Source organism: Notechis scutatus, chromosome 9, assembly GCF_049901735.1.
Source record: "Notechis scutatus isolate UNSWTSFEM ecotype Mainland chromosome 9, rNotScu1.2, whole genome shotgun sequence".
NCBI lineage: Eukaryota > Metazoa > Chordata > Lepidosauria > Squamata > Elapidae > Notechis > Notechis scutatus.
The window spans coordinates 18,350,140-18,638,497 of NC_142017.1; the positions used below are offsets into that span (position 1 = coordinate 18,350,140).

The 288,358-nt window shown below is 43.1% G+C and overlaps 1 protein-coding gene across 2 annotated transcripts; it reads right to left on the bottom strand.

The window, feature by feature from the left end:
• Positions 1–8,390: 8,390 nt before the first annotated feature.
• On the bottom strand, positions 8,391–221,726 carry GNAO1 (G protein subunit alpha o1). 2 transcript variants are annotated; one of them, XM_087971687.1, is made up of 8 exons: positions 220,721–220,921; positions 219,856–219,898; positions 116,796–116,937; positions 49,748–49,908; positions 38,756–38,884; positions 36,666–36,795; positions 15,836–15,989; positions 8,391–11,840 (listed from the first exon to the last, which is right to left on the bottom strand). In XM_087971687.1, the coding sequence occupies exons 1-8, from the start codon at positions 220,836–220,838 to the stop codon at positions 11,653–11,655; spliced, it is 1,065 nt and encodes a 354-aa protein (XP_087827813.1). In that variant the 5' UTR covers positions 220,839–220,921; the 3' UTR covers positions 8,391–11,652. The 2 variants fall into 2 exon arrangements, with proteins under 2 accessions (XP_087827813.1, XP_026527878.1); XM_026672093.2 differs by lacking the exons at positions 8,391–11,840; positions 15,836–15,989 and adding exons at positions 21,191–25,120; positions 28,685–28,838 and having other exon boundaries at positions 220,721–221,726.
• Between the last annotated feature and the right edge of the window lie 66,632 nt (positions 221,727–288,358).

The following is a 288,358-nucleotide window of genomic DNA, read 5'->3' on the forward strand; positions in this document are numbered from 1 at the left end:
CAGCGGTCAGTTCAAACATGCTCTGGTGTGCCGCTCCCTCATTCTTCCAGCTAGGTGACCTTGAAGCAGCTTCTTAAGATAGCATAGGACTTACTTTCGGTTTCCCAATTATGCCCCCCCACATTCTTCTCGTGGAACCACTATGAAATTTACTCATTTTAACTTGGAATATTTTTCTCTCTCCTCCAAAGTAGCTATTTAGGTCTGCTAACCACTAGATGGCACCTTTATCCTTGGATCCTTCAGTAGAATGACCTATTTCAGCAAAATAGGATGAAAAAAAAAAGAGATTTATTTATTTTTTTAAAAGGGGCTTTTATATGTAATGGAATGGCTGTGTTCATACAACCTGCTTAACGGGCGTCAAAGGTCCCAATAGCTGCTGCATTTGCATTAAGATGTTAAGCTTGGTTGACCATGAATGAGTCCCATTAAGCGGGTTTAAATTTCATAAGCAGGCCCCTTTTCCTCCTGTGATATTTCCGGCAAAGGAGGGGGAACTGAAAACACAGAGATCAGTGCTCCTTCCTTGCTCTTTGCAATCTTCTCAGTGTGCAGGAAAGGAACATCTGCTTCTTGAACCTGTTTACAACAGCTCAGAGAGAATAGCAGTCTTCCAATATGTTAGGGCCATGATGGCGAATCTGGCACGCGTGTTACAGGTGGCACATACAGCCATTTGTGCTGGCACGCGAGTCGCAGGCAAACTTACCTCACTGTGCATAGGCATGCCTCACAGCTGATTTTTGACCTGTTTGAGGCTTTTTTCAGCCTCCCAGAGGCTTGAGGAAAGCCTTTGCAGGCTGAAAAATAGGCCCGTTTCATCACTTCCTGTATTTCCGGAAATACCGGAAGTGACAAAAACCAGCCCATTTTTCGGCCTGCAAAGCCTGCAGAGGCTTCCCTCGAGCCTCTGGGAAGCTGAAAAAGGCCTCAAACCAGCTGAAAAATCAGCTCGAGGTGCAATGCAGGTAAAGGGGTGGGGAGGTGATGGGGGGGCGCATGCATTACCTTCTGGGTGTTGGCACGCAAGCGCAAGTGCAAAAGCGCACCCAATTTTTGGCACAGGAGCCTAAAAAGGTTAGCCACCGTGTTAGGGGCTGCCACAAAGAAGAAGGGTCAACCTATTCTCCAAAGCATCTGAAGGGAGAACAGGAAGCAACGGGTGGAAACTCAAGGAGACAAGCAACCTAGAACTGAGGAGAAATTTCCTGTCAGCGAGAACAATTAAGTCAGTGGAACGACTTGCCTCTTGAAGTAGTGGGTGCTACAGCGCTGGAAGTTTTTAAGAAGAGATTAGAGAACCATTTGTCTGGAATGATATAGGACAGTGATGGCTAACCTTTTTGCAGTCATGCGCCAAAAGCACACACACAATTATGCGTGCCCACACCCATAATGCAACGCGCATGCTTCCCCCACCTCCCATGTATGCGCGCACGACCCTCCTGTGCTCCCCCCACGCATGTGCAAGCAAACCTCCCCCCACTCCCCATTTTTGGGCCTAGTAGGCCTCCCTGCAACCTCCTGGGGAAAAAAAACGGCCCGTGGGGGAATCACGGGCATGCAACCCCCTGCGCTCACCCCACCTCTGCACATGCACACACATCTGCAGGCACCCTGCCCCCCAAACATGCGTGGTGGAGATCCAAAAATCAGCTTGCCAGGAGGAGCGCACACATGTGTGGTGGAACTGAGCTGGGGCAATGGCTCGTGTGCCCGCAGAGAGGGCTCTGCGTGCCACCTAGGATCACCTGATTGAGCAGAGGGATGGACTTGAAGACCTTCAGAGTCCCTTCCAACTCTATTATTCTATGTTCTGGGCCCACTTTAGGCACAAAGCCAACTGGGTGATGTATGAGGTTTGAACTAAAAGACCTCCACAAAGTTTTCTTCCAACAATACGATTCTTTGTTCTATATTCTATCTGCGTAGCCATTAAATTTATGGAACGGCATCCGGGAATTCCACTTACCTCTGTTGGTAAAATCTGGCTTCAAAGTTGTTTTCTCCGTCTCTTAACAGTATTATAATCTGAAATATACCCCAGAATTAAAAGAACAGAAATTCAGGACTGGGTAATGCGGTGTTTATTAATTTAGAATATTAGAATATCATAGCGCTGGAAGGGACCTTGGAGGTCTTCTAGTCCAGCCCCCTGGTAGAGCAGGAGAACCTACACCATCCCAGACAAGTGACTGTCCAGCTTCTTCTTAAAAGCCTCCAGTGATGGGGCGCTCACAATTTCTGGAGGCATATTACGGGAAAAATGAAATATAATCTCATGTAATGTGGGAAACTCTTCATTGTTCAGAATATTATGAATTTGCCTTGTTTATCTTCTCTTTTCTGTCTCCAGTTAATCCAGCTTTTGATCCAGCAGAATTTCCTCAGAAAAGCAGTGAAGTACCTGCTGTAACAGGCATATGTCAGTTCCGAAAATCTTCTTACTTGGGAGTAGTTTTCTTTACCTATAGACAGAATCTTGTCAGACTAAAGCAACTATTTCCATTACTAATAGATTCATTTATTAAACTTCTATGTCATCCATTTTGCATAGGTGACTCTAGATTCTCGACATAGTCTGGGAATCGCTTGGGAGTAGCTATTTTAACCCTCTTTCTATCACTCCAACTTTCCACCCTGCCCTCTGGAATACAGCCCCTCCCTCCTGGGAATCCATACCATACTCCATTACACTGTACTAAACTTAATTTAATTTAGTGATCAAATCACAATTAACTGGGGGTACACGTCATGCTAAGCTATAATTTTTTGCAAAATGACAATGGCTTGGTTCACTCAACACCCTAAGCCTAGATAAAGCAACCCTCATTATGATTTGATGTGCCATATAAATGTTCGTTGTTCAGAGTATTAAGAATTTGTCTTGTTTATTGTCTCCTTTCTGTCTCCATTTAATCCAGCTTTTGACCCACCAGAAGTTCCCCAGAAAAGCAGTCAAGTACCTGCACATGTCAGTTCTGAAAAGCTACTTGACTGGGTTACTAACCAAATCCGTTTCCTGGGTTCACATAATACAGACAAAGGCACAATACTGTCAGTTGGCTTAGAAGATCTTCTGCCAAACACAACTGAAGTTGTGGGAGCTTCATCACTGGAAGCCTTCAAGAAGAGACTGGACTGCCATCTGTCAGAAATGGTGTAGGGTCTCCTGCTTGGGCAGGGGGTTGGACTAGATGACCTACAAGGTCCCTTCCAACTCTGTTAATCTGTCACAGATATCTGTCCCACTGGTTTATTAGAATTAATTCAGCCACTTGGGAATTCGGAATTGGACCGGAAGGATGCCTAATCTAAGGAATCAATTGGAGACAACCAACCTAGATAACAAAAATGAAGATGGGAAGAAAGGCTGGGCCAGGGATGAGACTCAACTGTCTCCAAGTAGGATTTTGAGGCTGGATATCAGCTATGGGCATGGCCCAGCCAAGGGAGGATGAGATCAACCCTGCACTATTAGACAGTCCCCCTGTCTTCAATTCCCAAGGTTGAGAAATGCTGTTCTAATATACATTATGAATAATTTCTTGAGCTTTGATCTCCATTCAGAACATTCAGGAAGTAAATAAAACAGAATAACAGAATGGACCTTGAAGGTCTTCTTGTCCAACCCCTGTACCAGTTCAGACAAGTGGCTGTCCAGTGTCTTCTTAAAAGCCTCCAGTGATAGAGCATCCACAACTTCTGAAGGCAAGCCATTCCTTTGGCTGTTTACTGATCCATGGATTGCAATAAACTTTTAATATAGGTCACAGAAGGTAAATCAATTGTTTGCACAGCACATCTTATTTTATTGACCATTGTGTACATGATTAAATATTAAACTAATCGATAGTTGTACACTAAGCTACCACGCACAACAAACCACACCCTACAGAATTTGGCATGCAAATGCAGTACATTGCTTCAGTCAACCAGCTGCGTGGTTGACAAGAACGTGAATTAAAGTAGGTTAAATTACCTAACCTAGCATCCCAAGTACTAGATCGCTTGTTTTACAGAATCGGGTCATGCTCCAAATCTTGATTAACATCAGAAGCCATTTGAAGTTTATGATTGGCATAATTGCCCCAGGGAGAAGAGTGAGCTATATATTGTACTTGTGGGTTGCAACTCATCTGAGTTTCAAAACAAAAAGAACAACTATTTGGTTGCTAAAAGTCAACATTGCCTTGATGACACATAACCATTTTTTTTAAAAAATCTAGGTTAACTACTGCTATATGTATCTGTTACAGTTAATTCATTTTAATTTTTTTCCCTTTTAAACTGATTTATTGCATTGTTGGACAATTTCAGGTTCAGTAGGCTGAATCCTAAACTAAATTAATTCTGGAAACTTTCAAGAAGAGACTGGACTGCCATCTGTCAGAAATGGCGTAGGGTCTCCTGCTTGGGTGGGGGGTTAGATTAGATGACCTACAAGGTCCCTTCCAACTCTGTTAATTAAGTATTCATGTTAAAACATGTGTGGACAAAGCCAATAAGCAGTGTCTTGTCTTTTAAAATTATCTTTGAGTTTTATTTATCTCCATCATCATCATCATCATCATTCTAGCCATGGCCTATCCACTGCAGGATTAAGACTGTTATGCATGTTTCCAACCTGTAGGCTCCTGAATTTTCTTTTGCTAATGTGGCCGGAATATTTGCTGATGTTGTCAATCCATCTTGTTTTAGGTTTCTTTCATGGATTTTTTTATCAAGTGGGATCCATTCTATGACTGCGTTGGTCCATCTGCCACCAGTTCTTCTTGCTACATGACCAGCCCATTTCCAATTTAATTCGTTTGCTCTCTTGACCAGGAGATCCCAAACTTGGCAACTTTAAGGCTTGTGGACTTCAACTCAACTTGTGGAGTTGCAGTCCACAAGACTTAAAGTTGCCAAGTTTGGAAACCTCTACTCTTGACGATGTTGTATACATTCATTTGTTCTCTAATCCATTTGCAGGTCTTTCTACCTTATCTTGTAATGCAGAGTATTATTATTTATCTTATATTTAGTTGAGGTGTGAATCTCCTTATGTTAGTTTAAAAGGAAAAGCTATAATAGAAGAATGTTCAAGATTAGGGAACTGGCAGCTAAAGCACATGAAGAATGTTTGCAGGAATTGGGTGTGTCTAGTGTAACAAAAAAAAGAAGGAGTGACATGATAGCAGTGTTCCAGTATTTGAGGAGCTTAAAATATCTGTAGCAGAGTGACTGGTGTTGGGGTAATTGTAAACAACTTTAGGGAACAAAATTCCTTCACAAACATTTAGTTGAAGACATCAACCACCCACAGGAATGCAACAGCTACAGAAGACTTATTTCAATTTCAAGTGACTCAGCTAACTGCCCACAAGGAGTTGGCATGATGTAGGGAAGAGTTGACCAAGAAGAAGTCAACTCCAAATAAAGCTGGATCTATTTGGATCTGATTTTTGTCTCCTTGTTTAGAAATTCGTCTGATTTTTATCTCTGTTAAATGAGTTGTGTCATAGCATCATTTAGGAACAATCTTCTGACCAAACCAGAAAGGCCACAAAACAGAAATCTCTACTGTTTGATCTAATTTTCTATGCTGCATTGTCAAGCATTAGGATAAGGTGCCTCCACAATTTCTGGTGTAATGTACTTGATTTGATTGGCCTAACTTGGGATTTGATTGGTTACACTCCATAGCAACCAATTTTACAAAGAGTCCATCTTCCTCCTCCATGGCAACCACATTTGGTTATTCTCAAAATTCCACATCTTCTCATTTGCTAAAAGAAGTTTAAAGATTTCCGCAGCAACCTCTAATGCAATTAAAAGTATGATCACTGATATAATCTACCTTTAGTACTCCTTTCAATCTTCACGATGGAACAATATTAAATTTGTAATACCCCAATTAATATCCTGAAGCAACTGGGAAATTGCAACAGGCTTAACAGCTTCAGACTTCCCAAAGCTGATGTCTGTCCACCAATTTCCATGATTCCCAGGCCATAATTTCTGGGAACAATGCTCATTGCAGTCCAAAATCTCTCCAGGCTGATGTAGATGTTAAAGTATAAAGTTTTGAGTCAGAAAACCGTATTCCTTAGAAATTATAGATCTATTTTTCAGATACTTGAAGAGCAATTCCATGAGGCAGAACCTGTTGAAATTGGAAGAATGGTTTCTTTCTGTGTGTAAATATTCCCGAGGGTGGGAATCTGATCATACAAACTTATAAACTAAATAAGAGACTAAATAAATTTTTGGAGGCATGCTACCTCAATCCAATACAGGAAGTCCTTGACTTCGACCACAATGGAGCCCAAAATTTATGTTGGTAAGTGAAACTTTTGTTAAGTGAGTTCTGTCCCATTTTACGACCTTTCTTGCCACAGTTGTTAAATGAATCACTGCAGTTGTTAAGTTAGTAACATGCCTTAAGTGGAACAGTTAACAGTCAATTGAAAATGGCTTCCTCATTGACTTTGATTGTTAGAAGATCGCAAAAGCCTGACCCTGGGACACTGCAACAGTCATACATATGAATCAGTTGCCAAGCGACTGAATTTTGAGCACATGATCCAGGGGATGCTCTAATGGCTGTGTGAAAAAAAAAACGGCCGTAGGTCACTTTTTTCAGTGCCGCTATAACTTTGAATGGTCACTAAATGAATTGTTGTAAGTCGAGGACTGCCTGTACTGTGACTTCAACATGTATAGAACTGGATAGCTCTCTGTTGAATTGATCTGGTTCCTTTTCTAAACTTTCAACTTTATGAACATCCATATTTTTCCGGTCATGAACTCCACTACATAAAGAAAGACTTTGGTTTCCAGTTGCATTTTTGGGGCTAGTCTATTTCAAGTCTTGGGAAAGACTCCCTTGAAAGGTTGGTAATAGTGAGACGATGGCTTCCCCATCAGGTGCGTGGTGGAACTAGCTAGACTGGAGCGACGCATGAAGAGGGAGTTGAACTTAGTGTCAGCCTTGAAGCCATTTTGGGAGCATCTTCAGGGCTGCCAGAACAAGGCCGGTTGGAGCTGTGGGAACCTGACGGGGGGAGATAGATGTGTAGCCAAAAATAACATTTTTTTCCCGTGGGAGCCAAGGATGGGTCTTGGAAAGGCATGGACTGAAGCCAGCCGGAGTTGGGACTGTGACCTGATTGGACCATGTGATGATGGACATGTGACCTGGGGGGGTCAAGAACTCTGGGCTTTGATTTGGGTGGGGAAAACCTCGGATCTTTCAGAGTTAGGTTTTCACCAGCTGTGCCAATATGACATTCCCAATAAATCCTTTACTTTGAGGAAATCTCAGGTCTCAAGAGTTTTGATTGCATTTAGTCTGTTACTTTGGTACCCTGACCCTTGGAGTCCTTGCTCTGCAGAAAGCAACACAGGCCTGTCCTCGCCCCAGAATTCCCGAAGCCTTATCTGACCATTTCCAAGGGAAAGCAGTTGGTCTGGTTGAGATTCTGGTAGCATAGGTGACTAGCAATAAAGTTTCTGCTTAAGGCTGTCCACGGGTGGTTCTGGTTGCTCGTGCCTCACAACAAGCCATTTCACAAGAGAAGGTCCTCTCCTAGCTTCTCCTAGGTATGGAGATTGGTGGTGGCCATGGTGGCAACCCAACCCATTTTCCCTTGCTCCCAAATACACAAAACCAACAGCAGTCCATGGTAGTCGCTTAAATACGCCTGTGAGATAATTTAAGTCCTGGGAATTCTAATCATAAGGTTGGAAGAGACCTTGGAGGTCTTCAGCTGCTCACCTTCGCTTTTTTTGAAGCTCATTAGCAACTGCCATAGCCGGGAAGGGGAGGGAGGGGGCATCTGGGAGAGGAAGTGTGCTGGAGATGTGAAGGCATGTTGTGGGGAATTGGGGATTATGGACATTAACAGGAACCAGAAGTGCCAAGCCGAGCCATCTGCCAAGCTTCAAGGACGCCAGATCTGAGAAAGAAATGTATAGAGGCGTCTGTGGCACCAAATTCCCAAAACATTAGAATGAGAGCTGATTGGCCTGGTTGCCCCAGGGGAGGAGGGAGGGTTTGGGACACTGGAGGGATTGCTTTCAAAATAGGATCTTTGCGTGGTTTTTGCCTCCAAGCTTCCTCATCTGTGCCGCACTCGGCATCTCAAGTACAAATACCTTTTCTCTAAAACCTATGGAGTCAAGTGTCTTTCTTTCTTAGGCAGTAAATGTGGCCAGTCTGACACCAACCCCTCTCTGCCCAAGCTGATCTTAATTTGGTCTGTTTAATGAGAGATTAAGGAAAGGTAAGAGGACTGTCCGACTGGCCCTAATGGGACATGTCTTCACACTTGTGTCTTCTACGAAATAAAAAACCACAACTAAACAATAATCGGAAGGTGAAAGAGGAAGACTCTTGGTGGTACAGACAAACATTCTCTTTATTAAGCTACACATGAATTTTTCCATTAGTTAGAGAAAGAAATTGGCAGTGTCTAATAGATCACAGAAACCTCACCAATTGGTAATAGAAAGGCTTAGAAAGATCTGGCATTTTTTTTTAGAGATGTGTATAGGTTTTGTGTGTGTGTGTGTGTGTGTGTGTGTGTGTGTTTAGTTTTCTTTTGTATTTTTTCCCCCAGATTTTAATTGAAAAAGGGTGCAATTGGCTTTTTCCAGCAAAGGTACTGCTTACGGGTGAAATGTGAAGACTTCCGATTGCTTAATCAGAGTAGAAATGACAAAATGTTGGTCATGAAAATGGTGGCTTTTAAAATAATAGAAACACTACATTTGATTTTGTTTTTCATATTTTTTTCATTTTTTGTTGCTTTTTATGTATGTTTTTAATTTTTATATCATTTTTTCCTAGTTTTTTGTCTTTTTTTGTTTGTTTTTGCAGCACAAACAACAGAGAGAGGGGGGAGGGAGGGAGGGAGAGAGAGGGAGGGAGAGAGAGAGAGAGAGAGAAAGAGAGAAAGAGAAAACAAGGAATACCAGCACAAAACATAAGGATTGGAAAACGAAGAAGGGAATGAAATGCAAGGTGAAGAAATGGATTCACGGGGAGCATGGAAACTTTAAAATATAAAATGAAATCAAATTCTGAGAGCAGAATTAAAAAAGAAAGACAGAAATGCTCCCAACTCAATTAACCCATTTTCCAAAAACAAAAGACTGAAAATGGATGTGGCCTTCAAAGAAGAACAAACATTAAAAACAAGATCACAGAGAGAATTTCGGCCCCTTGGACCAGTGACAGCTGTGCTTTTGTAGAAACGAAATACAAAACCAGAGAGTGAACAAGACAAGCAGAACAACCATTATTAAAACCCTTCTTCCCCACCCACCCCAAATAAAATGTACCCCATTTTGTTGGCCGGTCCTAAAGTGATGGTTGTGCCTGAAAGAGTTTTGGGAGGACTTTCATGGAGGATCAAGGGGAAGGAGGGAGTTGCAATGAGTATGATTATGAAAATAAACCTGGATATTTCCCATTGGTGTTCCTGGCCATTTTGGTGCATCTAAACTTATCTCTTATCAGCTTCAAACCTAAGGTGTGGGAAATGTATTGGTCGTAGTGCCTCCCTTTCTCCATGCCCTGTGGACAAAAAACAGCACCTGTTATGATAGGGAGGAAGGATTGGGAGGCAAGACCAAAATTCCCCTAATTTCTGGGTCATTTGCTCTACTGCCTATTACGAGGTGGGCAACTCTGGTGCTCCTTTGGCTAATTCCCAAACATTCACCAAAGCAAAACAAGGTTTCCCCCTTTTCACCATCAAGGCTCCGATGGGGCCATCACAACCATCTTGGAAGGGAAGCTGCCTTCCTTAGCATTGGTTCACCCCATTGGCGTGTGTGTGTGTGTGTGTGTGTGTGTTTGTGTGGAGAGAGGGAGTGGGCAAAAGATGGCATGTAGGTAAGTCTGTGTGTAGATATGAAAGTGTGGTTGGGTGTTGCTTGCATGTGTCAGCAGGAAGGACCTGAGCAATCCTTCTGTTCTTCCCCAGCACTTCTGTTGAGCAAATTTTTGATTATTATTCTCATCTTCTCTTTTGGAGTTGGCTTGTTCGCCTCCCAAACATCAAAAGAGTCAGGCAAAGACTCCCTTTCATGGCATCTCATAAAACTAGCCATGATTCTAACACAGCAGGCAATGCAAAAAAACAAAAACAAAACCCCAAACATGCTTGTGTCAGCTTGAGGCTGGAGTTTGGGAGCAGAAAGTCTACTCTAGAAAGGTCAGAAGATGGCTTAGGCCTGAACACAAATGCTGGTGTTGCATGCATGGATGGAGGTACCCCAAAGAAGCACTAAAAGGAACCCCTTCTCCTAGTCACAGCCAAATAATAAATGTTATTGGTTCTAGGTTGGTTCTAGGTGCTCCTGCCCACCTAGCAGTTTGAAAGCATGCAAATGCGAGTAGATAAATAGGTAACCTTTCAGTGGGAAGATAACAGCGCTCCGTGATGTCATGCTGGCCTCATGACCATGGGAGTATCTTTAGATAACGCTGGCACCCGTGGCCAAGAAATGGTGATGAGCACCGTTGCCCTAGAGTCAGACATGACCAGACAGGGGAACCTTTCTTTTTAATAAACGTTGTACTAACTTGGTGGTGCATTGCTCCTTGGTAAGAATTTGGCCTGGTCGTTGACATCCAAGGCTGAATGTCCACCCCTCACTTGATGGGGCCAATGTGGCAGGTCCAACTTTCAAACCACGGATGGAATTTTTTCCCCCCTTTCTTGGTCTCCCTTGTGGATGGGAAGGGGAAACAGAAAAGACCAAACGTATCAACTTTAGCTTGGGGGAAAGGAAAGGATTCCTAGCAAGAGTGGGGTGAGGTTGCTGTACAGTGTGGTCTCTTTGTGGAGGGACGAAGGAAAAATCTGTGTTTCGTGCACATTTTTTCTTTCAATTTTCCCTTCGCCTTCCTTTGCTTTTAACCTTTCCAAAGCTGATGGGACCAACGAACTGGGAACTCTTGGCGGTAACGTCCCTTGAAGAAACTTTTCCATGCATAAAGGTATCTTTAAAAATCCTTTAGAGCTAAGGGGGGAGGGAAAAAGCCTTTCCTTAAAGCACCCTATGCATAAATGCCTTAAAAAAAATAACATTGCTACTTTTTATTGTTATTTATTCTTTTGTTAAAAGAAAACGGTTTCCTTTTTAAACTTGCAGGAGGATACATTCTTAAAGATGCGGCTAGAAAAATTAACTGTTTTGATCACTCGGTTATTCTTATTAATTATTTTCCTCTATATTTCCCGAAGGAAGGGAAGAAAAACAAAAGGAGGCTGAATTATCTGCTGTCAAGTTACTTAAACAGGAAAGAAGAACTATGTTCTTGAGATAGGGACAGGGGAATCCTCTGAGGCAAACTTGAATTTAAGAAGTGCATCTCTGTATGCGTCTGTCTGTCTAATCACGATGCCTTTTCAGTTACCAACTCTCATGGTTCATTTTTTAGTCTGTGTGTGTGTGTGTGTGTGGTGTGTGTGTTGGTACGTGTGTGTGTGTGTGTGTGAGACTCGCACTTTGTTTTGCCTTTTTTTTCTTCAAATATTTTATTATATATTATTTATTTATTTTTTTCCTCTCGCTGTGATTGTTTCCAAATATGCTGCTTGCTATACAGGATGGGAGGAAGGGAGAAGGGGGAAGGAAGAGGGGAGGGGGTCAGTATAAGCCGCAGCCTCGAAGATTGTTGGCAATGATGATGTCGGTGACGGCATCAAATACGACCTGGATGTTGCCTGTGTCTGTTGCACAGGTCATGTGACAATAAATCTCCTTGTTCGGCGAACGGTTTTTGCTTTCAAATTGTGCTTGGATATAGGCTGCTGCATCTTCGTACGTGTTGGGTCCTGCGGAGAAGGGAGAATTCGTTTCAGTTGGTTGTTAGGAGGCGCGGTTGGACTTCGACGGCCAACTTTGGTGTAGTGGGGCTAGAAGCCAGGCGCTCCCGAGTTCTAGTCCTGCCTTAGCTAGCTGGGCCAGCCACTCTCTCTCATCCCTAGGAAGAAGGGGCTAGCAGGTGGCTTCTGTGCCCAAATCTATTTGAAGAAGCCTAACCCATGTTTGAGAGCCAGGTGTGGCGGTCAAGGCATCAGACTAGATGCCAGGAGATTAAGAGGGGAGAGAGGGAGGGAGAGGGAGAGAGAGGGAGGGGAGAGAGAAGGAGGGAGAGGGTGGGAGGGGGAGAGGGGGAGGGAGGGGGAGAGAGGGAGTGGGGTGGGAGAGAGAGGGGAAGGGGAAGAGGAGGGGAGAGGGAGGGAGAGAGGGAGGGGGAAAGAGAGAGAGGGAGAGGAAGAAGGAGGGAGAAGGAGGGGATGAGGGGGAGGGAGAGAGGGAGGGAGGAGGAGAGGGAGGGAGGAGGAAAGAGAGAGAAAGAGGAAGAGGAAGGGGGAGGGAGAGGAAGAGGGAGGGAGGGAGGGAGAAGGAGGGAAAGAGGCGGGGGGATAGAGACCTTGTCTAATGATGGGTTCTGGAGAACTTGGTCAACTGTGTTTTAAAAGCAGCCAATATGTTAATGCAGCTTGGCAGTTTCAGTTATATTGATCGACAATGACATTGTATACAGCTAGTATGGAGAAACTGGATTACAGGTAGTCCTTGACTTCTGACCACAACTGAGCCCAACATTTCTGTCGCTAAGTGGGACAGTTGCTAAGGGAGTTTTGCCCCATTTTGCAACCTTTCTTGCCACCGTTGTTAAGTGAATCACTGCAGTTACTAAGTTAGTAACATGGTTGTTAAGTGAATCTGGCTTCTTCATTGACCTTGCTTGTCAGAAGGTCAGAAAAGGGGATCCCGTGACTCCAAGATACAGCCACTGTGATAAGTGGGAACCAGTTGCCAAGGGGTCAAATGTTGATCATATAATCACGGGGATACAGAAAATAATAAGAATAGAATAGAATAAGAAAGAACAGAATAGAATAGAACAAAGTAGAGTAGAGTAAAGTAGGGTAGGATAGAACAGAAAATAATAATAAGAGAATAAGAAATAAGAGAAGAGAATAAGAAAGAATAGAATAGAATCAGAAGAATAGAACAGAATAAGAAAGAATAAAATAGAATAGAACAGAACAGAGTAGACTAAAGTAGGGTAGGGTAGAACAGAAAACAATAAGGATAGGATAGGATAGGATAGGATAGGATAGGATAGGATAGGATAGGATAGAAGAGCAGAGGAGAGGAGAGGAATAGAATAACAGAGTTGGAAGGTGTGAAAAGCAGTCATAAGTCACTTTTTTCAGTGCTGTAACTTCAAACAGTCACTGAACGAATGGTTGTAAGTCAAGGGCTACCCATACTTTAAGTTGTATACAAAACACATTGTTATATCCATGGGCTCTTCCAGGGAACACAAGAATGCTTCCTTTTCCTTCCCAGGCGGGATCCTCTGGCCATTTTAGTGGCTATCCAGTCATTTTCTGAAAGTAATCTTGTGATTCTTTGATATGATCTGACCCCAAATTGGATAGTCCTCAAAACCATCAAACCATCTCTGGATTGACCAGATTGGTCTGCTGCAGAAGAAAAACGGAGCTTTCTAGTATTCCCAGGCCGCAAGTGAGTGTTGTACACCCTAATAATGTTCACGGGTTATTTCAGAAATAAACATGAAGTGACATGTTCATCAGGATAGGTTCTTGTTCTAGGACAGGTTGTGCAAACAGGCTTATTTTTTGCACAGATTCTCTGTAATACAAGGAACATCCACCCTCTACACACACACACACACACACACACACACACACACACACCAACCATGCATTCCCTGAACAGGCCTCTGGGACGTGGATTCCATTCAAGTCACAATGTGGAGCCAACTGCATTCAATTCATTGAAGTGAAGCCATGATGTCATTTGCCCCATTGAAATGCCTGGTGTCACTCACTCTGACAGCCCCCCCCGGAACAACTACAACCCTGAAAGGGGCTTTTAGCTGTGGGGGAGGCTGTGGCAACTAAACCCAAAGGGAAGCGACGTGGCAACTTGTGTGTTGTTCTCCAGAAGACCAGGGTTTTGTTGCTTCACAAAGTTTTATTAAAGGCATCTTTGGTTTGTAGCATCACTCAAGCGTTCTCCCATTGCATCTTTGCAGAGTTCCCAACTCCAGTGTGTTAACACAAGACTGGAATCCTTTTTTCCTCGTATCCTGAAAATGTCTTAATTGCACTGGGTAATGGTGCTATTTCTTGGGGATTATGACAGTGGAGGGAAGAAGTTTTAAGCAACCAGAACTCAATTCTGGTGTATTTGGGTGCAAAGAAGATAATGCCCTCAAAAAGCCAATCTTGATCTTTTAAAAAGTTATATCCATGCCTAAACTCATGTTTTGAATTTCACTTGAGAACATAAAGAAAGATCCTTCAAGATTTGGCTATCCCTGTGACCTGTGGCTATTTTAAATTATATTTTAAAATTCTGGAGCCTTGTCCAGTTTAATAAGACAATGCCCATATTAGAACAAGTTAGTATTCAACAGAACCACTGGAATATATGGTACAAATGGTTGTACAAAAAGGAAGTAAAGATGTCTAGTGAAACTGATTAAACAAACAAGGGAAAATGGAAATAAGGATAAATGTATGTATAGCTATGTATATATGTAAAGTAATATAATTAAATAAATATTGTATTATAATTGTAACAATAACAAAAAGTAAGGACCTAGAAACCCTAAGGCTAAGATAAGGCCCTGTTACTCTTCATTCATCCTTCCGAATCAAAACATGAAATTATTGAATGAAATCAAAGTAGATGCCTTCAGAATGATTTAAAAAAAAAAACATTTTGGTTGCCATTCAGAGACCGATTTTGCACTTATGCAAACAGGCTATTTCTGATGGGAGCCCAAAGAATTGCAAATGCCAGCTGACTCATTTTTTTTTTGTTTAAAAAAAAACACCAAACCATACAGTTGAACTAGATTGATTCAACTTCCATTTTTCACATCCACGGTGGTGCAGTGGTTAGAGTGCAGTACTGCAGGCTACTTCTGCTGACTGCTGTCTGCCTGCAATTTGGCAGTTCAGGCCTCACCAGGCTCAAAGTTGACTCAGCCTTCCGTCCTTCCAAGGTGGGTAAAACGAGGACCCAGATTTCTAAGGGCCAGAAGCTGACTCTGTAACCAGCTTAGAGAGGGCTGTAAAGCACTGTAAAGCGGTATATAAGTCTAAGCGCTATTGCTATTCAAAAGGGATGAAGGTTGTGTTGCACAATTTTAGAAGACCACAAGAAATGTCTTGGGAGCAGGGCTGAATTAAGAGCAATAGCAGGAGCACTTAAGACTTATATACCACTTCATAGTGCTTTATAGCACTCTCTGGGTAGTTTACAATGCCAACATACTACCCCCAACAATCTGGGCCCTCCTTTTACTGACCTCAGAAGAATGGAAGACTGAGTCAACCTTGAGCTCATCAGGAACGAACTGCTAACAGTCGGCGGAATTAGCCTGCAATACTATGTTTTAACCACTGCGTCACCATGGTGCAAGAGGCCAGGATCTTCATGCTCTCTACTGTTTCAAGAGACTCTGATTGATCTGTGAGTCCAATGTTCCTAGGTGTCTAGTACAAGTCACAATGATGTCCTTTGTTATGTCATTGGTGTGATGACATCCCAGTGCCTGACTGGTCAGTCCTCCTCCCACGGGGATGCTTGGATTGTTTAGCCCTTGCAATCTAGAGATCTATTTTTCAGCCTCACTAACTTTAAGATATGTGGACTTCGACTCCCAGAATTCCCACAGCTGGCTGTGGAATTCTGGGAGTCAAAGTCCATTCTTCTTAAAGTTGTCCAGGTTGAAAAACACCCATCTAAGAATCCTACACAGAGCCCTCCTTACCTGTGTATTCAGGGAAGCAGATGGTCAGAGGCGATTTTTTGATCTTCTCACCAAACAGGTCTTTCTTGTTGAGGAAGAGAATGATGGAGGTATCAATGAAGAATTTGTTGTTACAGATGGAATCGAAGAGCATTAAAGACTCGTGCATGCGGTTCTACATTGGAAAGAAGGAAGGAGATGGCAGAAGAGGAGAAAAAAGAGGAATTGGAGAGAGAGAGAGAGAGAGAGAGAAACTAAGTTAAGTTTAAAAGAACAATTGCCAAGCCAGCAGTGAAAACAAAAGTAAGAGAACCCTGCTGGATGAATTATCATTTAGGCTGAAGAAGAAGTAAGAAAATTGGAGGTTAATTTCATTTCCATGAAGGATCTGGGTTTTGTCCCCATCTTCATGCTGGTGTCTCTTTTTCATATCACCTTGAGCACACAATACAAATTTTTTAAAAAGCACGAGGTCATGGCCACTTTTTGAAAGTCCCAATGCTTTCTTCCCAGTTTTCTTTCTCTTTTAAGTCATCCAGAAAATTCACCTCACATGATAGAGTTGTTGAGAATAAGGAAGATGCTACACCTAGTTGAGGAACTGAAAAAAGTCAGAAGTCACTGCTTTCTTATCATTTTTTATCTTCTCTTACACCTTTCTTTCTCTTCCTTCCTTCTGAAGTGGTACCTATTTATCTACTCGCATTTGCAGGTTTTCAAACTGCTAGGTTGGCAGGAACTGAGGAGAGGACGGGAGGTCACCCCATCGCATAGCACTTGGGTCTCAAACCTGGCTGTTGATTTTCCAGCTGACAAGCCCAGCATCTGAACTGCGAGCCATCACACCGCCCTGTCTTTGTAGAGGAAAATCCAATAAAGTGTCTTGGACACTAGAAAAGAGCTGGCATTTTATTAAGATTTGGTAACTAATAAATACATGACAGCCAATAAATTATTACAATAAGAATCAAAAGAACTCTCTGATTGGACTGAGGCACATTCACACATCATACAAAATGATCATTAATACCGTTGCGGCCGATCAAACATGCAAACATGAAAAAAAATCATAATAAAAAGATTCTGCATCTAATTTGCAAACATAAAGGAGAGGCTCAGCAAACTCTTGTCTCCTTCAAAACTCTTATCTCTGTAAAGCATTTTAAGCAGCCAGCAGGGAAAAAGGAAGAAACAAGAGGCATGTTAGGAAAAAAAAAAGGAAATATCAAGAAGACTTGGATAATATATTACAGGGTTGCATGGGACTCTCCAGATTGGCTCCAGACCCATTATTACTTTTTTTATTGAGACAGAAAGGGAAAATCATTAAATACACGTAGAGGTAAAGATACCTTTGTGTTGAGCTCAACTCCCTGGAAAGTCATGGACACGTCCATGCAATTGCCTTGGCAGTCATATATTTTATTTATTTATCTAATGATGCTCATAACACACTCCATTTCCAGGGAACTCTGGGCAGTAGAGGATAACAACCATCATAACACACATACTTTTGCCATTGATTTCTACCTGCATCCTTTTTACTTCCTCTTCTAACTTGTAGCCCTGAGATTCTCTGAATGTCTCCCATCAAAAGCCCAACTGGCCCAATCCCATTGAGCTTCAGAGCTCAGAAAAGGTTGGTCAGATGCTCCCACCTGTTGAGACACCTAGTGATAAGCCTGATAAAACAATTTCCAGGTTATATCTCTACATCTCTGATCCAACAATTTGGGATGGCCAACATTGAAACCCAATTGACTTATTCAATACTGGTGTTGTGGCCTATTGGTCACTGGCCCCTCCAGCAGCCGAATAAGAGGAGGAGGAGGAGGTGACATGGGAGTCAGAGTTAGCATCAGGGCAACCTGGGAGCTCAGAGGGGGGAAGAGGAATGGAGCTGTCAAAAAGAGAGACAGAGGCGGAGTCTGGGCCATCTGTCAGCCCTCAGATGGAAAGTCAACAGCTCCCAGGCTGATGAGAAAGAGGAGGAACAGCTGGGTCCAGTACCTGACACACAGATGCACAGAAGTCAGAGGAGAGGAGAACAATGGAAATCTATGAGCCAGACCTTGGGACGGAAGATCCACCACTGCTAGCGAGGCCCCATCCTAGCTCGGGGGATAAAAGGCAGGGGGTGGAGATGAATAGATGTGGCAGACAACTATTCATCTTCTGGCTGGCCAGACTTGTTAGCCTACGAGAGAAACTTTGCTGGGGCTGCCGGCATTCCTAACAAAGGAATCTTTTGAGTTCACATCAGGGGGTTTGTCGTGTTTGGGAAGCTGGGTCAGAACAGTTGGCAAAATGCTACCAAAAACCAGGAAGGAGATTTTTCTGCCGTTTTGAGGTGGAAAACAGAATAAAATTGTAACATAGGGGTTCTGCTAGTTCAAATGTTTTTCAATAAAATGACAAAAAGCAGGGTTGGGCCAATGCACCTTGGTGCATGTAGAAAAGGGTTGGGGGAGGTTGTGGTATGGCAGCATGATGCTGCTCGTGCCATGTGCCCCCCTTGGTTTTCCTGCCACTATAGCATAACCCCAAAGTAGGTTTAATGCAGTAAAATAGCAAAGCTCCCCGGACTGTGTTCCAAACTAGGAAATGCAAGGGCTTACAGTCCCCAATGCCCCCGGTCTGGGCACTGGCACCAGTCTGTGGCATGCCAGAAACTGGGCCTTGCAAACAAGCTGTGGGATGCAGGCAGCAGGTGAAACCACAGCCCCTCTGGACCACAGAAAAACCACTCTCCACGGAACAGGTCCCTGATGCTCAAAAGATTGGGAGCCACTGGATTACAGGGTCGTTTAAAGAAGTGAAAAAAACCACAAATCACAACTTCCTGGTTTCACACACCACACAAACCTATAAACTAAGGTTTATGGACCACATGGGTGGAATCTAGACTAAAAGGAAAGAAGTTACATTACAACTTACTGTGATGGGTTAAGGCAGCCTTTCTATATAGTATCACTCACATCTTTGTGCCAAAGAAAAATTGAAAACAGATCCCTAAGGTACGAAGAGGCCCAAAATCAGTTGTTTTACATCTCTCTCTCTCTCTCTCTCTCTTTCTCTCTCTCTCTCTCACACACACACACACATCACTTTACAAGGGGCTACAACATGTTATGCAGACACAGAGAGTAAGATCTCTCTTGAAATGTCCCAAACGTTTTGCAATACATCTTCCCATTTTGGCCATCGTTATTAAATAGGATTGCTGGATATGTTATCCCCCATGAGCATTGTATTACCTAGAAAGCTTTTAACCATTAACACAAAATGTCTTATAGTCAGCCCTTCTCTGCAGTGCAGAGATAATAAAAACCCAGCAATTTACTGCTTTGAGGCTCTGTTTGGTGTCATAGGTATTTGTTACAAGCCACCGTGTTACCACGATGACACGCGGCACGATGACATCATCCTACCGACAATGTCAGTAGGCAATTCACATCAGTTGAGTCAAGTTGTTTGTGCTGATGATGTCACACAGCACAAACATCCTTTGCACCATGAACTCTGCTTATGATCTCCAGACACCATCAGAGTGAATAAGACCTTTGGGGGCACTGAAGGCACAATAAGATGTTCACATTATCAGTCACTGCAACACTGCAGCTCACCTTGCCATGATAGCTATCAAAACCTCACAACCTCACCTAAAACCACATTTTAAAGATCACACCACACCTAACCGTCAGAATTCAAAATGGTTTGGCTGCAGAAGTCAAACAGGTATTCTTAAGGGTATAAATGTTGCATTTCCACAATAGCTGTTTCACATTCTTTACGGCCAACACGTTTGTGCATATTCACAAAGTTAAATCCAAGGAAAAGCATTTTTCTTCATTATATTTTGGCATGGATTTCAGTACAGGTAGTCCTTGGCTTACGGACCACAACTGAGCCCAAATTTCTGTTGCTAAGTCAGACATTGGTTAAGTGAATTTTGCCCTATTTTACGATCTTTCTGGCCACGGGATCTGGCTTCCCCCTTCATTTTGCTTGCCAGAAGTTCGCAAAAGGGGATCACATGACCCCAGGAGGGGGAGGAGGGCTGCAAGTTTCTGACTCTTCACATTGTGGGCAGAGTTTGAAAAAAAAATCTAGAAATAGTGACTTAGGTAACCATGAGTATAATAAGATTTTTCAGAAATGAGGAGAACATTTCTGCATCTTGCCCTTTTCCACCTGTAGCAAATAGAATATCAATTAGGCAGGCCAGCCACACAGATAATTGGGTATGCTATACAAAATGAAACAATAGCCATAACGTAGATGCATCATTGGAAGTTTGGACACACCAGACTGGGGACAGAAAAACAAAAATCTAACTATGTGGTTGCCAAAAATCAAAACCAACTTAACAAGCACACAACTAATCATCCATCAGTCAGCAACCTCTTCAGGTTGTGTGGTTTATACATTGCGACATTGACCTTTCTTCTCACTGCATTACTGGAAAGCAGAATTATAGCAGACTTAATGCATGCAATATACACGCTTCTCATATGAATAATCATGGCTTAATTCACATTTGCAGAAGGCACTCGTGCTGAAGAAGCCAACTATTTCTTTGTGAGTCTGACTCCTTGGAAGAAGCCCTTTGTCACCCAGTACTGATTGACTGATAAATAGAGTAGGACTATCTTGCTCGCTTGCAAAAGTTAAAGGAAAAGAAATAACACAGTGTGTCATGTTTGTTGTGGCTACTCATCCCTGCAGAGGACAATTATGCAAGGATGAACTAAGAATATTGCTAGGTTTAGCAGGAGCATGTCTCTATTTGCAGGTTAATTACCCTCTCTCTTTTTGTGGCAAAAGAGATCATGTTCAGTTGAGTTGCTTTGAGATTAAGACAATAATGTAGCTCCCTCCAGGGTCATGGGGAATTCCACCTGTTCTACAACATGCCCTGCTACAGGAGGCTATATTAAGATTTGAAAAGCCAGAGATAAAGAAATGCTTTAAGATTGGGAAACACTGCTAAAATTTATATGCAAGTCTTGAATTTGGGATTTCCACCAAGGCATCTGCATTGATTTAGGATTCTCAGCCAATGTGCCTGGGCAAGATAAGTAGAATTTTACTACTTTTTAGTTCCTCAAAGTGATTAACTTGAAACTGAGTATGTGCAAATATCTAAGGACGGAAAGAGCCTGTGTTGTAGCAATCTAGTGCATTTTCTTAGCGATGGTTAGACATTTCTGCAAGAATTATGCAGACAGGTTAGGTGCCCTCCCCAAATGCCAAGATTGAACCTTCCCAAATTCCCAAGCAGAACGGTCAACCATCACATCATTTCATACATTTGGAAGGTACCAAATCCGTGTTTCTCACATTTTATGAGAAATATTTTTTTTTTTTAAAAAAAACAAAAACCTAAAATTATTGCAAAGATGTTCCAGGAAAACCACAAGACCAGCTATCCTTCAGAGCAAGATAAGTGTAATCTCAGCTATTTTAAGACATATGGACTTCATGTTGGCTGGGGAATTTTGGGAGTCCACGCACCTTAAAAGTGTCTGAGGTTGAAAACTCTGCCCTAGAGATACAATCAAATGCCAAACCTTTTAATTTAGGCCTTATTCAGGGAAAAATACGATGTGAATTTGCTTCAAAGCACAAACACCGCTCTGAAAATATTTGATAGGAACACTCTCAAAATATTACCTGCCTGCACCACTAGTTAGGCAATGCTCTCTATTCAGCTTCCACCTGTGAAAATATGACAGTCGGCTTACACTAACACTTAGTCCATGGTATGTTTTGGTTTAAATTAGGCAACAAAGATAAAAAGCAAAAATGAAACCCATACATTCAGCATTACTCTTCAATAGTTAAGCCTCTGATACCTAGATACATTTTCCAATAACACAGAGTCCATTGTTCGCGTTCTTCTATCAAGCATCTACAATTGCAGTAATTTTAAGTTCCCAACCAAGTTTTTATTATACTTCTATTTATTTATGTATTTAAAGGATGTATATGGCTGCCTATCTCCCATAGTGGTTCATAAAAACAGAATAAAAACAGAACGCCCCTTCTCACCCGATGCCAGAACAACCAGCTATCAAATTCCTGGCTCAACCCTTGAGTTGAATAAATTGAATAAAAGTAGAAGTTGATAATCCAATTGTGAATTTTAGACTTAGTTTCAGACTTAGGTTTCCAACAATACCGCATTTAAATTCAACTCTCCTCTAGCTCAACTCTATTTTTGCCATTTTTTTAATGTGGTTCCTTCTTCTTTCCTCTACTTAGGTCCCCATCTTGTCTTATTTATTTTTTCTTTCTGAACACCCTTCTTTCTTTTTATTCTTTCTTCCTGGTCATCATTTCCAACCTGCATTTTACTCCCAAAAGCTTCCAAAAGAAAGTCCACGTGGTTCATTTGAGTACAGGCAGTCCTCAAGTTACAACAATCCATGTAGTGACCGCTTGAGGTTACAATGACACTGAAAAAGGGGACTTATGACCGTTTTTCACAGTTATGACCTGCAGCATCCCCATGATCATAGGATCAAATTTCGGATGCCTGGCAACTGATTCATATTTATGACCGTTGATGTGTCCCAAGCTCATGTCATCCCATTTTGTGACCCTCTTGACAAGCGAAGTCAATGGGAAGGCCAGCTTCACTTAACAGCCGTATTACTAGCTTAACAACAGTGTTTCATTTAACAACTGTGTCAAAAAAGGTCTTAAAATGGGGCAAAATTCACGTAACCATCTTGCTTAGCAAGAGTAATTTTGAGCTCACTTGTGGTTGTAAGTCAAGGATTACCTGTAACACTTTTAATGGCACTTTGTTGAAGACTCAATTATTAGTCGCTCTTTTTTTTTTAAAAAAAAATAACACTTCTAGTCTAATAATTAACAAACTAGTTCCAAACTTTGCAGAAGATGCACAACAGATTCCTAAGGGCAGGCTCATATCTTTTAACTTATCCCTTCATCATTTCTGCTCTCATCCATTCCCCTAAATTCCATTAGCTGAAACAACTTTGTATTATCTTGTGTCTCTAATCTGCAATGGCCATCTGATGCCTTCAATGTATCGCTTGAACATCTCTCCCATAATCCCCAGTTAGCACAGCTAACCATCAGGAGGGTGGATTATGGGGAAATGGAGCCCAATAAATATAGGAAGCATCCGATAAGAAGATCTTTGTTTTTCTACCTGATATTTCTGATTCAGTTAATCAACTTGCCTTCCATAGATGCACACACATCTAGCATTCTTCTATGGTTTCAAGAAAGTCTTACTAACTGGCCCAAAAGTCGTAACCACCTAATAGATTAACAGAATAGCAGAATTGGAAGGGACCTTGGAGCCTTCTAGTCCAACCTTCTGCTCAGGCAGAAAACCCTAGACCAGTTCAGACAAATGGTTGTCCAGTCTCTTCTTTAAACACCTCCAGTGTTTAAAGCACCCACAACCTCCTCCTGGCCTTTGAAATATGTCTTTTGCTACTTTTCCCATTCCAAAATCAACTTCCTTGGACTTTCTATCTGCCTTCGTTCAAACTGAGGAGTCTTCTGCATAACTCTTAGCTTCATTATCTGTCTTGCTTGCTTTTTCTTTCATCTATTTACTCCCACATTTCCTGTGGCCGATTGCCCTCTGCCCCGTTCTCATGGCACTTTTTGACACTCTTGTCATCTCAAAGCAGATTCCAACCTCCATTGTCTCTTCTTCACTCTGACCATCATGATATCTGATAAATCTGCCTATGAGCCAGGAACACTGCCTTGGACCATAATTCTGCTGGATATGGTGATGAACCATTCTATTTATTTAATTTGTTTGCATTCTGCCTATATTATTTTAATGCAAAGCGACAAACATATCCCACACAACTTCCTCCTTCTTCTTTGCCCAGCACAACCACCCTGTGAAGGTGTGTTGGGCTGAGGGAGACTGGTCCAATGTAACCCAATCAACTTTGATGTCTAAGGTGGGACTAGAATCACCGTCTCCTAGCAATCGGTCCAAAGTCACCCAATTGGCTTTCATGGCTAAGGCTCACAATCTCCTGCTTTCTAGCCTGGTGCCTTCACCCCAAGACCAAACTGGCTCTCCTTACTTCCTTTTCTCTACTCTACTTCCTGTTTGATTGGCCTTGCTCCTTCCCTTTCTAAAGGAAGAACATACGCAAAGCTGGCTTCGAATTTAAACGGCTCCTGTGATGGGACCTTTGATGTGGCCATCCAAATAGACGGTCCCTTAATGTCCTTCCTATTTCATTCCATGAAAAATGAAACCTTTGCTTAACACACCATGTTCTTTGTGAACCCTTCATTCATGGTTAGCTACCCAGAGTTGTGTGCTATAAGATGGGTGGCTATAAGTTTTGGAAGTTCCATCCCTGGATGTTTTCAAAAAGATGAGGAAAACGGTGATCCTGGGAGTTGAAACTGTGCAGGCTGCTCTTTTATCAGATTTAAGAACTGGCCACTGATAGTCTATTCCTGGAATGTGTGAACTGTGTATGTTTGCCCCAAGGGCAAAATGAATACGTGGAATTCTTGCTCTGGAAATTCATCTTTCTGATGTTTCAGATGTATTTCAGAATGGAAAAACAGTAAAATTTGAAGGCAAAAAAGTCCGGGTTGGGTGGAAGGGAAAAAGATTGGAGAGGAGGAGAGAAAGGGAGAAACAATGAGGGAAAAAGCTAAAGTATTAATAATATATCTATTTTATATGGTCTTAAGCTTTTTGAGAAAAAAGAAATCAGAGCATTTAAAGGCAGAGGAACAGAGGTGGGAAAATGGAAACGAGAGTTGAAAGTTTGAACAAGATTTGGGCAATTTTTATGAAATTTCCTTCAGCGTTTTTCCAGAGCCGATTATTCACTCTTTATCCCTTCATGTGTATGCGGTGGAAAAAAACAACAACACCCTGTTAATGGAGGCACAGACAGCAAATTTCCCTTTTCCCCACCATAAAACACCAAAGTGGAATAAAGAACTCATGTTCCCTTACATCTGAAACAAACTAATGCATCTTAGGGATACATACGAGAGTAAGGAGACCGAATCAAACAACGCAACAAATTGAGATTCTTCTACAGAATGGGGGGCGGGGGGAGGAGGAAGGAGAAAGGGGCTTTTAATATAGTCCACATCCACGCAAATTATTGGCAATTATGACATCAGTTACAGCATCAAAGACAAACTGGATGTTGTTGGTGTCCGTGGCACAGGTGATGTGAGTGTATATCTCTTTGTTGGATGACTTATTCTTGCTCTCGTACTGCGTCTGGATGTAAGTCACCGCATCCGGGAAGTTGCTGGGTCCTGCAAAGGAGAGAAAGAACAGCCAAGAGAAAGTATGTTTCTCCCCCTCACTCCCCAAGAAGAGACTGTCAATGTTGGCTCCCATTGACAGGTGGGCCAACCAATCCAGAGGAAGAATGAAAGGTTTTGGAGAAGCAAGGTTTGAATTTCCTGAAAAGAGTAGAGTAGAGTAGAGTAGAGTAGAGTAGAGTAGAATAGAATAGAATAGAATCGAATAAAATCGAATTGAATCGAATCGAATAGAATAGAACAGAACAGAACAGAACAGAAGAACAGAACAGAAAAGAATAGAAATAGAAATAGAAATAGAAATAGGATAGAAATAGAAATAGAAATAGAAATAGAATAGGATAGAAGATAGGATAGAAATCAAATCAAATCAAATCAAATCAAATCAAATAGAAGAATGGAATAGGATAGGATAGGATAGGATAGGATAGAAATAGAAATAGAATAGAATAGAATGGAATAGAATTGAAGAATGGAATAGGATAGGATAGGATAGAAATAGAAATAGAAATAGAAATAGAATAGAATAGAATAGAATAGAATAGAATAGAATAGAATAGAATAGAATAGAATAGAATAGAATAATAGAATAAGGAATAGAATAGAATCGAAGAGGATAGAAGAATGGGATAGGATAGAAATAGAAATAGAAACAGAATAGAATAGAAGAATGGAATAGGATAGGATAGAAATCGAATCAAATAGAACAGAACAGAACAGAACAGAACAGAATAGAATAGAATAGAATAGAATAGAATAGAATAGAAGAATAGAATAGCAGAGTTGGAATCAGAGGTGGTATTCAGCAGGTTCTGACCAGTTCTGGAGAACCGGTAGCAGAAATTTTGAGTAGTTTGGAGAACCGGCCAATCTCACCTCTGACTGGAGATTTTGCAGTATCCTTCCCCTGCCACGCCCACCAAGCCATGCCCACAGAACCAGTAGTAAAAAAAAATTGAATCCCACCACTGGTTGGAAGGGACCTTGGAGGTCTTCTAGTCCAACCCCCTGCCTAGGCAGGAAACCTTACACCACTTCAGACAAATGGTTATCCAAAATGTTCCCCAAACATAAAGTTTTGGATCCTATAATGATAAAGAATTCAAAGCATGTTTGCTTGGAATTCTTAAAGCTGTACACAGGTAGTCCTCGACTTACAACAAGTTTTTTTGGTGACTATTCAAAGTTACAATGACATGGAAGAAAGTGACTTATAAGTTATGACCAGTTTTCACGCTTATGAGTGTTGTAGAATTCCCTGATCATGGATCAAAATTCATATTCATGACGGCCACAGAGTCCTGGGAGCAGGTGATCCCCTTCTGCGACCTTCTGAGAAGTCAAAGGGGAAGCCAGATTCACTTAATGACTATGTTACTAGCTTCACAACTGCAGTGATTCCCTCAACAACTGCAGCAAGAGAGGTCGTAAAATGGGGCAAAACTCACTTGACAATTTGTTTTGTAAGTTGAGTACTACTGAGAGAGAGAGAGAGAGAAAGAGAAAGAGAAAGAGAGAGAAAGAGAGAGAAGAGAGAGAGAGAGAGAAAGAGAGAGAAAGAGAAGAGAGAGAGAGAGAGAAGAGAGAGAAGAGAGAGAAAGAGAGAGAGAGAGAAGAGAAAGAAAGAAAGAGAAAGAGAGAGAAAGAGAAGAGAAAGAGAAAGAGAGAGAAAGAGAGAGAAAGAGAAGAGAGAAAAGAAAGAGAAAGAGAGAGAAAAGAGAGAGAGAAAGAGAAAGAGAAGAGAGAGAGAGAGAGAAAGAGAAGAGAGAAGAGAGAGAGAAAGAGAAAGAGAGAGAAAGAGAGAGAGAGAGAGAGAGAAAGAGAGAGAAAGAGAGAAAGAGAAGAGAAAGAGAGAGAAAGAGAGAAAAGAGAAAGAGAGAGAAAGAGAAAGAGAAAGAGAGAGAGAGAGAAGAGAGAGAGAGAGAGAAAGAGAGAAAAGAAAGAGAAAGAGAGAGAGAAGAGAGAAAGAGAGAGAGAGAAAAGAGAAAGAGAGAGAAAGAGAGAGAAAAGAAAGAGAAAGAGAGAGAAAGAGAAAAAGAGAGAGAGAGAAAGAGAGAGAGAGAAAGAGAGAGAGAAAGAGAGAGAGAGAAAGAGAGAGAAAGAGAGAAAGAGAAAGAGAGAGAAAGAGAGAGAGAGAAAGAGAGAGAGAAAGAGAGAGAGAAAGAGAGAGAAAGAGAGAAAGAGAGAGAGAGAGAAAGAGAAAGAGAAAGAGAGAGAGAGAGAGAGAGAAAGAGAGAGAAAGAGAGGGAGAGAGTGTTAGTTCCATCCATTGTTTTTTGTCCTATCTACAGGTGCTTTGGAAAATGTTGACCCTCTTTTTCTTGTAGCAGCCCTTCAAGTATTGGAAGACTGCTATCTCACCTCTAGCCCTTCTCTTGAGTAGACTAGGTATACCCAATACTTGCAATCTTTTTAGTTTCGAGGCCCCTAATCATTTTTTGTGGGTCTTCTCTGAACTCTGAGCTTGATGGGAATCCCCTTCTGATTTACAAAACTCAGCTCCAGGAGTGAAGTGTCCCAGGGCTAATACAGGAGTGCGTGGGTATGTGCCCATATTATTAGAAATATGTTCCCATCATTGGAGGTTAATAATAATAATAAAGTTTTAGGGGTTTAGCTTCTTCTTCTTCTTCTTCTTCTTCTTCTTCTTCTTCTTCTTCTTCTTCTTCTTCTTCTTCTTCTTCTTCTTCTTCTTCTTCTTCTTCTTCTTCTTCTTCTTCTTCTTCTTCTTCTTTCTTCTTTCTTCTTTCTTCTTTCTTCTTCTTCTTTTTCCTCTTCCTCTTCCTCTTCCTTTTCCTTTTCCTTTTCCTTTTCCTCTTCTTCCTCCTCTTCTTCCTCTTCCTCTACCTTCTTCATTCTCCTCATCCTTCCCCTTTCTCCTCCTTCTCCTCCTTCTTTCTCCTTCTCTTCCTGATCCTCTGTCTCTACCTTCTCCTCCTCCTCCTTTCTCCTCCTTCTTCATCCTCCTCCTCCATCTTTCTCCTTCTTCCTCCTGCTCCTCCACTATGCCTTCAACTCATTCTGAATAAAAAGTTCTGTGCTCTCCTGAATAAAAATTCAGAGGAGCACAGAACTATAAAGAAAGAAACTGATGCAATTCCTTTAGTCCACTGTTGTTGGTGATGATAGCAAAATGCTTAATAAATTTTCCTGTTCTGCAACCAAAGCATGGAGTCTAGGTTAGGATGAGGAAAAGAACGTCTCCTTAGCTAATGCTTTTTTTCAAAGAAAGGTGTTAGGTACCAACAGCATCCATGTTACGCACACGTTGGACTTATTGCCAAGTTCTTCTTTGTAATCTGAACCTCTTCAAAACTATCTCTGAGTTTATTATCTGATTGTGATTTAATCAACTCTAAGGCCATATTTAGATATTCTTAATGTTTCCCTAGCCCTTTCAAACACAATTTTAATACAACATCTGGTCTATTTGTGGACCATAGTTTGGGAATGTTTGCCTCAACAAAGGGCAAACATTTTGAGTCACAAAACACTCTTTCTGTATATATTTATTTATCTTTTTTTTTTTTAAATGAAAGGATGTGTTTTATTTACCTGTATAATCTGGAAAGCAGATAATTAAGGGGGATTTCTTAATCTTCTCTTCAAAGATGTCCTTCTTATTGAGGAACAGGATGATGGAGGTATCTGTGAACCATTTATTGTTACAGATACTATCAAACAGCTTCAATGATTCATGCATGCGATTCTGTAACATAAAAGAGATAGCATGTCAGGCCAGGATGGTTACAAAGCCACCTTCAACATGTAGGGAAGCATCTAAAATTAAGAAAGAAAGAAACTCAAAAGGAAGCAGACAACGATGAGTGCAACACAGCCCATATTTAAACACGGGAAAAAAAATATGTGTATGTATATGACAACTGGGTTTGCACAACACACTTAAAGAACCATCTACAGAAGAAAGTCAGTTTGATCAGTTTTAACCATGGTCAGTTTTTCTTTTTACGGCTTCGCTTGTTGAATTCACCAAATCCTTTTGATTGGGGGTAGAGTTTGATTTGTTGTGTGAACCCAGGAAGTGGGTCTACTCAACAACAGTTAAGTGTGTTGCATGAAACACAGCCAAGGATACGCCATTGGTATAGATGTGAGCTTCGGTTAACAGCACCGAAGCATGTGTGGCTTTGTTTTTCTTTTAATAAAGCTTTATGATTTTGAATAATATTTAAAAATAAATAAATAAACAGGATTCCATCTCAGATAAAATCACCATGCACATGCATTTCGATAGCTGAGTGGAGGAAGGAACCGTTATTGCCCTTACAGGCTGCAAATTGAAGCCGGAAGCAAATCATGCAGATTTGTTAGAACAGATCAGTAAAAATGTTGACCGTAGGATCATTGATTGCGTGGGACAGTATTTGACTGTAGACATTAACCAAGGATGGCTGGATGTCACCCTTGAATTAATCCAGAGTTGAAAGCAGTCTAAGAGGGAGAAGGCTCTTCAGGACAATAATCTTGCTGTGTGATTTTGGGGCCTTTTTGTTATTTCATTTAACATTTGTTAGTTGGTTGGTTTAATATCAGCATCCTTGAACTGATACTTTTTGGAAGGTGGGGTTTGCTCAAAATCATAGCACAAAAGAAACCAAGGATGAAAGAAAAGAAAAAAAAGAAGGGAAAAGGAAGGGCAAGGAACTAGGAAGACCATACCTACGAATAATGCGAATATTTATAGATTGATTAAGTTTAGTTCATGCCTCAAGCGGAAAGATTAGATGAGATTGTAATTTGGAGTTTTCCAATAATGGGAAAATAATAATAACAAGGCCCACAAATTCAAATGCAAGAATGAGAGGAATGTGAATTTCAGTTTGAACGCATGCATGAAATAACAATACGTGGATAAGTGATTGTTAGCCAAAACCAGAATTGATGCGTTAATTAAGGAGTGACAAGATACAGGGTATATGGTTCACAGCAAAATCAGCCTGGGAGTGTCCTGTCCTTCAGCTGCTTTCAACTCGATGGTTTTTCTCAGTTCAAGAGAAGCTTCATACCTGCCAAATTGGAAGGGGGTCTCTCAAAACCTCATTATTTTTGCCTTTGTTCTGTTAGATAAGATCAGTCGGCCCAGGGAAAGTGACGGTGAGGAAGCCTGCTGGAGTTGGAAGCGAGAGGCCCAAGGTGGAAATGGAATAGCAGAAAGGAGCAGCCGTAACGGAGGTAGAAGCCAACCCAGAGAGCCATAATGGGTTATCGAGAAGCAAAGCAGATATTAGACCTGAGAGGTAGTCTTTGTTTTGGTCTTGTTGGGGGGGGGCACCATGTCAGGTGCCGTAGTTCCTGCTGAATGCGGCTTGGTACAAATTGCAATTAACCAAACAAAGAGGATAGACATAAAAAGAGAGATATTTTCAAGTGATGGGAAGATCTGTGGAAGGTTCCTGAGGTAACATCAACCCCTCTCCCCTCTGTGAAAAAAAACAATCAACCAGGACTTTTCAACACAACCATCAAAGCATGGATTTTCAAATCAAGTTCCAGCGAACATGAGGTATCTTCAAAGCCCGCCTAGAGGTTCATCAAAATGGGAAGGACCTTGAAATGGGAGTGAAGAGGTCAGAAATGGGGGCATTTCCCCCCTACAAAAGAAAGCAGGGGAAACTCATTGTCTGCTCCAAAAAAGAGTCAATGGTGAGAACTGGAAGACTGGATTAATGTGAATTAATGACGTGTTGTGAGAAATGTGCCCAAATTATTCAGTTAAACGGAGGAACGGCAGAAAGAGATTCGGGAGGTAAAACGTTAAAAAACAACTCCTGTACAAAGCTATTCATCTCTTCCACTTTTTATAGCCACATAGATGGTGTGGCAGAGGAAAGTTAATGAGCTCTCATCTACCACCACAGTTCAAGATTCTTTTGAAAGCTCCTGGATGACCATTTAGATAGTCTTAATTTAGGCCAATGTGTCATTCTTAGTCTGTCCCAAGTCTGGGCAAATGGACCCTCCGTTAATTAGTAAATTTCAATTCTTTCAGAGCATGGGTCCAACTCAAAATTAACTTCTGGAGAACATTCTCATAGGACAAAAACAGCTTAAACGTCTTGCTTGCTTTTGACTAGCCTGGCATTTTCAGATGGGCAGAGCACAGAGTTGATTGACAGGAAGAGAAACTCTTTATATCATGACACTAAGAGACAAACCACACCATCTATGTCATTTGCACATTGGCCTCGTCACCTATTTGATTTCTGTGAATTCTAAAGGGTGCCCATTTCTAAACTCACAGCGTTCTACTCTACAATGTATGGTTTTATAGACACATCAAATTGAATGAATATAACCTCTGTAAATATATTTGGAAGACATCCGGCTAGACCAGTGTTTCCTAGTCTCAGTAATTTTAAAATGGGTAGATGCAAGGAACCGAGAACAACATGAGGAGTTAGTCAGAATGGTTTCTTTATTGTTGCTCACCTCTACGCAAGAATCTTGCCAGACTAAAGCACAAATCTACATATCTGTTGAATATACCCTGTGTCAGTGTTCCAACTAACCAACTCCAAACCAATAAACTCTGAGACAAGCATTTTCTCAAAGTTCCATTTTATTACAGTTGTCATATTGGCACATCTGGGAAAAGCCGAATCTGAGAGTTCTGGGTTTTCCCTTCCCAAAAGAAAATCAAAGATCTATCCCCTGTACCCACCAGTCCATCCCATGGTCCAATCAAACCAAATCAAATTTCCTAACTATTGTGTGAAAGTCATTTTTCCCAGATTACTGTTTTGCTTTAAAATATTACAGCGTAGAGACAGTTCAGACAACATCCCTAACCAGGCCAGTTAAAACACTACAGTTTTATTTGCACAGTACACTATGCTTGCTTATTTTTCAGTTTGGTTAATTTTTTTGATGGTTCAGCATATTGGGTTAATCATTCATTCATTTATTCATTCACTCATCTTTCAATTTAGATCAAAAACATAGGAAAATTTAAAAAGAAGCATATAATAAGTACCCAGAAAGACTTTAAAGAACAATAAAACCCACTTCACAGGAGCTCAACCATCACTCAGCTCCAAAGCTTGAGAGCATAGCTACGTTTTCCATGTCTTTTTACACAACATCCAGGTGGAATTAGATGAATCTCTGGTGTTTGCACAGGTATAAAATGGTGTAACTCTATAAAAGGAACCCTCATCCCTTTGTTGATTCAAACAGAGTTATGTTTTTAAAGGTTTCATGAAGTGGATCAGCCATGATCTGCCCAGGTTGAGTAACTGGGCCCAATGCATTGTGCACCTCCAGAAAGAAAGTTAATTCAATAATCAAGTTAAGCACCTACCCTTTAGTAGTTGAAAGAGGAAAACAGATAACAGTATGGAAACAATACAATGCAGAAGGCCATACAAGCAACTGGTACAATACAATGGTACAAAACAACTTCAGAGGAGCGCAGCTTAATCTTTTCCCCAGCTGAGAACCAGGTAAGTTTTTTTCTCTGCCGCAAACATCTATAAAGCTGGCTACCTGTTTCTTGATCTAATCCATTTAATTCTAAGATCCAAAGACTCTAAATTAATCATCCTCTTAAATCAAAGAACAAGCTTCACCCACCCAATTTTGTCCACCCTCCCAGCTTAGAAACAGGCAGCTGAATCTTAAAACCCCTTCAGTTATAAGCAAAGGGGGCAGTTGACTTTTTAAACCTACCCAGTTCAAGGAACATCCAAAATTAACTTTCCAGGTAAGTATTTGTTTCCACTTGCAATGTCAAAACCTAGAGTCATGGGGTAGAGATTTATGGTACGAGGAAGCACAGGTTGAAAGAAGAAGAATCACAAAGTTATTTAATAACTTTTCCCTTCCCTGTCCAACTTGCTGTTTGTTCTCAAGTTTCAGTCTGATTTTTATCATTTGAAACTTCTAGAAATGTCCCGAAACTTCTTAAATCTCATGCCAGGATGAATCAAGATAACAACATTTTTATGTACATGAAAGAAGGATCTATGTGCTGAGGGCGTGCCATGCTATTCCAATAGTTCTGGGAGATACATCAATTGGAAAATTTTGGACTTGCGTGTATAGTTTCTTGAGTGTATAGTTAAAAGGCATTGGTAAATTGTATAATTTAGAGGAATATTAAAAGTACAAAAGTTTAAGTACTGTACATGCTTAGGAATTGTGACTGAGAAAGAAAAAGCAACGGATCTATAAGAGGTAAGCAAGTCTTTTCTCTGCCCCAACCCAAATTTTATTAATTTTCCTGCCTGAAAAGATAAAGAAAAGGAAGGAAGGAAGGATCAGAAGGGCTAGGTTTTCACCAGTTCAAAATTCCTTGACACTCCACTATACATTTATTCAGAGAAACAACATACAGTAATCCATAACTTGAATAATTTTAAATTTGCAACTTCTGATATGAACCAGTTATTACAAAGATACTGCCTTCTCTCTCGGCAAAATTTGAGTATTTCCAGACAAAGGTTTCATGACCCAACCACCTTACTCCAAATATTGCATTTCACAGGGATTAAATAAATATTTTTTTTATAAATCGAATACATAAAATAACAAGGGGTTCAGGTAATAACATTCTCCATCTGTCATTCTCCCCCTTTCCTGTTTTATGCCCGTTGCCCTCCACCCAATTCATTAAGGAGAGAAAAATCATTGTTCAACATATTTCCCTTAATATCACATAGGGTTCTGCTCTATTTGGGAGAAATAGCGTTCTTTTATTTTGGGAAACAAGTTGCCAGATTTGAAACCTCATGTGATAATTTTGCTGGACAGGTTGCTACGCCTGAATTCTCAGACCTAGCATTAAAGGCAAAGGATTCCTTACTCTTACATGTCTTCTGTATGATTCTTTACATTCCTACTCCTGCCCCGTCCCTGTAAAATCCCATTCTTGCTGGCTATGTATGGAGATTCTCAGTCATCCGTAGACTGAGAGTGGATCATGGCTGACTCAAAGGTGCTTTTCCAAAGGCAACTGGAATTTGTTTTTCCTTGAAGATCTTTCACTTCTCAATCAAGAAGCTTCTTCAGTTCTTCCATTCTCCACCATTCAGTCAGAACTGTAAGAAGCTTCTTGGATGAGAAGCAAAACATCTTCAAGGAAAAAAAAAAGGAAGGCCAGCTGCCTCTTGAAAAAGCACCTTGGGGACAGTCTTGCTGGCTGTTAGTGTTTGAATCAAGAGGGAGTGAGGGGGATATCTCGGAAGCTCCAATAAGAATATTTATTAGTAAATAAATACAGATAGTCCTCAACTTATGACTTCAATTGAGCCCCAAATTTGTACTGTTAAGTGAGACATTTGCTAAGTGAGCTTTGCCCCATTTTACAACCTTTCTTGCCACAGTTGTTAAGTGAACCACGGCAATTGTTAAGTTAGTAACACGTTGTTAAGTGAATCTGGCTTCCTGGTTGACTTTGCTTGACAGAAGGTCGCAAAAGGGGATTGTCAACTCATAAAACATTTTGTATACACCTTTTATAGTTGACAACAGAAAGAAGGGGGGAAGTTTCAAAGAGCAGGCAGCAGTGTGGAATCAAAAGTACATTCCATTCATATTTTCTTCAGAGGCTGATTAGATGACTGAAGCTTCTGCCGCTGCAAAAATCTAATTGGAGAGCATGATTGATGACTCTTGGCTATGACGTGTTTCGTTGGATGATACACCCAGAGGGCTGGGGGGGAAAGCAGGATCAAGGGTGACAGTGAATTACATATCTCAGAGTTGGCTGTGCCCAGGTAAATGCCGGATATAGAATGTTAACTTCTAATAAATCCTTTTTAGGTTTTGGGAGTGTGGCTTGAGGCTTATGATTTAATTGGAGTAACTGCCAGAATCCTGACAGGGATCACATGACCCAGGACGCAGTGACCATCATAAATATGAGCCAGTTGCCAAGCCTCTGGATTTTGGTCACATGATTATGGGGATGCCACAATGGTCATAAATGTGAAAACCGGTCATAAGTCACATTTTTCAGTGCTGCTGTAACTTTGAATGGTCACTAACCAACCTGTTGTAAATCGAGGACTACCTTTATAGACTCCCTTTGCTTCTTTCAGGGTGTGGATAAGAATAGTTTTGAAGCCCAACTCTTCATAGAAAGTTAACTTTGGGTGAAATCTTACTAAATATTTGCCTGACTATCCTGTTTCTTAATGCACTCCTCCCCTCTCTGCATGCCTTACAAAGAGCACCATCTATGGAAAGTATTCAGGAATCTGTCCTCATACTGTAATTGGTGGAAAGATCAAAACGAGTTCCTGGAACTAATTATCAAGGTGGCGGTGGGAGAGAAAACTGGGATGTTAGATGCAGGGGTGGGATTCAGCCAGTTTGGACGAACCGGATGTTAAATTTACATCTGGTTCACTGAACCGGTAGTTGAACTGACTGGATGGCCCTTCCCACCCCACCCTGCCACTCCCAGGAGTCTCCATACGGCCCATTTTGGATGCAGGTAAGTGTCGGGTCAGCGCTGAAGCTCTGGAAGGGTGAAAATCAGCCCTCTTGGCAGTTCCAGACGTCCGGAAATGGGCCTGTTTCCAACTTCCAAAGGGCCTCCGGACTCCGGGGGAGGCTATTTTCACCCTCCCAGAGGTCCGAGGGAAGCCTCTGGACTCCGAGGAAGGTGAAAAACGGCCCTCCTGGAAGTTCCAGCAGGCCACACCCACCATGGCCACGCCCACCCAGCGACTGGACAGAGAACCGGTTGCTTGGATTTTTGAATCCCACCTCTGGTTAGATGTCTCCACGTTTTCCTCCCATTATAATGCACACCGTTGCGTATTGCTGTGTCATGTTTAATACTGGTTTGCCTGTGTATCTCTGTATGTATAATTCTGAGTCATTGGGGGTATGCCCCCTTGAAATGTTCGTTAATAAATGATTATCCATTGACAATCTCTTCAACATATGCCCATTTCTATGCTTTTCAATTCGCACTAGAATTTAGGAACCTGGTGTTGACTTTTCATATATGTGCACAAGGGAGAAAAATACAGTTTGACGACTCTCGCAAACAGGCACAACCTGGCATCTGTTCCTATTAGTTTGTTTCAAATATTTTCTTTTCTACCTGTTCTGTTCTTTCATTTTCATTCTGTCAGCACCCTGGACAGCAACTTATCTCTCAGGCCTTCCTCCCCTTCCCTCTCAGCCGGATAAGAATAAACAATAAAACTTTTTAGGTTGTTTTAAAACCCTTTCTTTGAAAAAAACAAACAAACTGTTATTCATCAGGGATACCTGGTCAGATACAACCAACGAGAGAGGATAAGAGTTCTGGATAAATTCTTGAATTACTGTAAGGAGTGAATGAACTGATTACCTGGGCTATGGCCATCCTACCAATTGCAGTGGCTTAAACCCAACTATGGTTGGATAATAAGGGATCTCCATTGCATCAAAGGAAGACATGTGAAAAATAAAGAATATTGTTGGATCCTTTGGGCTTAAGATGGCGTGGTGGCTACGAACAAAATACAGGAAATCGAAGAGCCATGGCAGGGATTATTTTGACTGGGGAACAACTTACCGTTGTCTCATCTTCATGAAGTACCTGGTCATACCCACTCAGCGCGACACAGAAAATGATTGCCGTGACATCCTCAAAACAGTGGATCCACTTCTTACGCTCCGATCTCTGACCCCCAACATCAAACAGCCTTAAGAAGAAACAAGGAAAACTCTTCATCATTTCATCCTAGCACAAAAGGGTATAAGTGACTTCAAGTGACACTTGTGCTCTGGTTGGCAGGTCAAAGGCAGCGCTCTCAAAAAGAGGTAGGAAGGAGAAAGATGTGGATAAGACAGGGATTACAGATGATCAAATGGGGCTTGTAGGTCGTCTAGTCCAACCCCCTGCCCAAGCAGGAGACCCTATACCATTTCTGACAAATGGCAGGCCAATCTCTTCTTAAAAGTCTCCAGCGATAAAGCTCCCACAACTTCTAAAGGCAACTTTTGTTCTCACTGTCAGAAAATTTCTCCTTATTTCCACGTTGAATTTCTCCTTGTTCAGTTTCCACCCATTATTCCTTGTCTGGCTTCAGGTGCTTTGGAAAATAGCTTGACCCCCTTCCTCTCTGGCAGACCCTCAAATATTGGAAGATGTTATCATGTCTCCTCTGGTCCTTCTCTTCACTAGACTAGCCATACCCAGTTCCTACAACTGTTCATCGCATGTTTTAGCCTCCAGTCCCCTCATCATCCTGGTTGCTCTTCTCTGCACTCTTTCTAGAGTCTCAGCATCTTTTTTATAGTGTGGTGACCAAAACTGGATGCAAAAGGGAGCAAAAGTAAAGTTCACAGAATTAATATGCTTATTCTGTACAACTCATTTTGCCTTCTGTTGCTCTTGCCCTTTTCCTTTGTTGGTTTTATTGCAATTTCTTTGTTTGGATGATTATGTTGGGAGTTGTTGGGAGTTAGGCAGCCTATAAGTTTGATAAATTTTTGTCATTGTTGTTAGATTAAAAATGGAAAAGCCATTTTGGGGACCAAATCAAAGATTTCTTGATTGACTTGAGGTTGATATCTTTAGTCTAGGAGGTCCAAATAATTTCAAGGCTTATTTCATAAGCTGTGAACATTTTGAACTTTTGTTTCTTATAAAATATTCCATAAAACATTCAAGAAATAAATGTCCAAATCAGAGGAAGTTTTCAAAGCTTTTTGTAACAAGGTTTAAAGCAGAGAGACCGTTTGGTGTAATGGTTCAAGCTGCTGGATAGGAGAACTGACCCAAAGCCAGCTGGATGATTTCCTCAGCTGTAGATTGAGAAGTAAAATAATATCTCAGAATAACGTGCTGGAAAACAATTTCTGCAAACTTTCCTCCCAAAACTGAAAGGACTCATTCATAAACTCATAGACTCATTCATATGTGGCAGAGAATTCTGCAGAAACTGAAGGAAACCTAAAGAACTTTCCTGAATTACAGAGTAATTCTGTTGAGTGGGCATTGCTTTGAGACTCCACAGCTTAATTTGTACTGGCAGTTTTCAGAAAAGGCACAAAAATGCAGAGACTTTGTAAAATAGAAATATATGTTTGTTTGTTTGTTTGTTTGTTTGTTTGTTTAAAATCCTTCGGCTCTAGTCTCTTTGCACTCTAACTACATCCAGTGCAGGTTTTATTCCACCCTTCAAGTTTGAGAACGACTTTCTGTGGAGTTGTGTAGGTAATTCCTAGGGTTGGGCAAAACTTTGGATTCCTCTATAAGACACTCCATTGGAGCATGTGGGGGGAAGAGGGGGGAGGTAAGGCAAGTTAGAGGGGAGGGAAGGGAAAGGAAAAGAAAGACGGAAACAAAAGGAAAGGAAAGAAGGAAAGGGAAGGAAAGGAAAGGAAAGGAAGATAAGAGAAAGTGAAGTGAAGTGAAATGAAGGGAAGAGAAGGGAGGAGGGAAGAGGGAAGAGAAAGGAAGAGTGTAGATGAGTGATAGTGATGACCAACTGAACCAGCCTGTGTCAAGCCCCACTTACCATGGCAGCCATTTTGTGGCAGTGCAGACCAAACACAACACCCCCAAAGCCTGCCCATTGGTAAATGAAAAGGACTAGAGCCATGTTGATTATCTACCCAGTCAGGGTGATTCTTTCATGCTACCTGCATTCTTCTTACCTGAAATGGAGGTTTTTGAATGTGAAATGGGTTTCTACAATGCCAGTTGTTTTGACCCTGGTTCGAAGGATGTCTTGCTCTGTGGGCTGGTAATCGGCAGCTCCAATTCGATCTAAGCAGTCTAGATAGCTGTCAATCAAAAATGCGAAGAGGAGGGATTAGGATAAAAATATGACTTTTATCTCTAGCAATGCTGAAGGAAGACAGAACAAAACAAATAAATGTGATGAATTATTATTTACGTTTTATACCTCTCCCCCATAACACCTTATGAGCTTTCCTTTGTGGTCTTTGTTAAACCAAAAATCTTACTATCTTAAGGTTTCTTTTCTTTTTGTAAGATTAAAGATTGTTTTGTTAAAAATATAGATATTAAATTAATTTAAAAAACATATAGGAAAGTTGCTTCAGATATGGAGGAATTTCTTGAAATGCCCAAGGAAGAATTCAATATTCTCCTCCATGTACAAAAAGGGACTGATTTCTTCTTTTTCTTTTCAAGTCTCTCCTCAAAGCCCTTTTAGGATGTTTTTGGAAGAATTTTAAAATCTTCATTCATTTTTTTCTCAAATAAGATGGAAACTCCTTTATGCTACTGCTCTAGACTGAATTTTTGGATGTAAGCATCTTGCAACAGGAGCTTGTCTTTTTATTGTTAATCTGTAAAACGCTATATTGGATATTCCTAATATCTCAAAAACAGAAGGAACTGTGCAGAGCATCACATTTGCATCAAAATCAACACAATTGCTATCACATTCCCTTTCTTTGCTCTCTGTTTATTTCAGCTCCATTTTACATTTTATAATTCACCAGAAACCCATAATTTAGTTACTGAATTGACCCACTTCTGATCTTTTCTTCAATTACTGCATTATATTTGGACACAATATATTATTTTATTATACATTGTTTATGTTAACTGTCACCAACAGCTGAGTTGAGTACTGCAGGGGGAAATCAGTAAAATAAGGCAAGATATTTCATTACCTAGTGCCCGATGATGTTACCTGGTTGGGTAGTGAAACATTTGCAAGAAAACAACCAAGCTCAGAGAGAACCAAGGATGCCACAGTTCAACCCTGAATTATATATGTTCTCTTTTATAAGACAAGATAATCAAAATAAATATGCCAGATCTGAAATTAGTTCCATTCTTTCCTTAAACTAGAAGATAAAGACTATGTTTGAAAACTAAAATGTTGGAATGTCAAAAATGTAATTCTAACTTTATAGATTTCCAACAGTAGCAGTGGGAGACGTATAGCTTGGGCAGCTGAGCTAGGTCAAATTTGTCCCCAAAATTGGGTTGGGTAAACTTTCAATAATTCCAAAACAAATGAATCAAGATTCAAACTAAATCTCCTGACCCACCGGATTGGGAATTGTGATCCATTGAATCAGAGAGTTGAAGCCTAGAGTTTTTAAATGTTTCATCAACCAATTCTCCAGCCAGCATCCATCCATTGCTGTAGCTTGCATCTCCTGCTGGCTGAGGAATTCTGGGAGTTGAAGTCCACACTTCCCAAAGTGTGCAAGGTTAGGAATCCTTGCTCTAGGATCCCCATCCATTCCCCCTGATTTGGCAACCTTGGCAAGTGCTAGAACAGATTAACAGAGTTGGAAGGGGACCTTGGAGGTCATTAGTCCAACTCCCTGAGACCAAGACCCTACACCATTTCCGACCAGTCTCTTCTTGAAAGCTTCCAGTGATGAAGCTGCCACAACTTCCGAAGGCAACTTCTGTTCCATTGGTTGATTGTTCTCAGAAAATTCCTCCTTATTTCCAGGTTGAATCTCTCCTTGATCAGTTTCCATACATTATTCCTTGTCTGGCCTTCAGGTGCCTGGGAAAATAAGTTGACCCCCTCCTCCTCTCTGTGATAGCCCCCCAAATATTGGAACCCTGCTATCCTGTCTCCCCTGATCCTTCTCTTCACTAGACTAGACTCTTCACTAGACTAGCCATGCATGTATGTTTGAGTCTCCAGTCCCCTCATCATTCTGGTAGCTCTTCTCTGCACTCTTTCTAGAGTCTCAGCATCTTTTTATAGAGTGGTGACCAAAACTCTAGGTGTTTGCAAACTGGTGTTAGTACCTCTCTTGATTTTGATTGTATCCCTGTGTTAATGCAACTTAGGATGGCATAAGAGTTGAAACTTCAACTCCTGTAAAATGTGGCGATCCAAATACATTTCAGAGATCTGTTTTGAATGGAGGACCTTACTCTGCATGAACTTTCTAAATCAAGGGGTATAGAAGACACCCAAAGCTCCGAGAAATGAAACATAAGCCAGAAGGTTATCAGCCTTTTAAATGTTGCACTTTTAAAAGATAGATCCCCTTTTAAGAGCAAGCCAAACAGCAACGTATAAATACTTCTACTGAGTATAAAAATGGGAACACGCCCAGATTTCAACACAAGAAGTTTTCTCTTTGGCTGGATCCAGTGTGGTCTCCCTCTCTTCATTTTAATCTTTACTCATTTTTTTGTTTTCTCCCATAATTTCACGCTGCTTGTTAGAGAGAGAGAGAGAGAGAGGGAGAGAGAGAGACTGGCCAGACAACGCCATAAGTTTATTCCAGCTTTCATGACATTTTTTGCAAGGCTGGGCCTGCTTCGGCATCTCTAAAGGCTGGAAGTGCCAAGAATAAAAGGGCTTTGAAGGTGTTTGGGCCTGCATACAGATGAGAGGATCTGAAAGACCGAAGTTGGCAAGAGTTGGAGAGGGGAAGGCAATCCCTTGTCGAGCTGCAAGTTGAGAGAAGGCAGGTTGTGCTGCTGCCAGACAATGTTTGCTCTTCAAGTTGAAAAGCAAGGTGTGCATTTATATAATAAAGCAATAATAAGGAGAGGGATCCTTTCCCCCTCCCTCCCTCCCTCCCAAAAGCAAAACCCAAAACATGTCAAGCATGAATGTTTTGCAAAATGCCAGAAGATTAGGAAGTTGAGGTTTCTCCAGGAAAAACTGTTTCAAAGCTTGGGAGACGCTACTGAGAAGACTTGCCTCTTGACCCACACTCCTGTTATGATTATTTATTATTATAATTATTTGTGTATGATGTTGTTTCATGAGCCAGGAGACCACAATGCTATTGCAGAGTAGCAGTTTGGCTACTAAGATACCAGTTCTGCTGTAGCAAATGTTAAAATAGAATTGAATAGAACAGAACAGAATAGAATATAGAATGGAGTGGAGTGGAGTGGAGTGGAGTGGAGTGGAGTGGAGTAGAGTAGAGTAGAGTAGAGTAGAGTAGAGTAGAGCAGAGCAAATAGATGATGTGCAGTGGTTAGAATGCAGTATTGCAGTCTGACTTTGCCCACTGCTTGGAGTTCAATCCTGACCCGCTCAAGGTGGACTCAGCCTTCCATCTTTCCGAGGTGGGTAAAATGTGGACCCAGATTGTTGGGGGCAAGAGGCTGACTCTGTAAACCGCTTAGAGAGGGCTGGAAAGCACCGTGAAACGGTATATAAATCTAAGTGCTATTCTTCTCTCTCTCTCTCTCTCTCTCTCTCCCCCCCGTTCATCCCATCCACGATGTGCAGTGGTTAGAATGAAGTATTGCAGGTTGACTCTTTCCACTGCCAAGAGTTCAATCCTGACCAGGTCAAGGTTAACTGAGCCTTCCATCCTTCCGAGGTCAGTAAAATGAGGAGCCACATTGTTGGGAAGAACATGTGGACTCTGTAAACTGCTTAGAGAGAGCTGAAAAGTACTGTGAAGCAGTAAATAAGTCTAAGTGCTATTGCTATTGCTAGACTCAAATGTCAGATTGTGCCAATGCTTGGGAGTTGAAAACATTTCTTCAGCTCCTCAGTAAACCAAGAATTTGCTTGAGATCAGCAATGGGAGTGATATGCCATTGTTCAACCACATCTGTTTTCTCTAAATGTGATATTCACTGAAGATTTTATATAATTTTTTTCTTTCACTGAAATTTCCATTGTTGCATATCAATTGTTTTGTTTCAATTCTGCAGCCATTTAATCATACAGCATTTAACTGGTTTGGTTTCTGAGTTATATTTCATCAACAACTTATAAATAAGGCCCCTTTAAGGGTGCTGAGTTTTGTTTTATAAAGTTTTCATTTTAAAATCCCTAAATGTTCTGCTGTCTTTCTTTCTTTTTAGAATTTGAAGATATTGGGACTAGCCAGTGATTCTGACCCTCGGGGTAGAGTCTCAAATGATTTTATCTTTGCTCTATTGACAAGTTTTTGCAATCTGCATTTTTTTTATCTCTCACCAATCAAATTTCTTTACATTCTCATCTTCATAAAAATAAATAGCCAAGCAAGAGGTGATAAATATGAGCTAATTTCCCCCCCTCTACCCTATACTTTTAAAATACTGCTCATCAGATGATCTCCTATAAATTGCCTATTTATGTTTCTGTCAAGCCAAAGATATCTGCGTAAATCATCTGGAAATCTTTCTCCCTTTCACAGAAGGAACACAGCATTAAGGGAACAGGATCCTGCCTGTTATTCAGGTTAGGCAACTGGCTTGAAAAGATAATTTGAAATTTGGTTCTGCCAAACTGCTTCGTTCCTCTAAATCTTTTAATATCTTCTGTTTAATCCTCAGTCTTTTGTCAAACCGTATACAATTAGATTAATCTCTGCCAGTCATTTAATACTCTTGTCTTTAATTTTTATTAAAATCACTTGAAACTGAAAGTTAAATTAGTTTGGTCTAGTGGGGAAGGCACCAGCCTAGAAAGTGGGAGACAGTGTGTGTGAGTTCTAGTCCTGCCTTAGGCATGAAAACCAGTTGGATGGCTTTGGGCCAAACACCAAGAGTATCTTAATATGTGATTTTGTACACAGAATTATCAACTGTCAAAAATGTTCTCTTTTCCAGTCACACCACCCATTTCAACTGAGATGTTTGGAGCATCCAAAGAACAATTCTCATGGATAATTTAAGTACACCAGGAGTCGCTATAGCAACAGCCATATTTTCAGGTACCTGGATCTGAAACTGTTCAAAAATTCTCATTGTTTTCACTGAGAGAACATTATTCAAGCTGTCAAAAAGCGCATCAATCTCCCAAAACAAACACAACCCCCACTCTTCCAAAGCAAAAAAACCCACCAAAGGACATTTAGGGTGGGGGGAGAGGAACCCCAATGTGGTTGGTCCACCAGGAGAAAAGTAAAGTATTCATTGGTAGGAAATAAAGATTAACCAAAATGACATGCCGGTAAATGGTTATGGAAGCTCCAATCAATCTATAGAATATCCATGGAGATTCTCAGTCCTCCAGCTCATGGTTGTCCCAAAGGTGCTTTTTTTCAAGAGGCAACTGGACTTTCTGGTTTTTCTTTGAAGGTGTTTTTTTTCCTCATCCATGAAGCTTCTTCAACTTCAGAGCTGAAGAAGCTTCATGGATGAGAAGCGAAATGTCCTCAAAAACAGAAAGCCCAGTTGCCTCTTTAAAAAAAGCACCTTTGGGGTAAAGAGAGGGATAAAAGAGGTGGTGAATAAACCACAAGCCAGATTTGAGGCACGGGATTGGTGGCTTAAAGTGAGTCTCAAGATGGTAACTGTAAACCCAATGCCTCCTGCAGTATTAATTGTTTTGGAAATGGGCTGTACCTAAAATTTAGGGATTGAGAATCTTGAACACACAACCCAGTGTCTGGAAAAATATCTTCTGCTGTTGAGCTTTTGGTTAGCTTCCCAAATGTAAGTTAAAAGAGGACGTACATTTGCAGGACCTATCGATTTATTTGTATAAATGCAAGTTATCTACAGTTTGTGTATCTGGAGTTTCACTGGCCTTGGCTTGCTCTCTAAAAGACAGTATTTCATATTTGAAACTAAATCTCTGTCAAAGTGATCATGATACGTTTGGGTTCCACTGTATGAGAGGCAGATGGTCACAGAGAGAATCTTGTTGTGTAAGAGTAGATGATTATGTGCGCTTATTCCTCCCCATAAGAATGTTTAATTATGTAATAGTCCAGTTCAGGTTTGGTTTTCAAGACAATGAATTTGGTTGCGATGTTTTTTTTTAAAAATTATATTGCATAGAGAAATTGGGATCAGCAAATTCCTTCCTACCTACCTCCTTCCCTCCCTCCCTCTTCCTTCCCTTCCCCTTCCCTTTTCTTTTCCTTCCCCTTCCCTTTTCTTCCCTTTCTTTTCATTCTTCTCTATTTCCTTCCCGTGCTTTTCTTCTTCTTTCCTTCTCCCATTCTCCTTCCCTTTTCTTCTCTTCGTTCCCCTATCTTTTCCTTTCCTTTCCCTTCCCTTTTCTTCCCTTTCTTTTCATTCTTCTCTATTTCCTTCCCGTGCATTTCTTTTTCTTCCTTCCCTCCCCCCCTTCCCCCCTTCTCTTTTCCTTTCCTTTCCTCCTCTCCTCTCTCCTGTTCTTCTTTCTATTCCTTTCTCCTTTCCTCCTGAAACACCATTAAACCAAAGCCTAAACTCTCTCAATTCTAGTGCCAGGGACCATGGTCTCTTCTTGATTTTGCTGAACCTTCAGATTATCCCAGTTTAATAATGTATAGGTCTACTTGCAGATTTCTCATGCTGCATTGATTTTTGAACAAAAGCTATTAATTATTAAGTAATTACGCTTTCCCGAGATTCTTGGGCTCTCCACTGCTTACTGCTCTTATTCTGCAGAGCAACATGACAGATAGTGGCATTACAAGCCTCATATCAAACTATATTTTATTTAAGCCATGGCTTGCTCATGTTTTCATCTTCCTTTAAGGCTTTATTAATTGCTGCTGCTGCTGCTGCTGCTGCTGCTGCTGCTGTTGTTGTTGTTGTTGTTGTTATTGTTATTATTATTATTATTATTATTATTATTATTGCATCTACGCATTCCGACCCCTGGCTGAAACGAAGCACAAATCTCCTGCAAATCTTACCTCCATGTGGTATGTGAGCTATCAGTGGCAGGCTGGTGAGCAGATCAGCACAAGTGCAATCATTACCGCCGCACGGTGATACAGTAATAGGCCCTGTTATTGATTTCCCCCTCCAACTGTATACCTTGCTTTATTGCACTCGCTCGGCTTCTTTTTGGCTCAGGTGCAATTTAGCCCAAAAAGAACATTGAATAGCAGAGTGCTGAAGAGGTTTATTTCACAAATTACCCATAATAATAAAATGCCTGGCCTCTTTGATCCCACTTTGCTAGAGAAAAATGGAAGGGCTGTCTGGAGAATGGAGAGAATTTTGACATATTTCAAAATTAAAAGCTTAATCACAGAAGTTTCAAAGTTTCTCTCTCCCTCCCTCTCTCTCTTGTCTGTTCATTATGCATCAATCTGTCATCTATCTATTGTCTGTCTTTATCTATCTATCATCTATATCTACCTACCTATCTATCTATCATCTATCTATCATCTATCTATCTATCTACATTCATCTCTCTCTCTCTTTTGTCTGTTCATTATGTATCAATCTGTCATCTATCTATTGTTTGTCTTTATCTATCTATCTATCTATCTATCTATCTATCTATCTATCTATCTATCTATCTATCTACATCCATATCTCTCTCTCTTTTGTCTGTTCATTATGTATCAATCTGTCATCTATCTATTGTCTGTCTTTATCTATCTATCATCTATATCTATCTATCTATCTATCTATCTATCTATCTATCTATCTATCTATCTATCTATCTATCTATCTACATCCATCTCTCTCTCTCTTTTGTCTGCTCATTATGTATCAATCTGTCATCTATTGTCTATATCTATCTATCTATCTATCTATCTATCTATCTATCTATCTATCTATCTATCTATCTACATCCATCTCTCTCTCTCTTTTGTCTGCTCATTATGTATCAATCTGTCATCTATTGTCTATATCTATCTATCTATCTATCTATCTATCTATCTATCTATCTATCTATCTATCTACATCCATCTCTCTCTCTCTTTTGTCTGCTCATTATGTATCAATCTGTCATCTATTGTCTATATCTATCTATCTATCTATCTATCTATCTATCTATCTATCTATCTATCTATCTATCTATCTATCCATCTATCATCTATCTATCTACATCCATATCTCTCTCTCTTTTGTCTGTTCATTATGTATCAGTCTGTCATCTATCTATTGTCTGTATCTATCATCTATCATCTCTCCCTCCCTCCCTCCCTCCCTCTCTCTCTCTCTCTCTCTCTCTCACCACCTGTCATTTACCTGTTGCCTGTCCGTCTGTCTAATCACCTGTCTATCCTAACAAATCACTCAGGTCCAAATTACCTCGGTTTTATATGCTTCTAAGCGTGTGCACCTAGGCTCGATTTAGGCCTTCTTCTTCAAGCAAATTCAAAATCCTTACTTTCTTTTGTCAAATCTGCCTTCCCGCAGCAGATGGCAGCAGAATGTGTAACCCATCAAAGGGCCTGGGATTGGATCAGTCATATACCCTTTGCTGAGATTCTGTAGGGCTTTTCAGCAAGAATGGAGCTTTGAGGTTTTGTTTGTCTTTTATTCATGGGAGAACGCCATTCAAGCAGAGGCGGAAGGGTCAAAAATCACAAAAGGAGCATCATGCAAGCTCTGTCTTCTTCCTCCGTAAGTAGCATGAGGTTCAAAAAGGAGAAGCTTGATCGCAACGATGCAACACTATCCCCTCCATTACCTTGGCCTCTGGTGGATCTTGTCTCCTTTCGGGGCAACCATGACCTGGATGACTGAGAATCTCTACAGACTCTTAGCTATACAATTTTGGATGAACGCCCTTGGAATGGTGTGGGAGTAGGAACGGATTTCCAGAGGAAAAAGATTGCAGACTACAGGAACCATTTGCATTACTCAGGTGACCCTGAGACACAGATAAACCTCCAAGTGGCCTCAATGACCCTCTAAAAGGATGCAAATGACCAGCTGTCTGCAAGGAGTATAAATCCTTCCCTTCCCCACCATCCAGTCAGAGCTGAAGAAGCTTCTTGGATGAGAAGCGAAACATCTTCAAAGAAACAAGAAAGTCCAGTTGCCTCCAGAAAAAAAGCACCTTTTTTTCCTGGATGGCTGAGAATCTCTACAGACAATTATTGTTGTAAAAATGGCTAGTACATAGTAAGTCGATAAAAGTAAAAAGTTGAGGCTGTAATGTCTAACTCTACTTATTCTATCTTATTCTACTCCTCTAAAAATAGTCAGAAATTAATGCTTTCCTTTCTTTTTTCCCCTTTCCCCTCTACTGTTTTCTCTTCCCTTTTTCTTCTCCCAATTGTCATTTTTGTTTGTGTTTTAACTTATAACTAGTGTCTGATAAACTTAATAAAATTGTTTAAAAAAATTGCTTTGTGACTGAGACTAGATTTATACCTGGCAAAATTACTGTTCCTCCCTATAATTTTGTGCACACAACTGTCTAGGTCAAACTCAATTTCATTGAGGGTTGTGTTTGACCTCAGAGGGCAGGGGGGCATGGCATACCCGGGGGGGGCATGGCCATGGTGGGACTCGTGTTGGGGCCACCTGTCGTGACCAAGTGCTAAGGCAGGATTTCCCTGAGATCCTCCCTTAGTCTCATCTCCTTCCTTCCTTCCTTCCTTCCTTCCTTCCTTCCTTCCTTCCTTCCTTCCTTCCTTCCTTCCTTCCTTCCTTCCTTCCTTCCTTCCTTCCTTCCTTCTTTTTCGTTCCCTCTTCCTTCTCCTTTCCTTCTTTTTCCTTTCTTGCTCTCTTCCCATCTTCCCTTCTTTTTCTTTGTCTTTCCTCTTTCCTCTTTCCCTTTCTCCTTTCCTGTCCCTTCTTGCATGCTCAAATGAAAAAGAGGAAACACTTCTCCTTTTGTTTTCTTTTTAGTTTGTTTTGCTAGCCCTCTGCCAGTGGAAATGGAGCCGGGGGGGGTGGCTACATGCGGCCCCCCCACACCCTGTTTTTGCTGTCAGAGGCACTGCAGGCCGGTCCTTTGCTATTTTTAGGCTGGCACTGTGGGCCAAATCTAAGCATCCCATGAGCTGGATTCGGCCCCTGAGCCTTGAGTTTGACACCCCTGGTCTAGGTACAATGACTGCTTGCTAAATGCACATGATTGTATCCATTATCCCAGAGACATGAACCTTAAGGGAGCTTGACTTATGACCCCAATAGGGACTGGAAAATTCATTCTGAAGTGGTGCGGTTGTTAAGGAAGACGTCACATATCGGTGACTTGCAACCTTCTTTGTTGGTTTCCCTAGTTAACTTGCTTGTCGGACGTTAACTACGAAGTTTGCAAATGGTAAACATGTGATGGTAGCAGGCTGCGACCGATATAAATATACGAAGGTTGCCCAGTGCACAAATCACAATCAGACCCTCCCTTAGTGTCTTGACCTGTAAAGGCAGGGGGGAAGGTGGGGAAGAGATGCAGTTTCGAAAAGAGTGCAAGATTCTTTTAACGCAGCAGTCTCCAAACTTGGCAATTTGAAGACTTATGGACTTCAACTCCCAGAATCTCCTCAGCCGGCACGGGGGATTCTGGGAGTTGAAGTCCATAAGTCTTCAAGTTGCTAAGTTTGGAGACCCCTGTTTGAATGTAACTGTCAACTCATAAAATATTTCTCTGGTCTTTTAGAGTTGCCAGCAGGAAAGTGGGGGAGGGGGGAGGGAAGAGCTTGGAAACCGAAAGTGCATTCCATAAATGTTTTCAAAGATAGTAACTAGGTGACTGAAGTTTCTGCCATGCAAAATTCTAACTGGAGAGCATGATTTTGATGACTCTTGGCTATGGATGTGTCCCATTGGAGAATATGAATTATGATACACCCAGGAGGTGGGGGGGAAACCAGGGCCAAGGATGACAATGAATTATGTGTCAGCTACACCCAGGCAGTGCCAGCATGTTTGGTCCTAATAAATCTTTAAGCTTTTAAAATCCAGCTAGAATCTCATGATTTAAATGGGGGTAACTACCGGAGCCCTGACAGTAACCCTACAATGAAGGTAAGGCTGGCAGACAATCCTGGTTGCTGCTCCTTGTTTAAAAGGACCTCTAAGTGACGACCAAAACTCACTATTGAGCAGAGTCATTGAGCTGATATTCTCGGGACCGATTGAAACACTCCTGGAGGCCACTGTCGGACCACAGCCTTATCATTGCCGAAAGCAGCTCTGGAGAGAAGGGCTCCGTGTCTTCCATCCGGCTCACCACATCACAGACCATCTTGGCATCAGCCTAGGAAGGGGGAAAAAAAAGCACACGTTTGCACCAACACGGGAGTGGAGGGAGGGAGAAGTCGGCTGACCTGCATCTCTGAAACCTTCAGGCGTGTCCACAGAATTTCACCAAGATGGATTCACTTCAGGGAGCACCAACTTTAGTCACCACCAGCCTTTCTTGGCCTGTCTCCTTGATGGACCGAAGTCCATCAGTTCCTGCTTGCTACGTCACCATTTTCCATCCAATGTACATAATGTCAACTAAAAAAATACTCCTTTGGTCTTTTTAGTTGTCAGCAGAAAGGGAGGGGGGGGGGGGAAAGCAGTGCATTCCTTAAACGCATCAGATAATTGCTAGGCAGCTGAAGCTGTTGGCGCACAAGATTATTACTGGAGAGCATGATTGATGGCTCTTGGCGACGGATGTGTCCCATTGGAGAATATTCATCTGGGGGTGGGGGGAAGACCAGGGTCAAGGGGAAAATGAATGGTGTGTCTTAGTGTCAGCTGCACCCAGCTAACGCCAACATGGCCACTCCTAATAAATCATTTTTTTTTTACTGTAAGAGATGCGGCTAGAGACTTATGATTTGAATGGGGGTGGATTTGTTGGAACCCTGACACATAAATCTTTGGGGCATTTTATCACACTGCCAAATATATTAGATGAAACAGAAGAAGAAGGAAAGAGGAGGAAGGAGGAAGAAGGAAGGAAGAAGATGAAGAAGAAGGAGGAGGAGGAGGGGAAAGAGGGGGATGAAGAAGGAGGAGGAGGAGGAGGGAAAGGGAAGAGGGGGAGACAGAAGGAGAAGGAGAAGAAGGAGGAAGAGGAGGAGAAGAAAAGAAGATAGAAAGAAACAACAAGAAGAAGAATTGGAGGAGGAGGGAGGGGGAGGGAGGGAAGGAGGAGGAAAGGAAGGGGAGGGAGGAGAGGGAGAAGGGGAGGAGGAAGAAGAGACTCCAGCAAATTGGGACAAGTTGCAGCATTCCTGCCCTGCAATGCCATCACTGCATGCTTTTTATATGCCTGTGCCATTTTTTTAAAAATAAACTTGATTAGAAATTTGAAAAACATAATAAAAATGAACAAGAACTAATATTTAGAATGGCAAAAGAGGGAAAAAAAAGAAAGAAAAGAGTGAAAACAAAAGTGCAGAAATGACAGACAAGAAAAAAAAGTTACAAAGAGTGACTTTCTGATTTTCATTTACCACAGTTATAAGTCGACCTCATTTTCTGAGTTTATATGTTTCTATGTTCTATTAATTCTAATCAAATTCATAGATCGTAACTTCATTTTTTCCCTCTTCCTTGCAAAAAATCAACAAGGGATTTCCCATTATCACTGAACTTCAGCAGTATTGAAGTTGAAATAAATAAAAACAAACAAATAAATAAAGTAATTGTATATAACCCTTATGAGAATCAATCCAGCCCAGGCCCACATTTAAAACTCTCACTCTGCAGAGCCATTTAAAATGCCAAAAGTAATTACAACCAGCAAATTGCAGGATAAAAAATATACCAGAGATATTTACTTCTCGAGAACTATTCCATGCACGCACATCTGATTCCTTTTTTCCTCCTCTCTTCCCTTCCTTACAGTATCCTCGCAGCTGTGCTTCCCTCTTTTGGGCAAACTCTATTTCACTATCATTCTGCTATGGAAACTGTTTTCTAGAATGCATTCATTCATTTTCTTGGAATAACAGAGATGCAGCAGTGTTGGGGGCTGCTGGCTAACACGAAGCTGAACACATTTGCCTGTCCAGTCAGTCAAAAATGCAGGGTAATCTATAATGGTGCTGCTATAATTTAAGAAAATTGCACATTAAGAGGAAAACACTGCAAGTGTTTGCCATGTGCCTATGGTCAATGTGGCAACCTACAACTTGCTGATTGAAGCTTCTCCAGGGGTTGGGCGCGAAAGACAAATGGCTCTGGACAAATGATACAGAAAACCCTTCACATCCCAATCATCTCAACTGCCTTGGCTTTCTCCTCCAAGTGTCAGCGTTCCAGCCAAACTCTCCATCTCATTCAGCACTCAGAAACAAAGTTCACCCAAGTAAGAATTTATTAGAGAAGTCATATTGGCACACCTGGGAAAACCCGAATCTGAGAGTTTCAGGTTTTCCCTTCCCAAAAGAGAAATTCAAAGATCCATCCTCTGCACCCATCAGTCCATCACATGGCTTACAGATAATCAGAGTTGAAAGGGACCTTGTAGGTTATCTACTCCAACCCCCCACCCCCGCCTAAGCAGGAGAGCCTACTACACCATTTCTGACAAATGGCAGTCCAATCTCTTCTTGAAAGCCTCCAATGATGAAGCTACCACAACTTCCAAATGCAAGCTGTTCCACTGGTTGATTGTTCTCACTGTCAGAAAGTTTCTCCTTATTTCCAGGTTGAATCTCTCCTTGTTCAGTTTCCATCCATTATTCCTTGCCTGGCCTTCAGGGGCTTTGGAAAATAGCTTGACCCCCTCCTCCTCTCTGTAGCAGCCCCTCAAATATTGGGAAACTGCTATCCTGTCTCCCCTGGTCCTCCTCTTCTCTTCACTAGACTAGACATGCCCAGTTCCTGCAACTGTTCTTCATAAGTTTCAGCCTGCAGTCCCCTACTCATCCAGGTTGCTCTTCTCTGCACTTTTTATAGAGCCTCAACATCTTTTCTTGATAGTGTGGTGACCAAAACTGGTTTGATTGGCCCAATCAAAACTTTGTCCCAACTGGAGCCATTCTTCCAGACCCTCCTCTCCAGCTGTAGGGTAACTTGTCTTTGACTTTTAAGAAAGAAGGTTATTGAGTCTAATCTACTCACTAAGAAAACTCCCCTCCCAAATGTGCAGCCGTGTGCGGCAGCAGCCAAAAAAGCCAATGCAGTCCTAAGTTGCATTAACAGAGGGATACAATCAAGATCAAGGGAAGTATTAATACCACTCTATAAAGCCTTAGTAAGACCACATCTAGAGTACTGCATCCAGTTTTGGTCACCACACTATAAAAAAGACGTTGAGACTCCAGAAAAAGTGCAGAGAAGAGCAACCAGGATGATGAGGGGACTAAAGGAGGCTAAAACATATGAAGAACGGTTACAGGAACCGGGCATGGCGAGTCTAGTGAAGAGAAGGACCAGGGGAGACAGGATAGCAGTCTTCCAATATTTGAGGGGCTGCCCCAGAGAGGAGGAAGGGGTCAAGGTATTCTCCAAGGCACCTGAAGGCCAGACAAGGAACAATGGATGGAAACTGATCAAGGAGACATTCAACCTGGAAATAAGGAGAAACTTTCTGACAGTGAGAACAATCAACCAATGGAACAGAAGTTGCCCTCGGAAGTTGTGGGAGTGCCATCACTTGAGACCTTCAAAAAGAGATTGGACTGCCATTTGTCAGAAATGGTGTAGGGTCTCCTGCTTTGGCGGGGGTGGACTAGATGACCTATAAGGTCCCTTCCAACTCTGATTATCTGTTATTATCAAATGTGGCAGCCTCGAAGCTTCCAAGTACAATGTGGCTTCCAAGGCTGGCACCAAGAGGATCTGCCCAGGGGTGGGATTCTACCAGTTCGCACCTATTCGCTAGAATGGTTGTTAACATTCTAAGCAGTTCAGAGAACCTGTTGTTAGAAGAAATTACTGGCCTAATCCTGTAAGGAAGGCAGGAAGGAAACATTCTGGTGTTGCTTACAGAAACTGCCTCTCCATTAACCCTTATTACCTTCTTGGCAGGACTAGACTTCCTGTCTCTGGAACTTCTCTGGAGTTTTTCCCCCTTCCTTTGCTGGCATTTTGCTTGTGTGGAGTGACCATTCCAAGTTACAATGGCACTGAAAAACGTGACTTATGACCATTTTTCACACTTACGACTGTTGCAGCATCCCCACAGTCATGAGAAGTCAGGTGAGGAGACGTGTGCCTCGATGTGAGTGATATTGAGTTGGCCACACCCAGCCAATAACATGACCACCAAGCCATGCCTACCACCTAAGCCACGCCCACAAAATCAGTGGTTAAAATTTTTTAATCCCACCCCTGGATCTGCCCACTGAAGTTCTGTAGAACAAGCTTCAGAATCTTGGCCTTGATCCCAAGTGCCATGGTCTCATTCCCAAGGCACCGCTATCTTCAGGAAGGTGGCAACCTCAGTTGGAGAAGATTTGAAAGTCCCCAACTATTTTTGTGTATAAAAAAAAGGAAAGATGAATAGCTACCATAACACACACATAAAAAAAGGAACTTCACACTCCACTGAAAGGGCACCCAGCCTGGTTCTTCATTATGTACATTTGTTCGTTGAGTTAATAAGCAATTAATAGTCCAAGCAGAGATGTTCTGCCTTTCGACTGGTCACTCCGGGGCGTCTCTCAAACTGTGAATGACCTTAACAGATCTTCTTCCCCTCTCACTGAGCCCAGCAGGTAAGAGTTCGAAATATGGCCTGGCTGGATGTTTCTTCTTTTCGCTTTTCCCTCCAGCATCCTTGGAGGGAGGGGGCTTCTCCCCTCCCCTCCCAAGCCTGCCCAGGTGGTAGGATTCAAATTTCCTACCATGCTTTGCCATCTGCACAAAAGTGAGCCACTGAATAAAACAAAACAGTGGGAAGGGGAAGGGTGGAAAGGGTATTTTAGCAGCCCCCATCGCACTGGGGTTTCGTTTAATGAACACCGAATTGGTATTTTAGAGTTAAAAGTGGAGAAGGAGGCCCTTGAGGCAAGGCCGGAACAAAAACTTTTTTGAATAGACAGATTGTGACCTAATCTTTCCTCCTTGGTTTTCTTTTCCTTCCTTCCTTCCTTCCTTCCTTCCTTCCTTCCTTCCTTCCTTCCTTCCTTCCTTCCTTCCTTCCTTCCTTCCTTCTTTCCTTCCTTCCTTTCTCTCTCTCTCTCTTTCTTTCTTTTCTTTCCTTCCTTCCTTCCTTCCTTCCTTCCTTCCTTCCCTCATTTCAATCTTGAATTACAAATTCTTCTTTCCTTCCTTCCTTTCTCTTTCTCTTTTCCTTCCTTCCTTCCTTCCTTCCTTCCTTCCTTCCTTCCTTCCTTCCTTCATTCATTCTTTTTTCTTTCTTTCCCTCATTTCAATCTTGAACTACAAATTTTCTTCCTTCCTTCCTTCCTTCCTTCCTTCTTTCCTTCCTTCCTTCTTTCTTTTCTTTTCCTCATTTCAATCTTGAACTACAAATATTCTTCCTTTCTTTCTTTTTCTTTTTCTTTTTCTTTTTCTTTTTCTTTTTCTTTTTCTTTTTCTTTTTCTTTTCCTTCCCTTTCTTTCTTTCTTTCTTTCTTTCTTTCTTTCTTTCTTTCTTTCTTTCTTTCTTTCTTTCTTTCTTTCTTCTTTCTTCTCTTTTTCTTATTTTCCCCTCTTTGCAGATGCTGCCCCTGCATAATCCACAGTGATTGATAAGTCCATCACACAGGATCTTTAGTGTACTGATTTATTTCAGGCCAAATTGAGCACGGAAGGAAGGTGAGCAAGGAAGTCTCCAGTCAGGATAAGGAAGAAATGTATGTCCTTTGACCCAGAAAGCCGCTTTATTTCTCTCTATCTTTGAGACAAAGGATTTATTAGTTCAAGTCACTGCATTTCCGAAGTGAGGGATTCTGAATGCTGCACACACTAATGAACCATCCATTTGTGGAGGCCTGTAGATCTAAATCTATGCGCAAAATGCATGTTTTTATTTTCCCAATTTCAGTGGTTTTCACTGAAGCTGCAAAGCACCCTGATTTGATTTGGCCAGCTGCTTGGCTGCACAAAACAACAGCAACAATTTAATTTCAATCAGAACAGATCTGGAAGGGACCTTGGAGGTCTTCTAGTCCAACCCCCTGCTCAGGCAGGAGACCCTATGTCATTTCAGATCTGTGGCTTGTCTACCGTGTAGCAGAAGAAACTCCAGGGACATTATTTTACTAAGAGTCTAACTGTATTGAGAGATCCATACAGGCCCAGAAGCAGCGAAGCCAGCTCTGAGGTTTTCATGCGAAAGCCAGCATAGTTAATAGCAATAGCACTTAAGACTTATATGCTGCTTCACAGTGCTTTATGGCCCTCTGCAAGCAATTTACAGCCTCTTGCCCCCAAACAATCTGGGTCCTCATTTTACCCACCTCGGAAGGGTGGAAAGCTGAGTCAACCTTGAGCCTGGTGAGATTCGATCTGCCAAATTGCAGGCAGCCGGCAGTCAGCAGAAGTAGCCTGCAATACTGCACTCTAACCACTGCACCCCCCACCACTCTAACCACTGCAGCTCTTAATTTCCCCTATTCCATAAGGGCCACCTATAGTTTATTGTCCACTAATAAATAAAAGCATTCTTTTTTTATTTTGGGGAAACAATTTGCGCCTTTGAAAGGTTCCCATCCCACAGCCTTGAAGTGTCGGGATTTTCTCAGGCTGCAAATGACTCACATAAATTCATCTCCCTCCCAGGCTCTCAATACATTCCAAGCATTCTTCTTTCCCTCCCTTTATATCTGTTGTCAAGTTGTGAGTAGAGGTGTGTTATGAGTCAGCCTTGACATGGCTGCCCAGTCTCTTCTTAAAGACCTCCAGTGTTGGAGCACCCACAATTTCTGAATGTAAGCTGTTCACTGGTTAATTGTCCCCCCTGTTAGTAAATCTCTTTAATCCCAGGTTGCTTCTCTTCTTGATTAGTTTCCAATCATTGTTTCTTGTCCTGCCCTCAGGTGCTTTGGAGAATAATTTGACTCCATCTTCTTTGGGGCAGCCCCTGAAATCCTGGAATACTGCCATTGTCACCTCTAGTCCTACTTTTCTCTAGATTAGCCAAAACCTGCAATCGTTCTTCATATGTTTTAATCTCCCACCCCCTAATCATGTTTTGATTTTCTCTGCGCTTTCTTTTGCAAAGTCTCAACATTTTGGGGGGTAATGTGGTGACCAAAACTGGATGCGGTATTCCAGACGTGATATTAACTAAGGTTTTATAAAGCGGTCCTAACCACAATAACAGCAATAAAACCCAGGTTTTGGCTCACATGTAATTATATGCAAAAAATAAATAAAATCTTTCTGATCTCTGGATTAAAGTAGCAGGCTATCGATCCAACCCTTTGATCCAAGGTGATGGCTTAAGGCAATGCTCCAATTTGTATCATCCCATCCACAATGGTCGGAAGAAATCTTTATCCTTCTGAACAGATGTAAAACTTTAGAGAGAGGAAGATGGATAAACCAGGGGAAAAAAAATCTGCATCAAATTCAGGTGTTCACTGAAATGATGGATGGCAACGCCTTAGATTCAGAAAACAACGTTTGTGAAAACGCTCCCCAAATGTGCTTCTATTTGCAGAAAAGCACAATTCAGGGGTAAGAAGGGAGTGAGAGAGGGAGGGGAAGGAGGGGACAGTCCAATATTTGAGGGGCTGCCACAGGGAGGAAGGGGTCAAGCTATTTTCCAAAGCGCCTGTAGGCCAGACAAGGAATAATGGATGGAAACTGAACAAGGAGAGATTTAACTTGGAAATAAGGAGAATTTTTCTGACAGTGAGAACAATCAACCAGTGGAACAGAAGTTGCCTTCAGAAGTTGTGGGAGCTTCATCACTGGAGGCTTTTAAGAAGAGACTGGACTGCCAACTATCAGAAATTGTGTAGGGTTTCCTGCTTGGGCAGGGGGTTGGACTAGATGACCTACAAAGTCCCTTCCAACTCTGTTAACCTGTTAAAATCTGTGAAATCTGTTAAAGGTTGGACATACCTGACTTAGGTATTTTTGGAAAAAAGGCATACCTAAAATACAGACAGCCCTTGATTTTTTTAACCATTTGTTTAGTGACTGTTCCAAATTACAATACCCTGAAAAATGTGACCTACTTTTACAAGCATCATAGCCTCTCCACGGTCATGTCATCACAATTAGGGCACTTGGCAACTGGCATGTATTTATGATGATTTCAGCCTGCCAGGGGTCATGTGATTGCCACTTTCTCAGCTGGTTTCTGACAAGCAAAACCATGGGAGGAGCCAGATTTGCTTAACAACCACATGGTTCACTTAACAACCAGAGCGATTTGTTTAACAATCATGGCAACAACAACAACAAAAAGACATAAAACCAGGCGGAACTCATTGAACATCTTGCTATAAGCAGTGGTGGCACAGTGGCTAGAGTGCAGCATTGCAGGGCTGCTTCTGCTGACTGCTGGCGGCCTGCAATCTGGCAGGTTGAATCTCACCAGATTTAAGGTTAACTCAGCCTTCCAGCCTTCTGAGGTCAGTAAAAGGAGGACCCAGATTGTTGGGGGCAAGAGGCTGACTCTGTAAACCGCTTAGAGAGGGCTGGAAAGTACTGGGAAGCTGTATATAAGTCTAAAGTGCTATTGCTATTGCCCTTCCTTCCTTCCTTCCTTCCTTCCTTCCTTCCTTCCTTCCTTCCTTCCTTCCTTCCTTCCTTCCTTCCTTCCTTCCTTCTTCCCTCCCTCCCTCCCTCCCTCACTCCCATTGGTTAGAATGCCGTATTGCAGACTAATTCTGCCTACTGTCAGCAGTTTGATCCTGACTGCTCAAGGTTGACTTAGCCTTCCATCCTTCCGAGGTAGGTAAAATGAGGACCCAGATTGTTGGGGGCAAGAGGCTGACTCTGTAAACCGCTTAGAGAGGGCTGGAAAGTACTGGGAAGCTGTATATAAGTCTAAAGTGCTATTGCTATTGCCCTTCCTTCCTTCCTTCCTTCCTTCCTTCCTTCCTTCCTTCCTTCCTTCCTTCCTTCCTTCCTTCCTTCCTTCCTTCCTTCCTTCTTCCCTCCCTCCCTCCCTCCCTCACTCCCATTGGTTAGAATGCCGTATTGCAGACTAATTCTGCCTACTGTCAGCAGTTTGATCCTGACTGCTCAAGGTTGACTTAGCCTTCCATCCTTCCGAGGTAGGTAAAATGAGGACCCAGATTGTTGGGGGCAAGAGGCTGACTCTGTAAACCACGTAGAGAGGGCTGTAAAGCACTGTGAAGTGGTATATAAGTCTAAGTGCTATTGCTATTGTTTAGCAATGGAAATTCCAGCCCCGACTACAGTTGTAAGTCAAGGACCAACAGTATCTTTCTGAGTTTCTTTGGAGAGGAGCATGTGCGGAACATGACAGCTTATTATCTCCTTCCTTGGGGCAGCCCATGCAGCCTACGGACCATGTCCAGGCCGCCACTGCACACTGACAAATATCCTACATTAATTGCAGAGTGGAAACACCTTCTGACATCAGCCTCTAAACTAATTGTTAGTTCCAACACAGCACAGCTCACCAGCCTATCCCTTACCCTGCGTAAGCTGTATTTAACCACAGATGTGTGGCTGGCAAGCTGTGTTTTAAGACAGCGTAGACACGCCACTTATGTCTACCCCCTAATTGTATTTTCTTGGCCTCCTCTATTGTAGTCAGAAGCAAAGAGGAGCTTTAAAAAAAAAAAGAAACTGGACTTGGCTTTTTTTCTTCAATTTCAAAACCGAAGAAGCTTCTTGGATGAGAAGCGAAACCCTTTTCAAGGAACAAAACCAAGGAAGGCCAGTTGCCTTTTGAAAAAGCACCATTGGGACAACCATGGCTTGGATGATTGAGATAAATATTCTGATGATTGAGATAAATATTGGATGATTGAGATAAATATAAATAATCTATTCATAAATATTCTGGCAGCCTTAGCCATGCTGGCTGGGCTCATAGGAGCCAGCGTCCAAGTATCTCTGGAGCTGGATTGTCCACATAGCACTGCAAGATTGTAAAGAGAGGTGATTTCTGAATAAATGTCTAATTTTTCCTGCTGGAATATTTTCTGTGAATGAAGGGGACATGACAGAATTTTTTATAAGCTATAATGAAAGAAAGCATGCTTCTCCCAAAATGCCAGGTTTTTCTTTTATAATAAAAAAAGGAATGATATCGTGATTCTATTGCTGATTGAACTATCCTATGCCTTCAGAAGTTGTGGGTGCTCCATCACTGGAGCTTTTTTAAGAAGAGGCTGGGCAGCCACTTGTCTAAAATGAAATAATCTAATAAAATGAAATTCAATGTACAGAACAGTAAAGTCCTACACTTAGGCAAGAAAAACCAAAAGTACACATATAGACTGGGTGAAACCAGGCTCAATAGCAGTAACTGTGAGAGGGATCTTGGAATCTTAGTGGACAACCAGCTAAATATGAGCCAGCTGTGTACAGCGGTAGCTAAAAAAGCCAATGCAATCCTAAATTGCATTAACAGAGGGATACAATCAAGATCAAGGGAGGTGCTAATACCACTCTATACAGCCTTAGTAAGACCACACCTAGAGTACTCCATCCAGTTTGGTCACCACACTATAAAAAAAGATGTTGAGACTCTAGAAAAAGTGCAGAGAAGAGCAACCAGGATGATGAGGGGACTGGAGGCTGAAACATGCAATGAACAGTTGCTGGAATTGGGCCTGGCTAGTCTAGTGAAGAGAAGGACCAGGGGAGACATGATAGCAGTCTTCCAATATTTGAGGGGCTGGCACAGAGGGGAGGGGGGTCAAGCTGTTTTTCCAAGGCATATATGGATTATGCTCATTATTATTATTTGTTCATAGGAGATACGGATTATGCTCATTGTTATTATTTGTTCATAGGAGATACGGATTATGCTCATTATTATTATTTGTTCACAGGATATATGGATTATGCTCATTGTTGTTGTTTACTAATGGGATATATGGATTATGCTTTCTCCAGAATTTGCATTCCTTCTCTCCCAGGGAATGTACTCACTGAGAAACAAACATCCAAAGTCTCTCCTGGTGAGACCTAAGATGCTCTTGGAGTATCATCATTGTCCTTATCTCTCCTGGAGCGGTGACAGCAACAGCCCAATGATTGCAACAAAAGCTTCCGTTGCCTTGTCACAGCAAACTGACTTCCCAGATCTGACTCACAGCAGATCCAGTTAGGGGGTGTCTTTATCTCTGTCCCTGCAGTGGAACCTCTCAAGATACCCGCAAGGAAGGTTTAAACTCTGGTGATTGGACACCTGCAGTATTTCTTTGTGGTTGTTGTTGTGGCAAAGATCTGCAATGGCTTTCTTTGGCGATTCATCTTGATTCGCCTTTCTGGTCTACAATCATCCTTCACTTCAGTTGCAAGTAATCCTTGCCTTACGATCACAACTGAGCCGGTGGCTGTGTGAGACATTTGTTAATGGAGCTTTCCCCCATTTTATGACCTTGCTTGCCACAGTTGTTAAGTGAATCATTGCAGTTGTGAAGGTAGTAGTCCAATGGTTAAGTGAATCTGACTTCCCCATTGATTTGGCTTTCCAATATTTGAAGGGCTGCCACAGAGAGGAGGAAGGGGTCAAGCTATTTTCCAAAGCACCTGAAGGCCAGACAAGGAACAATGGATGGAGACTGAACAAGGAGAGATTCAACCTAGAAATAAGGAGAAATTTTCTGACAGTGAGAAACAATCAACCAATGGAACAGAAGTTGCCTTCGGAAGTTGTGGGAGCTTCATCCCTGGAGGCTTTCAAGAAGAGACTGGACGGAATTGGTGTAGTCTCCTGCTTGGGTGGAGGATTGGACTAGATGACCTATAAGGTCCCTTCCAACTCTGTTAATCTTAATCAGTTTTGGTCACCACAATATAAAAAAGATGTTGAGACTCTGGAAAGAGTGCAGAGAAGAGCAACCAGGATGATGAGGGGACTGGAGGCTAAAACATAGGATGAACAGTTGCAGGAACTGGGCCTGGCTAGTCTAGGGAAGAGAAGGACCAGGGGAGACATGATAGCAGTCTTCCAATATTTGAGGGGCTGCCATAGAGAGGAGTATTTTTAGTATTTTTTTTAGTATTTATTTGATTTGTCAATCGTTTACAAGATCCAGGTATAAGAATAAACATAGTTTTGAATACATGAGATAGATCCTTATAAGAAAAATAAAAAGAAACAATAGGAGGAAGGGGTCAAGCTATTTTTCAAAGCAACCGAAGGCCAAACAAGGAATAATGGGTGGAAACTGATTCAGGAGAGATTCAACCTGGAAATTAGGAGGAATTTTCTGACACTGAGAGCAATCAACCCATGGAACAGAAGTTGCCTTCGGAAGGAGCTTCATCCCTGGAAGCTTTCAAGAAGAGACCGGACTGCCATCTGTCAGCAATGGTGTAGGATCTCCTGCTGCGGCAGGGGGTTGGACTAGATGACCTACAAGGTCCCTGCCAACTCTGTTAATCTATCTATCTTGGATTGTCAGAAGTTGCAAAAGGGGATCACATGACCCCAGGACCCAGAAACCATCATAAGGACATGCCAGTTGCCAAGCATCTGAATTTTGATCATGTGTCCACGGGGATACTGCAACTGTCATAAGTGTGAAAGCGGTCATAAGTCACTTTTTTCGTTACTGTTGTAACTTCGAATGGTCACTAAATGAATGATTGTAAGTTGAGGACTATCTGTAGTAACGAAGGCCAACCCTGTGCAGCTTTGGAGGTCATCCGAGGTCAGCAGATGTTAACATCTATTTAGCCAGGGATTAATGAAAAAAAGGCCATAAACCCTCTGTGACTCAATCACATTTATCTGAATGAACCATGTTCTTGCTTCAAAGGCTGCCAAAAAAATAAAATAAAAGTACCTTTTATTTTAATTATCCTAGAATTATTACTGATGGTTTGGCACATGGCAAAGTAGGATCAGCTTTGGAAATATATGAGAAAGCACTGAAACTTTTGAATACACTTTAGGTAACTAATGCCAGAAAAAGGATCTGTAATCTATAAAGAGGTCTCCCATGTACATGGGAAATGGGATAAACATGATACAAGAGAGAGAATAGAATAGAATGGAATAGAATAGAATAGAACAGAACAGAATACAGAATACAGAATACAATAGAAATAATACTGTAGAACAGAACAGAATACAGAATAGAATAGAATACAGAATAGAATACAGAATAGAATGAAAAGAATAGAATAGAATAGAATACAGAATAGAACAAAATACAGAATAGAATAGAATATAGAATAGAATACAGAATAGAACAGAACAGAATGGAATGGAATGGAGTACAGAATACAATAGAAAGAACAGAATAGAACAGAATACAGAATAGAATACAGAATACAATAGAAAGAATAGAATATAGAATAGAATATCGAATAGAACAGAATAGAATAGAATAGAATGAAATACAGAATACAATAGAAAAAATAGAACAGAATACAGAATAGAATAGAAAGAATAGAATATAGAATAAAATACAAAATACAGTAGAAAGAATAGAATAGAATAGAATAGAATGGAATGGAATGGAATAGAATAGAATAGAATAGAATAGAATAGAATAGAATAGAATAGAATAGAATAGAATAGAATAGAATAGAATAGAATAGAATAGAATGAAATACAGAATACAGAAGAAAGAATAGAATAGAATGGAATGGAATGGAATGGAATGGAATGGAATAGAATAGAATAGAATGGAATGGAATGGAATAGAATAGAATAGAATAGAATAGAATAGAATAGAATAGAATAGAATAGAATAGAATAGAATAGAATAGAATAGAATAGAATAGAACAGAACAGAATCCATTGATTCTTGTTCTGCCTTGTGATGCTTTGGAGAATAGGTTGACTCCTCTTTGTGGCAGCCCCTTAGATATTGGAACACTGCTGTGGTCTCACTTCTTTTCATCAAACTAGACATACCCAGTTCCAGCAACCTGTCAACTCATAAAGCTTTGCCATCGGAACCCTGACACAACCGTTCTTCATATGTTTTAGCCTCCAGTCCCCTCACCATCTTTGTTGCTCTTCTCTGCACTCTTTCTTTAGTCTCAACATCTTTTTTTTACATTGTGGTGACCAAAGCTGGATTCTAGACTGAGTGAGTTTTATTGTGATCCATTCATTTAGGCTCAGACCATTCAGGGAAATTAAATAGCATATCCAGTGAGAAGAAGGCCAGGAATAAGCAGCGGGGGGAGGGCAGGAGGAGCAGCAGGTCTCCAGAACTGTCAAGTTAAACGTTCCTCAACGGATGAAAATGCAGATTCATTTTGACATCTCCACTTGGAATCGCTCGTCCAATTAATCTTTCTATTTCTTTTGCACACAGAAATGTGATAGGTCTCTAATAATACCTTTCCTCCCCCCCAGCTCTTTGTTCATTAAGGCATTTCTCCTTTCCTCGGATAAAAGAAGGCGTAACCTTGGTGTAACATTCACACAAGAAGCTTAACCACATCAGGAAAAGCTACACGCCATGGGTAAACTTGGTTAGGGTTAACCTTGGGTTGGTTGGTTGAGTTATTTTAGTGGCTTAGTGGCATGCTTGAATTAAACTCCTTTGTTTGGTTGACGGTTCAGATCTTGTGGGAACCCAGCGAATATCCCATTCTCTGTTGTCCTGCTCTCAGTCCCTGGGTCTTCGCCAAAGAGATGTGTGACAAAGCCTAACATTTTTTTCATCTCAAGGTTACTCTTGAGACGATCAGCAGTGGGATCCTTACCTGTTCCACTAACGGTTTGGTGATCACACACACTTCCCACACACCAGCTGAGGCCTGCAGGGCCAATCAACTGAGAGGAGAAAGAAGAGACAAGCACAGGGGTGGATGGGAAGGCCGATCCTGTGCTTTTCTCTGCTTTTTCCTCTCAACGGATTGTTGGAGGCTATTTTTTAACTACAGGCTCGGCTGGACCGGTAGCATACCACCACCGTCTTGCAGTGATGGGATTCAGTTTTTTTTTTACTACCGGTTCTGTGGGCGTGGCTTGGTGGGCGTGGCAGGGGAAGGGTACTGTAAAATCGCCAGTCAGAGGTGGGATTTGCCGGTTCTCCTAACTACTCAAAATTTCCGCTACCAGTTCTCCAGAACTGGTCAGAACCTGCTGAAGACCACCTAAGGAAAGAACTACCTTAATGCTGGATAACTTAAATCTGTGTCATTGCAGGGTTGGGGATGAGATGGAAACAATTGGCAAGGGGAGAAAGAACACAGAATCATAGGGCTGGAAGGGGCCTTAGAGATCTTCTAGTCCAATCCCTGCTCAAACAAGAGACTTAGATGACTTCACTCAAATGGTTGTCCAATCTCTTCTTGAAAACCTCCAGTGATGGAACAACTTCAGGAAGCAAGCAGTCCACTGATTAATTATTCTGTCAGAAAATTTCTCCTTACTTCCAGGTTGGATCTCTCTTTAACAAGCTTCCACCCATGCATTACTTGTTCTCCTGCCCTCAGATGCTTTGTAGAATCGGTTGACCCTTTCTTCTCTGTAACGGCACTTCATGTATTGGAAACAAGCACAGTGGTAGCTCGGAACTCATGGTAAATTGGTTTTGGAAGGCACAACAAGTACTAAAAACAATGAGTACCAAACAAATAATGTGCCAAGCCCCTGTTGGAATCTGATTCCAAGGAGGAGGCCAAGCAGCTGACAGGGAGTTGGAGTGTGGCTCCAGTGGCTGTGGAAGAAACTGGGGAAGGACACGGTCCAGCTGGGCAGAGCAGGGGAGAGGTAGAGCAAGGGAGAGGGAGTTCAGAGGAAGACCCAGGCTCACCCCCTCTTCATCCTTGGGCACGCAGGGAAGAATAGAGAAGAGAGCAACATGAGTTGCTTGGCTTACGGGGGAGGAAAGGGTCCTGATTCCCTTCATTAGCTGCAGCTGGGAAAACAGTGTTTAAAAAGGCAAGCTACGCACAGCAAAGTTGCTGGAACCAAATCTTTTATGGTCAAGGCTTATTTGGGTTCCTGGCATCTTCCCAATTGTGTGTGTTTTGTTAGCCTTTCAAGTCTGCAATTCCTTCTCCTGTCCTGTCCAGTTAATTTCTGCAGCGTGGTTTGTGTGGATTTTTATTTACAGTTTGTATGTATTTTGTTTTCAGATTGAATTTCCTCCACTTAAAGACTGTTCTTGGGAGAGATTTTTCTAAAGCCGAAGTTAATTGGACATTGGGGGCAAAATTGGAGGTATTAAAGGGACTTTCCTTACTTATGTGACTGTGTTGCCTTTGTGCCACGCCCCTTTGGGTCATCACATAAAGTGACTTAACATGTGACCCTTTGTTTCAACCAAAAGGGAAGCGTGTCATGAGGCAGTTGACATTGACAAGTTCTAGCTGGGGTGTTGAGTACCAAACGACAAGTATCAGGACAACTTTTTCACACCAAAATGCGTCGAGTCCCAAATTCGATGAGTTTTTAAAACGTCGAGTACCGAGATATGACTGTAATTCCAGAGATGATCAGGACATGTTTGACTCCACTATGGCATGATCCCAGAGATCAGTCCTTCCTTCCTTCTGTTCTGCTTAAATAAAATGGCCTCTAATGTTTTCTTTTTGAGAATATCTCCCTGGTGGCCCCAATTTCCTGGGAGACATTTTGTCCGTGATGCACTATGAAGGAGAAGGTAGTGAGGAACACCTTGAATGAAAGAACCTATGGCCAGAGACGGGCAGGCTCAGCTCCTCATTGGTGGCCACATTCTCTAGCAGCAACCCAGAGTTCTAGATCTTTGTCTGAATAATAAAAATAGCATTGTTTCCCCCTCCCCATCCATGCTGAGTGGTCTCTGGCCTGCAAACATCTAAAGGGCTCTGTTACCAAGGAAACAGCTTGTCTCCTAGCTGCAAAAAGGCCACCAGATGAAAGCAGCCTATAGAAAACGAACAAGGGGACGGGGGGATGACAACAATGACAGGGGGAATCTACCAAGCAATGGGAGAGAGGGAGGGAAGCAATTCCTTATGGAAGAATAAAATGCAACGATAAGACAAATTAGCCGAAGAGATTCAAAGCATTGACTTAAAAACCAAACTGTGAAAATCCTACTAGCTAAGAATATTCAGGTTTGCCGAAATCAGCCTAGGCTGTCTTAAAATAGAGAGACAGTTTAATCTAGTGGTTGAGACTTAAGGTAAGTGGTTATAAACTGGGAGGCCAGGAGTTAGAATAGTATAGAGAATAGAGCTGGAAGGGACCTTGGAGGTCTTCTAGTCCAGCCCCCTGCTCAGGCAGGAGAACCTATACCATTTCAGATAAGTGACTGTCTGGTCTCTTCTTAAAAACCTCCAGTGATGGAGAACCCACGATTTCTGGAGATCAGTTGTTCCACTCGTTAATTGTCCTCCCTGTTAGGGAGTTTCTCTTTAATTCCAGGTTGCTGTCTCCTTGGTTAGTTTCCAACCATTGTTTCTTGTCCTGCTTTGGAGAATAATTTGACCCTTTTTTCTTTTTGGCAGCTCCTCAAATACTGGAATACTGCTATCATGTCACCCCTGATTCTTCTTTTCTCTAGACTAGCCAAACCCAAATCCTGAAGCCGTTCTTCATATGTTTTAGTCTCCAGGCCTTTGATCATCTTAGTTGCTCTTCTCCGAACTGTTTCCAAAGACTCAACATCTGTTTCTTAGTAGGGTGACCAAAATTGGTTGCAGTATTCCAGGTGTGGCCTTACTTAAGGCTTTACAAAGTGGTATTCATGCTTCACGTGATCTTGATTCTATGCCTCCATTTATACAATCCAGGATTGTATTCACATTTTTAGCAGCGGCTGCACATGGCTGGCTCATAGTCTACTTTCCATCTTAGGCATGAAGCCAGCTGGGTGACTTTGGGCCAGTCCTTCCCTCTCAGCTCTAAGAAAGAGGCAATGACAAACTATTTTCAAAAACATTGCTGAGAAAACAGCACATAGGCAGTCCTCCACTCGCGACGACAAGTAAGCCCCAAATTTCTGTTGCTAAGCAAGACAGTTATTAGGTGAATTGTGCCCCATTTTGCAACCTTTCTGTTGTTAAGTGAATCTTTCTTCCCCATTGGCTTTACTTTTCCGAAGGACGCAAAAGGGGATCCCAGGACCGCAGGACTCTACGACCATCATAAATATGAACCAGCTGCTAAAACCATTTGAATTGTGATCAGCATTGAGACAACGATAGTATGGGCATTTTTTTTTTTTTTTGGATATAATATAGAACTAGATAACTGACAAAAACTTTGAGAAAGAAACTATAAATTGACGATGGCAACCTAAAGAAAACTTGTATAAAATGTTTTATAGGTGGCACCGACCACTGGCGAGGCTAGCAAAAATGTTTAAAAATATGTCTACTAAATGTTGGAAATGTGATAAAAAAAAAAAAAAAAAACTGGGCACGTATTATCACCTATGGTGGATGTACCCAAAAGCAAAAATTTTTTGGATGAAAGTTAAGTTAAGACAGCATATAGATTGTAAGCAGAATTATTTTTGTTAGGCCTAATACCAGAAAAATATGACAAAGGAAGTGTATATTTGATATTACATACTCTAGTAGCAGCAAGAATTCTATTTGCACAACATTGGAAAAGTGAGGAAACACCTACAAAAGAAGATATAATTAATAAAAAATATTGGACTGTGCAGAAAGGGACAGATTAACACTGAAGATAAAAGAAAAAGAAGACACAGAATATTTTCAAACTCGGGACTTGTTTTATCAATGGTAGGATAAAAGAGGTGGAAATCAGGAACTTAATAAGTATTACTATGTAAACGAATTGACCCAGACAGTACGCTATTCATTAAGTACATATTGTACGTAAAGAGAAAAGCATTAGCATTTCCTACATTATTGTTATTAACACGCTCTGATGCTAAGGGGTTCTACTCCCCCACCCCACCTGAAAATAAGTCTGTTCCAAATGCAAAACACAAGCAGAAGAGAGGAGTTTCAGTTTCAGAGCACCAAGCAACTTTAGTCCAGAACAGTTGAGCTAAGCCACGCCCAGGCTCCTTGCTGTCTCCTTGCTCACACAGGGAGAGGCACAATTTCCCCCCTTATTTTCCTCCCCCAAAACTAAACCCGATCACATAGTTTCATAGCGAAGCACACACATAGTGAAGTGTGTGTATGTAAAGAATTTTGATCACGCGACCATGGGGAATGCTGTAATGATCGCAGGTGTGAAAACAATCATAAGTCACTTTTCTCAGCGCTGCTGTAACTTTGAACCGTCACTAAATGAATGGTCGTAAGTTCAGGACTACCTGTAATCGGTTTCAGTTCAGCCTTGCCAGAGGGAAGCCCTGTTTTTTGTTACTAACATGGAATCGATGTTACTGATTCCTTGATTGAGACAAATTCCTTGTGGGCCCAATCACCCTTGGCCAATGAAGAATTCTAACTTGCTGGCTGTGTGGTGCCAACGGTCACCCAGCTTTCCTTTCCTCTCTCCTTCCTTTTTTGCTCCCAGGCAGGCCACTCCCAGGCAAGGCGAGGACTCAGGGGCATCCCTGGGCGTCTGCCAGCTCCCATTTAATGCCTCCACTCATCACTTTCAGATGGGAAGTGTTTGCTCTGCCAAGGACCTGCCATCTTGCTGGCCAGAGGGAAGCAGAGCTGATGGGGTGAATGAAAAGGGAAAGAAAAGCAGAAGGATTCTTATGCCAGCTGGATTTCCAGTTGAGAAGGGGAGAAAGGGGCTGCTGTCCTTCACCCTCGATATGGTACTTTGGACCAGGCAGAGACGTTGGCAGAATGCCTGGTGGCTTTTGTTTTTCCCAGTTACTTAGAGCTTCATGGTGATATCTCTCTCTGTAAAAATGCAAACTCGGAGAGATGATCTTAGCAGAGTAGATTCAAAGAGGAGGCTTGGGTAGATTATTACAGAGACTCTTTTTGTTACGGAGAGGATTTTCTACAGAAGATAGGAATCTGGTCAGGTTTATATTTAGGCACTCCACTCAGTACCCCTTTTCTCTCATGTTTATGGAGTGCCCTCTCCTCATTTAGCTACTGCAATCTGTTCCAACAACCTGGAACAGACTTACCTGGACACTAAGTGAATGTGTGTGTGAGTATGTGAGAGAGAGAGGGAGGGGGAAGGAAAGAGAAGGAGGAGGAAGAGTAAGAAAAAGAAGCTGAAGAAGAAGAGGAGGAAGGAAGGAAGAAGGAGGAGGAGGAGGAGGAAGAGGAGATGAAGAAGAGAAGAAGAAGAAGAAGAAGAAGAAGAAGAAGAAGAAGAAGAAGAAGAAGAAGAAGAAGAAGAAGAAGAAGAAGAAGAAGAAGAAGAAGAAGAAGAAGAAGAAGAAGAAGAAGAAGAAGAAGAAGAAGAAGAGAAGAAGGAGGAGGAGGAGGAGAAGGAGGAGGAGGAGGAGGAGGAGGGAGATGGGAGGGAGAGGAGGAAAGAAGGTACAGAGACCTGATGATCGTTGTTTGCTGCTTTCTCATTCAGATAAAGTCCTCTGTACAGAATCCTATGCCTGGCACATTTCCCCCCTTTTCCCCCATCCCAGGGTGGAGAGAGATTGCTTGAACAACCTAGCAGTTCCCTAAAAAGTGCTAACCACAAGTCAACAAACTCAGCATTGTAACCTTAATGAGTTGATTAGAACCCTCCCAGGCAGCCCTGGTACCTGAAACTGACTAGAGCACAATCAGTTTCACTTTGAAGGCTTTTGCTATCAGGCACACCAAATGAGGTTGTAAACATGCATGGTTTTTCCCTCTTTTTAATTACTGTTGTATTTGAGAGGGTCCCTAGTGCTCTCTAAGCTTGGTTGCTTTCTTGCAGTTGTTTCATTACCCAAACCAGTTACATAATGAGTGCACTGATGATGTTACCTAGTTTGGGTAATAAAACATCTGCAAGAAAGTAACCAAGCTCAAAGAGCGCTAAGGGCCCCTCATTTCAACCCTGAGCTACAAATATTCTCCTTTATCAGTACTGTTGCATTTGTAAACAGTTGTTAAACAAGGACTGGTTGTAATAGGATTTTTTCCCTGGCTTTCTCAGCTTTCCTCAAACGTAAGATTTTGGTAACAATATCTTGAGCTACAAATATCCATCCATCCATCCTTCCTTCCTTCCTTCCTTCTTTCCCTGTATTCCTCTTTCTTTCTTTTCCTTCCTTCCTTCCTTCCTTCCTTCCTTCCTTCCTTCCTTCCTTCCTTCCTTCCTTCCTTCCTTCCTTCCCTGTATTCATCTTCCTTCTTTCCTTGCTTCCCTCCCTCCTCTCCTTCCCTCCTTCCTTTTTTCCCTGTATTCCCCTTCCTCCCTTCCTCCAAGATTGATAACAATCTTGCTTGATTTTTGAGAACATCCAGTCTTGTCGGGTTCTGCCTTCCCATCTCAGAGAGGCCTACAAGCAGAGAGCAGATGTGGCTTGCGCACAAAATGAGCACATATTATTTTTGGGTGGTGCAGGAAGATCGAACCAATTAGAGGAGAAAGGTCCCTCTGTAGCTGTTAGCTATTCACAAGACAATTCCGAAGACAATTTGAATTCCAGGTGCAGGTTTTAAAAATAACATTATAGGTTTTTAAATTGTATGCTTCACATGAGGGAGGGAAGAGAATGGTGTAAAATCGTGAGTGAGGGACTCTGGAGCTATCTTTATTTCCAAGAATGCTTCTAGGTCCCACCCAGCTCATAGAAAATAAATGGATGAGGTGGTTAGTCTGGTGTTTTCTTGGGAAACGTGTCTGCAGGGCAAGGAAGTTAAACTGGAGGTGGCAGCAGAAGTAGAGAAGGAATTAATTCCAAATGGAACCAGTGAAAAGATTTCTTGATTTTTCTGGGGGTTGAAGTCCACAGGTCATAAAGTTGTCAAAGTTGGATTGGTCAAGGGCGAGATTTTTAAGAAGAGAGTGGATAGCCATTGGTCTGGAAGGGTATAGGGCCGTGATGGCGAACCCATGACATGCGTGCCGGAAGTGGCACACAAAGCCATTTCTGCCGGCACGCGGGAGGTTGTCTGGAGGAGCCCCACTGTGCATGCGTGTGCGCCCCCATCAGTCAGCTGATTGTTGGGTATCTGCTGCGCATGCGCAGGGGAGACGCACATGGTGGAGACTGTTATGTATATGTAAATAACGGGTTGACAATATATAAACTACAAATATAGCTTTAAGGAAAAATACTGTAATGTATTATGCTGTGTTCTGGTTGGTTAATTATGCTACAAGTTGCTATAAAAGGGAGCTATAGATCATGGTTTAACTCTCTTTCTCTTTCTCTTTCTCTTTTTCACTGATAATCTATCTCAATACTGATACTGAGTGACTACGGACCGATACTGACTAACCCTGTTTATTTGATATTCTGTTGATATCCAAGGTTATCTGTTGTATCATGGTTTGATATTTGTCTGCTGTAAAAGACATGGAACCGGTAAGAAGACTTTATAACTAGATGTAAGAAGACTTTATAACTGGATATATCTGGAGTGTTAAAAATGTGTATGACATGGACTGTTTATTGGACTGTGCTATTTCTTCAAGTAAACCTCAATACAACTTGTTCAACTCTGTGTGGCTGTATATTTCTTCATAACTGTTCTCATAATCCGTTTTCCGTGTGCATATCCTTTTTATACAAGGATTACTCTGCACATATCCTAATAGAGATGGATGTGCATTTGTAGGGGGTGGGGTGCAGGGGGGGTCACAGGCGCATGAGCAGGGGGGTGGGTGGGTCATACATGCATTGCATCATGGGTTCAGGCACATGCGCATGCGCACTTTTGGCACGCAACATGGAAAAGGTTAGCCATCACTAGTATAGGGTCTCCTGCTTGAGCAGGGGGTTGGACTAGAACAGGGGGGTCAAACTCAAGGCCCAGGGTCCAGGTCCGGCCCACGAGGTGCTTAGACCTGGCCCACAGGGCTGCCCTGCAAACAGTGAAGGACCGGCCCACAGTGCCTCTGCCAGCGAAAACAGGGCTGCGTGTGGCCCTCCCAAGCTCCGTTTTTGCTGGCAGAGGGTTGCAGGAGGCCGTTGCAGCCTAAAACGGAGCTCGGGAGCCTGTTTTTGATGGCAGTTGCTTTGGCCACCACAGGCGCCCCTGACACGAGTGATATTGATCTGGCCACGCCCACCCTGACCACCCCACCAAGGTCAAACACAACCCTGATGCAGCCCTCAGTGAAACTGAGTGTCAGCTTTAGAAGCCATATTGAGACCAGATGTTCCCACGCTGCCACATTTTAAGCCTGGGAAAATGGGATGGGGGGGGGAATTTCTTGGAGTGTATGTAGTTAGACCAAATAACATTCTTTTTCTAAGTCAAGGTCATGTTATTTCTGCACCTAGCTGAGGGGACGTCTCAAGTTGGGATAGATGGCGATTGGGGCATGTGATGTGATGATGGGTGCAGGGGATGGATTTGTAGTTTTTTACTTATTGCAAAGAAGCCCGAAAATTTCAGATTCAGGATTCCCCAGTTGTGCCAGTTTACTATCCGAAATAAAAATAACTTTTGAGAAGCTGTCTGTCACGGAGTTATTGGTTGGAGTGGAGGTTTTCTGGAACGCTGACATCAAGTTTGACACCCTTGGACTAGACGACCTCCCAGGTCCCTTCCAACTCTGTCATTTTGCATTCTTCGCAGTACTGGAGACTATTATTTCTTCCTGCCCTACCATCACCCTGAACATTTATTTATATTGCTCCCTAGTGACGATGAAGATTTCCGCACTGATGTACCATACAAATTTAATCATGACTGGCATGTTTTTGTTCTATCCAATATAAATGTATTTTTTTCCTCATCTGTGAGGGATCCATTAAGAGAGATGAATCCTTAAATCATTCGGGAGGTAATTACTTGGAGTGGTTCACAGCATCTTGGATAATAAAGTAAGAAAGGGTCGGGGAGCAGAAGACACACTTGACAAGGCATACAAATTGTGTCTCCTGGACTTACATCACTCACGGATTTGTGAAGAAAGGAGTAGGCCAAACTCTGGTGGGCTGTGAACACCCCCTCCCCCCTCCATAGGCCTGGAGCTCTGAATCCATCAGAGCATCACATGGCTTCAGCCATTCAAACCAAGGACTGATTTGATTTCGCTAAATTCATTTGGTTGATTTGGACCAATTTTGAAGTGTTTCCTTGTAAATAGAGCAAATTGGTCCAAATTAAATTGAGAATAGTTTGTAGGTTCAAGCCAACTCTATTTGAATGCCTCAATCAAAACAAATTTATTTTATGAATAAGGTTAAAGGTAATCAGGTCCAATTATCCCACCCAACAGCTAGAACATATAATAATGTTGGAAGGGTTTTTAGGGACCTTGGAGGTCTTCTAGTCCAACCCCCTGCTCGAACAGGAGATCATATATCATTTCAGATAAATAGTTGTCCAGTCTCTAGTCTCAATCTCTAGCACCCACAATTTCTGAAGGCAAGCTGTTTCATTGGTTGATTTCTCTCACTGTTAGGAAATCTCTCCTTAGTTCTAGGTTACTTTTCTCCTTGGGGACAATTGGGACCAGTATTTCTGTTGCTAAGCAAGACGGTTGTTAAGTGGGTTACTCCTAATTTTATGACCTTTTTGTTATGGTGTCTAAGCAAATCATTGCAATTAATTGAATCAAATGGCTATTGGGTGAATCCTGCTTCATCCCTTGACTTTGTTTGTGAAGGATGGCTGGGCAGGTTGCAAATAATGATCGTATTATTCTGGGATGCTGAAACCATCATAAATACATGGCCCTTTCCAAGTGCCCAAATTTTGATCATATAACCATGCAATAGTTTGGTTTTGAAGAGTCACTAAACTAATGATTGTAAGTCAATGACTGTATGTATGTGTTCAAAAGTCTACCTTTCTCTTCTGGACTTCTTGAGTCTACACAAAATTTGGAAACAAATCCCGTTAGTTCCTTAGCCACTTTATTCTGCCTTTACTCTTCTTAGTATGAGTCTCTGTTAGAAGAAACAACCAAAAGAACTCATGTAAAGCAGAAGTGTCCAACCTTGGCAACTTTTACACTTGTGGACTTCAACTTCCAGAATTCCCCAGTCAGCATGTCTGGCTGGAGAATTCTCAGAGTTGAAGTCCAGAGTACAGAATTGGAAGCATTGGAAGGAAACCTTGGAGGTCTTCTAGTCCAACCCCTTGCCCAAGCAGGATACCCTATACTATTCCAGACAAATGCTCTCCAAACTCTTTAGTGATGGATAACCCACAACTTCTGGAGGCAAATTATTCCATTGATTAATTGTTCTCATTGACAAGAAACTTCCTCTTAATTCTAGACTGGCTCTTTCCTTGATAAGTTTCCATCCATTACTTCTTGTCTTGCCCTCAGGGGGCTTTGGGAAATAGGTTGTCCTTCTTTGTCAGAGGCCCTTAAATATTGGAAGACAACTTTCATCTGATCCCTAGTCCTTCTCTTCGTTAAACTAGACACAGTCTAGTCTTAAAATTGCCAAAGTTGGACACCCCTGCTATAAAGAAAGCCTGGGAGCTGTCCAGGGTCTTAACCTTAGGCCAGGGGTGTCCAACCTTGGCAACTTTAAGACTTGTGGACTTCAACTCCCAGAATTCCTCAGCCAGCAAAGCTGGCTGAGGAATTCTGGGAGTTGAAGTCCACAAGTCTTAAAGTTGCCAAGGTTGGACACCCCTGCCTTAGGCAAAGCCTGTTTCCTCCTCCAGAACTGACCAGCTACATCTCACTTTTCTCTTTTGGCTGATGTCTCCTCCACTCAAACCTTTGTTTGGCTGACCAGAGGTAAGGCGTTCACTCTGCTGAAGGCCTTCTGTACAGGTAGCCTTCGCTTAATGACACTAGAGATTCAAAGGTATGACAGAACTACACAGAGCTACCTAGGGATCATATGACTGCATTTTTGGACTTTTTGGGTGCTTGGCAAACAGCTCACATTTATGGCCATTTGCATGTCTCACAGACATGTGACTGTGATTTTTGCCACCGTGTAGAGGAATTCAAAACAAAAGTTTGGGGAATATTTGTGTGCATCCGTGTGTGTGTGTGTCTGGGTGCACATGGCCCATTAGGTTCTATTTGCCCTCCCCCCTCTGCCTTTTAGGGAGGGATGGAATCAAATTTATGGGTCTCATTTTGTAGAAGATCCATTTAAATAGCACCCAAACAATGACAGATGTCGTCTCAAGTCCCATTTGTCTGGATTTGCCAGCTGTTTCTGCAAAACTCACCCCAGTAAATAAATAACAGGGAACAGGTGGATAAAAAATTAGAGAGCCCTGAGGCTTTGCCTTCAAACTGACTCCATGCTCTTTTCTAAAGATGGATCCCTTTAAACACCCAAGTGGGCACTTAATTTTTGATTCGCCGTGGGTGACATGTAATCAACGTGTCTGTTGGTGAAATAGTTGTTGTTGTGTTTTTTTTGGTAACTTCCCACTTCTCGGGAAACAAGGAAAGGGTGGAAGACACACCAAAAGTGGGAAAAGGGGACAGGGAGGATGAGTCACAAATATATGAGGGTATTATCCTATTGGTACTGGCTGGGGGAGGGGAGTTGAAACTGAGCATTTCTATATTTTAAAAAATATTTTTTCTTTTTCATAAAAAACAAAAATGAACACAAATTAATAAAAAGCAAAAAGAGAAGGGAGGGAGAGAGGGAGGGAGGAAGAAAGAAAGAAAAAGAAAGAAAAAAGAAAGAAGGGAGAGAGGGAGGGAGGGAGGAAGGAAGGAAAGAAGAAAGGAAGGAAATAAGGAAAAAAGGAAGGGAGGGAGGGAGGGAGGAAGGAAAGAAGGAAGATAGAAAGGAGGGAGGAAGAAAAGTTAAAAATGCAGAAAGACTGAAAATAGATAGAAAAAAGGCTCTTCCAATTTCTTCTGCAGCAAATATAACTACCGTAACTTTTAATTCATGACTACAAAGATAGAGCTCACTTATTTCTTTTATCTTTTTTTTCTAATCAAAACCACAAACCATGAGTGTATTGTTCTCTGTTTCCTTAAAAAATGTCTATAAGGACTCTCCTGGAAACCATGGATCTAAATATTGTTTCTTCAACAATCAAAGAGGATAATTTAGCCATCTAAGTTCCAACATCTTCTCCAGCTCTTCTTCCATCAGGGGTCCTGTCGAACCTTTCCAATTTTCAGCATAGAAGGGTCTTGGCTGCAGTGATCATGTATACATTTGAGGAAGACTTTGTGTGATCATTGACAAGTTGAACATGAGCCAGCAGTATAAGGCAGCTTCCAAGAAGGCTGATGCACAAGATCTGCCTTCAACAACAGCAACATTATTTTCTAGACTATGACTAAATAAAATTGATTGATTGATATAACAGTAGTCTTCCAGTGCTTGAGGGGCTGTCACAGAAAAGAGGAGGCCCACCTATTCTCCAAAGCACCTGGAGGGCAAGTAGCAAAGAGTGGAAACTTGTCAAAGAGACAGCCAATCTGGAACTAAGGAGGAATTTCAATGAAGCTGCCAAAAAAGCCAATGAAATCCTAGGCTGCATTAATAGAGGGATCGTTTCAGTATCATGAGAAGTGATAGTACCACTTTATATAGTACTGGTAAGGTCACCCTTGGAATACTGGGTCCAGTTCTGGACACCATGATACAAAAAAGATGTTGAAACTCTAGAAAGAGTGCAGAGAAGAGCAATAATTAGAACTGCAGAAAAAACAGTTGCTACCAACCTGCCTTCCATTGAGGACCTATATACTGCACGAGTCAAAAAGAGGGCTGTGAAAATATTTACAGACCCTTCACATCCCAGACATAAACTGTTTCAACTCCCACCCTCAAAAAGACACTATAGGGCATTGCACATCAGAACAACTAGACACAAGAACAGTTTTTTCCTGAATGCCATCACTCTGCTAAACAAATAATCCCCTCAACATTGTCAAACTATTTACTAAGTCTGCTTTACTATTACTATTAATCCTCCCATCCTTCCTTTCATCCATCCCCTCCCACTTGTGACTGTATGACTGTAACTTTGTTGCTTGTATCCTTATGATTTATACTGACTGTTTCATAGTATGATTTGATTGCTTATTGTACCCTATGACTATTATTAAGTGTTGTACCTGATGATTCTTGACGAATGTATCTTTTCTTTTATGTGCACTGAGAGCATTTGCACCAAGACAAATTCCCTGTGTGTCCAATCACACTTGGCCAATAAAGAATTCTATTCTATTCTATTCCTTCCAATATTTATTCTATTCTATTCTATTCTATTCTATTCTATTCTATTCTATTCTATTCTATTCTATTCTATTCTATTCTATTCTATTCTATTCTATTCTATTCCATTCCATTCCATTCCATTCCATTCCATTCCATTCCATTCTATTCTATTCTATTCTATTCTATTCTATTCTATTCATGACTTGATATGCCAGCAACAAGCAGTAACAATCGTTTTCCACAAGGGAGCACTCTGGCCCTGGCAAATCACAGGTGACAAGTACTACCCAACTTGCAATTCTTGCAAAATACAAACATGTCCATATCTCACAAACTCATATCTTGCCAGCTCACAAGCTAAGACCAGCTAGGTTAGGGAATGCATTCGTGAAAGCCCAAGCTAATTCTCATATTTTAGCTACCCTATCCAAACAGCCATCCCTTAGATTAATATGTCCTTGGTGGGAAGGTATTTTGTCAGGAGTACCAGTTCGGCATCAAGTAGCTCTGGCTGAAAGCATAAGGTTTGAGGAGAATAAGGTAACTGTCTGCTGAACTTACACAGAATTGCACGCACAGATCCTGCAATGGTATGTGGGAATGGCCTACCCAAAAAGTGTTTATCGATAGAAGATAATATTTGTAGCTCAGGGCTGAACTGTGGGGTCCTTGGTGCTCTCTGAGCTTGATGGTTTTCTTGCAGATGTTTCATTACCAAACTAGGTAACATCATCAGTACTAGAAGGGAGTGGAGTTTGCTCTTATTTTCATATACTAGTGGCTTATCCTGTCAGTGTTGATCAGTTGTTTCACAAACAGTGTTTTGATTGGTACCGGGTCTCTATAGCCTCCGGGCAGAGAAGCTCTATTCTGCACCCCTCCCTCAAATGTTCTTTAAAAAACAGAGTTTCCCGGCATTCCTTTAGGACCCTCCAACAGGCAAACTGTGGTTACTCATCCTAAAATGAATCCTCTTCATCTGGAGCTTCAAAATTTGCTGTTTGCTGGGGAGGTCTGCAGCTAAAACTCAGCCTACGTTTAGTCTACATCTGACTTTGGGGATATTCCTTCATAGTCAAACAAAAGTGTATTTTCTGTGCAGTTCACACCCTTGCTCGCTGGATCTGGATGTCACAAAGCAAAGCCCACATTTTGTAATTAACCCCTGCACCCCGTTTTGGCTGGCAGGGTGCTGCAGGAGGCTGAGTGCTGTCACACCCATCCTGGCCAGCCCTCAGCCATGCCCCCCGGCCATGCCCACAGCCCTTCAAGGTCAAACACAACCCTGATGTGGCCCTCAATGAAATTGAGTTCGACATGTTGGCCTAGGGAGTCAGGAGGAAAAATTGGACTAGCAGCAGTTCATAGAGGGAATGGGGGCATAGCAAATGTCTCAGAGGGGACACCCCCTAGTTTGTTGGGCTACAAAGACAAGGGGGAGAGATCAGATTCCACATTCTGTTACAGGTACTCTTTGCTTAATGAGAGTAACTGGGATTTCCATGGCTAAGCAATGCAGGCATAACCAACAATGTCACAATGTGAACCCATTTCTTACTGATGGCAATCCCAGCAGTACCCATTGCTGTGGTTAAGTGAGAATCGTGGGACATTAAATAAGGATGCGCAGACAACATTTTGCGGGCTTACATCAAGCAAAATCAATGGGGAAGCTGGTGGGAAATCACAAGTCCCAGAGAGCTCACAAACAGGCTGGTGGATGAGTAAGTGGCTGCTGAAGCATGGCATGACCATGGCCAAGTGGGTTGGTATCTGAGGCTGGGTGTGGGAGATGTCAGTGGGCCAATGCCAGCCCATCTCAAGGGTGCCAGCTGCCCAGGGTTCCAGCAGAGATCTCCCAAGATCCTACCTTCTTTGTTTAGCTTTCATCTGAAGGCATCAGAGGAGGACAAAGAACAATGGTCTTAAAAGTCCTTGTGCCAAGCAGAAGAAAGATAGCTAATGAGTTGTCTTCCAATTCCAATATCTGTATTCACATGTAATGATAAACCAAGATTGTTCCAAGCATACTAGCATGTAGTAGCTGGCAACTTGGGCCACTAGACTAGGGCTTTGGATGATAATGTGGAGAATATCCTATGGAGCCTCCAAAATATTCTTCAGAACACAAGGCACTATGAATGGAATCTCTCTCTGGAACTAATTCAAGCAACTACATCTTTTCCAAGGATTGCCCATCAAAATTTGCTTTTAAGAAAGTGGCAATTTTCTTTGACCAAGGTTGAAAAGCAGCTCCCAGGCTGCCTTCAGAAGAACCAAGAAACCCTTTGCTCATTGCTATGAGAATCCAGCAACCCATCATCCCTGTCAAAGGATGCTGTCCATGGTCCTGTAACTGTAGTTACATTCTATTGGCTGTAATAGCTTTCTGTAATTTAAGACAACAATATCTGTTTTCCAATAACAGATCATTTGGAATTCTTGCACCAAGCTGGACTACAGCAATTGATTGTCCAAGTTCTGCTGCACTCCAGAACCTCATAAGCTCTGCCCTGAATTACACGATGGAAGAGAGGCAGGATATCAAATATTCATGCTCTGCGCTGCACAGAAATGTCATATATCTTTGGAGTTTCTCTCTTGACACCTGAAATCTATTCTTGGCTCAACGTCCTAGTCATTAGAGCTTGGTTTTATTAGGGGACACGGAAAACTGATTGGACATGTTGTTCGTGCTCAGAGGCCACCTGTCATGGCCCCATTGGATCCCAAGTTGGAGAAGGAGGAGTTGGAAGTAGGACCATCCGACGAGGTTGGCACATCTCCCCTGGAATATTTGAAGAGGCCAGGGGCTAAGGCTGTCCTGGGCCCCTTGGGCATTAGGGGAGGTAATTGACCAGATGGGGAGCTGTCTACCCTCACAGAGATAGGGGAGGTTGTCTTTGTCAGGAACAATCATTTGCTTTCGGCATGCACTCCCCCAGCCTTGGGAAAAAAACTTAGTCTAGACTCGTGTTTCTGCTTGTGTCTTGCCTTGTGGACTTGCCCTATGGACCTTAACTCTGGACCTCGCCAGTGGTGGGATTCAATTTTTTTTACTACTGGTTCTGTGGGTGTGGCTTGGTGGGTGTGGCAGGGGAAGGATATGCTGCAAAATCCCCATTCCCTCCCCACCCCAATAACCTGCTTTCCAGCTCCATTCTCTTGGGCAGGGCAACCAACAAAGACCCAGCCCATCAACTGGGACTCAACGGGAGATAGAGAATAGATGGGGGTGGGGCCAGTCAGAGGTGGGATTTGCCGGTTCTCCGAACTACTCAAAATTTCCGCTCCTGCTTCTCCAGAACCTGTCAGAACTGGCTGAATACCACCTCTGGGCCAGTTGTTGTGGAATGTAACGAAATAATAATGGACTGTACAGAAGCCTTCCTCTGTCTAGGCGACCTGGGTCATAATGCCACCATCTTGTGCACCCTGGTTACATCTCTGTTCTGCAACCTTGCAGTTGGATGCACGGGTTGTAATGGGACTGTGGGCCCTTTTCTTATTGGTTCCTTTCAGGAGAGAGAACGAATCGTGTGGCAGCATCGGCAAAAGGTGCAAGTTACAGCCCCACTGGGAGTGAATGGGACGAGGACTGGAGAAACCAAGCCAGCTGCAGAAAACACCAAAATGTTTGGCCAAAGCAGAACATCAAATCCCTGGGGAACAGATGCAATTGGCTGTGGCTTTACTGAGTTTTGTGTGTGTGGGTGTGTGTGTGTGTGTGTGTGTGTGTTTAAATGCCAGCTCTTGAGAGGATTTTAATGCTTTAGATTAAGAAAAGAAAAAAGTATTCCACTGGGCAGGAGTTGCTGAAGCTGCAAGAATTGAGGGATGTAAAATTGCTGTCAGCAATCCTTGTGGGAAGGATGATGAGCTCGGGAGCTAACATGGTCCTGCTGGCCAATCCATCTGCATTTTTACAGCTTAATCGCTGAGCCACAAAGTTAAGCGTCGCTGTATTCCAAGTGTCTAAGCAAGAATCTACCCCACCCCCCAGTTTATACAGTTCTGGTTTGTAACACCTCCAGCTCACTTCCCATAACCATTCCCCCTCTCCTCTCCCCATTACTTATGACAGCCGAAAGATGCAAAGCAAAGGGAGAAAATCTTTGGTTGGGACAATCGGCCGTACCACTTCTTGGTGAGCACTATTATATTGAGGTAATCCAGAAAAAGATCCACCATGAAGTTCTCCCCCCCCCTGGAATGTACTTCAGTGAAAAATTAAAGCGCTTAAAGTACTGCGCCCAGCGAACTTGCTTGGGAGACAGCTTCCGAGGCATTTTCAAAGCCTCCAAATTTTTATGATCCATCCACACCTCAAATGGGTGTTTTGCCCCTTCCAAGAAATGCCTCCAGGTTAACAGAGCCCAGCGAACTGCAAAAGCTTCTTTTTCCCAGATGGCCCATCTTCTTTTGGTTTCAGTTAGTTTACGGGAAGTATATGCACATGGTTGCAGAGTCCCCGTCTCGTTTGCTTGTAGTAACACCGCCCCGACTGCTACGTCACTCGCATCGGCTTGGATTACAAAAGGAGTGTCCATGTCCGGGTGCTTGAGTACTGGTTCAGCAGCAAACAGTTGTTTCAGCTTTTCAAAAGTGGCTTGACATTCCATGGACCACTCCAGTGGTTTACTAGGCTTTGGTTTCACCTCCCCTTTGGTTTTTAGGAGATTTGTGATAGGCATTGCAATATTTACAAAAGCAGCGATAAATTGATGGTAAAAATTAGTGAATCCCAAGAAACTTTGAAGTTGTTTTCTGGTGCGGGGAGGGGCCCATTCCCAAACAACAGGAACCTTCCCCGGATAGATTTCTATGCCATCATGTGAGATGCGATAACCTAAATAGTTAATTTTTTCCTGGTGGAATTCACACTTGGACAACTTTGCATACAGATCAACAGCTCGAAGTTTTTCCAGAACTGACCGCACTAGTTTCACCTGTTCATCACGAGTCTCCATGTAGATAAGAATATCATCAAGATAAACCAACACCCCTTTGTATAGATGTTCATGCTACACCTGATTGATCACTTGCATGAATACTGCAGGGGCCCCCTGTAGGCCAAATGGAAGAACGTTGAATTGGAAACAACCCATTGGGCAGTTAAAAGCAGTTTTCCATTCATCCCCTTCCTTAATTTGAACCTGGTAGTATGCTTCTCTCAAGTAGAGTTTTGTAAAAATGTTCCCTTTGGCCAAGTGGGCCAACATGTCCTTCATCAAGGGGAGGGGTACACGTTCTCCACTGAAATAGCATTCAGGTTTCTGTAGTCAACACATAAACGAAGGGAGCCATCTTTCTTTTCATGGAACAATACTGGGTCTGCTACCTGGGTTCTAGCGGGTTGGATGAAACCACGTTCCAAATTCTTATTGATAAATGACCGCAGCTCTTCTAGCTCCCGCGGCGTCATCGAGTACAGTTTTGGTTTTGGGAGTTTCACCCCGGGTAAAATTTCAATACTGCAATCTGTTGAACGATGGGGAGGGGGGGAGCTCATCTGAGGCCTTTTCACTGAATACTTCCTTTAAGTCCCAATATTCCTCTGGAATTTTCTCCTCCCCCTTCAGGTTCTCGGTGCCAGTGGAGGCCAGTTCAGTGGGATTCTTGAGTTTCGGTTGAGATTGCCCCTCCCCTTCTGGGCGCTGGTCAGTACGTATGTGCAATGACCCTCTCCTCCAATCAACGTGGGGGTTCCATTTCCGGAGCCAGGGCAACCCCAGTATTAGGGGCCGCTCCATCCCAGGAGCCACAATAAAACACAAAATCTCTCTATGCTTCCCCAGCGTCATTTCTATTGGTTCCATTATGAAATGTGCAGGGCTGCCCCCAGCTACCGATCCATCCAATTGGCAAAAGGCTATGGGCGTTTTTAAAGTCTTTAGCCTTAAGCCCATTTTCTCCACTACCTCCAAGCTGATTACGCACCTTGTGCATCCAGAGTCTAACAAGGCCAGCATTTCCTCTTTGGCTCCTGACGTGGGTACCCTTAATCTCACTGGAATGGTCATAGGGCCCTTGTTTGGACTTACCAGTGAGTCGTCTTCCAATTCGGATTCACTCTCTTCAGAAGAGGTTGGAGTCCCCAGCTCCTCTCCTTTCGGAGGGGCGATTTCTATAACCTCCTCTGCTTTAAGCGCTGTTTCGCGAGGCTTTGCTGGGTTTCTTTCAGGTTTTCTTCCTCCTCCTGGCACCCCCTTTGGTTCTAGCTTGGCATGGCAGTCTGCAGCCTGGTGATCTTCCTTCCCACATCAGAAGCAAGCAGTGGTCTTGGGTTTTGCTGCCATTCCTCCCTTTTGAGGTTTTAAGGCTTCTTGAGGGCTGGTGGGGGAGGACTTCCTCCAACCAACCCCCCTCCCCGGTGTCTGTTTCGGGTCAGATCAATTTCCACCTCTGCTGCCAGCACATACCACAGCTGCAGCTCACTGGGGTCTCTTTTGGCAATACCGCATTGATATACATCTTCATTTAACCCATCTTTAAAAGCTTCTATCAGGGCTCCCTGGGACCAGCCTCGAATATGACACACCAGCTCTCTAAATTCCTGGGTGTAGTCGGCCACTGATCTCCGCCCCTGAGTTATGGTCTTTATCCTAATTCTGGCCTTACTTTCAGCAAGTGGGTCTTCAAACCTGGCCCGCAGCGCAGTCATGAACAGGTCATAATTCATCAGCTGAGGGGCATTATCCTTATGCAAAGTCACCATCCACTTTGCAGCTGTTCCCTCCAGAGCCCTGGTAACACATCTAAGTTTGGCTGCTTCTGAGGAAAAATCCCCTCCCTATTCCTCCATATGGCTCCAGACTTGTGCCAGGAAGAATCCTAACTCCTTGGGATTCCCCCCCCCCCCAATATTTTACTTCCAACAGAAGCACCTTTGGAGTTCTACGTCTTCTGGCAATTACTCCTCCCGCTGGGGGCCCCTGGGCTGCTGCTGCCTGTTGCGCTAGCCCGGGTTGATTTATGGGGGTGGCTGCTCTGATTCTTCTGGCTGGGGCTGCCTCCCCCTCCTCTCCCTCATACCTTTGATCAGTTTGAGGTTCTCCGATAGCTTCATTTAGAAGATGCATGGCTTGAGTTAGTAAAAAATTCTTTCTTTCCTTCTCCTGCCATGGCTCCTCTCTTCCACGCCAACTCCTGGAGGAGGCTTTTCCTCAGGATCCTTCCAACTGACTCCCAGGGACCATTTGGGTTTTATAGCTGTTTTTTCCCCCAAGATTTAGTTCTGCTAACAAGTCGGCTTCCCCTGTTTCCTCTAGCAGCAGAGAATCTTGTCCTCCAGTTGCTCCCAGGTCTTCTTGGTCGCTGGCTGGATTTGACATTGTGTTCAGATCCCCTCAGAAGAAAATTTATTAATTCTCCGGGTGGGCTGGTAATGTGGAGATTCAGAATAATGTCAGCTGGTGCTCCATTCAAAATCCAAGAAAGAAATACTTAGATTCTTTTAATCAGAGAAAAGATATCTTTTATCAAGTGGTAGCAACAAAAGAATTCTGAATCTGAGAAAATGGGCGCGTAAATCACATATACAAAGTAATGGCAACGTTCCCACCCCCCATAGTTCAATTGGCTCAGCCAATTAAAAGTTGTGTATATCATCATGTGGGCATCTCCAGGTGGTGATGAGGCTTCTGTCCGTTGACCTTAACATAGTTTGATAAAGGGTTGCAGCTGCGCATAGCATAGGATAGAAACCTAAGCAAGAATGTACCCCCCACCCAGTTTATACAGTTCTGGTTTGTAACACCTCCAGCTCACTTCCCATAACCATGTCCCCCCTCCTCCCCCCGTTGCTTATGACAGCCGAAAGATGCAAAGCAAAGGGAGAAAATCTTGAAGGCTGACACCAAGATATGGCAAAAAGGGGGAAAGGGAAGGGATGGAAATTAAAGAGCAATCCACCGTGGACGGAATGATTTTGCCCAAAGATTCACAGGCCATGTGGGTTTGGGTAGCTACTGTTGCAGAACTGGCCATGCCCCATTTTTGAACAAGAATGAGAAACAATAGAGGCAGAGGAGGGATGCTGTAGGTCCCACTAGCCCAATTATTTAGATTGGTGGGATCCAGGAAACTAATCAAGGAGGGAAGCAACCTAGAATTAAGAAGAAATTTCCTGACAGTGAGAATAATTAACCAGTGGAACAACTTGCCTCCAGAAGTTGTAAAGGCTCCAACACTGGTAGTTTTAAAGAAGAGATTGGACAACCATTTGTCTGAAATGGTATAGGGTTTCCTGTCCAAGCTGGGGGTTGGACTAGAAGACCTCCAAGGTCCCTTCTAACTCTTCTATTCTATTCTATTCTATTCTATTCTATTCTATTCTATTCTATTCCATTCCATTCCATTCCATTCCATTCCATTCCATTCCATTCCATTCCACTCCACTCCACTCCACTCCACTCCACTCCACTCCACTCCACTCCACTCTACTCTACTCTACTCTACTCTACTCTACTCCATTTCATTTCATTCCATTCCATTCCATTCCATTCTAGAGGAGGACTTTCTCTGTTGTTACTCCCACTCTCTGAAACATTTTGCCCCCTGACGTGAGATTTGCCTTAACCCTCCTATCTTTTCATAAGGGCCTAAAGACTTGGTTCTGCCAGTTGGCTTGGGGGTCCCAATGAAGGAACAGCACAATGGGGGGGGGATGGTTGATCGAGTAACAACAGATCCCATCTCCCCTCACTCTGCCCCTCCCCTTCCCATGTATCCTTAGGTTCTAATGTCTGATTTTAATTTATTTTTTTAAAAATTGCATATGCAACTGAAAGCTGCCCAGAGTTATGTTATGGTATTGGGTGGGCAGCCATTAAATTTTATAAATCAATAAATAAAAATATAGATTAGTGATGTGACATTTTCACCCCTATCTTCTTATTTTGTTGCACCTTGCCAACAAAAGTGCGTATAGTCAAGGTGATGGTTTTCCCAGTTGCAATGTGTGGCTGTGAAAGTTGGACCACAAGGAAGGCTGAGCACCAAAGAATGGAGGAGACTCCTGCGAGTCCCTTGGACTGCAAGGCGATCCAACTGGTCAGTCCTAGAGGAGATCAACCTGACTGCTCTTTAGAAGGCGCAACAGCCAGATCCTGAAGATGAAACTCAAAAGACTTTGGCCACCTCTTGAGAAGGAAGGACTCACTGGAGAAGAGCCTAATGCTGGGAATGATTGAGTGCAATAGAAGAAGAAGGGGACGACAGAGAACGAGGGGGCTGTATGGAGTCGCTGAAGCAGTCAGCCTGAGCTTACATGGACTCCAGAAGATGGTAGAGGACAGGAAGGTCTGGAGGAACGTTGTCCATGGGTTTGTGTTGGGTCAGACACGACTTTGCAACCAACTTCTGCTCTGATTCGGAGGAACAGGGGGTTAGTAGAAAATCCTGCTAGATAACCAGGTAATATTATTATTTTCACAAATAGCACAAGGTGGTGGACATAATCCAACACACTTCCTTGTTCTATTTTCCCCACAAGAATAACCCTCTGAGTTGGGGCTGAAAGAGAAGAACTGGCCAGAGGCACCCAGCTAGCTTTCATGGCTAAAGTGGGATTTTTAAGGGTACTTCTATGTATCTTTGGTTATGTCCATGTGATGATGGCTAAGTAGAAAGTCTAAGACTTATGCTTAGAAATACAGGTAGTCCTCGACTTACAACTGTTCATTTAGTGACCCATTCAAAGTTGCAACGGCATTGGAAAAAAATGACTTATGAACGTTTCTCAGTTAGACCTTTCCAGCATCCTCATGATCCCATGATCAAATTTCAGGTGCTTGGCAACTGACTCATACTTATGACCGTTTCAGTGCCCTGAAGTCACGTGATCCCCTTTTGTGACCTTCTGACGAGCAAAAGTCTCAATGGGGAAGCCAGATTCCCTTAATAACCAGATGATTAACTTATTAGCTGCCGTGATTCACTTAACATCTGAGGCAAGAAAGGTTGTAAAGCGGGGCAAAACCCAGGGAACAAATGTCTCACTCAACCACAGAAATGCTTGAGCTCAATTGTGGCTGTTAAGTTGAGGCCCACCTGTGCCGTTGCTCTTATTTGTTTATTTAATGAAACAACCGCCTTGCTTAGTTGTAGAAATTTGGGTCCCAGTTCTTGCCGTAAGTCAAGGACTACCTGGAATGAATCCATGCATTCAGCGATCTACAATTCCTAGAATAAAAAAAGGGTCAAGGGTTTTCACAGAATCAGCGAAAATCCCAGAGAATTTCTGGGAAGCGGGAAGCTGCTAGTTCAAGCCTGCCGAACTGTCCCCCAGGAATCCATTCAAGGAGGCTTATGGGACCATAGAGTTGGTGTTGTTCACAATCGGGATGATTCAACGTGGTGATTCAGCAGCCATCTTAAAATCCTGGCCCTGGCAATAACTAATAAAATCCACCAATGTGCACAAATGGTTAGACTAACCATGTTACTAAAAAATAACGAAGAGGGGGAGTTTTTTTTACAATTGGGAATATATGGTACAAACGGGTTGTATAAAAAAGGAAGTAAGGATGTCTAGTGAAGCTGATTAAACAAACAAGGGAAAATGGAAATAAGGATAAATGTATCTATAGCTATGTATATATGTAAAGCAATATAATTAAATAAATATTGTATTATAATTGTAATAATAACATAAAAAGTAAGGATTTAAGAAACCAGTTATAGGTTTACTTGTAACAAATGACTTTAATTGACACTAATAGTACACTGCTATGAAAACGTTGCAAAAATGTGAGAACATGTTTTTCTTTTTTAAAATATATTCTTTTTTTTTAAAAAAAAACACCTTTCAATAAACGTTATTTCAAAAAAAAAAAAAGCCTGGCCCATGCAGAGAGAAATTAGTGCTTTTCTTTTAAGAGGCATTTTTAAAAAAGCTCATTGTGGGTGATTTTCTGGAAAGCAGAATGAGATCGCAGGGAGGCCAGGCAACCAACCCAAAGGAGAAAGATGATGAACATGTCTACGGTGGAGATTCTCAGTCCTCCAGGTCATTGGATGTCCCCAAAGTGCTTTTTTCAAGAGGCAACTCAGGGGTGGGATGCAAATATTTTTACTACCAGTTCTGTGGGTGTGGCTAGATGGGCATGGCTAGGTGGGGCGTGGCCATGTGACTGGGTGGGCGTGGCTTCTTCTTCATTTTTGCAGCTCTCCCCTCCCCTCACATTCTGTTTTTTTTTTCTGGGAGCAAAACCGGTTTCACTTATTCTCCAAATAAGGGTTGACACTGTGGTGTAAAGATAATAATCTTACACTTAACACCCAAAAAAACCTATAGAACTTATAATTGACTTCAGGAGGAAGAGAGATGTACATAAATGGCAAGGAGGTGGAGAGGGTTGGTAGTTTTAAATTTCTGGGCACTTCTATCTCAGAAGACCTCTCATGGACTATAAATGCTAACATGCTTGTGAAGAAGGCACAGAAGAAGAGGCTGATAAATCTATCTCAGCATCTACTTCTGCCCTACTACTGCAGCACCATTGAGAGTGTCCTGACATACGGCATCCTTGCATGGGATGCGAGCAGGACAAAAAAGCTCTACAGAGAATCATTAAAACTGCCCAGAAGATCATTGGGCTCCAGCTACCAGCCCTGGACGACATCTTTGCATCTCGCTGTTTGAGGAAGTTGCACAACATTCTCAGAGACTCTTCCCATCCTGCTCACAATCTTTGTGAACTGTTGCCTTCTGGCAGAAGATGCAGAACAATTAAAATTCAGACCACACGTTTCCTGAACAGTTTTTATCCCAGAGCTATAACTGCACTTAACAATGAACTTAAGGACCACCACCAGTGAGGTGTTGGACAGTATTACTTGTTCTGTTGTGTAGATGCTTGTGTGTTTTTTAGGAGGTGGAGAATTTTGGTGGGTGGGGAGGTGTTTGGGGATTGTCATGTGTGTGCGCATGTTGAGTCTGGTCTCTGAGTGTTATGTGAATTTCGTTGTATGTATACTGTGTACAATGTACACAATGTACACAATGTACACAATGTACAATGACAATAAAGAATTCAATTCAATTCAATTCAAAGCAGGGGTCTCCAACCGTGGCCACTTTAAGACTTGTGGACTTCAACTCCCAGAATTCCTCAGCCAGCAAAGCTGAAGTTGAAGTCCACAAGTCTTAAAGTGGTCAAGGTTGGAGGCCCCTGCTCCAAAGCACCCAAGGGCAGGATGAGAAGTAACGGGTGGAAGCTTGTTCAAAAGAGATCCAGTCTAGAACTAAGGATGATTTTTTTTTCTGACGGTGAGAACAATTAATCAATAGAATAGCTTTCCTCCTGAAGTGGTGGGGGTTCCATCATTGGAAGCTTTCAAAAATAGACTGGACAACCGTTTGACTGGGATGGTAGAAGAGATTTCCTGTCTTGAGCAGGAAGTTGAACTAGAAATCCTTTGTGACCCCTTACAGCCCTATGATTCTACCTTCTATAGCTAGAGTACCGGAGGTGGAGGAGCTAAAGCAAAATTGAAGTAATGCAGTATTTTTCTTCCTCCCTCCTCCAAATCATCCTGCCACCCATATTTCCATTGAAGGCCTTCCATTCCTGGCTGTTGGTTGAGAGCTCCTGAGGTCTCTTGCAAGAGGAGGCCAACAGGATGCTTTGTCAGGAGTTCTGCAGTTTGCAGCAGTTGGACAGAAGCCCAGAGATGCTTCCAACACTTTCAGAGCTCTCGGGAGAGTGGAAAAAAACTCCATCCAACCAGCATCCGATCGCAGCTTGCAGTGTGAGTATTGCCCCAAGGTAACTTTGATTCTGCAAGATGTGATAATTGGAAGAGATTCAAAGCCACATTTCTCGCCGACTGATGGGCAGCATCCAAGAAGGCAAGATTGAATGATCTTCCAGGAAAAAACACAGCCTCATAGATAGTGAAGTGACATCCTCACTCACAAGCAGATAAGATGCGTATTTCAGCTTAGAATTGCCCAATGCCCAGCCCCAATTTCCATCGCCCTGGACTTTCTGGAAGGCCTTGCTGGAGAACAGGTGCAATCAGCCTGGCTTCCACCGAAGACCTGAACATTGCATGAGTCAGAGAAGATACCTGCAAATATCTCACCTCCTGGACATAATGGATGGCGCTGTAGGGCACTGCATGCCAAAACTACTAGACACAAAGACAGTTTGTCCCTGCAAGGTCACATTCTATTCTATTCTATTCTATTCTATTCTATTCTATTCTATTCTATTCTATTCTATTCTATTCTATTCTATTCTATTCTATTCTATTTTTTACTACCCCCTCTTATTTGTATCATATTATGACTATTCTTACTCTGTTACATTGAGAGCTTCTGCACCAGAGAGAAATCCCTTGTTTGTCTAATCACACTTGTCCAATTCAATTCACTTCCAAGTGGGCGAGGCATCTGACAACTTTATACTACTGTGATTTAGAAATAGCAACAGCACTTAGACTTATATACCTCTTCACAGTGCTTTCCAGACCTCTCTAAGTGGTTTACAGAGTCAGCCTATTGACCTCAACAATCTGGGTCCTCATCTTACCCACCTCAGAAGGATGGAAGGCTGAATCAATCTCACGCCAGTGAGAATCGAACTGCCGAACAGCAGTCGGCAGGCAGCAGAATTAGCATTCAATGCTGCATTCTAACTGCTCTTTGCTTTATAAATATATACTCTATATAATATATAAAAATATAAACTCTATATAAACAGTGTAGAAGGACGAAAGCAGGTCTTAATTCCAACATTAGTCACCCAAGAGCAATAGCTCTTAAAATGCACCAGGTTAAAAGACCACCAATGAATGTTTTAATGCGCTAGACACACAATAAATCTGTATAATTCCTTTCAGTCAGCCTGGCTTTTTTTAAAAAATGATTTTTCCTCCCCACCTTCCAGGCCTGTTCTGTCTCCAGATTCACACGACAAAACAGTTTCCTTCAGCATGATGCATGCGTAGAGCACCAAGAAGGATGGGCTTTGGATAATCATCCATCCACTAAGATTATTCAGCACTTAGTTTATCTCTTGAGCAACCGAGAAGCCTGTAAGGAAAAGCAAGGCTGAGGGAAGTGATTTGGAAAAGCAACGAGCAGGTTTCGGGCCATGTTTCATCAAAGACCTGGTAGAACCACCATGGAGGAATGACGTTCTCAAATCAAGCCACGTCCAAATGCAATAAAAAAAAAATCTCCTTGATTTGACTAGGACTCGGGCTCACCAAACACTCACAAACCCCTATGAGTGGCTCCATTCATACTGAATTCAGTTCAGAACCTCCCAGATATCCAAACTAAGTCATCGGAAAAATAGGGATTCTGCTTTATCATCTTGCCTTTGTAAGATGAGAAAAGGGAATTCTTATTTCTCTGATGATTTAGTTAGATTATGCAAAAAGATGAATAACTCACTCTTACCGGTGCATGCCGACCTTCCTTGTTTATCAATGGGAAGACTCATAACCAGGAAGCTCCTCCTGGTATATGCCCAACAATACCGATTCCCAATCTCTATGGAGATTTACAGTCATCCACATCATAGTTGTCCCAAAGGTGCTTGTCATGCCCCTGTCGGAATCTGATTCGGAGGGGGAGGCTGAGCAGCTGACAGGGAGTGTGAGTGTGGCTCTGTTAGCTGTGGAAGAAACTGGGGAAGGGCAAAGTCCAGCTGGGCAGAACAGGGGAGAAGTAGAGCAAGGGAAAGGGAATTCAGAGAAGGACCCAGGCACACCCCCTCTTCATCCTAGGGCATGCAGGGAAGAACGGAGAAGGGAGCAATGTGAGTTGTGTGGCTTACGGGGGAGGAAAAGGCCCTGATTCTCTTCATTAGCTACAGCTGGGAACACAGTGTTTAAAAAAGGAAAGGTGCGCACAGCAACTTGTTGGAAGCAAATCGTGAGTTATCTGTTATGGTTGAGGCTTACCTGGGTTCCTGGCATCTTCCCAACCGTGTATGTTTTGTTGGCCTTTCAAGTCTGGAATTCCTTATCCTGTCCTGCCAAGTTAATTCCTGCAGCATGGTTTGTGTGGATTTTTATTTACAGTTTATATGTACTTTGTTTTCAGACTGAATTTTCTCCACTTAAAGACTGTTCTTAGGAGAGTTTTTTCTCCAGCCGAAGGTAACTGGACATTGGGGGCAAAGTTGGATGTATTAAAGGGACACTTCTTATTTATGTGACTGTGTTGCCTCTGTGCCACGCCCCTTTGGGTCATCACAGTGCTTTTTTTCCAAGAGGCAACTGGACTTTCTGGTTTTTCTTTGAAGACATTTTGCTTCTCATCCAAGAAGCTTCTTCAGCTCTGGTGGAGAATGGAAGGATTTATATTCCTGGCAGACAGTTGGTAATTTGCATTCTTTTAGAGGGTCTTTGAGGCCACTTGGAGGTTTACCTGTGTCCTCAGGGTCATCTGAGTAGTGCAAATGGTTCCCATTTTGGGGGTGGGGGGGAATCCATTCATGGTGTGGGAGTACGAACAGATTCCCCCCCCCCCAAAAAAACCCCAGTGTCTGCAAGGAATATAAATCCTTCCATTCCCTACCATCCAGTCAGAGCTGAAGAAGCTTCTTCGATGAGAAGCAAAATGTCCTTAAAGAAAAACCAGAATGTCCAGCTACCTCTTGAAAAAAGCACTTTTGGGACTGTTTATTCTCTGATATTCTATGTATGACTCAAACGTGCTCCCCACTATCCAGTCAGAGTTGAAGAAGCTTCTTGGATGAGAAGCGACATGTCCTCAGAGAAAAACCAGAAAGTCTAGTTGCCCCTTGAAAAAAAAAAGCACCTTTGGGACATCAATTCCCAATGGAAAGTCAAATGGATCAATGAACACCCAGACATAGGAAGATATATAAATGCCCCCCCCTCCCAAAGTGCCAGGCTTTGAACTATCATGTCATCAACAGGCAATCCTGAATAGGACTCGTGCCTCACACGGCACCTGCTTGGACTGTCTGTATAAACGGGGCATAATATCACCCCTTCAGTGTGACTGTTGAGGTCCCACATCAAACTTTAGACCACATCATAACCAGCTGTAAGCCTAGGGCATACACCAGTCCAGCATCTGATTTTTGAAATATAAACGATGCTACGCTTCAATGGTTAGATAACCTAGACGTTGATATTTGAAAAATATGTGTATGAGAGCAAGCTGTTCCATTGATTAATTGCTCTCACTGTCAGGAAATCGATTTAGTTCCAGGCTGGATCTCCCTCCAATGAACTTCTACACATTGCTTCTTGTCCGTCCCCCTTGTGCTTTGGAGCAGGGGGTCTCCAACCTTGGCAACTTTAAGACTTGTGGACTTCAACTCCCAGAATTCCTCAGCCAGCAAAGTGAAGCAAAGCGAAGCAAAGCAAAGCAAAGCAAAGCGAAGCGAAGCAAAGCAAAGCAAAGCAAAGCAAAGCAAAGCAAAGCAAAGCAAAGCAAAGCAAAGCAAGGAATTCTTGGAGTTGAAGTGCACAAGTCTTAAAGTTGCCAAGGTTGGAGACCCCCTGCTTTGGAGAACAAGTCAACTCCTTGCTTTCTGTGACAGCACCTCAAGTACTGGAAGACTTCTATCATGATTAGGCAATGGGACAATTCACCATGGTCAACTGACCGTAGCCATTTCCCCATGGCCATCTCCCCATGGCCAATCTGACATGGTCATTTCTATGCAGCCAACTTGCCACAGAACAACTCACCATGAAAATTCCGGGGGTGGGGAGCGGGGGAACTCAACAAAATAAATGTTATCCACTACTGTTTTTGTGAATGGAAAAAATGTCAAAGAAACAGTGACGGATAACATTTATCACACTGAGTTATCCCTCATGGAATTTTCCCAGTTGTCCCACAGCAAGCTGTCCCATGGCGAGGTGGCCGGGGTGAGATGGCTATGGTGAATTGTCCTAGATTAGGGGTCTTCAAACTTGACAGCTTTAAGACTCGTGGACTTCAAAACCCAGAATTCCTCCTCGTCCTCCTCCAGTCAGGTTACTTCAGGAATTCTGAGAGTTGAAGTCCATAAGTCTTAAATTTGCCAAGTTTGAAGACTCTTGACCTACAGACTGAGATGACTCTGTCTCTATTGGCCTTTCATAAGGTTGGGAAGATGTGGCTGTTTCTCTAGACTAGGGGTCTTCAAACTCGACAGCTTTAAGACTTGTGGACTTCAACTCCCAGAATTCCTCCTCCTCCAGTCAGGTTAGTTCAGGAATTCTGGGAGTTGAAGTCCATAAGTCTTAAAGCTGTCAAGTTTGAAGACCCTTATCCTAGACACTTTGAAATACTGCATCCAATTCTGGTCACCATGATACAAAACAAGATGCTGAGACCATAAAAGGAGTGTAGAGGCGAGCGACAAAGGTGATAAAGGGCCTGGAAGCTAAATCGTGCAATGACCCGCTAAAGGAAATTAGATATGCTTAGGTGAACACAGAGAAGGTTTAGAGGTAACACAATGGATCTAGAACAGGGCTGTCAAACTTGCAGCCTGCAGGCCAGATGCATCATGCTCTGGCCATGCCGACACCCTGTTTAGCAAAGGAGAAAAAAGTCACAATATGTTCCGTGATGCTGTCGTGAGGACATAAGCTTGACACCCCTGGTCTAGAATAATTGACCATGGCCAACTTGCCAGGGCCAATTTGCTGTGGGATAACTTGTCATAGAAAACTCCACCCCCGGGATAATTCAATGCCATTTCACCGTGGCATCTTTTTTTGTTTCGTGATGACCAGAACTGAATGCAATATTCCAAATGAGAACCCACCAATGCAGTATAAACTGGTATTATTACTTCTCGTGAACTTGATGCAATCTAGAACTGCCTTGGTTGTTTTTTTAATGATATGAGAATTTAGGCTGGAATGATGCTGACATTTATCAGTCAACCCAATCCATCAACTGACCTAGATAACTGCTCATTTTAGGAATGCTGATGAATTCAAACCCGAGAGAAGACACAGTTTATTTCTTGTCCCACCTTCTTAGTAGCCCTTTTGAAGGGGTCTGTTGCTAGATTCCCATGTTTTGGCTCTATGTTCTCGCTTCTCTTTGTGCTCACAATGGTTGAATCGCTAACCCCACAGCTTCCCCATTCTTCATCCTGCATTAATGGCACAGCCTTTTCTAGGTCCCTTTTCTTTTGCCTTTCATCTCCTTGTGGCAACTTGGAGGCGTTCACCATATTTTATTAATGAACCACATTCACAGAGGCTGCCAGAATTTCTGCCAATGGAAAGAGTGGAGGTTTTTTGGGGAGGAGGAGGGGGGGAGGGAATGTGCACACATCTGAGAAACAAAGCAAAATGACAAAAGTGCCTAAAAGCCCAACCTCTTCATTGCAGTTCAGTCCTCCTGCTGCAAAGTCTTTATTCAGAAAAAGAAAGAGGAGGTGATGAATAGATAAGAGAGAGAGAAAAAAAGAAATGGCAGAAGTAACTGTGTTCCTTCGGTTCAAAACCAGTTAAGATTTTTCAGTTTTGGAGATGGCTCCCTATCCATATTTCCATCTTCCATTCTTTCTTCCTGAGACAATCCCCAATTATGGGCATTAAAAGTGATGCTAAAAGGTTGTGTGAAATGTTGCTTTCTTGAATATACTTTGCAGTTAAGGGGCCCGATACTTCTGGCAACTCAAAACCAAATCTGTGTCTTGTTTTCTGGACAACAGAAGAGAAATCTTGATTTTCTTTTGGGCAACTTCTTTCCAAGAATTTGAAAAAGGACACCTTATTCTTCCCTTGAACTTGGCTTCCAAAAGTTAAACATTTCTAGTTTCTTCAGTTGGTCTTCTTAGGATAAGGATGCTGGGAGTTGTAATTCAGCAATATCTGGAGAGAAACCAGAAACTGCTTAGTTTCTGCAAGGGGTCTGCTTCATATAATCTCTACAAGCATTAGTCATCTTCAGTTGCACAGAACATGCCATTTTCATGGCTATGTTCACACAACCAGCTTGATATAATTTCTCCAGAGAGGTTGACGATGCATTAGAAACATGCTAAGGTTGCTTGTGACTCTCTTAGATTAATATTTGTAGTTTATCATTTTATCCAGTCCTAACAGATTTAGTTTATGATTTAGCCGAATGTATGAATCTATGCAATGGATTGATTCAGCAATTGGAAGAAGCCTGTTGCATGAAGACCATCAAGAAAATGCCCATTATTTGAAGTTCTTTGGGCCATGTCCTGAATCATTGGAGATTCTGGGGACTGAAGCTGATATTTTTGACATGCAAAAATATGACATGCAGATCCGGTCACCACAATACAAAATAGATGCTGAGATACTAGAAAGTGTGCAGAGAAGAGCAACAATGATAGTTATGTGTCTGGAGGCTAAAATGATGAATGGTTGTGGGAAATGTGTATGTCTAATCTAGTGAAGAGAAGGATGAGGAGGGGTACATGATAATTGTCTTCCAGTACTTGAGGAGGTATCACAGAGAAGAGGGGATGGATTTATTCTTCAAAGCACCTGAGGGTAGGACAAGAAGTAATGGGTGGAAGTTGTTAAAAACAGATCCAATCTGGAACTGACAGCAAAAACAATCAATAGAACAGTTTGCCTCCAGAAGTTGGGAAATCCATCAAGGTCCCTACCAGCCTTATGGTTGCATGTTTCTATATTCTCCCTGGAATCCTATTCTGAGAAACCTTTTCCTGAAATTAATTAATCATTTTAGAGCCTGTCAGATCCTATTTCTCTTGCTCTCTCGATTTTGTTTTGTTTTAAATCAATTTTTGGCAGTTGCTTTTATAAAGGGTTTAAAATTAGAAAGAGGAATATGAAGCTTTAGTTGTTTGAAGCAAAATTTAATTAGGAAGCAACACACACCCGTCTATCTGGAAACTAATGTTACCAGAAGTAATTGGTTTGCAAAGATGTGCCTGACCACCATAGTCATTTGATGAAGTGTGTCTCCCTAAGTTTACAAATGGAGCTTTCTTGCATGAAAGGGACACTTCTGATTCTGACCTAGAAGAGGTCCCTTCCTTGATGAGTCCTTGGCTGTATCTCCAGAGAGATAGCATCAAGATCACATAAAGTGATAGTACTAATGTAATACTGCACTGGTAAGACCACAATTGGAGTACTGCATCTAGTTCTGATCACCACAATACAAAAAAGATGTTGCGATCCTGGAAAGAGTGCAGAGAAGAGCAACAAAGATGATTATGGGGCTGGAGACTAAATCATAGGATGAACAGTTGAGGGATCCAGATATGAGAGAAGAACTAGGGGTGACATGATAGCTCTTTGCTAGTACTTGAGGGTACTTGAGAGTCTATTATCCAAAGAACCTGAAGACAGGACAAGAAGCAGTGGGTGGAAGCTCATTAGAGTGAGATCCAACTTAGAACTAAGGAGAAATTTCCCGTCAATGAGAACAATTCATCCGTGGAATGACTTGCCTTCAGAAATTGTGGGTGCTCCATCACTGAAAGTTTTTAATAAGAGATTGGACAAAACATTTGTCTGAAAGGATATAGGGTTCTCTGCTTGAGCAGGAGATTGGACTAGATGATCTCCAAGGTCACTTCCAACTCTGTTATTCTGTTCTCTTTTATATAGAAAGGTGGGAATCACATAGCTGACCTTGTTAGATTTTAGAAGCTGGCCTTGATTAGGACGTGGATAAGATCTGCTTGAGAATTTTGGAGCTGTTGGGTAGACAATACACCTAGAGAGAAAACCCCAGAGGGGTGGAGTAGAAGAACTCTAAGGTCTCTTCCAATTCTGTCTATTTTAATGAAAAAGAGGACTTGGGGAGACATGATAGCAGCCTTCCAGTATCTCAGGGGTTGCCCCAAAGAAGAGGGAGTCAAGCTCTTCTCCAAAGCACCTGAGGGCAGGACAAGAAACAATGGATGGAAACTAATCCAGGAGAGAAGCAACTTAGAACTAAGGAGAAATTTCCGGACAGGGAGGACAATTAATCAATGCAACAACTTGCCTCCAGAAGTTATAAATTCTCTAACACTGGACGTTTTTAATAAGAGATTGGATAACCATTTGTCTGAAGTGGTGTAGGGTTTCCTGCCTCAGCAGGGGGTTGGACTAGAAGACCTCCAATGTCCCTTCCAACTCTGCTATTCTATTCTATTCTATTCTATTCTATTCTATTCTATTCTATTCTATTCTATTCTATTCTACTCTACTCTACTCTACTCTACTCTACTCTACTCTACTCTACTCTACTCTACTCTACTCTACTGTTATTCTTTAATTCTTTAATTCTATTATCTTAGTCTGCGTGTACGTTAGGACTTTTTACAATATTTGCAAGCCTTGGGGGACTCCCAAACATCTCAATTTTTCCTTCTTCCTCAAAACCCCTGTTTAAGCTACGGATCTCTCAGGGCAGGGCTGCTGCGTTTCCTTTGGTTGTAATTTCTCTCTTTAAAATTTTCTGCTCTGCTTTTCTTAGCTGGGGTAAAACTGTAGCCATGTTGCCGGGCTGCCACTCCTTTAGTTACGCCAATGTTTAACCATAGCAACACGAGAGGCTGGGAAAGCCACGGACCAGAATGATGACTCTGATAGGATGTTTTTGTTAAAGATTTCTTTTGTGCGAAATCCTAGACAGCACAGAAATGGGAGTTCTGCTTCTTGCTCCGTTTCTCCTTAGACGCTCTTCAAATTCCTGGTGGCATTTCAAAGCAACCCAGTGTTTTTCAAACCTTCAGATGAGTTGCATTTTGGGATGTATCCATCACAAAAAAAAATACAGTATCCTCTTTATTGACTGCATGAACATGGCAATATTCCAGCCTGTTTTCTTTCTTGTTTTTTTTTTTTAAATTTCCACAGGTTTTTATAGAGCTTTGCTTTTGATCTGTAACGACGTTAGTGATGTCTTAGAAGAAACAGTATCCTTCTAAACACCTTCTTCTAATTTGTGAAACAGTGCAAATGAAAATAAAAATTGACCTTTTTTCCCCCCCCCAAAAAAAAAGCAGATCGCTTAGCTTTCATACTCTGTCTGATGTGTTAATTTCCCTACCACAGACTTTTAAAACTGTTTTGTTGTTGTTGTTTGCCTCAGTGGGTGCAAAACACATTTTGAAATATCTTTTTGTTTCCTCTCATACTCTTAACAAGCAGAATAACAGAATAACAGTCGGAAGGGACCTTGGAGGTCTTCTAGTCCAACCCCCTGCTCAAGCAGGAGGCCCTGTACCATGTCAGACAAGTGGCTGTCCAGTCACTTCTTAAAAACCTCCAGTGTTGGAGCATTCACAACTTCTGGAGGCAGGTTGTTCCACTGGTTAATTGTTCTCACTGTCAGGAAATTTCTCCTTAGTTCTAAGTTGGTTCTTTGATGAAGTTTTTACATTTGCATTGAAAACTACCTAACTGTCCAACATCTATAATTTCTCCAACCAAGTGCTCTTTTGATGGCAGCTTCCCAATTTTCCATCTGGTAATAGCAATAGTACTTGGACTTATATACTGCTTCACAGAGCTTTCCAGCCCTCTCTAAGCAGTTTACAGAGTCAGCCTCTTCTCCCAACAATCTGGGTCCTCATTTTACCTACCTTGCAAGAATTGGAAGGCTGAGTCAACCTTGAGCTGGTCAGGATTGAACACCTGGCAGTGGGCAGAGTTAGCCTGCAACATTGTCGTCTAACCACTGTGCACCATAGATGGATGGAAGAAAGGAAGGAAGGAAGGAAGGAAGGAAAGGCAATAGCAATAGCACTTAGACTTATATGCCACTTTACAGTGCTTTTACAGCCATCTCTAAGCGGTGTACAGAGTCAGCCTCTTGCCCTCAACAATCTGCCTCCTCATTTTACCCACCTCAGAAGGACGGAAGGCTAAATCAACCTTGAGCATGGTAAGGATCAAACTGTTGTGTTCTGCCAGTGGCCTGCGGAGCTGGCAGCAGAGTCGGACAGTGGGGAGGAACAGGTCCGGTCCTGGAGTTTGGGGAGGGCTCGGATGAGGGATCTCCATCCGACACAGAGATGGGGCCAGGGCCATCTGGGAGTTATGTGCCGACTTGGGAGCCTCCAGAATCTGACATCAGCGAGGCAGAGGAACAGGGGGAGCCTGTTCCCAGTGTGTGCTTGCACATAGCTGACAGAAGGCAAGAACAGTTAAGATAAAAGGGGTGACTCAGGAGTAAGGCTTGGAGATGATTGGCCCCTCCTGTAAGACATAAAGGAGGAGCAAAGGGACAAGAGCCTTTGCAGGAAGCAACTTTGTTCGTTCTGGTCGGTTTAAACTCTGAAGCTCTGTGTTTACTTTGTTCTCCTCTTGTACAGCTAATTGGCAATTAACAACCTGTTCTAGTGAATAGGTGTGAACTGGTAGAATCCCACCCCTGTTTATAACCCTTTTGCCTAAAACAAATGTTTACTTCTGGGTTGGTTGGTTTGTTTTTTGCAAAAAATGCCCCACGGTGAACAATGTATTCATTTAACAACTGTGGCATTCACTTAATAATAACTACAAGAAGTTTGTAAAATCACATCCAATCATGTGATGACCTACTTTACTTTACTTTAGGTCCATCACAACACATGGCCAATTGGCCATGTGCCAAGCTAGGTTACTCATACCTTCATTGGCTTTATGCCAGCTACAGCACACTGCTGGCTCATACTTAAGTGGTTGTCCACTAAACATCTAGATCCCTATCACAGTTATTCCTGTTGAGCCAGGTACTGCCTAACAACCTGTACCTGGCCATCTGGTTTTCCTGCCTAAGTTCAAGACCTTAGTTTGTTCACCACTGAACTGTATCTTTATTGGAGATGGTTCATTTCTCTGCTGATTTACATAGTCTTAGAAGAACCCCCAATTTTTGCAATAAATTGTGGCATCAACTTTTCTGTTTTCATTTACACACACACACAAACACACACACACACACACACACACACACACACATATAGATTACTCTGAGAAGCACAGAGCAGAAGACACAAGCCTGAAGATGATGAATGAGACTTCATCGAAACGTTGCCTAGATACTTCCTATCTTACGCAGGAGAAAACTCGAATAACCAAAGATCCACATACAAATTCCTGCGAGAACCTCAGAAAACAAATATATATATATATACCTCAGAAAATATAAATATATATATAATATATATATAAATATAAAAATATATATATAAAATTTACATTTACATTTTGCATTATCATTTTGCATTATTCCTGTTATCTAACCAAACATACCATTTTTTCCAGACCATATAATATTCTTTTTCTTCCTTCTCTTGCAATTCCATTGTAAGTTTATTCATTTCTGCACAATCCATAATTTTCTTTACAATCTTATTATCTGTGGGACTACTGTCTAATTTCCAATTTGAGGCATACATTATTCTAGCTGCTGTCAGTATATGTATTATTACATATTCAATGTCTTTCTTATATTCACCTCTGATTATCCTTAATAAAAACATTTCAGGCTTAAGTTCTATTTTTAAACCAATGATTTCTTCCAGCCCAAGGTGCTTTTTCAAAAGGCAACTGGACTTTCTTGGCTTTCCTTGAAGACATTTTGCTTCTCATCCAAGAAGCTTCTTCAGAACTTTGAGAAGTGAAATATCTTCAAAGAAAAACCAAGAACAGAAGAAGGTGGAGCCTCCTCGCTGGCGGACCATAGATCGTGACTCTCTGCGGCTATGGTCCGTGCTCTTTTCGTTGGAGAGCCCGATCATTACGATTAGGGGCTGATGCTGCCTTGGAGGGCAGCGGAGGAAGGAAGCTGCAAGCCAGGTTGAGGAGCCGCATCTCCCCCCTGGGCTTGGTCTTTCCCCCTCAAAGATGACTGCAGCGGTGGTTTAAAATGGCCACCCGAAGAGGAGGACTCATCTGGATTAAGATTTCTGCAGGAGGGAAGAAAGGTGGATAACATCTGAACCGGGACAACTGGGCAATACAACTAAACAAAAATACCCTGGGATTAAGGTAACATGGAATTTTTAAGAAAAGGAAAGTGAGCGGCGAAATTACAAAAGAACAGGAAAAAAATAAGAAAATATTTTTGACAGCTAAGCGGGGCTTCGAACCGGGAAAGGAAGAAGCTGTAACTAAAGATTTAACTAAATTGGACTAAAATATTTTGGGAATAAACAGGCATAAAATAAAGCTGGACTTAAGATTGTCAAAAAATAATAATAATAAAGTTTACAAATTGGAGACTGGACTGTGCTGGAATATTGAGGTTCAAAAAACCTAAATAAAAAATAGGGAAAAGGTGAAGACTTTGTATAATGGAGAGTGCCACCTTTTGACAAAAATTTGAGCTCAAACAAAAAGGAAAGCATCCTGTTTCTGAATGAACTTGTGTGGATATAACATTAAAGAAATATTAAAACAAAGTAAGAATCTTAGAAAGTGAAAGCAGAACCAGAATAAAGAAAAAAGCAAGGAAAGACTTTGGGATTGATTGATGTTTTTGGTATAGACCCTGGGCTGGAATAACTGAGAACTTTAGAAAATTGAAAGAAGAAAGAAGGAAAGTAAAAGTGTTTTTTTTTGTGTGGACTTTAATGATCATAAAATATAAGAGTGTGTAATGATGATATCTCTTCGGGAATTAAAAATGGAACTTAAAAATATGAGAGAATTACTACAGGAAAGAGGCGAATCACTTTGCTCTGTGTTAGAAAAAATGGAAATGGCAATTGAAGAACAAGAAAAAGAGCTTCAGAGGAGGAGGAGTCGATTCAAGGAGAAGACATTTTAAATAGACAATTAACACAAAGAACACTACAAAGAAGTGGGGAAAGAAGGAAGGCTAAAAAGTTGAGATTTACGAAGGCAATCAAAAGGGGGAATACCTGTGAAGTCAGGAAAGGCAGAAAGACCCAGCAGAAAAGGGGAAAGGAAGATATTAAGAAAGAGAGGGATATAAATTGGAATGAGAAAAGATATGGGGAAAAGAGGGGGAGGAGAAGCAGTAAGAAACAGGCATGTGAAAGAAAGAAACACAGAACTAGTAAAATGTTGAAAAGAAATTGTTTTTTCAGAGATAATGGTTGATGAATTAAAAAGGGGATTCTGCAGGATGACAAGAGGTAATAAGAATATTTCTGCAATTAAAAATATTTAGAAAATAGGGTAATATAGATACTGATAACTCTTATTAAAAAATCAAGGGGGAAAAATATGCTGCAGAATCCAAATGAAAAGATGTAATGATTATTATTGTAACTTCTTAAAAATAATGGTTTATTGGGAATCAAGATGAGGGAATAAAGGTATATTTTAATCATTGAGGTGTCACACACAAAGCAGTAAAAGGGGGGAAACCTATACTTGGTTTTTTTTTTAGAGATGGAAAGGGAATATGACAGACTAAAGTTATTATTATTATTACTATTATCATTGTTGTTATTATTATTATTATGCAAACACATATTGTTTATCTTTATTTTTAAAATAAATATTAAAGGATTATATTTGAAATAATTGAAATGAAACAAAAAGATGTTTCGATTGAGATTAATGAAAGAGGCTAGAATTAATGTGTTTGTTTCTCTCCTGACTGAAAATTTGGAATGGAAAAGGTCATAATAGAATTAAGTATGCATATATGAATGTATAATTACTGTAATATTTGTATGTAAAGGTGATGACCCGGAAATATGTTGTCCACTAAAAAGAGATTTTTGTTTTTAATGTGAAAAACTGAATAAAATTTGTTAAAAAAAAAGAAAAAGGAAAACCAAGAACGTCCAGTTGCCTTTTGAAAAACAAACAAACATCTTTGTCCTAAATGATTGAGAATCTCCATCGATACTTAGTCTTAATTTTTTTCAATTACTGAATTACAGGGCTTAAGCCAGCAGAAAGCTAGAGCAACATGGAATTTGCTGCCCATTGGGCCAATTTTTCTCCTGCCTAAATTGCTTCTGCCTTTCCTTCTCTGATAAAGAGTCCCAAAGTCTAGCAGATGTGACCCACCTTTAGGCTCCCCTTGAACAGTGTTAGAAGAAGAGAGAAAATATTATCCTAGCATAGCTCAGGATGACTTAACCCTGTCTCCCTTCGTGGGCTAGGGATCAGACGAAGGCAATGTTATAGGAACAGGGCAAAAAGAGGATAACATGCCAAAGCATGCTTGTGCCCTGGTTAGATAAAGAGAAATGTGGCCTTAGAACCCAAGCTCTGTGTAGAATGACAATCACTTGATTGATCACGACATGTTAATGCTGGAGCAATGGTTCTTTCTTGACCCAGAATGTGTCAATATATCTTCTTAGGCTGCTTCACTCCATACTACGTGGGTTCCTTCTACACTGCCTCTGTTTACATTCCTCAGTCTATCAAAAGCTACTGGGAAACAGAAATTATATTCACTGTTACTTCTGCCAGCTGGATATTAAATATGATATCCACAATGTTAAAAAAAAGATGTAGAGATTCTAGAAAGAGTACAGAGAAAAGCAACCAAGATGATGAGGGGACTGGAGGCTAAAACTGATGAAGAATGGTTGCAGGAACTGGGTATGTCTAGTCTAATGAAATTGGGACGTGGTGGCTCAGTGGCTAAGATGCTGAGCTTGTCGATCAGAAAGGTTGGCAGTTGGGCGGTTCAAATCACTAGCGCCGTGTAATGGAGTGAGCCCCCGTTCCTTGTCCCAGCTTCTGCCAACTTAGCAGTTCAAAAGCACGTAAAAAATGCAAGTAGAAAAATAGGGACCCCTTTGGTGGGAAGGTAACAGTGTTCCATGTGCCTTCAAAGGCATTTAGTCCTGCTGGCCACATGACCACGGAGACGTCTTTGGACAGCGCTGGCTCTTTGGCTTTGTGACAGAGATGAGTACCACCCCTTAGAGCCAGAAACAACTAGCACGTTATGTGCGAGGGGAACCTTTATCTTTATGTTAGTCTAATGAAGAAAGGATGAAGGGTGACCTAATAGCAGTGTCCGAGGGGCTGCCACAAGGAAGAGGAGGGGAGGTCAATCTTTTCTCCAAATCACCTGAAGGCAGGACAAGTAGTGATGGATGAAAACCAATCAAGGAGAGAAGCAACCTAGAACTATATAAACACTGGAAGTTTTAAAGAAGAGACTGGAGAGCCACTTGTCTGAAATGGTATAGGGTTTCCTGTCTAAGCAGGGGGTTGGACTAGAACAGCAGTCACCAACCAGTGGGCCAGGGATCACTGGTGGTCCACGAGAAAATTTTGGTAGTCCTCAGAGAAATGTCACCCCCAAAGCAATTAATCCAGGCTGCATGGGAACACAAGGCTATGCTGCGCACATGGCCCGCGGGAAAACAAGGCTTGCGTCGCTTGCATTACAAACAACACCAGGTAGTATGGGGAGGGGGAAAGGGCGGAGGGGAGAAACTTGCCCCATGCGCCCCACGTGCCTCCCCTGGCCACCGGGCTGCTTCTTTCTGCTTCTTTCTTCTTCTGCTTTTGGCTGCATGCAAGGAAAGCAGCAAAAGTCTTTCTTTCTCTCCCCCAAACTCCACCAGAAATGAGTCTGTGGGACCCTGCAAGGCCTCCTGCTTCAAGAGGCTGCGCCGGCACAACAAGTCTCCCAGAGACTAATTTTTGGTAGAGTTGGGGGAGAGAAAGAAAGACTTCTGCTGCTTCTGCTGCTTTCCTTGCGTGCAGCCAAAAGTCTCTCTCTTTTTCTCTCCCCCTGAGAACGGAGCTGGAGACAGTATCCTGCAATCCCAAATAAAGAACGATCGATCAATAGGAAAACGGGGTGGGGAAGACTCTTTTGGGGGATTTTCCCAGGGTCCCTGGTTCTCAGGATTTAAAATATGAGTTTGGTGGTCCCTCAGGTCCAAAAGGTTGACGATCCTGGACTAGATGACCTCCAAGGTCCCTTCCAGCTCTATTCTGATTGAAGGTCAGGATCTTAAGATGAGAGAGGTTACCCAGCACTTTTCACTGAAGCTGCTTCAATGCCGATAATATTTTTGAACAGTGATAGGAAAACACAATACAATTCCAATGTAATGCTGCTGTTCTCCCCCAACAATTCTATGAAATACCTTGCAACAGAAATAGAAACTAATTATAAATACCTTCCCACTAAAAATCTTTTTTTTTTTTTTTAAATTGATTAGCCCTTGGGCCACATCAAAGTACAGACATTCAGACACAAATTGTTACTGAAATCTGATAAAAATAATTTAAAATGGAATTGGACAAAGTAGAATTTAAAATGCAATTGGAATAAAATACAATAACTTAATATATAGATAAATAAAATATGATAAAATTATATTTCGGTGCCATCCCTACAATCTACCCCAATTAACCCCACACTAAAAATAAAAAGGAAATTTGAGGGGAAAAACAAGCCTCTTTTTTATTTCCCTTCCCCCTATTTTCTTTTCTTTTTTGATTCCCCGACCTCTAAATGCCAATTAAATATTTTCATATATTTTATGCAGTGCTTCAAACTTATATAATCTTTGCTCATTTCTCATTAAGTCATTTCAATTTTTGGGCGGAGCGATTTTTCTCTTCACAAAAGGTAGTCTAAAAGTCTTAGGTTATGTTGCATAGTCTATATACGAGGGAGCCATTCCTGTTTGAATTTGGGTTGACTTCTGTTAAGAGGATACACAAATAAATTTAACCAATTCATAATAAATATACAGCCCACGTTGCCATTGTGCCATAGTTTGGTTTCTCTTTTTTATTCATTTGTTTATTATTATTATTAATTATTAATAATTAATAATAATATTATTATTGTCCTATTGTTTCTTTTATATTTTTTTATTTTTCTTATATGAATCCATGTATTCATAACTATGTTTTTACTTATACCTATTATCTTGTAAGCAACTGACAAATAAAAAAAATATTACAATATCAAATCTCATTTTCTGCAATCACAACAAAGAAAAAATAGCATAGGTGAGTTAGGGATTACAATGTGATGTGTGTACTTTTGTGTAAATGTATGTTCTGTTGTTCTGGAATTTAAATGCAAGTGATCCTTGATCGCAATCGAGCCCAACGTTTCTGTTGCTAAATGAGACATTTTTGTTCAGGGAGTTTTGCCCTATTTTATGACCTTCCTTGCCACAGTTGTTAAGTGAATCACTGAAGTTCTTAAGTTAGTAACATGGCTGTTAAGTGAATCTGGTCACTAAATGAACTGTTGTAAGTTGAGGACTGTCTGTAATATTGCTTTTTTTTTTTAAAAAAGATGAAATAGAAGCAAAATTCAGAACATCCCTTAGAAGGTGTCCAACCTTGCACGTTAAGACTTTGGACTTCAACTCCCAGAATTCCTCAGCCAGCAAACCTGGTCTGCTGGCTGAGGAATTCTGGGAGTTAATCCAATCAACGTGCAAGTGGACACCTATCTGCTGGCTGAGGAACTCTGGGAGTTGAAGTCCACAAGTCTTAAAGTTGGCAAGGTTGGACACCCCTGGTCTGCTGGCTGAGGAATTCTGGGAGTTGAAGTCCACAAGTCTTAACGTTGCCAAGGTTGGACACCCTGGTCTGCTGGCTGAGGAACTCTGGGAGTTGAAGTCCACAAGTCTTAAAGTTGCAGGTTGGACACCCCTGGTCTGCTGGCTGAGGAATTCTGGGAGTTGAAGTCCACAAGTCTTAACATTGCCAAGGTTGGACACCCCTGCCTTAGGCCTTCTGGAAATGAGAGACAGTTTGGGACAGCAGAATAAGGTTATCCCCTCCAAATAGCTTAAACCAGTGATGGTGAACCTTTTTGTTGTGGTGTGCCAAAAGTGTGCGCGCGCCGGCACCCACAATGCAATGTGCCCCGCCCCCCTGCGCATGCACATGCAACACCTCCGCTGCTTATCTGCACTGCACATGCGCGCGCCTCCCAGCTGATTTTCGGCCCAGTTGAGGCTGTTTTCGCCCTCTTGAAGGCTTGAGGGAAGCCTCTGCAGGCTCAGGAGGCCGAAAAACGGGCCTTCTGGAAATACAGGAAGTGCCCGTTTTCAGCCTCCGGAGGGCCTCTGGAGCCCAGGAGAGGCTGTTTTTACCCTCCTGGAGGCTCAAAGGAAGCCTCTGGGCCCGTTTGGGCATGTCCAGTATTTCCGGAAGGCCCATTTTTTGGCCTCCCGAGGCTGCAGAGGCTTTCCTCAAGCCTCCGGGAGGGCTAAGAAGGCCTCAAATGGACCGAAAATGAGCTTCGCACATGCGCAGTGCAGGTAAGTTTGCCTGGGGCTTGTGTGCCCGCACAAATGGTTCTGCGTGCCACCTGTGGCATGCGTGCCATAGGTTCGCCATCACGGGCTTACACCATCTTCTTCAACCTATATTGAGACTGCAGCTTCCAGAGCTCCTAGCATGCTAGCTGAGACATATAGAGATAGTCCTCGACTTACAACAGTTCATTTAGTGACCTTTGGAAGTTACAAAAGCACTGAAAAATGTGACTTATGACAGTTTTTCACAGTTACAACCTTTGCAGCATCCCCATGATCAGGGGATCAAAATTCAGATGATTGGCAAATGACTCATACTTATGACCGTTGCTGTATCCCAAGATCATGTGATCCCCTTCTGACAAGCAGAGGTCAATGGGGAAGCTAGATTCCCTTAACAACCGGATTATTAACTTATCAGATGCAGTGATTCACTTAACAGCTGTGGGCAAGAAAAGTTGTAAAAGGGGCAAAACTCACTGAACAAATGTCTCACTTAACAACAGAAATGTTGAGCCCAATTGTTGTCGTAAGTTGAGGACTACCTGTAAAGGAGAATATTTGTAGCTCAGGGTTGAAATGAGAGGTCCTTGGTGCTCTCTGAGGTTGGTTGATTTCTTGCAGTGGAGTTCACTGATGAGGTTTCCTAGTTTGGGGAATGCAATGTGTGCAAGAAAGCACGAAAGCTCAGAGAACACCAGAAATGGTATTCAGCCGGTTCTGACCGGTTCTGGAGATCTGGTAGCAGAAATTTTGAGTAGTTCAGAGAACCGGCCAATCCCACCTCTGACTGGCCCCACCAACCCCATCTAGTCTCTGCCTCCCATCGAGTCCCAGCTGATCGGCTGGGTCTTCTTTGGTTGCCCTGCACAGGAGAACGGAGCTGGAAAGCAGGTTAGTGGGGTGGGGAGGGAATGGGGATTTTACAGTATCCTTCCCCTGCCACGCCCACCAAGCCACGACCACAGAACTGGTAGTAAAAAGTTTTGAATCCCACCACTGGAGATCACACCCCTCATGCTGGCTGAGAATTATGGGAATTGTGGTCCCACCCTTACATCATGTGGATCCTCTATCTCCATCTGCCCTCTGGAATTTCATGACATAAAGTCCTAAAAAATTACATGCAATATGCTGACTCTGTAAACCGCTTAGAGAGGGCTGTAAAGCACTATAAAGCGGTATATAAATCTAAATGCTAGTGCTAGTAACATCAGAGAAATGGAACAGAAAAATGCCTGAGGACCTAAGAGGAGTCGGCAGGTTCTCCACCAACATTCCCTCAATATGCCCCTGGTGGAGACTGACTCTGGGGGAGAGGAGGAACAGCCCACAGGGAGTGGAAATGTGGCTCCGGAGGTTGTGGAGGAGGCTGGGGAAGGGCAGAGGCCAGCTGGGCAGTCAGAGGAGGACCCAGGCCCATCCCCTCTCCATCCTAGGGCAGGGAGGAAAGGATAAGGGAGAGATGTGGTCTACGGGCGAGGAGAGGGCCTTGATCCTCTTCATGGGCTGCAGCTGTGAAAACTGGATAAGAGGACGGACATGCGTACAGGCCAGGAAACAAAGCATGGAAATATCTCTACTTTATTGTTCCTCTCTGAGTTTGGCATCCTTCCTAGTGTGTGTTCTGATATCTGTGGACGTCTTCAAGCCCTTATCTTGCCTGGTTTGTGTTGTTTTTTACTCTTTATAGTTTAAATGGCATTTCCTCCTTCTTGTAACTTCTTGTGTGGGAGTGTTTTTGTCTCCAGTCAAGGATATTTGGAGCTTGGAAGCAAAGTGAAAGAATAAAAAGGGCTTCACCTGTTTTTTGTGACTATGTTTATTTTGTATCCCACCCTGGGTCATCACACAATAGAAGACTCATCTCACCATCTTCTCCTTTGCCCTTCCAAACACAGAAGGTCCAATGCCAACTTTCCCTAAGGTTGCGTTGACCTCATGCTTCTCTGTGACATGTCAAGCATGTGCAAGTCTACAGCAGTGGTTCAGAGAACATCATGCCAAGGGCCACGCTCATTATTTTTCTGAAGCTGCTAAGGCAATGCCCTGGGGACAGTCCACCTGTTCTGTCAGAAGCCATTCGAGCTCGACCGTCGCTGGGTGAGGAAACCCTGTGGTTTATATGGGCAGGTGTGTACCAAACCTTTGCTAAGACCACAAAGCTCAAATTCCCACCAGAGACGGCAGGGGATAATGGCTGTTTCGCAGCACAATGCTGCACTCCAAACTGTAGTGGAATAATAAAGAAATAGAGGATCAAGATGAGGATAATTATTGGTGCTTCCAGGAATAAGTTCACAGCTAAACAACCCCCATAATTAGAGAACGCAGCTGAGCCATCTGAAGGAGATCATGGAACTGTATCAGCAAATCAGCTAAGAATTGCACAGAGCTTATAAGCATTTACTCGGAAGTAAGTCTCTTTCAGCATGACAACAGAGACTGTGACATTTCTGTACAGATACAGTCAATAAATAGGGTTTTTCTACTCTAGTTGCATGAATCCAAGCTAGTGTTAATGCAACTGTGAATCTGATGCTACGGGGCTATTTTAGCAATCTCCCCCTCCTTTTGAGTGTTCGTCATTATTCTATAATGTTGATATTTTAAACCCTAATTTTAAGTTTTAATTTCAGATGTTAATTTTTACACATTGGTTTATTTATCGGTTATATTCTATTGGACATACTGCCCAGAGCTCCTCTTTGAGGTAAATGGGTGATTTAGAAATATGAAATATAAACAAACAAATCCATGTTTAGGTTTAGCTAAAGACTGGTGGGAAATTTAAATGCATGAAAGCCCAGGTCCACTTAACTGAAGGTTCAGCTAAGCTGATTTATTGCTACAGGCCTGAGCACAGGAATCTCCTCAGCCAATGGTCAACACCTACTTTGAATTACATAAGATTTAACAGCACTCAAGAGGAGTGGGACCTAGATCACTTAGCGATTCTAGGCTGATGCCTCCTTTCACTCCACCCCAGGTCCTGCCATCCTTTTTCCTGCACACTTTCCCCCTTCTCTGGAGTAATGCAGAGATTTGCAATCAAACAAACAAAAAAGCTGGCTGGTTTTGGGGCTAAGCCACCCCGTAGAGGTGGTGAAGAAGGGGGAGACTGCCTGCAGGGTTGAGGAGAGCCGCATCTCTCCTCCTCAGCTGGCCATACTCCCTTTCCCGAAGGCGGTTGCAGCGGTGGTCAGATATGGCCACCTCAAAGAAGAACTCAACCGGAAAAGAATGTGCAGGAGGAAGATAAGAAAAGAAAGTTTTGGTTGACTGGGTTAAACTGCAAAAGCAACAACTAAGGTACCCTGGAATTTAAACTAAAAAAAAGTAACATTGTTCCCAAAGAAGAAGGGAAAGGATTTGTTTTTTCTTCTTCTCTCCCTTTCCCTATACTGTCAGCTAAGAGATTTAAATAAGAAATTGGAAAAAAAATCCACTTTGACATCAATAGACATTTAAGCTGAAAATAAAATGTCAAAGGGATAGTAAAGATTTCTGGATACTTAAAAGCTTTTAAAAGCAGGAAAGGAGAGAAAAAGAATAAAAGGGCAGGATCTGGAAAAAAGGGATTTGAAAAATCTGAAAAAATTAAAAGGAATTTACAGTAAAACCTCAACAAGACTTCTAAAATATACATTTTAACTGAAACTTGGCCACAAAATAGTAGAACCCCAGGAAGAGAAAGTGGAAAAAAGAAGCATGACGAAACAGTTTGGGAGTATTTGGATTATTTGTTGATCTCTGGATTTTTGGTTATTGCATTTGAATGACTAAAATCAATCGGGTGGTTATTTAAAAGTGTTTAAAATGGCACTACTTTTAGATGAACTGAAAATGGAACTTAAAAAGTACAAAAAAGATGCACAAGAAGGGAGAGGTTCTTTTGGCTTCGTATTTCAATTCTTAGAAATGGAGATCTGGAATTATGAGAAACAACAGGAAATGCCTGCAGAACAAGAAGACTGGGACAAAGAAGAAGCCATCTTTAATGAGCAAGTAATTTTATGTGGGGGGAAAAAAGGAAAGGGGGGGAAAGAGAATTAAAAGTTTAAGATTTGAAAAAACAACCAAGAAAAGGAATAATAACTTGAAAAATAAGTATAATATTAGAAAGCAACAGAAGAGGGGAATACAGAAGAGAGAATTAGAATTAGAGAGACAAGGGGGTAAAAAGGGGAGGGAGAAGAAGAGAGGGAAAAGAAGCTATAAAGGACAGAAACAAGATATGGAGAAACAGGGCCTATTTAGAGATAATGGGTGAAAATTTAATTGAAAAAGGGATTCTGCAAAGGTACATAAGATAGTATTGTTATATTAGAAATAGAAATAATTTTAGAAAATATGAAACAATGTATGATTAAAATGATGGATAAAATAGTTATTCTAATCCAGTGAAATGTTTGTTAATAAATAAATGAAATAAAATGAATGAGAGAATTGAATTAGGAAAGGATGGGAACATTTTAATTATTTAATGCTTTATAAAATATAAGGGAAGAGAAATAGGGGGGAAAAAATTAATTACGGAAAACTTATAAGTGTTCCCAAGGAAGTATGATATTTAATTGAAAAGAAATGTTAAAGATGTTAAGACTTTAATGAACATTAATGATAGAACTGAATTGGAATGGAATGAGTGTTTTTAATTACATATATTTATAATCACTTTTTAAGAATATAGTGTACATTTTAAGAATGCACCAAGCAGAATTCGATTGGAAGTTATGTATTATATTGAATGTTATAACCTCAAGGTATATATTGAAGCTTAAATAAGAGTTGAATGGATAAAATTAAAAGATATAAAGGTGTCATACTCCAATTAGTAACTACAGGAGAAAATTTGTTTAATGAGAAAAGAAAATATGAAATTGAAACAGGACAGACAAAAGTATAAATATAATGATTTGAATTGAGATGAGATAATTAAAATAAAATTGAGAAAATTAAGAGAGAAGAAAAACTATGTAGAAAATGTAAAACAGTAATAAGATATGGAATAGAACATAAAAGTGAGCATGAAATTGAGTTTGTGTCTGTATGAAGAAGTGTAACCCGGGACCATGCTATTTTCAAAAAAAGATGTTTTATTTGTATTATGGTTTTTTTTTTTTTGTGAAAACCCAAATAAAATTTTCAAAAAAATAAAAATAAAAAAAAAAAAAAAATACTGGGAGATAGTGGTGAAACAAACAGGTGCCATTCTTAATTTAGAAAATTAATTAATTAATACCTCCGTCTGCTGCCATAGGGAAGTTTGAAAGAGAAGGTGAGGGAAGGCCTGTCACTTGGCTAGGAATAATATTCTGCCAGCAGGCCTGAGGAACCCAGAGCGGGATGGAGCCCATTAAATGGCTCCTGTGATCTGCTGTCACTGAAGTGGGAGGTGATTTTATTATATTAATTTATTTGATTCTTCTGATTAGCTTTACTGTTTTAAGTGTGATTTTATATTCTGTAAGCCGCCTTGAGTCGCCGTGGCGAACAGGTGGCAATATAAATCCAATAAATAAACAAACAAACAAACAAACAAATAAATAAATATACTAGATATCATGATTCTTCTAATTTGAATGTATGCCAAATATCAGTTTTCTGTTTTTGGACATTCCCATGGAAAGCTAAAACTTTAGAGCAGTGGTAGGATTCAAATTTTTTTACTACCGGTTCTGTGGGTGTGGCTTGGTGGGTGTGGCAGGGGAAGGATACTGTAAAATCTCCATTCCTTTCCACTCCTGGGGGAAGGTTACTGCAAAATTCCCGTTCCCTCCCCACCCCACTAACCTGCTTTCCAGCTCCGTTCTCCTGTGCAGGGCAACAAAAGAAGACCCAGCCAATCAGCTGTGACTCAATGGGAGGCAGAGAATAGATGGGGGTGGGGCCAGTCAGAGGCGGGATTTGCCAGTTCTCCAAACTACTCAAAATTTCTGCTATCGATACTCCAGAACTGGTCAGAACCTGCTGAATACCATCTCTGGTGCTTTAGAGCGAGGGTGGGCAACCATGGGAATTTTACGACATGTGGAGTTCAAGTTCCAGAATTCCTGAGCCAGCAAAGGTCCCCTCGTTTCAACCCTGAGCTACAAATATTCTTTTTATCGAAACTACAGTATCCAATAAATAATGTAAGGTGCACCGATTAGAACAGAAATGGCAAAAAAATGGAATTTGTCCATGACCCCTTCAGAAAATATGATAATTAATAAGATACATGAATGTGCTGAAATGGATAGACTAACTAAACTGTTAAAAGATAGGCAAGACAGTGAATATTACAAAACTTGGGATATCTGGTACGACTGGCTAAAGAAAAGGTGATATTTGATGATCTGGTAACATTTTGGAAAATAAGGGTGACGTGTACATAAATGTAAATAACTATATGTATGCATATATAGAGTTTAAAATGACGAAGCAGTTATTATGACAATGTATAACACGCTATCAGAAGGAAAGTACAAGTGTATCTATTGCTCAAACAACGCTGCAAAATGTATATATATGTTTTTAATTTTATAAATGTTGAATAAACATATATATAAAAAAGAACAGGGATGTCAAACTTGATTTCATTGAGGGCCACCATCAGGGTTGTGTTTGACCTTGGGGGGCTGGCGGGGGACGTGTCCAGATCGATGTCACTTGTTGTTGGCGGCACCTGTGGTGGCGTGGATGGGGCTGGGGGGGATACATTAATGCCCCGAGCTCCATTTTAGGCTGCGATGGTCTCCTTCAGCCCTGTGCCAGCCTGGGAGGACCACACATGCCCCTTCCAAGCTCCATTTTTGCTGGCAGAGGCACTGTGGACCGGTCCTTCGCTGTTTCCAGGGCAGCTCCGTGGGCCAGATTTAAACACCCCATGGGCCAGATGTAAACACCCCGTGGGCCAGATGTAAACACCCCGTGGGCCAGATCTAAACACCCCGTGGGCCAGATGTAAACACCCCGTGGGCCAGATCTAAACACCCCGTGGGCCAGATGTAAACACCACATGGGCCAGATCTAAACACCCCGTGGGCCAGATGTAAACACCCCATGGGCCAGATGTAAACACCCCGTGGCCAGATGTAAACACCCGTGGGCCAGATGTAAACACCCCGTGGGCCAGAAGTAAACACCCGTGGGCCAGATCTAAACACCCCGTGGGCCAGATGTAAACACCCCATGGGCCAGATGTAAACACCCCATGGGCCAGATGTAAACACCCGTGGGCCAGATGTAAACATCCCGTGGGCCAGATGTAAACATCCCGTGGGCCAGATGCAAACACCCCATGGGCGAGATTTAAACACCCCGTGGGCCAGATGTAAACACCCCGTGGGCCAGATGTAAACATCCCGTGGGCCAGATCTAAACATCCCGTGGGCCAGATGTAAACACCCCGTGGGCCAGATGTAAACATCCGTGGGCCAGATGTAAACACCTCGCGGGCCAGATGTAAACACCCCGCGGGCCAGATGTAAACATCCCATGGGCCAGATGTAAACACCCCGCGGGCCAGATGTAAACATCCCGTGGGCCAGATCTAAACACCCCGTGGGCCAGATGTAAACACCCCGTGGGCCAGATGTAAACACCCCGTGGGCCAGATCTAAACACCCCGTGGGCCAGATCTAAACACCCCGTGGGTCAGTTCTAAACATCTCATGGGCCAGATGCGGTCTGCAGGCTTTGAGTTCGACACCCCTGCATTAGAAATACACTTGCAGGATAAAATTCAGCTGGACAGGTCAGGTGGAGTAACTTCTCAAGCCCTTTCCATCAAAGAAATATATCACTGAGGACCATGAGGCAGGCGAGATTTTATGAACTGAAATCACTTCTTCGTTGCTACGGTTATCTAGATTGTGACTCACCCGTCTTTCCTTATCCCCATATTCTATGCCCAGCGTGTCCATGGCACGGACAATAGCTGCCAAAGATTGAATAGTGTTGCTATAGATCACAGGCTTGTACTGCTTCACGTCTTCTCCGGAAAAGCCATCTTCATGGATGATCCTTGGTAGGGAGAAAACAAAGAGCTTGTTTAGGAGGGAGGAAGAGAAAGCGTCATCAAAAATAAAATGGGTTTCCTTGGAGCCTTATATGAATGTTGTGCAGAACCAGCCCCAAACTGACCCTTTTTAACTGATTCCAAAATTTACTTCTGCAATTTCTTGGGAAGGAGAGGAGAGGAGAAAAGAGAAGAAACCTCATAGGTGAAGAAATGTATCTTTATACGAAATCATTTGTGTACGATTATTTTTATTAATTACATAGATTTATACCCAAAGGCAGGACAAACAGCAATGGAGGGAAACTAATCAAGCAACTTAGAACTAAGGAGAAATTTCCTGACAGTGAGAGCAATACATCAGTGGAACGAATGGGTGCTCCATCACAGGAGGTTTCCTGCTTGAACAGGGGGTTGGACTAGAAGACCTCCAAGGTCCCTTCCAACTCTGTTATTCTGTGATATACTGCTTCAATCTTTCGAGTCCAAGAAACTTACACAATCCAAATGCAGTATTTAAGGTTCATATATTTAAAAAAAATAAAATAAAAACAAATAAAATATAAAAATAATAATTGAAAAATAATAAATTAATCAGTTAAAAAGGAAACAAAAAACCCCAAATAAACTCAAAGGGTAGACTTGATTGACTACTCTACTAGGTCTTTTTCTGCTGTCAGTTTTCTATATTTCTAGGTTTCTATAATATTACCCCAAACAAACCCCAACTAATGATAATCTCAACAAGTCACACCCACAATAATCAGTCTTTCATTGTTTCTGCACTGACCAGTGTTTTCTCAACCTGGACAATTCTAAGAGGTATGGACTCCAACTCCCAGAATTCCCTGTCCACCATGGGAGTTGAAGTCCACACCTCTTAAAGATGTCAAAGCTAAGAAACACTAGTTCTCTCATTGACTGGTTCCTTATCATTTCCCCCATTTCTTCCTCAGCCTCCTCAAAGCCTCCCACGCAAAAGGGGTTCACAAATAAAATTATCGTGGATAGAATGTGGCCCACTTATTTCATTATGGCGTGGCTAAGGATGCGCACAAATGTTCTGTTTTCAACAACAACCTCCTCCTCCTCCTCTTTGTGCTCTACAACGTCTCTTGCTCCTTTGGATTTTCCTGAAGCCAAGGGAGATACCAGAAGGGAAGATCTCCAGTGGGTATTTTTGAAAAATAAAAAAATAAAAAAAGCAGCGTGAGCAGCCACACAAGTTGCAAAGTGACCCAAAGAAGTCCAGTAGAAAACACAAAGGTTACGGTTGCCCCATCCACCATTTCCAGTGACCCATTGGGGCAAAAAAAATCGGAAGCAATCTTTGAGCCCTCCTCATCCGAAAAGGACAGTGGTTCCCTTATAAGTTAGTTAGTTGATTTGTTCACAAGACTTATTTGGCTCCCTAGGAGCACGGAGGCTCGAGTGTGTTGGAACGCTGGGCAGGAGGTGAGGAAACCCATGTTCGAAACCCAAGAGCTGCCATGGGGCGGGGTTGAGCTCTTGTCCTTTCCTCCAGCTCTTGATGGGGACATGAAGGTAAAAGTAAAGGTTCCCCTCGCACAAACGTGCTAGTCGTTTCTGGCTCTAGTGGGCAGTGCTCATCTCCGTTACAAAGCCGAAGAACCAGCGCTGTCCAAAGATGTCTCCATGGTCATGTGGCCGGCATGACTAAACGCCAAAGGCACACGGAACGCTGTTACCTTCTCGCTAAAGGCATCCCTATTTTTCTACTTGCATTTTTTACGTGCTTTCGAACTGCTAGGTTGGCAGAAGCTAGGGCAAAGAACGGGAACTTACTCCGTTATGCAGCGCTAGGGATTCAAACCACCAAACTGCCGACCTTTCTGATCGACAAGCTCAGAGTCTTAGCCTCTGAGCCACCGTGTCCCTTGGGGACATGAAAGGATCCCCCAAAGGGGGACTATACCCAGGATTAGTTGGTGACATCATACCCAGGGTGACAGTGATGTCACCGGCTAATCCTTTCAACCCAGAAGCACTCCCTATCTCATACACAATAACTCTGGTCCATCATAGGATTCGGGCTAGCTCCGTCAAAGCAACCTAAGATGGCTCTGAAGTCTGACATTCACCAGGCATGTGCCAACTGCAGACTCCCAAATTCTCAACCATTAGGGTCCCCCACCTGTTTGCAGAAACATCTGCACTGCAGTCATTAGGGACAGTCTCCCCTGGACATTCAGAAAGACCAACTGGCCAACTGCAAAGAAAGCGAGGAGGGACAACTACGTCCCATCTCTGCTCTTTCTTGCTATGTTGTTTATCTCTCTTCCTCCTGCTTCTCCTTGCTCCTCAGGGCCTCTGATCCTCCTCTGCCCAACCCTTAGGGGAAATTAGCAGCTAAAGGAGAGAGGTAATAAGCATTGATAAACAATCAGTGTGGCTCCAGATCCCATGATATTTTGCCAGCTTTTCTCTAGAGGAACTCAAAGACTTCATAACAGTTGAAGGTGGACAGAAAGCAGAGCTGGCATCAAAGGCGTTCAGTACAGAAATAAAAATAAAGGCTTGGAGCTCCTGGTTAGGAATTCCTCAGGAAAAAAATATACACATAAATGATTAAGAGGTATTATTTCTCACCTTTGGTACATAAAACTTTATGGGAAGGGGAGGTGCCTTTTCAGGCAGCTGGTAGACAATAATCCATGTGTAATAATGATTTAAAAAAAATTAAGCATGGCTCAAATCTCAAGAGATTTCACATTTGGTGAGAATTTGGCAAACTCGCCTCTCAGCTGTCCTGTAATAACACTGGAATCTCCTGAGATCTGGTGATAGTCTGAGATTTGGGTCATTAAATATTAAAATAGATTTTTCACAGAACATCAGAACACACATTGAGGCTCTGCAATTGACTGGTACAGGTATTGGTAACAAGGGCTTTGCAAGGAAAGGTCCAGAAAGTAATATGGAGGTTGCAGTTGGGGGATTGAAGCTGCATTGCTTTTTTATCTGTGTTGCACGAACATCCTTGCTTAGCTGAGCTAGTAGGAACAAAAGAAAGGGAAAGAGGGAGGGAGGGGAGAAAACAGAGGAGGAGAGGAAGGAATGAAGGAAGGAGCGAGGGAGGGAGGGAGGGAGAGAAGAAGGGACGGAGGAAGAAAGGAAGGGAGGGAGGATGGAAGGAAGGAAGGGAGGGGAGGGAGGAAAAAGGAAGGAGATAAGAAGAAGGAAGGAGAGAGGGAAAGAAGGAGAGAGGGAGGGACAGAGGAAGGAAGGAATGGAGAGAGGAGGAGGGAGAGAAGAAGGAAGGAATGGAGGAGGGAGGATGGAAGGAAGGAAGGGAGGGGGAGGGAGGAAAAAGGAAGGAGATAAGAAGAAGGAAGGAAGGAGAGAGGGAAAGAGGGAGAGAGGGAAGGACGGAGGAAGGAAGGAATGGAGGGAGGATGGAAGGAAGGAAGGGAGGGGGAGGGAGGGAGGAAAAAAGGAAGGAGATAAGAAGGAAGGAAGGAGAGAAGAAAGGAGGGAGAGAGGGAGGGATGGAGGAAGGAAGGAATGGAGGGAGGAGGGAGGGAGGGAGGGAAGAGTGGGAGGGAGGGACAGAGGAAGGAAGGAAATCTCCCAGTTGTTCCAGAAAGGAGTTTTAAAGGCAAAATCCCTTTGCACCTTCACTGGTCTAATTAAGTGTGGTGTGGGAATCCAGCTAGGAATTCAGCATGGTTTCTTGCTAGCAAGAGGAATAAGGCTGCCGGTGACGCAAATTTCTCTCCGCCTTGAGCAGTTTGTCATACACTAGAACAGCTTTGGATGCAATAGACCTATTTATTATTAGCAGAACCTTGTCCAGAAAAAAAATCTCAAATGTGTGATTCCACAAAACATGGCTATCCAATTTCTAGTCCTCAGACATCAAGATATGAAAAAAACGCACATTTGAAACAGGCCATTGTGCTGGATATATAGAAGAAAGATGCATTTTTTATTTCTCACAAATTCTGGAACAAATATTTGCTTTTTAGAAAAGCATAGAAGTGCCCCTTAGATTTCCTGAACTGTCTTAACATTCATGCAAAGATCATGATGAAATTGTTGAGTTCCTTGCTTCCTTTTTTCCATCCTTCCACCCTCCCTCCCTCCTTCCTTTTCTTCCCATATCGCTCCTTCCTTCCTTCCTTTTCTTCCCATCTCCCTCCTCCTTCCTTCCTTCCTTCCTTCCTTCCTTCTTTCCTTCCTTCCTTCCTTCCTTCTAAGCAGGGTACTCAATAATATGGTATGATTAATTTCTTTTATTTGTTATTCAGTTCTGTATGTATTGTGTATACCTCAATTTGCACTTTAAAAATGTAAATCAATTCTGCATTAGACATAACCTGTGTGTGTTTGTGTGCGTGTGTGTGGTGTTTAGAATGCACACACATTTCAAACAGGCTCTTTGCTGTGTGTGTTGCCATCCAAATCAATTCTTCCAATTCTTTAGCCCAATGTTTAATTTCCCGTATGTCATCTGAGTGAAGGCGGGAAACATTGGGCAGAGCTGATGAACTCTGGGGTATTAACCAAACCCAAAACAGAGCAAAAATCCTCTTTCTATCCTCACCCCAACCTTGCAAAAATAAGAGAGAGAAAAAAAACATCGGGCTGAGCAGAACAGCGGGATCATCCCTTCGGATAAACTGGATAAACCTTTTTACAGCTTGCAAACACCCTAGGAGGGTCGAGGCAATAAGTTTGCTTTGGCCCTGGAGGCAAATTGTGTAGCTATAAATCACACTGTGGCTTCTTCTGCCTTATTTTCCATTTTCTTTTTGAAATAAAACAACAACAACAACAACAACAACAACAACAACAACAACCACAGGATTTGGTCAGGTGAAGCCAGTTGTAGCAGCAACTTGGACTCATTGGCAATTTTTCATTTAAAGGAGGAAACAGTTGGATTGCAGGAGGCAACTACAAGTTGGTACAAACAGGAGGCGGTATCTGGGCCTGCAACCACCCCATGGGGGAATGAAGCAAAACAAATCCATGCACAGGCTTTGGGGAGAGGGAGGAGACATGGGCACCAAGATCGGTGAATTCCTATCATGAAGCGCATGTTAAGGTTTGTGGCGTCCTTGATGTTTTCTGAGCTTGGTGGTTTCCTTGAAGATATTTCATTACCAGAGGAGGAGGAGGAGGAAGAGGAGGAGGACTATGGGGTCCTTGGTGATTTTCATGCAGACCAGTAGTGGGATTCAATTTTTTTTACTACCGGTTCTGTGGGCATGGCTTGGTGGGTGTTGTGTGGCTTGGTGGGTGTGGCTTAGTGGGCATGGCAGGGGAAGGATCCTCATTCCTTCCCCATCCCACTAACCTGCTTTCCAGCTCCATTCTCCTGTGCAGGGCAACCAAAGGAGACCCAGCCAATCAGCTGGGACTCAATGGGAGGCAAAGCATAGATGGGGTTGGCGGGGCCAGTCAGAGGTAGGATTTGTTGGTTCTCCAAATTACTCAAAATTTCCACTACCTGGTTCTCCAGGGCTGGTCAGAACCTGCTGAAGACCACCTCTGATGCAGACATTTCATTACCAAACTAGGTAACATCATCAGAGTTCAACCCAGAGCCACAAATATTCTCTTCTATCAATGTTCAGATTTATCTGACAATGTTCTCTTTCAATGCAGTCTGCCATTTTCCTGATTGGCCCCTTCCAGCTCCCATCACCCCCACATCATCTGGGACTTTGGAAGGTAACTGATCAACAGTTCTCATTCCTTCTGGAGGCACCAGGGTTATTGAACACGGATTCAAATCTAACTCTGCAACAGTAGAGACAAAGATCTAATTTCCCAGATCTGCTGTCTCCTTCTCTTGCTGAGCTCTTCCCTTCCCCTTTCTACTTTTTTCCTCTCCCTTTGTTTATTTACTTACTTACTGTATTTATTTGGGTGAAAGGAAGGATGGGAGGATTAATAGCAGAGGAGGTACTCAGCCATTTCTGACCAGTTCTGGAGAACTGGTAGCGGAAATTTTGAGTCGTTTGGAAAACTGGCAAATACCGCCTCTGACTGGCCCTGCCACCATCTATTCTCTGCCTCCCAAGTCCCAGCTGATTGGCTGGCTCTTCTTTGGTTGCCCTGCACAGGAGAACGGAGCTGAAAAGCAGGTTACTGGGGGGGGAGGGAGGGAGATTTTACAGTATCCTTCTTCCTGCCACACTCACCAAGCCACACCATGTCCATTAAGCCACGCCCATAGAACTGGTTGTAAATTTTTTTGAATACCACCACTGATTAATAGAAATAGTAATAGTAATGCAGACTTAGTAAATCATGTTTGCTTTCCATCGCATGAAAAACAACCAATAAAAATAATGTTTGCAGAAGCCCTAAGAGCCTTACTTGAGATTTTTAGAGATGGGTAGGTCTTAGACTGAGCCTTGCTAACTTTGAATTTATGAGACCATTCCCTGATGGGAGTAATATGTATCTATTTCCTCAACTCCAAAGCCATTCCAGCTGGTAGCCCTTTTATTTAATATCTTGGAGCCCGGGGGGCATAGCTGGATTGCAGTGACATGATCGTTTGACCTGTGAGGACAAATAAATGATTTGGGAAGGGAACAAGGCGATAACAAGGCTGTGACATATTACACCCAAGGGGATTTGGAAAAAGAAGAAAATCATAAGCCAAAGGGGGTGTCAGATGGATTTTGGTTCAAAATCCAAGAAAGACACTCTCAGACTCCATTGTTATAAAGGAAAGGAACTTTTAATGGAAATCAAGTGGTAGCATCAAATAAATTCGAGATCTGAGGATTTACGCGCAAAAAAAAAAAACATATACAAAGTGATGGCAACGTTCCCACCCACCATAGTTCAAACACCCCATCCAATCAAAGATCTGTATAATGTCATGTGGAGCATCTTCAGGTGGTGATACAGAGATATGGCCATTGACCTTGGCCTGGTTTGATAAAGAGCTACAGTTGCGCAGTAAACAAGCAGGCAGGCATAAACAATAAAGTTTTCCCCAAATTATATTTTTCGCTCTCTAAAACCTCCAGCACATTTCCCATCCCCACAAAGCCCAATTATTTCACCCTCCCCCCGTTACTATGACAGCCAAAAAGATAGCGAACGAAAGAAAAGGAGTCTTGAAGGCTGACAGGTGGCATGCTTCTCTCGTTTTCTTGATATCGACTCTCCCTCCACCATCATTGTTTCCACCTAAGCCCCTTCCCAGCTGCCTTGAGCCTCTGCAATGCCATATGTTAGCTTCCACCTTACGCTTACTACCTCACTACCACGCACTAATACTGGCTGTCTGCCCTGAACTCTGGAAGGTGAGGATGGGATGGGGTAAGCTTGGTGGGGAAATGAAACTAACCTCCGTATCTCCCTGAGGTGCTGCCTCAAGGTCAGGCAGCTGGGAGAAGAAGGTAGTTGCATACCAAACTTCAATTGAAGTGACCATTTTTGAAAACATCTTGCTTAAACCTGGTCATAGAGGGAGGGGGTCAGAGATGGGAGGCAGTTATGGGAGGGAAGAGTTGAACTTGGGGATTGTAGCATGCGATTCTCAGTTCTGACTATGCATTATTGCAAGACAATTGACTTGTTGATTGTACCCTATGACTATCATTAAGTGTTGTACGTTATGATTCTTGATTCTTAATGAATGTACCTTTTCTTTTATGTATACTGAGAGTATTTACACCAAGACGAATTCCTTGTGTGTCCAATCACACTTGGCCAATAAAGTATTCTATTCTATTCTATTCTATTCTATTCTATCTATTCTATTCTATTCTATTCTATTCTATTATGTTCACTGAGAGCATTTACACCAAGACAAATTTCTTGTGTGTCCAATCACACTTGGCCAATAAAGAATCCTATTCTATTCTATTCTATTCTATTCTATTCTATTCTATTCTATTCTATTCTATTCTATTCTATTCTATTCTATTCTATTCTATTCCATTCCATTCCATTCCATTCCATTCCATTCCATTCCATTCCATTCTAATCAAACTATACCTTTGTCAGCAAATGGAGCAAGGATCATTTTTCTATTTAGAAGTTTAAGTGGTGGCAGGTCTGACAGCCATTCACTAATTTTCTGCCTAATCAGGCTGCAGAAAGATGCACAGTCATATTATATTGACATGAATCCAATATCTAATCTTCCAATATCTAATATCTAAGGGACTGCCATAAAGAAGAGGGAGTCAATCTATTTTCCTAAGAATCAGAAGACAAGGAGAGAAGCAACCTAGAACTAAGAAGAAATTTTCTAACTGTGAGAACAATTAATCAGTAGAACAACCTGCCTCCAGAAGTTGTGAACGCTCCAACACTGGAAGTTTTTATGAAGAGACTGGACAGCCATTTGCCTGAAATGATATAAAGTTTTCCTGCCTTAGCAGGCTGCTATTTTGAGTCAAAATTTCAGGAAGGTTTGTGAAGCAGGCCTAAAACGAGAGCAGGAAATTGGAAAAAGGAGACACCAAGAACCAGTCGAAGTCTGGAGGCCTTATCAGCTTTGGAAGCTGATCAGATCAAGGTGTGAGACGATGCCTTCAAAGCAAGCAAAGATTAAAATACAGACAGCGGTTCCAGCCACGCTTTGCATGAATGTCGAAAGGTTTGCTCTCACAAGAGAAATCAAAGCTCCTTGATGCGCTCATCTGCATTCATGACATGTCTGGCCAGACTGCCACAAGAGTTAAGAGCAGCAAGTACCAGGCTCTGCTTATTATTAGCTGATGGAGTAGACTATCTGAAGATCTGGGTGGGGGAAGACCCAGCTGGATCCTATTGTCCCTCAATATGCATTTTCCAAAAGAGAAACAAAGGAAAACCGCCGTTCATGAGAGCAAGCAATGTTCTGATCAGAGAGTCTTTGTTAAGGAGTGGGATATAAATGGCCGAAGGGCCCAGCTGTCCTCTTTCAAAGCTCATAGGGCTGATCCCCTAAAAAGATGGAAAGGATTCAGAAAAATCAAGAACAGATTTAAAATACGCTAAGGTGCTCAACACAGAGAGAAATAGAAGTCTTTTTTAGCAACAGGGAAACCATTTTGTAATTATTTGACTTTGGATGGAATGCAATGGTTGGAAACTGACCAAGGGAGAGAAGCAACCTAGAATTAAGGAGAAATTTCCTCACTTGTGGGAACAATTAACCAGTGGAAGGGTTTGTAGGGGCTCCATCACTGGAGGTTTTCAAGAAGGACTGGGCAGCCATTTGTCTGGAATGCTTGAGCAGGGGGGGGGTTGGACTAGAAGACCTCCAAGGTCCCTTCCAATGTTATTCTGGGTTGCAATCAAGAGGATTTTCCTAACTTCATGCTCTCCAAAGCTGTAAAGGGGGTGTAAGCGCCACAGGTTGGAGAGTGCTAGCCTTGGATATGAGGAGTTGAGAACACCAGAACGGCTCTGAAGTTCTTTGAAAGCTAAAGATCCATCTAATCCAGGGCTGTCAAACTCACAGCCCACGGGCCAGATGGTTCACACGCTGGCCATGCCCATGCCTGGTTTAGCGAAGGGGCAAAAAGTCACGATACGTCACATGATGATGCGAGTTTGACACCCTGATTAATCCATCATTCTGACCCCACGACGCAAAATTCTCCATCCCCAAATGCTGAATGCCACGAGGCTCAGCATGAATCAAGAACTCCACTTCCAACATACACTAATTGCGATTTGCGGGGACAGGAAATCACATTCCTGCCCATTCCTGAGGATGGACATATAAGGAACTGTGGCATAGGGAAGCCCATCTATGCAAAGTCTTTTCCATTTCTGACAGAACTGATCATAAAACAACCTTTCAACTCATAAAGCATTCCTGGCTGGCTCTCGAGGAGCGGGAGGGGAGATCTGACGCAGCAGTTCAGTTGCTGTGACCAGAAGAACATTCCACACAAACCTTTCTCCAGATTGTGTCCCAGGTTACCAAGCCCAGCTGGCTAGATGTGTTTTCCACAGCCTGGGAAAGTGCCTCACTGGAGAATGTAATTTATGACACACCCTGGGAGGTGGGGGTAAACAGGGTCATAGGTGGGCAGTAAATTATATAGGGCACAGCCACACTGTACTTGGGAAAAGTGCCAACATGCTGCTCCTAATAAATAATTGGATTTCTTTTGAAACTTGGCTCAAGGTTCATGAGTTAATTAGGGCATCCATCGGAACCCTGACACAGAGATATGTACTGTATGTATGTATGTATGTATGTATGTATGTGTGTGTGTGTGTGTGTGTGTGTGTGTGTGTGTATGTATGGTATTCAGCTTTGTTCGGGTATTTTCCTACGTCATTATAGTTGTGCTTTTAAAGTTGTAGCAACGTTTTGGCAGAATCTCATCTCCCATCATCAGGCTTGTGTATTGGGTTCGTCTGTACACAAGCCTGATGAGGGCAGATGAGATTCTGCCGAAACGTTGCTACAACTTTTAAAAGCACAACTATAATGACGTAGGGAAAATACCGAACAAACTGAATACCATACATATAGATACCCACGAAAACTTAAGAAAACATCTATATCTATATCTATGTCTATGTCTATATCTATATATCTATCTATATCATACATACACACACACACACACACACAATTCTTTATTGGCCAAGTGTGATTGGACACACAAGGAATTTGTCTTGGTACAAATACTCTCTGTATACATAAAAGAAAAGATACATTCATCAAGAGTCAAGAATCATAAGGTGCAACATTTAATGCCATTCTCTGAGAACAGCAATTCAGACTCCTAAGAAAATATAAACATTGGTTAAAGCCCTTAATCAAGCCTTCTTCTGCTGTTGAGTAAGGACTCCATCCAGTAGAAGATGTTGTCCAATTGAGTTTGTCCCTTAGAGCAGTGGTCCCCAACCTTTTTGTACCAGGGACCGGTTTCAAGCAGAAACATTTTTCAAGGAGGGGGGAGAGAATCCGAGTTTGGTAGTTTGCTTGCAGACGTTTCATTACCTGACTAGGTAACATCTGATGTTGTTACCTAGTCGGGTAATAAACGTCTGCCAGCAAACCACCAAGTTCAGGAGCGCCTCGGCCCTGCCTCCCTCAGCCCCATCCCTCAGGTGTCTCCCTCCCTCCCTCCCTCAGGTGTCTGCCTCGTTCCTCTCTCAGTCGCTCTCGCTCCTCCAGCAGCCCAAGAAGCCGGGGGTGGCTTTTCCTGTCGCCACAGCTTCCCGAAGCGCCCGTTTCACCCCCACCCCGCCCGCCCGCCCGCTCGCAGTTCAATCCACAGTGCTCCGTTCTACCTGCCTGCCTGCCTGCCTTCTTCGTTTCGGAGCAGCTTCGGCTGATAAAAAAGGCGAATAGTTATTATTCTCAGCGAAGCTGCTCCTAAACAACCAGACAGGCAGGCAGGCAGAACGGAGGGTGAAACGGGCGCTCCGGGAAGCTGCGGCGACAGGAAAAGCCACCCCCGGCTTCTTTGAAGCAGTTTCTTCCTAGGCTGGTGGAGGAGCGAGAGAGCGACTGAGAGAGCTGACCCAGAGAAGGACAGGCTTCGGTTGCTTCCTCCCTCCCCTTCTTTCATTTGTGTCCTTGATCCCGATCCCAGCAGCATTCACCGAAGGCGAAGAAAGCCGCCATTTTTTTAATTTTTTTCTTTGCGGCCCGGTAAAGAGTGCTCCACGGACCGGTACCGGTCCGCGGCCCGGTGGTTGGGGACCCCTGCCTTAGAGGATGAAATCAGGAAGTTTTCTTGGCACTATTACAGATGTGGTTTCCTACTGCCATCTGTCAAGATGTTATTTTTTACTTCCTAATCTAGCTTAGAAGTCTGGTATTTTCAGTAATGTTTCATCCAAGTACAAATCAGATTTAGCGACACTTATTTCTGGAGATCACTCAATATTGGTTTGATGCTGCCACCTAGCTTGACTTGGAGGGTCCCTAAAATAAATCAACGTATGTCTAGTATGTTTAATTTGATGATGAGAACGACTAGGGGTGACATTATAGCAGTGTTTCAATATCTAAGGGGCCGCCACAAAGAAGAGGGGGTCAACCTATTCTCCAAAGCACCGGAAGATAGGAAAAGAATCAATGGAGGGAAACTAATCAAGGAGAGAAGCAACCTAGAACTAAGGAGGAATTTCCTGGGAGTTAGAACAATCCATCAGTGGAATGGCTTGTCTCCAGAAATTGTGGGTGCTCCATCACTCGAGGTTTTAAAGAAAACACTGAATATTAGTCTGGAATAGCAGTAGCACTTAAACTTATATACCACTTCACAGTGCTTTACAGCCCTCTCTAAGTGGTTTACAGAGTCAGCGTATTTCCCCCAACAATCTGGGTCCACATTTTATTGACCTTGGAAGGATGGAAGGCTGAGTCAACCCTGAGCCGTTCTCTTGGAATGACCAGTGAGTTAGTCTGCAATGCTGCATTCACTCTTGGTTTAGGATCTCCTGCTAGAAGACCTCTAAGGTCCCTCCCAACTCTGTCATTCTGTTAAGCATGAGCTAGCTATGTAGCACTCAAGGTCTTTGTAACTATTGGGCGTATACAGATGGTATCATCAGAAGCTCTCAAATTTCCGTGGTACCATTTCTTCCAGCAGCCATATGAAATGGGAAGTGAAATATAAGATCCATGGAGGTCTACAGGTTGGGAGAAGTTCACGGTAGACCTTCAAAGCAGAAGACAAGGTGGCATCAGGTATTTACCAGCGTGTCCTATTTACCACCAGTCCCTCTGTGTTACATCAGGTTTCTGATGCAACGTCAGCAACAATCAACCTGTTTTGAACACCAAACAGCCTCATCTGTTTCTCTCTTAAAATATCCTCTGAACTCATCAGAATCTTCAGTTCTCAGATGGTGGAAAGAATTCTTCACCCAGGAGATTCAGAGGGACAGAATCTGCATGCTAAGTAGCCACTCGGCAAACGCTGTATAAATGCATGGATCTGTTTATGCTGCTCTTACGGTTCTGATTTTAGTTTATCAAAGCATAAAATACAAAAAGACAAAGAAAAGAAAAAAGAAAAATGAAAATAAAGGTACAATAGGGGAGGGAAAGGGGCAGAAAAATCTAGGGTAGAAGGGGGAAAAAGCATTGACTTCTGACTCCTTTTGGTGCAGTAGAATAAGACAATAACATGAAACCTCAGCTTTGTACTTTTATATAATAATATATACTAGCCATTTCTATAACACCACGGTTCCAATTAAAAAAAAGCTTTCGGGCTGTACTCAAAGAACAAAAGAGAGAAAAGAAAATCTTGACTTCCTTGAAATGAACATTAAAAATTAAAGATAAACAAAGCTTCTAAAGAAAAGATGTATGCGGGGATTATTATCATGACCTCTTTCTTACTGGCCTTGAGCTGAAATTTCTCCAGAGATTCATTTATTAAAAAACCCTTTGTTAAAAAATAATAATAATTTAGACAAAGGTACTGATTTAAGAACAGTTTGGGAAGCAAGTTGTGAGGTGTGGATAATCAAACCAAATTATTGCTCAATGCCTATTTCACAGGAATGTTCCCAGACTGGCCGCTTGCCCACGGGAAAGACCAGATAAGGTTCATAGGCATTCAGACCTAATGTCAGGCCTGCCTCAAAACTCACGAAAGAAAACTCTTGTGCTTACATAACGACTTCAGACTAATTCACTGTTTGACCCCTTCCTCCCAACTGGGTCAGTTGCTCTCCAACATAAATAAAGCTTTTATCAGAGGGGATTTTAGGCAGCGTAATAGCAAACTCCAAGGGAAACTGCAAACACAGGCTATCTTCACGAGTGAAGGCAGATATACGTATCCCAGGATAATGTTGCAGGACCCAGTCTGGCTCCAGAGGTTTTGTCTTCCAAGCTTGTTCCAAAGTTCCCTGAAGATGGGCTCTTCCCAAGTCTGAAAGCTTGGAAGCAGAGGTGGTATTCAGCAGGTTCTGACCAGTTCTGGAGAACCGAAAGCGGAAATTTTGAGTCATTTGGAGAACCAGCCAATACCACCTCCGACTGGCCCCGCCTCCATCTATTCTCTGACTCCTGAGTCCCAGCTGATCGGCTGGGTCTTCTTTGGTTGCCCTGCACAGGAGAACGGAGCTGGAAAGCCGGTTAGTGGGGTGGGGAGGAATGGGATTTTGCAGTATCCTTCCCCTGCCACGCCCACCAAGGTATGCCCACTGAGCCACACCCACAGAACCGGTAGTAAAAAATTTTTTTGAATACCACCACTGAATTGAAGCATTAATGGAGAAAAAAATGGGAATTTGGTACATTAGTGAGTTTTCAGACCAATAAACACAAGATGAAGATGTTAACAAACACAAGAAAATAGAGGATTGGAACTGATGAGTAAAACAGGTTTTGAGATTGAAAAACAAATAAAACATCTAGCTATCACTATGACGAATACAAATTGTATCTCATTTCAAAACAACTACGTTAAGACATGGAATGAAGATTTTTTTCTAAAAAAAAAAGAAAACCATGTTAAGATGGGAGAAACTACAAATATCATTGCTGGGGAGATGAAAATGAATGCCCTGCCTAGAATGATGGTTTTGTTCTGGTCAACACCTATTTTGAAAACTGATGCCCCATTTAAAGATAAAGGCAAAAGGATATACTTATATTTATGCAGTAGGGGAAACAATGCATTAAATATAAAGTGTTGCAAGACATAAAGAAAAGAGAAAGGATTGGATTTACTTGATTTGAAATTGTGTTTTGCACAATTTGGTTTGGATGAAAGAGAGGATAAATGCTGGGATATAGAAGGCTTTGGGAGATAGAAGGACATGACTTGACATTTGGGTGGCATGGATATTTGTGGTATGATAAAGTCAAGATTAATGTGGATTTTTAAAAATCATCATGCTAGATGTGCCATATGGAGAGTATGGAATAGATAGGTTGTGCCCCAATACACCTCCGTGGTTCTTAGCAGATTTTATTTTCAAAGCTTTAACCAACTTCTTTTGTATATCCTTTAGGAAACCTTATCTAGGTCATTCTCTTGGCTTGTCATTTGTGTCTCTGCTTTAGCTGCTTCCTCTGTCTTATAATCCATCCTTTTTGCATTATCCAGTATTTCTGTTTCTAATATTTCAGGCAAAATTTGTTTCACACCTGTCATTCCTTCATTAACATCTTTAGGACATAATCTATTCATATCCACAGATATCATAACTGACATTGCTCACATTGTAGTTACTAATTTATGGGTCCATTCTTTGAAAATCTCCTGGATATTTCAAATGTTCACATTTTTGTTTCATTTTATAAATCCCCTCTTAACCAAAAACAAAAGCGAATTTATACTCCCCCCTTTTCCTGTTCTGCCTAAAATCTTTAGTCCCCTCTAGTGTCCAATTTCTAAAACCATACATTCTAAATCTCTTTTAGACTTAAGACAGACAAAACAATTAGGTTCCCACAAAAAGCTGTATATTCTATACAATTATTTCCAAAATCTTATAGTAAAAGTCTTCAATATTGCAAATTTATTAGATTCTGAATTTATTTATAACTTTTTAAGATCAAAATTTAGGTTTTTTTTTGCTGTTTATTTCCAATTCTTTCCATCATTAAACTTATGATTAGTTTTTCTTTGGTTAAGAAAAGAAGGCAAACTCACAAGGTGGCTTTTCAAACTTGTTGTTTTGAAGAGATAATAAAGATAATAAATAGGCAATATCCGACAAAGATAACCAAGTGAAATTGTTCTGACCAAGGCTTCCTGAAACCGTAATTAAGCACATGCATAGTCCAAACAACTCTTGTTTTATTTCAATGCTGGAAATTATGTTCATTCTTAGCCGGTTATGAGTCCCAAAAGTTCCTCGAGATAAGCACTCACCTTTATCTCCTTTGAATTGCTGCCAACAACTAAAGTGCTAAATTAACTGTAAAAAACCAACTGAAGTTACAAAGTCCACACAGACCTTCAAGGTTTAATCCGAACAGAGCGAATGACTTTGCTTCCTGCAAAGGTTCCTGTCCCTTTGCGCTTCCTTTATCCCTTATGGGAGGGGCAATCACCTCCCAGCCTTACTCCCGAGTCGCCCCTTTTGTCTCAGCTGCTCTTGCCTTCTGGCAGCTCTGCACACTCATGCACTGGGAACAGGCTCCCCTTGTTCCTCTGCCTTGCTGCTGCCAGACTCTGGAGGCTCCGGAGTCAGCACCCCACCCCCAGATGGTCCTGGCTCCATCTCTGCATCAGATGCAGAACCCTCATCCAAGTCCTCCCCAGACTCCCAGACTGGTCCCCGTTCTTCCCCACTGTTCGATTCCGCTGCCATCTGCACAGGCTGCCAGCAAACTACAACAGAAATCAGCAAACTTAGTGCCCTTTAAAAGGCTCTGCCATGGTTAAACTGGCCAATTCTTTGGTGTTTTCCATGGTTATCTGCTCTTTTGGAGACATATACTTAGTTCATCATGCTTCCCTTGCTTGTCCAAATTAGTATGTTTAGCATTTGCACCCTAAAACATAGTCAGCATATATCTTAGAAGTCACCAGACCTTTGGCAAGGCAAAATCAACACCTTCAAATTAGATTGACCCCTAGGGACTTCATGAAATATCCAGATAGTTTTATTGAGAAGAAAAATAAAGATAAAGAAGATCAAACTAATGACAACAGGAAAAGCAACCATCCTTAGCATCGACAATGAAGATACTGAAGTGGTGGGTTGCTTCTGCTTTTTAGGATCAACCATCAATAAAAATGGAACAGCCAAGGAACATGCAAGAAACAAGCACTTGATAAGTGCAGCCATGAAGGCTTTGGAAAAAAATATTCAGATGTTGGAATGCCAAAATCAGAATTCTGCAGGCAAAAGGACTGAGTTGGATTGGATTACGGTGGACTGTGGGTGGCCCATATGGGGAAAAGGGGAGTTTACCTACGTTGGTTTCCATGGGAAAACCTCAGAACTGACTTTGCTTCTGCTGTGCCTAAATGGATCTTTCAATAGTTTTATTTTTGTTAATCTTAAAGTGACAGGAGTTTCTTTGGGGGGGGGGGGATGTGCCTTATGGGATGGTTGGCAGACACTTTATAAAACGAAGGTAAGAGTTTGAAGAAGCAGGATAGGAAGAGTTTTCATGCTTTTGAACTTTGGTGTTGGAGAAAAGTCCTGAGAATACCACAGACAGACAAGAAAAATGGTTCATCACGCCAACCAACCGAAAGTTCTCATTTGAGGCACAAATGACCTAATTCAAATTATCCCATTTTGGACATGTTGTCTGAAGATCCAGCTCTCTGTTGAAGCTTTAATGATGGGAAAGGTAGAAGGAAAAAGAAGAAGAGGATACCCAGAGCTGGACTCCATCCAGAGATAGATTCAGTTCTAGTGGCAATGAGTAGATCTTTGGAGGACTTGAAAGAATAGGATAGGGACTGTTCATCATGGAGATAATCTATCTACGTGGTTGCAAGGAGTTGAAAACAACAATGGTACATAATCCATCAATTTGTTGAGAAGAATAAAGAAATGGTTTGCGACTGTCTTCTCCCTCTCCTCCTTGCCCCCAACTTCTCAATCTAGGTCAGGGGTCAGCAACCTGCAGCTCTAGAGCCACATGTGGCTCTTTCATCCCTCTGCTGCGGCTCCCTGTCACCGATTGGCTCCACAATTGATAGGGCTTTTGGTTAGGACAGGTAGAGGAAAAAGGACACTGCACTAGGTGGAGACTCTATGGTGGGAGAACCGGACTTCCAGTTGGCTCCAGAATTGAATGGGGGGCTTCCAATTAGGACCTATGTGGCTCTTTGAGTGTTTAAGGTTGCCGATGCAACTCAAAAATATTTATCTGGTCTTTTAGAGTTGCCACCAAAAAGGGAGTGGGAGAAGTAGTGCATTCCTTAAATGCTTCATAGATAATTTCTAGGCGGCTGAAGCTTCTGGCGCACAAGATTATTACTGGAGAGCATGAGTGATGACTCTTGGCTATGGATGTATCCCATTGGAGAATATACATCCAGGATGTAGGGGAAGACCAGGGTCAAGGGTGAAATGAATGATGTGTCCCAGAGTTGGCTACACCCAGGCAGCACCGGCATGTTCAATCCTAATAAATCTTATTTAAACTGAGAGATGCGGCTAGAGATTCATGATTTAAATGGGGGTGGATGCCGGAGCCCTGACAGCTGATCCCTGATCTAGGCCTTAGTTCTGCCTGACTTCCCTGACTACTCCCTATTGAAACATTAACCAAATCTCACCCCATTTAGTTTTTTTGAGGTAAGCCAAGGTCAGTCAAGGGCTCTCACCGAGAGTCCACCGAAATAGAATTGAACAAATTCACTTAGTATGAGAATTTGCCTATTTCAGCAGAAATTGGTCACGGGGTCTGCCCTTGGAATGGCCTCCTTCTCAGTGACAATCAATGCGGATATTATCTTGCAGTGATAGATCTTTGCCCATCCGACATAATAAATATAAACAAAAGTTTTCTCTTGAGTTACAGGAAGACTCGCATACAGGAATTAGTGTGGGAAAATTTAGGGATGAAGTCTCCTATTTGAAGAGCAGTTGCTACACTTTTCGCCAGCGAGGAAACCTCCCAGTTATTAACCCTTGAGAACTGCATATGAAAACATCACTTTTAAAAATCCGTCACTTTGTTTAATCCATTCAATAAAGGCCAGCGCCCTTGACAGCACAAACAGTGTAAAAAAATAGGATCATAGTTGGAACTGGAAGGAAAAGGGTAATTCAGAGCTTTGTAGATGACATCCTTTAAACGAAATGCATCCTTTTCTCAGGATTGCGCTCCTGTGACGTCAGGCTGGGAAACTCTGAGTTCTAGTCCTACCTTAGGCACAAAATCAGCTGAGTTACCTTGGGCCAGTCACTTTCTCTCAGTCCTGGGAAGGAAGCAATGACAAAACCACTTCCGAAAAACTCTCCAAGAAAACTGCAGAGACTTGAGAATTGGATGCGATTGAACGGATAAAAATAAAACTTATGTTATTGCTGATTTGCAAGTTTTGATTCCTTTTGATTACTCCTTCTTTTAATATGCAGTGCGTTTCTTCTTTTCCCCACCTGTTTTTTTTTTAAACTTGAATTTTCTTTCTGTATCAATTGATCTTCAAAATGAAGACATTTGAGCCCGAAGAGGAAGTAATCTATACGGAACTGTCCAAGGTCCTGTAGAATCTGCCTACTTGAATACTATTGATCCTTAGGTACTCTTTCATTTGGACATTCTTGGTCAAGACTCAGGATTCTATTTAAAAATGGAACTTAGCAGGAACAAATTTAGATATCTTGCTGGCATGGATACATTGAAAATCTATATATGGATTAATACCAGCTGGTGCCAAATCCAATTAATGTCCCTCCCTTATAGAGGTATAAAGAAAGTGCTCCTTATTGATATATACAGAAAGTTCCAAGAAATCCCAGAAGGTGCCAGTTTTTGTTTAGGCTATCTTGATTTGCCCATCCAAGAGTTATTATTGGAGTAAATTTCTAGATCAGGAAATGGGCCTATCTCAAATCACTTTCAGTTCCAGATGAGTTACTTCTGGAAATCCTATAGAACACTGCTAGTGTCGAACCCCAAACAGGGGCAAAAAAAAATCAAAGATGCAAGAACTACACAAATTTCAGCCACAGATCTTTAATCTTGGTCAGCTCTTGAAACTGCCGAGAGGGTCATAAATATGAGGACCAGTTGTAAGTCCCTTTTTTTTCAATGCTGTTGCAACTTTGAATGGTCACTGCATGAATGGTTCTAAGTCAAGGATTACCTCTACAAGTTTCAATGTGTGTCAAGTGGGAGTTGCTAGCTGGACCTCTGATTGTTTTTGTCTTCTTGGAAGCCCTTGGCATCTTACCTGACTCACAAAGTTTGCATTTTCAAACAGGCCAGACAGCAAAGCTGTAGGGTGAGTCTGAAAATAGGCTTAATGTAACTTTAAGAAAAGTACCCAAGGGCCAGGAAAATGAAATAAAATGTCTATGCATTCTTGACCTGTCCACTTTGGTCCTCCTAGGTGTAAAGCAGGGACATCCAAGCTTAGCAACTTGAAGGCTTGTGGAAGACTCCCATAATTCCCCAGCCAGCCATGTTGAACTTAGTTTGCTTGTGGCTACGTAGAGATTCTAGGCCGATTCCTCCTTTAACTCCTCCCCCAGGTTCTGCCACTCCTTCTCCTACCCTAAGTGACTAAGCAAGTTACATTAAAAATAAAACATCCAAGTAATAGAAATAAGATCTCCAGAAATAATAACACCCCAACACACGCACACACCACCCAAATTGATTTATTCATCAAGCACCATAGGACAGGACAAGAAGTAGCAAATAGAAACTTATCAGAGGTCCAACCTAGAACTAAGGAGTAAAGCATGGCTGGCTGGGGAATTCTGGGAGTTGCAGTCCACAAGTCTTAACTTTGCCAAAGTTGGACAGCCCTGATACCAGGTCTGAGTCATACTTGATGCAAAGTGAGGCCTCCTATCCCAATTTGCAAATCAATGGGGCAGACACAAGACTCAGCCCTCAGCTCAATTTCCACCCCAACCCCGGCATGAAATTCCATGCTTTAAGCTCAGGCTGAAAACACCAAAGGTTTAACTACAAAATTACCTGCCCGCTGTGATTCTGAATACATGTTGAATATCTCCCCTGATTGTCCAGGACTAAATCAATGAGCCCGAGTATTTTGGAAGGCAGCACAGCCTGCCGGTTAATTGTGCAGAGACACAGCAAGAAATCAGTTTGATTGGACCTTCGTGTGTGGATCTGATCTTTTGCACCTGACATCTAGTAGATTATGGAGGGCTAGATGTAAAAAAATTTTTTTCATAAATCAATCAAACCCTCTAGGGAATATAAGCATCCTAGTTGGACAACAATAGATTCTGCAGAATAATGGAGAGGAGAAGAAGCAAAAATAAACTATGTTCTCTATCTTCTCTATTAGATCTGCAGAATGATCTTTCACTCTTAATCTTTCTCCTTTTGGAGCTATTCCCCCAGCTGAATCTTCTCAGGGTCAGTCAGAATTCTTCCACGCAGTAAAATGTGGTTCTTGGTGATACCACCTGTGTGCCAAATGTCTCTTTCTGGACAAGAGAGGATGTCCCGATGTGAATAACTGTAACTTCTAATCCAGTTTATTTCCCATTTTGTAGACAGTAGTTTTCTACACCGACAAAATCCTACCAGATTTTAAATGAGATCTCCGGATTTAGACTTGATACATGGCTAAAAGGTAGAAAATCTTTCAGACCGAATCTCAACTTTAAATCCAGGGATCTCATTAAAAATCTAGCGAGCTGTTTGGGGGTTGGAAAGATTTTCAGTGTCTTGGATTTTTCTTCTTCTTTGTTTTATTGCAAAATATAGCACACTCATAAGCAGGGCTTTCCTGAAATGTTTTTTCTCTCTTGCAGCATTTCCTGGACTGACCATGGAACCTGAGGTTATAGTCTCATAGTCAAGTCCAGGAAGTGCTATAAAGGAAGCAGCTTTTCCTGGAAGCTTTACACTGTTGTGAGCCCAATGGTTATTTTTTTTTTTTGCTATGTTCTCAAACTAAGGTCAAAATAAAGGCTCCATTTTTCAAAAGTGAGTCACCCCTCCTCATTAGCTGCTCCAAGAGCAAAACCTGGAGCACCCCACGAATCAGATTCGAGCGATCTGTTTTACATTCCTAGCTTAGAATTTGTCCAAGAAATCATCATATTCATCCTCTTTTAATGACCCTATAATCTCTTGTGGGATGGAGTCTGGGGAACTGAATGGAACTGAGTGTTTACTGGCCGGATGCCCTTCCTATCACCAATGTGGAATTTTCTTTAGCAGAAATATTCTCAGTGTGCCCAGAAAGGCAGGATCGAACTCACAGCCTCTTGATTGAGAGGTGAAAACTCCACCTCTAGGCCACCGCACTACTCAGAATTTGTCCAAGCAATGCTTGGTGCAAATTTCAGTGGAGTAGTCTTGCACGTTTTCAATAACCCTAGTGCCACCCTACAATATTTCACCTAGATGCAGAATGGATATCTTAATATGGCCAACTCACTGCAGCCAACTCACTGCAGGACAATTCAACGATTCAAGTATTTAAAATAATTAAAACCGTATTGTAATTTCTGTCGTTTCACATTTCATTTTGTCCTTCCTTTAACACCCCATTTTTAACAGTCCTATTCCACCATTTCTTTGATATTAATGTAACTCTTGTTCTACGGTGAATTGTCCTGCAGAAAGTTGGCCGGTCTTGGCAAGTTGGCAATGCAGATTTGGCTGCACTGAGTTGTCCTAGACCCACCTAGATGTTGGAAAGGAGGGAGAAGAGAGGCCTGTTCATCTAGGACTGTCTTCCCTTTGCTATAGGATTTGAAAGCACAGCATGATGGCCTCTCATTTGATCCACAAAGAGCTCCCCCCAATCGCAGAGCAATGCTTGTGTGTCTTCTGTTCACCCAGTTTGTTTTACACTTGAGGAGGTCAGGAAACGATATTTCAAGGTGCTTTCGTGCAATTTGGAAATTCTGCAGCAATAACAGAATCTATTTTCAAATCGTCTCCTTTTCTCCTTCATTCTCATTTCACTTTCATTCATAACCTACAAGGGCACTAGGAGACACCAGTTAACTTACCTGGTCTTTTTTCTTTACTGTGGACAAATAAATAAATGAAAACCAATATTTTATACAGCCTTTAGTATTTGTAAAAAATCATTTTTCATTCTTCCTCCCTTCCTCCCTCCTTTCTTTCTTTTCTTTTTCTTTCTTTCTCTTTTTTCTTTCTCTTTCTTTCTTTCTTTCTTTCTTTCTTTCTTTCTTTCTTTCTTTCTTTCTTTCTTTCTTTCTTTCTTTCTTTCTTTCTTTCTCTCCCTTTCTCCTCCCTCCCTCTCTGCCTCTCTATCTCTCTCCTTCCTTCCTTCCTTCCTTCCTTCCTTCCTTCCTTCCTTCCTTCCTTCCTTCCTTCCTTCCTTCCTTCCTTCCTTCCTTCCTTCCTTCCTTCCTTCCTTTTCTATACATTCATATATAGAAAATATATTCAGGGTCCACACCAAAAAGTCAATGGACTTTGTTCTTTGACAAAAACATGGAGAAATTTTCCTCAGTCTTATGGGTGTGTGTAGAGCACCTCAAAACATCAAGATGGCAGCCCTAATTATGCAATCAAAGCTCCACCCCCTTTTAATGCATGCAACACACCTGGGGAAAAACGGGGCAGGAACTTGAAGTCTTAGGGAAGAAAATAAAAGAAAGTGGCAACTTCATGATAACCAAACATTCAACTTGTCAAGTGAAAAAGCTTTCCTCCAAAGCACTGGCTACATTATTAGCAATTTTTTACTTCCTTCAAATCACCAAAAATAGATTTGTACAGCATTTTGGGCCAGGCTAAAATGGGCTTGATTAGTTTGTGGGTCAAAGAATAGCAGGAATTCAGCCACATTCTTAACATAGTAAACGAGGTCATTGTGCTAAGGTGTGATTTATTTGTTTAGGAAGTGCATATAATGCAAACATTGAACCTGTAGTAGTAATTTTTTTTTTAAAAAAAGCACATTTGCTATAATAAATCAAGTTATAAAAATAACATCAAATAATAAAAATAAGCAGGAGATGTTACAAAAATACCCTTGCTAGAAATTGTATTTGCAAGCTACAATGTATATAAATTTCTGCCTCAAAATAGCTGCAAATCAGGAAGAAAAATAATTTGCATGGCCTTTTCTGTGGTGGCCTCAATGTGCTAAAATCCTGGCTCCCCTGTTACTGACCTACTATAAGCTAATTGTGTTTTTGTTTTGATTGGAATTTGACATTTAAATTATAATTAATTATGCTGTGGGTTTAACTGAGATTTTATTCTAATTATGTTCTATTGCTTGGGCCAATCTGTGTGTATTTTTATATGCAATGTTTTACCAGATTTGACAGTATTTGATGCTATTATTATTTAAACTATCCAGAGTTTTGGAACAAAGGAAGGATATGATTGTTGATTGTCTATTTCAGTCACAAACCAACATAAAGTAATACAATAATGATCACTCTAAAGCAGAAATAAAACATATTGATAAAATAAACTAAAAATAAAAATTATTAGGGTAAAAATACAATGCAAAGGGATTAAAACCTGGGAAGAAATGGTTTTTGAGGAAAGCATGTAAAAAAAATTGTTCAATCCCAAGAGTATCTGTAGGGCACCCCAAAACACCGGGATGGCTGCCATAACTGTGCAAATCAAAATGCCACCCCCTTGTTCACACATGCAATAAATAATAACCCAAGTTTGGGGGTTAGCGTAGTGTGTGAACTGCCCTTATGGATTAGAACATACTACTTTCTCAAGCACACATAGGAAAGATGGATGCTCTCATCTTTAAATTTTAAATGGAATATCAATAGCTCTTAGACTTATATACTGCTTCTCAGTGCTTTATAGCCCTCTCTAAGCAATTCACAGAGTCAGCCTGTTGCCCCCAATAATCTGGGTCCTCATTTTGCCGACCTCAGAAAGATGGAAGGCTGAGTCAACCTTGAGCCTTTGGTCAGGATCGAACTGCTGGCAATGGGCAGAGCCAGCCTGCAATATTGCATTCTAACCACCACGCATCATGGATGGATGGATGGATGGATGGATGGATGGAATAAGGGAGGGAGAGAGGGAGGGAAGGAAGGAAGGAAGGAAAATGGCAATAGCACTTAGACTTATATGCTGCTTCACAGTGCTTTACAGCTCTCTCTAAGCGGTTTACAGAATCAGCCTCTTGTCCCTCAACAATCTGGGTCCTCATTTTACCCACCTTGGAAGGATGGAAGGCTGAGTCAACCTTGAGCCTGGTGAGATGTGAACTGCCAAATTGCAGGCAGCCGGCAGTCAACAGAAGTAGCCTGCAGCACTGCAGTCTAACCACTGCGCCACTGTGGCTTTTTCTAACTCTGTGTTCACCCAACATCATCCATCAAGCCAATCTTAGTTTGTTTTTGCATGGCTGAATGGGTCATACAAACTCCACCGTTTGTTTCATCAATGCTTACGTTTTGTGCAGAGCCCTCAAAAAGATCACCTCCAGGGGTGGGATTCAAATTTTTTAACAACCGGTTCTGTGGGCGTGGCTTAGGTGCTGGGCGTGGCTTGGTGGTCATGTGACTGGCTGGGCCTGGCCAACTCAACATCACTCACATCGAGGCATCCATCTCCTGGACTGGCCTCTCATGACTGTGGGGATGTTGCAACAGTCGTAAGTGTGAAAAATGGTCATAAGTCACTTTTTTCAGTGTCAATGTAACTTTGAATGGTCGCTCCACAAAAGCAAAGTACCAGCAAAGGAGGGGGAAAAACTCCAGAGAAGTTCCAGAGACAGGAAGTCTAGTCCTGCCAAGAATGTAATAAGGGTTAACGGAGAGGCAGTTTCTGTAAGCAACACCAGAATGTTTCCTTCCTGCCTTCCTTACAGGATTAGGCCAGTAATTTCTTCTAACAACCGGTTCTCCGAACTGCTAAGAATGTTAACAACCGGTTCTAGCGAATAGGTGCGAACTGGTAGAATCCCACCCTTGGTCACATCAACCCTAAATCTAAGCTTACAAAATGCATTGCGTACCCATCTCAGGTAAAGAAGAGGCGGGGTTTTGATCTGTGTGATTTTTTGACACCCCTCCCCCTCCCGTGGATGACCCAATTGGTTGCCTCTCTTCTTCATGACTGCTCAGTTCCCAAGAGAAAGGAACTCTTAGTATTTCACAAGGTAGCATTGTGCCTCGCCGTCCTGATATTGGAGACTTTGATATCCCCTAGCGTGCCTGTGTGTCTCCATCATACATCAACCTCTGGATTTGTCAAAATAAAAGCTGGCTTTGTAATACCCCTAATCCCTTCCTTGTCCAAATTTAACTTTAACTTTAAAAATTCATCTTTTTATGTAAAGCATAAGCTGGGGATTGGCCACTCAAAAAGACCAGAAGGCAAGACAAACAGCCTGAAATGTCCTTTTGTTGTTACTGTTGTTGCTTTGACCAATGGATAGGATACAGATTGGCTGCAAAGGGGAAGAATACAGAGTAACAGAGTTGGGGGGGGGGACCTTGGAGATCTTCTAGTCCAGCTCTCTGATCAAGCAGGAGAGACTGTACCATTCCAAACAAATGGCTGTCCAGTTTCCTCTTAACATGCATCTATACCTTTAGACTCGTTTGAAATCTATTTTTGTTTCCTATTCATTGAACAATTGTAATATTGGGGATGAAGTCTGTTTCTAGGAAAAAAAAGTGAGTTTATTAGGCTGCAGAGTAACAGAATAACAGAATTGGAAGGGATCTTGGACGTCTTCTAGCCCAACCCCTTGTTGAAGCAGGAAACCGTATAATATTCCAGCCAAATGGCTGTCTAATCTTCTTCTTAAAAACTTCCAGTTTTGGGGCATTCACAACTTCTGGGGGCAAGTCGTTCCACTGATTAATTCTTCTTACTGTCAAGAAATTTCTCCTTTGTTCTAGATTGGACCTTTAGTTTCCATCCTTTGCTTCTTGTTCTGCTTTCAGGTGCTTTGGAGAATAAGTCAACCCACTCTTTCCCTTATCACAGCCCCTCAAATATTGGAACATTGCTATCATGTCACCCCTAAACCTTCTCTTCAGTGCCCACACCCACAAAATGGAATTAATCACCTCCCTGCCACCTTTCTACACAAAGCCATAAACCTTCTTTTTCCAAATTCCCAACTGACAACTGTGTTAGGATTGCAACACTTATATATATTTTAAAAAGGAGGGGAGAGAGAGAGAAAAGAGAGAAAAAGAGAGAGCTGCTGAGAAAAGTTAAATAGACATTTAATTTCCTGTCTCTGGGCTCCCACCAATTTGCAGTGTTTATAAGCTTCCTTTTAAAACTGCACTCTAAATGTTTGCATTGGCCCTGATGTGCGATGTATTGTATATGTGGGAGCCACTCTTGCGTGAAATTTGGTTATCTTCTGTGATGAACGTAGGTTGTTCGTTTTGCCCAAGAAAGTCAGCAGCAGAATTTTCAGCATTTGTTTCAAAGTTGTAGCGGTTGAAGTGGCAAGGCAAATTGTATTTTCCAGGGCTGTCTTTTGCCTCCCTACAACATAAAGACTCAACCTCGGGACTCCCCATGCTGGCTGGGACATTCTGGGAGTTGAAGTCCACACCTCTTAAAGTTCTCAAAATTGGGAAAAACTGTTCTACAGTCTCAGAGATGACCTGGGCTATTTGGTTGCATTTTTATCAGCCTTCTGCAAGATTTCATCTATTTGTTTATTAAATAACTGGAATGGAGACTAAAACAAACAATGAACGGTTGCAGGAACTGGGCATGGCTAGTCTAGGGAAGAGAAGGACCAGGGGAGACAGGAGAGCAGTCTTCCAATATTTGAGGGGCTGCCACAGAGAGGAAGGGGTCAAACTATTTTCTAAAGCACTCGAAGGCCAGACAAGGAATAATGGGTGGAAACTGAACAAGGAGAGATTCAACCTGGAAATAAGGAGGAATTTCCTGACAGTGAGAACAATCAATCAATGGAACAGAAGTTGCCTTTGGAAGTTGCGGGAGCTTCATCACTGGAGGCTTTCAAGAAGGGATGGGACTGCCATCTGTCAGAAATGGTGTAGGGTCTCCTGCTTGGGCAGGTAGTTGGACTAGATGACCTACAAGGTCCCTTCCAACTCTGTTAATCTATGATCTGTAAATTTATATGGCACCCATCTCACCAATAAAGCCGCTCTGTTGATCTCCATTCTGCATTAATTTTTAAAAAATTCCATTCATTTTTGAAGTGAAGCTTCTATTTGAAAGGTGAGATGGTTTCATACTCAACAGGTGATCCACTCAAGCCAACCTTGGCTAATCTTGGAAACAGCTAACAAGGGTTGGACCTCGCTGCAAAACCATCAGGAAATAGGGAAGTCAAAACATATCCCCAAAGAGGTCTATGGAGAGTCTCAGTCATCCAGATCAGGGGTCACCAACCTTTTGGACCTCAGGGACCACCAAACTCATAATTTTAAATCCCCCGGAGCAGAGGCCCTGGGAAAATCCTAAAAAAAAGTCTGCAGGAAAATTCCCCATGCCGTTTTCCTACAGATTGATCATTCTTTATTTGGGATCGCAGGATACCGTCTCCAGCTCCATTCTCAGGGGGAGAGAGAGAGACTTTTGGCTTCATGCAAGGAAAGCAGCAGCAGCAGCAAGTCTTTCTTTCTCTGCCCCAAACTCCACCAGAAATGAGTCTTTGCACAGCCTCTTGGAGCAGGAGGCCTTGCAGGGTCCCAAAGACTCATTTCTGGCAGAGTTTGGGGGAGAGAAAGAAAGATTTCTGCTGCTTTCCTTGCGTGCAGCCAAAAGCAGAAGAAGAAAGAAGCAGAAAGAAGCAGCCTGGTGGCCAGTCAAGGGGCGTGGGGCGAGTGGGGCAAGTTCCCCCCTTCACTCTTTCCCCCCTCCCCTCACTACCTCATGTTGTTTGCAATGCAAGCGATGCAAGCCTTGTGTTCCCATGTGCCACGTGGGTGGTGCAGCCTTGGGTTCCTACACAGCCTGGATCAATTGCTTTGGGGGTGACATTTCTCTGCGGACCACCAAAATTTTCTCACGGACCACCAGTGGTCCCTGGCTCACTGGTTGGTGACCACTGATCCAGATCATGGTAGCCCCAAAGGTACTTTTTCAAAAGGCAACTTGGACTGTCTTTGTTTTTGCTTGAAGATGTTTCGCTTCTCAACCAAGAAGCGAAAGAAGAAGTGAAGAAGCTTCTTGGATGAGAAATGAAACGTCTTCAAGGAAAAAACAAAGAAAATCCAGTTGCCTCTTATAAAATAAACCTCTAGGATGTGAAAAGAAGGCCATAGTAACTGTATTGTTGCTCCAAACAGCATGGAGGTATCCATGTACTCACTGAGAATCAAACTTAAGCTGAGGAATGTTATCAATCCTGGGCAACCTATCAGCTGGAAAGCAGGTTGTCAATATTGGAGCAGGGGATTGGACTAGAAGACCTCCAAGGTCCCTTCAAACTGTACTATTTATATACAGTTACTATTACTTGTTGATTTGCCCTGGTAGTTCATTAAGATCGAGACAGAAGCTGGGGCTATGCCAAGAAAAAGCCATTATATAATTTGAAATTCAACCATCAGAGGGCACTCTATTCGTTTTGCCAGGTGGAGTGAGGAATTTTCCCTATCCTGGTCTGTTTGTTTCTGAGACTCAGAAAGCAGAGTGTCTGTTTTTGGGGTGTATACGTCTGTGTGTCTGTGTAAATCCGCTAAGCCAGGGGTTTTCACTAGGGGTTTTTCCAAGCTACAGAAACCAGGGTGGTGCAGAACGATTTGGACTTTAGAAACAGCCAGTCCTTTGCGACATCTTCATCGCTTTTGAAGGACCTGTTCTATTCACTGACCATGTTCCTTAAGCCGAGAAGCTGCTAGGGGCATCTTTTCATAGTACACCTGCTTTGTTGTTGTTTTTTTCAGTGTAAAATTCTCAACTTTATTATAAATTTCAAGATGGAATCCAAGAAGATAAGAAGATTTAGATCTCTTGTGGGTGCAAAGAGACTCAAGACTGATGATGCACTTGATCCCTCCCTTAGGCTCAGCCTTATTATAAATTTCTCCATAGTATATTTTCTAAAAATGTAATTACTGATGGTGTATTCTTTTAAAAGTGCAGAGTAAGAATATGTGTTTCAGTGGTAAGATTCAAAAAAAATTTCTACCAGTTCTGTGGGCATGGCAGGACTTGGTGGGCTTGGCAGAGGAAGGATATACTGCAAAATTCCCATTCCCTCCCCACCCCACTAACCTGCTTTCCAGCTCCATTCTCCTGTGCAGGGCAACCAAAGAAGAGCCAGCCAATCAGCTGGGACTCAGTAGGCAGTGAATAGATGGGGGTGGTGGGGCCAGTCAGAGGTGGGATTGGCTGGTTCTCCGAACTACTCAAAATTTCTGCTACCGGTTCTCCAGAACTGGTCAGAACCTACTGGTTCTGATTCTATGGCAGAATGAGCTATCTACCCATTTTTTACTGCCGGTTCTGTGGATGTGGCTTGGTGGCCGTGGCTTGGTGAGTGTGGCAGGGGAAGGATATACTGCAAAATCCCCATTCCCTCCCCATCCCACTAACCTGCTTTCCAGCTCCCTTCTCCTGTGTAGGGCAACTAAAGAAGACCCAGACAATCAGCTGGGACTCAATGGGAGGCAGAGGATAGATGGGGGCTGGGCCAGTCAGAGGTGGGATTTGCTGGTTCTCCGAACTACTCAAAATTTCTGCTACTTGTTCTCCAGAACCAGTCAGAACCTGCTAAATACCACCTCTGATGTGTTTAGGTAGGTATCATTTGCTTTTTCAAATGTACCTTGACAAATAAACTGCAGTTTCACAGATATTTGCCTTAAGAAAAATGTAACAGGTTGAGTAGATCACGCTGACAGTAACCTGGGAGGGAAAATACACCCCTTCCTCCCCTTTTACAGTTCAAGAAACTAGGGAGGATCCCTTCTCAGACCTTTGCCATGCCTGCCATGTCCCCATCGGAGTCTGAATCTGCGGGGGAAGATAAGCTGGAACAAGAGCTGACAGAGATTGAGAGGCTGGCTCCATTGGCCTTGGAGGAAACTGCGGAACTACCCCCTCCTGATCCGAGAGCACGGAGAGAAGAGAGAAGGCGAGATCAATGCAGACTGAGCCGGCTATGAGGGAGGAGAGTGCCCCACTCCCTTTCACAAGGCACACCTGAGGACTGAGATGTAAGGAGGTGCCGGTGGGAGGGGCATTTGTCAGGAACAAGCATTGAATCTGTGGAGCCTTCTGCACTTGCCAACGCCTGGAGATGGCTTTGCTCTGTCTTGTGACGCTTGCCAGTTTGCCTGCTTTGCCAAACTTCTCCCTCTGGTTGGCTAACTTGGCTTCTTGGACTGCTGGCCCTGGTTGCTAGTTAGCTAACCTGGTTTACTGAACTACTCGCAGCCAGAGGCTTTCGAAGATACATGTGAGAGCTTTGCTCCAGGACTTGTAGTGAATGTGGGAATGTTTGGGGGGCACAGTTGGAGCAATAAAGAGGAGTTAGAGCTGTTCTCTGGTTGTGTTGCTTTCCAGCCAGGCTCCAGGTCATCACAATGGGCCTGTTCCTTCTATGGGGTGACTTGCCTCTTATTTAACCATTGCCTAGTTTGCAGGTCTTCCTCCTATCCCCAAGGTCATTCCCACATACTATTACAACTGGATATAAATTACATGAAACCAGCCTCTGCTTTATTCATGGAAATGATATCCTGTACTCTAGGACAAGCTTCTTTTTGTATCCTAGCATCCCCAGAGATCCAAAAAAATCAACGCCCAAGGGAGCCAGAAAAGGGACACGTCACCCTATCAGAAACAGAAAAATCTATCCAATGACAAGGTATAGATTTCCTAAGGAAATCTATACCTTGTCATTGGATAGATTTTTAGGGAAGATTATATATCCTCAGGCTGGGCCATTTAACGGAATAGGTCAGATTTCCTTCAAGTCAGATTTCTCCAAGATATCGTCTTTGCAAGAAATACTAAAGGGTTTTGCCAATGCTTTGTTGCTGTTGTTGTTTTCAATTTTGCAACCCAGCTTTCAACCCTGAGTTTCTCTAGGACTCTTATCCAAACACTAATACAGTCCAAACCTACTCAGCTTTTCAAGGTCAGCGAAGGTAGAGTAGGGGGTTGGACTAGAAGACCTCCAAGGTCCCTTCCAACACTGTTATTCTGTTGTTTTGGTTCGTCATGCAGTTGGCTGAACATGTTCAGACTGGATTTGGCATTTTGGTTTACTTATCGAGTCCTTTGCAAGGACCTGGGGACAGACAGAAGTGGATGTTTGATGGTCTTACCAATAACATTGCAGGATGTAAGCTGTTCTGAGTAAAGCTGCCTTTTGCAATTGACTGATGGTGAATTTGTCAATGCCAATGGTGTTCAACTGTGTTTGAACACCAATTGTTTTGGGATTGCACTAAGGCACCTATTACTATTGGTGCTACATTTGCTTTCTTTTGCCACAGTCATTCTACTTTTATTTGCAGATATTTGTTATTTTCTCCAGTTTTTTTTTCTTTTATTCTGCTTGTCTCCAGGCACTGCCACATCCACTATCCAGACATTATGGTTGTGGCAGCACCTAGAGACAAACAGAAGAGAAGAGAAAGAACTGGAGAAGACAACATTAGTACTATAAGGTTGTCAAGATATCAGGACCTAGCTGCATATTCTACTCATAGAAAATTATCCTCCATTCCAGCTCTAAACCTTTATTGACGACCTACTTATTTGTGGTATCTCCAAGAATCAACAAACCATCCTCCACAGCTACCACTACTCATTACCCCAATCGATAAATCAGGCATGATGGGAACTGTTGCCTTCCTTCCCTTGTGAATGTAGAGTCGTTTGCCAGAGTTCATCACAACAAACCAGATTGTATTTCAGAAATTGTTTTTTTTTTTTTAAAAAAAAAATATTGTTCAAAGCCACTTTGAAAGCAAAAACCTGACTTCAAAGGCTAGATGTTGTTATTTTGAATGAATTTCAGGACATGAAAGAAGTAATCAGGAGACAATGTCCTTCCAATTTGTTTGCATGCCACAAGGGCCCCTCAGAAGCAGATGAGTTGAAACAAGATGTACCCTGAGTAATCTGGGATTATTTACATGCAATTTCATCATTTAATGCATATCGCGGCCTTTATATTCCGGATATGCAGAAAATAAGTCTAGTTCAAAGATCACAGCTTGCCATTTACTGAGAACAATGCAAGAGAGGCAATGAGGCGATGGAGTGAATTCATACAAGTAGTTCAGGATAACACAGGTAAGTCCTTGACTAACTACTTGAACTGAGCCTAAAATCCCTATTGCTAATAATGGAATAGAATAGAATAGAATAGAATAGAATAGAATAGAATAGAATAGAATGGAATGGAATGGAATGGAATGGAATGGAATGGAATGGAATGGAATGGAATGGAATGGAATAGAGATGGAATGGAATAGGGATGGGATGGAATAGAATAGAATAGAAATGATAAAACAGAACAGAACAGAACAGAAAGAATAGAGTAGGGTAGAGAATAGAATAGAATAGAATAGAACAGAATAGAATGGAATGGAATGGAATGGAGATGGAGATGGAGATGAAGATGGAGATGGAATGGAATAGGGATGGAATAGGGATGGGATGGGATGGAATAGAATAGAATAGAATAGAAATGATAGAACAGAACAGAACAGAACAGAAAGAATAGAGTAGGGTAAAGAATAGAATAGAATAGAATAGAATAGAAGAGAAGAGAATATAGAATAGAACAGAATATAGAATAGAACAGGAATAATAGTATAAATAGAACAGAACAGAACAACTTTATTGTCACTTTGAATGTATACTAATCGGCATAATATATTAAAATAAAATTTCATTGCATAGAGCTCTCAAAGGGTCACCACCTCCAATATATAGTACATAAACATGACTAAATGGATAAATAAATGCAAAATTATGCACATACCTACAAATATTATATGACACAGAGAAACAACACAGTCTAGTTTGGATGTATACATGTACATGACGAGAAAAATGAGTATTGCGAGTTTACCAGACAAATGGCATAGGGAACGAAGCTGTTCCAGAGTCTGGTAGTAATAGCAATAGCACTTAGACTTATATTCCGCTCTGCAGTGTTTTACAGCCCTCTCTAAGTGGTTTACAGAGTCACCCCCAACAGTCTGGGTCCTCATTTTACCCACCTCGGAAGGATGGAAGGCTGAGTCAACCTTGAGCCAGTCAGGATTGAACTGCTGACAGTCAGCAGAATTAGCCTGCAATACTGCATTCTAACCACTGTGCATGATGGATTGATGGGTGGGTGGATGGGTGGAAGGAAGGAAGGAAGGAAGGGCAATAGCAATAGCCCTTAGACTTATATACCACTTTACAGTGCTTCCCAGCCCTCTCCAAGTGGTTTTACAAAGTCAGCCTCTTGCCCTTCCAACACTCTGGGTCCTCATTTTACCCACCTTGGAAGGATCAAAGGCTGATGGTAGAAATGCTCAATCCAGCTTGTCTAAGATAGGAAAAAGAACGGTCTAATTTGGCTTGGTGGGTGTGGCAGGGGAAGGATATACTGCAAAATCCCCCTTCCCTACCCACCCCATTAACCTGCTTCCCAGCTCCGTTCTCCTGTGCAGGCCAACCAAAGAAGACCCCACCAATCAGCTGGGATTCAATGGGAAGCAGAGAAGAGATGGGGTTGGCAGGGCCAGTCCGAGGTGGGATTGGCTGGTTCTCTGAATTACTCAAAATGTCTGCTACTGGTTCTCCAGAACTGCTCAGAACCTGCTGAATTCCATCTCTAGTCACCACCTCTAATATACACTACCCAGTCATGACTGTAAAGTCATGCAAAGCCAAGTGTAAGGGGCGTGCATTAGTGCACCATCGTGCCTACCGTCCCTGTCCTATTGTCCCTATTTATTTGTACCTATTTCCTGTATTTTTACTCATGTTTATACTTATACCTATTATCTTGTAAGTGATTGACAAATCAAACAAACAAACAAACAAATATCCAAGTATGCATATACCCACATATATTATATGACAGAGAGAAATACATGTTTTAATGTAGGGGCAATCTTAATGCAGATGCATCTTTCACCCGTCTTCCAAACCAGTGGTCCTCAGTCTCCATTCCGGACACAGAGGAGGGCTGGTTTGAAAGAGGAGTCCTAGAAGGCATCTACATTAAGATTGAAGCGCTCTCAACAGAGCGGAAGGGATACGATGATGACCCCCATCTCCTGTTTACAATACGGCCCTTTCAGCTGTTCCCAGAAGGTTCCACACCCATTTGCACTATTCAGGAGAACCTGAGGGCACCAATAAACCCCCAAGTGTCCTCAACGACTCTCAGAAAGAATGCTAACGACCAGAGGACTGCACGGAATTGAAATCCTTCCATGGTCCCCCATTCAGTCAGAACTGAAGAAGCTTCTTGGATGAGAAGTTGAAATCTCTTCAAGGAAAAACAAACTCCAGCTGCCTTTTGAAAAAACACCGTTGGGTCCACCCCGAAATCCCCTCCTTCTAAAATGCAGGTAGTCCTCGACTTATGACCACAATCGAGCCCCAGATTTCTATTGCTAAGTGAGACCGTGGTTAACTGTGTTTTGCCCCATTTTACGACCTTTCTTGCCATAGTTGTTAAGCGAATCACTGCAGATGTTAAGTTAGTAACAAGGCTGTTAATCTGGCTTCCCCATTGATGTTGCTTGTCATAAAGTTGCAAAACAGGATCGCACGAGCTTCGGATACTGCAACCCAGTGGTGGTATTCTACCGGTTCGGCCCGGTTCTGTAAAATTTTAACTTTACAGATAACAGATAATCAGCGTTGGAAGGGACCTTGTAGGTCATCTAGCCCAAGCAGGAGACCCTATACCATTTCTGACAGGTGGAAGCCAATCTCTTCTTGAAAGCCTCCAGGGATGAAGCTCCCACAACTTCTGAGGGCAACTTCTGTTCCATCGGTTGATTGTTCTCCCTGTCATAAAGTTTCTTCTTATTTCCAGGTTAAATCTCTCAGTTTCCATCCATTATTCCTTGTCTGGCCTTCAGTGCCTTGGGAAATAGCTTGACTCCCTCCTCCTCTCTGTGGCAGCTCCTCAAACATTGGAAGATGCTATCATGTCTCTCCTGGTCCTTCTCTTTACTAGGCTAGACATTCCCAATTCCTGCAACTGTTTTTCAGCACTTAATAATCTTTGTGGCTCTTCTCTGCATTCATACTACTCTTCACCCATATCAGTGATGGTATTCTACCGGTTTGGCCCAGTTCTGCCAAGCCAGTAGCAGCGATGAGTAGCAGAGACTGAACCGGTTCTCTCCACCGCTCTGCTGTTGGGCCCACCCACCCGCCCAGGCTCCTTTATCCTCTAGAGTTGAAGCGCAGCTGCTTTGTGCAGCACCGCAGATTGCTGCGCGGCAGCGGCTGAAGCGACCGGGATCGCGCAGGCTTGCAGGAAGCGAATTAGAACGCCTCTGTGCCTGTGCAAAGTGCGCGTTCGGCACACGCGTGCACGCAAGGTATGTGGACATGCCCACCGAACCAGTGGCAAAAATATTTGAATCCCTCCACGGCTGCAACTGTCATAACTATGAGTCAGTTCCCAAGCGCCTGAATTTTGATCACATGGCTGTGGGGATGCTGCAGCGGTTGTAAGTCTGAAAAACAGTCATGAAAGTCACGTTTTTCAATGCCATTTTGACTTTGAACCATCACTAATTGAACTGTTGTATCAAACAGCCCTGGACAGCCAAACTATTATCTATTTCTAAGTCTGACTTCTTCCTTCTTTGGGTAATCCAAGGACTAAAAAATTTTTTTAGTTAAAATGTTACAGAACGTTTTTGGACTTCTCATAAGCACAGTAACCCTACTTATGTTCTTTAAAGTCTTATATTTTTTTAAACAAAAAAAGTTTCTAGTCTGCATTTGAAGAAGGAGGTTACTAAAGTGGAGGAAGTCCAGGTGACAGCAAGAAAAAGAATGAAGGGAAAGAAAACTTAGAAGAAGCAATAAGACGTATTGGCTACGTTTGGCTTGAAGAAGAGAAGGCTGCAGACAGACTGGAAAGCTGCTTTCAGAGAGAAAGCAAGGCAGAATCATTTGATGTTGCAGAAAATAAGATAAGAATGCAGAACAGAATGGAGAATATCAGAGTTGGAAGAGACTTTGGAAGTCTTCTAGTCCAGGGATCTCCAACCCTTGGCAACTTTAAGACTTGTGGAGTTCAATTCCCAGAGTAGCTGGCTGAGGAACTCTGGGAGTTGAAGTACACAAGTCTTAAAGTTGCCAAGGTTGGAGATCCCTGGACTAGTCCAATCTCCTGCTCAGAGACCCTATACCATTCTGGACAAATGGCTGTCCACTCTCTTCTCAAAACCTCCAGTGATGGAGAACTTACAACTTATGGAGACAAACCCTTCCACCTTATTAATTGTTATAACTGTCAGGAAATTTCTCCTTCATTCTAGGTTGGATCTTTCTTTGATACGTTTCCATCCATTGCTCCTTGTCCTGCCTTCAGGTGGTTTGAAAAATAAAATCAACTCCTCTTCTTTGTCACAGCCCCTCAAATATTGGAAGGCTGCTCTCCTGTCACCCCTGGTCCTTCTCTTCCCTAGACCAGCCATGCCCAGTTCTTGCAACAATTCAGTCTCCAGTCCCCTAATCCTCCTGGTTGCTCTTCTCTGTACTTTTTCTAGAGTCTCAACCTCTTTTATATGGTGGCGATCAACCCACAGACTTCAATAATAGGAAATAAATGTTGGTTGGATGCCCTACCTCATGGCAAGAGCTGTTCAACAATGAGGCAGACCACCTCGGGAATTGAGGAATGTCTTCTCGGGAGATGTTTAAAGAGAGGCTGTTAAATTATTTGTGCAAAATGTTGTGGTAGTGAATTCCTCACTGGGTAGGAATTTGAGCTACATGTACACCAACTTTTGTTATTATAACGATTCACGAAATTAGAACAGGGTCCAGTTTGTAATTTCCTGTGTTTTGACTGAATAACAGAATTGGAAGGGACCTTGGAGGTCTTCTAGTCCAACCCCCTGCCCAAGCAGGAGATCCTACACCATTTCAGACCAATGGTAGTCCAATCTCTTCTTAAAAACCTCCAGTGATGGAACATCTACACCTTTGAAGGCAAATGGTTCTACTTGTTAATTGTCCTCACTGTCGGGAAAATCCCTCTGTGCACTAATGGATTGAAATCAATAGTTTCCTGATTCTGAAGGTCAGATCCCTCTGCCTATACACAGAGAGAGGGAGGGGGAGAGAAAGGGAGGAAGGAAGGGAGGGAGAGTGAGAGAGGAGAGAGAGAAGAGAAAGAAGAGAGAGGGAGGAGGGAGGGAGGGAGGGAGAGAGAGGAGAGTGACAGAGAAGAGGGAGGGAGAGAGAGAGGAGAGGGAGGGAGGGAGAGAGAGAGAAGAGGGAGGGAGGGAGAGAGAAGAGGGAGAGAGAGAGAGAGGAGAGTGACAGAGAAGAGAAGAGGAAGGGAGATAGATGATAGATAGATAGATAGATAGATAGATAGATAGATAGATAGATAGATAGATAGATAGATAGATAGATATGGGAGAGAGAGAGAGAGAGAGACCCAAGGAAAGGCCTGCAACCAAGCCACAGATCATTTATCTTCCTTAGGACGATGGTGAGTGAGAGTGTCTTAGTCTGGGCCAGGGATGTTACAGAGCGAAAACAGATCCTTGCAGCGAAGTGCCAACTGACAAAAGGGCTATAAATAATCACTTCCACCCAGGAAGAGTGGCTGTCATAACTGGGTGCTGGAGTGCTCCTGTCACACACTCAGAAATCAAAACCCCTGCTCTTCATTTGCTAAAGTTGTCCGTGCCATTCCTCATTCTGAATCATCAGGGCGTTTTGGGCTGGTCGGGAAATTCATAAGCAGCGGGGGGAGGCCTCTTCCACCCTCACACCAGCCCCCTCCCCTCCCCTCCCCCCAGCCCCTTCCCTTCTCCTTGCTGGATGGGCAACAAAGCTCAGCTAGAGCTTTGCAAAGGATCCTAATAAACAAGCTTGTTTTCTTGCAGCACAGCCTGCTTGGCTGGTAAACAGGCTCTGGCCAATGGGGATGCATTGCCATTGGAGAAAGCAGAATTGGGGGGGTGGGGGTGGCAGAGCAATTTTCAGATGTCCCCAAGGGTCCTGGAGCTGCATGTATTTCTTACAATTAAAGTTGCATCAGGTACCTTCAGAATCTACCTGAGACTTGGCACCGTTTCCTTCAACTGGGAGAAGGATTTTCAGCCACTGTTCTGACCCAAACCTTGTTCCAAGGAAACAAACACGAAACGGAGGTAACAGCAAAACCTATTAATGATTCTTTACCAATCCCGTTCCTTCCCGGTTAAAAGGCTGTTTCTAATTAATTGTCTCTGATAAGAACGAGCCTTGCCAAGGCGGTGCAAGGCTGCCAAGGACACCAGATAAAGTTGCCAAGAAATATTTCAAACACAAAGAGTCTCCAAACACCAACCAAGATATTCCGGATGTCCACAAGGCTTGAGTGCAAAAACTTCTTTGCTTCCTGCAAAGAACTCCGGTTTCTCAGCTGGCTTTTTATCTCTTAATATTTATCTCTCATTACCTTGCAGCCTTACTCCCGAGTCGCCCGTGTTGCCGCAGCTGCTCTTTCCTTTGAGCAGCCCTGCGCGCGCACACGCCGGGCACAGGCTCCTCGGGGGCCTCTTCCTCACTGCTGCCAGCCTCCACAAGCTCTGAAGGCAGAACCCCACTATCCGATAGTCCTGGCCCCATCCCTGCATCGCACGCAGGCCCCTCGTCTGAGTTCTCGCTCTCCGAGACCTCAGCCATCCACACCTGCTGCTGGCGAACCACAACAGCCACAGTTGGCAGTGGGTGTCTTCCCATTGTTGTGAACAGAGGCTAAACGTGCCAAACCCAGTCTAAATATTTAGCTGCTCAGCAGGCCATCATACCATCAATGATTTGGACATTGCAGTACAGGTCGTCCTCAACTTATGACCACATCTGAACCCAGAATTTCTGTCTGTTGTTAAGCGAGACATTTGTTCAGGTGGTTTTTCCCCATTGTTACAACCTTTCTTGGTAAGGGAATCACTGCACTTGATAAGTTAGGAACACAGTCGTTAAACGAAGCTGGCCTCCCCATTGACTTGGCTTGTCAGAAAGTCGCCAAAGGGGACGCCAAGACACTGTGACAGTCGTAAATATGAGCCAGTTGCCAATTGCCTGAATTTTGATCACGGGGCTGCAGTTGTCTAAATGTGGAAAAATCGGTTCATGAATCGCTTTACAATAAGGTAACAGGCAGCATCATATCATTCTGTAACTTGCACGAATGATGCAATTTGCAAATGGGATCCTTTGATGTCGTGGTATATCTGTGGCATTCCTTCTCTTTCCCTCAGAGTGCCATGGAGCACTAGCACATTTTTTTTTAATTAGTTAGTTTACTTTATTGTCCTTGCACCTCGTACAACAAAATCAAACACCATCTTCAGTGCACATCACAACCATGAAAATAAACACAAACACACACCCTTCACATTCCACACATTGAATTGAAAACCCCCGACACCAAGGGGGTGGGATCCGACCAGTGTAACTACTGGTTTGGTGATTTACGATTTGCATGCGCGTGTGAATCGTCGTCAGCTTGCTGCCTGGACAGCTGATAGGCGCAGCGCGCGAGTGCGCAGTGGGTGAAAAAGCACTTTTTTTCCCTGCTTTTTCAATCACAGCTGTGCCGTGCAAAGCAGCTGAGGTTGAAAAAGCAGGAAATAAAGGTCAGGTAAGAGCCTGGGCGGGCGGGCGAGTGGGCCAAAACAGCAGCAAACACAGAACCGGTTCTATGTCTGCTGCTCTTCAGAGCAACCGGTTCTACAGAACTGGTAGAATCCCACCCTTGCCTGACACCGCACCAACACTGCACTAGACAGCAGAATTCAAAAGACCTCCTGCCCTGGGATAGAAGCTGTTTTTCAGCCTATTTGTCCTTGTTTTTATTATCCTGTACCGTCTGCCAGATGGTAATAGTTCCAAAAAAAGGGTTCCCAGGATGAGGTGGATCTTTGAGGATGTTTTCAACTTTCTTAAGGCAGCAGGAGCTCTAAAGCTCATCCATAAATGCCGTCTCCACGTCATTTTAAAACCACCTGAACATATTTTTAATCTCTCTTTCCCTCTGCGGAGTTTTCCTGTCCCTTTATGGTAGCTGGCAAGAAACTTCTCCCTGACAGTATATTTTTTGTGGGGGGCGGGAGCTTTTTGTCATCCATATCTCTGTCTAAGCACCTTGAGGTCAGCGGAGCCAGTTCCAATTGTGGCGGCTTTGAGCCGAGCAGCTCCAAGTGGAGAGGAACATCAAAATGCCTTTTGCACATGTGCACGGATGGCCCAGAAGATCTGCTCCTGGTTTGGCAAAATAGACTCGGTAATTGGCCTGAAGTCATGCAACTAGCTTTCATGACTAAGGAGGGGGTAGAATGCACGGTGTCCCCCTTTCTAGCCTGGCATCTTAACCATTAGGCCAAACTGGCTCTCTGTATATATTTAGAATAGAATAACAGAGTTGGAAGGGACCTTGGAGGTCTTCTAGTCCAACCCACTGCCTAGGAGCAAACCCTACACCACTTCAGACAAATGGTTATCCAACATCTTCTTAAAAACCTGTTGGAGCATTTACAACTTCTGGAGACAAGTTGTTCCACTGGTTAATAATTCTCACTGCTCCTCCTTAGTTCTAAGTTGCTTCTCTCTTTGTTCTGTTTCCACCCATTGCTTCTTGTCCTACCCTTAGGGGCTTTGGAGAATGATTCCCTCTTTTTGACTCCCTCTTTTTTTGTGGCAGCCCCTGAGATATTGCAACACTGCTATCATGTCTCCCCTGGTCCTTCTTTTCATTAGACTACACATATCCCAATTCCTGCAATCATTCTTCATATGTTTCATATTTGAGGTGAGCAACTTGTATCCACATGCAATCCCAACCCCTTTGGGTAGCCCAGGGTACCGGAAGTGGTATTTAGCAGGTTCTGACCAGTTCTGGAGAACCGGTAGTGGAAATTTTGAGTCGTTCTGACCAGTTCTGGAGAACTGGCAAATACCACCTCTGACTGGCCCCATCTCTTCTCTGCTTCCCATTGAGTCCCAGTCTTCTTTTGTTGCCCTGCACAGGAGAACAGAGCTGGAAAGCAGGGAGGGAACGGAGATTTTGCAGTAACCTTCCCCCAGGAGTGGGGAGGGAATGGAGATTTTGCAGAATTCTTCCCCTGCCATGCCCACCAAGCCATGCTCACAGAACTGGTAGTAAATTTTTTTGAATCCCACCACTGCAGAGCACGCTTGTCAATATATCAGTCTCCTATAATGTTCAGGTGAAAAGCACAAGGAAATGTTGACGTCTGCCTAAACTGGATAGGCTGCCCAAGATTCAATCTCTCTCACTTTCTGGTGTTGGCCAGGCCATAAAACTTCCTAAATCCATCAAGGAGAACCCAACCACTGCAAAATCCCTCCTCTACAAATGAAAACTAGTCTCCAAGCAAGTAACAACTTCAGCAACGTAATTAAATAAGTAGCCCAAACCATTTCTCCCTTTTATGGCTTCTTAAATACAACAAAGTGAAAGATTTATACCTTTGATGATAACTGTAAATGGCTTTGTCCTAAATTAGCCCTTTTGCATAACAAATCCAAGTTTTTTTTTAAACTGATGGATGTTGTAGATAAGGTTCCTATTTCTAAAAAGAGATGCCTTAACTTTTATCCATTTTCCTCCACTTCCTTATTTTACCTTCCCCCTGCCCCTTAAAATACAACTTTAGATTACTCTAAACTTTCTCCAAATCTCCAAAGGCAGGACAAGAAGCAGGGGTGGGATTCAAATTTTTTAACAACCGGTTCTGTGGACGTGGCTTAGGTGGTAGGCGTGGCTTGGTGGTCATGTTATCGGCTGGGTGTGGCCAACTCAATATCACTCAAATCGAGGCATGCATCTCCTCCCCTGGCCTCTCATGACTGTGGGGATGCTGCAACAGTCATAAGTGTGAGAAATGGTCATAAGTCACTTTTTCAGTGCCATTGTAACTTTGAATGGTCGCTCCACACAAGCAAAGTACCAGAAAAGGAGGGGGAAAAAACTCCAGAGATGTTCCTGAGACAGGAAGTCTATCCTGCCAAGAATGTAATAAGAGTTAACGGAGAGGCAGTTTCTGTAATTTTTTTTATAATTTTTTAAACTACCGATTCTGTGGGCGTGGCTTAGTGGGCGTGGCTTGGTGGCGTGGCAGGGGAAGGTTACTGCAAAATCCCCATTCCCTCTCCACTCCACTAACCTGCTTTCCAGCTCCATTCTCTTGTGCAGGACAACCAAAGAAGAGCCAGCCGATCAGCTGGGACTCAGGAGGCAGAGCATAGATGGGGCAGGGCCTGTCAGAGGTGGGATTTGCCGGTTCTCTGAACTACTCAAAATTTCCGCTACCAGTTCTCTAGAACCGGTCAGAACCAGCTGAATACCACCTCTGCTCTTGCACCATTATAACTTTGAAACGTCACTAAGTTTGAGGACTACGTGTATCCCTTTTTTGCTCTTTAATGGGGATGTGTGTGTGTGTGTGCGCGTGTGTGTTCTGGAGCAAAAGACAAAAAAGGAGTAGAAGCATATTATTTCATTTATTTCAGGCCATTCAGCTGGAAAATGAATCAGAGGAAAGAGTCCAGTTTCTCTAAACTGTCTATTAAACTGACAATTGTCTAAGTACAGAATGGCGGTGGCGGGTGGGTGGGGATTTGGATCAGGAAAGCTTCCAAGAGTAACAGTTCTTCTCCCCCAGGGGATGTTGTTGAAATGTCCCAGCTGCTTTTGGCAAATTCAACGTACAAGTATTCACTTACGAAATCAAGAGGGGTCAGGGGAAAAGAAAAAAACAACAACCAGGGACCAGGCAGAAGCAGGGAATGGACAGAAAGAGAAAAGGAGAAACTGGCTCCGACTGCCAAACTCTGCAACGTTTTTAATTGCGGTACAAAAATAACTTGACGTTTCTGAATTCTGTATCCCATTTATAGAGTTTTCTGTATCCCATTTATAGAGTCCTGCCCAGGTTTTCATTCATATTTTCAACTCAACCTCCCGGCAGATTCTGTTCCTTTTCCTCAGTTACTTGCTTTGGAAATTTTCCTTGCTGGGGAATAAAAGAACCCCCCAAAACCAAAACCAGGAACAAAAGGTTGCAGGGCGAATATAATTGTAAGGGAAGGAGGTATTGTGGGCTTGAGTTGCAGTGGTGGAAGGGAATGCGGTACAGGTAGTCCTCAACTTATGACTTTAATTGAGCCCCACATTTCTGTTGCTGTGAGACATGTGCTAAGCAGAGTTTGCCTGATTTTACAAATGTTTTTGCCACGTTTGTTAAGTGAATCACGTCGGTTCCTAAGTTGGTTGTTAAGGGAATCTGGCTTCTCCATCGACTTTGCTTGCCAGAAGGTCGCAAAAGGAGATCAAATGACCTCAGGATGCTGCTAACGGTCGTAAGTATGAGCCAGTTGCCAAGCGCCTGAATTTGGATCACGTGACCTTGGAGAAGACAGAAAGGGTACAGAGAAGAGCAACAAAGATGATCAAGGATCTGAAGGTTAAATTTTGGAGTGGGGGCATGGGAGCTGTCTTCTAATAGTTGAGCGGTTGTCACAGAGAAGAAGGGGCCGGCTTGTTCTCCAAAGCAACAGAGGGCAGGACAAGAAATAAAACAGGGAAGTTTGTTCAAAAGAGATCCGTCCTAGAGGTAAAGATAAATTTTTGGACAGTGAGAATAATTCATCGGTGGAATAGCTTGTCTCCTGGAGTTGTGGACGCTCCATCACCAGATGCTCTCAAGAAGAGCTATCTGTCAGAATTTGTGTAGGGCAGGGATGTCAAACTCAAGGTCTGGGGGCCAGATACTGCCCATGGGGTGCTTAGATTTGGCATGTGGGAATGCCCTGAAAACAGCGAAGGAGTGGCCTGCAGTGCCTCTGCCATGAGTGGCTCTCCCGAGCTCCGTTTTGGCAGGCAGAGGGTTGTAGGAGGCTATCATAGCCGGAAACGGAGCTCAGGAGCACATTTTCCCTGGCAGAAGGTTGTAGGAGGCTATCATAGCCGGAAACGGAGCTCAGGAGCCCGTTTTCCCTGGCAGAGGGTTGCAGGAGGCTATCGCAGCCGAAAGAGAGCAGAATCTGTTTTCCTAGCAGAGGGTTGGAGGGAGCTGAAAGAGAGCCGGAATCGTTTTCCCTGGCAGAGGGTTGCAGGAGGCTATCGCAGCTGAAAAGAGAGCTCGGGAATCCGTTTTCCCTGGCAGAGGGTGCGAGGTGCAGGAGCTATCGCGCGAACGGAGCTTGGGAATCTGGCAGAGGTTGCAGGAGGCTAAGCGAAAGAGCTCGGGAGCCCATTTTCCCTGGCAGAGGGTTGCAGGAGGCTATCGCAGCCGAAAAGAGAGCTCGGGAATCCGTTTTCCCTGGCAGAGTGTGTTTGGGGTCCCATGGGTGCCCCCAGCATGAATGATATTGAGCTGGCCATGCCCAGCCTGGCCATGCCCACCCCAGCCCCCAGAGCTCAAACACCACCATGATGTGGCCCTCAATGAAATTGAGTTTGACACCCCTGGTGTAGGGTCTCCTGCTTGGTTGGGGGGTTGGACTAGATGACCTACAAGGTCCCTTCCAGGTCTGTTACTCTCCTATTTCATGGCACATCATCAACCGAGCCCATCCAGCCTCTGTTGCGCACGACGAAGAGGTTGCCAGGAAAGCACAAGCTCTCCCAAACCACTTTTTTCACACCCTGAAAAGAACGTGAGTTTTCAGCGTAAAACCATGAAGTCTTTGCACACTCAGGAAAAGCACTAGGTGTGATTCACTCCTTCGTCCCGACTCTCACCACGTCAGGGTGGCAGCGATGAAATGCAGGTGCCAGGCTTCGTCTTGTGAAATGTTGCAGGAAGGAATGAGACGTTGAGAGCTGCAAGGACGTGGAGTTGGAGAAATGTATTTTGTTGATTATTCACACCGTTTCAGTTTTGCAGAGCCGCCCACTCACTGTGGAGCTTCTGCCATGAAGGAGCCGCAAAGCCATTCTGCTAAGAAACCCAATTAATGGAAGCTTTCAAATAAAAGCCTCCTTCCTCTTGTCTTTCATCTCATCCAAGGTTCTGCAGGCATCTCCCTGGATCTCCTCTTAAATGGGAATGTGACCACCAACTTGGAAGGGAGCAGGAAGAAGCGAAGCTGCCTAGGGAATGATAAGATAAAAGGAAGAGGATCCCACAATGGACTAATCGGCAGAGAAAGAAAATGAGAAAGGATTTCTCCCCTAATTCATCAGGCAGTAAAAACAGAGGGTGGGAGATTTGTGCTTTCAAACTGGCAAGAGTTATCATCTTATCATGTTTCCTGTCTCATCTACTAGGGCATGGGTGGCCAACCTTTTGGATCTCAGGGACCACCAAACTCATAACTTTAAATCCCGCAGACCAGAGATCCTTGGGAAAATCCCCAAAAAAGTCTGCAGGAAAATTCCCCACCCCATTTTCCTACCAATCGATCGTTCTTTATTTGGGATCGCAGGATACTGTCTCCCGCTCCGTTCTCAGGGGGAGAGAGAGAGAGAGAGACTTTTGGCTTCATGCAAGGAAAGCAGCAGAAGCAGCAGAAGTCTTTCTTTCTCTCCCCCAAACTCCACCAGAAATATGAGTCGTTGTGAGACTTTTCACACTGGCGCAGCCTCTTGGAGCAGGAGGCCTTGCAGGGTCCCAAAGACTCATTTCTGGTGGAGTTTGGGGGAGAGAAAGAAAGACTTTTGCTGCTTTCCTTGCATGCAGCCAAAAGCAGAAGAAGAAAGAAGCGGAAAGAAGCAGCCCGGTGGCCAGGGGAGGCGTGTGGGGTGAGTGGGGCAAGTTTTCCCCCTCTGCCCTTTACCGCCCTCCCCTCACTATCTTGTACTGTTTGTAATGCAAGCGACACAAGCCTTGTGTTTCCGCGGGCTGTGTGGGCGGTGCAGCCTTGTGTTCCAGTGCAGCCTGGGTTAATTGCTTTGGGGGTAACATTTCTCTGTGGACCACCAAAATTTTCTCGCGGACCACCAGTGGTTCCCGGCCCACTGGTTGGCGACCGCTGGACTAAGGAGGTTGTTATTTCAATCAAATGATCTGCAGATATACTGAACTCCAGTTCCCATAATACCTGGGCAGTTTCAGCACACCTGGGGGGAGCAGGTAAAGAGAGGAGCACGAAGGGGGAAAGGAATCCCAAGAGCGGGATGTACATATTCTCAAACAGAGGTGGACAGTCTACAGCAGGGGTGTCAAACTCAAGGCCTGTGGGCCAGATTCAGCCCACGGGGTGCTTAGATCTGGCCCCCGGGCCCAACCTGAGAAAAGCGAAGGATCGGCCCACGGTGCTTCTGCCACCAAAAACAGAGCTTGGGAGGGCTGCACATGGCCCTTCTGATCTCCGTTTTCACCGGCAGAGGGCTTCAGGAGGATCCCCCAGCACTGCCCAGGCCACCACAGGTGCCCCCTGCTGACACAAGTGACGTCAAGCTGGCCAGGCCCACCTGGCCCCGCCAAGGTCAAGCACAACTCTGATGCAGCCCTCGATGAAATTAAGTTTGACACCCCTGGTCTACAGACAATTGCGAACATCCTCAAAACTCAGAATAACAGAGTTGGAAGGGACCTTGGAGGTCACCTAGACCAACCCCCTGCCCAAGCAGGAGACCCTATGCCATTCCAGACAAGTGCCTGTCCAGTTTCTTCTTCAAAACCACCAGTGTTGGAGCACCCACAACTTCTGAAGGCAGACTGTTCCAACTTCTGAAGGCAGATTGTTCTAACTGTCAGGAAAAATTTCTCCTAGTTGTAGTTTAGATTGCTTCTTTCCTTAGTTAGTTTCCAACTATTGCTTCTTGTCCTGCCTTCTGGTGGTGGTGGTGGTGGTGGTGGAGGAGGAGGAGGAGGAGGAGGAGGAGGAAGAGGAGAAGAGGAGGAGGAGGAGGAGGAGGAGGAGAAGAAGAAGAAGAAGAAGAAGAAGAAGAAGAAGAAGAAGAAGAAGAAGAAGAAGAAGAAGAAGAAGAAGGAGAAGGAGAAGGAGAAGGAGAAGGAGAAGGAGAAGGAGAAGGAGAAGGAGAAGGAGAAGGAGAAGGAGAGGGAGAGGGAGAAGGAGAGAAGGAGAAGGAGAAGGAGAAGGAGAGGAGAGGGAGAGGAGAAGGAGAAGGAGAAGGAGAGGGAGAGGAGAAGGAGAAGGAGAAGGAGAAGGAGAAGGAGAAGAGGAATTTATTAAATTGTTTTCATAATGTAATGGAGGGGGCTGGTCAATGAACAATCTGAAACACCATGAAGGGGTCAAAGAGCTGAAGAGTTTTAAAGAACCCTGTTTTATTTTATGTCACTTTGGAAATGCTAAGTGAAATAGCGCTGATGAGAATACTGGACAACAATAATACCGTAACAATAACAATCATAACACAAAACTACAGCAGACCAATTCTAATGCTTTTCTAAGTGACCCGAGCATTTTATTACAATTTTTATTGGATGCCCTAACCTTTCGTGCGCTGCAGCTCACTTCATCAAACATTCAGACACTGCTCAGGAAAGGGTATGCCCTTTAATAAAAGTCGCTAGACAGAAAAATGCCCCTTGACTTCTCCTGAAAAGTGTTACAAATGTATGGAAAACAAATGAATAAGCAAGCAGCCTATGCAATTCTGGGAGTTGAAGTCAAGCCATCGTCAAGGTGCCAAGGCTGAGAAGCTCTGATTTGACCTCTACACCAATCACCTCTCTGTTTCAGACTTGATGGCTTATGATTGACAAATTAACAGAACTTAGAACAGCTTTATTGCCACACCTGCAATGGGCAGGCTCTTAGGAAGCTTGGGTACAGATTCACTTTGAATGTGCACTAATCAACATACACTGAAATGAAATTTCGTTGCATACAAGCTCTCAAAGGGTCACTACCTCCAATAGACACTACATGAACACGACAAGATAAATAAATAAATAAAAATTATGCATATACCCACATATATTATATGTCTATGCCCCTGTTGGAGACTGACTCTGAGGGAGAGGAGGAACAGCCACAGGGAGTGAAGGTGTGGCTCCGGAGGTTGTGGAGGAGGCTGGGGAAGGGCAGAGGCCGGCTAGGCAGTCAGAGGAGGACCCAGGCCCATCCCTTATCCATCCTAGGGCACGCAGGGAGGAGAGGATAAGGGAGAGACGTGGTCTACTTGGGAGGAGAGGGCCTTGATCCTCTTCATGGGCTGCAGCTGTGACAACTGGATAAGAGGACGGACATGCTTACGGGCGAATGCTGGAAACAAAGCGTGGAAATATCTCTAGTTTATGGTTCCTCTCTGAGTTTGGCATCCTTCCCAGTGTGTGTTCTGATATCTGAGGACGTCTTCAAGCCCTGGTCTTGCCTGGTTTGTGTTGTTTTTTTTACTCTTTTTAATTTAAATGGCATTTCGTCCTTCTTGTAACTGCTTGTGTGGGAGTTTTTTGTCTCCAGTCAAGGATATTTGGTGTTTGGAAGCAAAGTGAAGGAATAAAAGGGGCTTCACCTGTTTTTTGTTTTGTTTTTTTTACTGTGTTTATTTTGTATCCCACCCTGGGTCATCACATTATGTGACACAGACAGAGAAACAACACTAGTTCTGATGTATACATGTACATGGCGAGAAAAACAAATTTTGCAAGTTTACCAGACGGATGGCATAGGGAACAAAGCTGTTCCAGAATCTGGTAGTAATAGCAACAGCACATAGACTTATATACCGCTTCACAGTGCTTCCAGCCCTCTCTAAGCATTTTACAGAGTCAGCCTATTGCCCCCAACAATCTGAGTCCTCATTTTACCCACCTTGGAAGGATGGAAGGCTGAGTCCACATTGTAATACTCAATCCAGCTTGTCTATGATAGAAAAAAGAACTGTCTAATTTTTTTAAAATTGAATCTGCAAAAGATTTGCAGATTTTTTTTTACAAGTTGCTTATCCACTTCTGTTTCAGAGGTCACATTCCCTCCATGCAACCGTGAGAAGTTTTATATCAAAATATATTTTGTTCTTTATACTGTTTCCCTCTTCCTTTAAAATATCAACAGAATCCACAATGGACTGAGAATTAGCATGTCCACTAGATATTTGATAGTCAAACTGAAACTAAGTTAATCAAATAAAAATCTTTTACCCAAACCCCCAAATAAGTTACCCACACCTAATCCACATATCAAAGGATAAGATCTGTAAACACAAATAGAATTAATTAAATTAAGTTTCCCAGCGGAACTGCATGTTCAGAAGAATAAACATCATAAATGACATACACACACCCCACACATAAACCCCTCAAGTGTCGCCCTAGATACTTCCATACCAGGACAAGCTCCCCTATAAAATCTGCTACTGTACCCCATTTCTCTAGAGCTGCCCCTAAAAGGCAAACTCTTTGCTTTTATGAATAAATATTTCTTCTTTCCTCACAGCTGTCTCATTTTTATTTATTCTTGTGCAACCCTGTCCCAAATTGGAACCCCAAATTATTCTCCTGACACAACTTAATTGGTTTGCGTCCATTTGGAGAGACAGATATTTTAAAGAAATCTGTCTGTTTCAGAGAAGGGGGGGAGGGAGAGAGGGAAGGATAGGGAGAGATAGAGACAGAGAGACAAAGAAAGAGAGAAGAAAGGAGAGAGAGGGAGAGAGAGAGAGAGGAGAAGAGAGGGAGGGAGGGAGATAAAGGGAGAAAGAGAAAGGGAGAAAGAAAGAGAGAGAGAAAGGGAGAGAGAGAGAGGAGAGAGAGAGAGAGAAGAGAGAGAAGAGAGAGAAAGGAGAGAGAAGAGAGAGAGGAGGGAGAGGAGAGAAAAGAGAGAGAGGGAGAAAGAGAAGAGAGAGAGGAGAGAAAGAAAAAAAAGAAAGAAAGAGAGAGAGAGTGGAGATGGGAGAGAAAAAGAAAGAAAGGGAGAGGGAGAGAAAGAAATAGAGATAGAGATATAGAGAGGGAGAGAGAAAGAGACAGAGGGTGGGAGAGAGAGGAGAGAAAGAGAAAGAGAGGAGAGAGAGAGAGGGAGAGGAGAGAGGGAGAGAGAGAGTAGAGGAGAAGAGGAGAGGGAGAGAGAGAGAGGGGGGCAACAATGGCCTGTTGTGCATGGGTGGAGGGAAAGCTTGAGAAAGAGAACCGCTTCTGCCCATTCCTTTAAGCAAGCTTTACACTTGAAAAAGTGCAGGTGTCAGACCCTGATTGGCACTGTGCAACAACAGCCTTGCTCAGCGTCAAAACTTGGACTCCCCAACTGACCAGAAGTTTACAAAATCTTATAAATAGCACAGGAGAAGGCCGTGTAAACTAGCAGGAGTGAATCTAAATATTTAAAGTGTTAAACAAATGGGGCTCTAACACGTTTTCAAAATCCATTATGCATCCCACACCGTGGCCTGTGACAGCTTGCATAAATACTGCCAAGGCAAGAGAGGGACGGACAGACAGCCGTTAGGTCCACGGCTCCGGGAGACACAAGGAGAAACAAGGCAGAGTTGACTTTCTTCTCCTATTCCATGAAGCCTGGGGTCAGTCTTGGAAGCCATATTTTACTTGGAAGCTTCGAGGCTGCCACAATTAGTGCCTGGGAATTTGGGAGGGGGGGTTTCTTAGTGAGTAGAAGAGTAGGCTGGTTTGTCACCCTCCTCAGATTCCGGAGGCTTTCCTCGGGCCTCCGGGAGGGTGAAAATGGCCTCCCCCGGGGTCCGGAAACCCTCCGGAAGCCAGAAACAGGCCTGTTTCTAGATTTCTGGAACTTCTGGGAGGCCCATTTTTCACCCTCCCAGGGCCTCTGCATGGGCCCTATACTTACCTGCATCCAAAACAGGCCCCGTGACGACTCCTGGAAGGGGCGGGGTGGGCGGGGCCAGCCGGTTGGTTCAACTACCGGCGAACCAGATGTAAATCTAACATTCAGTTCACCTGAACTGGTCCGAACCGGCTGAATCCCACCCCGGACTTGAGCAATCTTCTACTTCAGGGGTCCCCAACCCTTCTGGTCCGTGGACTAGCTCCTGTCCATGGCATGCCAAAAAGCAAGCCATGCAAACAAGCAAAGTCCCACGTGTGGGATGTAGGAAGCACACAAAACCACATACCTCCTCCCGTCCATGGAAAAAGCTCTCTCCACAGAACCGGTCCTTGGTGCCCAAAACGTTGGAGGCTGCTATTCTAGTGCAACCCCTTACTCAAGGCAGGAGATCTTATACCATCCCAGACTAATGGTTGCACAATCAGAGATCAACCCTGTTGTAGGTGGATCCACAAACTAATTAAGCTTCTCTTCCAGAAACAGCTAGGGGTGATGTGATAGCAGTGTTCCAGTATCTCAGGGGCTGCCCCAAAGAAGAGGAAGTCAAGCTATTCTCCAAAGCACCTGAAGGCAGGACAAGAAGCAACGGGTGGAAACTACTCAAGGAGAGAAGCAACCTAAGAACTAAGGAGAAACTTCCTAACAGTGAGAACAACTAATCAGTGGAACAACTTGCCTCCAGAGGTTGTAAATGCTCCAACTCCGGAAGTTTTCAAGAAGAGATTTTTATTTATTAATTAATTTATTTTATTTGTCAAGCATCTATTAGATAACAGATATAATTAGAACGTGATTAGGATTACATGAAATGGGTATGAATAAAAGGGGACATTAGGACAGGGATGGTAGGCACGTTGGTGCGCTTATGCACAGTCCTTACAGACCTCTTAGGACAGGGTGAGGTCAACAGTAGACAGTCTAAGGTTAAAGGATAACCATTTGTCTGAAGTGGTGTAGGGTTTCCTGCCTACCCAGGGGGTTGGACTAGAAGCTCTCCAAGGTCCCTTCCAATTCTGTTATTCTAATTCTAAAGCTGGAATTGTACCTCTTGTATAGGTTTTTGTGTGTGTCTAGACTCTAGAGTAATCATTTGGCCTAGGTTGAGGGTGATGGATGGGTTCCATTGTGTTGATTTGTATGTTTTATAGCAGGGCTCTCCAAACCTGACAACTTTAAGATTTGTGGACTTCAACTCCCAGAATTTCCCAGCCAGCTTTGTGGATTTCAACTCCTAGAATTTCCCAGCCAGCTTTGTGGATTTCAACTCCCAGAATTTCCCAGCCAGCTTTGTGGATTTCAACTCCGAGAATTCTGGGAACTGAAGTCCACAAGTCTTAAAGTTGTCCATTTTGGAAACCCCAACTTTATAGTTTAGCGTGGAAATCCAACGGTCATTAAAAAAAAAAACCAACCAGACTTAATTTGTCATGTTTACAAGTCCAGCCAAAGTGCAGGAAACATGCAGCAGACCAAACTAGAAGATGAACATTGAACTAAATATTATTTTCTGTTTTAAAATATAGTTTCAGAATGTAAGAGTTGGATTTTTGGGTCTGATGGACACTTGGGTTGCACCAACAATCTCTCTGGTGCAACATCTTAGCTGCTCTTATTTTTGGAAATGACACCATGTGCCACTTTCAAAGCGAAGAGGCTGCCATAAACTTGATCACATTCACTTGGTGCTGTTTTCCAGGAATTGATATTCAGAGGAAACCTGCTAAAATTAGATTCACGTTGTATTGACCCCGGTAGGGTCTATTTTGAGCACAAATGAGTCAGGATCCAAGTTGTTTGTCAAATTAAATATTCCTTTCAAAATCCTTGATCTAATGCAATATCTAACAGAGTGCATCAAAATATCCCCTGGGTTCACATCGACTCAGAAATAATGTCTCTGTAATACACCGAGAAGCATTCCTAAGGTAAATTTTTTTAAGGGCTCGCAACCCTTAATGGGTTAATCTGAACGTATCAGTTAACATGATGAATCACCATGGACTATTTTCCCTACTTTTAAAAAAGGACACCCACAGAATCACTTTTGGGGCTACAAACTTTATAAAGAGGACAAGAGAGGGCATTCTGGTTTAAATTTGTCAGGCAGGGCTGTCCAGATAGAACTCCTTACTCAGAACTTGGCAAAAGTAGATCTTTTAATGCTGACTTGAGTTAAATCATTTACAACAAAACATCTCTCTCTGAGATGATTAAATTATCTCTTCCTTTCACCATCCCTCACCTTAGGTTTGAATCTTTGGCTTTTCCCAACTTTTCCAAGCCAATACTGTAGTGTAGAACATTACTGCACCCAGTTTTGGTCACCACGCTATAAAAAAGATGTTGAGACTCTAGAAAGAGTGCAGAGAAAGAGCAACCAGGACAATTAGGGGACTGGAGGCCAAAACATACAATGAACGGTTGCAGGAACTGGGCCTGGCTGGTCTAGTGAAGAGAAGAACCAGGGGAGACAGGAGAGCAGTCTTCCAGTATTTGAGGGGCTGCCACAGAGAGGAGGAAGAAGGGGTCAAGCTATTCTCCAAGGTACTTGAAAGCCAGACAAGGAATAATGAATGGAAACTGATCAAGGAGAGATTCAACCTAGAAAGAAGGAGACATTTCCTGAGAGCGAGAACAATCAACTGATGGAACAGAAGTTGCCTTCAGAAGTTGTGAGAGCTTCATCATTGGAGGCTTTCCGGAAGAGACTGGACTGCCATCTGTCAGAAATGGTGTAGGGTCTCCTGCTTGGGTGGGGGGTTGGACTAGATGATCTACAAAGTCCCTTCCAACTCTGTTAATCTGTTAAATCTCCTGAACTCGGGAATGACCGCTTGCTATCTCATCACATGGACTCCTAGCAATATGGAACAAAATGGGACTGATTAAACCAGGATTTTTTCAACTTCAGCAACTTTAAGGTTTGTGGAATTCAGTTCCCAGAATTCTACAATCAGCATGCTGGGTTTGTGGGGGGAGGGGGAACTGTGGAAGTTGAAGTGCATCCATCTAAAATCTTGCTGAGAATGAAAAATGCTGGATCATGCAAAAAGCACATTTCCTTTTTGCATTATAAGAACCAGAACGCCTTCATTGTATATTTGCTGCATATGAAATTCACAAGGAATTCTTAGTCTGTCCATGTATGTGTGCGTGTTTGTGTCTGTCTGTATTATCTGTCTGTCCATCCGTCCATCTATATCTATCTATCCATCCATCCATCTTCTTCCTCAGAAGTTGGCAAGAGTAGATATTTCTGTCTGGGATTGGCTAGTCTAGAGAAAAGAAGGAATAGGGGGTCATGAAAGCAGTGTTCCAGTATCTCAGGGGCTACCACAAAGAAGAGGGAGTCAAGCTATTCTCCAAAGCCCCTGAGGGTAGGACAAGAAACAATGGATGGAATCTAATCAAGGAGAGAAGCAACCTGGAATTAAGTAGAAACTTCCCAACAGTGAGGACAATTAACCAGTGGAACAACTTGCCTTCAGAAATCATGGGCGTGCCCATTACTGGAGGTTTTTAAGAAGAGACTGGACAGCCACTTATCTCAAATTGTATAGGGTCTCCTGATTGAGCAGGGGGCTGGACTAGAAGACCTCCAAGCTCCCTTCCAACTCATTCTGTTCTGCTCTATTCCTATTGCTATTCTATTATTTCTTATTCTACTCTATTCTGAATCACCAAGAACGCCCACTACCAACACTGACTCAAAAAGAGCCAGTAGTCCTTTCCTTCCAACCCCAAGCTATAAATATTCCCCTTTATCGAAAGCTGAAGTGTTTGAAGCTTCCAGGAGGAGCCATTTGGCATTCTTCCTTTTTCAGGAAATATATGAATGAACCCAGAAATCTCGCTTAAATCAATGAGCTCAACGGTCTTTCAAAACTGGCAACGCTAGACCAAATGAAAGGTGAGAACTTTAGAAAGCTGAAGCTTGAAAGCGACTCCCGTTCCATGGTGTGTGAATTGCTTCTTGTATTAAAGCTGGCATGTGCACCCAGCTGTGCTTTTCTTGTGTTGCTTTGTGTTAGGGGTACAGCTGCCAAGTTTTAGCCTCGAACATGATGGACAGAACTCGAGCTGCTTGTTCCTGGGTAATTGGGATGATATCCCAAGAAGTTTGGCAATCTCCGAAGAATGCTTGGAGTGTTGGCTACCAAAGAGGTACTCAAGAACCATGACAAGCTAAATTGGCTCCTGAATTAAAATGATGTGGACCAATGATTTAGAACTTTGTGAGTGGTTAGATAAGAAAATAGAGAAGTAAAACGTATTATAAAAAAGGAATGGTATAATATGCAAGATAATATAATGTAATGATATTATATAACTGAATATAATGAAATGAATTGTATGTTCTCAGATTTGTTAAAACTGAGATTTGCTCGATAAGAATTACATGAATTTGTAGTTGAGACTAATAATGATATAATAATAATACAATATAACACAATATGTATAGTTGACTTATATAGTATGAATGTATGTTTGGAAGGGTAAAACTGTTGATATTATGACATTGCACAAAAGAAATGTACCAACCGACACACTGTATTTTGGAAGATGGTTTTATGTTGATGTTTTATGTTTGTCTTTGTCTTTAAAAAAAATAAAAAAACTTAAAAAAAGAACTTTGTGAAGATTAGTAACCAGAAACTTTTGCTGATATGCTGTAGGAGGAAGAGGGTGAGCCAATTATCAAATCTTTTTCAGCTTCAAAGTCAACTGGATATATTTAAGGCTCTTTCTTTCAAACATACTTTATAGATTTATTCCAAAATAACTTAAGGAAGAGAATGATTGGTGGAAAAATAGAAATCATTATCTTCTTTTAATAACCTCATAATCTTTATTAATCTTTCTAGAGTCTCAACATCTTTTTTTACATCGTGGCGATCAAAACTGGATGCAGTATTCCAAGTGTGACCTTACCAAGGCCTTATAAAGTAGTATGAACACTTCAGTGATTAAGTGATCTTAGCGACATAAATTTGGGGCTAAAATTGTGGTCCTAACTGGAGGACTGCCTTTATTTACCAAGTCAATTTACCATGCAGGATCTTTTCCCCAAAGAACATCCATTTCAAGACGTTGTTTCACACTGAAATATATTTAGACAGGGGAATGTTGAGAGCTGGTACACCTGTCCGAGGTTTCTTTTGTGAGATAGTTTTAAATCACACTTCTGTGCAAGGCCTAGTTTAAGAATGGAAGATCCAGGCAGGAGAGGGATGGAGCAGAAATAAATCCAGATGAAACTGCAGGGAAATTAATATCGTCCATTGGCCCAGGAGGACACAGAACGATCCGTCAAGGAAATGGGAACTGCTTTGGCATGATTCCACCCCAGTATCAGATGCCTTCTCTCGATGATGGTTGAAGATTCATCAAGAGGAAACTCCAGCCCTCAGCTAATCTTGCAGAAACCTCTTCCTGCGAGCTTCTTCTGCATGCTATGCATAGACGTAGGGAGTCATTCTGTGGTCCAAAGACATTTTTGCACGTAGAAAGCGCACCCAAGATCTGATGCTGTGGGGTACAGCACTCATGCCGCACATCAGCTACGCATGCTGTGCCACCCACCCAGTTGTAATGGTTGTTGTCTTTATGGTCAAACAAAGCCAGGCTTCAGCCCCTAAGCCTCCTGCCTATGTAGGCCAGACATAGAAAAATGTAAGAATCCATTCCTTCCTTCCTTCTTTCTTTTCTTCCCTCCCTGCTTCCCTTCTTCCTTCCTTCCTTTCCTCCCTCCCTGCTTCCCTTTCTCCTTCCTTCCTTTCCTCCCTCCCTGCTTTCCTCCCTCCCTTTTCTCTCTCCCTACTTCTCTTCCTCCTTCCTTCCATTCATCCCTCCCTTTCCTTCCTCCTTCCTTCCTTTCCTTCCTCCCTACTTCTCTTACTCTTCCCTCCCTCTCTCCCTGCTTCCTTTCCTTCCTTCCTTCCTTCCTTCCTTCCTTCCTTCCTTCCTTTCCTCCCTCCCTGCTTCCCTTCCTCCTTCCTTTCTTTCCTCCCTCTCTCCCTACTTCTCTTCCTCCTCCCTCCCTCCTCCCTGCTTCCTTTCCTTCCTTCCTTTCCTCCCTCCCTGCTTCCCTCCCTCTCTCCTTCCTCCCTCCCTCCCTCCAGTGCTTTGGAGAATAATTTGACCCCCTCCTCTTTGTGGCAGTCTCTCAAATACCCTTAATCATCTTAATGGCACGTCTCTGAACTTTTTCCAAAGTCTCAACGCCTTTTTTTGTAACGGGGTGACCAAAACTGGATGCAGTATTCCAGGTGTGGCCTTACTAAGGTTTAATATTTCACATGATTTTGATTCTATGCCTCAGAACTGACTCTTCCCCCACCCCAAAGCCTGGGAGAAGGTGGGGTGGGAGACTGAAGATGATGGGGCTGGCTGCATCAGAGGAGATTGGCTCCAGGCTCTTTCCATGTTGCCTTTATTGTTTTTATGGTGCTTTAGTTTGTACCAAAGTCTCAATATCTTTTTTGTCACTGGATGCAGTATTCCAGGTGTGGTTTTACATCAGGCAACAGGCTGGGCTTGATTGACCCCCTTTCCTGCCTGGCAACTCAAAGCAGTTACTGTGTTATGCCTAATGAGAGGGTGGGCCCAAACTGACCCATATCTCACACCGCGGGTGAGGTTTCCACCAGGGGTGAGATTCAACCGGAATGACAACCGGTTTGGTGAGCGTGGGTGCTCCACGTTTAAAAAAGCTAATACTTACCTTCGACTGCAGCTGAAGAAAACAGCTGAGGCACGGCAATCCATTCTGCCGCATGAATCAGCTGTGCTCTAACCAAAAGGCATAAAGCACAGGAAACAGCAGGGGTGGGTGGGCCCACAGACAAGGAGTAATGGATGGAAACTGATCAACTTGGAAATAAGAAGAAACTTATGACAGTGAGAGCAATCAACCCATGGAACAGAAGTTGCCCTCGGAAGTTGTGGGAGTTCCTTCACTGGAGGCTTCCAAGAAGAGACTAGACTGCCATGTGTCAGGAATGGGGTAGGGTCTCCTGCTTGGGCGGGGGGTTGGACTAGATGATCTACAAGGTCCCTTCCAACTCTGTTATTCTATATTCAATGGAACAGCTTGCCTCTAGAAGCTGTGGGTGCTCCATCTTTGGAGGTTTTAAAGAAGAGATTGGGCAACCGTTCGTCTGAAGTGGTATAGGATTTCCTGCTCAAGCAGAGGGTTGGACTAGAACAGGGGTCGCCAACCTTTTGGACCTCGGGGACCATCAAACACATAATTTTAAATCCCAGGGACCACTAACCAGTTCTGTGGGCGTGTCCTAATTTGTGGGTGTGGCTTGGTGGTCATGTGACTGGCTGGGCATGGCTTGTATGTAAATATTATAAATATTTATATAAATATTGAATTTTTTATTAAAAAAGAGCAACTTTTTCCCAAAATCAGGCAGATTGAGTTGCTCACAGAATCACAGATTCATTCAGAGATCTATCTATCTGCCATCAGCTAGCTCAATCTGTCACATAAAATTTGCTTGCAAGCAAACTCACAATATTAACAAACAACACACCATGTATGTAAATATTGAATTTTTTTATTAAAAAAAGAGCAACTTTTACCCAAAATCAGGCAAAGCAGGCAGGCATATTGAGTTGCTCACGGAATCATTCAGTGATCTATCTATCTGCCATTGGCTACCTGAGTCTGTCACATAAAATTTGCTTGCCGTGAGTCTGCACTGAATAACAGAACCTTCAGTCCCTAAGGGAGGTTTGGCTGTGCTTAAAAGCAGAGCTGAAGATCTAAAGACTAGCTAGAAAGCAAGAAATCCAACCATTTCCTGCTTCCTGGCTAATCTAAATCTCCTGGCACTGCAGAACAGCTGATGGTTGGAAAAAGGGAAAATAGCAATTTAGCAGGCAAGTTTGCTGGGTAAGGAGTGAGTGGGCGGGGAGGGTTCCCGCAGGCCATGTGCGCAGTGCAGCCTTGTGTTTCTGCGCAGCCTGGATTAATTGCTTAGGAGGGGTACTCTGAGGGTGAGATTTCTCTGCGGCCACGGCCCACTGGTTGGCAACTGCGGGACTAGAAGACCTCCAAGGTCCCTTCCTTCTAGCTTTGTTCTTCTGCTATTCAAAGCCACGGACCTGGTCTTTAGTAAGGAAGGACGTCCATTGGAACCCACTGGCTAAACCTACAAAATTCTTTGCATCCAATGGAACAGAAATTGCCTTCGGAAGTTATGGGAGCTTCATCACTGGAGGCTTTCAAGGGGAGACTGGACTGCCATCTGTCAGAAATGGTGTAGGGTCTCCTGCTTGGGTGGGTGGAGGGTTGACTAGATGACCTACAAGGTCCCTTCCAGCTCTGTTAATCTGTCAAATCTGACATACTCATTGGAGCAAACCATTTTGGATCCAGCTGGTCATTGGAACAAGGGGTTTGCCTGAACCGGGAGAATCCCATCCCTGGTTTCCACTCATTTTTCCAAGTCCGTTTATGTAATTAATGGAGCCTTCCTTCCATATCGTTGACCTGCCAACTGAGGCATGAGAGCAACTGTGCACTGGGACAATGGTGAGTTTCTCCCACACACTCTTTTGACCATGGGTTGGATTCAAAATTTTTAACAACTGGTTCTGTGGGCATGGCTTAGGTGGTGGGTGTGGCTTGATGGTCCTGTGACTGGGTGGTCATGGCTTGGTGGTCATGTGACTGACTGGGCGTGGCCAACTCAATATCACTCACATCAAGGCATGCATCTCCTCGCCTGGCCTCTCATGACTGTGGGGATGCTGCAACAGTCGTAAGTGTGAAAAATGGTCATAAGTCACTTTTTTTAGTGCCATTGTAACTTTGAATGGTCACTCCACACAAGCAAAGTACCAGCAAAGGAGGGGGAAAAAACTCCAGAGAAGTTCCTGAGACAGGAAGTCTAGTCCTGCCAAGAATGTAATAAGGGTTAATGGAGAGGCAGTTTCTGTAAGCAACACCAGAATGTTTCCTTCCTGCCTTTCTTACAGGATTAGCCCAGTAATATCTTCTAACAACCGGTTCTCCAAACTGCTTAGAATGTTAACAACCGGTTCTAGAGACTCAGTGCGAACTGGTAGAATCCCACCCCTGCTTTCGACCCTAGAAATCCATTCAGAGCCAGGAACCCTCTGGACTAGTATATGCACTGCAACCCTTGCTTTTTAAGAGTGCCGATCCTGTTTATTCTCTCCAGCTGCCTTTCCTTGGACCATGGATGGATGGAAGCCAGGCAGCTCCTTATGACAGCCAAAGAGAACTTGATAAGAGACCATAATAATAACACTGTATAATCCTGATTCATTTCTTGAAAGGGAAACAAAGTGGGCCATAGGCCTGGCTTTGCTGCCTTTGAAATGGGATAGGAAAGGTTGCAATCCCAACAGGATCTAATTAGAAGCTGAGCAGCCATACCTGGACAATTCTTTTCTCCATCTTCTCCTAAACACCCAGCTTAATTTTGTTCCCTAATTTCTAGTTTCTTGCCTGGGTGTGTTACCTTCCTTCTCTTGTCATCTTTTAGGATATTTTTGCAAATATCAAAGAAAGGTGGTTTTGGTTTTTTTTGCACCACAGTTACACTTTGCTTCTCAGGATGTTTCTCAAATGGAAGCAAACATCTCACAAAAGAAGAACGACTCACATGGAGCAGCTAGGGAGCATTCAGATCTCCTGGGCTTCCTTCAACTGCTCCCTTTTTAAGGGCAGACTCCAAGAAAGAAGGAAAGTACCCAAGAAAAGGGAAATGTGTGTAACTCAGCAGGGTTGAAACGGGCAATCCTTGGTGCTCTCTGAGGTTGGTTGTTTTCTTGCAGACATTTCATTACCCAACTGGGTAACATCATCAGTGTGACGGGCCAGTTCAGTAAGCAGTGAAACAGGTCAACCCAACAGTGCAACCTGTGGACCAAGATAGGGAGTGAACTTGGCCAAGGGATGCGTAATTCATCTCCTGATCTGCCAAGTTCACACTACTACGGAGTTCTTATTTCTCCATTTCATGCTAATCCCGATCTAGATAGAAACAGGGGCACCATACTTTATCCAAAAATCAACACATGTCTAGTTGCCAACTTCTCACCTCTTTCCTTAAATTCCCCTTATGGCTTGTCCTTGTCAACAGCTTTACTTCAAAAGAGAACAAATTCTCTTCCAAAAGACCCACAACATAGCGCAGATCCAAAGTTTGCCAGTGAAAACACAACTGCTTCATTCCTTTCCCAGTGCTGAAGATTTGATTCTTCTCCAGTTGGAAATAAAAACAAGAAAAATGCATATCATGGGGTCTCTCTCCCCCTCCCTCCCTCCCTCCCTCTCTCTCTCTCTCTCTCTCTCTCTCTCTCTCTGTGTGTGTGTGTGTGTGTGTGTGTGTGTGTCTGTCTGTCTATCTCTCCCTCCCCCTGTGTGAGTGTGAGTGACCTTTGATTTAGTGAGGCAACACAATGTCCCAGCTCCCAATGACACAGATCAGCTTCGTGCCAGCTGGGGCCAGGCAGAGAAGTGTGCTTGCTTGGCCATGCAACACAACTATTGCTAATATGGAGGCATACTCCCCTGTTGAGAAAGGAACCGCAGCAAAAGCAGCCAAGGAATTTTTTTGAAAAACGATCAGTTATGCCACAGATACTTTATCATCCAATTGATGTGCTGATCAGCCACATTCTTTGCTTTGTGGTTTAGCAACCCAGGCTAACCCAGTCCAGAGCGAACGTACAATGTTTTCTTCATTTGGATCTGTCGGAAAAAGTTTTCCTAAAAGGCTGCAGTGTTGAGCTGAACTTTTGGGGGGTCAAATCACTTTTATGCAATAATTTGAAATGATAATACGGCTTTACACAGCAGCAGTGAGGACACACGTGGAATACTGCATCCAATTCTGGACACAGTGATACAGAAGAGACATTGAGACTCTAGAAAGAGTGCAGAGTAGAGCAATTAAGTTGATGATGGGTATGGAGGATATTTTGAATGAGGAACAGTTAAAGGGAACCAGGTATATCTAGTAGAACAAAGAACATAGAATAGAACAGGGAATTATGATGTAACTTTAGAGAGAGTTTAAAATATAATTTTACTTTATAATAAATTATAACTTAAAAACACAAACACACACACACACAAACACACACACACACATACATATAATACTTATTATACTTATCATCATCAGAAACTATAACTGTATAAATATTTGCATCTTTTTCTTTCTAATTTTCTTTTATTTCTTCCTCCCCGCTTTTCTGGCACTTTTAAGCTTTCTCCTTGTTTTCTTTCTCCGTCTTTTCTTTTCTTTTTTTTCACTTTATATTACTTTGTATTACTTTTTTAATCTTCTTTTTTAAAAAAAAAAAAAACACTTTAATAAAATTATGCTGAGGGGAAAAAAAAATCAATGCTCCATTCCAAACACCAATTGCCTGTGCCCTCTTCCATTAGATATTACTTTCAGAGACACCTTACATATCACACAATCTGAAACCATGAAAGTCGCCAATGTCTCCTGATGTACACATTATTACAATTCCAGGAAGCTCAACTTCACAAAGAATGAGCTATGCGAAGAAAATATTAAAGGGAGGGGCAGCAAATAACCCCCCCCCCTTTTTTTTTTTGCACTAGAGCAGGGGTGTCCAACCTTGGCAACTTTAAGACTTGTGGACTTCAACTCCCAGAATTCTGGGAGTTGAAGTCCACAAGTCTTAAAGTTGCCAATGTTGGACACCCCTGCACTAGAGTATGCTACAAGTCAGCAATGGCCGTGGATGTATTAGCAATAGCACTTAGACTTATATAGAACTTCACAGTGCTTTCCAGCCCTCTCTAAGTGGTTTACCGAGTCAGCCTATTGCCCTAACAATCTGGGTCCTCATTTTACCCACCTCGGAAGGATGGAAGGCTGAGTCAACCTGGAGCCAGTCAGGATTGAACTGCTGGCAGTCGGCAGAGTTTGCCTGCAATACTGCATTCTAACTGCTGCACCACCACAGGAGGGGGAGAAGGAAGGGAAGGGAAGGGAAGGAAGGGGAAGGAAGGGAAGGAGGAGGAAGGAAGGAAGGAAGGAAGGAAGGAAGGAAGGGAGGGAGGAAGGGAGGGAGGGAGGGAGGGAGGGAGGGAGGAAAGAAGGAAGGAAGGGCAATAGCGCTTAGACTTATATACCACTTCATATTGCTTTTACAGCCCTATCTAAGTGGTTTATGCCCTAATCTTTCAACTCCCCCCCCCAACAATCTGGGTCCTCATTTTACCCACCACGGAAGGAGGGAAGACTGAGTCGACCTTGAGCCTGGTGGGATTTGAACTGCCAAATTATAGGCAGCTGGCTGCAGCAGAAGTAGCTTGCAATACTGCACTCTAACCACTGCGCCACCGAGGTTCTTAAGCCTGAATTTTTCATGTCCATTTAATTGAGTTCCCCAGGAGTGGTGCGGTGGCGTAGGGGTGGAGCTCTCACCTCACAATCAGGAGGCTGTGAGTTCAATTCTAGATAAAGGCAGGTATTTCTCTCTCTGGGCACACTAAGAATATATCTGCTGAACAAAACTCCGCACTGCTAACAGGAAGGGCATACGGCCAGTAAACACTCTGCTAGCTCCATTCAGTTGCCCATATTCCAACCCACAAGGGACTATGAGGTCTTTAAATGAAGGTGATGATTTAATTGAGTCCCCCCCCCCCCCCCGCTTTTTCTACCTGTCCTTGTTCTCTAAAATCTTTTTGTCTCTCCTTTCTCCGCTATTCTTTGCATCATTCCTCCGATGCTGTGCACCAGCTGCAGATATTAAAGATTTACAGTGACAAAAGCAGCGAGAAGCCGAACGTCACCGGCAACTGCTGGGGAAGAACTGTGGCTTAAGAACCCCCTTCAGCAGAAACAAAACAAATAGCCAGAACACAACCCTTTTCCCCCCTCCCCTCCAAATCCACTCCGTGCAACAATAACAAAAAAGATAATGACTTGCTTTCAACGGAATTCAAGCTTGATTTAGGCCTTATGAAGATTTTACAGCCAGAAAGTCTGGCTACAGCTAGTGTCCACTCTGTTTGGTTGACAAAACTTTCTCTGTATTAAATCATCTGCTTTCACTGCATGATTGGGGAGGTGGCAGGGAACCATATCTGATCTGGTGCTACAGATGTTTAGCTCCAGATAAATGTTTTTTTGTATTATTTGCATTAATGGAGCAGCAATCCAAGGGTCCATCCTTCCTTCCTTCCTTCCTTCCTTCCTTCCATCCATCCATCCATCCATCCATCCATCCATCCATCCATCAACTCAGTAACCTAATATATTGCAAGAAAAGAAAGAGGAATCCAGTTTTCAATTATCTTCTTTCTTCCCTGCCTAAAACTGGAATTTTTCTTCCTTCCTTCCTTCCTCTCTCCCTCCTTCTGTTCCTTCCTTCCTTCCTTCCTTCCTTCCTTCCTCTGTACAGCTACTTTATTTCTTTTTCTTCCTTTTTCCTTCCCTTTTTCCTTCCTTTCTCCATCCCTCCCACCCTTCCTCCCTCCCTCCCTCCCTCTCTTCCTCCTTCTGTCCCTTCCCTCCTTCCTTCCTTCCTCTGTACAGTTAATTTCCCTTTTCCTTCCTTTTTTCTTCCCTTCTTCCCTTCATCCCTCTCTCCCTCCTTCTGTCCCTTCCCTCCTTCCTTCCTTCCTTCCTTCCTTCCTCTGTACAGCTATTTTTTTATTTCCTTCCTTCCTTCCTTCCTTCCTTCCTTCCTTCCTTCCTTCCTTCCTTTCCTTCCTTCCTTCCTTCCTTCCTTTCTGACCCCTGCCTTCTCCTCTCAAACTGCCAACCTTCTGGTTGACAAGCCCAGCATCTTAACAGCTATGCCATTATGCCCCTATATCAGGAAGGATAAAGGTTTTCCCTTGTCCAGTCATGTCTGACTCTAGGAATTTCTCTCTTCTCTCTTTCTCAGCCAGCATTGCTGAAGAACACCTCCATGGTCATGTGGCCAGCATGATTATATGCCAAAAGCACACTGAATGCTGTTACCTTTCCACCCCAAGGGGTACCTATTTATCTACTTGCATTTGCAGGCTTTTGAACTGCTGGGTAGACAGGAGCTGGAGCAAGGAATGGGAGCTCACTCCCACTTCACAGCACTTGGGTGTTGAGCTTTCCAGCTGACCAACTGGGCCCCACTTCAGGGGAAGGCGAATCAGTTCTAAATCGTTACTTCTGTTGAGGCTGATGGGGGAGAATTTGTTACCCCACTTTTCTCTGTGGCAGAGTTCTCAAGATATCAGTCTAATCAAGGGGGCTATCAGCTTCTGATAAAACACAACAAGGGAGAGGACAAGGGAGAGAGAGCAATTTGTTATTTAGTGGAACTTCTCAACTATTGGTAAAAGCCAGATGTTGTGCTTCCGCATCCTTCTCCAGGCAACTAAACGTGGTCACCAGAGGAAAGGAAAATGCCAAAAGGGAACATGGTTCAAATTCCAAGCATTGTTGCTGCATTGAGATGTGGAAGGATGTACATATCTGGTTCACTCATTTCATAGCAATAACAATAGCACTTAGACTTATGTGCACACCTCCATACTACCACCTCTTACAATACTAGACAACACAGTATCAACAGTAGAGACCTTCAAATTTCTAGGTTCTACTATATCACATGACCTAAAATGGACACCTAACATCAAAAACACCATCAAAAAAGCACAACAAAGAATGTTCTTTCTGCACCAACTCAGAAAGCTCAAACTGCCCAGGGAACTGCTGATACAGTTCTACAGAGGAATTATGGAGTCTGTCATCTGCACCTCTATAACTGTCTAGTTTGGTTCTGCAAACCAACAGGACAGACACAGACTTCAGAGGATAATTAGGACTGCAGAAAAAACAATTACTTCCAACCTGCCTTCAATTGAGGACCTGTATACTACATGAGTCAAAAAGAGGGCTGTGAAAATATTTACAGACCCCTCACATTCTGGACATAAACTGTTTCAACTCCTTCCCTCAAAATGATGCTATAGAGTACTGCACACCAGAACAACTAGACACAAGAACAGTTTTTTCCCTGAACGCCATCACTCTGCTAAACAAATAATTCCCTCAACACCGTTCAACTATTTACAAAGTGTACACTACTATTTCTGTTAATCTTCTTGCCACTCATAATCCATCCCCTCCCACTTGACTGTTTCCTAGTATGATTTGATTGTTGATTGTACCCTATGACTATCATTAAGTGTTGTATGTTATGATTCTTGATTCTTAACAAATGTACCTTTTCTTTATGTATACTGAGAGTATTTGCACCAAGACAAATTCCTTGTGTGTCCAATCACACTTGGCCAATAAAGTATTCTATTCTATTCACAATGCTTTCCAGTCCTCTCTAAGTGGTTTACAGAGTCAGCTTCTTGCCCCTCCAACAATCTGGGTCCTCATTTTATCCACCTTGGAAGGATAGAAAGCTGAGTCAACCTTGAGCCTGGTGGGATTCGAACTGCCAAATTGCAGGCAGCCGGCAGTCAGCAGAAGTTGCCTGCAGTACTGCACTCTAACCACTGCGTCATCAAGGCTCAATCTCTCCATTGAAATAAATGCTGAGAAATGTTGTGAGTGCATGTTATGGATCAGTCTCCTGCTGACACCTCTGAACTGGTTTTGGGTGTTTTATCCAGATTCATTTATTTAAAACATAGAATAATATGTTGGAAGGGACCTTGGAGGTCATGTAATCCAACTCCCTGTTCAAGCAGGAGAATCTACACCATTTCAGATAAATGGTTGTCCAATCTCTTTTTGAAAACCTCCAGTGGTGGATCACCCACAACTTCAGCTGTTCCATTGGTTGATTGCTCTCAACGTTAGGAACTTTCTGCTTAGTTCCAGGTTGCTTCACTCCTTGGTTAGCTTCCATCCATTGTTTCTTGCCTTGCGTTTTGGTGCTTTGGAAAAATAGTATGACCCCCTCATCTTTGTAAAATCCCTCAAATATTGGAACCCTGCTATCATGTCTCCCCCAATCCTTATTTTCATTAGACTAGATATACCCAGGGGCATGTCCAGTCTAATGAACGGAGGTCTCCAAACTTGGATACTTCAAGACTTTTGGACTTTAACTCCCAGAATTCCCCAGCCAGCAACTTTTAAATCCACAACTCTTAAACTTGCAAGTGTGGAGATCCCTGATTTAGAACACCCTAGGCAACTAAAAATGTCTTCCATTGATTCAGCCCACACACAATGAGAATAAATGTGCTGAATATAACTCTGCATTGGTGACAGGAAGGTCATCCGGCCAATAAACACTTGGCTCTATTCCAAGCTCCAGCCTGCAAGGGGTTAAAGGATTGTTAAAAGATGATGATAATTGATTGATTCAGCCCACAGATTTTTTTGAGCCCAATTTTGCCAATGGTGGATTGACAATATCAGTTTTTGAGGAAGGCTCTCCTCGGAGAAGCTGAGGACTGAATCCAAAATTCTGTATGGGAAGACACGGGCTGTTGCCCCATTCTCATAATTCCTCTAGTGCCCTCTGAATAGCATTGTGAACCTCTTTTCTTAAAAGATGAATAATAATCAGGTAAGATGCACTGATCCATTAATGTGCAGTGAAGCTTGAAGTGAAGATGTGAATTTCATTATCAGCTAAATATTAAAGATAGTACAACAGAGTACGCTTAACTTGTGGGTTTCTGCAGATCATGTTGAAAGCACCAGGTTCAACGATGCCACTTTTCTCAGCCATTCAGTTTAAAATCTTTCCAACTTTCAGGAAATCTTCCTATGGGAAATGTTGTGTAATTGTACTTCTTTGGTGAGGCAATGATCTTGAAACGGGATTGAACGTTGAAGTGGTCTACAGCCTGCCCAGCAAGTCACATCGACTTCTTAAAGCCCAAGAGAAGAGAACCTACCAAATAGAGCCTGTTCCAATTGGGAGATGTGAGTTGCCAGAGATGCTGATAAAAGTTGTGAGGCTCAATTCCACTAGATTTTGCAATTTTTGCAACATCCTTCAACTAACTTGCCCTCTTAACTCTGATTGTTATTCACAGATACTTAAATTTCCATCTGAATATGTATGTTTGTGCATCATGGTATATATATATACATACAATCTGCATCAAGACAGAAGGATGCAGCAGAGTCAAGGGAGGGAGGGAAGGAAGAAATAACATAGCTATACAGAGGTAGGGAGGAAAGGAGGAGGAGAGAGGGGAAGGAAGGAAGGAAATAATATGGCTGTACAGAGGAAGGAAAGAAGGGAGGAAGGGAAGAGATAATATAATTATACAGAAGAAGGAAAGAGGGGAGGGAGGGAGAGAGGGAGAGAGGAAATAATATAGTTATACAGAGGAAGGAAGGAAGGAAAGGAGGAGGAGAGAGGGGAAGGAAGGAAGGAAATAAAATAGCTGTACAGAGGAAGGAAGGAAGGAAAGAAAGAAGGAGGGAAAGGAGAGAGGGAGGGAGGAAGGAAGTAATATAGCTATTCAGAGGAAGGAAGGGTGGGAAGGAAGGAGGAAGGAAGGAAAATTAGAGAAAGAAGATAACTGAAAATTGGATGTCTTTTCTTGCAATAGATTAGGTTACTGAGTTGATTTAAAGACGTGATTTAAAAACTGTATGGCATTCAGGGAAGGGGGAAAAAAAACCTTTCATGCTCACAATGGGATTAAGACAAGAACAATCCCCAACAATTTCACTCTCTGCAGTTTCTATTTAATGGAGACAGAGACTCATCCGACACCTGACTTTTCAAGAGTACCTCCTTCCTTTCTCTCCTCCATTTTCACCTGATCCAAGGCAACTCCCTCCCTCCCAAACCCTCCTCCCCCACTAGGGCAGCCGACCCAGGGCCAGAATCAAAGGATGCCTGAAGTCTGCAGCCTGCTCTCCGTAACCAACCATTTGTTCCTACATTTAATAAGCCGTATCTGATAAATATCAATGAACCATTGACGTGTTTGCAGGGTTGCTAAGGAAACACTCCTGCTCCTGCATTTGCTCATTGGGCTGCAAAATAAACACTGCATATAGGAGGGGGCCCTATTGCTGACTTGGCCAGTGGAGGAAGGAGTGTGTACCCTGGGCTGGTCTTCATAGAATTGAGAATATAGAACCAATAGAGTTGGAAGGGTGCTTGGAGATCTTATATTCTAACCCCTTGTCTACGGCAGGGGATCCTATATCATTCCAGACAAATGGCTGTCCAATCTCTGCTTGGTAGAGTAGAGTAGAGTAGAGTAGAGTAGAGTAGAGTAGAGTAGAGTAGAGTAGAGTAGAATAGAATAGAATAGAATAGAATAGAATAGAATAGAATAGAATAGAATAGAATAGAATAGAATAGAATAGAATAGAATAGAATAACAGAGTTGGAAAGGGACCTTGGAGGTCTTCTAGTCCAACCTCCTGCTTAGGCAGGAAACCCTACACCACTTCAGACAAATGGCTATCCAATCTCTTCTTTAAAATGTCCATTGATGAAACACCCACAATCTCTGGAGGCAAGCTATTATTCATTCTACTGGTTAATTGTTCTTATTGTTACAATATTTCTCCTTAGTTCTAGGTTGGATCTCTCTTTGATAAGCTTCTACCAATTCTTGTCCTACTTTGGACTCCCTCTTCTCTGTGACAGTCCCAAAAGATTGGAAGACTACTATCAGAACCGTGATGGTGCAGTGGTTACAATGCAGCATGGCAGGCTAATTCTGCCCACTGCCAGCAGTTCGATCCTGACTGGCTCAAGGTTGACTCAGCTTTCCGTCCTTCCGAGGTGGGTAAAATGAGGGCCCAGATTGTTGGGGTCAAGAGGCTGTAAACCGTTTAGAGAGGGCTGTAAAGTACTGTGACGCGGTATATAAGTCTAAGGGCTATTGCTATACCACCCCAGTCCTTCTCTTTATTAGACTAGACATACCCAGTTCCCTCAATCATTCATTGTAAGGTTTAATCTCCAGATCCTTTATAATGTCATCTCAGGTGTCATTTTATCAATGACACAGGTGTACTTTGAAATAGACATCCTCCAGATAGAGGAGGGGAGGGAAGAATGAGACTTTCTAATTTTCTGCCAAGGTGTCCATATGTATCCTTCTCCATAAAAGACAATGTTCTATCAGAAAAGCTGCCAGCAGATGAAAGTCTTCTCACTTGGGAGAGACACCAGCTCAAAGTCTGGTTGAAAGAGGAAGAGCCATGAGATGAAAGAACAAGAGGCCCAGACTTGTCCATCAACAGCTGGCAGTGCCTGGAGAGCTGAATGAAAAGCAGCCACATGGAGTGGTGTGGTTGCACCCTTCCAATGAAAGAGATCTCCATTTTAGTCATTAATTCTTATGTCTCCACCGACACACAACCATCGAGCCTTTATTTGCAGAAGCAGCCAGCAAAAGACACAGCCAATAGATGTGCATCACACGGCAAAACTTGCTTAGGACACCTGGATGTTTTATACCGATCCGTTCCATCTTCTGTTGTCGCTTTTGGCATCTTATGATCCCTCTGTAGCCCGTCAGGTCGTGCCAGGAAGGACAAGGGAGGTGAAAAACAGCAAGCCAATATCCATGGCATTCAGTTAATGAATATGGAATTTGGTTTATGACCGTCACATTTGCTTTATGACTGCCATGTTAATTTAATGAGCCAGGGTGGCGCAATGGTTAGAATGCAGCACTGCAGGCTACTTCTGCTGCCTGCAATTCGGCAGTTCGAATCTCATATAAGTTCTAAGTGCTGTTGCTATTTCTATTGGTGTAGTGGTTAGAGTGCAGTATTGCAGGCTGACTCTGCCCACTGCCAGGAGTTCGATTCTGAGCAGCTCAAGGTTGACTCAGCCTTCCATTCTTCCAAGGTGGGTAAATGAGGACCCAGATTGTTGGGGGCAAGAGGCTGACTCTGTAAACGGCTTAGAGAGGGCTGTAAAAGCACTGTGAAATGGTATATAAATCTTAAGTGCTATTGCTATTGCCCTTCCTCCCTCCCTCCCTCCCTCCCTCCCTCCCATCCATCCATCCATCCATCCATCTATCCAGTATCTGCCCACTGCCAGTTCGATCCTGACTGGCTCAAGATTGACTCAGCCTTCCATCCTTCCAAAGTTGGTAAAATGAGGACCCAGATTGTTGGGGGCGATAGGCTGACTCTGTAAAACTGTTTAGAGGGGGCTGTAAAAGCACTGCGAAGCAATATATAAATCTAAGTAATAAGTGCCATTGCTATTAACAACTGCTGCAAAAAAGGGTCATAAAATCAGATCCAGTGGCTCACTTTACAACCATCACACCTGTAATGGGCAGGCTCTTAGTGAGCCTGGGTACAGATTAACAGAGTTGGAAGGGACCTTGTAGGTCATCTAGTCCAACTCCCCACCCAAGCAGAGGAACCTACGTTTCTTACAAATGACACTCCAGTCTCTTCTTGAAAGCCTCCAGTGATGAAGCTCCCACAACTTCTGAAGGCAACTTCTATTCCATGGGTTGATTGTTCTCAGAAAAATTCTCCTTATTTCCAGGTTGAATATCTCTCCTTGATCAGTTTCCATCCATTGTTTCTTGTCTGGACTTCAGGTGCCTTGGAAAATAGCTTGATCCCTTCCTCCTCTCTGTGGCAGCCCCTCAAATACTGGAAGGATGCTCTCCTATCTCCCCTGGTCCTTCTCTTCCCTAGACTAGCCAGGGTCAGTTCTGCAACTGTTCATCACCTGTTTTAGCCTCCGGTCCCCTAATCATCCTGGTTGCTCTTCTCTGTACTTTTTCTAGAGTCTCAACATCTTTTTTATAGTGTGGTGACCAAAACTGGATGCAGGATTCTAGGTGTGGTCTTACTCAGGTTTTATAGAGCGGTATTAGTACCTCACTTGACCTATTATGGTTGTAAGTGGAGGACTTCCATGACAAGTTCATCAACCAAAATGCCAGTTTGGTCCCAATACATTAGACTTGCAGGCCTTTAATATTTTTTTTATTTATTTATTTACTTTATTTATTTATTTGATTTGTCAATCGCTTACAAGATAATAGGTTTAAGTATATACATAGTTATGAATACATGCAATGGGTACATATAAGAAAAACAAAAGAAACAATAGGACAGGGACGGTAGGCACGTTGGTGCGCTTATGCACGCCCCCTACAGGCCTCTTAGGAAAGGGGTGAGGTCAATAGTAGACAGTCTAAGGTTAAAGTTAAGTCTGGTTGCCATTTAAAGATTAAGGAAGCATTACCAAACATAGCCAGGATGATCCCGCATTTGGCTTTGCAGCTCACAAAAAAACACAAGAATGCTGCATTTAGCCCAAAGCTAAATTAACAGAATAACAGAGTTGGAAGGGACCTTGGAGGTCTTCTAATCTAACCCCTGCTCAAGCAGGAGACCCTATACTATTCCAGACAAATGACTGTCCAGTCTCTTCTTAAAAGCCTCCAATGTTGAAGCACGCACAACTTCAGAAGGCAAGTTGTTCCACTGGTTGATTGTTCTTACTGTCGGGAAATTCCTCCTTAGTTCTAAGTTGCTTCTCTCCATGATTGGTTTCCATCCATTGTTCCTTCTCCTGCCTTCAGGTGTTTTGGAGAATAGCTGGACTCCCTCTTCTTTCTGGCAGCCCCTCAGATATTGGTACCCCATCATGTCATCCCTAGTCCTTCTTTTCACTAGACTAGTTAAATCCTGCAACCGTTTTTTGTATGTTTTAGCCTCTCGTCCCTTAATCATCATTGTTGCTCTTCTCTGCATTTAGGGCAGGTTAAAGAATGGCTTTGTTTCCAGAGGCTTTCTTGATCAAATCAAACTTTTTTTTTATTCGCGATCCAAAGAGTGATGAAAAATAGCCCTCCACAGAGATGGCAATCTTTTTTCCTTTTTCAGCATATTTCAGATTTAGCTAGATAGAAGCATAGTTATTGCCAGCATTGATCAACTGTTATTGGATTTTTATGCGCCTTTAGGACATCAGTCACAACTTGGCAAGAGGAGATGAGCAAATTGGGCAGTTTTAGCTTCTCATTTTGCTAATATCTCAAGTCTCATTCTGTTTGGAAAAAAAAAAAAGGATTCCTTTACAAAAAAAAAATGCCCTGTTTCTCCCAGCCTGTGCATTTCACTCTCCAATTTCCCCCACCCCCTAATGTATACTGTAGCTGTAAAGAGATTTCCCCTAACAGAATGCATTTTGCTGCAGTATTTTCAAGAATGGAAATATTTTCCCCTTAATATGCTTTCTTATTGCCTGCATGCCATATTGCAAAACACAAACGAAGACATAAAATGGATGAATTTCATGTAATAACTTTTTGGGTCGTATCTCACTACAGAAATGTAGCATTTAGATAAGTTGGCGTTCAAATATGAAGGAAAAGAATATTTACCCTTTTTTAAAAATTCAGTTATATTCCTGAGATTAAACTTCAGTTCTTATGCTCAGAAACATTTATGCAGTAAAGCCTTAATCATGTCAAACCCTTTGCTGTTCAGCTTTGATTTGATGGGGTGACTAAAAACCCAAATTTTAGCCTTTTTCCTAATATCACTAGGAAATATCCTAATATCCCATTCCTTTCATTGCAGATTTTTTTTTAAAAAAGGCTTGCACTAACATTGGCCTGTTTGTCCATGAATATGCATTTCATTCTGCGATTTCCCCAAAAACAGGCAGTTCTCGACTTACAACAGAACGGTCATTTAGTGACCGTTCAAAGTTACAATGGCACTGCAAAAAGTGACTCATGACCATTTTTCACACTTACGACCATTGCAGTCCTCCATGGTCATGTGATCAAAACTGGTTCACATTTATGACGGCTGCAGTGTACCAAGGTCACGTGAAGCAAAGACAAAGGGGAATCCGGATCCACTTAACACAACCGTGTTACTAACTTAGCAACAGTGATTCACTTAAAAACTGTGTCACAGAAAGGTCATAAAATGGGGCCAAAATTCACTCAGCAGCTGTTTCACTGAGCAACAGAAATGTTCCACTCAATTGTGATCATAAGTCAAAGACTATGTAGAGACTTCCACTAACATAATGCATTTTTAACCATTTTTAATTGTAAACCATGGGGAGCAGGGATGTGCTAGGAGGAAGTTAAAAAAGACAAGATGGCGGCTGCCACTATTTGATGAGAGACCTTCCCTTCTTCTCTTACGGTAAAAGGTAAAGGTTCCCCTCCATTTCCAGCTCTAGGGGGCGCTGCTCATCTCCGTTACAAAGCTGAAGAGCCAGCGCTGTCAGAAGACATCTCCCTGGTCATGTGGCCGAAAGCGTACAGAACGCTGTTACCTTCCCACCAAAGGGGTCCCTATTTCTCTACTTGCATTTTTACATGCTTTCGAACTGCTAGGTTGGCAGAAGCTGGGACAAAGAACAGGAGCTCACTCCATTACAGGGTGCTAGGGATTCGAACCACTGAACTGCCAACGTTTCTGATCAACAAGCTCAGCATCCTTAGCCACTGAGCCACCATGTCTTCTCTTACCTTGACCCCAAACTCATTTTTAAGAAAGGTTTGGCTTCAAATACTTAGCCACAGCCACAATCTTCACTTTTTTACACACACACACAAACACACACACACCCCAATTTCTGAGTGGAAGAGCTTTAACATGCTGCATGAAGAAGACACTTTGCTTTAAAACATGGCTTAGCACAACATGAGGGAATATAATTACCACCAGCCAAAGATTCTTCCTGTCAACTACAATGGTTTGTGTTCTAATATCCAATTTCGATCCCAGGAGAGGCCAACTGTCACTGGGCTACAGAGATGATTACCTAGTAGGGTAATAAAATGTCTACAAGAAAACAACCCAAGTTCAGAGAGCACCACAGAATCCCCTGTACAGAGATGTGGGAAACGATTTCATGAGAAGAAATGTCATAGATTAATGGAAAGGACTTTGGAAGACACCTTACATCAAAAACATCATCAAAAAATGTACAACAAAGAATGTTCTTTCTGCACCAACTGCAGAAAGACTCTTCACACCCTGGACATAAACTGCTTCAACTCCTACCCTCAAAATGACGCTATTAGAGCACTGCACACCAGAACAACAAGACACAAGGACAGTTTTTCCCGAACACCATCACTAAGCTAAACAAAAAATTCCCTCAACACTATTTACAAAGTCTGCATTACTATTACTATTAATCTTCTCATCATTCCTATCACCCATCTCCTCCCACTTGTGACTGTATGACTGTAACCGTGTCGCTTGTATCCTTATGATTTATATTGACTGTTTCCAGTATGATTTGATTGCTTATTGTACCCTATGACTATTATTGAGTGTTGTACCTGATGATTCTTGATGCTTAACGAATGTATCTTTTCTTTATGTATACTGAGAGTATTTACACCAAGACAAATTCCTTGTGTGTCCAATCACACTTGGCCAATAAAGAATTCTATTCTATTCTATTCTGTTCTGTTCTGTGCTGTTCTGTGCTGTGCTGTGCTGTGCTATTCTATGCTATTCTATTCTTTCCAATATTTATTCTTTTCTATTCATTCCAATATTTATTCTATTCTATTCTTTTCTATTTTCTATTCTCTGTCCCATTCCACCCCACCCCACCCCATCCCACCCCATTCTTTTTAAATTCTATTCCCATATTCTTCTATTCTATTGTATCCTATGACTATTATTAAGTATTGTATCTTATGATTCTTGACTCTTGATGAATGTATCTTTTCTTTTTATGTACACTAAAAGCATTTGCACCAAGACAAATTCCTTGTGTGTCTAATCACACTTGGCCAATAAAGGATTCATTCACTCATAGATTAATGGAAAGAACCTTAGAGGACACCTAGTTCACCGTCTCTCAACATTGGCCACTTGATGTGTGGGCTTCAGCTTCCAGAATGAGTGGACTTCAGCTCCCAGAATTCCACAGCCAACCATGCTGGCTGGGGAATTCTGGGAATTGAAGTCTACATATCTTCAAGTGGCCAAGGTTGAGAAACACTGATTTAGTTCAATCCCCTGTCCACTACAGGAATCCATACAAACAGTCATCCAACCTCTGTGGAAATACCCTCAATGAAAGAAAGCCCACTATTGTTCCATGATAGCCAGTTCCATGGTAGAACAGTTCATACATTAGGATTGGGGGTTTAGATTGTGTATTAGATTGTGACTGTCTTCTGGAACAACTTTAAACAATTGTTCTCCGTCTTCTTCAGGATAGCCCCACAGATCCTTGAAGGCAGCTATCATATTCCCCTGCAGTCTCTTCTCTGATATAATGGGACACTTGGCAGGGATCATGGAGATCAACCAGTCCAACCCTCAATGCCATGGACAAATTCACTATGAATGGATCCCCAACAGAAGGTCAAGTGGAACATCTGTTTGAACATCTCTGGGAAAGGAGAGGACACTACCACCCACCCTCTGAGGGAGTCTGTTCCATAGGTCAACATCTCTTGTATTTGTCTAGTATCATCTGCAGAGGAATTAGGAAGAGGGAAATAAAGAATATGATTGGAGGTGATCTCATTAGATCATCCCCAAATAATGATGGTTAGGGATCTGGAGGCTAAACCGTATGATGAACAATTAAGGGAACAAGGTATGTCTAGCCTAATGAAGAGAAGAATTAGGGGTGACATAAGAGTGGTCTTCCAGTGTTTGAGGTACTGTCACAGAAAAGGGGAGGTGTGACATATTCTCCAAAGCACCAGAAGGCAGAACAAGAACTAACAGATAGACGCCTATCAAAGTGAGATCCAACCTACTAAGGAGAAACTAAGGAGAAATTTCCTGTCAGTGAGAGAGATTAATCAGTGGAACAGCTTCTTGGAGTTATGGGTGAACCATTGCTGAAAGTTTTCAAGAAAGAGTTGGACAACCATTGGTCCGGGATGTTATAAGGTCTCTTGGAAGTTCGACTTGAAGATTTCCAAGGTGCCTTCAGGCCCTTTGATGCCATAAATAAAATATTGGAATCTGACACAAGGACCTGATCAACTCTGCCACTATAAATGATGGCACTTGAGGGCTGAGTTGTTCCAACTTTTTTTTCCTTCTTAAGTAGAAAGTCCTAACATTTGTCCTGCTGTTGCTTAAACAAACGTGGTGATTTCAAATTCACAGCCCAGTTTCACAAATATGGTGGGGGAAGGAAGGGAGGGGGAGAGAGAGAGACAGACAGAGAGAGAGAGAGAGAGAGAGAGAGAGAGAGAGAGAGAGAGAAGGGGAAACAGAGAAAGCGAGGGAGGGGGAGAGAGGAATGGAGAAAAAGGGAGAGGGAGAGGGAGGGAGAGAGGGGAGGAAGGGAGGCGGAGAGAGACACACAGAGACAGACAGACAGACACAGAAAGAGAGACACAGAGAGAGAGAGAGAGAGAGAAAGGGAGGGGGAAACAGAGAAAGGGAGAGGGAGAGGGAGAGAGAGAGAGATTACCAGTTAGATTAGCACAGTTCCTAATATACCAAAGCTGCATATATCTTTTTCTTTCCTCATTTGTAGAGAATATAACATAAATTCTTGACATATTTTTCTGATGTGAATTTCCTTCTGTTCATTCTTTAGCATCTGTATTCTCCCAGGTGGACTTTTCTGACACTTTCCGCCCCGCGGTAGGAGCTCTTTATTAATCAGGCATTAATAAGTCACCATTAATTATGTAGCATCTTCCAAGCTGTAATTTTGGTGGCTTTTTTCCTTTTCTGCCGAGAAGGTGGACAGGAGAGCAGAGCTTTTGGCTCAACTCGGGATGAGGTCGCTGGATAAAGGGGAGACAGGACTGGAAGGCCGAGGTGGTCCCCAGAGAACCCCTCCTTTTAAATCAATACAATTCACCGTCAGCATCAATCAATGGGGAGCTACCTGCTTCAAAGCGGTTTTTAAACTGACGGCCTTTTCAATGGGAGAATGTTGCGAGACTGAGACTAGTTTCAAGAAAAGAAATCTGAAGAAGAGAGAACCAGCCAGAACCAGAAATATTAGTACCACTTTAGAAAGGCCGCACCTGGAATACTGCATCCACATTGCAAAAAAAGATGTTGAGGGTTTGGAAAAAGAGAAGAGAAGAGCAAGTAAGATGGTTAAACACTGGAGACTGAAATGTTAGGGTTCCAAGTAACAGACTCATATCAAGAAAAACTCCAAGACTGTAGATTCCTCAAAGAATAGCTTTATTGGATACTAGCTCGATACCCGTGCTTCGCTACAAAACTACGTGATCGGGCTTAGTTTTTGGGGAGGAAAATAAGGGGGGGGGTTGAATTGTGCCTCTGTCTAATCCATTAGTATTCATCTGGCTAGCGTCCTGTCAGTATGTGAGAGAAACTATTTGGAAACTGAAAGAGTATTTGTTGTGTGAGTAAGAAGGAGACAGCAAGGACCCTGGGCGTGGCTTAGCTCAACTGTTCTGTACTAAAGCTGCTTGGTGCTGTGAAACTAAAACTGAAGCTGAAACTCCTCTCCTCTGCTTGTGTTTTGCATTTGGAACAAGATTTCTTTTCGGGTGGGGAAGGAGAGTAGAACTCCTTAGCATCAGAGCATGTTAATAATAATATAAAAAATACTAATGCTCTGAGGGTCATTTCAAAAAATCCTTTCTTAGTGAGCCCCTAGGAGCCAAGATGAACAGATGTGCCACATTTCAAGTTTGTAGGCTTTACGGTTCTGGAGATTTTGTGATGATGCGTGAGGGGTATTTCGCTTTTATAGATATAGATCTCATATTGGCACAGATCTGGTGAAAACCAACTCTGAAGGTTCCCGCGGTTTCCCATCTAATTAAGAGCAAAAGTCTCTCCCTCAACCCCAAACAATCAGCCACATGGTCCAATCAAGGTGCTGTATGGTTGCCTGGTGACATCACTCCTCCTTCCTCTGGCCAGGTGTGAGAACATCCTTGGTTCCCAAGAGGAAGTATTTTATTTCGGATACAAAACCCCAGCTATCTCAAATCCCCCATCCCTATCTCTCCACTCCAGTGGGGTAGCACTGAAAACTCCAAGATGCCTCCAGCCAGGTCAGCTTCAGGGTTGACATACAACCAGTGGTGGGATTCAAATAATTTAACGACCAGTTCTCTCTGCCCTAATGATTTCTTCCAACAACCAGTTCACCAAACTGCTCAGAAAGTAAACAACCAATTCTCCCGAAGTGGTACAAACTGGCTGAATCCCACCACTGCATACAACATATGAAGAACAGTTGCAGGAACTGGTTATGGCTAATCTGGAGAAAAGAAGGACTAGTGGGGACATGATAGCAGTGCTCCAATATCAAGGGTTTCCACAAAGAAGATTATTTTCCAAAGCAGGCAAGAGAAGGAACAATGGATGGAAACTAATCAAGGAGAGAACCAACCTGGAATTAAGGAGAAACTTCCTAATAGTGAACAGCTTCTATCAGCAACAAGCTTCTCCTATAGGGCAGGGGTCTCCAACCGTAGCAACTTGAAGACTTGTGGACTTCAACTTCCAGAAGACTTGTGGACTTCAACTTCCAGAAAGCTGGCTGAGGAATCTGGGGTTGAAGTCCCAAGCTAGTTACAACAGCCCGAACAAGGAAGCTATCATTCATTAGCTGGTCTTCTGATGAACAATGGGATGTACAGGTAGTCCTTGATTTACAACATTCCTTTAGTGACCCTTGGAAGTTACAACAGCACGGGGGGGGGCTATGTTTAGTCTTTGCACTATTGCACCCGTTTTAGCATCCTCATCACTGATAGTCAGTGATCAAAATTTGGGCACTTAACTACAGGTAGTCCTTGATTTACAACTGCAATTGAGCCCAATGTTTCTGTTGCTAAGCGAGGCAGTTGTGAAGTGAATTTGGCCCCATTGTACGACCTTTCTTGCCACAGTTGTTAAGTGAATCACTGCACTTGTTAAGTTAGTAACGTAGTTGTTAACTGAATCTGGCTTCTCCATTGTCTTTGCTTGTCGGAGGGTTGCAAAAAGGAATTACCTGACCCCGGGACAATGCAACCATCATAAATATGAGCCAGTTGCTACGCATCTGAATTTTATTCATCTGGCCATGGGAATGTCAAGCGCCTGGGAAATCAGCAGATTCAGGCAGGTCAAATGAGTATAAAAATTTTATTGCAAACTTAAGCTCTGTACAAGAATCTGGCTGACTGACAGTCAAGGGCAATGAGTGGGAGATAAGAAAGGAATTCAAGATGGGCTGGATTTAGATCTCTTGCGGGTGTGCAGGGACTCATGACTTATGACATGTTTGACCTCTCCTTCGGGCTCAGCCTCGGCATCTCCTGTTGTGTTTGCCGGCAGCCTGTGCAGACGGCAGCGGAATCGGACAGTGAGGAAGAACAGGGACCAGTCCGGGAGTCTGGGGAGGACTCGGACGAGGGTCCTGCATCCGATACAGCGATGGGGCCAGGGCCATCTGGGAGTGGGGTGCTGCCTCTGGAGCCTTTGGAGTCTGGCAGCAGTGAGGCAGAGGACCCAGGGGAGCCTGTTCCTAGGGCACATGTGTGCAGAACTGCTAGAAAGCAAGAGCAGCTAAGACAAAAGGGGCAACTCAGGAGTAAGGTTGGGAGGTGATTGCCCCTCCCATAAGGTATAAAGGACAGGGAAAACTTTTGCAGGAAGCAAAGTCTTTCACTCTGTTCAGATTAAACCTTGAAGCTCTGCGTGGACTTTGTACTTCGGTTGGTTTTTTTTACTGTTAATTTGGCACTTTAGTTGTTGGCAGCAATTCAAAGGAGAGAAAGGTGGGTGCTTATCTTGAGGAACTGTTTGGGACTCATTACGGGCTGGGAATGAACATAATTCCCAGCGTTGAAATAAAACAAGAATTATTTGGACTAAGGGTGTGCTTAATTACTGTCTCAGGAAGCCTTGGTCAGAACACCGACAACTGACAAGCAGATCCTCACTGTGGTCCTAAATCCAAGACGACCGGCATTATTCTGTCCAGTTCAGTTCCTGTTGAAATGTAGCCATTCCTTCTTGATTTACACCCCAAATCCGGATACCAATCGTGTTAATCTGGGCTTTCTTTTTTTAGGAATGTGAAATCTGGCTTCCCATTTGGGGAGAAAGGACACATTCTGTGCTTTCAAAATGCTGGCTCCAGCCTTCAAAGCAAGCACGGCTGGACATTTGCTTTTTTACTAAAATAGAAAATAAATCACTTTAAGCACTGCCTTCTGCTGCAGCCCAGCTCCGGTCCCTCTGCTAGATTTGTCATGGAAAAAAAACAGAAGAATCCCTCGTTCTGTTTGCAAGAAACAGCCTCTTTCCAGATTAATCCAGCTGTTCAGATGATAAGCAAAGATCTAAGCTGCTTGGCCAGCTGCTCATTCTTACCACCGTGCTCCTATTCCTTTCTCCATCAATTCTGCCATTAGCGCAGCCTTTTCTGACCTGAATCCATGGCAGCCGGGGATGATGGGTGATGCAGTGTGTGCCATAACTAGCATTTAACCTCTAAACTGGTCCAGATAACAGAACAAAGCAGAGAGCATCTACTCCACCTATCAAGCTGGAGGAAAACTACAGTATTTTGCAGAGGAGAAAGGCAGAGACCAAGCAACAAGTGAATTCACTAGTGCAGTTTTGCAGATACAACACCCAAGTGAGGATCTCTGAAAAAAACTGACTTTGTACACACCATTGATTTGAAAAAAAGAAAACCACAACTCTGCAGCTTTAGCCTTTCTACCAGAAATCAAGATTAAGAACATGGAAGAGGATGGAATTATCACATTGATTTAAACCTCTATATCTTTAGCAATTAAATATATATTTTATCTTCCCTCTGCATAAATTAGAAATGAAGATTACAGATTAACAGAGTTGGAAGGGACCTTGTAAGTCATTTAGTCCAACCCCCCGACCAAGCAAGAAATGCTACACCACTTCTAACAAATGGCAGTGTGCTGGTTAAACAGTATAAATATAGTTGGGAATGGGAGCTGTCCCCTTAAGGGAACATGGGAAATGTAGTTCATGTCATGTGGTCACATCTGTAATCCTGTTTGGTCACTGAATTGACCTCTAGTTGGGTTGGGGGAAGCCTTTGTTCACTCTTGCCTGGACCCAGCATCGTGTTGGGGCTTACTTTGTTGTATCATTATGGGATGAAGATCACCATATTTTCACACTATGAAGACAACTATGCAAAGATTGGACATTAGATGAATCTCAACATAACTGTGAGTTATACCTTGAGGATGCCTATTAGAATCCAGTAAAGAAAGTTTGTATGGAAGCCTTTGTAGAGTTTAACTGTTTATCTTAGGCATTTTTGGAAGATAAATATTGACTAAGACAAGACAGGCAGTCCAATCTCTTCTTGAAAGCCTCCAGGGATGAAGCTCCCATAACTTCCAAAGGCAACTTCTGTTCCATTGTTTGATTGTTATCACTGTCAGAAAATTTCTTGTTATGTTAAGGTTGAATCTCTCCTTTATCAGTTTCCATCCATTATTGCTTCTCTGGCCTTCGGGGGCTTTGGAAAATAGCTTAACTCCTTTCTCCTCTCTGTGGCAGCCCCTCAAATACTGGAAGACTGCTATCTTGTCTCCCCTGGTCCTTCTCCTCACTAGACTAGCCAAGCCCAGTTCCTGTAATAGTTCTTCATATGCCATAGTCTCCAGTCCCTAATCATCCTGGTTGCTCTTCTCTGCACTTTTTCTAGAGTCTCAACATCTTTTTATAATGTGGTGACCAGAACTGGATGCAGTACTCAGGTGTCGCCTTTACTATGGCTTTATAGTGTGGTATTAGTACCTCACTTGATCTGGATTGTATCCTCTGTTAATGCAATTTAGGATTGCATTAGCTTTTTTAGCTGCCGCTGCACACTGCTGACTCATATTTAACTGGTTGTTCACTAAGACTCCAAGATCCCTCTCACAGTTACTGCTATTAAATTGGTTTAATCTTGGGAAGTCATCGACACTCATTGAGCAACTATCCAAAGTTACAACGCCTGAAAGAATGTAACCCACAACCGGTCCTCCCACTTACAGCTATCCCAACATCCCGAGCAGTCAATTGCTCAAAAAGCAAAGTCAATGAGGGATTCACTTAAAGACTATGTGATTCACTTAAGAACTGCAATGATTCATTTAACAGTTCTGGCCCAAAAAAATAAGGTCAGAAAATCAAGCACAACTCATTTAACAAGCACCTTGCTTAGCAACAGAAATTCTGGTCTCAACTGTGGTCATAAATCAAGGATTACCTATACCTACCATCTTCATGGAGGAATTGCCCTGTATTGCGTCTCTCTAAAGGAAAATGGGCGGTGCACGATAGCTCAGCAGTTAAGACGCTGGGCTTATAGAATTCTTTATTGGCCAAGTGTGTGATTGGACACACAAGGAATTTGTCTTTGGTCCATAAGCTCTCAGTGTACATAAAAAATACATTCATGAAGAATCATAAGATTACTTAACGATAGTCATAGGATACTCAATAAGCAAACATAAACATAAAGATACAAGTAACAAGGTTATAGTCATAAGTAGAAGGAGATAGGCAATAGGAAGGATGAGAAAAATAATAGTAATATAGTCTTAGTAAATAGTTTGACTGTCAACTAAAAGGATACTCCTTTGGCCTTTTTAGCTGCCAGCAGAAAGGGAGGGGGGAAACAGTGCATTCCTCAAGTGCCTCAGATAATCGCTTGGGCAGCCCAAAGTTGTTGGTGCACAAGAATATTACTGGAGAACATGATTGATGGCTCTTGGCTATGGATGTGTCTCATTGGAGAATATACATCCAGGGGGTGGGGAGAAGACCAGGGTCAAGGGGGAAATGAATGATGTATTTTAGTGTCGGCTGCATCCAGCTAACGCTAACATGGCCACTTCTAATATTATTTTTTTCTCTGAGAGCTGCGGCTAGAGACTTAGGATTTGAATGGGGGTGGATTTGTAGGAGCCCTGACATTGACAGTATTATGGGAATTAGTTGTTTAGCAGAGTGGTGGCATGCAGGAAAAAAAACACTGTCCTTGTGTCTACTTGTTCTGGGGTTGTTCTGGAAAGCTGGCAGCCCAGGTTTGAGACCCGAACTCCATGCGACAGGGTGAGATCCCCTCCCTTGCCTCAGCTCCTGCTAACCTATCCGTCTGAAAGCATGCAAATACAAATAGATAAATAGGTACCACTTTGGTGGGAAAGTAACAGCACTACATGACATCAAGCAGGCCACCTGACCACATGACAACGCTGGCCCAATGGCCTTGATAAGCACCGTCCCAAAAGTCAGAAATGACAACCAGAGTAAAATCCACAGAGAGTCCTTTTTACCTACAGAGAATTTGGTTTTGCAGTTTAGAGACCCTAAAGTGTCTCACCATTGAAAAAAAAAACCTGTATATGCCCAGTTTCCCCTTCGCCTACGCATTTTGTTGTCTTGAATCCAGAGTCAACTCTAGACATGTTGCCATTCAAGGCACGGTTATGTTCTAGTGCCCACACAGCTTGGCTCATCTTCCCATTTTGTTAGGGATTTTTTTCTTTGAGCTTTAAGCTTGCAATTTTCTTTTCCTGGATACGTTCACCCACTTTTGCTGTGAAACACAATAAATAATTTTAATTGCATCAGCATCCATTGTGGGCATATGGCAATAATTCTGCGAAATTATATTTAACCCACGAGCAGGTGTGCTGATAAACAGAGGGCACCGTTGCTGCTTTTCTGGGTATTAAGCTTCGACAAACTACTCAGTGTACGACTCGCTCGCTTCAGGACCTTTTTCATCAGATCTTTCTCTTGTTTTAATAATATCAGTTTTCCCAGGTCCTTAGTTGTAATAGTAATTTTTGTTTTCAAGACTTGCAACAACCCTCTTGGTGTGGGCTCACTTCCATTCAATTGACCTTGTGGGTGTTCTTTAGGAAAAGTGTATGTTGAAAAAGTACTAAAGCAAAAAGGGAAGAAAATTAGACCTTATACTTCTCTTGTATTTTTGGAATTGAAATATACTTTTCAATTTTGATGCCCATTAAAATTTGGTACCCTAGGCCAGAGTTCCCCAATGTTTCCAGTTTTGTGGATCAGGGGGAGGAAACAGTTCATGCAAGTGACTGGTGCAAGTGAGGATGCGCATACACGCACATGACCACTTGCCGCCTGTTTCCATGACCCAGTTGCAAACCTAGTGGGCTGTGGCCCACAAGTTGCCACCCTAGGCAAATCTGCCCTGCTTGAATCATAAAATCAAGACACCTTAAACCCAGAAAGAGATTTGGTTCTTCAACAACAGTTGGGTGCAAATTAACTATACCTAGTTAGACTAAACAGACACTTTGGTGTAGTGGTGAAGAGGCTGGCCTAGATATCAGAAGGCTGTGAGTTCTAGTCCCATCTCAGGTATGAAAGGCTGAGTGACTTTGGGCCAATCCCCAGGAGACACTTAGTTCTAGTCCCACCTGAGGCATGAAAGCTGGCTGGGTGTCAATTAAAAAATACTTCTTCGGTCTTTTTAGTTGCCAGCAGAAAGGGAGTGGGGGAAAGTAGTGCATTCCTTAAATGCTTCGGATAATTGCTTTGGCAGTCGAAGCTTCTGGCATGCAAAAGTATTACTGGAGAGCATGATTGATGACTCTTGGCTATGGATGTGTCCCATTGGAGAATATACATCCAGGGGGTGGGGGGAAAAACCAGGGTCAAAGGGGGAAATGAATGATGTATTTTAGTGTCGGGTGCACCCAGCTAATGCCAACATGGCCACTCCTAACAAATCAATCTTTTTCACTCGGCTAGAGACTTATGATTTGAATGGGGGTGGTTTGTCAGAGTCCTGGCACTGGGTGGCTTTGGGCAATCCTCAGGAGACAGTGAGTTCGAGTCCCACTTTAGGCATAAAAACTGACTGGGTGACTTTGGGGCCAATCTTTCTCTCTCAGCCCAATCCACCTCATGGTTGTTGTGTGAAAAATAGGAGAAGGAAGGAATAATAAGTATGTTCACTGCTTTGAGTTATTTATAAAAGTAAGCAAGGTGGAATTTAAAAAATGAAATAAACAAAAACAAAACTATATAATAAAAGCAACGATGGAAGACAGAGCCAAGCCCTTGATTAGCTCAAACATCCAGGAGACACATCCAGAAGACGTTTGATTTTGATTCAACCAATCAAAAAAAAAATGGTGATTGCATTCAAAGCAATGCCTTGATTGAACTGCCCCTCAGATCAAAGCTTCCCAGAACCCTATTATCTCTACATTAATGGAACAATTTAGAATCACAGCACATACACTTACTTCAACCTGGGTTCACCCAAGGCAACACCTGAGGTCATGCAACATATGAAGCCCAGAATACCAGATCATTTCATGGTTTAACACGCTTGTCCTGGCAGCTTGACAGCAAGACGCAGAGGCAACGGCTGCTTCTGGTCACGTGCTCAATTTTAGTCTCAGCTTCCATCTTGTACAGGTAGCTCTTGACCTACAACAGTTCCATTTAGTGACCGTTCAAAGTTACAACAGCACTAAAAATAAATGACCTGCCATTTTCCACACTTACAACCTTTATGGCATCCCTATAATCATGGGATCAAAATTCAGGTGCTTGACAACTGGTTCATACTGGTTCATTGATGTGTCCTAAATATCACATGATCTCCTTTGGCAACCTTTTAACAAGCAAAATCAATGGGGAAGTCAGATTCACTTAAAAACCGTGTTACCAACATCAACTACAATTATTTACTTAACAATGGTGGCAAAGAAAAAAGTTTCTAAAATGGGGGCAAAAGTCACTCAACAAAGATCTCACTTAACAACAGGAATTTTGGGCTCAATTGTGGTCACAAACCAAGGACTACCAGTACGACACACCTCTCTCTAATATCTTCCCCATATCAATCTTAAGTTGCTATGTGCTGGACCAAAACTCTGCTGAAAATAAAATATGGGCTTTATTTTCATTCTTTGATAGCTGGAAACAATGAGAATATGAGAATTCCTCTCTCTGGTTTCAGGGCGATATGTAATTGTGAATGTTGCAAACTATCTTTCTATCACTAGCATTGTGAAACGGGAGGATCAGTTGGGTACCAACCCAGACATGGTATTTAGCAAGAATACTTCTAGATACCCAGAAACTGATTGTCAACAAAGCATGGCATCAACATTCAGATTCATCTCAATGTCCAAGAATGCTTCTGGCCCATCCATAATTCCACTGACCATGCATACAAAATTAGAACCTTGGAACACCGCAGCCCAACTCTTAACTTATAAATGTTCCCACGGATCTTCAAAACCATCTTAGAGGCCAACCAGCCATCTCAACAATTTGCTTTCTGATAAATGTTTGTTCTGTGATTGGCAACGCCCGCTACGGTAATCATTTGATGAACTGGCAGGTAGATCCATGCACACACCCAAAGCCAGCTTGGCAGATTTTCTCCAAATGCACCACGACATTACAAATGTGCTTGCAATCCCCTGAAATTGATCACATGGTAGTAACACAACCAAATTCTGAATTTTTAGACTAGGAGGTTGAAGAAATAACTGGCTGACTTAATTTGGGGTTGCTATTATCATTTCAAACTACCAAATCTAGGCATTATTTAACTTATTATATTTTTAACCTGCTTTCCTTCTCAAAACAGCCTGGAAAGAGACACAAGAATAAATGATTTAAATGTATACAAATGAAATAAAACAAACAATAAACCTATTTCTCATAAAAGCCAGTATCTATATCTGTCTATTTGTCATCATCATCACCTTATAATCCCTTGTTGGGTAGATTCTGGGAACTGAATGGAGTTAGCAGAGTGTTTTACTGGCTGGATTCCCTTCCTGTCACCAATGTGGAGTTTTGTTCAGCAGATATATACTCAGTGTGCCCAGAAAGAGAAATATCTGCTGTTCCAAGGATTGAACTCATAGCCTCCTGATTGTGAGGCGAGACCTCCACCTCTAGGCCACTGCACCACTCCTCTATTTGTCTGTCTATCTATCTGTCTATTTATCCGCCCATCTCTCTCTGTCTGTATCATCTCTCTCATCTTTCTCTCTCTTGCTATCTATCTAATTATTTATCTATCATCTCTCTCGTGATCTATCTATCTATCTATCTATCTTGCTATCTATCTATCTATTATTTCTCCTCATTTTTTACTCGTTATCCATCTATCCATCTATCTATCTATCTATCTATCTATCTATCTATCTAATCTATCATCTCTCTCGCTATCTATCCATACATTATCTATCTATCTATCTATCTATCTATCTATCTATCTATCTATTATTTCTTTCTCATTTCTTACTCGTTATCCATCTATCCATCCATCATCTATCTATCTATCTATCTTGCTATCTATCTAATCTATCATCTCTCTCGCTATCTATCCATACATTATCTATCTATCTATCTATCTATCTATCTATCTATCTATCTATCTATCTATCTATCTATCTATCTATCTATCTATCTATCTATCTATCTATCTTCTATCTATCTATTATCTATCTATCTTCTATCTATCTTGCTATCCATCTATCCATCCATCATCTATCTATCTATCTATCTATCTATCTATCTATCTATCCATCTATCTATCTATCTATCTATCTATCTATCTATCTATCTATCTATCCTATCTATCTACCACTGTCATCTCAAAAGCAAGTGGGGTGGTGCACAACAAAACTAAATCAACATCTAAATTATCCTTAACAGATATTAAAAACATTAAAATTATATATTATGGTTATAATATAAAGCATTATCAATATAATATGTATAAACAGGGATACAAGAATTAAAGCATCATTCATTGAAATACTGTTCATTACAGTAATTCATGTTTCATATTTTCCTATGAAGGTCAATGGGACTTCTCAGGCCAATCTACAAGCTTGCTTGTGGAGAAAAATGAACGAAGGCAATTCTATGTATGGAGCCTTCTGAATGGAAAGCAAAATATAAATTTAACCAACAGAGAAATGCATAGTTCCCAGGAATCAATTTGTAATTATGACAGCATATACAATAGCTGAATAAATTTATTTATTTGGCAACATTATTCACCAGCTACTCTATTCAACAGAGTTTTAGGGTGGTTATTGTAGAGAAAAATTTAAGAAAGGAATGACCTAAAAATCTATACACAGTAAACCTAGTTAATGCAATAAAAGCAGAAAAGGCGACATTGTTTGGAAAGTCAGAATGGGTTCATGGGAAAGGGGTTCAATTAGCTCTGCAGACATCAAATTCTACTCTTCCGTCTCAGGCGCAGAACAAGTATTATGTAGTGGTGAAGTGGCTGGACTAGCAGCAAAGAGATCTGGGTTCCATAGGTAGTCCTCGACTTACAACTGTAATGGAGCCTGCACATTCTGGTTGCAAGTCATGTGACAGTCATAAAAAGCATCGGAGCCACCTGCATTTTTTGCAACAAAATTACAAAATTACAAAATTTCGCCATTGCAAAATGAATGCACCCAGTGGTAGGATTCAATTTTTTTTACCACCAGTTCTGTGGGCGTGGCTTGATGGGCGTGGCAGGGGAAGGATACTACAAAATCCCCCTTCCCTCCCCATCCCACTAACCTGCTTTCCAGCTCCGTTCTCCTGCGCAGGGCAACCAAAGGAGACCCAACCAATCAGCTGGGACTCAATGGGAGGCAGAGAAGAGATGGGGTTGGCGGGGCCAGTGAGAGGTGGGATTTGCCAGTTCTCCAAACTACTCAAAAGTTCTGCTACCGGTTCTCCAGAACCGGTCAGAACTGGCTGAAGACCACCTCTGAATGCACCAGCTGTAGAGCGAACACTGCAGTTGTTTGTTGTTCAATGAGACACGTTAGACTCTTGGGAACCCCATGGAGCAAAGCACACCAGCTCCCTGCATTGCGTCCTGAAGTTTACCCAAATTCATGTTCATTGTCCCTATGACACTATTTACCCATCTCATGTTCCAAACCCATTGTTGGCTACCAGTTGCTTTTTGCTAAACACCAGAAGTCAATCCTGGTTTTGGGCAAAAGCATCATAATTCATAGTCATAGGATCACGGGACACTACAAAGGGCCATAAATATGGGCTAGGTTGCCGAGTGCCTTAAATGTGACCATGGGACCACGGAGGTGGAGGCGGTTGTTGTAATTTTGGAACCAGGTCATGAGTACCTTTCGGCCCATCGTGGCTACTTGTAGACACCTCTCTCAGATGCAGAAGCTTTAACCCAAACTCTCAACTCAGTCAAGCTCCTTGTGAAGAAAAACTAAGAGGAGGTAATACATGAAGCTCTTCACTGAAAACAACTCGTACAGGTAGTCCTCGACTTACAACAGTTCATTTAGGGACCGTTCAAAGTTTTAACGGAAAAAAAGTGACTTACGGCCATTTTTCACCCTTATGACCAGGGCTGTTCTTAAAAAATTTCAGCAACAGTTGCTGGGGAGGCGTGGCCATAGTGGGCCATGGTGGACGTGGCCTAGTTGGCCTCCTGCACCATGGTGAGGGGGTGTTTTTGCCCTCCCTGGGCTCCAGATAATTTCCTCGAGCCTCTGGGAGAATGAAAATGGCCTCCCCTAGGTTCCGGAAGACGAAAACGGGCCCATTTCCAGCCTTCCGGAACTTTCGAGGGGCCCATTTTTCACCCTCCCCGAGCCTCTGTGCATGCCCTGCACTTACCTGCATCCAAAACTGGCCACATGGGGACTACTGGGAGGGGAGGGGAGGGGCAGGGTGGAGGGGCAGGACGGGGTGGGTGGGGCCAGCCAGGGGTGAGATTTGGCGGTTCACTGAACCGGCCATAACGTTAACAACGGGTTCTCCCAAACCTGGGCGAACCCGTAGCAGCCTACCTCGGCTTATGACCATTGCAGCATCCCAGTGGTCATAATGCTCGACAACTGACTCACATTTATGACGGTTGCAGTGTCCCAGAGTCATGTGAACAGCTTTTATGACCTTCGGATGAGCCAAATCAACGGGGAAACCAGATTCATCGCACAGTATAAGAACTGCGCTGACTCACTTAACAGACGTGGCAAGAAAAAGGGGGCAAAACTCACTGAACTAACGTCTCACTTTACAACATAAATTTGGGGCTCGGTTGAGGTTGTAAGTTGAAGCCTGTCTCTAGATCTCTTGCCAACCATTTCGGTCTGTCTCCTTCTTCACTTACGGGGTTTTGCAAATCCTCCTAAAATTGCATCTCTGACCTTAGCAGAACTTCATCCCTCAAACCAACTTAGAAACAACTTCTGCAGAGGAGTTGTTGAATGTGGGTCTCTAATCTTGAAGACAACACCCAAGAGCTATTTTTGGCTCCACGAACTGTGTGTGAGGAATGCATTTCCGGACATAAACATGATAGGATAAATTGCTATCCTGTTAATGGGAGTGCCAGACCAGCTGAATTTGTGAGTTTCCAAGCCCAGTGGTTGTAAATGTGGCTGGATTTCACAAATATTATATTTGAAAGGCAGACACGGAAATGTTTCCCTAGATCAAAAGCAAACCAATCATTGGCTTTCCCTGATTGGAAAGCCAATTTGAGATGAAGTAGACAAACAAAGGTTGATTTATTGTTTTGACCACAAACATTATAAATAAGATAAAGGTAACAAATAAGATAAATGCACCAAAGTAGACAACCATTAATAAAAGAGATTGCAATCTGCAAAATTCAGGTAGAATATGAAACAGTGTTATTACAGGAAATCCAAATAAAATAAAAATAAAAAATAAAAACTTTTTAAAATATTCTTTCTAAACTCTTAATAACGTTCATTTCTCTGGCCAATTTGACCCACATTAGAATACAAGCAGAGTGATCCCAATGTACCGAAAATGCTATCATAGACTCCCAGAGAACTATAAACCAAAAAGAACCCAATTTAAATCCTTTCCTGTCCATGAAAATAGAGGGTGACCTTCAGTCCATCACTAGCCCTGTCTCCTTGCCTAATGCAAAGCAATTTTCCTGCATATATTTTTTTCTTTAATATGTTGAATATTGAATTTGCTTTCAATATTCTCAGGAGAGGGAGTGTGAATGGTCATAGATGGACTCTCCCTTTCTTGATTTAATGATTAGGTGATCATGGACAGCATGCAAACGACCCAGGTTCCAAGCAACCATCCTTTCTCCACTACAAGAATCTTCTTCTACTGTATGACTTCTTCTACTGTATATCAAGTAAATAATAGAAATAGCATTTAGACTTATATACCACCCTATTGCGCTTTACACCACTCTCTGGGTAATGTAATGCTTAACAATGTAAGCATTTTTATTTTTTTTTTGCATCTTGCCCTTCCAACAGTCTGGATCCTCATTTTACTGACCTCGGATGGATGGAAGGCTGAGTTAACCTTGACCCGGTTAGAATCGAACTCCAGGCTGTGGCAGAGTCAGCCTGCAATACTGCATTCTACCCACTGCACCACCAGGGTTCTTATAGAGCCACAGCAATAGGACCTGGACTTATATACCACTTTACCGTGCTTTACAGCCCTCTCTCAGCAGTTTTACAGTCAACATATTGCCCCCAACAATCTAAGTCCTCATTTTACTGACCTCAGAAGGATCCTGTTTTAACCTCGCTGATCTGTTTATGACTTTCCAACGGATAAGGGGGAAAGAGAGAAAATGTACTGGGAATGGGGAAACACTTGGACCATAAGTGTCCCACAATATGTCGCACTGTTTAGAGCATCACAGTTACTTTCTGAGGAGGAGAGCTTTGCCCATTTATGGAGGAGAGTGGTGGCACCTACCATGTTGAGTCCTAACCCTACCAGAGCATTGACTAGGTCTTATGGAGTACCTTGGATGGAAACATGTGGAATGATGTAGTCTGACTTCGGAGATTGTGGGTTTTGATTTCAAGAAGTGAGGAGAAGAGGATCTTCTTCTCAAGGATGTTAAATCGATATCCCCACAACACTATAGGGGGTTGCATTAAGTGACCCTTGTGGCCCTTCTAATGCTACAAGAGCCAACTTAAGGGGTAAGAGTCCCATATGTGTAACCGTTCCAGAAGAGAGCAGAATCAGGATACAAATCAGACTGAGTCCAGCTAACCAATTCTAGGGGGAATGAATGAAAGGTCCTAGCAACTAGCCATAAGAGTATCCACAGTAAACAAATTCTAGTTCTAATGCGGAGTTTCTTAACCTCAGTGACTTTAAGATGGGTAGACTTCAACTCTCAGAATTCCCCAGCCAGTATGTCTGATTGGTGTCAGTGTTCCAACTAACCAACTCCAACCCAATAAACTCCAAGACAGACATTTCCTCAAAGTTCCATTTTATTAGACTTGTCATATTGGAACACCTGGGAAAAGCCGAATCTGAGAGTTCCAGGTTTTCCCTTCCCAAAAGAGAAATCCAAGATCCATCCCCTGCATCCATCAGTCCATCATATGGTCCAATCAAACCTTCATCCTAACTGGAAACATCCTCCCAGTCACTCCCCTCCAGGTGCAAAGCAACATGTCCTTGACTCTCTGAGAAAGAATGTTGTTACGTCTAGCCTTTTACCCCACTATGAAATCCCTCCTCCCAAATTCCCCGGCATGGAATGTGGCAGCCTGGAAGCTTCCAAGACCCCAAAAAATGGCTTCCAAGGTGACAACTGGGGGATTCTGGGAGTTGAAATTTACACATCCTAAAGTTGCTGAAGTTGGGAGTCCCTGCTCTAGTGCTAAGCAGGCTCCAACTGATTGGCTATAAAGGAGAGGGAGAGAGCATGGCAGCACGGTGGTTCGAATGCAGTATTGCAGGCAAACTCTGCCGACAGTCTGGAGTTCGATCCTGACAGGCTCAAGATTGACTCAGCTTTCCATCCTTCCGAGGTCAATAAAATGGGGCCCCCAGAGTGTTGAGGGCAATATGTAAATAATGCTGACATTGTAAACCATCCAGAAGATGCTGTAATGTGCTATCACTATGTAGCCCAGCCCTCATGCCGCCTCCTTAAATCAGATGGTTTTCTTTGGCTTCATCCAGAGTGCTGGCTACTCAGGGACAACAGCCCCTTCTCAACTGCCCCTTACCCCCGAATAGCTTTTGCAATCCGGTGCTTCTGAGCCTTTCAACTCTCTCTCTCCCATCCATTTTTTTAAAAATTATTTTATTTTATTTTACAACAAATCCGTCTTTCAGTTATGTTGACTGGGTACATACCCTGTTTCTCCAACAATACGGCCTCCCCCAATAGGAAGTCCCAGCATGTTTTATAGGCATGAAATGAAATTAAGCCCCTCCCCCAAATTAAGGCCTATATTAAAACATGCAAAATGGGGGGATGGTGGGGGGCTTGCCGTTAGGAAGTACTTTTGTTGCACACCTGGATATGGTGCTGCCTGCATTGACCCCAATACGAAGTGCCCCACCAACGCCGAGGTCAACATCCAAGCCGTCGCCGCCCACCCAAGATGCAAGGGGGGAATTAAGTCACCCCGAAAAGACGGCCTAGCCATTTTTTCGGGGCTCAAAAAAAAATAAGACCCAGCCTTATTATATGAGAAACACGGTATATCTTGTGCAGATATTTATTTTTAGTATACATTTCTTACTATGATTACATTCCTATTAAAAATGACTCAACCTTGTATATCTTATCGTTATAACAATATTCATTTAACTTCTTACTTTATTTTCCATCGTTTATAAAATAAATCCCATATCCTTTAATAATCCATTTCTTCTTGTTCTTTAATTGCCAATGTCAATCTATTCATTTCTGCACATTCCAATATTTTCACGATCACCTCTTTCTCTATCGGAATCTTTTCATTTTTCCAATTTTGAGCAAATACAATTCCAGCTGCTCTTAATATGTGTATGATTAAATATGTTTTTTTCCTTACTATAATTTTCGGGTAAAATCCCCAATAAAAGAATCTCGGGCTTTAAGTCTATGTGTTGTTTTGTCATCTTTTCCAACCATGTGTGTATTTTTGTCCAATATATTTTAACTGCTGTGCATGTCCACCACATATGGTAATATGTTCCGGGTGTCTGGTGACATTTCCAGCATTTAGCTGATTTGTCTTTAAACATCTTTGCCAGTCTTGCCAGCGCAAAATGCCATCTATAAAATATCTTATATAGATTTTCTTTATATGCTGTTGACATTGTTAATTAATAATTTCTATCCCATAATTTCTGCCATTTATCTAATTCTATCCCATAGCCAGAGTTTTTTCCCCAAGCTATCATCATCTCCTTCACCTGTTCTTCTTCTAATTTCACTCCTAGTAAATAGCTGTACAATTTCTTAATCATCTATTCGTCTGTTCCTGTTAGGATTTTATCTCATTCTGTCAATTCATCATAAAAATCATTTTTCATATCTAGAATGTATTTGCATATATGTGTACCAATTCATATCAATCCCTCGTTCAGTTCTTGTTTTGTTCTGAGTTCACTTCTTTCATTTAAAACATCTTTATATCTAACAACGTTTCCCGTTTTAAAAACATTTGGATATATAAACGCCTCCGTCGTCGATAACCAGATTGGTATCTTCATCTCTCTCTCTCTCCCATCCCTGTTGCTCTTGCATGCTTTTGCTCAAATGCTTCCATCCTATGTCTCCGCTGTTACCTCCACTCAACTTCAGAGGAATCCCTACTCTGAGCTACTTGACCTTATCTCACAATCGGTTGAACTTCTTCAGGCTTATCCTCCTTGATGTCCACTTACTGTCCCTAGGGGGCGGTGTTTGGAGGCAGCTTGAGATTTGAGGGTTGCCATGACAACCCTAAAGCCCATGGCTGGCCCCGTTGCATTAAGGGGGGGGTCACCCGTTAAACCTGGTTTATACCTATTCTAGATTTGTTTTCAGACCTGGAGAGTGCTGGGAGAGCCCTGGTTAGCATGCAGGACTGCAGCAGTACGAATCTCCTCTCCCCTCCTCTCCTCTCCTCTCCACTCCCCTCCTCTCCTCTCCTCTCCTCTCCTCTCCCCTCCCCTCCCCTCCCCTCCTCTCCTCTCCCCTCCCCTCCTCTCCCCTCCTCTCCCCTCCCCTCCCATCCTCTCCTCTCCTCTTCTCTCCTCTTCTAAGCCCTGTAACTCTCCAAGGGACCTCCCACACAGCTGCTTTAGCCATTGTTGGACCATAACAAGAATCTTTATTTAGCTTCGTGTACAATAGGTGGATTCTTTTGCTCCTTTTTGTTTTCTTCATGCTTAACGAGTCTCTCTACTTGCGGTCAGAAGCAAGCATTTCCAACTTCATGCTCCTCAGCCCCATCGTTCTGGGAACACGAAGACCTTCGTGGGAAATTACAACCCAAGAGACTAAGCAGAATAGTTCCAAATATGGAGATTCTGCAATCCCCAAGTCAAATGAAGCCCACGTCTCATGCCCACCCTTAAAAACACCGTCTCCTTCCATTTGAACGTCACAGCATGGCAGCATAAAGCATCTACAGAGAGGATCTGTGCATCTCCAACTGACTGAAATAAAAATTGGAACTCAGACAACCGGCTTGGAATTTGCCTCCAGTCCCTACTTATCCCTTTTCGTCCATTTCAATCAAAGGAAAACTCTTCCCAGACCACACTGGGCAGATTCCAAGCTCAGACTGCCTTGAAGGGATGGAAAATGTTCAGACAAATATCGCATCTCCAGCATAGGACTGCTGCTCTTGTGTGCCAACACACAGCCCTTAGTGCAAAATCCAGAGATTCTGCAAGGCTTTCATCCAGTGCCAATACGCACACTTTGGTTTGAAAGTGCACAACATCACCCCCAAAGGCATCAATTTCAGTCCAGTTCTAATTCCATGCACTCAGAGCATCGTATCGGGGCATGTGTCTGTCTACACAATAAGCTTGTCCTCCAACTGACTTCATACCATTAGGGGATATCCATGATAAAAGCATTTTCACCCTTAAAAAATAAAATATTGCCACCTGGTTTGAGGGCTGAGATAATCAGAAAATGGAAAACAAATCCAATCATTCAATATGTTTTGGATTATGGTGGACCTCAACACTTCCAAAATTAACCATCAACAATGGATATGAAAATGGCCAAAAACAGATAGATGGATAGATAGATAGATAGATAGATAGATAGATAGATAGATAGATAGATAGATAGATAGATAGATAGATAGATAGATGGACAGACAGATGGATTGATGGATTGATGGATCGATGGATCGATAGATGTAGATAGATTAGATAGATAGATAGATAGATAGATAGATAGATAGATAGATGGACAGACAGATGGATTGATGGATTGATGGATCGATGGATCGATAGATGTAGATAGATAGATAGATAGATAGATAGATATAGATAGATAGATAGATAGATAGATAGATAGATAGATAAATAGATAGATGATATAGATAGATGATATAGATGGATGGATAGATAAGATAGATGATGGATAGAGAGATAGACAGTCAAACAGATAGAAATAGATTGATAGAATACTCTCATTTTTAAACTAAGAATCCTTTCAGAGACACATTATTCCTGTTTCCATTCCTGCCCCACCCAACCACAAAGTTGCACAACCAAGTTACTTGTTTCACCAATCTGGATATTTTGGGCCCTTTTCAGAGATCTTCAATTTTCACCCTAGAGCCTTGAAAAAGTGAAGAGGAAATTTTTTGAAAAACCCATCTCTGCCCATTCAGTAATATCTATCAGCTAAGGTTTAGACAACTAAGCCATGAACCTTGGCAGTTGAAAGTTTGTTTATTCCTACTCCTCCCCTTAATTTAATAGGAAAGCAAACATTTTCAGGTTAAACCATGCCTAATAACAAGTTTGATTTTCATAGCAACTAGCCTGCCAGGAAATATGCAACCAGGTCTCTGTTTATTTTTCCAGAGTGTGAGTAAACCCAGGCAACATCAGTTCAAGCCTAAAGGGGTGCCTGCTTATCTTAGCTTATCTCAGGCCAGATATGAGGCCCCAGGGTAGCCTTAATCTGGAAGATGAGGAAGGAAGGACAACATTCTGGGAAAAAGAAAATCAGGGAAGTAATCACTCACCTGAGAAGATGTCAAGAGATGTCTGGAATATCTACCTGAATTTGTGGTTTCTTCCCCAAACCCCAAAAACTTTAACCTTAGACTGTCTACTATTGACCTCACCCCTTTCCTAAGAGGTCTGTAGGGGGCGCGCATAAGCGCACCAACGTGCCTACCGTCCCTGTCCTATTGTTTCCTTTATTTTTCTTATATGTGTCCATGTATTCATAATTATGTTTTTACTTATACCTATTATCTTGTAAGCAGTTGACAAAATAAATAAATAAATAAGTAAATAAATAAGTAAATAAATAAATAAATAAACAAACAAATAAATAAATAAATAAATAAATAAATAAATAAATAAATAAATAAATAAATAAATAAATAAAATGTTTTTAAAGAAGGGACTCTTATGAGTATTTGTTATTCCTTTTTTATAGTTTGTAAGTTGGGTTCTAACAACTCATTAAAAAGGTAAAGGTTCCCCTTGCACATATGTGCTAGTCATTTCCGACTCTAGGGGGCGGTGCTCATCTCCATTACAAAGCCGAAGAGCCAGCACTGTCCCAAAATGTCCCCATGGTCATGTGGCCGGCATGACTAAATGCCAAAGGCGCATGGAACACTATTACCTTCCCACCAAAGTGGTTCCTACTTTTCTATTTGCATTTTTACACGCTTTGAAACTGCTAGGTTGGCAGAAGCTGGGACAAGTAACGGGAGCTCACGCCATTACATGGCACTAGGGATTCAAACCACCAAACTGCCGGCCTTTCTGATTGACAAGCTCAGCGTCTTAGCCACTGACAACTAACAACTCATTAAACTAAGTTAAAAGGAGGTTGGGCAACTTATAGTTCATGTGTTGTGGAAACCCAACCATCCTTTTAGCTGCTCAGATGATGAAATTGATCACCAGATCAATATGGTCTATTGATTTAGACATAACATGTAAGGTGAATTCTACTTCTTTCTGTAACAGGACAGGGTGTGCAAACTCAGGCATGGGTAATAGTGAACAACAGTTTTATGATCCTCTGTCACACACCTCCCTGAGATATTTTGAAAAAGAGCTCTCTCTTTGGCATGTATAGTAATTTATATTTACCTATCAGGCTATTTATGACACCAGAAACTCAAGGGTTGTGTCCTTACACCCAGGTCAGTGAAAGACCTAGCACCTAACATTTGTAACATTTGGTGAGTTTTTAACTTTGGTTGTTTCTTGTTGGTGTTGTGATTGTTAGTGACTTACAAAGCCAGGCCGGTTCGATGAATGGCTTAGCCTAATGGGGTTCGTTGTGTTGTGTGAGCAAAACTAGAATTGGGCTAGAGAGTTGGAGAATCTTCATAGTATTTATGACATCAAAAGCAAGCAAAGGAAAGTTGTGGGTGCTCCATCACTGGAAGTTTTGAAGAGGCTGGACAGTCATTTCAGTCCAGAATGATATATAATCTCCAGCTTGGGTATTCTATGCCCTGTGATATATGACGATGAACTTAAAAGCTGCAAGGGCACTAAATCAGCGAGTGAGGACTTGGGAAGGATCAAGGGAGTCCATCCCCTTGACAATAGAAGATCTTAAGCACAGGATTGTGAAAATACCCTCTCCCCCTTCTTTTCTGTATAAATCAAGGAAGGAGAAATAGTCGGACTCAGTATAAGAAATTTGACAGGGGTTGAAATTAAGTATGAGATTAGGACTATGAGATCCAGGCTGCAAAAAAAAAAAAAAAAAAGATTATGACTGGATGAAGAATTCTGGGAGTTGAAGTCCGCAAGTCTTAAAGTTGATAAGGTGGGAGACCCCTAAATTCTAGCACAGGCTTAAATTAAGTTCTATAGCAGGGGTGGGCAGCTGTTTCAGTTTTACAACCTATGGACTTCAACAGGTGGACTTCAATGCTGGCTCAAGAATTCTTGGAGTTTAAATCCACAGGTGGTAATGTTGGCATAATTACCCACCCTTGAGTTCAAGCGGGCTAAACTTAGGAAAGGACTCAAGTGAAGTATTAGTACCACTTTACAAAGTCTTGGTAAGACCACATCTGGAATACGGCTTGCAGTTGGGGTCACCACATTACAAAAAAGATGCTGAGACTTTGGGAAAAGAAAGTGCAGAGAAGAGCAACTAAGATGATTTGGGGACTGGAGACTAAAACATATGAAGAACGGTTGCAGGAACTGGGCCTGGCTAGTCTAGGGAAGAGAAGAAAAGTGGGGGACAGGATAGGAGTATTCCAGTGTTTGAGGGGCTGCCACAAAGAAGAGGGGGTCAAATTATTCTCCAAAGCACCAGAAGGCAGGACAAGAAGCAATGGATGGAAACCAATCAAGGAGAGATCCAACCTGGAATTAAGGAGAAACTTCCTAACAGTGAGGACAATTAATCAGTGGAACAGCTGGCCACCAGAAATCATGGGTGCTCCATCACTGGAGGTTTTTAAGAAGAGACCGGACAGCCATTCGTCTGAAATGGTATAAGTTCTCCTGCTTGAGCAGTGGGGTGGACTAGAAGACCTCCGAGGTCCCTTCCAGATCTATTCTGATTCTGATCCTGTTGTCATTGTGTCTGCATGCCCCTTAGCACAGCCCATCACACCAGGGCATTGCGTGTCTTGTTTATCTTGAGTTCTAAATCCATTCCTCGTTTTGTCCGAGCAGAGCCGAACCTTTGCCGGTCCTTGCCGAGGCAGCTGGCTTCGTCGCCGAATGCCTCCGAAGGCCAGGCGAGTCCCACGCCCGAGCTTTGCCGAGCCGAACCGAAGGTTGCCGAGCTCCCTAGAGCCCATCCCGTCTTCCAGGCTCTGCCGGGCGCTGTCCACCGCCTGCACCGCCTGAAACCTCCCGCTTATTTGAACAGCCCCCGCAGGCTACAGAAAAGCCACCGGGGACACGGGCATGCACGGGCAGGCTGGCCGAGGGCAGGCACCCAAGATCTCTGTGTGTGCGTGCGTGCGTGCATGTGTGCGCGCAGGTGTGGCTTGCGTGCAACTCTCCCCCCGCCCCAGGCGCCATTCTTCCTTAGCAACCTGCAAGAGCTACCCGAAGGCTGCCGAGAAGGCCATTTTGCAACGGGGGGGGGGAGGGGGGAGGGGGACAACACCCCCTGCCCTTCCGCATTGACTGTCGCTTCTCCCTTCGTCATCTCCTAACCATCCGGCCACTCGCTCCCCTTTAGCCGGGGCATCCAGCTAAAGAGGAGCGCCCAACTCAAGCAGAGACCGTGTGTACGCGTGAGTGCACACACGCACCCCGGTGCTACACCTGGTGTATCTGCTTCCCGCGCCCCGCCCCGCCCCTCCCCACAAGCCTCCTGGGAGCTCAAATCGGCGCCATTGAGAGAGAGAGAAGCGGGGGCTGGGGGAGAGAAACAGGTCCGCTGCAGGGGGAGGAAACCCCTTCTTGCGACCCGCACTTGTTAGGAATCTCTGCCACATTCACACGCTCCGCAATACACGGGTGTCGACGGGGAGGGGACAGAGCAGCGGAGTGGGGGGAGGGGGGGAGGGGGCTTGGCAAGGCGTCGATCTCCTGCCCCGGCTTAATTTGGCATGGCAGCCAAATTCTGTCCTGATTAATTAAAGGACAGGGAAGGGCTCCAAACGAGAAAGCTGCGGAAAAGAGGGAGGGAGGCCTGATGGAAACTAGTTTCAAATCTGTATTATCAGGTGCCTTTCCATGCCTTGGTCCGGGCCGAAACCCAACCCTAATTAGTCCCGTTAACAAGACCAAAAAGACTGGAAATGCGGGCAAATGGAGGCCCCGGTCTGGGAAGCAGATATTTGGAGGGTGGGGGTGGGTGGGAATGCCACAGAGGAATTTGGTGCCAGTGCACGAATGCCTAGGCCAGGCCTAAGTTTCCTCTCCTTCCGACCCCACCTCGTCCCTCCTGGCCACCCTTCTTCGCAGGAGGGAGGGAGGGAGGAAAGGAAGAAGGCAGGAATTCAGATTTCAGCACCACGGCGGCTGAACAGCACCTCATACCTGGCGCAGCGGGGTGATCGTGCCAGATCTCAGCCAAGGGGGGGGAGGGGGAGGGGGTTTCCTCCCCTCTTCTGCCCACCTGCGCCTCAAGCTTTTGCAACAGCTGCTCCAGATGTTGGGCCTGGCCAAGCCGGGCCCCCTTCAAAGGCAGCGAGGAGACCATCTCTCCTCCCCATCCTTGGTCTTTCCCGCCTCAAACATGGTGGAGGCTCATCCATTGAGCCTTTCCCCACCAACCCATTTTTATTTAGAAGGGCGTGAAAAGGCACAAACGCGCCCAGAGCTTGTAATAACACCGGGAAAGGCGTTGCCAGAGACTCCTGAGTGGGGTGTTTTTTGCTTTTGATTTTTTTGCTACCATAGACCAACGGCTTGGCTCCCAACAAATTCATGGAACCAAAGAGCGGGTTGCCTTCCTCTTCCCCTCCAGTGGTCTCCCATCCCCAACATCAAAGGGAGCTAAGCGGAAAACACTTTAAGAAAGATTTTTTTAAAAAAAAAAAAATAATTGGAATCAGTTACAATGCAAATATTTCACTTCTCTCACTATGAGGGTAAGGGATGAGCCGACTTACTTCATCTGCTTCACGATTGTGCTTTTTCCGGATTCCCCAGCCCCTGTTGGGACAAAATAGAAGGGGAGGGGGAGGAAAGGAGGGGGAGGACATTAAAACCTTCATAAAAGCAAAAAAAAAAAAAATCTGGCCTGTGTGAGAATATAAGAAGATAAAAGCAGATAAAGAGAGAGAGAGAGAGAGAGAGAGAGGGAGGGAGGGAGGGAGGGAGAGGAGTGGTAGTACTAATGGCTGTGCGCGGCGGGGATGGGTGGGAAGAAGGGAGCCAAATATTTGTGTTTGTGCAATTGATGTTTCGGTGCAAAAAAGGCGAGAGATGAAGGAGATAGGTTTTTTTAAAAAACAAACAAACAGTGGGAGGGGTAGCAAGACCCCCTACCTGTTGGGGAGAGGTGGGGAATTGGGGAAGGGGCTGAGATGGGGTTACATTTGAGCCAGTCCATCCAAAGGTGCGGCAGAAGATGGAGCGTGAAAACACACACACACACACACTCACACACCTAGTTGGTGAAAGGCAGTGATTTATTTGGCGGAGGTGGGGACAGATAAAGAGGTTCTAGGCAAACGGCCTTCGGCCAGGCATCAAAGCTACACCTGGAGGGGAAGTGAATCGCGACCTCAAAGGGACCAGAGGGGGCTGCAGCGGAAATCGTGCAAAGGGGCACAGCAGGGGGTGTCGGGGGCGCTGAACCACACCTGAGAGCAGGCAGACGGGGTGGGGTGGGGGCAGAGACGTGAGTGTGCAAATCTATCTTGTGCATGTGTGTGTGGGGGGTTTGTGGAGGGGGCCGCGGGAGAAGGGAACGCACGAAAGGGCTTGGGGGCGGGGGAAGAACGGAGAAAGGAAGCCCGGCTCTTGGCTTACCTAGCAGGAGCAATTTCACGTCTTTGGCCGCGGTGATCCCATCTTCCTTGAGGTTCTTCTCGATCGCTTTGCTCCTTTCCAAGGCGGCCCTTTCCTCGGCGCTCAACGTACATCCCATGGTGGCCCCAAATCGGGAACGGTGCCGGGTTGACGGACCCTTCTCCTTCGCCTCTTCCCCCCCACCCTTTCACGGACGATCCCCCACCCAAAGAAAGAAGTGGGGTGGGGGGTGGGGGAAAGCCGGCCGGGAAGAGCTCGAGGTTGCAACGCCAAAGGCCAAGGGGAGGAAAAATCCTCTTTTTTTTTGCCCCCTTTCTCTCTCTCTCTCTGTCTCTCTTCTCCCTCTTCTTCCCAGCCCTGCTCTTGGCTCGCTCCGGCGAATCAAGGCATCCAAAGGAATCAGCCCAGCTTTGCGGGAGCTGCAGAGGAGCTGGTCGGGAGGGCAGTGGGGGCTGGGGGGTGCGGGGGGGGGGGGCGCTGGGAGAAGGGAAGGGAGGTGGCTCGCCTGCCGGAGGAGTCGTCGGAGGAAAGCGGGGCGCTCGAGAGAGCGAGCTGACCCCGCCGGCTGCAGCGCTCCGCGGGCTCCGGTAACCGGTTGCAGAAACGGGAGAAAGTGCTCAAGATTTTGGATTTTGTTTTTTTTTTCCCCTTCCTCCGCCTTTCCTTCTTCAAGCGCAGAATTTCTCGCGGTCCGGTGCTTTTTTTGTTGTTTTGTTTTTTTTTTTCCTTCCTTCTTTCCCTTCAGTTGGATTGGGGGGGGGTTGTTGTTTTTTTCCTCCCCCTCTTCCTCTCCCCTCCCCCCCTAATCTGGGGGGTCTCTAATGGGCGGCGGCGGCGGCGGCGATGGCTGCGAGCGATCGCATCGTTCAGCCCGTCCTAATGGAGAGAAATGCAGAAAGGGTGGCGGAGGGGGTGGGAGTGGGAGAGCGGCCGCGCGCGCGCGTGTCCGCCAGCCAGCCAGAGGGGAGAGAGAGAGAGAGAGAGAGAAGAGGAGGAGGAGGAAGAGGAGGAGGAGGTGGTGGAGGGGGCACAACGACGAGCGAGCCTGGGCTCTGCGCTGTGCTGACTTCAAGGGGCGAGGCGAGGCCGGCTGGACTGCTGACGTCTGTGGCTCCCCGTCCGCGCATGCGTGCTGGCCAGACAGTTCAGCCCCCCGGGGTGGGGCAGGGTGGGGCGCTTGTTTTGCGGCGGGGGGATGAGGAGGAAAATGAGACGATGGCTAGGAAGGAAGGAAGAGGTCTGTCCTGCCAACCTCTAAGCGCGGGGTGGGATCCACCACCAACAGTTGCTGCTATACTGAGATTTAGCCGCTCTTCCCCCGCCCCGGCTTTTATTCGGTAGGGAAAGTGACGCGGGGGGAGTTTCGGTGAAGAGAAAGTGAATGCGCGAGATGCAACCGAGGAGGCTCGCCTGCCCCCTTCTGCTTTGAGTGACTTCGCCTTCCCTGCCTTTTTAATGAAAATGCAGGCTTGTTTTTTTTTTTTTTTTTTTTTTTTTTAATTTCATGTCCAAATAGGTGCGGTTTTCCCTATCTATTTTTTTTTTTTAAATAGGCACTTTAAAAAAACAAAAGGATATTTTTATTTTTGCCACCCTTGGTGCAGGTCCACGAATCGTTGCGTTTTCAAGATGCATTTATTTCCCTTCGTTTTTATTTTTTTCCACCCCCACCCCCCCCCGAGAAGGGACGCGGAGAAAAACAAAACCAAGCCCTGGAGAATATCCAAATGCAGGAAGGTTGAGGGTCTTCTCCAGAGAAAGAGAGCGCCCCCCACAAAAGCGGAGCAAAGATTGAACTCTTCTAATGAAGTCCTTTTGCTCCGGGGTAGGTGGTAGGTAAGGACATCGGGACCTCTTAGAACGGGAGGCAAAGCCAGCGAACCGCGTTTGATCGCAGTCAGGGCTGGAAACAGGAATTGGCGACATTCCAGCCTAGAGCAGGGGTTGCCAACCTTTTGGACCTCAGGGACCACTAAACTCATAATTTTAAATCCTGCAGACCAGAGACCCTGGGAAAATCCCCCCAAAAAAAAGTCTGCAGGAAAATTTCCCACCCCGATTTCCTACTGGTCGATCATTCTTTATTTGGGATCGCAGGATACCGTCTCCAGCTCCGTTCTCAGGGGGAGAAAGAGAGACTTTTGGGTTCATGCAAGGAAAGCAGCAGAAGCAGCAGAAGTCTTTCTTTCTCTCCCCCAAACTCCACCAGAAATGAGTCTTTGTGAGACTTGTCCTGCCAGTGCAGCCTTTTAGAGCAGGAGGCCTTGCAGGGTCCCAAAGACTCATTTCTGGTGGAGTTTGGGGGAGAGAAAGAAAGACTTTTGCTGCTTTCCTTGCGTGCAGCCAAAAGCAGAAGAAGAAAGAAATGGAAAGAAGCAGCCTGGTGGCCAGGCGAGGTGCGTGGGGCAAGTTCCCCCCTCCACCCTATCCCCCCTCCCCTCACTACCTTGTGTTGTTCACAATGCAAGTGACGCAAGCCTTGTGTTCCCGCAGGCCATGTGGGCGGTGCAGCCTTGTGTTCCCACGCAGCCTGGATTAATTGCTTGGGGTGGACATTTCTCTGCAGACCACCAAAATTTTCTCGTGGACCATCAGTGGTCCCCGGCCCACTGGTTGGCAACCACTGGCCTAGAGAGTATCTCTTTAGCCAATCTTGAATGGCTTATTCAGTAAGCCATGTTTAAGCCATGATGCTGCATGAATCGAGTGGAGAGGTTTGTTCTCCGCTCCTGGTATCCAGGTGGCTTTGCTCAGCTAAAAGAAGGATCTGCAGATCCATCATGGATAGTTGCCTTGTGATAAATTGACCCTTCTTCATTTCCCTGGGCCGAAAGAACACAAAACATTGACTGTTGGTGTTGTTAGAAAGTGTCTACCTAGGCAGTTATTGAGAGCTAGTCTAGACAGGCTAATGCTTGGATGTGTGATGATGGGGAAATCTCAGGTGGGAAGATTAGACCGAGAAATTGAAAATTACTACTGGAAAAAAAAATAAGGGCAATTCATCTTCCTATGATGCCAAAAATCCTGCATGGATGTGCCCATAAAACACGTCCATTTTGAAGAGTTGGATTCCATGGTGTCCTCTTTAAAATCAGGAAGACACCAGATGGCTGGTCTAGTGAAGAGAAGGACCAGGGGAGGCAGGAGAGCAATCTTCCAGTGTTTGAGGGGCTGCCACAGAGAGGAGGAAGAGGGTCAAGCTATTCTCCAAAGCACCCGAAGGCCAGAGAAGGAATAATGGATGGAAACTGAACAAGGAGAGATTTAACTTGGAAATAAGGAGAAACTTTCTGACAGTGAGAACAATCAACCGACGGAAGAGAAGTTGCCCTCAGAAGTTGTGGGAGCTTCATCACTTGAGACCTTCAAGAGGAGACAGGACAGCAATCAGTCAGAAATGGTGTAAGGTCCCCTGCTTCGGTGGGGGGTTTGGACTAGATGCCCTCCCTTGCAACTCTTATTATTCTGAAAAGTCAACCATGAAAGAACAGGCCAGAGGAGATGCAAAGATGCCAAACATATTTTGAAGCAGGAATAATCACACAAGCAAAGTGATTTGTGGGGAGGGGGGAAGGGGTATTTGACCAGAACACTGAATGTGCACATTATTCAGGGTATCCAAAAGTTGCATATAACTCTGCTAAGCCATATTTTAACCATGTTTGTAAAATGAGACTCTTGGCACGGGGCTAGGCTTCTATCTTACTGGTACGTTTACAGACCATAGTCATTATTTTTACACTTTGTACTAAGCCAAAAGCAAAGAAATTACATTAAGGCTTAGGTGTGAACCAAAAGAAAATTGTTAAATTCTCCACTGAAATTTATGCCCAAAGAGATATTTTGAGTGCAGAAATCAGCATCTCTAATTGCATTCAGCTGAATGGTGGATGCAGGTATATCTTCATATTTATTTTTATTTATTTGGATATGCATGCCTTGTCTATTTATACAGTCAAGGCAGCTAACAATGCATTATAATTTTTAAATTAAAAACAATTTTTATAGGATAGAAAATAGAATAGAATAAACTACAGAATAGAATATAGAATAGGAGAATAGGAGAGAATAGGAGAGGAGAGAAGAGAGAAGAGAAGAGAAGAGAAGAGAAGAGAAGAGAAGAGAAGAGAAGAGAAGAGAAGAGAAGAGGAAAGAGGAAAGCAGTAAAAATTAACAGTGCCAACATCCACTCCATACCTTTCTCCTTGTTGCTTTCTCGAGATGTGAAACCTTCCTGTGATGTGTGCTTTTGGTCATGGATCTAAAGTTGCAAAGCCCTTTGCAAATATGATAGGAAAAAATGATATTTTTAAAAAAAGGTACAGGCAGCAAGAGCAAGCAAAATGCATAGATAAGGTTTTTAGTTTTTAAAAATCTGTAGTTATCACCTTTTTAAGTTTTCATATGATACTTTCCAGGTGGACAATAACTGTACCTACTGCACCTGTTCCACAGAGAAGGAAAGGCATCTCCTTCTATTACTACTACTACTACTACTACTACTACTACTACTTCTACTTCTACTACTACTACTACTACTACTACTACTACTACTACTACTACTACTGTTTCTAAAATAAAAATTAAACACTTGCCTACTTTTTCCCCCCATGAAAAGCAAAGATGGGCATCTCTGAGCTTGGTTGTTTTCTTGCAGACGTTTCATTACCAAACTAGCTCACATCATCCGTATTAGTAAGAATTGGGATTTGCTCTTATTTTATACTCAAGTGGCTTGCCCTGTCAGTGTTGGTGGGAGTAGTCTTAGTGGTTCCTTGTTTGGGCAATTGTTCTTGATATTCCTTTCTAGCACAGATGTTCTTACCTAGTTGGGTAATGAAATGTCCACAAGAAAATAACCAAGAGAGCGCCAAGGACCCCTCGTAGCTCCACCCTCTCTGCAACCATGGGGAGAAGCGGCATCCTAAGGTAGACTCTTAAAAGCCCCAAGGAAAATGGGATGTGGGCTGAGCCGGTCCTTCGATTACATTTTAGTCAAGTGTTTGCTAATCTAAACAGAAATAAATGCAGGGCACTGAAATATAAACACATCACCAAAAACATTTCCCCAGAAAGGCACCCCCTGCAGAGTTAAAACACTGGGTGACTGCAGAGCAATTGAAGTAAGAGGAGAGCTGAAGTGAGGGAAAGGTGATTGATTTATTTTCAGAGAGTGGGGCAGGGGTCTCCAACCGTGACAACTTTTTAAGACAGTGGACTTGTCAACATAGCTTGTGAACTTGTGAACCCAGCATAGCTGGCTGAGAAATTCTGGGAGTTGAAGTCGAGACACGTCTTAAAATGAAGATTGGGGAACAGAGAGGGAAAGGAAAGGAAGGGAAGGGAAGGGGAAGAAAGGGGAGGGGAGGAAAGGAAAAGAAAGGAAGGAAAGGAAGCTAAAAGGAGGAGGAAGGGAAGGGGAGGAACGGAAAAGAAAAGGAAGGAAGGAAAGGAAAGAAAGATAAAAGGAGGAGGAAGAGAAGGGAAGAGGGAGGGAAAGTGGAGGGAAAAGGAAAGGAAAGGGAGGGAGGGAGAGAGATGCTACACACTTAAACAATTCACCATAAACACATGATGGTGATGGTTGTTCAAGAAAAATATTTAGCTTGGCAGCCACCTGATAGTTCATAGGGCTTACATCCTTGGTGTATTTTTGACAAAGATACACTGCAGACCCATTTATATCAATCTGGAAACCTCCCACAGAGAAGTCTGGGAATTGTAGTGTGGAAAAGGAGTGCTCAAATTATCTCGAACCGTCTTTAGTTTGTAATTGTTTCCCTCCATTGGCAGAATGACTTGAATGAAAGTTGAGAAAACTAGCTTTCTGTGGATGTGATCTGTAGCACCCTGTATCTATCCTGATGGGGACATGCTGGTTCTCTGAATAGCAATCGCTATAGCCCTTAGACTTATATATCACTTTATAGTGCTTTACAGCCTCTCTAAGCAGTTTACAGAGTCAGCCTCTCACCCCCAACAATCTGGGTCCTCATTTTACCCACCTCGGAAGGATGGAAGGCTGAGTCAACCTTGAGGCGGTCAGGATTGAACTCCTGGCAGTGGGCAGAGTTAGCCTGCAATATTGCATTCTAACCACCATGGTGCTTACCTACCATCTATCTATCTATATTTCATCCATCCATCCATCATTTTCTTTCTTTTTCCCTTTCTCAATTGTCTGTCTGTCTATCACAATAGCCCTTATACTTACAATACTCCATTTCTAACTAGAAGGAAGGAAGGAAGGAAGGAAGGAAGGAAGGAAGGAAGGAAGGAAGGAAGGAAGGAAGGAAGGAAGGAAGGAAGGAAGGAAGGAAGGAAGGAAGGAAGGAAGGAAGGAAGGAAGGAAGGAAGGAAGGAAGGAAGGGCAATAGCAATAGCACTTTAGACTGATGTACAGCTTCCCAGTATTTTCCAGCCCTCTCTAAGCAGTTTACAGAGTCAGCCTCTTGCTCCCAACAATCTGGGTCCTCCTTTTACCCACCTCGGAAGGATGGAGGGCTGAGTCAACCTTGAGCCTGGTTGAGATTTGAACTGCCAAATTGCAGGGGCAGCCGGCAGTCAGCAGAAGTAGCCTGCAGTACTGCACTCTAACCACTGCACCACCACGAATATAGAGGATGGGGCAATGTTTGGTAGAAGAGCATGGAAAGCGGTCTAACCGGACAGCGCATAGAATAAAATTGGATAGCTTCTTTAGGCCACCAACCAGAGGCTCGTTGGAAGGATCCCAGCTTTGTTGATGGGGCAACAAATTGCAGGTAGTTCTCAACTTACAACAGTTCGTTTAGTGACTGAAGTTAAAAAGTGACATGGCCATTTTTCACACCTATAATTGTGGTCACATGATTAGAATTCAGACGCTCGCTAACTGGCTCATATTTATGAGTCCGTTGAAGTTTCCTGGGGTCATATGGTCATTTTTTTGTGACCTTCTGACAAGCAAAGTCAATCTGGGAAGCCAGATTCACTTTACAACCATGTAGTAGCAGTGATTCACTTAACAACTATGGACGTAAAACGGGGCAAAACACACTTAGCAGATGTCTCACCTACCAGCAGAAATTTTGGGCTCAACGATGGTCGTAAGTTGAGGAGTACCCGTGGCTGAGGAGATGCAGGGATTTATTTGCAGATGTTCTCCTTGATTTGCCTTCCAGTCTCCCACTGCTGTCCTTCTGAATCTTCTGCCCTGATGGTTCACCTTGACTTCATGATAGCTCCAGAATCAGGTCACCTTTGGGGTGACAGGACCAGTACTTGTAGCCATTCCAGCAACCTAGAAAGAGACATGAGATGGGACAATAGATGAATGAGACTTTCTGGTTTTTCTTTGAAGACATTTTGCTCCTCATCCAAGAAGCTTCTTCAGCTCTGAAGAAGATGTTTCACTTCTCATCCAAGAAGCTTCTTCTGCTCGGACAGGATAGTGGGGAATGGAAGGATTTATATTCCTTGCAGACAGCTGGTCCTTTGCATCCTTTTAGAGGATTGTTGTTGAGGCCACTTGGAGGTTTGTCTGTGTCCTGAAGAAGCTTCTTGGATGAGTCCCGAAGAAGATTCTTGGATGAGGAGCAAAACATCTTCAAAGGAAAAAACCAGAAAGTCCAGTTGCCTCTTGAAAAAGCACCTCTAGGACAACCATGACCTGGAGGACTGAGAATCTCCATAGACATTTAGTGATGCACTTTGAGATGAATCCCCTTCAAAGGATGCGGGAGTAGGAATGGATTTCCAGAAAAATTGCAGACTACAGGAACTATTTGCAGTACCCAGGTGACCCTGAGGAACACAGAGAAACCTCCAAGTGGCCTCAATGACACTCTAAAAGGACTCAAATGACCAGCTGTCTTCAAGGAGCATAAATCCTTCCATTCCTCACCATCCAATCAGAGCTGAAGATGCTTCTTGGATGAGAAGCGAAACGTGTTCATAGAAAAAAAAAACCAGAAAGTCCAGTTGCCTCTTGAAAAAGCACCTCAAGGACAACCAGGACCTGGATGACTGCAAATCTCGATAGACCTTTGGATGAATGAGACTTGAGAACCAGTGTACTTTCCATGCAGACCTGTTTGGCTGCCTATCTTCTGTAACCCATCCGAGCAACTTTTTGATTAAAGCATGAGATACAACTGCTTTAACAGAGATACCGTAAATATCTTTATTTTATTTATTTATTTTGCTTTTTATTTTTTTATAGTTCATTTCTATTGTTGTAAGCCACCCGGAGTCACTGAAAGCAAGTTGGGTGGCTAAATAAATTTAACTAAATAAATATATACACAAATAAACAATGGGCAATTGTTAAAATGAACAATGACAAAGATATAAGACTGTTATCCGGCATATACATTTTTGTCTTCCTAATTTACACATCAGCTCATCAAACTGAGCATGAGCCCAAGAAAAATGCAGCATTTAAAATATTCATATTTAATATCCTTTGGCAGAGAAGAAGCTAATAGGAAAATGTCAATATAGCCAGGAAAATATCACCAGATATACTTATCAAAGTTTTTTTTTTCATTATTAGTTTTACAGCCAAAGCATTTTTCTACACTTTTAATACAATGAAGAGGTGGGGGGAGGAAGAGAGGAGAAGGGAAGGGAAGGGAAGGGAAGAAATGAGATTTGGGTTGCTAGCTTTTTGCAATTAGATACAGAGCAGTTGCTGTGTTCCATGCCTTAGAAAAATGAATGGTGAAAATCCTTGTGAAATATATTTGAATGTTTTTTTTCCCAAAAAACCTTTAATCGAAAGAATTAGCTGATTTGGTGTACTCACCAAAGATGGTAATATAGATCTATTTTTTGCACAACCCACCCAGTCAGCCAAGCCCAGTGAATGGTGTCAAGCTGGCCATGCCCACCCAGTCAGCCATGCCCACCCAGTCAGTCACACCCATCCAGTCAGCCACATCCACCCAGTTCAGCCACATCCACCCAGTTCAGCCACGCCCATCCAGTCAGCCATGCCCACCCAGTCAGCCATGCCCACCCAGTTCAGCCATGCCCACCCATGTGTCAGCCACGCCCACCCAGTCAGAACACGCCCACCCAGTCAGCCATGCCCACCCAGTCAGCCACGCCCACCCAGTCAGCCACGCCCATCCAGTCAGCCATGCCCACCCAGTTCAGCCATGCACACTGAATGGTGTCAAGCTGGCCACGCCCACCCAGTCAGCCACACCCACCCAGTCATCCATGCCCACCCAGTCAGCCACGCCCACCCAGTCAGCCACACCCACCCAGTCAGCCATGCCCACCCAGTTCAGCCATGCACAGTGAATGGTGTCAAGCTCACGCCCACCCAGTCAGCCACACCCACCCAGTCAGCCATGCCCACCCAGTCAGCCACACCCACCCAGTCAGCCACATCCACCCAGTCAGCCACGCCCACCCAGTCAGCCACACCCACCCAGTCAGCCACACCCACCCAGTCAGCAGCACCCATCCAGTTCAGCCATGCCCAATCAGTTCAGCCATGCCCAGTGAACCCAGTCAGCTGGCCACGCCCACCCAGTCAGCCACACCCACCCAGTCAGCCACGCCCACCCAGTTCAGCCATGCCCACCCAGTTCAGCCATGCCCAGTGAATGGTGTCAGCTGGCCACGCCACCCAGTCAGCCACGCCCACCCAGTCAGCCACACCCACCCAGTCAGCCACGCCCACCCAGTCAGCCACACCCACCCAGTCAGCCACGCCCATCCAGTCAGCCACGCCCACCCAGTCAGCCATGCCCACCCAGTTCAGCCATGCCCAGTGAATGGTGTCAAGCTGGCCACACCCACCCAGTCAGCCACACCCACCCAGTCAGCCACGCCCACCCAGTTCAGCCACGCCCACCCAGTTCAGCCATGCCCAGTGAATGGTGTCAAGTCAGCCACACCCACCCAGTCAGACACGCCCACCCAGTCAGCCACACCCACCCAGTCAGCCACGCCCACCCAGTCAGCCACACCCACCCAGTCAGCCACACCCACCCAGTCAGCCACACCCACCCAGTTCAGCCATGCCCACCCAGTTCAGCCATGCCCAGTGAATGGTGTCAAGCTGGCCACACCCACCCAGTCAGCCACACCCACCCAGTCAGCCACACCCACCCAGTCAGCCACGCCCACCCAGTCAGCCACACCCACCCAGTCAGCCACGCCCACCCAGTCAGCCACGCACCACCCAGTCAGCCACGCCCACCCAGTCAGCCACACCCACCCAGTCAGCCACACCCACCCAGTCAGCCACACCCACCCAGTCAGCCACACCCACCCAGTCAGCCACGCCCACCCAGTCAGCCACACCCACCCAGTCAGCCACACCCACCCAGTCAGCCACACCCACCCAGTCAGCCACATCCACCCAGTTCAGCCACGCCCATCCAGTCAGCCACACCCACCCAGTCAGCCACACCCACCCAGTCAGCCACGCCCACCAGTTCAGCCACACCCACCCAGTCAGCCACACCCACCCAGTCAGCCACGCCCACCCAGTCAGCCACGCCCACCCAGTCAGCTGGCCACCACCCAGTCAGCCACACCCACCCAGTCAGCCACGCCCACCCAGTCAGCCACGCCCACCCAGTCAGCCACGCCCACCCAGTCAGCCACACCGACCCAATCAGCCGCTAAAAGAAGACCTCTAAAGTCCCTTCCAGCCTTGGGGGGAGGGATGGGGAGTGAAAGAAATAGTTTTGTATTGATGTGCGGGAAATTCAGATTCCGCCTGACTTTACTGCAACCAGCATCTTTTAGTAAAAGTACCTTTTGCTTCAATCAAATGGAGTCGAGGGTTTTTCTTTTCTAAGGCATCAGACCGGGGCAGGTCTGACAGTAACTATGGTAGCGTAGCATGCGTGTTATGAATTAGCATGTATGGATGTAGATGCACTTAGTTCTCCTTTACAAACTTTGTCGTTAAAGGGACTAGGAACAGGGCTCTTTTTTTGCAGTTGAAGTTGTTTCCAAAAAGAGATACACACACACACACACACACACACACACACACACACACACACACAGAGTGTATGTGAACTACAGCAGAGGCTGTTCTCTTCCCAACCCAGATGGTGAAGCATCAATTTGATTTCCAGACATCTTTTTCAGACCTCTGGGATGCATCTTTTTGCGAGATCGTCATGTGCCTTGGGTAGTTCTTCATTTAATTAGCCATGCAAATTCAATCTGAGAGTTTTGTATATAGAAATCATTATTCTAAGAATTGAGAGAGCAGCTCAGAAGCGATCCTTCTGTGTGGCGTGGTGTGGCGTGCAGAGGCGCTCCACATTGAATCCTGTCATCTTCTCAACGTAATTTGGTTGCTCAAGTCTCATTAGCTTCCAAACCAAATTTAAGGAATGCTGCAAACCCCCAGCCAGGTGGACAGGCCTGCTCTGGAATATATTGAATTTAATTTTTAAAATGTTGGGGGAGGAACAGCATGTAAAGCAAAATGTTGTGGTCCTTTTACGTTTCTTGTTTCCTAGGAACTGTAAGACAGTTATCAAGACAAGCAAGAGACAGTCACCTCCTTTTAAAATAAAAAGGATTGTATATTTCCCTGTAAGCAATAGCAATAGCACTTAGACTTATATACCACTTCACAGTGCTTTACCGCCCTCTCTAAGGGGTTTACAGAGTCAGCCTCTTGCCCCCAACAATCTGGGTCCTCATTTTACCCACCTCGGAAGGACAGAAGGCTGAGTCAACCTTGAGCCTGGTGAGATTTGAACTGCAGGCAGCCAGCAGTCAGCAGAAGTATAGCCTGCAGTACTATCAGGCAGTAACATTGATGTGAATGAAAGAATGGATTGTATTGAAAAATGTTAGACTGGTAACACTGGAAGGTCATGATTTGCAATTGGGGTGGCATGCATTTTTATGGTACAATGAAAGTAAGGCACGTGTATATTTCCGGAGACATTATCTAAGGGATGCATTATTAACAATATGGGAGAAAATAAGGGAGTACCATTATATGAAAATACCAGTCTGGTTATCGACAATAGAGACGTTTGCATATCCAAATGTTTTTAAAATGGAACGTATTATTAGACACAAGGAAATCTTAAATGAAAAGGGTGAACTTAAAACAAAGCAAGAATTAGAGGAACAAGGGATGAATATAAATTGGTATTCGTATTTGCAAATACATTCAATATATGAAAAAGATAGTAAGATGGATGGGTTTTATAAAGAATTAACTGAGCTAGATAAAATCTTAACAGGCACTGAAGAGAGGATGATTAAAAAAATTATATGGTTATTTATTAGGAGTGAAATTAGAAGAAGAGCAAATTAAAGAAACAATGATTACATGGGGGGAAATTTTGGATATGGGATAGATTTGGATAAATGGCAGAAACTATGGACTAGAAATTATAAACTACCAATGTCAGCGGCCTATAAAGAGAATTTGTATAAGATGTTTTACAGGTGGCATCTACCCCCAGCAAGAATAGCAAAGAAGTTTAAAGATAAATTGGCGAAATGTTGGAAATGTCATCAGATACCTCGATCATATTACCGTATGTGGTGGACATGCATAGAAGCTAGAAGATACTGGCTAAAATACACACGTGGTTGGAAAAAATGATAAAAATGAATCACAGAAACTCAGAAAAAAGAAAAAAAATATTGTGCTTTTTAAACTTCAAACATCCTGACTCTGAACACAACAGGTATATTGCATGTAAATCTCACTAATAAATGAGATCTGGACTTACAACATTTGTTTCGTGAGTGTTCAAAATGACTTGTGATCGTTTTTCACACAACCGTGGCAGCACCCCCCCCCCCCATGGTTACATGATCAAAATTCGGATGCTTGGCAACTGGCATGTCATTATGTCAGTTGCACTAATGTCCCGGCATCACACGATCCCCTTTTGTGAACTACTGACGAGAAAAGTCAACAGGGAAGCCAGATTCACTTAACAACCATGGCGCTAACTTCACAACTGCAGCGATTCACTTAACGACGGAGGCAAGAGAGGTCATAAAATGGGGCAAAACTCACTTAACAATTGTCTCACTTTGCAGCATAAATTTTGGGCTCAGTTGTGGTCATAAGCCAAATGCTTTTCCTGATTCCAGGATCCCTCTGGAAATCTACCGCCATAGTTTGTGCTCAAAACACCCACAATTTTATTTATAAAACGACAACTCTACACAAGGACCAGAACAGCATCCTAATGAGATTTACACTTCTTTCCTAGAAAGGTTTTCCTTTCTTTGTTCTTTTTTTTTTAAACAGGAGAAAATTAATCATCAACACACCACCACGCTCAAGGTTAAGCAGCTATTAATAACTACTGTACTCGAAAAGGCATTTGGAAAAAGTTGGAGAGGAATTCATGCTACATCAGTGGCACTTCTGGGGAGAGCTCAAAGGATTTTATCTTCCCCTTCCTCCTCCCCAAGGGAAGGTTAACAAGGTCCCAAGTTCTATGTTGGCCTCTCCAAGGATGTATAACAAAGATCACCAGCTTAAACTTTGATGAACGATTAGCGATTAATGTGGAGGAATCTTCCCTAGTTTATTGTCCCCAGGTACATGGGAGTTATAGTTTCTGGAATTTCAGCCAGCATAGCCATTGTTACTAGGAATTCTAATTTCTGGTAATCTGGAAGAACCAGATAATTTGATAATCCAGAAGCATCAAATCATCTGATGGAACATGGAAAACAGCAGATTGGGACATTCTAGTGTAGGTTATAAAAAATGAGTTAAACCCCAATGATGTTTGGAAGTTCTCTTCCAGATGTGTGGACTTGAGATTTCCTTGTGTAAAAAGAACGTAGAGATAACCTTGGAGAAGAATGAAAGAGCTGTTAAAAGTATTACAAAAATATTACACAGTCCTTAGAAAGACAGAAGGCTGAGGAAGAATCTCAAAATAACCTCACCTTCATTTGGAGAGATTATGTTGTTTTACCTTACTATAATAAAGGATATTCCTGAAATCCCTGCTAAGCCTGTTTCTTGACCTGGCTCACTTTGAAGGACTGCCATCGATCTTGAAAGCCTGTCCAAATTTCTCTCTGTCCCCTCTGATATTCAACAAAATGAGATTATTCTGAGTTTCCATCTCCAAGGTCAGCTCCATAATCCTTTACACCTCAGTGCTGACAATCAAGAACAACATCTAATGCCTTTTCATGGACTTATACAAGCATGAGAAGCTGGGAAAGTGTATAAAGTAAGCCTCTTTGCCACTATCTTACACAGACACATCTATATCTATATATCTATTTATATCTATATCTATCTATCTATCTATCATCCCTCCCCTCTCTCTCTATCTATCTATCTATCTATCTATCTATCTATCTATCTATCTATCTATCTATCTATCTATCTATCTATCTATCTATCTATCTACAGAAAGTATCTACAGACCCCTCACATCCCAGACATAAACTGTTTCAACTCCTACCCACAAAACAACACTATAGAGCACTGCACACCAGCATAACTAGACACAAGGACAGTTTTTTCCCGAATGCCATCACTCTGCTAAACAATTTATTCCTTCAACACTGTTGTAGCAATATAAGAAACTCATATTCCACCCAAAAGACAAAGCACAAGAATTTTATCCCTTCTTAGAAAGATCAGACACTTTTTTCCTGCATCATTACTGTTGTCAGACTGAAACCCAACATATATAAGGAACACTGCCAAATGTTATACCAGTACTATAATTATGAGCGTTCAGATGGTTTCATCAAGCAGATGTTGTTATTAAGTTTTTTTTTTATAATTGGTTCCCTTTATTTGGATTGTTTTCTGGGTATCCAGTTAGGGTTTTTTGTGTGTGTGGGTCGCCCACCTGCTTGTAAGTTAAATAAAGCAATTAAGTAAATAACATCTAGGACCAAAAAGAAAAGTTGTTCTTTGTTGATGGCATTGCTTAAGTTGCTGTTTTTGTTGTTGTAATATTCCAGCCTTCAAAAATTGTTGAAAAATGAAACATTCTACATCAATTTCTATTCCACCAACCTGAGTCAGGTACAAGCAACCAGATCTACTTGTGAAAGGAACAATCCAGTGATTTCTTTGCGTTCTACCTCTATTACACGGATCATGTTACCTAGTTGGGTAATGAAACATCTGCAAGAAAACAACCCAGCTCAAAGAGCACCAAGGACATCACACTATATCTCAAGAGCTTGAGATCCAACTGCCATGGGAAAGGTAGGGCGCTAAATCATTTACCTCTTGCCTTTTACTTCCAAAGTAACACAGACTCCAAACCAAAAAAAATATAATAAGAAAGAGCTATATTTGATAATAGACGTCATCCCTGCAGCAAGAACGGTATTTCCCCAGAAGTGGAAAGAGAAAGAAATTCCTAGTGAAGATGAAGTAATGAATAAAATTCTGATGTGCCCTGAAATGGATAGGCTAACACTAGAAATGAAAAGTAAGGATGAATCGGAATATTATATAATTTGGAATAGATTTTACGATTGGCGGGGACAGAAAGGAAGGGTTTAAGAATGAAAAGAGCTGTTAAGAGGACATCTGTGATCATGAGATATAAATAATACCAAGAATGTTGGAAGATATAAATAAGGATGAGCAAATGTATATATGTATGTGTGTGTGTGTATGTGTGTGTATGTATATGTATATAAGATTTATATTCTACTATATTTCACTAGATTGATGACAAAAAGTTACGCCAAAACGACTCCACCATGTTCAGTGTTTTTATATGTTTTATAAAAAATTTATATAAAAAAAGAAAAGCTAGGGCACTAAATCATTTATCTCTTGTCTTTTACTTCCAAAGTAACACAGACTCCAAATCAGAGTTTAGTGGAATTTATTATTACACTCTTTGGACTTTAACTGTAGCCCCATCATGTCACGAGAGAGGCTATCGAAATTGTCCTACCAGCTGTGAAAATTTGAGGACAAGAAGTTGTGTAGGACCTCAATGCTAGCTGTCTGAATCGAGCCAGAATTTGTCTCCCATCGTAATAACTCAAACCAATTCGTACCCGTTTGGAAGACTGCATATCTCCAATTTGGTTTCTCAGCAAAGAGGTTTGCTGCTGTTTTCAAAGTGAGATGAATTGTTTATCTGCTCAGGATATTTGTGAGATGCTGCATTGTGCTCTTCCAGTCAGCCAACCCAAGTGGGACTATTATTTCCCCAGGGTATGTAGCTGAGCTGAGTACCCTCAATTTTCATCAAAAATATTTATGGGCCATGTAAGTTCAAGCCAAGAGGCAAATGTTTTGAGTAGGGCAGCTCTTCACCCACAGCTAGGAAGCAGTTTATCTATCAAAATAATTATTTTGAAGTTAGTTGATTTAGCATTAAGGTGCTCAGCAATGTGGGAGGTTCTATTTTTCAGACATGCAGGTACATAATTGACTTCAGTGCCAAGTGATTTCTCAAATTTGGACTGTATGCCACAAGGAGGAAGAGTACTAAATTTACTTTTTGTGGTTTCAGCAGTTATAGGCCGAAAGACAAGGCTGTGTACAGTACTTATATGCAGTTAGAGACCATTTTTTCATGGCATTGCTCCAGGAAGCATATATTTCATCCATTTATATCTATATACACAAACAAAATTGAAAAATTCCCAACATTCCCAATCATCTCAAAGGTGGGTTTCAGGGCTGGGATTCAAATTTTTAACAACCGGTTCTGTGGGCGTGGCTTAGGTGGTGGGCATGGCTTGGTAGTCATGTGACTGGGTGGACATGCCTTGGTGGTCATGTTATTGGCTGGGCGTGGCCAACTCAATATCACTTACATCGAGGCATGCACCTCCTCGCCTGGCCTCTCATGATTGTGGGGATGCTGCAACAGTCATAAGTGTGAAAAATGGTCCTAAGTCACTTTTTTCAGTGCCATCATAACTTTGAATGGTCACTCCACACAAGCAAAGTACCAGCAAAGGAGGGGGAAAAAACTCCAGAGAAGTTCCTGAGACAGGAAGTCTAGTCCTGCCAACAATGGAATAAGGGTTAACGGAGAGGCAGTTTCTGCAAGCAACACCAGAATGTTTCCTTCCTGCCTTCCTTACAGGATTAGCCCTGTAATTTCTTCTAACAACCGGTTCTCCGAACTGCTTAGAATGTTAACAACCAGTTTTAGCGAATAGATGCGAACTGGTAGAATCCCACCCCTGGGGGGGGGGGGTTCTTCTTCAAAAGGCAACTGGTTTGAAGAAGAAGTAGAAAAAAAAGTTTCACTTCTCAATCCAAGAAGTTTCATCAGTTCTGATATTCATTTAACAGTTCAAATTTCACCCGGCTTATGGTTGACTCAGCCTTCCATCCTTCCAAGGTGGGTGAAATGAGGACCCAGATTGTTGGGGACAAGATGTTGAGTCTGTAAACCGCTTAGAGAAGACTATAAAATTACTGTGAAGCGGTATATAAGTCTCAGTGCTATTGCCATCCCACCACTGATTACAACAGCACTGAAAAAAGCAACTTAGGATTGTTCTTCACACTTATGACCATTACAGCATCGCCGTGGATCAAAATTTTGGACGCTTGGCAACTGATTCATATTTATGGTGGTTGCAGGGTCCCAGGGAGATCACGTGATCCTCTTCTGTGACCCTTGGACATGCAAAGTCAATGGGGAAGCCAGATTCACTGAACAACTATGTTACCAACTTATCAGTTGCAGTGATTCGCTTAACAACGGTGCTGAGAAATGTCGCAAAAATGGGGCAAAGCTCACTTAGCAACAGAAATTTTGGCCTCAATTGCGGTTGTATGTCGAGGACTCCCTCTGATAGGGGTTGAACTAGCAGGCCTCCGAGGTCCCTTCCAACTCTGTTAGTCTATGTTCTGAATGTTGGCTGATGAGGATCTAATGAATGATCCTTGGTGGAAAAGAGACAATCTCCAGAAGAGGAGAGAGAAAGAGAGAGAGAGAGAGAGAGAGAGAGAGAGAAAGAGAGAGAGAGAGAAGCCACAGGATTAGCAGCAATTGCTCTCTTAAAAGTATAGCTGGCAAAGGAGCAAAACATCTGTTATAATAGATCCTGCAAAAACTAGGTCACATCCCTGGACATTTTAATAATATAAAAAAAAACCACTTAGCTTTAATGTAGCTATCACCGTTTTGTTTTAAATTCCAGTGCTGTGGTCTTGCCGAAACCCTCACATGTTCCCAGGAACACTCAAAATAATGTAAAAAGAGGTGGGGGTGAGATGTAACTGAAACCTGGTTGGGGAGAGGCTGGTTCCCTTGGAAAGGAAGACATTCTCACATGCTCATGTGTTGTTAAGCTCTTTGTAACTTAGTAAGGATCTCACGCTCTAACTGTGACAATTTCGCCTAGGTTCTCTTGCTCTTCATTTCCTCAAATTGAGTCACTTAATGATATATCTGCTTTCTTCTGTCTCTGTCTCTCTCTCCGTGTGTCTCTCTCTCTCCCTCCCTTCCTTTGTCTCTCTCTGTCTCTCTCTCACCCTCTCTCGTCTCTCGGTCTCTCTCTCTCTCTCTCTCCTCCATTCTCTCTCTGTCTATCTCTCTCTGGGTGTGTCTCCCTCCCTCCCTTCCTCTCTGTCTTTCTCTCTCTCTTTCTGTCTCTCTCCCTCTCTCCCTCTCTGTCTCTCCCCCCTCTCTCTGACGTAATATGAAAACTGATCGTAGATCTCATGTTAGAATATATAATTAGCATCAGAGGGCTGGCAGGGGTGTCAAACTCAAGGCCCGGGGGCTGGATCCAGCCCACAGGGTGCTTAGATCTGGCCTACAGGGCCACGCTGGAAAGAGCGAAGGACTGTCCCGCGGTGCCTCTGCCAGCGAAAATGGAGCTCACAGCCCTCCCGAGCTCCGTTTTTTGCTGGCAGAGGGTTGCAGGAGGCTGTTGCAGCTGAAACGGAGCTCGGGAGCCCGTTTTCACTGGCAGAGCGCTTGGGCTGCCACAGGTGACGTCAAGGCTGGCCATGAACCCAGGCTGAACCTGGGTGAACCCATGCCATCCCCCATGAGGTCAAACACAACCCTGATGAGACCCTCAATGAAACCGAGTTTGACACCCCTGTTCTAGTGCAACCCCCTTGCCAAGACTGGAGTCCTTATACCAACGGTCTCCAACATTTCCAGCTTTGCTAATCAGCTTGGGGACAGGAGACAGGGGGTGGTTTGACATGAGCGATGGGCAGGTGCATGCGCAGCTTCACTTCTGCACAAATGGAGCTGCGCATGCATGCTTGCCTGCCTGCTGTGTGCGCAAGTAAAACTGCACATGTGCGTGCATGCTCACCTACTACTTCCATGGCCCGGTTCTGAACAGGCCATGGCTCAGCAGTGTGCCGTGGCCTGTGGGTTGGGGGCCCCTGCCTTATTCCATCCCGGATAGATGCAATGGTACGTGGGAAGAACCTGGAGAAATGGGCCAAAGACACACTGCGTAGGGAATAGTGACATAAGAGAAGGCTTATCCACAGCTGGGTAGTCAGGGGTAGGATTCAAATTTTTTAACAACCGGTACTAAGGGCATGGCTTAGTTGGTGGGCGTGGCCATGGCTTAGTTGGTGGGCGTGGTTATGTGACTGGCTGGGCAAGACCAACTCAACATCACTCACATTGAGGCGCGCATCTCCTCGCCTGGCCTCTTGTGACGGTGGGGATGCTGCAACAGTCGTAAGAGTGAAAAAGGGTCATAAGTCACTTTTTTCAGTGCCATTGTAACTTTGAATGGTAACTCCACACAAGCAAAGTACCAGCAAAGGAGGGGAAAAAAACTCAGAGAAGTTCCTGAGACAGGAAGTCTCATCCTGCCAAGAATGTAATAAGGGTTAACGGAGAGGCAGTTTCTGTAAGCAACACCAGAATGCTTCCTTCCTGCCTTCCTTACAGGATTAGGCCAGTAATTTCTTCTAACAGCTGGTTCTCCGAACTGTTTAGAATGTTAACAACCGGTTCTAGCGAATAGGTGCGAACTGGTAGAATCCCACCCCTGTGGATAGTGTATAGGGCAAGAGGCTGAGAAACCTTCTCTCATTTCTCAGGCTGTAAAGCAAAGAGTGGGAGATTTGTATTTTCAAACTTGCAAGATTCTGTTAATGCACCTTTACAATAAAGTGGAATTAGATCATCTGATTGTCATTCCTGTCCGGTCTACCTAGCAACACTGAAAACTACAGAGACTGGGATCCCAGCAGGGATCTAGCTAAGCACAGTTCGGAGAACCCCCAAATCCCACTCCTGGCTGGCCCCGCCCACCCTACCTCTCCCCTCCCAGGAATCCCCACGCGGCCTGTTTGGGATGCAGGTAAGTATAGGGTGCGCACAGAGGCTCAAGGAGGGCGAAAAACGGGCCTCCCGGAAGTTCAAAAATGGGCGCATTTCCAGCTTCCAGAGAGCCTCCAGCGCCTGGGGAGGCCATTTTCACCCTCCTGGAGGCTCAAGGAAAGCCGCCGGACCCAGGGGAGGGCAAAAACGCCCCCCACCATGGTGCAGGAGGCTGACTAGGCCATGCCCACCATGACCACGCCCACCCACCAACCGGACAGAGAACCTGTTGCTAAATTTTTTGAAGCCCACCCCTGGATCCCAGGAAACACTGAAAAATGGGTTCTTTCTAGGCACACGAGCACCAGCCTGTCTATGACTCTCAGCCTGTAAACCTATACGTCCATTCCCACACAGAGTTCCAACATTGTAATTACAAGAAAACAGGGCTATGTTTCTCTGGATGCCTGCACTGCTCCGAAGACAAAATGGATGATATCGTCCTGGGAGCTCAGGCTTTCAGGAGAAAAGCTGCACTTGCTAATTCAGTTTGAAGTTATTTGCCAGAAGTAATATTGCAGGTTCAAAGCCTCTTCACTTCCCTATCAGCTGCTAAACAGCTTAGCTATCAGATGCTCACCTGGGTTGCTTCGTAGGTTTTATTTACTTATTTATTTATTTATTTATTTAATCTATATGCCAACACCTCCATCTCACCAACAAGGAGGCTTTAACGGCTTACAAATGGTTCTGCCCATTTCAACTGCCATTTTGACATTACAGGGAGTCCTTGACTTACAACCACAATGGGAGGGGAAGAAGGGGAGAGGAGAGGATGGGAAGAAAAGGGGAGGAGATGAGAGGAGGGAAGAGAGGAGAGGGGAGGAGAAGGGCAAGACAAAGGAGGAGAGAAGGGAGAGGAGAGAGGAGGGGAGAGGAGAGGTGAAAGGAGAGGAGAGGAGAAGGGAGAGAGGGGAGAGAGGAGAAGAGAAGGGAGAAAGGAGAGAGGAAAGGAGAGGAGAAAGGAGAGAAGAGAAGGAAGAGAGGAGAGAGAAGAGAAGGAGAGAGAGAGAGAGAAGGAAGAGAAGAGAGAAGAGAAGAGAGAAGAGAAGGGAGAGAGGAGAGGAGTGGAGAAGGGACAGGAGAGAGGAGAGGAGAAGGGAGGGGAGAGAGAGGGGAGGGGAGGGGAGATCTCTTCACAAGCTCATATAAGCAGGATCTAGTGGCATTGGCAAAAACTGAAAGCAATGGACAACCAAGTGAAGAGATCTTCTCCCCTTCTGCCTCTCCATCCTCACATGCAACTTATTCCCTCTGGATGGCTTGTTTACACACGCTGCAAGTTGAATTGAACGTGCTTGCAAGCAGTTGGTTTAAATTGACGAGCCAGCGCAGAGATCTGCCAACCTCCTGGCCAAAATATTGTAAAGCATGCCATAGAAAGGGCTTTTCTGACGTATCACTCTAGCCCTTGCGAGCCCTTCTCCGATTAGCAACGGACAAGAATGCCAATTGTCCACAGAGTGCACCCGCCCACCCACCCGATCCCCCAAAAATGAGATGCTGAGAGCCCACCAGACGCCTGGAAATCAAATAGCCCATAGTTTCAGCATCTCCTTGTAAACTCTTCGGTTGCCATGGTAACCCAGCCCTGGAAATTCTTCAAAAACAAGCCTGGACTTTTTGGGTTTTTTGACAACAGCGTGTGTGTGTGTGTGTGTGTGTGTGTGTGTGTGTGTGTGTGTAGAATGAATTGTGCCATCGCCTGGTAATCAGAAATCTAGGCTTGAAGTTGTGTTCTTTTAAAAGAAGCCCCTTTCCTGAAAATAAAAATAAAAACGAAGAAGCTTTCTTTATCACAGCCATTCTTTACTGTCCACGCGTTTTTAATTTTAATTATTTTTCTACATTTGTTTGCGGCCCGTCTTGTTGCGTGGTGATGCTGGGCGGCTTACAGCATTTGCTTTTTTAGGGACAATTTTTCTAAAGTGGAAATGTAAAGCACTTGGATCAGATCTTGCCAAAGCAGAGCTGGAAAGCTGCTAACCAACCTTTGGAAGTTAAGGAAAGGGAAATGCTCTGAATTTATTTTAGATCGGGGTGTCCAACCATGGCAAGTTGAAGACTTGTGGACTTCAACTCCCAGAATTCCATAGCCTGCCAGCCTGCCTGGTCTGATCCAAGTACAGTGGTACCTTGGTACTCAACTGAATTGAAACTCATCAAATTCAGTACTCAATGCATTTTGATCTGAACGTTTTGTCCTGATACTCATCATTTGTTCAGTACTCAATGCACAAGCTAGAACTTGTTGGCGTCAGCTACCTTGTGACTCCATTACATTCTTCCTTATGGGAAAAACCTGCTTGGTATTGTTCTGACCCAAACCCTTTTCCAATAAAACAAACATGAACCAAAGGGAACAGAAACCTTTTAATGATTCTTACAAATTCCCGGTTAAAAGGCTGCTGCTATCACTTTGATAAGCACGAGCCTCGCCAAAACTGTGCAAGGATGCCAAGAATAACAGATAAGGTTACCTAGAGATATTGTACAACACAAGAGTCTTCAAATACCAACTAAGATACTGCAATGTCCATGAATCTCAAGTTTCAAAACGTCTTTGCTTCCTGCAAAGAACGTCCGATTCACAGCTGGCTTTTATCTTCTTGAAGGAGGGGCCATTACCTTGCAGCCTTACTCCCGAGTCGCCCGTGCTGCTGCAGCTGAGCTCTTTCCTATGAACAGCCCTGCGCACATGCGCACTTAGCACAGGCTCCTCGGGAACCTCCTCATCGCTGCTGCCAGCCCCCACAATCCCTGAAGGCAGCAGTCCACTCCCTGATGGTCCTGGCCCCTCATCTGAGTCCTCGCTCTCCTCAGCTGTCCGCACCTGCTGCCGGCTAACCACAACAGGTATTCATCCTTTTTGACACTCATTGCAGCTTCTGGAACCAATTAAAGATGAGTACAGGTAGTCCTCGACTTACAACAGTTGGTTTAGTGACTGTTCAAAGTTACAACAGCGTTGGAAAAAGTGACTTAGGGACCATTTTTGATAGTTATGACCTTTGTAACATCCCCATGGTCATGGGATCAAAATTCAGATGCTTGGAAAATGGTTCATATTTATGACACTTGCTGTGTCCCGGAGTCAATGCAGTAATCCCTTTTTGTGACCTTCTGACAAGCAAAATCAATGAGGAAGCCAGATTCACTTAGCGACCAGGTTACTAACTTATCAACTGCAATGATTCATTAACAATTGTGGCAAGAAAGGTCATAAAATGGGGCAACACTCATTTAACAAATATCTCACTTACTGTTGTAGTTAGCCGCCAGCAGGTGCAGATGGCTGAGGAGAGCGATGACTCTGAGGAGGGGCCAGGACCATCAGGGAGTGGACTGCTGCCTTCAGAGATTGTGGGGGCTGGCAGCAGTGATGAGGAGGTTCCCGAGGAGCCTGTGCCAAGTGCACATGCACAAAGGATTGCTCGGAGGAAGAAGCAGTTACAGCAGCACAGGCGACTCGGGAGTAAGGCTGCAAGGTAATGGCCCCTCCCTCAAGAGGATAAAAGCCAGGTTTAGAAAAGCATTCTTTGCAGATAGCAAAGAAGTTCTGAAGCTCAACTGGTGGACATCTTAGTTCGTGTTTGGAGAATCTTGTAAATTAGTTCTTATCTCTGGGTTTTTGGCAGCATTGACAAACAACTTGGCAAGGCTCTTTCTCGTCGGAGCTAATTAGTGGAAAGCAGCCTTTTATCTGTAAAGGAACAGCATTCCTTATTAAACCTTAAAAGGTGGAGGGCTGCTGCCTTTGTCTGTGTTTGCTCTTTGGGAACCTGGTTGGGTCAGAACACTTACCAACAGGAATGCTGGGCTCAATTGTGGTTATAAGTGAGGACTACCTGTACTGAGGTACCACCGTACTTTACTTTGCCAGCTAGGAAAATGTCCCTAAAAAAACAAGTTGTAAGCCAGCCAGAGTCGCCTCATAGGAAGATGAGCGATGAAAACATTTAATAAACAATTATAATAAAAATGTACGGCAAGCGAAGAATGGCTGCAATAAAGAATGCTTTTCCATTATTATTATTCTTTTTTTAGAAAAGGTGTTTCTTAGAAAAGTCAGTTTCTGATTCCCAAGCAATGGCATAATTGACTTCCGCATACCCAGACAACACACAACCTTGGCAAATATAAGACTTGTGGTGTTCAACTCCCAGGGGAATTCTGGTGAAGCAGAAGTCCACCAGTCTTAAACTTGCCAAGGTTGGATTCCCGTTTTACATTTATTTATTTTATTTTATTTTATTTATTTATTTATTTGATTTGCCAATTGTTTACAAGATAATAAGTATAAGTGTATACATAGTTGTGAATACATGAAATGGGTACATATAAGAAAAATAAAAGAGGAATAAGAGAAACAATAGGACAGGGACGGTAGGCACGTTGGTGCGCTTTATGCACGCCCCTACAGACCTCTTAGGAAAGGGGTGAGGTCAATAGTAGACAGTCTAAGGTTAATGTTTTTGGGGTTTGGGGAAGAAACTACAGAGTCGGGTAGAGTATTCCAGACATTGACCACTCTATTGCTGAAGTCGTATTTCCTGCAATCAAGTTTGGTGCGGTTTACTTTGAGTTTGTATCTATTGTGTGCTCTTGTGTTGTTATGGTTGAAGCTGAAGTATTCATTGACAGGTAGGACATTGCAATGTATGATTTTATATACCATGCTTAAATCAGACCGAAGACGGCGTAATTCAAGGTTTTCTAGTTCTAGAATTTCAAGTCTGGTGGCATAAGGTATTCTACAACGAGTAGAGGAGTGGAGAACTCTTCTTGTGAAATATTTCTGGACTTTCTCAATTGTGCTAATATCAGATACGTAATGTGGGTTCCAGACTGATGAACTGTATTCGAGTATTGGTCTAGCAAATGTTTTGTATGCTCTGGTTAGTAGTGTGATATTACCAGAGAAAAAGCTACGTAGGATTAGGTTAACAACTCTTAATGCCTTTTTGGCTATGTAGTTGCAGTGGGCTCTAGCACTTAGATCATTAGAGGTGAGTATTCCAAGGTCCTTTACAGAGCTTGGGTCATCAACAAGATCTTGACTATTCAGCTTGTATTTTATTTTCTGATTTTTTTTGCCAATATGTAAGACAGAGCATTTATTTGTTGAGATTTGAAGTTGCCATTTGTTTGACCATTCTGATACATAGTCAAGATCTTTTTGTAGGGTAGCAGTATTGTCTGTGGTATTGAACAGCTTTACATCATCTTTACATCATTACAACAGCTTTACAACATTAAGATCGTGCTAGAATTAGGGAGTGGGCCCCACATCCTAGACAATGGGCCCCACATCCTAGACAACAGGGCCTCTGGCTTCGTGGCTACATCTGAGCTGCAGTGGCGCAGTGGTTAGAGTGCAGTACTGCAAGCTATTTCTGCTGACTGCTGGCTGCCTGCAACTTGGCAGTTAGAATCTCACCAGGCTCAAGGTTGACTCAGTCTTCCATCCTTTGAGGTGGGTAAAATGAGGACCCAGATTGTTGGGGGCAATAGGCTGACTCTATAAACTGCTAAGCGCGGGTTGTAAAGCACTGTGAAGTAGTATATAAGTCTAAGTGCTGTTGCTATTGTCCTTCCTTCCTTCCTCCCTTCCTTCCATCCATCCATCCATCCATCCATCCATCCATCCATCCATCCAGTATTGCAGGCTGACTCTGCCCATTGCCAACAGTTCAATCCTGGTTGACTCAGCCTTCCATCCTTCCGAGGTGGGTAAAATGAGGACCCAGATTGTTGGGGGCCAGAGGCTGACTCTGTAAACCGCTTAGCGCAGGTTGTAAAGCACTGTGAAGTAGTATATAAGTCTAAGTGCTGTTGCTATTGTCCTTCCTTCCTTCCTTCCTTCCTTCCTTCCTTCCTTCCTTCCTTCCTTCCTTCCTTCCTTCCATCCATCCATCCATCCATCCATCCATCCATCCATCCATCCCAGTATTGCAGGCTGACTCTGCCCACTGCCAGCAGTTCAATCCTGGTTGACTCAGCCCTCCATCCTTCCAAGGTGGGTGAGGACCCAGATTGTTGGGGGCCAGAGGCTGACTCTGTCAACCGCTAAGAGAGGGCTGTGAAGCACTGTGAAGCGGTATATAAGTTTATTGCTATTGCTGTTCCCTCATTGCTAGGTCCATCCTTGGTTTCTGATTCTGCAACACTTGGCCTGCTCGAAGTCAGAAATCACAAGGAGGCGAGGAAAACCAGGAGCCAAACCGATTTTACCCTGCACTGGCTGGGAAGGAATTATTTACATTTGCCTGTTCATGTCTTCTGGAATCTCTCTTTCTTTCTCTCTTTCTCCCTCCCTCCCACAGCCCAGAGCTCTATTTTTAGCCCTGCACAGTGGAACAGCCAAAGCAGACGCATATAAAAGGACAGCATAGTGTAAATACCAACAAGTCTTGCAACCCAAAACAGCCTATCTGCAAATTCTGTAGGGTGTGCGCACAGGTGTGTTGAGGAATATCACAGTAGAGGTTAGCAAAATCAGGGTAGAGATATCGATCCTTGGCATCCATCCCGATAGGTAAGAGCTTTGTTATGGTCACTTCCCTGGGATGGTCAAGAGAGAGATAAGGAAGCGAAGAAAGGTTGCAACAGCTTTTGCCCTCGGAAGTTGTGGGAGCGCCATCACTTGAGACTTTCAAGAAGAGATTGGACTGCCATCTGTCAGAAATGGTGCAGGGTCTCCTGCTTCGGCAGGGGGTGTTGGACTAGATGACCTACAAGGTCCCTTCCAACTCTGATCATCTGTTATGAGATTGGGCATCAGATTAGCCTCCTTGAGGTGCTGAGGCAACCCATTGTTCAATCTGTGCTGTGAGTGAAGAGGATTGGTGGATGCCAGCAGGGGTGGGATGCAAATATTTTTACTACCGGTTCTGTGGGCATGGCTAGATGGGCGTGGCCATGTAACTGAGTGGGCGTGGCTTCTTCAATTTTGCAGCACCCATCTGCTCTCTGTTTTGTTTTGTTTTTTGTTTTTTGTTTGCCTCCTGGGCCTCAGGGAGCCCGTTTTTGCTCCCAGGAGGCTTCTCCGAGGCCCAGGAAGCAAAAAACAAAGTGCAGGGGGGCGCATAGCACACACACACACACACACACACACACGCACGCACCCTTTTTGCCTCCTGGGCCTCAGGGAAGCTTCCTGGCCAAAGCAGTAAGACAGCGAAGGGGATCCCAGCACAGCTGATCATCAGAACAGCTGATCATCAGGAGGGGGAAAAAAGAAAAAGAAAGACCCGTTTGACTTGAACCAGTTGCTGTTTTTGTTTTACTACCGGTTCGCCCGAACCAGGGCGAACCCATAGAATACCACCATTGGATGCTAGCCAACGCAAGGATGCACCTGCCGTCTTTCTTGACGGTGGTGGGGAGGCAGGAATATACATGGACACGTAGACATACACAATGCATGCATGCACACCCAGAGAGAAAGGTTGCGAGGAGACTGCTCACTTTCCCAGCCCTGAAATAGAACTTAGGCAGAACTCTCCATTTCTGAAAGAGGACAAACATCTCTTTCCCAGGACAGCTTCAGCAAGAAATCTGGGCAGGCCATGTGTCATCCTGGACCCATGACTATTTTCTCCTTCCTTCCTTCCATCCTCCTGACTCTCCCAGATTCTTCTCCCTGCTCCATCTTTCTGCGAGCTCTTGCTCGACGCCTTAGGGCGCTGGTGCTGAGGATAATTCCTTATTACATACGTTTTATTGCATTCATCAACATACAAGGTTCTGAGATCTATTCCATCAGCAACACTTCCTCAAGACTAAAACTTAAGAAGAATTCCACCAGGGTAGAGAAAGTATAGTATACGGTAGAACAAGGGTTTCGGAGTCCTTTCTACCCCATTGTATTGACAGGGGTGTGTGTGAGAGGGAGGGGGAGGGAGGGAAGGGAGGAAAGGAAAAGAAATTGAAAGAAAGAGAGAGAGAGAGAAGAAACAAACAAACAAACAAACAAATAAATAAAAAGGGGGGAGGGAGGGATCTTGTTGTGTGTCCTGGTGTGTTTGCTGGTCAGTACTGGGAAACATGGAGTGAGCTGCAAAAAAATCAATTTTGCAGAAGGAGAGTGCTTTTAATAGGGTAAATCACTAATATCCTGATCCACTGCCTAACTCCCTGCCCCAGACAGCAGGGGAATGTGTGTGTGTGTGTGTGTGTATGTATATGTATTTGTGTGTAGAAAATTTTAATAGAATGGAGAAGAGGAGGAGGAGGAGGAGGAGGAGGAGGAGGAGGAGGAGGAGGAGGAGGAGGAGGAGGAGGAGGAGGAGGAGGAAAAATATCTTATTTTGCAAATTTGAATTGGGTCCCATTTTTTTCCAGTTTTTGAACAATTATCCATGAGTGAGTGAGTTTTTATATTGCTGCTGTGCCCATTAATATGTGTGGGGGTGAGCTTTCCTTCCTTCACGCAAAGAATTTGTTTCCAGAAGAGGCACTGTGCTCCGACTGAAACCACATTCGCCAAATGAAAATGCCAAGGTTGCCTTGAACCAAGTCCCTGCTCACAGTCCAACGATTGGCATCTGAGTCCAGGCTCACCAGACAAGTCCCTACAGTTTCTCAGTGAAGTTTTTCAGAACTGGTTGGTCACTGTCCTTATTCTTCCCAGTGCTCCAAGAGAGGGACTGGCCCAAGGTCACCCAATGGCTTGGTGCCTAAGGTGGGACTAGAATTGATGGTGTCTTGGTGCCTAGCCTGAAGCCTTCACCACCAGACCAAACTGACTCTCTCAGAATAGACCTAACGTACCATTATAAATAAGCAACTTCTAAAAATAGTTTCCCCCTCCAAAATCCCAATGAGGAACTCCCTGTCCTTGCCAAAGTGCATGTTATGGTCTCACCTACTTTGCATTCTCTTCCTGCTGCTCTTTTCATAATGCAGAGATCTTTCAAGAGATGGGTTGATTTTTTTTCCTCTAGAGGTTACAACTCTGCAATGTCTTTGTGGTCTCCCTTCTGACTAACTGGTTCCAATCTAAGAAAATGAGCCAACAATTTCTAAGATCAGTCAACATTCTGGGTCTAACTCAAAGTGTTGTTTATGGTGATTCTCAATCTTCCCGGTCATGATTGTACCTAAAGTGCCTTTTTTCAAGAGGCAACTGGACTTTGTCATACTGAAAAGTGGTTAATGGACTAAGACCTCTTCCCTATGTACATCTTCCTCCCTTCCTCCTCATCTTTGATGACCTTTAGTCAATTTTAATGTTGATATTTATTATTTTAATACTTTATCAAGGAGAGAACCAACCTAGAAATAAGGAGAAATGTCCTGATAGTAAGAACAATTTATCAGTGCAACAGCTTGCCTTTAGAAGTTGTGGGTGCTCCATCACTGGAGGTTTTTAAAGAGACTGGACAGCCATTTGTCCAGGATAGTATAGGATCTCCTGCTCAAGCAGGGAGTTGGACTAGAAGACCTCCAAGGTCCCTCCCAACTCTGTTATTCTGTTACATATTAAGAACCATAGATAATACAGTAAAAATCACAGATTGGAAGTAGGAGTTATACTAAGTTCAATCAACACTAGAAATTTAATTTCCCATAAAGTTGAAATATAGACTAACATAACAGATAACACGTAAGATCTATCTTGCACCTGCTTTTTAACAGATTAACAGAGTTGGAAGGGACTTTATAGGTCATTTAGTCCAACCCTCCCCCCCAAGTGGAAGACCCTACACATTTCTGACAAATGGCAGTCCAATCTCTTCTTGAAGGTCTCAAGTGATGGCGCTCCCACAACTTCTGAGGGCAACTTCTGTTCCATCGGTTGATTGTTCTCACTGTCAGAAAATTTCTCCTTATTTCTAGGTTGAATCTCTCCTTGTTCAATTTCCATCGATTATTCCTTGTCTAACCTTCAGGTGCTTTGGAAAATAGCTTGATTCCCTCCTCTCTGTGGCAGTCCCTCAAATACTGGAAGACTGCTATCATCTCTCCCCTGGTCCTTCTCTTCACTAGACTAGCGAGGCCCAGTTCCTGCAACCATTCTTCATATGTTTTAGTCTCCAGTCCCCTAATCATCCTGGTTGCTCTTCTCTGTACTTTTTCTAGAGTCTCAACATCTTTTTTATAATGTGGTGACCAAAACTGGATTTAGGACTCTGGGTCTGGTCTTACTAAGGCTTTGTAGAGTGGTATTAGTACTTCCCTTGATCTTGATTGTATCCCTCTGTTAATGCAATTTAGGATTGCATTGGCTTTTTTGGCTGCTGCTGCACACAGCTGGCTCATATTTCGCTGGTTGTCCACTAAGATCCCTCTCACAGTTACTGCTATTGAGCCTGGTTTCACCCAGTCTATATGTGTACTTTTGGTATTTCTTGCCTAGGTGTAGGACTTTACTTTTCTCTACATTGAATTTCATTTTGTTAGATAGGGCCCAGTGTTCTAGTCTGTCAAGAGCCATCTTTAATCTTGAGTCTATCTTCTTGGGTGTTGGCTATTCCTGCCAGATTAGCGTCATCTGCAAATTGGGTAAGTTTCTCTTCTATTCCCTCATCTAAGCCATTAAAGAAGATATTGAAGATAATGAAGACTAGTTGGGGGGCATGGAAAGACCCTGAATTTTCAACGATCCCATTGAAGAAGTTCTGGGGAAGGAGAGACACTGTTAAGAAATGGATAGAGACAGGAGAGACCCTAACTGCAATTCAAAATAAAAATGAATACATACATACAATACACATGTACTTGGGTGTAATCTAAAACAGAGAGCTAGTATGGTGTAGTAGTTAAGGCATCAGGCTAGAAACTGGGAAAATGTAAGTTCTAGTCCTGCCCTAGGCTCAAAACCAGCTGGGTGACTTTGGGCCAGGCATTTTCTCTGGGCCCTAAGAAGGAAACAATGGAAAACCACTTCCAAAAACAACAGAACTGTAGGGACGTGTCCAGGCTAGGAGTGAGCATTGACTCAAAAATATATACAACAAAGGCACAGTAAAATAAAATTAGATCTAGCTAATATATCACCCTCAAGTATTTTACAAGTTCCCCCCTTTAGATGCATAAGAAATTATAATCCAGTGGGGCAGTGTGCAAAGGCATTGAAGGGAACAGAAAGAACATTCTTGTTCTTTCTTATTCTTATTATGGTCACTGACCAAAATAATATATATAGTTACGTAAGGGTTTACAAAGCTCCAGTGGAAATACATTAAAAATCTGATAAAGCAATAAATACAAGTACTAGCGTACTAAAAGGATACAAGACTACTGAAGACTAAATTACTAAATCATAAAAAAAAAAACTTTGCAACGACATAGAAGAAAAACATATTAGGTATAAAATAAGGTATAACATAAATAACCTTATTACAAAAATAATTTGCCCCATAACCTCATTTGTTTCTCATTGTTATACATCCCGTAGGCTAATGACACAAGGGCTAAAACAATGCTAGCAACTGTAAAAGTGTCAGGAATGCACAGTTGCGTGCGCCGAATATTTATGAATCTATCCAGTGTGTAATAAAAGCCAGAGGACTGTGGAAAAATGTAGATCTGCATTTTGTTTATATGTCTTAACAAAGCAGTTTTTTTTTTTTTATTAGAGGACAATTGCCGGCGAGGATCAGGAACATGTCAGATTCTGCAATGTCATATAGTCCCAAACGTTCAATATATTCAATACAGCGTACATTTACTCTATATTCATTAAAACTTCTGGAGACATCAACAAACACTGAACATTATTATACTGATTATATTATATTATTATATTATACTGATTATCCCTTCTTTATAAGCTCCATTTCAGCTTGTGCATCCTAATAACTTGCAAACTTGCTGCATCACGTTAAGACATAGACATAGAATAATAGAGTTGGAAGGGACCTTGGAGGTCTTCTAGTCCAACCCCTTGATCAAGCAGGAGATCCTATACCATTTCAGACAAATGGCAATCTCTTTCTTATACAGTTGACAATCAGATAATATATGTCTATATTCTATCGCTGGAGTTCTGCAAATACAAATGTGTTCCTTATAAGAGACTTGGTTAAATCTTCCTTATTTAACTATTCTGTTCAGTTGCTCGATTCTTGCACAAGTAAATATCTCCCTAAGATGTTTAGACATTTCTGCCTTTACATGTTTGTCTAGCTTGAAAGGTGTAATGACCCAAAGAGGCATGGCACAAAGGCAACACAGTCAGATAATCAGTAGGTGTCCCTTTATTAGCTCCAACTTTGCCCCCAATGTCCTGGTTATCTTCTGGGCTGGAGAAAAACTCTCCTAGGAACAGCCTTTGGCTGCAGAGAATCAAGTCCAAAACATGGTCAACAAAAACTGTAACTATAAGACCAATCAAGGCAAAATGAGGTGATTAGTTCAACAGGGCAGGAGCAAGAATTCCAGATGTGAAGGCATGGCAATAACTCAACACGGTTGGGAAGATGCCAGGAACACAGATAACCAAAGTCAACACAAGATACGTTTTCTCCCAGCAGCTGCAGCACTCAGCATGCATTTCTTTTAAATTTGCATTCCCAGGTATGGCTAATAAAGGGAATCAGGGCCCTTTCCTCCCCCATAAGCCATGCAACCCACATAGCTCTCTTCTCTGTTCCTCCCTGTGTGCCCTAGGATGAAGAGGGGAGGGCCTTGGTCTTCCTCTGAACCCCCTCTCCCTTGTTCTACCTCTCTCCTGCTCTGCCCATCCAGACTTTACCCTTCACCAGTATCCTCCACAGCCAATGGAGCCACTCTCCCATTCCCTGTCAGTTGTTCGTCTTCCTCCTTGGATTCAGACTCCGACAGGGGCATGACAAAGGCATGCTTATAGTGGCAATCATTCATTTCAGTGTTCTGATCTTAGGCCAGGATCTTTTCTGCACCTATAACCAGGATTCTTTGTGCATCAATCTCATCACACAGTGCCCTTTTCAAGAACTCCAAGGATGTCTTGAGAGGATCTCAGACGTTGTGGGAGCTCCATCACTGGAGGATTTTAAGAAGAGATTGTACAGCCATTTGTCTGAAATGGTGTAGTAGGGTCTCCTGCTTGGGCGGGGTGTTGGACAGATGACCTCCTGCAAGGTCCACCTTCCAGCTCTCCTAATCTGTATCTGGCTCTTCGTGTATGCACAGGATTTATGGCTTCGCCTGAACACAGTAATGACTTCCAGTTTGGTTCATTCACGTCGATTCCATATTTGACTTCTCCAGGGCATGACAAAAGGCATGCTTATAGTGAATCATTCATTTCAGTGTTCTGATCTTAGGCCAGGATCTTTTTCTGCACCTATAACCAGGATTCTTTGTGCATCAATCTCATCACACAGTGCCCTTTTCAAGAACTCCAAGGATGTCTTGAGAGGATCTCAGACGTTGTGGGAGCTCCATCACTGGAGGATTTTAAGAAGAGATTGTACAGCCATTTGTCTGAAATGGTGTAGTAGGGTCTCCTGCTTGGGCGGGGTGTTGGACAAGATGACCTCCAAGGTCCCTTCCTGCTCTCCTAATCTGTATCTGGCTCTTCGTGTATGCACAGAGTTTATGGCTTCATTTGAACACAGTAATGACTTCAGTTTGGTTCATTCACAAATCGATTCCATATTTGACTTCTCCAGGGAATTCAGGCTGTCAAAGAGTCTTGATGGTGTCTAATCAGGGGTGGGATTCAAAAATCCCAATAACCAGTTCTCTGCCCGGTTGCTGGGTGGGCATGGCCATGGTAGGTGTGGCCTACCGGAACTTCCGGTTCAACTGTTTTTCACCTTCCCCAGAGTCCGGAGGCTTCCCTTGGTTCTCTGGGAGGGCAAAAATGGTCTCCCCTGGGCTCTAGAAGCTGGAAACAAGCTTGTTTCTAGACTTCTGGAACTTCCGGTTTGGCCCGTTTTTCACTCTCCCAGAAACTCCACACTTACCTGCATCCAAAATGGTCCACCTGGAGACTCCTGGGAGGGCGGGGCAGGTTGGTTCAACTACCAGTTTGGCAAACGAGATGTAAATCTAACATCCGGTTCGCCTGAACCGGGCCGAACCGGCTGAATCCCACGCCTGCGTCCAGTCATTTAGGAGCAGCTCAGACTATGTGAAGCTTGTCTGATTCCAACATTGTTTCAGTCACAAAATACCTCATTTTATTTTACTGGATTTTCTCTTCCCCTGGGTGCCTTTATTTACTCCTTCCTCTAGCTGTTCACACTTTTCTGACTGATCCAGTGTTTAAATGTTACAGTAATTTTTATTTCTTTCTCTGGGTGTCAACTTGCATACCGCCATGTAATTACATCGTAGATTCCCAGTGCTTAAACGTTATAAGATGTAAAAGCATTCTTTTAAATATAGGTTGTATTTTTAAGACTGTTTATTTTTAATTATCTGCTGCATGGCTGCTCTGTTAATAGAAAAGTGGGAGAACATTATCATAAAATGAAGACACTGACAAGGAGGAGAGTGGGTCAATGCCAATAAAGTTAATATTTTTGTAAAGAATGATATGAAAATTAGGGGAATTGACCCAATGAAATGAGCAGGAAGAGAAAAGCTATTCCATTCCCACTGGCCCTGAGTATTTTCATCAACAAGGGATGGGTGAACTGACAGGTTTAAAAGGCAAGGAATTAACAAAGCAAATGGACTAAGGCAAGTTACAACTTTGTGCCTGATTTCTTTTAACAGAATAACAGAGTTGGAAGGGACCTTGGAGGTCTTCTAGTCTAACCCCCTGCTTAGGTAGGAAACCCTATACCATTTTCAGACAAATGGCTGTCCAATCTCTTCTTAAAAACATCCAGTGATGGAGTATTCACGACTTCTGGAGGCCAGTTGTTCCACTGATTAATTGTTCTAACTGTCAGGACATTCCTCCTTAGTTCTAAGTTGGTTCTCTCCTTGATTAGTTTCCATCCATGGCTTCTTTGTCTTGTCCTCAAATATTTTGGAGAATAACTTGATGACCCCCTCTTCTTTGTGGCAGCCCCTCAAATATTGGAAGACTGCTCTCATGTTTCCCTTAGTCCTTCTTTTCCTTAAACTAGACATTTCCAATTCCTTCAACTGTACTTCGTATGTTTTAGCCTCCAGCCCCCCTAATCACCTTTCTTGTTTTTCTTTTGCATTTCCTTTCAATTAATTTTTTATCGTTAAAATGGCAAAATATTAAAGAAAAAGTGTGGGTTGAATAGGGATAATGCAGTGCAAAGAAAGAAAAAGAAGAGAAATAAGCTAGGTAAAGGTTAAATACAATAAGTTTCCCAGAGAAATGAGCAAGTAAAGAAAAATAATAAAGAGACAAGATCCATGTCATCCATGGCACAAATATCTATAAAGCCAGTTATTAAGATTATTATTAAATCCAGATCATGTCCTAGCATTATATTCTTACAGTATAAGGTTCTGGTCTCCCAAGTAAAAAGGGGTAGAAATGACTAAAGAGATTAAAGAGTTCTGTTTGGAAGGAAATGGCCCTTAAATTTAAACTCTATTATTGCTTTTATTTGGAAGGATATAATACGGGTAGTCCTCCACTTACAACAGTTCACTTAGTGACTGTTTGAAGTTACAACAACACTGAAAAAAATGATCATTTTTCACACTTGTGGAAGGAGAGATGTCCCTTGTGGATTTCAGAAATATCAAACCCTGTTTTGTGCTGAGCTAGGTCAAGGGAAGAAAGAGCTAGTTAATATTAGGGATTGTTCTGTCTTTTATAATTACTGGCTGAATGTATAAAGACAGACAGGCAAACTCTACAAAGTCTTCCATACAAAGTTTCTTTATTGCATTATATTAGGCATCCTCAAGGTAACTCATGGTTATGTCGAGATCCATCTAATATCCAATTCTTTGCACAGCTGACTTCATAGTGTAAAAGAAGAGTGATCTTTCATCCCGGGTATAGGATCTCCTGCTTGGACTGGAAGACCTCTAAGGTCCCTACCAACTCTGTTATTCTGTCTGTCAGGACTGTGTCCATGACACAAAGAGGTGTTGGGGAGGAGCATCAACTTTTAAATGGTGGGAAATGTGTAGTTTCCTCCTTGATATAGTTACCAAAATATTCGTCTGAGTAAATAGGAATTCATTAGACCAGTGTTTCTCAAAATTGGCAACTTTAAGTGATGTGTGGGCTTTAACTCCCAGAATTCCCCAGTCAGAACTGAATTCAGTGCAAATATAGAGGCGGGAGAATTGTTCCCAATGACAAGAGCAATTAGACACAAAAACAGTTTTTTTTCCTGAAAGCCATCACTCTGCTAAACAAATAATTCCCTCAACACGGTCCAACTATTACAAAGTCTGCACTACTATTACTTTTAATCTTCTCATCACTTCTTATCACCCATCCCCTCCCATTTGTGACTATATAACTTTGTTGCTTGTATCCTTATGATTTATATTGACTGTTTCCTAGTATGATTTGATTGCTTTTTGTACCCTATGACTATCATTAAGTGTTGAACCTGATGATTCTTGACTTTTGACAAATGTATCTTTTCTTTTATGTACACTGAGAGCATTTGCACCAAGACAAATTCCTTGTGTGTCCAAACACACTTGGCCAATAAAGAATTCTATTCTATTCTATTCTATTCTATTCTATTCTATTCTATTCTATTCTATTCTATTCTATTCTATTCTATTCTATTCTATTCTATTCTATTTAATGGTGATCAGAGAAATAGAAAAGGATAAGCAGGAAACTTTAAATCTAAAATTTGGATTAGAAAATCACACGTATGCATTTGAAGTTAAAGCATTCATTACTTTGATGAGAGTTACAGTCATTCATGAGATCAGGAAATCACAATACTGTACAACTCCACCTCTTGTGTGGAAGCAAATATATTTTCCCGCCCACACCCGCCTTCTTGGACTTGGAAAAAGGCCTTCGACCGAGTCCCCACGATCTCATCTGGTACGCACTGCGTAGATCACGGCGTGCCCGAGCTACTCGTACAATGGGTCCAACTCCTATACAGATGTCACAAAAGCCGTGTAAGCGGCAGCTGGGATATCAGAGGAGTTCAATATCACCGTCGGCGTACACCAGGGCTCTGCTCTCACCACTGCTGTTCATTCTGGTGATGGACACAATTACACACGACCTGCACACGCCCGCCCCATGGGCGCTGCTCTACGCCGATGATGTGTTCCTGGCCAACCTGCGCAAGCAGGCTGAACTCGAGCACCTAGTCCAACAGTGGCACGACCGCCTCGAGCAGTTCGGGCTCCGGTTGAACCTAAAGAAGTCCGAATACCTGACCACTGACAACGGCTTGACAGGCTCCATCCACGTGAGCGGGCAGGAGCTACCGCGCGCCTCCACCTTCAAGTACCTGGGAACTACTCTTGGGGAAGAAGGCCTACTACAAACTGAGGTGGCAGCCAGGATCAACGCAGCGTGGGGCAAATGGAAGTCCGTCACGGGCGTCCTCTGTGACAAGAAGATGCCGATGCGCCTGAAGGCGAAAATCTATAACTCTGTGGTGCGCCCGTGGCCATATACGGCGCAGAATGCTGGCCGACGACCAAAGAAGTCGAAAGCAGACTCCAGACAATGGAGATGCGAATGCTCCGATGGTCGGTGAGGCCTCACCCTACTCGATCGCGTCAGGAATGAAGAAGTGCGCAGACGGTTCAACGTCGTGCCCATCCCCACGGTCATGAGGCAGTCCGGCTACGATGGTTCGGCCATGTGAGTCGCGCCAAGGAAGAATCCATCATCAAATCTACAATGAAGGTGATTGTCGGAGGAGCGAGACCGCGTGGTAGTCCTAAGCAACGCTGGATGGACACGATCAAGGCCGATCTAGAGACCGCGAAGGCAGACCCGACATACGTGGCAGACAGAGAGGCGTGGAAGCAGTAAACAAACACAAACAAACAAACTTACTTGGCTAAGTATTTTGCATATGCAAAAATAAAGGTCAGCCTGTGTATTTACAATGTAGGTTGAATCATTTGGGATCCTTTGCCCACTTCCAGAAGCCATTGGCTCATTGGCATCTACAAGCAATGGTCAAAATATATCCACGTTCTGGTATGATAGTCCAAGGCTCACTCCCACCCCGCTTTTCTTAATAAATCCTGTTAAACACCATCTATGAAATTGTGCTCAGAAAAGAACCACTTTCAATTTAGGCAGTGGCTAATGGACCTCATGTTGGATTTAATTTCAACATACAGAAAATTAAGCAGGATTAATTACGTAACATTATTATGATTATGCCCCTGGTGCTTGATAATTTTCCACTTCTGTTGCATAAAAAAAATGACAACAGCAACTTTCAAAGGGAGAGGTTAAGAGATCAAACAATGTTCCCTGGAAATGGCACCTAATTGGCAGAAAGAAAGATAAAAAGAAAGGGAGGGAGGGAGGGAGGAATGAGAGAAGGGAGGGAGGGAGATGAGAGGGAAGGAAGAAGGCGATGAGAGATGGATGAAAGGAAGGAGGGGGATGAAGAAAAAGGAAGGAAGGAAGGAAGGAAGGAAGGAAGGAAGGAAGGAAGGAAGAGAGGGGAGGGATGAGATGAATGGGAGGGAGGGAGGGAGGAGGTAAGGATGAGAGATGGAAGGAAGGGAGGGAGGACTCTTTATGATTTCCATAGCAAAAAAAAAAGCAAGCAAAAAAAACCTCTTTTTTATCCTGAAAACTTGATTCCCAAACCCCATCCCTCCCTCTCTTTATGACTCCGCTAACTTTGGCAAGCTCCTCCCAACTGCATAAGCGCACCAACGTGCCTACCGTCCCTGTCCTATTGTTTCTCTTATTCTTCTTTTATTTTTCTTATATGTACCCATTTCATGTATTCACAACTATGTATACACTTTTACTTATTATCTTGTAAACAATTGGCAAATCAAATAAATAAATAAAAATAAATAAATAAATAAATAAATAAATAAATAAATACGGTGCATTTTTTGGTAATGGTAGGAAATTAGCTCCTCCAATAAATTGCCCGGTCTGTGAGAATAATGACTTCCCTCCACCGTTTAATGAACCCCTCTGACCCTTCGTGGCACCTGGAGGAGCCTCAGGCAAGGAGGAGAGGGACCCTGGGGGCTCCGAGCTGATACAAAACCAGTCCATTTTCATTCTTCCCCCTCCACCACCCGCTGCCCTCCTTGAAAATCCCAAAGTTTCCAGCCTCTCTTTTGGCCTCTCCTTCCCTCCCTGTCCTGATTGATCGATTGATTTGTTAAATGGACTATCGGATAAATATAAATAGATAGATATAGCTGAGGACAAGAGGTGGGGAATGGATGTGGTCATTCCCCCTGCTCTTCTATCTCAGCAAAGAAGAAAGTAGCACAGGAAACATTGTCCGTTGATCTCTCCTCCCCTGCCCTGCCCTTCCCTCCCCTCCTCTGCCTCGATATAAAAAGAGAGGCTCCGTTTGCTAAATGCCAGGAGCATCTGGCACAACTGTGTCTGCCAGGCTGAGCAGCACTAGGAAGGCTAACAACAGGCACACATAACTAGCTTAAAGGGATTTTTTTTAAAAGAAGAAGAAGAGGATAAACATGGTTAAAAGGTTGATGGAAACATGTTATGCCCCAGGAAGAAGTGGGGATGGGAGGGGCAAGGGGTCCTTTTTAAGGATCATTTGTTGAGAGCATGTCACTGGGTTAACAGATGAACAGAGTTGGAAGGGGTCTTGTAGGTCATCTAGTCCAACCCCCACCCACCCAAGCAGGAGACGCTACACCATTTCTGACAGATGGCAGTCCAGTCTCTTCTTGAAAGCTTCCAGGGATTCATTGCTCCCACAACTTCCAAAGGCAACTTCTGTTCCATTGGATGCAAAGAGGTTTGTAGGTTTAGCCCACAGGTTCCAATGGACGTCCTTCCTTCAGAGGGGCATCCTAAAGACCAGGTGCGTGGCTTTGAATAGCAGAAGAACAAAGCTGGAAGGAAGGGACCTCAGAGGTCTTCTAGTCCAACCCCCTGCTTGAGCAGGAAATCCTATACCACTTCAGACAAACAGTCGCCCAATCTCCTCTTAAAAACCTCCAAAGATGGAGCACCCACAGCTTCGAGAGGCAAGCCGTTCCACAGGTTGCTTTGCTAGAACCTTCATGAAACGGTTCCTTTGAGGATGTGCTTCACAGCTTCACAGAGTAGGTGAAAAGACAGGCTGTCTGGTGTAAGCAGGAGATTCACAGACATTTTGGCCAGCTTGCCATTGAAAGCTCCGCTTTCCACCCTTTACAGCTGGCCCCAGTGTTCTTCTCGGCAACCATTTGAAAAGCAAACTCTCCTACTGTACTTCCAAACTATTTCTGATTGTTACGAGCTTGTAGTCTTAGTGGGCAACCAGTTAAATATGAGCCAACAGTGTGAGATGGCAGCCAAAAAAGCCAATGCAATCTTAAATTGCATTAACAGAGGGATGGAAACAATCAAGATCAAGGGAGGTACTAATACCGCTCTATAAAGCCTTAGTAAGACCAGACCTAGAGTCCTGCATCCAGTTTTGGTCACCATGCTATAAAAAAGATGTTGAGGCTCTAGGAAAAGTGCAGAGAAGAGCAACCAGGATGATGAGGGGACTGGAGACTAAAACCTACGAAGAACGGTTACAGGAACTGGGCACGGCTAGTCTAGGGAAGAGAAGGACCAGGGGAGACAGGAGAGCAGTCTTCCAATATTTGAGGGGCTGCCACAGAGAGGGGGAAGTCAAGCTATTTTCCAAAGCACCTGAAGGTTAGACAAGGAATAATCGATGGAAATTGAACAAGGAGAGATTCAACCTAGAAATAAGGAGAAATTTTCTGACAGGGAGAACAAGCAACCGATGGAACAGAAGTTGCCTTCAGAAGTTGTGGGAGCTTCATCCCTGGAGGCTTTCAAGAAGAGACTGGACTGCCCTCTGTCAGAAATGGTGTAGGGTCTCCTGCTTGGGCAGGGGGTTGGACTAGATGACCTACAAGGTCCCTTCCAACTCTGTTAATCTGTTAAAAAGCAGGTGCAAGAAGATCTTCTGCAAGAGGAATATAAACAAATGTCCCATGCTCCTCTGGAGGATGTGGTTGGCTGGCCCCAGGGGTGACATTGGAGAAGCATAGCTTGTTTCCCAGGTCTGGTTCACTGGAAGGTTGATTCCTTTGTTTTGCATGCCATTTTGTGAATCGCTTTGGAAGGGGGTTATGAAGAAGTATTGGACATGCTAAATGATCAAAGGATTGCGCATAAAGAAACGTTTTGCAGAGATCTCCCAAACTGAAATCAGGCATTGCTGGATCCTCAGAAATAGCCACTCTGACTATCTCTGCTGCCATCTCAAAACAAAGCTGTAAACAAGGCTATCTTAGGCAAGACACATGCCCAGGCATGTCTATGCACTATGAAGAGGAGAAGACTGGCCAATGGGGACCTCTTCTTCAGCAGATCCCAGGTGGTTAGTAGACCTGTGCCAGTAACTGCTGCAAGGAATCTGCTACGATGCTGTGTGTAGCGCATAAAATGGTATCCCTTAAAGTAGGGGTCTCCAACCTTGGCAACTCAAGACTTGTGGACCTCAATTCTCAGAATTCCACAGCCAGCAAAACTCCATCCATGGGATGCAGGCACAGTGGTGGTATTCAGCCGGTTCTGACCAGTCTTGGTGGACCAGTAGGGAAAATTTTGACCCACCTCTACTCTTACCTCTTACCAGCCAGGGGCCTGTTCTACTGGTTCTTTGAACTACCAGGAATTGTAACAATGGGGTCTACCAAACCAGTGCGAACTGGTAGAATCCCACCCCGGGAATTATCCTTCAGGAAAAAGCCATTAAGCCACAATTGGAATTACTCAACACCCTTTCAGAACACAAGCCCCTTCATTGCATCACTCAAACTTCAACCAAACATAGCTCAGACAAACAACTAGGATTTGTATTTTGCCTACAGAGCCAGCTATGACCTCTACATAACCCCTACATGGCTCTCACCTCTCCTATATTCTGCTGTTTATTAGCTCAACTGATTCGCATAGCAGAGCAGATTGCCACGCCTCAGCTCATCTAAAAAACAGTACAGCTCGACAGGAAAGAGCCGTCCCTGAGCCCTACGCCTGCACGATTCATACATTTGGCGCGCACACACAATAGGCACACCTGCACAACTCACCACTTGATTCAGAGGGCGGAGTTTGACCACTGCACATGTGCGTGTGAAGCAAGCTCCAAAGCAAGCTCCAAACTGGTAGGAAATATTTTTGAAACAAACCACTGTTCAGGCAGCATGCAAAACCATGGTCACTTCAGTGCGCAGTCCCTGGTGCCCAAAAGATTCCAAACTGATTGTACAGAACAGAGTAACAGAGTTGGAAGGGACCTTGTAAGTCATCTAGTCCAACCCCCTGCCCTAGTAGGAGACCCTACACCAGTTCTGACGAATGGCAGTCCAGTCTCTTCTTGAAAGCTTCCAGGGATGGAGCTCCCACAACTTCTGAAGGCAACTTCTGTTCCATTGGTTGGGTGTTGCTCATTTAGATGCTGTTCTTCCTTTATCACATTACAGAATAACAGAATTTGAAGGGACCTTAGAGGTCTTCTAGTCCAATCCCCTACTCAAGTAGGAGACCCTAGCCATTTCAGACATTTCAGCCTCTTCTTAAAAGCCTCCAGTGATGGGGCACTCACAACTTCTGAAAGCAACCAGTTCCACTAATCAATTGTTCTCACTGTCAGGAAATGTCTCCTTAGTTCTAGATTGATTCTCTCCTTGATTAATTTCCATCCATTTTTTTCTTGTCCTGTCACCATGATGGTCCTTAACAGATCTATTTGCTAGCAAGATTCAAGTCTGGGATTTCTTTTTTACAGGTTGCAGGATGCATAATCTTCTCACATTTTCATACTTGGGGATGGTAGGTAAGATTCCCCTTGCACAGACGTGCTAGTTGTTTCCGGCACTAGGGGGCGGTGCTCATCTCCGTTACAAAGCTGAAGAGCCAGCGCTGTTTGAAGACGTCTCTGTGGTCATGTGGCCAGCATGACGAAACGCCTTCGAAGGCACACTGAGCGCTGTTCCCTTCCCACCAAAGGGGTCCCTATTTTTCTACTTGCATTTTTTACATGCTTTCGAACTGCTAGGTTGGGAGAAGCTGGGATGAGTAACAGGAGCTCACTCCATTACACGGTGCTAGGGATTCGAACCGCCGAACTGCTGACCTTTCTGATCAATGAGCTCAGCGTCTTAGCCACTGAGCCACTGTGTCCTGCGATGCTTGGTTGGTAAATTCAGCAAAAGAGGCCACTTTCAAGGCAAGGAAGTTCCACCTTCCAGAGAGTTTGGCAGAGGGTGAAGTAGGGGCCAGATGTGTCCTCTCGAGGTTGTGTTGTGTGGTTCCTGAAGCTTCTTTCTGATAAACTGCCAAAATCTGGGACTCGCTTGCCAGATAGAAATCGATAATGCAGCCTTTACAAATAAGCCGGTGGAAACCTTGCAAGATACCATTTGAGTTTTAATCTAAAAATGCTTTCTTTGAAAGTCATGGGAGAAGATTCCAGCTACTTCGGTCCCTGGACCACTCACAGCTGGGATCTCTTGTTTTAAGTCTATTGTATTTAAACTATTTTCAACATTGCATTTCTGTGGTCAGAATGAAGGTCTAGCTATATCAACCCTCCCAAATTCCTTCCTTGCTGCCTCCATCCCTCTCCCCTTCCTTTCTTCCTCCCATTCTTCCTTCCCTCCCTTCCTCTCTCCCTTTCTCCTCCTTTCCTCCTATCATCCCTTCTTTCCTTCTTTCTTTTCTTCCTTCCTATCCTCCTTCCTTCCATCCATCTCTTATCCCACCCCTCTTCCTTCCTTTCTCCCTTTTCTCTCCTTCCTTCCTTTATTCCATCCATCAATCCATCAATCCATCCATTCATCTCTCATCCCTTTTCTTCCATACATCCAATTCTCATCCCTCTCTTTCTTTCTTTCTTTCTTTCTTTCTTTCTTTCTTTCTTTCTTTCTTTCTTTCTTTCTTTCTTTCTTTCTTCCTTCCTTCCTTCTTTCTTTCTTTCTTTCTTTCTTTCTTTCTTTCTTTCTTTCCTTTTTCCTTCCTTCCTTCCTTTTCCTTCCATCCATCCATCTCTCATCCCTCCCCTTCCTTCCTTTCTTTCTCCCTTTTCCCTCCTTCCTTCCATCCATCCATCCATCCATTTCTCATCCCTTTCCTTTCCTTTCTTTCTTTCTTCCTCCCCTCCCTCCTTTGGTCCCTATTTCCTTCTTTCCTTCCTTCCTTCCCTCCATCCCCTCCCTCACTCACTCCCTTCACTACCTCCCTTGCTCCCTCTTTTCCTTCTTTCCTTCCCTCTCTCTTTCTCCTTCCTTCACTATCCTTCCTTCACTATACAAGGCCCTTAAATGAATCACAATTCAAGAATAGCAACAGAAGAGACACTGACATCAAACTGAAATTGCAGATTATGTGGTTGTTGTTTTTTTATCAATTTATGTTGAAATTTTGCCAGCGTTTTTGAATTGGATTGAAGAATCAAAGACAAATATATACTTAAAGCACACATGAAGCAAATAGGTGCACAACAATTCATTACGTTAACAGAAATGCTTCCAAGAATATGTCAAAATGGATATGAATATGCAGCTTCTAAAATAACATTGAGAAATGATACAGAAAGAAGATAGAATGAGGTGAAGGACAGCAAAATAAGACGACAACAACCCCACCTGTGGGATTTGGCCTTCCTTACCCAACAGTTTCTCATGGCCACACGGTTTCTTCTCCATCATTGCTCATCAAATATCCTTTAAAAATATATTTTTAAATATGCTTTGATTATGAATGCAACCAAACTATAAATTATAAGTTTATCAAGGGTGGTTAGCAGTTAGTAAACATTTTGTTTTGGCCTATTTCCAAGCCAGTTTTTAATGAGTTCACGGTGTCTGCGTATAACTTTCCAACGCTGGCCCTTCTGCTCATGGATAAAATTCCTTAGTGTATATTCCTTTCGTTTCCTTCCCAAAGTGTTCATTGTAATTTCTCCCGAGGATCTGCCTGATAGCTTTCAAACCAAACACAATGCATGAGCTATAATAGATTCCTCTTTTTCTGAAGTCAAAGAGTTCAGAGGGCTCCAAACACAAGAAGACAATGCACCCTATTGTGCTGTCAAGACTGTTGGACAACAGGTTCTGTGTTGAGGGTACCACCCATACTTCTGGCACTTGTGTCTAGCCTGAGCTTCAGTCTCCTAACACATTTGTTCTCTGTCCCTGGCTTCATCCCCTTTAATGATGTTGTTTTGTTATTTTGTTTAGCAAGGCAGCTAGTCTGCTATGAGTATCAAGTATGGGTTACATTACGGCAGCCTGGTGCTCTCTTGTGATATATTGTTTGAGCTGTGGGGCCACAGTGGTTAGAAGGCAGCACTGAAGGCTAACTCTGCCGACTGCCAACAATTCAATCCTGCCCAACTCAAGGTTAACTCAGCCTTCCATCCTTCCGAGGTTGGTAAAATGAAAACCCAGATAGTTGGGGCCAATATACTGACCCTGTAAACCACTTAGAGTGGGCTGGAAAGCACTGTGAAGCGGTATATAAGTCTAAGTGCTATTGCTATTGCCCGTCCATCCATTGGTCCATCCATTGGTCCATCCATCAGTCCATCCATCCATCCATCCATGAGCAGCAGTGGCTAGAATGCAGTATTGCAGGCTAACTCTGCCAATTGCCAACAGTTACACCAGAGCAGTAGTAGTGCAGTGGTTAGAATGTGGTATTGCAGGCTGACTCTGCCAACTGCACAGTTACGCCAGAGCAGTGGTAGTGCAGTGGTTAGAATGTGGTATTGCAGGCTGACTCTGCTGACTATAAGGAGTTTGAGTCTCACTGGCTCAAGGTTGACTCAGCCTTCCATCCTTTGAGGTGGGTAAAATAAGGACCCAGTTTGTTGGGGACAAGAGGCTGACTCTGTAAATGGCCTGGAGAGGTTTGGAAAGCACCATGAAGTGGTATACAAGTCTAAGTGCTATTGTTATTATAAATTGTATTTCTTTATGTGGGTCAGTAAACTGGGGTTATAGCCTTAAAATATCCTAGTTAGATCAGATTGTCATTCAGCGGGATGTTTTCTGTGGTGACCAGCCATGCCCTTCCAAAAATCTACATCTATCAAGAGAGCCTTTTTATACACACAAAAAAAGGACTGTGGTTTGCTTTCCTAAATCAGCGAAACCAGGACAATGCAAATGAAGAATGTGTGAACATGTTGTTTGAGAACCTTTGATGACTCAAATTCCATGACCGGCTCCTCTTCTTCTACCCTACCCTGCCCTTCCCTACCTCACCCTCAGGATAGGAAGACAGCTATGATATCAGATATCGCTGATATATATACCAGACGAACACAATACAGAAGCCTGATGATGGAAAAATCAAGGCAGCGTCTTCTGCTCATATGAGTCATCTCACTTCAGAAGAATATTTTTTGACAATTTCCATCCTTCATCCAAGGCTAGACTGAAAAAAAAATCCATTGCAGAAAAGGATGTTTTTGGTCCCGAAACTAAATTGCGGAGAAAGGCAGGAGGAAAAAAGATGAATGCCAAATTAAAAAAAATAACACTACAAAGTGGTTTCACAAGATGCAATTGTAGTGATTGAGGGAAGGCGACAGTCATTGTTATCCACCCTAATGGTCAATGATTGGAATTGGGTGATAGATCCCATTATTACTGAGCCTATATTCTGATTTTGATCAATATCTTGCTTGTTGTCATTGTCATTGTCAGGATCACGTGCAGCTCTAGCACTCCTCTACAAGGCCTTAGTAAGACCACACTTGGAATACTGCATTCAGTTCTGCTCACCACAATACAAAAAAGATGTTGAGACTCCAGAAAGGGTGCAGAGAAGAGCAACAAAGATGATTAGGGGGATGGAGGCTAAAACATACGGAAGAACGGTTGCAGGAATTGGGTACATCTAGTCTAATGAAAAGAAGGAATAGGGGTAATATTCCAATATTTGAGGGTCTCCTACAAAGACGAGGGGGTCAAACTATTTTCCAAAGCACCAAAAGGCAAGAGGAGAAACAATGGATGGAAACTAACCAAAGAGTGAAGCAACCTAGAACTAAGGAGAAATTCCCTAATGGTGAGAGCAATCAACTAATGGAACACCTTGCCTTGAGAAGTTGTGGCTGCTCCATCACTGTAAGCTTTTAAGAAGAGATTGGATAACCATTCATCTGAAATGGTGTAAGACATTTGGTGTCTCCTGCTTGAACTAGAAGACCTCCAAAGCAGTGGTGGAATTCAGCAGGGTCTGACCAGTTCTGGAGAACCGGTAGCGGAAATTTTGAGTCATTCGGAGAACCGGCCAATCCCACCTCTGACTGGCCCCGCCAACTCCATCTCTTCTCTGCCTCCCATTGAGTCCCAGATGATTGGCTGGGTCTTCTTTGGCTGCCCTGCACAGGAGAACGGAGCTGGAAAGCAGGTTAGTGGGATGGGGAGGGAATGGGGACTTTGCAGTATCCTTCCCCTGCCACGCCCACCAAGCCACGCCAGGCCACGCCATGCTCACCAAGCCATGTCCACAGAACCGGTAGCAAAAATGTTTGAATCCCAACCTAGAACAGTGCTCCAAAGTCCTTTCCAACTCTAATTATTCTATATTCTAATTAATTAAAGAGAAGTATGGCCGCACGCATGCAACAGTGTGAACTAAATAATGCAAACTTCAGAGAAGGGGGACTATGGAAGCAGCAGAGGTGGGAGTGATCAAATCCTTATAGTTTGCATGCTACACTGCAGTGCAAATACTAAAAGAAGAACTTATTTTGCGGTGCCATGAAATGTTAGCAAAAAAACAAAACCCAACCAAGCTCACGGAGCACCAAGGAGCCCAGAGTTCAACCCTGAGCTACCAACATTTTCTTCTATTGGAAGTAATATGCTGAACATACATGTATGTGTGCATTTGTGATCTACCAATACCTGCAACTTTCTGGGTTTCTGTGTAGGAGTGCACTGGGAAGCATAAAGATCAGGCTACGTCCGCTTGACCTCTGGGTCTTATGACCGGAAGGGAAAGAGAATAGAGTGGAACAACTGCAATATGCCAAGGCATTGCTTAATTGCAAATAGAAGGGTCCGGAAACTGCCCAAATCAGGAAAATGAAAGAGAAATAAATAAGGCACATCTATACTTTACTACAGAAACCTTCCTCTTTCTACGGATCATTTGAATGTATCTTATAGAGTTTTGAATCCCTTAAAGGGATTTTTTTTTTCTTGACATGTACTGGGGCTAAAATTCTAGGATAAAGTACTACCGTATATATCTGTACTCTGTTTCTTTTTGTTTCATCTTTTCTAAAGATGCATCCAGGGATTTTTTTTCCTCCACTTTATATCATCTAATGCAATCTCTCTCCCTCTCTCCCTCCCTCCCTCCCTCCCTCCCCCACTCTCTCTCTAGGACTCACTCTCTGACAGTGTTCCAACTAACAAACCCCAACCCAATAAACTCTGAGACAAGCTTCCAAGGCTGACACTTTCACTCACATTCTTTCCTCCCTCCTCCTCCCAACCTCCCTTCCTTTTTCTCTCCTTCCTCCCTCCCTCCCTCTTTCCCTTCCTTCTCCTACCACCACATATTTGATCCCCAATGGTTCAGTTTTCAGACAGTAATGATGCTGACAGAGACAGATAAAGTTTTCAGACAGTTATGATGCTGACAGAGATAGATAAAGTCCTACTGTGTCGTTTCCTTCCGAGAATCCATTAATTTAAAGAAAGAAGAGAGGAATGAGAGAGACAAAAGAGGAGGGGCTGGAAAAATCTGTGATAAAGAGAATGACTCCCCCCAAAAAAACATTAACCATATTGCCTGCAAATAATCTTCTCTGCTCCGTTGTTGTAGAAAACTAATTGAAATGCCAATTTTTTTTAAAAAAAATAAGACAACAGTCTGTTGTTGCAAATCAGGTGGAGATGTCTGATGATATCTCCTGATACTGGAGAATGATTCTTTTAAGCATTCCCTCTGCTTGAAAAATTCATAGTCGTCACTGCTGGTTAAAATCTGAAGTTTGGATGGGCTGTTACTATTAGCACACAGCTCGCCTCCATTCATTAGGATTGCAGAAGATTCATGGATGGCTAGAACTATCTATCCAGATTCTCTGTGATTAGAAAATGGTCAAGCTTCCCTGATATTTGATGTAAAATGGGACAACTCATCATGGCCAACTTGCCACAGGACAATTTAACAATTCGAATTAATTATTTAAAATAAATAAGAAAATCATTTTAGTTTTTTACATTCGTCTTTCATTCTGGCCCTCCTTTCACATCCTTTCTTTGATGATTCTATTCCACCATTTCTTTGATATGAGTGTAACTTTTGTCCCGCAGTGAGTTGGCCATGGCAAGTTAGCTGCGGTGGTGAGTTTGTCGTGGCGAGTTGGCCTCAGCAAATGGTCATAGACCCTACTTGATGGCACAGACCAAGTTTCAGCCACAGTGGCTCAGTGGTTAGAACGCAGTACTGAAGGCTGCTTCTGCTGACTGCCAGCTGACTGCAATTTGGCAGATCGAATCTCACCAGACTCAAGGTTGACTCAGCCTTCTGTCCTTCCAAGATGGGTAAAATGAGGACCCAAATTGTTGGGGGCAAGAGGCTGACTCTGTAAGCCATTTAGAGGGCTGGAAAACACTGTGAAGTGGTATATAAGTCTAAGTGCTATTGATATCTTCCTTTCCTCCCTCCCTCCTTCCCTCCCAGTGGTTAGAATGCAGTATTGCAGGCTAAACTCTGCCCACCGCCAGCAGTTTGATCCTGACCAGCTCAAGGTTGACTCTACCTTTCATCCTTCAGGGGTTGGTAAAATAAGGACCCAGATTATTGGGGGTGATAGGCTGACTTTGTAAAACTACTTAGGGAGGGCTGTAAAAGCACTGTGAAGTGGTATATAAGTCTAAGGGCTATTGCTAAGTGCTACAGACCACGTTTTAAGAAACTGCCCTTTTTCTGTTGCATGTTATACCTTCAGGACAAATAAATACCTTGGAAAAGTCAGAAAAACACTTTGTTTCACAAAGAACAGAAGTAGTTTGACAATCTTTTCTTCTATCGCAGAAAGAGAGGGGGAGAGGGAGGGGAGAGGGAGGGAGGGAGGGAGAGTGGGAGAGAAAGTTTCCTATTCCAGCCCTTCTTACCTTCTCAAGATCTGCCAAACTCAGCTACTCTAAACAGAAATGAAAAGGAAGGTACACAAAAGCTGGAGATAATTTCACACACTACGTAAGTCATATTTTACATTTGCCACTGTTGTAGCAATACAAATGTTCTCAGTTAAAAATAACTCCCCACCCTGGAGTTCTCAATGATGAGTGAAGAACCCTTCAGGAGCTTGGAGGCATTGTCCACAGTTAACTAGCCAGGCATCGCTCAGCTTCAATATTCTAATTGGACATTGGAAATCCTTGTTATTGCTTATCCTTCTAGTCCATCTCGGACTGTCCTCTGGGCCAAGCAACCATAATGAGCACAGTGAATGGGGAAAACATTTTCCAGCTTGCTTCTCCTCGTCTAGGGCGAGGAAAGACCCTCATACCTCACCCATTTAAGGAGCCATGGAGAGACCCTTTCAGAGGAACCTCAACTTGATCCCTGGCTCTGACGGGTCACCAATTTGGGAAGACACGGCTTACAGGATGAGATCTTTAAGAATTGGTGTTCCTTGAATGCTCTGTCCTACACATTGGCAAAAAAAAATAAAAATCAGAACACCAAATACAAGTTAGGTGGAAGTGATCTCGTAGATGACCCTCACTCTGTCAAGGACCTAGGAGTACTTATCTCAAACGAACTAAGCCCCAGAGCTCACTGTTAACAGCATTGCCAAAAAGGCTTTAAGAGTTGCTGACCTTGCCATATAAGGAAAACTTGTTCAGAGTATTGCAGCGTAAATTCAGCACCAGAAAAGTAAACACAGATGACTGAGGCTTCATTTAACTTCGTAATAAACACATAAAGTAAATTTTACAATACCAGCTGTAGATTTCTCCAACATTTCTCCAAACTCAAACAGAAGCAGGCATGTTACAGATTCAGAACAGAACATCAACTCAAGAGTTCAGAAACAGACATCAGCTTCACTTTAGTTCAGCAGGCAAGCAAGACACACAGCAGAGGAGAGAAGCAGTTTCATTTTCAATAGACAGACTCAGAGCTTAACATAGCTGCAGAGCTTAATATAGAGCCACGCCTAGGCTACTTCTAGTTTCAGTTTCCAAACAGTCCTCATTGGCTGACTTAGTTGCTATACCTATTCATTGGCTAACCTTCTTACCATGCTCTATTCCAGTTCATGAATATACTCTGACAAAACTTATATAAAACTGTGGTTTTTTTTCCCCAAACCCCAAAAACTTTAACCTTAGACTGTCTACTATTGACCTCACCCCTTTCCTAAGAGGTCTGTAGGGGGCATGCATAAGTGCACCAACATGCCTACTGTCCTATTGTTTCTTTTATATATTTTTTTATTTTTCTTATATGTATCTATGTATTTATAACTATTTTTTTACTTATATCTATTATCTTGTAAGCAATTGACAATAAATAAATAAATAAATAAAAAAGATGTTTTATAGGTAAAACCTCCCCCAAGCAAGACTGGCTAAAATGTATAAAAACCTGTCACCAAACTGTTGGAAATGTGCCCAAGAACATGGAATATGTTACCATACATTATAAGAAAACCCAGGAGTTTTGGCATAGGATCCAGATGTGGTTAGAGGAGATGACTGGATGGAAAATAGATTATAAACTGGAATTATTTTTACTTGGAATTATGACAGAAAGATATAGTAAAGATGAGATTTATCTAATAGTACATATTATCATGGCAACAAGAATGACTTTTGCCCAAAAATGGAAAGATAGAGAAATTCCCAATGAAGGTGAGGTGATAAAGAAAATATTGATATGTGCTGAAATGGATAGATTGACTCTGGAATAAAATAAAATAAGGATGAGACAGAATACTACAAGATATGAAATAAATTTTATCAATGATGAAAAAAGAAAGGAAGGACCCAGAATAAAAAATAAGCAGGATTTGTAGAATGGGTAATTACAGATAAAAACTAATTGTACAAGTGTATATAAAATATGTACTATATATTATAACATGTATGACAAAAAGGAATGTCAGGATGATCACACATTGTCCAATGTTTTAATAATTTAATCAATAAAATAAGTATTTTTAAAAAGAGTTATTAATCTTATTTTGCAAAGCTTCTTCTCCAGCAACATTGAATTGTTAACAAGGGCATACAAAACCTTTGCCAGATCAATTCTCGAATACAACTCGTCCAGTGATAGGATTCAAACATTTTTACTGCCAGTTCTGTGGGCGTAGCTTGGTAGGCGTGGCATGGCTTGGTGGGTGTGGCTTGGTGGGTGTGGCAGGGGAAGGTTACTGCAAAATCCCCATTCCCTCCCCACCCCACTAACCTGCTTTCCAGCTCCGTTCTCCTGTGCAGGACAACCAAAGAAGACCTAGCCAATTAGCTGGGACTCGGACGATGGAGAAGAAATGGGGGCGAGGCCAACCAGAGGTGGGATTTGCTGGTTCTCCAAACTACTCAAAATTTCCACTACTGGTTCTCCAGAAGTGGTGAGAACTTGCTGAATCCTACCTCTGAGCTCATCCATCTGGAACCCATACTGTATATTGGACATTAGCACAATTGAGTGGGTTTAGAGGTATTTCGTGAGAAAAGTTCTCCACTCCTCTATCCACAATAGAATCCCCTCTGCCTCCAGGCTCAAAATTTTGGGCATGGACAATCTGGAACTACGCCTCCTGGGGTCTGATCTAAACATAGTTCACAAAATTGTCTGCTATAACATCTTGCCTGTCAACGACTTCTTCAGTTTTAAACACAATAATACACGGGCAAACAACCGATACAAACTCAAGGTAAACTGCTCCAACTCGATTGCAAAAAATACGACTTCAGCCACAGAGTGGTCAATGCCTGGAACGGCCTACCTGACTCCATGGTTACAGCCTCAAACCCTCACAGCTTCAACCTCAAACTGTCTACCATGGACCTCACCCCATTCCTAAGAGGTCCTTAAATGAGGCGTGCATGAGCACACCAGCGTGCCCACCATTCCTGTCTTAATGTTCCCATTTATCTGTATTTCCTCCCTTTTTTCATGTTCATGTTGATACCTATACTTGTTACCTTGTTTAACAAACGAATAAAATAAAATAAATAAAAAATAAAATGAGGCGTGAAAAGAGAGGGTGATAATGAAACTCCTGAGGTAACTCATATTATCTGTAAGGGAATGTAAGAGGATGACCCGCCTGGAGTTAAGTTAGGAAGGTCAGTGTGTCAAGTGAAGGGAAGCTTTGAAGCGGATGTCAAAGAGCTCCATTAAGCCTTCTAAAGAGAGTCCTTTGAGGTTACGGAAGTCAGTCAGTTGCGATGCTAAAAAAACCCAAGAGGACAGGAAACCAATACTTGGAGAATCAGAAGCTCAGTGATATTGAGTTGACATAAATAGGCTTTTTAATTTTGTGATCTGATCTTCTAAGAGTTTTCACCAATACTCCTGGCTCAATCTAGATTTTTGGGTGACAGTTCAAAGGCTGGGATCATAATGCAAAACCTCGTATTAACATCAGTCATTCAGAAGTCTTCTTGACTTAGGATTTATTTATTTATTTACTTATTTTATTTTTATTTATTTTATTTTATTTATTTTATTTATTTGATTTGTCAATCGCTTACAAGATAATAGGTATAAGTATATACATACCATGACTACATGAAATGGGTACATATAAGAAAAATAAAGAAACAATAGGACAGGGACGGTAGGCATGTTGGTGCCTACCGTCTAATATGTAAGTCTTGTCTGCTAATCTCTGAGATTTTGTAAGTGATCCAGTTGTTCATCTCCTCCTCCTCCTCTTCCTCCTCCTCCTCTTCTTCTCCTCCTCCTCCTCCTTTTCTTCCATATTTTGCCTTTGTAATCAATTGTTTATAAATCCAGAAGTATTATGTTTGCTTAGATAATTATGGCGATCATTATCTGCCATCATCCAAAGATCTTAGAAAGGCTGACCAAATGTTAACTTAATGTCCATAATAAACTGAAGCGAGTAGAAATGATCATTTTAAAACAAGGATGGTCTTATCTCTCATCTTCATACTTAATTTTACACACATATATGAATCTATATATGCATCTGCAGTGAGACGCTATCCACTCATTTTGCAGCCCTAGGATCCTTCTTTTATTTCTTATTTTGTTAACCCTACACAAAGTTCATCTCGATAATCCACACTATGATCCTTCAAAGGCTCAGTTTCAAAGGCTTCTGAACTGGCCATCATTGGTTTCTCCACAACAAGAGAAAACGGAAACGATAGAAGAACCTTTGAAATTTATTGCTTCCATTTGGATTAAACAATGGCTCTTCCTCCAGAAAAGCTTTTATAGATCCAGCAGAAAATTGGGAGAGTGCAGAGCCTCAAAATGTGCAGCGTTATTATTTATCCAATTGCATGTAAAATGGAGGAGTCATCAATTTTGGCCCTGAATCCCAGCGTACCTCTCATTGGCCTTGATTTCTGCTGTTTGTAGGGTCCCTTCTGGGACTGGAAGGTGCTTCAACTCATGTACTCTGCAAAAGCTTCTTCTAGTTATCGGACACGGAAGACTAATACCCACAGAGGAAGATCGCATTACACATTGGTGGGGTTGGTGGAAATAGCAAAAGTGACCAGTTTAATGTGGAAGAAAATGCCAAAGACCTTTCGAAAGGCTAGAAACCCTATGCAGACTTTTTTTGTTGAAAGAAGAAAAGATTGAATCAATGATTGATGGATATGGGAATGAAGAAGGGTCAAAAAGGAAGAGAAAGAGGAGGAGGAAGAAGAAGAGGAGGAGGAGGAGGAGGAGGAGGAGGAGGAGGAGGTGGTGGTGGTGGAGGAGGAGGAGATGAACAGCTGGATCACTTACAAAATCTTAAGAGATTAGCAGACAAGACTTAAATATTAGAAGTCAGTTCTAAATCCTAAGTCAAGAATGACTGATGTTAGTACGAGGTTTTGCATTATGATCCCAGTCTTTGAACTGTCACCCAAAAATCTAGTCTGAGCCAGGAGTATTGGTGAAAACTCTTAGAAGATCAGATCACAAAATTAAAAAGTCTGTTTATGTCAACTCAATATCATTGAGCTTCTGATTCTCCAAGTATTGGTGAAGGAGAGGAGGAGGAAGAGGAGGAGAAGGTGAAGGTGAAGGAGGAATGAGTAAGGTGGTAATTCTTGATGGAAAGAAGAGGGGAGCTCATGATTTTTTTCTAGTGGCTAAGGACCAGACTAAAAAGTAGGAGGCTATGAGTTCCCATCCCACCGTATGCATGAAAGTTATCAGGGTGACTTTGGGCCAATCACCAGGCAACTGTGAGTTCTAGTCTCATTTTAGGCCTGAAAGCACCTTGGGCCAGTCATTCAGACCAACCCACTTCACAGGGATGTTGTTGCAGGCAAGATAGAAGGAAAGAGTTGTGCTAGACATGTTAGCCAGCCATGAGTGTTTTGTAAAAATAATAAAAGGTTGATAGAAATAAACAAATCTATGTTTTCTCCCCCCCACCCACCTTCTTTTTCTTAACTTCGCTCTGAATCTGCACGCATTATCTCAAAATCCATGGCATGCCAAAAACTGGGCCACCCAAACGAGAGAAGCCCCATCCACGAGATGCAGGCAACATACGAAACCATGCCCCAGCCACTCAGCAGAAAATCCTCTCTCCAAGGAACCGGTCCCTAGTGCCGAAAAGGTTGTGGGCCACTGCCTTAGAACAGGCATCTTTCCAATGCAGTTTAGAATTCCCAAGTGGCTAAGTTAGTTAGAACAATTAACCAGTGGAACAGAACCAGTGGAAGGCCTTGCCTCTAGAAGTTGTGGGTGCTCCATCACTGGAGGCCTTCAAGAAGAGACTGGACAGCCACTTGTCTGGAATGGTATAGGCCGGTCTCCTGCTTGGGCAGGGGGTTGGTCTAGGTGACCTCCAAGGTCCCTTCCAACTCTGTTATTCTGTATTCTGTTCTGTAAGAGGGAACAGGGAAAAGATTCAGGGCATGCTATCAGGTTATTATTTTTACTAAGGAGAAATGTCCTGTACTTGCGAACTCCCCCCGGTTCCTGATTCCGAAATATTGCCTTAATCTCATTGTGGAATCAAGTTGAAGGACCTCGTTCTTGGTTACCTAGCAACCTAGTTTGTTCCAAATGGCATTAGATTGCAATGGAGCATCCGTGCTCAGGATCAAAGGCAAGCCATACTTAGATTCACATAAATTAAGAGTAAGACAAATGTATGTGGAGCCTTAGCAAAGAAAAATAATGCCTTCCTCTTGGAGAGCGTGGACCAATTAATTCTGGCAATGCCAGCAGATGTTCTTACTGATTTCAGTCCCTTCCATTTTATTTCTTGGCAACGGGTTGTGGATTATGCCTGAGCTGAGAAGTGAAGCAGTTGGGAGCTAGGGAATTCTTAGCGAGAGAACCTCAAAACAAGCTATTTCTACATTACTACCAAGAAAGGTGGATCCATGAAGACAACAAAAGTCAGAAGAGGAAGAGGAGGAGTGGGAGAAGGAGGAGGAAGAGGAGGTGGAGGAGGAGGAGAGGAGAGAAGAGAAGAGAAGAGAAGAAGAAGAGAAGAGAAGAGAAGAGAAGAGAGAAGAGAGAGAGAAGAGAAGCTGTTATTATTTCAATTCCATTGATCAAGTTCCACTGCAACATTCACTGGTTTTCTTCTTTACAATTTGAGTCTGGCCCAAAAGAGTTAGAATTAGACAAAGTAGCAGCCTCGGTGCGTTTGTTAGACAGAACTATAAGCCAATCCTTTCATGTATAGCCCACTATTTCCATAAGAAACATTTCTCCTAATAAGCCGACTGATTCTTTCGGTTGCCTTGGGAAAAAACGGCATTTCCCAGGGCCTGCTGGGGATTGGATGTCTTCTAAGCCCTTGCCTATGCCCCTTGGCCAAGGTGTTGTGAAAAAAGGCCCAGCCTGCACTGGGTCCATTGGATTGGACCAGTCCCTGATTGGCCACTTTTGGACTGTCCTCATTGGTCACTAGTGCCTGTTGCCCCCTAAGGATCATGAGATCATCACCTTATGAGTTGAAGTAACTGTCCCTTTTTCTCCATCTTAACACAAGGTTTATAAGGGCCCATTTCAGGATGATACCATTCGGCTTTGCATTTGTGGCCGTACCCAGCCTGGAATCACTGATGCATTTTTTTTTTATTGGCAAAAGATCTAAGAGCCATCTCAGGCAGGAGATGGAGATAAACACACCAAAGGAATTGGGTTGCAGAACAGACTAAGTGGTCCCAGGATGCTGGCAGAATTGGAGGCTGGCAGGGAGAACAGCAGATGGACCCAGATCTGTCCAAGGAGTTCATTTTCTAGACGTGCCCTATTTACAATAGTCTGACCCAGCTGTCCTGGAGGGTTTCCTGGAAGAAAATCGGATGTCAGCATTCCAGAAAACCTCCACTCCAACCAATAACTCTGAGACAGGCATCTTCTCAAAAAGTTCTTTTTTTATTTGGGTAGTAAACTGGCACATCTGGGGAATCCCGAATCTGAAAGTTCCAGACTTCCTTGCAATAAGTAAAAACTACAAATCCACCCCCTGCACCCATCACTGCATCACATGCCCCAATCACCATCCATCCCAACTTGAGACATCCCCTCACCCAGGTGCAGAAATGACATGACCTTGAATCAGAAAAAGAATGTTATTATGACTAACTACATACACTCCAAGAAATCCCCCCCTCCCCTCCCATTTTCCCAGGCTCAAGAATGTGGCAGTGTGGAAGCATCCGGTGTCAATATGGCTTCCAAAGCTGACATCGGGATCAAAGTTTTACTTACTTACCGTTTTTCAAATAAGCGAGGCCACGCTTGGAATACCGCATCCAGTTCTGGTCGCCAAAATACAAAACAAGATGCTGAGACCCTAGAAAGAGTGCAGAAAAGAACAATCAATACAATAAGGGGATCTTGAGGCTAAATCGTACGCTGAACGATGGAAGGAACTTGGTATGTCTGTTGAAGAGAAGGACTAGGAGTGATGTGACACTCCTAGATCAGAGGTGGTATTCAGCCGGTTCTGACCAGTTCTGGAGAACTGGAAATTTTGAGTAGTTGGGAGAACCGGCCAATCCCACCTCTGACTGGCCCCACCCCCATCTATTCTCTGCCTCCCATTGAGTCCCAGATGATCGGCTGGGTCTCCTTTGGTTGCCCTGCACAGGAGAACGGAGCTGGAAAGCAGGTTAGTGGGGTGGGGAGGGAATGGGGATTTTGCAGTATATCCTTCCCCTGCCACGCCCACCAAGCCACACCTACCCAGCCATGCCACACCCACCAAGCCATGCCCACAGAACTGGTAGTAAAAAAAAATTGAATCCCACCACTGCATGTATGTACAACAGTTGTAGCATCCCAGAGTCATCCCAGGTGATTGTCCTTTGTGACCTTCCCAGTTGTCTTCTGACAACCAAAGTCAATGCAGAACACTGGGTTCGCTTAACGGCCTCAATATTCACTTAACAACTGCAGTGATTTTCTTAGCAACCATGGCAAAGGAGCTCCCACCCCAACCATAGTAGTAGTAGTAGTAGTAGTAGTAGTAGTAGTAGTAGTAGTAGTAGTAGTCCTTTTTCCAAAGACAAGTGCCAGACAATCCTAGCTCTCCCTAGAACATTAGAAGACTCGGGCTGCAATGCCTTTCAGCATCTCACTCCGTCATTTCTATTCTGTCCAGGTACCCATCTCCCACAGCATTCTCCAACGGGGATGGAGGATCGCTTCGCAACCAATGCCAAGGGGGGAAAAAGGGGGATCAATTGATCTCCCAGGAGGCCCCAGAGATGGACCAGAGCTTTGCTCATCACATTTTGTGCTGAGTTGGTGGAACAATACCATTACGTTGCAGGAAGACAGAATCCAATTAAGGCTTAGGAAACGCTTCCCGTCAATAAGAGCTCTTAGGCAACGGGACCGAATCCACGGGGAGGGCAATGGACTTCCTCTGGTGGGATTTTTGTTTCCAAGCAGAGAGTGGGCAGTGGATGCCTCCCTGCATCACTGGACGATGCTTGAAAGGGTGCAAATTAGCTCACCTCTACAGACTTTTCGCTATACAATTGGGGATGGACACCCTTTGAAATGAGTGGGAATAGGAACGGCTTTCCAGAGGGAGAAAAACTGCAAACTACAGAAAACATTTGCGCTACTCAGGTGACCCTGAGGACACAGATAAACCTCCAGGTGCTTCGACGACCCTCCAAAAGGATGCAAATTTATTTGTTTGTTTGTTTGTTTGTCAAACATGTACAAGATAACAAGTATAGGCATGAACTTAAACAAGAACAAAGGAAGTAAATACAGATAAATGGGGACAGTAAGACAGGGACCACAGGCACACTGGTGCGCTTATGCACACCCCCTTAAAGGACCTCTTAGGAATGGGGTGAGGTCCACGGTAGACAGTTTGAGGTTGAAGCTGCGAAGGGTTGAGGCTGTAACAGCGGAGTCGGGTAGGGCATTCCAGGTGTTGAACACTCTGTTGCTGAAGTCGTATTTTCTGCAGTTGAGTTTGTATCGGTTGTTTGCCCGTGTATTATCATGATTGAGGCTGAAGAAGTCATCGACAGGCAAGATGTTATAGCAGACAATTTTGTGAACTATGCTTAGATCGAACCACAGGCAGTGCAGTTCTAGATTGTCCAGGCCCAATTGTCCAGGCACAATTCTATTGTGAGTGGAGGAGTGGAGAACCCTTCTCTAGAAATACCTCTGAACCAGCTCAATCGTGTTAATGTCCGATATATAGTGCGGGTTCCAGGCAGATGAGCTGTATTCAAGAATTGGTCTGGCAAAGGTTTTGTATGCCCTAGTTAGCAATACAATGTTGCCGGAGAAGAAGCTTCGCAAAATTAGGTTAACAACCCTTAAAGCTTTTTTTGGCAATGCAGTTTCAGTGAGCTCTGAGGCTTAGATCGTTTGAGATGAGAACTCCTAGGTCCTTGACAGAATGAGGGTTATCTATGAGATCACTTCCACCCAACTTGCATTTGGTGTTCTGATTTTTATTGCCAGTGTGTAGGACAGAGACAATTTATTAGTTGAAATCTGGCGTTGCCAATGACGCAACCATACTGACAAATGACCAGCTGCCTGCCAGGAATATAAAACCTTCCACTCCACACTATCCTGTCAGAGCTGAAGAAGCTTTTTGGATGAGAAGTGAAACGTCTTCAAGAGGAAAGAAAAGAGAAAAAGAAAGTCCAGTTGCCTCCTGAAAAAGCACCTTTGGGACACCTATGACCTGGATGACTGAGAATCTCTTACAGACTCACCTCTAAGGCCAGCTCAGGCCTTCTTGTGGCATGCTAGATAAGGCCACTCTGAATTTTTATCCTGGATTTTTTGTTTATGAGGGTTTCCCTCTATGTTGGTTTTTTTTTTTTTTCCTGTTCTCGGTTGCTGTGGTCTTTGGGAAAAACAGCCTCACCCACCCACCCAGATAAACCAATAACCTGCAGGTTTTCTTCCTTCCTAGGTAGAGGCATTGTTTAAAGGCTCTTGCTCCCTCTTCCGATAACTGAAAAACATTGCCACCTGTTTTTTTTTTAAAAAAAACTTTTTAGCAGACAGTAGAGCAAGTGAGAGAGGAAAGAAAGCTACAAAGCAGAGGGGTAGAAAGCTTTTCTTTTGCATTTGGGAGGCGCCTGGGGAGGTTTTAAGGCATAGCATGCATATCTGACACATTGCATGATAGAAGCTTTCCACACAGAATAACAGAGTTGGAAAGGAACCTTGGAGGTCTTCTAGTCCAGCCCTCTGCTTAGGCAGGAAACCCTACACCACTTCAGACAAAGGGTTATCCAATCTCTTCTTTAAAACGTCCAGTGTTGGAGAATTCACAATTTCTGGAGGAAAGTTGTTTCCACTGATTAATTGTAACCCTGTCAGGAAATGTCTCCTTAGTTCTAAGCTTGCTTCTCTCCTTGATTAGTTTCCACCCATTGCTTTTTTTGTCTTGCCTTCATCTCTCTCTTTCTTAATCAATTGATGGGGGAAATCGATCTGTTTCCTCCCATCTTAGGCAAACCATTTTGAGTAAATTGTACCAGCTCAGACCTCAGAACTTATCAAGCACAAAGCAAGGACCATGCGGAGTTTTTAGGGAAAGAAATTGCTTTTCCAAACCCACCATATTCAAATCATTTTACCCAGGGGGAAAAAACAGGGATAGAATAGAAATGTCTATCTGTGGAGATTCTCAGTCATCCAGGTCATGGTTTTTCAAAAGGCAACTGGACTTGGTTTTTGCTTGAAGGTGTTTCGCCTCTCATCCAAGAATGCTCTCCTTGGCCCTTAAAAAAGAAGCAAAAGTGAAGACTTGGCTTGGCTTGCTTCTTGGTATCCCCAAAATGCAAAAGGCCCCCACAATCTAAATCTTATTTCCCTTGGAGAAGAACTCTTGCCCAGGGCCATCTTAGCAGCATTATGGGCCCCTGGGCAAAGCAGTGTACTGGACCCCTACGACAACTACTTACAAAAATAAAAATGTAAATGTGTGATAAAATTAAACATATGTTAGTACTAGTTCAATACCCATGCTTCACTACAAAACTATGTGGTCAGGCTTAGTTTTGGGGGAGGAAAATTAGGGGGGCATTCTGCCTCTGCCTACCAGCATCCATTGGTATTCATCTGGCTAGCGTCCTGTCAGTGTGTGAGAGAGTTGAGGGCTGTTTGGAAACTGAAACAGTATTTGCTGTGTGAGCAAAGAGGAGACAGAAAGGAGCCTGGGTGTGGCTTAGCTCAACTGTTCTGTACTAAAGCTGCTTGGTGCTCTGAAACTAAAACGGAAATGGAAACGCCTCTCCTCTGCTTGTGTGTTGCCTTTGGAACAGATTTTTTTTCGGGTGGGGAGGGGGAGTAGAACTCCTTAGCATCAGAGCGTGTTAATAATAATATACAAAATACTAATGCTCTGGTGGTCATTTGGAAAAATCCTTTCTTAGTGAGCCCCTAGAAGCCAAGAGGAACATATGTGCCAAATTTCAAGTTTGTGGGCTTTACGGTTCCAGAGATTTTGTGATGATGCATTTTGTGTTATTTTGCTTTTATATTTATACACTGCTCAAAAAAATAAAGGGAACACTTAAACAACACAATGTAACTCCAAGTCAATCACACTTCTGTGAAATCAAACTGTCCACTTAGGTAGCAACACTGATTGACAATCAATTTCACATGCAAATGTTGTGCAAATGGAATAGACAACAGGTGGAAAGCATAGGCAGTTAGCAAGACATCCCCAATAAAGGAGTGGTTCTGCAGCTAGTGACCACAGACCACTTCTCAGGTCCTATGCTTTCTGGTTGATGGTTTGGTCACTTTTGAATGCTGGCGGTGCTTTCACTCTAGTGGTAGCATGAGACGGAGTCTACAACCCACACAAGTGGCTCAGGTAGTGCAGGTCATCCAGGATGGCACATCAATGCAAGCTGTGGCAAGAAGGTTTGTTGTGTCTGTCAGCGTAGTGTCCAGAGCATGGAGGCACTACCAGGAGACAGGCCAGTACATCAGGAGATGTGGAGGAGGCCGTAGGAGGGCAACAACCCAGTATCAGGACCTCTACCTCCACCTTTGTGCAAGGAGGGACAGGAAGAGCACTGCCAGAGCCCTGCAAAATGACCTCCAGCGGGCCACAAATGTGCATGTGGCTGCTCAAATGGTCAGAAACAGACTCCATGAGGGTGGTATGAGGGCCCGACGTCCACAGGTGGGGGTTGTGCTTACAGCCCAACACCATGCAGGACGTTTGGCATTTTCCAGAGAACACCAAGATTGGCAAATCCGCCACTGGCGCCCTGTGCTCTTCACAGATGAAAGCAGGTTCACACTGAGCACATGTAACAGACGTGACAGGGTCTGAAGACGCTGTGGAGAATGTTCTGCTGCCTGCAACATCCTCCAGCATGACCGGTTTGGCAGTGGATCAGTAATGGTGTGGAGTGGTATTTATTTAGGGGGCCGCACAGCCCTCCATGTGCTCGCCAGAGGTAGCCTGACTGCCATTAGGTACCGAGATGAGATCCTCAGACCCCTTGTGAGACCATATGCTGGTGTGGTTGGCCCAGGGTTCCTCCTAATGCAAGACAATGCTAGACCTCATGTGGCTGGAGTGTGACAGCAATTCCTGCAAGACGAAGGCATTGATGCTATGGACTGGCCCGCCCGTTCCCCAGACCTGAATCCAATTGAGCACATCTGGGACAACATGTCTCGCTCCATGCACCAATGCCACGTTGCACCACAGACTGTCCAGGAGTTGGGGGGATGCTTTAGTCCAGGTGTGGGAGGAGATCCCTCAGGAGACCATCCGCCACCTCATCAGGAGCATGCCCAGGCGTTGTAGGGAGGTCATACAGGCACGTGGAGGCCACACACACTACTGAGCCTCATTTTGACTTGTTTTAAGGACATTACATCAAAGTTGGATCAGCCTGTCGTGTTTTTTTTCCACTTTAATTTTGAGTGTAACTCCAAATCCAGACCTCCATGGGTTGCTAATTTGATTTCCATTGATAATTTTTGTGTGATTTTGTTGTCAGCACATTCAACTATGTCATGAACAAAGTATTTCATAAGAATACTTCATTCATTCAGATCTAGGATATCTTATTTTTGTGTTCCCTTTATTTTTTTGAGCAGTGTATATAGATTAATTTAAAAATGCAGTAAAATGTAATAAATGTGTTGCTGTATTTCTATGATACAAGGTGCATTGAAGGGTTAACATATCCAGATTAATATGGGGGCCCTATGCTGGTGGGGCCCACAAGCAAGTGCCCATCAGGCCCATGCGTTAAGACAGCCCTGCTCTTGCCACATTTTAAATTTACAATTTGATAATAACATGTAGAGAGTTGGGGGAGAGACAGGTATCAGGTTCATGTCTCTTGTAGCTGCTCAAGAATTCAAGACTAATTCCCTATTTCATCTCCTCCTTATGCCCTGGCTGTCAGTTTCCCAATAATTTATGGCAGATTAATACAGAAAGAGAGGGATTAAGTGGAGGGTGACAACATCTTTCCTTTTCTTTGTGAGTTCTACCTTTATTTGATGTCAGACTCCCAAAACCAAGGAAGACACGTTGAGGTTCTTCTAAGCACTTTCCTTTATTGTTCCTCATCTATAGACAGAAATCTTGCCAAATTAAAGCAGACTATTTGACCATAAAGCACTCTGTGAACTATTAGGCAGGAGCTGTCCTCACTCTCTTTCTGCCATACAAACTATCTACAGCGTGCTGTCTCTTCCTCCTCTGGAATGCAACCCCTCCCTCCTAGGAATCCAGGCTACATTCCATCACAGTAGTTGGTCGTATTCCTTTGTAAGATACTTTGGATTTGTGAATCAAGGCTATCAGAGGCATTCTAGGTGATGTATCATTTTTTGATGAAGTTTGGTAGGTGTCTCAAGCAGGATTGTAATAAATATATCCTGGTGCGGTCATGTTTGCACACTGTCTGAGTGTGTCTACATCCACACCTTCAGAAGAAGTGTCTCTTCTTTGCAGTTTACCAACATTCCACTGTGTCTAGTACAATTCTTGAACCATTCTGACCCTGGTGATTAAATTTATTGTGCATAATGGATCATTATGCTACTTCAACAGTAATGGATTATTGCAAATGGACTGAAGGATTTATTAAATAAACTGAGCATGGATGCCTAAGAAGAGCATTTTAAAAGGCATGCAAAGTAATTTAGTTCTGTTGATATGTGCATCTTTTATAATAATTGAAGGAAAATCAGTCTGGGCAAATTATTTGGCATGTTAAAGTGTTTCTGGTTTTTGTTTTACAGTAGTTTACAACATGCAGAAAATATTGCTTATAAAGAAAAACAATTGTTAGCAGGATTGAGCCAGGGAATAGGGTAGTATGGTTATATAAATAGAGATAGTTTCAACATTTATGGTAACTTTTTTTAGGATGACAATATTATGTCTTGTTCAGGGGGTTGTATTTTAAGGAAGACAAATTGGAAAATAACTAATGGGGGAATTTAGGAGCAAATATCCATGTTTTTATCCCTACAGTTGGAAAAAAATTGTCAGGCGCAACTAACCAGGAGCATTCATTGAGTTCAAAGCACAGAAAAATTTGTTATTGCTACCTAAACACAAGAATCTGGTCAACTAATGGTACAAACTAAATTAGTACTAATAAGGGTCAAAGGAATTCACAGGGGACTGGACTTGGGTCTCTTGTGGCCGCAACACAGTGATTCCAAACTGTTGACATGTTTAACTCCACTTTCCATCTCAGCCTGATCTTCTCCTGTATAAACGCTGTACTGAAGTCGTACTAACGCTCTCCCAGAAAAAAAAAATAGAGAAGGAACAGAAACCATCAGCTGACGAGGTGACCTCCAAGGTCCCTTCCAACTCTGTCATTCTCCTCAGAAGCTAAACTTTATTTCTATAGTTAGTGATTTGCAGCCACAGCGGGGACTTAACCTCTCTCAGCTAGAAGTTTGGATTGGCACAAGGTTTCCCGGGTGTCTAAAGCTGTTGAAATATTGACATGTGGTCTTGGAAGCCATATGGTCAAGGTCTTTGAGCTTGGTGATGTCAGAGGCGGAGGAGTAGCCTGAGTGGCATCCTGTCACAAACTGTGCAAGCAAATACTCCCTTAGGACAGGGGTCTCCAACCTTGGCAACTTTAAAGCTTGTGGACTTCAACTCCCAAAAACAGAGAGGTGAAAAACTGGGTGGATTTGGCTCTTCAATCCACCCACCTCCCACTTCTCAGCATTACATTTTATTTAAAAAAAAAAAAAAGAATTGTGTGAATCCTTGATGCTGCTTTTCCGTGAAGGACCTTGAGACCTTCTGCCGTGATCTTGGTGTGCTTTAGAATTTCTCTGTAGGGGTTTTTGGTGGTACCACTTTATAAAGCCGTAGTATGATCACTGCATCCAGTTTTGGTCATCACAATATAAAAAGATGTTGAGACTCTGGAAAGAGTGCAGAGAAGAGCAACCAGGATGATTAGGGGGCTGGAGGCTAAAACATATGAAGAACGGGTGCAGGAATTGGATATGTCTAAGTTTAATGAAAAGAAGGACTGGGGTGATATGATAGCAGTATTTCAATATTTGAGGGGCTGCCACAAAGAAGAAGAGATCAAGCCAGAGGTCATGTTTGGTAGGTTCTGACCAGTTCTGGAGAACCAGTAATGGAAATTTTGAGTAGTTTGGAGAATCAGCAAATATCATCTCTGACTGGAGATTTTACAGTATCCTTCCCCTGCCACACCCACCACGCCAAGCCCACAGAACCTGTAGTTTAAAAAAAAAATTGAATCCCACCACCGGATCAAGCTATTTCCCAAAGCACCTGAAGGCCAGATAAGGAATAATGTATGGAAGCTGAACAAGGAGAGATTTAACCTGGAAATTGGGAGAAACTTCCTGACAATAAACTAGCGGAACAGCTTGCCTTCGGAAGTTGTAGAAGCTTCGTCACTGGAAGCTTTTGAGAAGAGACTGGACTGCCGTTTGTCAGAAATGGTGTAGGGTCTCCTGCGAAGGGTTGGACTAGATGACCTGCAAGGTTCCCTCCAATTCTGTTAATCTGTATCTATTTATCCACAGAGGATTTTGCACGGATCTAAATTCTACTCTGTTCCTTGAGAATTTCTTCCCATTTTCCTCTTAATCTTCTGCAACCAAATTAGTCTCAAATCTACTTTCTAGCCTTGCAGATTGCATTTTCCATGCAGTGGATGTAAGATACATGTGACAAAGCAACCGGTCTCAACTATACAGTCTTAGCAGCCTTTTTTTTTTTTTTTTTTTTTTGACTGCAGGCCCACCTGTACAATATATCCCTGTAAATCTTTCAGAAAAAAAAATTGGTTTTACCCTGCAGGCCTTCTGTTCCTGGAACGGTGCATTTTGTGTACACCTACTGTACTCATGAGCTGCAAAATTGCACATTTTAAAAATGCATCTATAAACTGCATTGTAAAAAATGCATTTATTCTGGGAAATCTGCGAAAGGCAAGTGGCAGGGGAAAGCATATCTTCTCTATATATAAAGGCGAAATATCACTCCTGCATCATCACAAAATCTCCAACACTGTAAAGCCTACAAACTTGACATTTGGCACGTATGTTCCTCTTAGCTTCCAGGTGCTCACTAAGAAAGGATTTTTTGAAATGACCCTCAGAGCATTTAGAGTATTTCATATA

Bases quoted from the DNA above. Each gene is read 5' to 3' on its own strand.
- GNAO1 (XM_087971687.1), bottom strand. From the start codon at position 220,838: ATGGGATGTACGTTGAGCGCCGAGGAAAGGGCCGCCTTGGAAAGGAGC. The intron at 15,990-36,665 runs GTAAGTTGTTCC...TTTCCAATGTAG, and splicing joins TTCATGAAGATGAGACAACG to AACCGCATGCACGAGTCTTT. The intron at 11,841-15,835 runs GTAAGGAGGGCT...CCTTCTCCGCAG, and splicing joins CTGCTTCCCTGAATACACAG to GACCCAACACGTACGAAGAT.